The sequence below is a fragment of the Triturus cristatus genome, chromosome 10 (assembly GCF_964204655.1).
Source record: "Triturus cristatus chromosome 10, aTriCri1.1, whole genome shotgun sequence".
Taxonomy (NCBI): Eukaryota; Metazoa; Chordata; class Amphibia; order Caudata; family Salamandridae; genus Triturus; species Triturus cristatus.
The window spans coordinates 240,933,619-241,221,976 of NC_140593.1; the positions used below are offsets into that span (position 1 = coordinate 240,933,619).

Consider the following 288,358-nt stretch of genomic DNA (forward strand, 5'->3'; position numbering starts at 1 on the left):
TGTTGTAGCAGGAGGAGGCGACGGAGTTGACCTGCTTTGACATGGAGAGGGAGGAGTCGAGGATGATTCACTGGTTGCGTGCGTGGTCGGTGGGTGTCGGTGCTGTTCCTAGCGTGGTTGGCCACCAGGAGTCGTCCCAGGCTGAGGGGGTGGATCCGAGGATGAGGACATCCATCTTGTCCGAGTTCAGCTTCAGTCGGCTGCTCCTCATCCATTCGGCGTTGGCCTTTATTCCCTCGTGGAGGTTGGTTTTGGCAGTGTGCGGGTCCTTGGTGAGGGAGAGGATCAGCTGGGTGTCGTCAGCGTAGGAGATGATGTTGAGATCGTGTTGGCGGGCGACGTGGGCGAGGGGTGCCATGTAGACGTTGAACAGCGTCGGGCTGAGGGAAGAGCCCTGGGGTACGACGCAGATGATGTCGGTGGCTTTGGAGCGGAAGGGGGGGGAGGCGGACGCTCTGGGTTCTCCCGGAGAGTTAGGATGTGGTCCAGTGCAGGGCCTTATCTTGGATTCCGGCGTCTTGGAGGCGTGTCCTTAGTGTGCAGTGGCAGACCGTGTGGAAAGCGGCTGATAGGTCCAGGAGGATGAGGGCTGATTTCTCGCTGTTGTCTAGTTGAATCCTGAGGTCGTCTGTGGTGGCGATGAGGGCTGTCTCGGTGCTGTGGTTTCTTCGGAACCCGGACTGGGATGGGTCTAGGATGTTGTTGTCCTCGAGGTAGCGTGTCAGTTGCGTGTTGACAACTTTCTCGATGACCTTTGCCGGGAACGGTAGCAGGGAGATGGGCTGGAAGTTCTTGAGGTCCTTGGGGTCCGCCTTGGGCTTCCTGAGAAGGGCGTTGATCTCGGCGTGCTTCCAGTTCCAAAGTACACCAAGGGCTTGACATTTTTCACTGCTACGAACCACTGACCATCTTTCACCCAGTTCTCTAAAAGCACATCTGCATTTTCTAGGGCTCCATCAACCTTGAACCTCTTCCTCAAACCACTCACTGTTTAACAGAGGACTGGAATTTGCAGTATATACCCTTGACTCCTGTAGGAAGGTGGATATCTGACTATGGTTACCCCCAACTTTTTTTGCCTAGTGTCTAGCTGGTTTTTCGACTTATTTGGCCTGAGATCCTGCCATTCAGGATCTCAGCCTATCTGCTCTCTCTTTAAAATGGACTCCATGTACCCTAGGTGCATAACCCATTGGAACTAGAGCACCCTGTGAGCCCCTGTACCAGTGTACACTAGGTACCCAGGGCATTGGTGTATCTAAGGCCTACCAGGGGCTGAAGCATGTATTATGCCACCCCAGGCCTGGCCTAACAAATTTGACACAACTGGCTGATCACTCAGCTGGGGTAAGCTGGTGTAACCACCTCTTACTTGGGTGTAGTATGCCTATACCTAACCTTAAATAGGACACATGTTAACCTATAAGTCACTCCTATGGCAGGCCTTGACAATCCTGAAGGCAGAGTGCTTGGTTCCATGTGAGATGGTGCTCTGGCATGAGCTGAGCCTGTCTGCAGTAGTCGGAACAACTTCCTTCTACCGTTTCCAGATATCGTCATACCATATACTCTTAAGTGCATTATGAACCTCGCGGTTAAATGCTATCTTTGGTTTGACTTTATCAAAACATGTCGAGTAAGGTGTCATACGAATTGGAATACTAACCCCTCGCCAATTCTGGCGACGGGGTTAGCATTCCACCCTTCTAGAGGGACATGTACAGTACCTGAAACCCGGGTAAAATCAGACATAGCCTCAGCTCCACAAAATGGATGCTGCCACCACAGACACAAGTCTGCCCTCCTGCTGCTGGGAGTCCTTCCAGCTTGGGAGACGTGGACAAAGGGTTTCCTGCCAGGGGAGGTGCGAGCACCACCCCAGACAGGATTTTGTGTATTGGTCAGGTAGGGCTTGAATGGAATCAGACATGCCTGAGGCTCACAAGGAGCCTCGGTGCATATGCCAGTTCAAACCGGTCCTGGGGCACACCAGCCCCGGACCTGGGGCGAGCTGGACAAAGGATTGGGGGTGTAACCACCCCCCTTCCTGGTCTCACCCTTAGGGAGGGACCTAGCAGGTAGTCCGGCCCCTAGAATCCGCTTAAAGGTAGGAGCTGTGTCCTAAGACTTCAGACATCCTGGAATCAACTTAACCACAAGAAGAAGACGGGAACTTCGACGCTCTGCTGCACAGAGGACTGAAGGAAATCTCCCCTATGGTCAGGGAGTGACCATCTTGCTAACGCAAGCACCAACCAGCTATTCGACGTCTGCTTTGCCGCCGCCTCCCGCCGGAGCCCGAGCCCAGAGCCCGACAAGAACTGGACCTCCAGACCTCTCACAGCCCGATCCACAGTCCCTGAAAAGAAGGAACCCGTGGAGGCACCGAGACACGTGGAGCCAGCCATCTTGGAAGACCGACGACAAGCTGCAAGCGCGACAACAGAGGCTCCCTCCAAGTTGTGCTTTGGGTCCTGAGAAGCCCAACACCCGAGCAGCATCTGCACCAAAGGTGAGCCCTCCAGCATCTCCACGATCTGCGTGGGGCCCCTCTGCACTTTGCATCTCGACGTGCCTGCCCGGTCCCTGGCCCGTTGGCTAGTGGCCATTTTGGCGACGAACCTTGAAAACTACGACGCTGGTCTGGTTGCTCCAGACTGGCCCCTGCTTCCCTCCAAAGGAGCAGCCCCTCTGACCTTGCTGGTCCGAGTAATCAGCTTTCTTCATTCTTCACGACTTCTGCTTTTGCCAAGGCTTGTTTGCTTCCATCGAGTCGCCGACACCGCCGACAGCGAGAGCCTGCGTGGGACAGCTCGTGAATTGACTCCTGGACGTCGTCGACCTTCAGGGACCACGTGACTGCGGAGACAAGCTACCCCTCATCACTTGTTTGCACCTGACATCGCCTGGTACCTACCTGGTGCCACGCCGGTCACTGGCTAGTGACTGTGAACACTGTCCCCTCTGCTTTCAGGTCTTCTACAACTCCGATCCACCCTTGGATCCACCGCATCTCTTCTGGACTGACCGCCTGCAGCATCTTTGTCATCAGGCTCCATTGAATCCATAGACGAAACCCGATGCACTTCGAGACCTATGCACCCGCTTCCTGTGGGTGAGGTAAAGCTGGCACTCCGGTGCCCAAGTGTAGAGAAACATCTCTAGTGTCTGTGTTTTAAGTCTTAAGATCGTAGTCCACCCAGAAGATCCTTTCTGCAGTAACTTTTAAACTTTTACGCACCCATTGAAAACCTATGGGAGCCCGCGTGTAACTTTCTTCACTGCACACGCGACCCGTGGACCTCCTGGTCACTAACTGAAGTTAGCTCCTTGTAGGCCCAGCGATTCTAGAGGCCCTAGGCCTTTTCCCTTTCCTGTTCGTGGTACTTATATCACTATTTTAGTATATGGTTTGATCGGCCACCAGGGCCTATCCATATAAAGTGCAACTTCTGTATATCGTAATATTTTCTTGTTTGACGATTTGTGCTCCTGTGCTCATAAAGAGTCTAGGGGATACTTTTAGTAATAAATACATATATATTTTGAATATATATCTGTGTAGTGTCCTTTCATTGGTATAAAAGGGGGTTACATATGGTAAAACAGCTTGCTTAACACGCTTTAACGAGTTTAGCCTCAAAGACTGCTTAGCCTACGCTACCACTAGGGCAGCTAGTCCGAAAAGGTTGACTTACAACCACACCATAAGGGTTGCTTGGCATGGTACAAGGTGGTCACTTTAACTAGTGAACAGCATATACCAGGCCAACTTCTCACAACTCCCATATCTGAAACAAAGTCCCTCTCCAAACACCATATACAGAACAACTGGGTTCTCCCCCACCACAGAATGTGTTCTACTTCGGTTCTCCTGCCTTGAGCCCTCTTCATTTACCCTGGCCTGACCTACCCTCACTGGCTGATTAATGTCCATTGAATAAGACCATGCTATACCCAATACCATGTGCAGGACTTGAATCAAAGCCATACGTTGCTTTATAGCTCCACTACATTGCTTAGTGTGTTGTTTCTTCACCAGACATCCTTCCTCATCTCGCCCCTATTTATACTGGTTCTACTCCCTTTGTGATGTACACTTACAACCGTGTCCCCCATACCACATTGTTCTCGTGACTCTATTTGACCCCCCCACCCCTTTCCCCTATAATGTGGCTCAGTCTTTTTCTATACATTGCAAGCTTGGCGGACGTCCTGCTGTCTACTTCCGTCTCCACATGTCAAGTGAACTACCACCACAGTCTGTCCCTTGGCACAGCCTATAGCGCTCACCTGACATTGACACTATACGACCCGTTTCCCCTTTACTGATTTACCACCCTTCCAGTGTAATCTCCAATTCAATGACCACTCAAACAAAATCCCCTTTTCCTGCAGACCACTGCCATTCCTTCCCAGAATCTTTGCACTTGTGACCTTGCTCCTCCACATAATTCCTTCTACCTGGCTCAGCCGGGACAGCTCATAGCTTCCCCCTGACTTTCTCCACATACTTGACTCTTCACAACATACTGCATTCACACCAGCTTCTGCCGGTCTAATAACAGACTGCTTACTGTATTTTTTGGCTTATCATTACATGTGTCTTTCCTGTCACTTGGATGTGCCCCGATCACTACCCTGCCTCACACAAGGCTGCGGGAAGGATACACAATTTATTCTCCTCACTTGACTCCTGCAGATTCTCTTGTGCACAACAGAGTTACGGGTTTCTGTCTGGTCAGCAGCTCTGTGTGGCAGCCCGACATCAATAGGGATCATGAGTGGAGTGGGTTTATCCTGAGTTTATCCTGCCTACCCCGCTTCTCTCTATGAAGCTTGGTCATTCTGGACCGTCCGCAGCGTCAATTCCAGCTGTAACATTGTAGTGACAGACGCGATTCAATGTGGATAACAGCACGTCTTTATTACATCCAACTCCCACGGGCACGACGCTTGCCTGTGGCTTACAGTCAATAATCCCCAACTGTCATAACTGTCAGATACCGCGTCATCGCGAACAGCGCGAGACACAGAATGTACGCCTCGCGCTCTAACAGCGCGAGGCAGAGCCGGCCACTACATATCTCCTTTTCTAGAAATAAAAGAAGCAGAGAGAGAGAGAGAGAGAGAGAGAGAGAGAGAGAGAGAGAGAGAGAGAGAGAGAGAGAGAGAGAGAGAGAGAGAGAGAGAGGGGGAGGGAGAGAGAGAGAGAGAGAGAGAGCAGGAGAAACAAAACAGTGGAGAGGAAAAAAACAACAAACATCATTGACGGAATCTAACAGGAATATTGCATGTTCTGGTACTCCTCCTGACAGTGGCGTGGCTGGGAGAAGAATTCGGGACATCAAGTTCACCGTGAGAAAGCCTAAGAGAGACCTCACTTCTCGACATAGGACACTTGACATCATTGGACATATTTTTGACTTTCGCCACCTTGTTACTATTCCACCAGTCTTTACCATTGACTCGAACAGCATTACCACACACTTTATCTACAACCACAATCTCCCCATACTTGGCTTCTCCTTTCCTTACAAAACCTGGTTTCTTTATTCTGATCCTGTCTCCCACAGTAAATTCTCTGATCTTAACGCGCTTTCTTTCATCGAAGTACTCCTTTTGTTTGACCTGGACCTCCGCAGACTTGGACCTCACTTTAGCATCCATCTCCTGGGGAGATGAATATGATTTATTCCATTTAGACATCCAAGCTGGCCTAAACTCGGTACATGGTTTTCTACCTCTCAGTAGTTCAAAGGGGGACACCCCTGTAGACGAATGGGGAGTGGTTCTATAGAACCACAACATTGTCCTGACACTATGGGGCACATCTTTGTGGTGGGCGAGAGCCCATTTGACACAATCACCAATGACTCTATTAAGTCTCTCCACCAAACCGTTGGTTTGAGGATGATAGAGAGAACTACGGTGATGAATGATGGCAGATTCTCTAAGAAACTCTTGTACCTCAGACGATACAAATTGTACCCCGTTGTCAGAGATTAAAGTTTGGGGAAACCCTTCTCTCATGAATGTTCCCCTTAAGAAGTCAATGATTTCTTGGGAATCAACCTTGGAGACAAACTTGGCCTCGGGCCACTTAGTGTAGTAGTCCACCATGACAATGGCGAATTTGCACTGTTGGGGAAGGCTGTGAAAGGGTCCTAGAACATCTATGCCAAGTTTTTCCCACGGGCCACCAGGGAGAGGAATGGGAGTGAGGGGAGGACAACTAGTGTGAAGAGTTTTGTCACTTGACGAACACACGGTGCACTCTTGCACCATTTCCTCAATATCTCTATCCATTTTGGGCCACCAAAAGTACTCCCTTACTCTACGCTTGGTTAAAGTGGCACCAAGGTGCCCCTCATGTGCTTTTGTGAGAAGAGTGGGTCTGATGTCCACCGGTGGAACAAGTTTCTCTAACCTGAACACCAGACCATCTTCAATAGAGAGTTCATCACACACCTTGACATAGGGTTGTAGCACAACATCTACATTCTTTTCCCTGGGCCACCCTTGGGATATATATTTCATAAGGTTTTTAGAGACTTCATCTCCAGCCAACGCCTCCCTCCATTTTTCCTGATCAATAGTACAAACATTGCTAAGTTCAACACTAGCTATAATATAGTCCTCCTTTTCATCAAAACAGCATTCATCTATGCCCTGTATGTCCTGACTCGTATTAGCAGGCAAACGTGACAGAGCATCCGCTCTTACATTTTTTCCCCCAGCAATATGTACAATCTCAAAGTTGTATTGTAAGAGTTTGGAGGCTAGGCGTGCGATGCGGGGAGTGGCCCCCCGGCTATTGGTGCACCCTAAAATCACTACTAATGGCTTGTGGTCCGTTTGAAGAATGAATTTTTGTCCCCACAAATAATTTTTAAATTTTTCAATGCCCCACCAACATGCTAGGAGCTCCTTCTCAATGACCGAATAGTGAGTTTCAGCTTCTCTTAGTACTCTAGATGCAAACCCTACGGTATGTTCTTTTTTGTCTACCATCTGTGTCAACACAGCGCCCAGTCCGTAACTGCTAGCATCAACAGTCAGCGTGCACTGGACCCCTTGTACAAACGGCTTCAAGGCCTTGACCGTGCTGAGTTGTTCCTTGATCCAATCAAAGGCAGTCTTGCACTCATCATCCCACACAAATTCACTTCTGTCTTGAAGCAGCTTGGAAATGGGACGAATCTTTGTAGCATAGTCTTGGATAAAGCGGGCATAAAATTCTGTGAGACCTAACAGAGACTTGACCCCAGCTTTGTCCTTGGGAGCGGAGGCATCAACAATGGCTTGAACCAAACTCGGTTTGGGCATGACGCCTTCACTCGATATAGTGTGACCCAGATAATCCATCTTGTCTTTGGAGAATTCACACTTGTCCCTTTTTAGGACCACCCCATGTTCCTGGAATATGGACAGGATCTTGTTCAGTGCCATGTCGTGTTCTTGTTGGTCTTTTGCGAACAGCAGAATGTCATCCTGGAATATGGCCACATTCTTTATTCCCTTCAGTAAATTGACCATAACCCTCTGAAATACAGAGGCTGCTGAGGCCAAACCGAAAGGCATACGACAAAATTGGAACAAACCTGCAGGGGAGTTGAACGCTGTGAAATGGCGTGAATCCTTGTCCAGTTCAATTTGGTGATACGCCGAGGCCAGGTCGAGTTTGGTGAAGACCTTGGCACCCTCGACTACACCCAGCATTTCCGATATGTTCGGTAGAGGATGCGAATCCACCCAGATGACCTTGTTTAGATTGCGCAAGTCAATGCAGATTCTGAGATCATTATTTTTCTTCCTTGCCACGACTAATGCAGAGGACCAATCAGACGACTCTATGGGTTCAATAACCCCTCTTTTTTGCATGGACAAAAGTTCTTTCTCCAGGTCTTCTCTGATGCTGAAAGGGATACTCCTTATTTTATGTTTACAGGTACCACATCACTCTTTATCTTGATCTTGTGTTTGAATCCTTTGATCTTCCCCAATTCACCTGAAAACACTCTGGGATATTTATTGAGAAGTTCCTCGACCTGTGTACGATCCCGAACCACTAGAATCTGTTCCTTGGCTCCAGGGCACAGCATCATGCTAAACAAACCTTGGTGGAACCATCCTAATATGTCTAGTCCATTGACAGCGACATAAACTTTTCCGTAGATGTGTCTGTTCTTGAATATCAAGATGTCCTCAAAGTACCCCATAAGTTCTATACTTCTCCCTTCATAGGATACAGGTTCACGATCAGGCGGTTGCAGAGGTCTGTATCCCCATTTTCTCCTGAACAAAGATTCACTGATCATTGTGATCCTGGCACCAGAATCTACAAGCAGCCTCACACTCTCTTCCCCTATACCGATGATGGCATAGGGATCTACACAGTCATCAGGATTACCACTTTTTATGTTCCCTTCCCTAACAACCACTATCATGTCCTTAAGTTCGCAAAGGGTGTCGTCACTGTCACTCCCACTTGCATCCATGGCACATGCTACCTGTTCTTTCTTATGTTTTTGGCTTTGACAAACCTTATCATAATGTCCCAACTTTCCACATTTGCGACAGGTTGCATTTCTCGCAGGACACGATCTACCACTTTTCACATGGGAGGGATATCCACATCTGTAACATATATCAGTCCTTTTGAAGAAATTATTAGGCTGATAATCTTTTTTCCATTCATGTTTTTTAAAGCGAACAGGAGTAACGACTTCAATGCTTTTACTCTCCAGTTCCTTAATGGAAGATTGTGATGTTTCAATACTTTTCGCTATGCGAATAGATTCATCCAGGGAGGGATTTTCTAAGGATAAAAGTTTTTGTCTTATAGTCTTGTCCAGACATTTTCCAATAAACTGATCACGAATCAACTGTTCACTGAAATTTTCAAATTCGCATTCCGCTACCAACTTCCTCAAAGCAGTAATGTATGTGTCAACATCTTCCTCATTTTTCTGCATTCTTTTAAAAAATTTGTGTCTAGACACCACCACACTGGGCTGCTTATCAAATCTGGCTTTAAGTTTTTTCACTGTGTCTTTGTATTCATCAGTTTCTTCGTCTTCTTCCACACTTACATCCGGTAAATGTTTAAGGGTTTCTCTCCCTTCATACCCCAGGGAATGGAGTAGTAAAAACTTCTTCCTTTCTGCCCTGAACCTATGTGCTCCTATAGCACCCAAGTAATTTTCAAACGCGTCGAACCATTTCCTCCAAGGCACAGGAGGTTCGCCTGGTGTGTCCAGGAAAGGAGATGGTGGAAGAATGGACTGCATCATGTGAAATTTCCTTTGAAAATGCTGATAAGGAAATATGTATTTTAGTAATTACCATGAAGTATTTAATGGTGGCAATCAGAGCGGACAAAATAGTCTGTAAATAAATGTTCTAGATAAGCCACAGTTTAAGAAACTGCCTCTGTGACCTCCACACAGGAGATGGAAAGATAATTTGTGTTTAAATCCTTGTACATTTCAAGGTCGTGCCCTCATAATGTCGTTTTTTTTTTCCCAAATGTATTTTGCTACAAAGCGTATGTTCATCCCACTTGTAAAAGCTGCCCAGGTTAATCCAGTCGGAGATGACTTAAACTGCTGTATAAACCGAGTGCAGAAAAGAAGATGACCCAACTGAGTCTGTAGCTTTAAGAGCTGGGCGGAGTTACATCAACAGCAGAGACGCGCGAAACGCCTCTCGTTCACGTTCTCTCACCTCATGCTGTTTCAAACGATATCCGGAGACGTCAGGAGACAGGCGGTCACAGCGCTGTGGAAGGCTGAGGCAGAGGACCTTCGACGATCGTCACATGTGAAGAGCGCAGGACGTCCACAACATCAGGTACCTGAATGGGATATCCTGTGGGTTCTGTGGGAGTCGAACTCGTCGCCAGTTAAGATTGTAGTGACAGACGCGATTCAATGTGGATAACAGCACGTCTTTATTACATCCAACTCCCACGGGCACGACGCTTGCCTGTGGCTTACAGTCAATAATCCCCAACTGTCATAACTGTCAGCTACCGCGTCATCGCGAACAGCGCGAGACACAGAATGTACGCCTCGCGCTCTAACAGCGCGAGGCAGAGCCGGCCACTACAAACATTCTAAGCACTATATATGGAGGAAGAGACTTCAGCAGGTTTAGCATGGAATACAAGGGACACCATCAAGTGGTACATCTCTGATGACCTACACTCACAGAAGTATCAGTAGTGATTTCAGGCTGGCCCTTGGTATCTCATGTGTTTGTCCACAAACACTACTGTATGAATACTAGCATACTTGACTCTATAGGCTGCTTTCAGGTCCCCCACTCAGTTTACTGATTCTCTTTCTTCTTTTAGTAAGTGCGTAGTAAATGTTGTTATATTGATTTGTACAGCTCACTAATCATCCTTGTTTAGGTGTGTGGTCCAAAGGAAACTCTAAGAAGAGCCAGGTCTTCAGCTTCTTGCAGAACTCAATAAGTGATAAGGAAGCTCTGATGTGTTGAGGGAGGTCGCTCCATGTCTTAGGTTTGATGTAAGAGAATGAGTGACCTCCAGTTTTGCTTTTATGGTTGCGGGGAGTGTGTGTGTGACTGAGGCAGAATGTTGGTGTCTGGTGGGTTGGCGAAAGTGTATGCAGCTGGTCAGATATTCTGGTTCTGTGTTTCTTAGGGCTTTGTTTTTATTTATTTTGTATTTATTTATTGAATGTGATTTTATATAGCGCGAACATTACCCAAAGGTGTCAGAGCACTTTACAAAAGAACCAGTTGCGTTACATAAGGACTTTGGATTACATGAGTTACATAGGATATACAAACAGAAAAAATTGCAAATGTACAAGTTGTAAAGTCACTCAAGGAAGAGATACAAACAGAAGAGAAAAGAAAAAAAATTGCAAATGTACAAGTTGTAAAGTCACACAAGGAAGAGATACAAACGGATAAACTCTAAAATCACATAGGAATGGTAGTACAAAGGTCTACTACATCTACTAGCGATTAGAGTTCTAAATATACAAATAGTAAAATCACTCAGGATTACATTTAAACAGCAATTACGCTTGGACGATTATATATTACATATCTACATATATATATATTTATGAGTTACAGAAGCATAGCTCAGGCATAGGGAAAAAAGCAGGCAAGGGGAGAGAAATTCAGGGGAGAAAGGAAAGGACTAGGGGAGATAGAAAGAGAGTGAGGGAGGGAAGAGGTTGGGGAGGGGGTTATGAGTGATCGGATTAGGGGCTTTAGCATTATTCACAAAGGATGAGTAGTTGCCAATGTGTGAAACTGTGGGGCTTTATGCCCTGGTTTACCCGTAGTGCGACAGGGCTTTTGGACTGCCGAAAGCTTGGATGGAACGCCACCGGGGAATAGGGGACGCCACTCGCCGCTAATGTAGAGGGACTGACTGTTGAGATGGCACGGAGTTATCACGAGGCATTATGTCTTCCGCAGGTGCCATTTTGAAATCAGGCAGCGCAGATTCCAGTTTGACTCAGAGTTTGGGGGAGTTGGTATATAAACATTGCCCTGCATGTCTCGCCCGTTTTTGTGCCTCCCGCCGCCCTCAGATAGCCGTTTCAATGTCTTCCTGGGTGGTCTGCACTTCTCACCACACTGTGCGGCATCGAGGGAAAATGGCTGCCGCGTCTTCACCCGTTTCGCGCCTCGGTATCGCAGGTCGCCTTCACCGCCGGCACCACTCACCAGTCCACGGCGCCTGCATGCATCAACTCTGGCACATACGGGAGCGGCGATCCACTCACTCCCCCCCAGCACCGCTCAACTCGTCTGTGGCCTCACAATATAGGCTCACCACTCGAGGCAGACGAGTCTTGCTTATCTCCACCACAGCTCCAGGAGTTCTCGATGGCGTGTCCGCCCGCTCCGCTTCTCTCCACCTGCGGTCACAGACCTCCTCAGCACCGCCGGTCTTATTGCGGGGGTTGGTCGGACCCTGGTCCGTCTCTCCTGCCGGTCCCTCTCAGCAGGGTCCGGTCGTTCTCTCGCCCTCGCAATCGCAAAAGATGGGCAAACTCCCGGGAATTAAGTCCAAAGGAATTCCCCAGCCGGGGAGCTCCCGGACGGAGCTCCTACCCGGCGGCCATCTTGGCTTGTGAGTGTGGGCTCTGGAGTGTCATGTATATGTATAGGTTTGTATATGTGCATGAGAAGTTTGGATTGGCTGCGCTTGTGAATGGGGAGCCAATGAAGCTTCCTGAGTTGTGGTGTGATGTCGGTGCGGAGTGGGAGGTTGAGTAGGAGTCTGGTGGCAGTGTTCTAGATCAGGTGTCTCCAACCAGTCGATTGCGAGCTACCACTATCTCACAGTCTTGAGTTAATTTTTAAATAAGCACAGGGTCTTAATGCTTTTCTCCACTTTTAATTAAGCCAATTACATCTTAATGTTTTATGAAGCAGGTTTCTTCGATTTAAATTCCTCCCATTACACAAGTGGCTGTATTTTTCTGTTATAATATATAGCACCATGTCTACAGGTCACAGGGTGCCATATGCCTTCCGTTTGTAAATGTGACACTTGGAAGTGGGGGGAAATTTAAATGAAGAGTTTTATGGTATTCATATTTTCTCCCATTTCAAATATGCCTTTACACATAGCAGGCACTTTGCCCCAGTGGCTTGTAGACACTATGCCATATTTAGAACTGAAAAATACAACCTTTATTGTAAGTGGGAGAAATTTAAAGTGCAGAAAATTGTTCCATATTAGGAACATTTTTCTTCACTTTAACTATCTCCCATAAACAAAACCGATATATGTTTGTTATACATGTAATAGTGCCATATATGGTGAATAGTATGTCCTGTGCCACTAGTACATACATCACAGGTTCTCAGTTACACATACATATATGTCCAATTCTTATGCACACATGTTCATACATCCCCAAAGACCATTCTCTCACTGACACACATGGCAGCCCTGTCATAGTGCCCCAAGCCAAAGTATTTTATTCAAACCATAGTATCTGGCACTATGGACATTAGGCTTAAAGTCAATGAAGCGGGGGGAGGGGGGGGGTGTCTTGTAACAATGAAAAGTTGCTTAGCCTTCAGTAGCTCACAATGATTTTCACAGATCAGAAGTAGCTCTTATTATAGAAAAGGTTGGAGATCTCTTTTCTAGATGGTCTGGTATGTGTGTAGTTGTTTGGAGAGTTTGGAGCAGAGATTATTGCCGTAGTCCAACCTGCTAATGAGGAGTGTTTGCTCGACAATCAGTCTGGTATTCTGAAGCAACCATTTGAAGATCTTTCGCAGCATGCTTAGGATGGGGAATCAGGAAGTGCACACTGCATTGACTTGAGCCATCATGTTGAGCTTGTCATTTAGGATAATCCCTAGATTTCTTGTGTGGTTGTTGATCCTAACTCCTACGGCCAGAAGGTGGAATCCTATGGGGAAGTCTTGTTGCAAAAGAGCAGTGCTTCTGTTTTGTCAGAGTTGAGCTTCAAGCCATTGGTTTGCATCTAGTCTGCTACAATGGTCATGCAGTTGGTTCTGGCGGTGTTTGTCTTGCCCGTCAGGGAGAAGATGAGTTGGGTGTCATCGGTGTGCTAGATGTCATAATGTTGTGTGATCGGAAGATGTTGGCGAGCAGGGTCATGCATATGTTGAAAAGGGTGGGGCTGAGGGAAGATCCCTGTGGGGTACACCACGTCAGTTTCTTGGTCTGTGATGTGAAGGGATGCAGCCTGTCCCTTTTGGTTCTTCCCATGAGGAAGGAACAGATTCATTTGAGAGTGGATCCTTGTAAGCGAATCTCGTGGAGTCTTCCGATGAGGGAGCTGCCGGAAATAGTTTTGAAGGCAATGAAGAGGTCAAAAAGGGCTGCTGTTTCATCTTGGTCCAAGATGTTTTGAATGTCATCAGTACAATGAGTGGTTTCAGTGCTGTGGGTTTTACTGAATCCTGATTGAGTGTTGTCTAAAAGATGGGGAGGTTCGAGGTGGGTTGTGAGTTGTTGATGACCTACTCAATCGCTTTGGCTGGATAGGGAGCAGGGAAACAGGTCAAACGTTGCTCTGTTGATTCAGGTCAGCTATGGACTTCTACAGGGTGTAGATTTCTGCAAGTTTCCATTCATCTAGGAAAGTGGTGGACGCAATGGAGGTGTTGATTATGTGCTCAGGGTGGTGCCGATTAGTGATGTTCCCAGGTTGTAGATATGGTAGGGGCATGGATCCGTTGGGGGCCTCATAAGTGGATAGTCCTAATGACTGCAGCAGTGCCGTTTCTGGAGAGGGTTAATTTGTTCAGGTGGCTGTCTTGGTTGGTGGTGGGTAGGTTAGCAATGAGTTCTCTGGGTTAAGGTTGGTGTGCGAAGTTGCTTTTGATGTTTGCAATTTTGGTGTGTTGTCACCAAGTTATTGGGAGGCAGCAATGTCGTTGCCAGTGGCTGAGGCAAGTGACATCCTTGACGATCCAGAAGCTATCCTTGAGCTATTGGAGCTTCGTTCAATGCAAACCGCGAATGCTTTTTTCTTGGTCTCTCCAATTTACTGGTGATAGTGTTTGAGTGCAGCGTTGTAGGTAGGTCTGTCGGTGTTGTCATCGCTCTCCATTTTCTTTCTACCCATTTACGGTGTCATTTGGTGTCTCTGAGGTCTTCTGTGTAGCAGCTGGCCTGCTTGTTTGATCTACTATGCTTGTGTTTGAATGGTGCAAGGCAGTCCGTGCAGTTCTCGATCCAGATGGCTTGTCAAAGGTGTGTGTGGGGCTAGGTTGATCCATGCTGAGGGAGCTGAGCTAGTCTGCTTCTGTAATTTTGCCCCAGCTGCAGCTTGTAATGCTGAACCTGGTAGGGGTGTTCATTTGAGGTGTGTTGAATAGGAAGTGGATGATGGAGTGAGCGGTGTGGTGGAATTTTATTTGATGCTGTCACTTGTGGTGAAGATGGAGTCCGGTGTGTGTTGGTTCTGCAATGAGCTGGGTGAGTCAAATGTAGCTCAAGCATTTGAGGAGTGCTGTGGAGCATGGGTTGTTTCGGTCTTCCGGGTGAAAGTTGAGATCACCTAGGAGAATGTAGGCTCTGGAGTAGATGGTGAGCTGTGCGACAAAGTTGGCGATAAGGTTGAAAAAGGTGGCTCATAGGTCAGGTGGGTAGGCAAAGGTTTCATTTAGAGTGAAGTTTTCAGAGATTTGTAGCTTGAAGGACAGGTATTCCATGAATGGGGTGGCGTTCTTCGTGGATGTTGTGCATTTGCTAAATTCCTTGTAGATGATGATGTGTCCTCCCCTTTGCTTTTGATGACAGTCCTGTCAAACGATCTTGTAGCCTACTAGAATTGCAGTAGTGATGTCTGGAGCCAATGAGGGGATGCGCCAGGTCTCTGTGATGAAGAGGACATCAGGTGCATCTCTACTCACAAGATTCCATATTTCAGTTGTGTGTTGAGATTCATGCATGTGAGTAGGTGTTGATGTGCGGGTTTGCTGTGGTGTAGGCGTTGGTGCTTGTGTGGAGAGGGTGTTAGTATTTGTGGGGGGGTTGCTGCTGGAGTACCTGCAGTGGGTGCAGATGAAAGCTCCTACCGTGGTATGAGCTGCGGCAACAGTTGGGGCATCAGTATTTGGGGGTCTATAAACCTAAGGAGTGCTGCAGCCCGTGTTGCAGTTGTCATTAAATCCTAAGAGGGGGAGGAGTCCAGGGTGCTGTGATGTTATTTTCTGCGCTGATGGGAAACAAAGTCATTCTGCTTAGCTTCCTCTTTTAAAGACATTTATGACCAGGGAAATTAGTAAGGGCACTTCCAGTCCAGATGCAGGATGGGAAATTCAGTGGTTACTTCCTGTGCAGGTGGGTGATCCAGTGATGTCACTTCCTATGGTGATGGGAAATGAAGTCCTCGTACTTAGATTCTTCTTTGAAATGCTGTGGAAGTATTACTTGGTATATAGTGTTCTCGGGTCTTAGACCATTTGCCACGGACGTCAGGCAGGTTCTCTAGGATGTGTGCTGTAAAAAATGGCTAATTAATTTTTGTGTCAAGCGTTACTGCTGTCATACTACTAAACACTCACGGGATTGCCAAGACCATCTTCCTAGGCTTATACTTTGAGTTAGCGAGTTGGAATGGTCGCCTTACTCCTGGTATGCAGAATAACACTTAGCTTAGTGATCTCTAGTGCCTCTCACAATATATTGTCCAAGCAGTGTTATTCTTTTTGCTAAACACTTTATTTACAGTAAAGAAATATAGGTAACTTCATGAATCACTTGCGTAATCAGTGCATTTTATTAACTGTAAATAACTATGAGTCTCTACCTACACTAAGTGCAGCACAAGTATAAATCAGAAAGCTAAAACCAAAGCACTGCGAAATATCTTTGTCAACGCAGCAGAACACTCAGGTCTTCTAAAGGTCACGAACTTGGCTGCCCAGGAAGGCTGACTGACCTTCACATCAGCTGGTTTTCCTGAAGTCAGGGACAGGTGAACGTGTACAAGAATAAGATTCTGGGTGCAATGAAAAAGCCAGAGGCGGCCTGCAGGGAGTTGCAGTGAAAAGATGAACACAGGCAGGGATACAGTCCTCTCCCTGGGAGTTGCGGAAGAGGATAAGCAGAGGTTGCTCACCTTTAGTGGTGGCAGAAATTGGTCTTAAGCGCCCTATAGCAGTGCTCAAGATCACTGAATCTACCTGCTCTCTCTTCCTTCACGTTCAGCACAAGTCATTAGGGTACAATCCTTAACCCTTTAAGGAGGACAGCTAAAAACTCTTGCCCTAGCCTTCTATACAACATTGCAAAGTTTCTGGAGTCAAATGTGTCAGCTTAGAACTAACAGCGGCAGCCGTCATTCAAGTAGGGAGCAGCTGTTCTCCAACTACTCACCATTCACATCCAAAGAGGGCCCAACAACTTTCAGGGGAAGCCAATGACGAAGTCAGTTTTCCTTTCGGGTGTGGCAGATCAATAACAAATAGTCACAGGGTAGTTCACACTGTTTGTATATTGGAATTCAAGCAGTAGAGCCAATCAGGCTTGGTTGGTGAGGTTTTTAGTCTTCAGCAGACCAAGCCATGAGATGCGGGGTGAAGAGGTCATTTGTTTCTTTGCACAAGATGCAAAGCCTTGGCCATGAAGATAGTTCTGTTGTCCCTCTTCTCTGGTATGTGGCAGGACTGCTGGAACTGATTATCTCCAAGCTCAGACAGATTTACCAGTCTAGCACTGTGTTGGACCCGGCCTCGTAGAATGGCCCTCCGTGCCCCCGCACCACCGAAACCTGGTACCTACAGCCCAAGCACCCGGCCCAGCCGAACCTCCCCACCAGGACACACGCACCGACCCGGACATCCCCGTCCCTGGCCTCTCTCCTTTCGGCCACCCCGGGCCCGCGTGCCCACTTCATGCACCAAGATGGCCGCCCGGCCCCAGCGCGACCCGGGCCTAGAGGCGCCACTCCGGCTGGAGGACATCACGCTTCCAGGGGATGAGAGAGGGAGGAGCAGTTTCTATCGCACCTCTGAACTCCCCCGGGACGATGGGTTTCGATCGGCCCTCCGGCCTCCCTGAGGGCTGGCTCCACGCCTGCTGGGTGTCTGGGACTCCTCCCGACCCGGCCCTGAAAGGATCAAAAGACTATAGCAGGAAGTCCCGACAAGCGACCCCCAGGTGACAAGACCCCTGCCTGCACAGACTCCGGACATCAAAGAGGGATCGACCTATAACAAGGGGTGCTCTGGGTCTGTCCGGCAGATTCGACGCTGGAACAACGAGAGCCTGCGGTCGCGGCTCCTGGAACTTGGACCCACCTGAGCCCTGCTGAGTGACTCGCGGCTCCCTGAAGATCGTAAGACCTCCGAACTTGTACCTGAGCCCTGCTGAGTGACTCGCGGCTCCCTGAAGATCGTAAGACCTCCGAACTTGTACCTGAGCCCTGCTGAGTGACTCGCGGCTCCAACCGACTCTCACGGCCCCGCCGGACCCCGACTACAACATCGTATCCCCCAGCTCGAGGATTGTGAGCTGTGCGCCGGATACGTCCCTGCTTGAACCTTTACCAGAGACTGTCCCGCTACCCCCTACCCCTTCCGAGACTCTTGAGCCCGTGCTCACCTTGTACATATTTGCAGTGATAACCTACTTGATAAAGATTGTTTTCTCAGAATACCCGGTGTGGTCACTCTGTGTCGTGTGGTGCCAGAAGTACGATCCTAGATACGAGATTCCTCCCCCTGGGGAGTCTCCCGCCAGTGCCCGGCTACGATACTTGAGGGTGGGTCTCAGGGTAGTCAGGACCCCTTCCAGGCTCCTCTGAGGTTGCCGTCTAACATTGGTGGCAAGCGACGGGATTCGGGCCCATCACCTAGAGATCGTACCGTGAACAACGGAAGCACTACCGACAAAGATGGCAGAAGGAAGCGCCGTGAGCCCCGCAGAAACCAGCGCCAACAGGGTGTTCCAGGTGGAGCAGCTAGAAGAATACACACACAAGGAGCTAAAGCAATTTTGCAAAGAACTTAAAATCGCTACCACTGGTCTCAACACTAAAGAAGATTTGCAGAAAGCACTGAAAACTTGGGTGGAGACCGGGGCCTCCCGCCCGGAAGGCACGGGGGAGCGCCCCGACGAAGCCGAACCCCCCCCAAAGTGAAAGCAGTAGCAATCAGGTGCGAGGCATCGTACCAGACGGGGGCCTATCCCCGGAAGAGCTCGCGGACAGAGAGAGAAGCCGCAATCATGAACTCGAGTTGGCCAAACTCAAAATCGAGGGCGAATTGAAGTTAGCGGAAAAAAAGCTAGCAGTGGAGCAAATGCGTGTACAAGGCGAACTAGAAGAAAAGAAGCTCCAACGGGAGCACGAAGGAAGGAAGCTCCAACTAGAGCACGAGCGCAGCTTGAAAGAAATCGAGCTCAAGGCCAGAAGCGAGGAAGGAAGGCCCCCGGGAAACCGAGAGACGGCCTCCCCGGCGGAACAGAAGGTCCACATCCCCAAGGATGTGGTCAAGGAATATTATAAAAACGATGACATTCAGCAATGGTTCAGGGCCTACGAGGTCGCCATGACCTCCCATCGGATCCCGCAGAAGGACTGGGGGGCGGGGTTGTGGGGGCGGTTTCTGAGCGAAGGAAGGGACACCCTGCTCGACCTACCCCTCTCCCTGCAGACCTCCTACAGCCACATGAAAGAGGCTCTACTCACAAGGTACGGCCTCACCCCAGAAATGTACCGTCAGCGATTCCGGGACTGCAGGAAGATCCCGGGCACCACCTGGGTGGAGTATGTAAACTTTTTCAGTCGGGCCTTCGATGGGTGGATCAAGGGCAGCAAAGTCACCACCCTTGCCGAACTCACTGACCTCATGTTGTGGGAACATCTGGCTGCGAACTGCTTCATAGAACTACGTCAGCATCTGCTTGACAGCAAGCTCACAGATCCCCGGAAGCTGGCTGTGGAGGCCGACCGCTGGACCAACACCCGGGTCTCCCGGGGCATGGTAGGAGAGTACCCCCGAGCCGGTCAGGGACCACCCCGCCAGAGAGGGGGAGGGAACCAGGGAGGGCCGAGAGAGTCCCAGCCTAGCCCCCCGAAGACACAACCTCCACCTTTCCCGGCACCCCCCCCCACCGGTGACAGGGCCCCCTGGGAGACGGGGACACCGGGTGACCGTCACATGTTTCCGTTGCCAGAAACCCGGGCACTACGCCAATGACCCAGAGTGCCCCATGGCCACCCAAGTCTCCCCTACCACCCCTGCGAGACAGATAGCCAACGTAGCTCGGGGGGGGGGGGGGGGGTTGGTTGAGGAAGCCGAGGAGTGGGAACCCGCAGCAATGGCCCTAGTATCCCTGGGAGATAGAGAGATGATCCCTGGTAGCCTCCTACCCTCCAACACACAGAAGTACGGGCAGCTCGTCAAGATCAATGGCCACCAGGTAGAGGCCCTGCGGGACACCGGGGCCAGTATCACCGGTGTCCTCAGGCACCTAGTCCCCGAGGAGCAGATCCTCCCCAACGTCTTTTGCCCCGTAATATCCGCAGACAATAGAGAAAGTATGTGTCAGGTAGCCCTGGTGCCGTTTGAGTGGGGAGGGGTGATAGGTAAACTCAAGGTGGCCGTAAGAACCTCCCAGCCGGTCGACTGCCTCTTAGGGAACGACCTAGAGAGTTCTCCCTGGAAGCACGTCGAGCGCAAGGCCCACCTAGGAATGATGGGACTCCCCGAGTGGGTGTGCACCACCACCCGATCTATGTCAGCCCGGCTCACTCCCCGGAGAGAAGTCGAGAACACCCCGATCGAAGAGACCAGTACAGTCCCCGCCAAGGGTCCTCCCGTCCCCCCAGCAGAAGGGTCCGTCGCCCGCGACGAACCCGCCCCATCCGACCCCGCCCCGGTCCCCGAGTTGGGAGATCTACCCGAGTTGGCCCACTGGCGCCACGAGGGCGGGCCCACTCGGGAAGAGTTTTGCCGGGAGCAAGCCACTTGTCCTTCCCTGGTCGGACTGCGGCGCCAGGCCGAGGGCCAAGCCGCAGGTGACCAGACCGGGACACACCGAATCTATTGGGAAAATAGCATCTTGTACAGCGAGCAGAAGTCGGTGGAGTTGGGATCCGGACGGGTACTGGTGGTACCCCTCCGCTTCCGAGATTTCCTCCTGGGCTTAGCCCACGACGTCCCCCTCGCCGGCCACCTGGGTCAGGACAAGACCTACAGCCGACTCGTGGCCCATTTTTACTGGCCTAGAATGAGAGCAGCGGTAGAGGCCCACTGCAAGTCCTGCCCCACGTGCCAGGCTAGTGGGAAGAGTGGGGGGAAGTGCAAGGCTCCCCTCCAACCCTTCCCGGTCGTCAGTACCCCTTTCGAACGAGTCGGAATCGACATCGTGGGACCACTGGACCCCCCCACCTCCCAAGGCCACCGTTTCATCTTGGTCCTCGTGGACCACGCCACCCGCTACCCTGAGGCTATTCCCCTACGCACCATTACGGCCCCCGTGGTGGGCCGGGCCCTGATGGGAATCTTTTCCAGGGTGGGTTTTCCCCGCGAGGTCGTGAGCGATCGCGGCACTAATTTCATCTCGAAGTATATGACGTCCCTGTGGCAACAATGTGGGGTATCCTATAAGTTCACCACCCCGTACCATCCCCAAGGGAACGGCCTAGTAGAAAGGTTTAATAGGACTTTGAAAGGGATGATCGCTGGCCTAGAAGAGCCCCTCCGGCGTAAGTGGGACGTCCTGCTCCCCTGCCTCTTGTTCGCTTACCGGGAGGTCCCCCAGAAGTCCTTAGGGTTCAGCCCATTTGAATTACTCTATGGACACCCCGTCCGAGGTCCCCTCAGTTTGGTTAAGGAAGGGTGGGAGGCAGCACCCCAGACCACCCCCCGAGATGTGTTCCAATACGTCCTGGCCCTCCGAAACCAGACCAGGAAGTTCCGAGAGCTGGCCGAGGCCAACCTGGAGGCAAGTCAAGAGGAGATGAAGCGCTGGTACGACCAGAATGCCACTCTGGTCGAGTTCCAGCCGGGCCAGCAGGTGTGGGTCATGGCCCCCGTGAAGCCTGGCGCCCTCCAGGACCGATGGACTGGGCCCTACAAAGTGGTTGAGCGGAAGAGCGAAGTCACATACTTGGTGGACGTCCAGTCACCTCGGGATCCCCTCCGGGTCCTGCACGTGAACCGCCTCAAGCCTCACTTCCAGCGGACAGAACTGAGCCTCCTGCTGGCCACCGATGACGGGGCCGAAGATGAGTCGGATCCCCTCCCGGACCTCCTGTGTGTCAAGGAGCAGGATGGCTCCGTGGAAGGAGTGAACCTCTCCCCAGCCCTCACTGCCCAGCAACAAACGGACTGCCGCCAGCTCCTAAGACAATTTTCCGACCTCTTCTCCCTGACCCCCCGGGTCACCAACTGGTGTGTTCATGACGTGGACACCGGGGACAGCCCGCCGGTGAGACACCGAGCCTACCGGGTTCCTGACCGGGTCCGGTCCTGCATTCAAGCGGAAGTCTCGAAGATGTTGACCCTGGGGGTGATCGAGCCCTCTGACAGTCCCTGGGCCAGCCCCGTGGTCCTGGTCCCGAAGGCAGCGGCCCCCGGTGTCGCCCCCGAGCTCCGATTCTGCGTGGACTACCGGGGGCTCAATGACGTTACCCGAGCCGATGCCCACCCCATTCCACGAGCCGACGAACTCATTGACCGACTAGGGGCAGCTCGGTTCCTCAGCACATTCGACCTCACCTGCGGATACTGGCAGATTGCGCTCACCAAAGGGGCCAAGGAGCGGTCCGCTTTCTCCACCCCCGATGGGCACTACCGCTTCCGCGTAATGCCCTTCGGGATGAAAAATGCCCCGGCCACTTTCCAGCGACTGGTGAATAGGGTCCTGGCCGGGCTAGAACAGTTCAGCGCGGCATATCTGGACGACATCGCTGTCTTCAGTTCAGAGTGGAGTGAGCACCTCCAGCACCTCCGAAGGGTGCTAACCGCCCTGCGCCAGGCCGGCCTCACAGTAAAAGCCAGCAAGTGCCAGATCGGGCAAGGATCCGTGGTCTACTTGGGGCACCAGGTCGGGAGTGGCCAGGTCGCCCCTCTACAGCCAAAGATCGACGCCATCCTGGCCTGGGAACCACCCATCACCCAGACGGAGGTCCGAGCCTTTCTGGGACTCACGGGCTACTACCGAAGATTCATGGCAGCCTTGTCGGCCCTCTCACAGAACTCACGTCTAAAAGACAGCCAAAGAAAGTGCAGTGGACGGCTGCCTGCCAGGAAGCTTTCGATGCCCTAAAAAAGGCCATGTGTACTGCCCCCGTCCTCCAGGCTCCCGACTACGCCAAGGAGTTCATAGTCCAGACCGATGCCTCCGAGCATGGCATTGGGGCCGTCCTGTCCCAAGTAAATGACCAAGGCCTAGACCAGCCCGTCGCCTTCCTCAGTCGGCGGCTGTTGCCCCGAGAACAGAGATGGAGCACCATAGAGCGCGAAGCCTTTGCCGTGGTCTGGGCACTCAAAAAGCTACGACCCTACCTGTTCGGCACCCATTTCAGGGTCCAAACTGACCATCGGCCCTTGCAATGGCTCATGCAGATGCGAGGAGAAAACCCCAAGCTACTGCGGTGGTCAATCTCCCTCCAGGGGATGGATTTCACCGTGGAACACCGCCCTGGTACGGACCACGCCAATGCTGACGGCCTCTCCCGGTTCTTCCGCCTCAGCGAAGAGAAACCCCCCCCAAGCTGATGGGCAGTTCTCTCCGGCTTTCAGCTGGGGGGGGGGGGACGCGTGTTGGACCCGGCCTCGTAGAATGGCCCTCCGTGCCCCCGCACCACCGAAACCTGGTACCTACAGCCCAAGCACCCGGCCCAGCCGAACCTCCCCACCAGGACACACGCACCGACCCGGACATCCCCGTCCCTGGCCTCTCTCCTTTCGGCCACCCCAGGCCCGCGTGCCCACTTCATGCACCAAGATGGCCGCCCGGCCCCAGCACGACCCGGGCCTAGAGGCGCCACTCCGGCTGGAGGACATCACGCTTCCAGGGGATGAGAGAGGGAGGAGCAGTTTCTATCGCACCTCTGAACTCCCCCGGGACGATGGGTTTCGATCGGCCCTCCGGCCTCCCTGAGGGCTGGCTCCACGCCTGCTGGGTGTCTGGGACTCCTCCCGACCCGGCCCTGAAAGGATCAAAAGACTATAGCAGGAAGTCCCGACAAGCGACCCCCAGGTGACAAGACCCCTGCCTGCACAGACTCCGGACATCAAAGAGGGGTCGACCTATAACAAGGGGTGCTCTGGGTCTGTCCGGCAGATTCGACGCTGGAACAACGAGAGCCTGCCGACGCGGTCGCGGCTCCTGGAACTTGGACCCACCTGAGCCCTGCTGAGTGACTCGCGGCTCCCTGAAGATCGTAAGACCTCCGAACTTGTACCTGAGCCCTGCTGAGTGACTCGCGGCTCCCTGAAGATCGTAAGACCTCCGAACTTGTACCTGAGCCCTGCTGAGTGACTCGCGGCTCCCTGAAGATCATAAGACCTCCGAACTTGTACCTGAGCCCTGCTGAGTGACTCGCGGCTCCCTGAAGATCGTAAGACCTCCGAACTTGTACCTGAGCCCTGCTGAGTGACTCGCGGCTCCCTGAAGATCATAAGACCTCCGAACTTGTACCTGAGCCCTGCTGAGTGACTCGCGGCTCCCTGAAGATCGTAAGACCTCCGAACTTGTACCGGAGCCCTGCTGAGTGACTCGCGGCTCCAACCGACTCTCATGGCCCCGCCGGACCCCGACTACAACATCGTATCCCCCAGCTCGAGGATTGTGAGCTGTGCGCCGGATACGTCCCTGCTTGAACCTTTACCAGAGACTGTCCCGCTACCCCTTCCGAGACTCTTGAGCCCGTGCTCACCTTGTACATATTTGCAGTGATAACCTACTTGATAAAGATTGTTTTCTCAGAATACCCGGTGTGGTCACTCTGTGTCGTGTGGTGCCAGAAGTACGATCCTAGATACGAGATTCCTCCCCCTGGGGAGTCTCCCGCCAGTGCCCGGCTACGATACTTGAGGGTGGGTCTCAGGGTAGTCAGGACCCCTTCCAGGCTCCTCTGAGGTCGCCGTCTAACACACTGTCAGTGTACAACTGAGAAAAACATGTAGAGCAATTGTCAGGATAATCAAGACATATTCTGCACATGAAAATATACCATGTTATCCACAATGAGGAGCCGGTAGTCACATGGGCACAGCCCAATGGGCTTTTGATTATATAGCCTGCACATCCTAAATAAGGCTTTCAAAGACCAACTCTCCCAGGGAAATCAGTGTTCTAATGGAGTATACGTTTGAAAATGTCCACTAGCATGCTCAGCAGGAACGTCTAATCCTTGTGAGGATTTACAACAGGGAATCCACTTCTGCTTACTGCCTTCCTAGGCCATCAAACACCACCAGGGTTATGCTGAAGGTTGTTCCAAACAAATACGAATAGATCTTCAGTACCCAAACGATCATATAAGTCTCTTTTTCAATTATCATCCAGTTCTGCTTGAAGGGTAGAAGATGACTCATTAAAGCCACTTGAATGCTGTAGTACATGTTCCATTTGGCAAAATGACACAGATGCCCTAGTCAGAGGCATCGGACTGTACTATAAATTGCCTCCCTTTTCAGACGTCTGAAGCACAAGGGCGTTTACTCAGTCACGTAACCCAGTCAGAGGAATCTTGACATTCCAGAGCCCAACTGCTGCCTTGCGGAAGTCATGGCAGTCAATAGAGCAACTATGATCTCATAGTACTCAGTAAAATTCAGCGAGCCCCACAAACGTCCCATTTAAGTGTGGGGAACCTCCGAGTCACATAGAGCTTGTGCTATAACCTGAGATAGATCTTGCCTCCTCATACCTAGTGACCAAAGTAGACCAACTGGCTCTGCCCAATCTGGCACTTGCTTGTCTTGTCAGCTTAGCTCACGGGAACCACTGTTGAACCTTTCTCAGCTAGTGTGGAAGTTTGCCAGATTGTCTAAAAGGCACACAAATAATCCAGCCCAGCAAAGAGGGCACTTACCAACTTTGATAGGTGGTGGGGCATTCGTTAGCCCAACACAAGAACACTAGTGTCTGGCATCCTTGGACCGGAGCGTTCAGCTTGGGCAAAGCAGAACGGACAGGTGCCACTGGGAAGTGGCCTGCAAGCAACAAGTCAACATTGACAACATGTCTTTCCTTACCACGTTTCTCCGTTCCGTTACCCAGGGAGACAGTGAAGTGAATAGAAGCAGAAAGGCCATGCATGTGCACACATCACTTCAGAGGAGAGGCACAAATCAGCCTTACATGTGGCGAGCACATCGCCTTTGTTTACTGCACTGCATTTTCAGTTATATGAACAGAACAAATGCAATGGAGAATGGAATACTGGATGCCACCGCAAGTTTAAAGAGCATTACTTTTAATATTTATAACCAGCACAATTTACATAGTCATTTATTACAAAGATTGATGGCATCTCCTAAAACAAAAACCTCCAAAACGCCATCCATAAAGGATATGTTCAATCTGCAAAAAGTAGACAAGCCAGACACAAGATAACATTGAAACCTTCCAATTCAGTAGAGAAGCCGGCACCTCAGTCAACATAAGCCCCTGCTCCAACACTCTGCATGTTACTCATGTTTGTAACTCTTTATGCGTCATTCAAACTACAAGGGCATAGGGCTAGCGATCATCTGGTTCTGCAGGTATGTCATTCAGTTGCTACCTATTGTAAATGAAAAGTTGGGATCATCATGCAGTAAAAAATATACTGCAAAAATTGACACTTCACATAAGAAATCAAGATGGGGACACTGTATATTCATTCCATTGGCACAAGCGTCTCATCACAAGTGTATTCCTTTGCATGAAGGAGTGACTGGCAGTCCATTTAATCTTTAGCCAGTCCAATAGCTATTGAATACTACTAGCGGGTCAGTGCCACACCTCATCACGTCCCTCCTTAGATCTTGGTTCTCCTAAACATTCTCTGTCATGTAATAGTTTAAAAATGTGTTCCATACTGTAAAGTGATGCTATGACTTATGTGAAGCCGGCATGTACGTCATCCGGTTACAGTGCATACTGTGAGATTGTTGAATAAAGAATAAAAAAAAGTGTTCCAGGGACCAGCCAAATTTTACTATAGCTTAACTAGGCACATGGTTAAAATTACTAGTACATGTTACGACCTGTGGGTTACCCATGGCCAACATGTTTCATTGCCTCACATTCTCCTGGCAATTTCATTTAGGGCACTTCAAACGAGGGGTGATCTAAAACGATCCTTTAACATTCCTGGAAGTACATGGTAGCCCTGCAGCAGGACAGTGACTGATCTGGATCACTGCCTGTGAAAGAACACTATACTGGGATACGTTCAAAAACAACCTGGTGGAGCTGGTGAATTAACGTAATGAGCAATCAGCTATGGTAGAGATCCACAGAACTAGTCAGCATTGACAAACTAGATCTTGTAAATCATTCCAATAAGAACTAAATGCAGTTGCAAGGCATAAATGGCGACATCTCAAACTTAGTTCAAGTGCATGCTCTTTCGACACAGACTTCAACAAATAAGTGAAGAGAACTCAGCCTAGACTGCAACCACCACATGGTTTCATACTACTAATAACTGGAAAACCCAGTGCTTGGTGTAACAAGTGCACTTCTGTAAGGAGAAAGAAACCATCTGCATGGTGATCTGAAAACCTCTAACTTTTAGAACCAACACCATTACATTTTACCAAGGGGCATTGCCAAAACCAGTGAATAATCAAGATTTCAAAGAAGGCAAGAGCAATTGAGAAGACCTATATAGAAGGGGGTTATTCATTCAGATTGCTTTTATATTTTCTGGGCAAGTAGCTAGAGAAGCAAGCAAAGCCAAAGAAATCTTAGCCGGCCAGCAAAGGGTCAGCTACAAGAGGCAGATTTTTTTGCAATCTATGGAACTTCAAGGTGATCACACATAGAAATGTAAGAAAAAGAAAAACTGCTTTTTACTTTTCAGGGCATGGCAACAGACAGGAATGAGAATTTTCTAACAATGTTGGTTGATGGTTATAGGTAAAATATCTAGGTCTTGGATAAGGTTTAGGCACTTTTCAGCCCATGGTGGACAAGACATCTGGACGACTGCAGAAACATTTACCTCAAAACAAACACTGTCATCTATATAAACCAGCAATGCATATAAAAGAAAATGCATAAAAACTTAGCAAGCCTCCCACCCCAACAAAAAAAACTTTGATAAGCATGTATAATGCCTACCGATAGCTTGCTTCCTTGACAATGGGAGGGGTGGTGAGGGCTGGCTAGGTTTTCAGGACACTGCCCCTGACCAACTAACAGACTTTTCTTTTAATGTTGTTTTTCCCATGGTCAATCACTCATAGCATTTGTAAAGCGCACTACATACCCGTGAGGGTCTCAAGGCGCGGGGGGGGGGGGGGGGGGGGGGGGGGGCTGCTACTGTTCGAAGAGCCAGGTCTTGAGAAGTCTCCTGAAGGTTAGGAGGGCTTCAGTCTGCCGCAGGCAGATGGGAAGGGTGTTCCATGTCTTGGCGGCGAGGGGGGAGAATGATCTGCCACCGGCAGTCACTCTTCGGATGCAGGGGACGGTGGCGAGGGCATGGTCTGCAGAGCGGAGCTGGCAGGTGGGTGTGTAGAGGCTGAGTCGGCTGTTGAGGTACGCTGGTCCGGTGTTGTGGAGTGCCTTGTGGGCGAGGAGCTTGAAGGTTATCCTCTTGTTGATGGGGAGCCAGTGCAGGTCTCTCAAGTGGGGTGTGATGTGGCTGCGGCAAGGGATGTCGAGGATCAGGTGTGCGGAGGCATTCTGGATGCGTTGGAGCTGTATCAGGAGTTTGGCCGGGGCTCCTGCGTAGAGAGCGTTTCCGTAGTCCAGTCTACTGCTGACGAGGGCCTGGGTGACCGTCCTAGTTTTGGTGGAGATCCACTTGAAGATCATGCAGAAGGTCTTGAAGCAGGAGGAGGAGACGGCGTTGACCTGCTTCGTCAAGGAGAGGCTGGAGTCGAGGATGACCCCTAGGTTGCGTGCGTGGTCGGTGGGTGTAGGGGGTGCTCCTAGTGCAGTCGGCCACCAGGAGTCGTCCCAGGCCGAGGGGGTGGACCAGAGGAGGAGGACCTCAATCTTGTCAGAGTTCAGCTTCAGTCAGCTGTTTCTCATCCAGTCCGCGACGGCCTTCATTCCTTCGTGGAGGTTGGTTTTGGCGGTGTGGGGGGTCTTTGGTGAGGGATAGGATCAGCTGGGTATCACCAGCGTAGGAGATGTTTAGGTCGTGCGACGTGGGAGAGCAGTGCCATGTAGACATTGAACAACGTTGGGCTGAGCCTTGGGGTACGCCGCAGATGATCTCGGTGGCTTTGGAGCAGAAGGGAGGGGGGGGGGGGGGGGGGTGTGAGGCAGACACTGTTCTGCCAGAGAGGAAGGAGGTGGTCCAGTCCAGGGCCTTCTGTTGGATTCCGGCGTCGTGGAGGAGTGTTCGTAGTGTGCAGTGGCAGACTGTGTCAAAGGCGGCTGACAGGTCCAGGAGGATGAGGGCTGCGGTTTTTCCGTTGTCAAGCAGGGTCCTGATATCGTCTGTGGCGGCGATGAGGGCAGTTTCGGTGCGGTGGTTGGTGATAATGTTAAAATGATGAGATGCTTTTCATAACAAATTTTGTGGTAGTATGATAAGGTTTTCCTATACGTTTGTTTTAATTTAGTTTTACTAGCAATAAATACCAGAGTGTGTGCCTATTAACAGTCAAAGAGAAAGCGCCTAAAGAAAAATACACCAGACACTGAATCCTCTAACACTGATGAATCAACACTTCCATATACAATGACATTTCAGTCCTCTACCAATCTATAAATGATAATATCCCTTACAAAAACAAATACAAGACCAGCTGGGAATGAGATCTCGGAGGAAACATGCTCTAAGATTTGGGCTTCAATATCCAAGTGCTCCATATGTTAACAGCACAAACAAAATGCATATAAAAATTACAGTGAGAAACTTTGCCAGACAAGGTTCAGAGCGATGTGCGAAAAGGGTATAAAGGGAAACAGGCACCTTAGTCCAAAGGACATGCATAAACAATCTTACTCCCAAATGATTCTGTCCCACATTAAAGCCATCACAGGGATAGCGTTGCTATTCTTCCCTACAGTCCTGTTATTTGGAGACACAGGAGAAAGTCTATCTATCCACTCACGACCCCAAATGAAAAACGAATCACTCGCCTATTATTGGCCGATAGACTAGCAACAGCACGCTTGGGAACTTCACCTACTCCCTCCCCAGTACACCAGTGATGAATGTACAATCGTTATTTATCATTAATGCTAAACTGCACAGGTTCTAGAAAGTTTGACTGCCATTCAAAACAAATGCAAAGGGATGGGGTGCGGGGGGGGGGGGGGGTTATGGAAGAGGCTGCCACAATGGCTGAGACTTTGTGCCACTCAGCAACATGTGCATTTTCTTACCCATCTTAAAGCTTGAGGGGGGAATATCCTCCCTTGAACATGAAAAGAGACTCCAATGTGCCAACAGAAAACACGGTTAGCTCCTATCTAAGTGAAGATCATAATGCATAAACTGCTCAATTGGCTCCTTACTATACCTGAAAAGCAAAAACTTTGTTGCTATATAAAAAAATTTCTCCAATTCCTGGAGGGCTGGTGTCTGCATTGGAGCGGAGAGCAGATAGTATTCTAATTTGCAACAGGGGTTCGCACACCCACATATCCAGAACACCTGCTGCTGTATGGATGCTTCTCTGCAAGTCACTGCTTTGTGAGAAAAACTGTCAATATATATTTTTTTCCCCACTGAGGAAAAAAAAGGTTAAATTGATGTTATAGTTTTGAGAAAATGTCAGTTGAAAAGTAATCTTTTAAACTACAAAAAAAGAAACGCACAAAACAGTGCAACTCACCAATTAAATTAACAGAAGTAACTATAACCCACACCCCCACCATGTACAGGCCAAAGGGGTCGTGGTATTCTTACCTTGCTCTATGTTTTTAGAGCTCTTTTGTCAGGACAGGGGGACAGAGTCCCTAAATGGCTGCTTAAACACCTTTAATGTGGATGGCAGAAAATCTAATCCAGTCTAATCTTTTGATCCGTTGGGTTTGCAGATCCTCTGCACCATGAAATATACATACATTTTCTATCTTAATTTTATTTTAAACTATTGAACATATTTACATCAAAAAGCAATCTTTCTGGTGAATATTTCGCTTTTTGCCAAGCTTGGGTAATTCTATTCAACCGGTTTGCTGAAAATGTAGCTAAAGGTCCTATAGGAAATTGCATGGGGAAAACCTGTTTTGTGACACCCACCCCCTTTTTGGGGTCGCAGCCTACTAAATAGCGCAGCCATCTGGTTTGCTAAAGAAATCTTGGGGACTTCAGAAACTGGATATAGGAATGCATTCTGCCTGTTGATTACCATTGGCTTTGTAACTCACATTGCTTGCTTTCTATTTGCTGGCTTTATTTGCTTTAGGCCCTCTAGATTCGGTTTGTCCCTCATAAAGCATGTTTACTGTATTATTCCACGAACTCCCCTACTGTAAACAGGCCTTTAAACCGTGTTCTTATTTTGTCACATTTGCTGTGCATTCAAAGACCGAGGTCAAATGTCAGGGACTGTCTTCGGAGGTCGCTTGTTCACTTTCTTTCTCCGACTTCAAAGCAAGAGTATTTATGTAACAATCTTGCTTGATACTGGGGGTAGGAAACAGGTTTTTCTAAAACACAACATTTAAATGAATAGTGTAGGTATTTCAGAATATATCAGAATTGGGAACACAAATGAAACACTTGTTTGTTAAATCAGAAGTGTGTTGGAAAATACTTTAATATGATCAAATGAAATTACATTAGGTGATGCAATTTCCACACATTTGTTTGTGCCCTGTACAGTTCTATTAGTAAAACTGCATGTCTGTGCAAATGTAATCGTCATTTCAATCGAAAATGTGTTGTCTGTAATGGCAGTGCGCTAGCATATAATGCACACCACACCACTCTACCCTGTACCACTCTATGCCAATGCACTCTTCACCACTCTACACCACACCAATCCACTCTACGCCTCTGCACTCTACACCAATCCACTGTATGCCACTATAATCTACTCTACACCACTTTATGCTATGCCATTACAGTCCATGCCACTCTATGCAACTGCACTCTACCCTCCACCACTTCACTCTTCTCTTAAACAATCTACTCTACACAACTGCACTCTACTCCACGGAACTCTACACAACTGCACTCTACTCCACGGAACTCTACACCAATCTACTCTGCACTAATCCACTCTTTCCCTCTGCACTCTACACTACACCTCTGCATACTATGCCACTCTACGCCACTCCGCTGTGCCACTCTACTATGCACCACTCATACGCCACTGCATTCTACAATGTTGCATTATACGCCCCTGAATTCAATGCTACTGCACCCTGCAACACTGTACTCGGAAGCACTCTGAACCAGTCCTCTCTAATCTATGCCACTCCACACTGTCTCTCCAATACACGACTCCCTGCTACTCCACTGTACAACACTCTAATCTAAACCATTCCACTCTACGTAACTCCATGCAAGTCTTCCCTCCTATGTCACTAACTTTTAGCCATGCTGAACTGCAGCCATGCTGGTGTACCACATGGCTAAAACACGCTGGCAAAGCAAAAGCTCTTGCATAGGCAAGACCTATAGGCTTTGCCAATGGTCGTGAAATATAAGCGAGTGTGTATGGTCTGATCCCATCCCATTTACATGTATAGATATTCTAGAGACATTTACAGTACTATAGCATATTTTTGCAAGAAGCTGGTACAAAAAAAATGCATATATTACCAAAAGCACGACAATAGGGTAGGCCATTTAATTTTAACTTTAAAAAAACATCTATTTTTACCCTTTAACACCTCATAATTGGTATTAATAGTCATTTCTGAACCTTCTTCCCTATTGTCTACCCTCTTTCCCCAATTATTCTTCTCGTGTCTCCTACTCTTCCTCCATGAATCTGTCAAGCTCCGAGATAGTTCTTCATCCATCTTGTAGGTGCTCAGCACCTAGTAATGTTTATCAATGGCATGGAGCACTATATCAACATATACGTAACTCACCAAGCAAAACGCCATCCCTGTGAATTACAGGTAATGGGATATGCTAAAGCGCAGAACATGTACATCATGTAGTCTAATGAATGTGGTTTACAACAAAATTCTGGTGGCCTACAAAGCACTTTTTTTTCCTTAACCATTCATTTCCCTTTCCTCCGCCCTACTGCTGTTTGTGTTGCCTCTTCCCTCCCATCCCACTCCCGTTGTCCACACCCTCCCGCCATAGGGAAAAAATAGCACTATGACACTGCCAGCTCTGACTGCATCATAGCACTTTTTTTCTAAAACTTTGTTATTCGCATCAAATCTTTTACTTTTGGTGTAGACCAGGTTTTCTCCCAGTGTTTAACAAAACCAACAGATCTCACATTGGCAAGACCTATTGGTGTTGCTAATGCTTGTTTCCTTTGACCCCACTCAACAGATCGACCGGAAACTTTCCAGGAAGGAGTAGAGTTGGGTGAAACCTTTTTTTGGAAAGTTGTCAAGATTCTTTTAACAATGCCAAAGTTGCTAGCAAACCACTAAACCCATTTCCTATGGAAGCGTGGTCCTGACAACAACTACCTAGTGGCAACTGCCACTGGGTAATAAATGTTTAACTATATAACACACACACCCCCACCGCCTAGGTGGTCCAATGGAAAGCAGATCTGAAACAATACTGCTATTCTACAGTTCAATATTTTGTATTGTAAAGCTACACAATGATAAAACAAGTAAATAAATATATGATATAACAAAACAGTTACAGGTAAAGCAGACATTTTTGCTGCAACCACTTCCAAAAGGGAATTAAAATTGGAAATGTACAGCACAGATAGAAAGAGGTTCATCAACACATGACTACTTAACGAGGAAAACCTTTGCGAATGAACACTCAGGTAGGTTTCACGGAGGTTATGTGGAAGCTTAGTTGGTGCCTGAATAATGGCAGGTACTGAAACGCAAGCAACGGCTAAATGAAAATTATTAACAACCTTTCCTATAACTAAAATATTATGTCAGACAATAGGTTTGCGCTGAATAAAAAAAGGACTACTTTAATAAAAATATTGTTTTATTTATATAAAAAAAAAAAAAAAAAAAAAAAGGGGGGCACGGTGTGCTGATCCACATTTCTTTATATGAACAAAAGAAACAAAATCTACTTCTTAATAAGGTGTAGCTTAAACTCTAAAACACAAGGACTAAAGTATGGAGAAGGAACCCCCTATTAAGCTTGCACTTACAACAACCTAACTGGTAATGTCCTTGATGAAAACGAGTTCCTGAAGTGCATGAAATGAGTATAGATGTTAGATGGGGATATTTGCAAAACCACATTATGCCAGTGCCTCTCATGCAAGCATGCACAGAACATCGTAAAGTACTTTAACATAGAGGTCTACTTTTAAGCAAACATAGCTAGGTAGCAGCTAGAGCCAAAAACTGGGGTTATGTATAAATTCCTACAAAACAGTTCACAAATCTGTTGAGCGTTATTATGGAACTAGGCAATTGTACACAAGGCATGCATGAATGCAACCCACTAAATAAAACTAACTTTTTTGCCACTTTGAGATGACATTCAAAGGCTCTCTTTGTCAAAAAAGCAACTAGATCAGAATCTTCAGGACAAAAAGAAAGATTCAATCCCAATCATCAGCAGCCTCTACAGTTGAAGATATTGTTAGGAATACTGCTGCAATACAAAAATCATTCACTTCTCACAACCCCAAATGGAAAGTATTGAGGAAACTCGTGGATAATTTTTAGTGCTTCATCGTAAAGTGCAAGATCTGGGGAAAAAAATAAAGGATATGTAAGATTTACACCAAATCTTTAAATAATACATGGTTGTAGTCAAACAAAGCAGATCAATGAAAACTCATGAAAGCAAAAGGCATTTGCTAATGTATTTAAGTAGTTTATTTGCTAAGAGGTAGTCAGAAATCGCAACCAGAAAGAAACAAGAAGCTATTGTATCTCTAAACTGTGTGGTCTTTGAAGCAGAGAAACCATGTGATTACAAAGACTAACTGCAAGCAAGATGTTGTGCTTTCAGATGCTTAATTCGGATTGAAGATGCAGTTCTGGTCAGGAAGCATTATAAATCTGCCCCAGTGTCAACACTTCACACAGAGTGCATACCGTTCTTACCCAGTTCAAACATACATGATACTTTGAATTACCAGAAGCATGCAATGGAGAAGCAGGGAACTCCATCCTTGCCCCCCTCATGTCTCCTTTGGGAGGCTTCTGGTCCATCCATCTATGTGCTGACCAGGTTAATTCAGACCAGATGTGCGATGTCCCACTCGTCTGGAGCAGTTTCGCATTTCCAAATAATTAGCTCTTCCAAAATATTACCATTTAACAAGTGATCTCAAGGCTACACTTGGCACACCTCAAAACAGTTCTTGGTGAAGGAGGATCAAGATTTATATAAACACCCACTGATCAATCTGTCTATCGTCTTTTAATGTAACTCCCAAAATGTTCAGAGAGGGTGCTGCTCACATTATTTGCAGTTCTGGTGCAGCATGTAGTAGGTGATCAAACGTTGGCATAGGTCACATGGAGACATAGGTCTCAATCCCAGGAAGTTAAGACCAGAGACAAAAGTAGAACCAACAGACTAAAGGAGAAACTACATTTAATTCATCCACAATGCATTGGGACCCTGTTCCCATAAGCACAGGAAAGGGAAAAAATAAATGCATCACAGAACTCATTAGAAAAAGAAGATCTGGAGAAAGAAAAAAGTGTTCATGAACTGCACAAAGGTAAAGTATCTTTCAATTTAGTTTATAGAACAAATAAAAATAATTTGACATGTGCATCATTTATGTTCTGGAAAATACTGTGGTGAAAAATCACTAGTAAACAATTAAACTACAGAACTTGTCAACTAAACCCTACAAGAGTGTTAATTAAAAAAAATATTTTTAAAGAGGACTAGCTTAAACCAGATAAGAGGTCAATACATAGATGGTAATAACCAAGCTCAAATAACAATAGTGGCAGAAATAAAAGTGTCAAACTTCTGGCACTTGATAGCCGGGTCAATGCCCAAAGATGCTGAGCATTCTTAAAATAAGTTTGCGCTTACCAAAAGCCGCTGTTTCTTCCCGGAAAGGAATATAAGACATGCCCATGATGGTTGCTTTGGGGGTAACTCTTCCTACTACTTCAATGACACCAGAGAGCTCTTCATCTAGCTGTAAAACATTAAGAGATTGTATTACAGCCTCATGCGTACACAATACACAACTTATTTTCAGGGTACTTTGTAGGCGGACTCCACCTAGTCAGTGCAGTTTACCCACAATAGTCAAGTAATAAACTTAGCAGCCCACTCACCATAGTGAGTTACACACAAACTAAATCCACTGTAGAGTTTTGGATTAATAAATCATTAATTTTAGCGTTATCATATAGTGTGTGCTGTTACAAATAACCAGTACATTTATTAAGCCAGCTAGCCAGTAGATCTTACTGGAAATATACTATTACAGGGTATTTTGTACTACGCAAAGATTTGTTCAATTATCAGCCATTTGTAATATTGATAAAGATTTCCTTGGACGAAGTATGGACATAAATTATACCATGGGATCACACAGAGAATTTAAGTAAACGAATACTTCTAGTGATACTGCTGTGTTGAAATTTAACAGACTGTTGTCTAAGCAAAAGCAGCTAATGGAGAGTTTTTCTGTTATACAATAAAATGAATCCTTTCACGTCTTGTTAATCATAAAGCAACCTTGAAGAATATGCAAACTTACTGGTCCTATACACATCACAGGTTACCATGATCTGTGGAAGGTAAACGGTGAGATTTCTACGATCCTACTGCTTGGCGAATCTACGAACCAGTTCTTAAGAGATTCTAAATCTAGCTCCTCAGCGCTCATGCTTAATATTTTCTCAATCGCATTTCCAACTTTGATGGCTACAAATAAATATTCCACATCAGGAAGTATCAGAGGGTTTTTCAGCTACTCTATCTTCTCAGCTACCTTCACAGCTCTGTCCAATGTAGCCATCTTCAAAAATAAAAGTCTTGGTCAGCAGCAAAGCATTTGCCTCCATGTCTCTCAAAGAACCCCACAACCGTAGACCCACTCCCTCCTCCCCCGATTGTGTTTTTTTTACAGGGGCTCAAATTTCAATCACACTAGGGAATCTGAAATAAGACTTCCCTCAGGACCCTGGTCTTCCTCAATTGTTGCCACTTGTACTTCAGGCCATAGCCATTCTCTTACTACACTTATAACCAACCCCCATCTACAGGGGTGGATCCGAAGGCATTTCAACCGGTCACTAAACTCAACGTCAATAAAACTGCATCTGGATCCCAGGGTCCCATTGAATTACCACCCACTTCTCTTCTTCCACCAGCCACCAAAGTTAGTAAATCGTTCCTAGTAAGGTAGCTTTGCAACTCTCTGGAAGCAATGCAGGTCTAGGTAAAATATAAAGTCAGCTGGACTGGGCATTGAACAGGTGATTGCCATTCTGGATGATATCGGATAAGCCTCTAACGCAGAGGTGTTCAACTTTTTGAAGTCAAGACCCCCTTGTCAAACTTTTTTTAGGGATAGGAACCCCCTTCTGGCAATTTTCTAGAACCTGGTACTCCTCATCATCAACAACATAACTTACCCAAATTACCACAACAAATAATCTTTATGGTGGGTACAGAATGTTAAATTGTGTTTAGCAAACCAAAGGTCAGTGGGCGTGGGAGTTTAGTCAAAGGTGTAGGTAAGGGCCTTATTTATGAGTAAGTGGTGTAGGGCAGCGCCGCAAGTCTTCTTGCTGTCCTGCCCTATACCAATGTGAAAGGGCTAGAATGCACCGTTATTTATGAAATATGGTGCATTCCTGTCCTTTTCCCTTGCGTTGGTGCACAAATTGCTGCATACCAGCAACGTAGGCAGGGTTGTTTTAGGAAAGGAAGGAGCACCTTCCTTCACAAAAACAATCCAGAGAGGTGTTTTCCTCTTTCTATGTGAGCTGCAGAATGCAGCACACATGGAAAGAGGAAAAAACGAGGAGAATATTTCCGCTCATTACGCCTCCGCTGGGAAGATGTCCGCTTTTGGAGCTGCCCCAGGTTTACTTGATTTTGTAAATATGAGGCAGCATCAAAATCCATGGGTGTTGCTTGGGAACACAAAGCCCACGTAACACCTCCTTGATGCAGAGTAAGGCAACACAGTGACTGGCGCTGCTTTGTCTTATTCCATATGTATGAGGCCATGCAAAGCCATGCAGGATGACTTTGCACCACATCATAGGTATGGTTGAGACGCTTGCACCACCGGAGCATCAAAAAAAGTGATGCTCTGGCAATGCAAGCACTCATAAATAAGCCCCAAAATATTCTGTACATTTTTTAGGTCCTTCATCATCAGGTATCTACATATAAAATAATGGGCAGTGTAATGAAAAATACATTTAAAAAGTGGTTACTCAGTTGGTAATGCACTGTAGTAGGTCTATGTGTAACCACAGAATTAAATCTGGATTGGTGCAGTGGAGAATAGTGACATGTATTTACAGTGCTACAAGGCAGACAGAAAGCACTGTAAATATGTAAGCCATTCTTTTATACTTGCATTACAAACAGTGTAAGAGTGCTGCAAAAAGTGTAAATTTTATGGCAAGACCGAAAGCTCATAGTATGCTTTTCTAATCTTGCTTTTATAAATAGCAGCCAAGATAAACACTAACAAAACCACAGTTCCCAGGGGCCAAGCAAAGAATTGGCCAATGGGAAACAAAATCACGAACCATAACAACCAATGAGTGCTCGTCTTAGGGAATAACGCAAGGTCAGACTGCGAACAGCCCTCTTTTCTTGCTGCTCGCAGTCAAGATAAGTACCTCTTACGTTATCTCCTTCAGTTTATTTGGGTGTTATTTGCTTGGTTAACATATTGTTTCATGCGGTTTGCTGACAGCGCGCAGCGCTTGCTTTCGCGCGTGTTCATTGCGGATTTCCTTTTCCCTGCACATTCCTGCTGACCCGCTTGCCCCGCTGCGCTGATGCCATTTCACACGTCTAACGCTGCCTCTCGTTACCGTTTCTTCAAGTGACTTTCAAAGTTGTGCCCTTTACTGCTGCTTCCGCCGCGCTCTCCTTCGGTTCTCGTCCTCTGACTTGGGTCCGCCTCCGGGGAGGGGCTGGCTGTTCCCGGTGAGGTTTCTTTCACTTTGCCACACGCCCACGGGGCAGGGCTTCTTCACACAAATATTAACCCTTCAGAGTCTGGTTTCCACATTGGGTGACTATGGAGCTGGAAAGCTCTCAAAGTTCTGAATTCAATAATGAGGAAGGGGAGGCATTTAAAACAGATTTGAACACCTTTATTAATAAATCAGTTGAACATGCTGTTGAGGCTTCTATGAAGCGTTTCTCTAAGGATATGGAAAATTCACTCTTGTCTTGGATGTCCAAAACTTTGGCCCAGTCTGCGGGGGATAGCAGAAAGAGAAAGTTGGTACCTTCCAGCAACAAAAGTGTTCCTGCGTCACGTGGGTCAGAAGAGGTTTCCTCTCACAAGGGTGAGGTCTTGTTGCCTCCCAGGCCTCCTTCTAAGGACGGGTTATCGGTTTCTTTCACCAAACAAAGTTAAGTCAAAACACGCTGAGGTACCGGAGAAATTAGTAATTTCTCATATTTTGGACACAGATGATTATACTGGTGACACGGATGACGCATTTGGTGATTTTGATGCTGATGATCGTCCTCTGCCTAAGGCGTCCAAAACTGATCTTTTCCTCTGAACCCATCCTGGATACGGAAGGTATTCCCATGTTTGACCCATCTTCTATCCGCCACCCTAACTCTACTGAATGGTTTCTTATTTCGCATGTTGGCAAGTATATTTCTGCCAGACTACGCTTGCCGTTGGATAAATCTGTACGGTCCAAGCTTAAATCTGAATGTCCTAAGCGGTCTCTTCCTTCTAACGTCTCTTGCACTCCCACTATTGACCAGCCTCTGACTTTCTTTTCCAAATTTGGGAAAGATCCACGCAAGTGTGTGGACAAGGCTTGGTCCACCTGTCAGGACAAATTGCTGGACTTAAGTCGGTCTGCTTGCCCATATTTTTGATTTGGCGGAAACCGCCTGGCTGGACGGTTCAGACCTAGATCCTCAGGACATATCTCTTTGGATTCAACAGGCCTTTTGTCTCTTGGGCAATGCAAACTCAGCCATCACTCACGGACATCGTAAGGGCCTCCTTATAAAACTGGATCCTAAATTATCTAACTTGGCATCCTTGGATCCTGGTATCAAGGCTGATGGCCTTCTTTTCGGAGATTCTTTAGTTAAGGATCTCAGTAAATTTTTGTTTCAACTTTTGCTTCCATCGACAAGGCTCAGCAATCTATTAAGAAGGTATTTTCACCACGGGTTTTTGGAAGGGCCGGCAGGGGTCGCTTTGCCGGCCGTTCAGCCCACAATCAAGGCTCCAGAGATTCGTTCAACTCCAGCAACAATTACCAGGAGTTCAAGCCCCAGTTCTATCCACAAAGGGGCAGAGGTCTCCATGGCCAGAAAAACTTCAGAAACAATTTCCAGCAAGGTAAGTCTTCCGGTTCCTCCTCCTGTGGGGGGGTCGTCTAAGGTTCTTTCTACAAAAATGGCTGTCTCTAACTGCAGACCCTTGGGTCCTCAACTCCATCCAAGGTTACCTTATAGAGTTCTACGCTCCTCCTTTCCAGACAGTTTTTCCTCCTTCTCTTACCTTTTCAACCGAAATGTCAAACATCTCTTCAGAGGTTCAAGCTCTCATGCAAAAACACGCCATTCAGGTGTCTCCTCTAGATCCTTCAGGTTTCCTAAGTTCCATCTTTCTGGTTCAAAATAAAAACAAAAAGATGCGTCCGATCATAAACCTCAAATGGTTCAATCAGTTTGTGGTCTATCGCCAATTCAAGATGGAGATCATCATTCACCTCCGAGACTCTTAGTCTCCACGATTGGATGGTTCGTTTAAACTTACAGGACGCCTACCTCACAATTCCGATTCATCAGTCACACAGGAAGTTTCTTCAGTTTCAGTGGTTAGGGGTGTCCTACCATTTTTGTTCTCTCCCTTTCGGGCTCTCGTCAGCCCCATGGTGTTTCACCAAGATCATGAAACCGGTAGTGACTTATCTGAGGTCCCTCGGCATACGCTTAAATCATTTACCTAGACGACATTCTTCTGATGAATCTGGACAAAACAACTCTATCACATTTACACATTACTCAGTCTCTTCTTTACGACCTGGGTTTCCTGCCAAATCCCGAAATATCAATGCTCGTTCCTTCCCATCAGAGCGACTTTTTGGGTTTTCTAGTGGACTCCTCCACCGCTTCTCCATCTCCCTCAGTCCAAAGTCTCCAATATAAAGTCAGAAATCTCCCAGGTACTCAGAAGCGCCTTCATTTCTTTCAGATCTCTTGCAAGACTAGTAGGCCTCCTCTCCGCTTCTATTCAGGCTATCTTTCCGGGTCCTCTCCATTATCGCGCCCTCAAACGCTTAAAAATTCGACAGCTGCGGCGAGGCCTGGCATATTCCGATCTAATTTCTTTAGATCACGACTCGTTTGGAACTTCAATGGTGGATAGACCATTTAGATGCCTGGAACGGAAGAACTATCTTCGCCTCTGTCCCCGATCTTGTGTTAGAATCGGATGCAAGCTTGACCGGTTGGGGCGCCCGGTGTGGCACGATATCGACTGGAGGTTCTTGGTCTCTAGAGGAGTCGAAATTGCACATAAATGGTTTAGAGATGCTTGCAGGTTCCTTTGCGATCAAAAGCCTCGCCAAAAACAAAGTGTGTTGTTCTATCCTTCGCATGGACAATGTTTCTGCAGTGCGTTACATCAACCATCTCGGTGGCACAAAGTCCAAACCCCTGGCGGAGTTAGCAAAATGTCTGTGGGAGTTCTGCCTCCTCAACAGGATTTCCGTCAAAGCGGAATATCTTCCAGGGTCTCTCAATTCCATAGCCGATTTGCATGCTCGATTTCTTCGAGATTCAAACCATTGGAAGCTTCTTTCATCCGTTTTTTCACTCTCTCCATCAAAAGTGGGGCCCTTTGCACATAGACCTCTTTGCCTCTCGTCTCAATTCTCAGCTTCCTCAATTTTTCAGCTGGCGGCCGGATCCTTCGGCTCTTGCGACAGACGCCTTTTTACAGGACTGTTCTTTTCCTCTTCATTATGCCTTTCCTCATGATCAACAGGGTGTTGGCTCATGCATCTCGCCAACGAGCCTCGCTGATTCTGGTTGTTCCCTTTTGGCAATGCCAGGTCGGGTTCCCATCTCTTCTAGAGATGGCGATAGATTTCCCGGTACTACTCCCCTCCTTCTCCAATCTTCTTTTGGATCCCTTGGGACTTCCTCACCCTCTGATTCTCGACAACAATGACCCTGTTGGCATGTAAGATCTCAGGTCGAGTCAACCTGACAATGTCATTTCACAAGAAGCTTCTCCCTTTATCAGCAGAGCCTGGGCTCCAGGTACAACCAAGGCCTACAAATCGGCTTGGTCTTTATGGGCAAGTTGGTGTCTGGGAAAAAGGGTTGATCCCTGTTAGATCTGGGGGGTCCCTAGTTGGCAGAGGTATACACCTTAGACCAAATAGGGACCCTTGCTTCTAGTCAGGGTACAGGGACACACACGGTAGATAACCCCTGCTCACCCTCTAGGTAGCTTGGCTCGAGCAGACAGGCTTATCCCCAAGGCAATGTGTAAGGTATTTGCACGTAGACACCACAACGATCCCCCTTCCGTACACCACAAACTTAGACCACACAGGTGAGTTATATCAAAATCAATATATCTTTATCTAGTTTCCGCAGTTGAAATCAAGCATCACAGGTTTACACAATATTCGCTTTCTTGGTTGGTCGGGATCGTAAGACGATCGTCTCTAGTCTCGTGTGATTTGATACTCACTGAGAATGAATCAGTTTGTAGGCTCTTGATGTTTAGGCAGCTACGTTGCTCCGGCGGTGTCGCTGCACTCGTTGTAAAAGCGCTCCTCGGGCTGTTCGGTGCAAGGTTTATACAACTCCCTCGACGAGCCCCCAGTGACGATGTCGACGTCACCGGAGTCAGTCACTCACAGCGCGGCTTAGTAGAGCAGGGAAGTACGACTCTCGATCTGCGTCAGGCCTCCGGGTCGCGGCAAGGCACGTGCCGATGAGCACGTCGGTCTTCTGGATGCGGCAACCGGTGTCAGGCCTGGATCAGCGCGGCACTCTCCAGCAAGACAGAGCAGCCAGCCCACTTCACAGGCAGATGTTGAGAAGCGTGGTAGAACAGTCCACGGTCCCTGCGTCACACAGCAGCGCAGGGGGGACACAGCAGAGTCTCGGGTTCTGGGCAACCTTTCTATCCCTGGGTTGCGAAACAGGAGGCCAGCTCTTCTCAGGCCCTTGGAGATTCGGTTTAAGACACAGCAAAGTCTTGTTTGGTCAAGTGGGTAGGGTCAGCACACAGCAAGACCCCTTCTCCTCCTCAGCTTCAGTTGTACAGCAGAACAGGTCAGCCCATAGAGCACACAGCAAGGCAATCTTCCTTTAGTTCTTCAGCGGTCCGTCTTTCAGCAGAGGTTCCTCTTGATGGTAGAATCTAAAAATCTGTTGTCAGGCGTCTTGTACTTATACCCCTAAAAGTCTTTGAAGTCTTTGTGCAAGTGGGTCCTGAGCCCGGTCTGATCCAGTTCTGGGTGTTGCTGGAGCACTTTGTTTTCCTGGCCTCTACATTCTTTTCAGAGTGAGGGGCAGAGTCGTCAGCCGCCCAGCAGTGTGGCAGGCAGGCACAGCCCCATTCACTCCCAGGTGCTATCTCCTCCCTCCACTCTCCTTGCAAATGTCGCCATTCAGCAGAGGGCTGACTCAGCCAACCTCCTGGGGGATCCCCAGCCCCTGTCACTCTCAAGCCAGACAGTCAATCCACAAGCATGCCCAGGCACACAGAAGGGTCAGACAAGAGAACAGCTACTCTCTAAAAAGTACTATTCTCCAACTCAGGATTTAAAGACAACCTCTCCTAAAAGATGTGTTATTAAATGCTGAGCTCAGGGATATCAAACACTCATGTCTTATCTTGTTCCTATGAGAAGATAGGCGGATGGCCATTGGCACCAGCCTCCCCCATGTTAGCCTATGGAGCAAGATAACCTTGCAGCAGTGAACACACAAAATGGCCGTTGTTCACTACCAGAACACGTTACCTGCACTAGTACATGCTCTACCTTTTACATACACTGCACCCTGCCCAGGGGGGTACCTTGGGCCTTCCATAGGGATGACTGATGTGTATAAAAAGGGAAGGGTTAGGCCCGGTCAGTGTGGACACTGGCCGGGAGGACATGGCAGTCCGGGGACTGCAGGCAGGCCTGCGGTGGCAGGCCTGAGACACCGTTTTAGGGCTACACAGGTGGGTGGCGCAATCAGCGCTTCAGACCCACTAGTAGCATCTGTCATCACCAACCCTGGCACACACAGTGCACTTTACTAGGGACTTCATGGTGATACAGATATGCCAATCAGGTATATCCAATCAATATGATATTTTACACAGGGAGCACTTACACTCCGGCACTGATTAGCAGTGGCAGAGTGTCCAAAGCATCTAAACCAGCAAAAACGAAATCCAGCACAGCGTCAAAAATCCAGGTAGCAGAGGCAAAAGATAGGGGAAAAACCCACGCCAAGGATGTCAGGTCTAACAATCCCTTTTCAGCCCCTTTGACTTGCATAGTAAACTTTCTGGCTTCTGAGGCCAGCTCAGGTAAGTCTTATAGGACGGTCAATTTGTACAGGTCTGCTATTTCCCTCAATCATTCCCCTTTCGATGGTAAGCCAGTTGGTGAACACCCTCTTATCAAAGGTGTTAAGTTTTTCAAACCTCCGGTTCCTAAATATTCAAAATTATGGGATGTGAACTTGGTGCTTAAACTCTTTTTGGATTGGCCGGATAACGCCGATCTTTCCTTGAAAATGCTTTCAGCTAAACTTACTATGCTCTTAGGTTTGGTTTCTATTAAATGAGTGTCTGATGTCAAAGCTATGGAAGTGTCCTCTTGACAATTTACTCCTTCAGTCGTGCTGTTTCATATCAACAAACGTACCAAAACTAATTTGAATTCTGTTTTTTACCCTTATTTTCCTGATCAACCTAAATTGTGTGTGGGTCTATGCCTCAAAGTTTATGTGCAACGTACCTTTGATCTCAGAACGTCCTCCCATTCCCAACTCTTTTCCTTTCGTAAACCCCACAATCTGGTCTCCTCTGCCTCTCTTGCCCGTTGGGTTCGCTGGGTCATGTCCCTGGCTGGTATTGACGTTTCTGTCTCTGGAGCGCATTCCGCTAGGGGTGCCCTGGCTTCCAAAGCTTATTGGGCAGGCTCCAGGTTGGAGAACATTCTGAGATCAGCGGATTGGGCTAATGATAAAGTTTTTCGTAGTTTGTATTGTAAACCTGTGATTTCTGCTGTTTCTTCTGTTATTGATATGCTTTGAACAAGCATAATAATATGAGCCTCCGGTCTTGCCATAAAATGTAGATTTTCCTAATAAGTTATGACAGAAAGTCTTAATTTTATTAAAGACACGGAGGCAAGTATTATCCCTAGACACAACACTTCTAACTTGCGTTTTTTCCCTCCCTGCAGGGACTCCGGCTTTACCGCCAGCTTCATCATGATTCTCTCCAGTATCCTCGTTCGGATGATGTCTTGGCTGGTGATGTTCCCTCCGGTTCTGCGGATCTCGACGCTCCTTTCATTCCCAGGATTGCCTTGGTGGACTTGGCTCAAGATTTGTTTACTTGGACTTTCGCTTTATGCATTGTTTTTTTCTATTGTTCCTCTCTTTCTGAATTCTTCTTAACCTGCTCGCCAAAGAAAAGAAGGCTGTTTGCAGTCTGACCTTACGTTATCCCCTAGGACGAGCACTCATTGGTTGTTATGGTTCGTGATTTTGTTTCCCATTGGCCAATTCTTTGCTTGGCCCCCTGGAACTGTGGTTTTGTTAGTGTTTATCTTGGCTGCTATTTATAAAAGTAAGATTAGAAAAGCATAATACTCACCTCCGTGTCTTTAATAAAATTAAGACTTTCCGTCATAACTTATTAGGAAAATCGACATTGTTTTACAATAATGAATATGCTACTTACCAGTATGCATCTGTTCTTGGCATGTAGGGCTGCTGACATTCATATCTGTGCATAGATCGCCGCCTAGTGTTGGGTACGGATGTTTGCACGTTGTTGTCCTGGAAGAGTCTTCGAAGTATCCTGGGATAGGTGACTCCTCCCCTGGACTACAGTGCGCATGGGCATCCTCTCCATCCTCAGATTGTTTTTCGCCATTGTGGCAGTGATGGAGTAGATATAGAAAGTGATGACCATGCTTACAGTAATTCTGAGAGCTGCAGCTGCTACAGGCGCCGGGGAGGAGGGAGGGCGATATGAATGTCAGCAGCCTTACATGCCAAGAACAGATGCATACTGGTAAGTAGCATATTGAGTTCGAGGCATGTGGGCTGCTGAATTCATATCTGTGCATAGAATATATAGCAGTGCCCTCTTATTAGCGGCGGCTACCAGTGCCAGCTGCAGCGGTCTGAAAAAGAGTTTTGAGAACAGCCTGTCCTACAGCTGCCTGCTGTTTTGATTGCACATCTACACAATAGTGTTGGGTAAATGTATGTGTAGTGGACCAGGTGGCTGCTCTACATATGTCATGCAAAGGAATGTTTCCTAGGAAAGCCATTGAGGCCCCTAACTTACGTGTTGAGTGGGCTCGTGGGGGAATCGTTAAAGTGCGTTTAGCCTTTTGATAGCAAATTTGAATACATTTAACGATCCATCTGGCTATTCCTGCTTTGGAGATAGCGTTTTCTTTGTGGTGTGGGGCAAAGGCAACGAAAAGTTGTTGTGTTTTCCTAAAGGGTTTGGTCCTGTTGATATAATACATGAGGGCCCTTTTGACATCTAGTGTATGGAGTGCCCTTTCTGCGACAGTTTGTGGGTTTTGGAAGAAAACGGGCAGTTCAATGGTTTGATTCATGTGGAACTGCGATACCACCTTTGGCATGAATTTGGGGTTGGTACGTAGTACGACCCTGTTGGCGTGAACCTGTATAAATGGCTCTTGAACGGTTAGTGCCTGGAGTTCACTAACTATTCTCAAAGAAGTGATCGCTACTAGGAAAGCTACTTTCCAGGTAAGGAATTGAATCTCGCATGAGTGTAGAGGTTCAAAGGGTGGACCCATCAGGCGTGTGAGGACCAAGTTGAGGTTCCACATCGGAGCCGGTGGGTGGCTTGGTGGAATGACTCGTTTGAGTCCTTCCAAGAATGCTTTGATGGCAGGCACTCTGAATAGAGAGAGGTGCTGCCTGGTCTGTAGATAGGCTGATATTGCGGTCAAATGGACACGTATAGAGGTGTACGCCAGATTGCATCGGTATAGGTGTAATAGGTAACAAATAATGTTTTGGATGGATGCGTCTAGCGGGTTAATGTCATTATTATTGCAATAAATGACGAACCTCTTCCATTTTGCTGCATAGCAAGCTCTGGTAGTGGGTCTCCTGGCCTCCTTAATGATGTCCATACAGTCAGGTGGCAGGTTTAGGTAGCCAAACTCTAGGACTTCAGGAGCCAGATTGCCAGGTTCAGCTGTTGCGGATCTGGGTGCTGAATCTCTCCATGGTTCTGCGTCAAATGCTCGGGTTTGACCCGCAGCCTTTGATGCGGCACCACGGAAAGTTCGAGAAAGGTGGTGTACCACGGCTGGCGTGCCCACGTTGGAGCAACCAGGACGAGCGTCAGTGAGTGTTGACGCAGTTTGCGTGCCACCAGCGGTATCAGTGGTGCTGGGGGAAAAGCGTACGCAAATCTGCCGGACCAGTTCATCCATATCGCATTGCCCTGCGACTGCGTGTGTGGGAACCTGGCGGCAAAGCTTTGGCATTTTGCGTTTTCGCTTGTCGCGAATAGGTCTATCTCTGGATGACCCCACTGCTGGAAGTACGGTTGGAGTACTGATGGGTGTAACTCCCACTCGTGCATCTGGTGGCTGTGTCTGCTGAGCAGATCCGCCATCTGGTTGTCCTTGCCGGGGAGATGTTCTGCCATGAGGAATATGTTCCTCTGAATGGCCCACTTCCACATGCTCTGAGCCAGATGAGACAACTGTGGAGAGTGTGTTCCTCCCTGCTTCTGTATGTAGTACATGGCAGTCATGTTGTCCGTCCGGATCAACACGACTTTGTTGCACAAGTGTACTTTGAACTCTTTCATAGCGAGGAAGATTGCCATCAGCTCTAGAAGGTTGATGTGCATCTTCTTTTGTTGTTGTGTCCATAGTCCCTGCACTGTGTAATGGAGTACATGAGCTCCCCATCCCTGGAGAGACGCGTCCGCCGTCAGTATTATCTGTGGGACAGGCTCTTGGAACGGTCGGCCCTTGCAAAGGTTTTGTGGATTCCACCAATGCAGAGAGTTGTATGCCCGACCGCTCACCAACACTAGGTCTTTCAACTGTCCTTGAGCCTGATTCCACTGACGTGCTAAGCACTCCTGAAGCGGGTGCATATGTAGTCTCGCGTGGGGGACTATGAAGATGCAGGAGGCCATCATGCCTATCAACTGCATGAACACTCGCGCGGGAAGGGAGTGTTGTGGTTTGAAATCAGCATTTGCATGCTGTTGATTCTCACCAAATTTGGCTGAGCTGTGGCCGCCAGAGTGTCTATAGTCGCACCTAGGTACTGTTGTACGTGTGCGGGCTGTAGATGGGATTTTGGGTAATTTAGTGAGAACCCCAGACTGTGAAGGAGGTGAATGGTGCGGGACATGTGGCTGGCACATTGCTGGGCTGACTTCGCTTGAACGAGCCAGTCGTCCAGGTAAGGGTAGACGTGTATGTGCTGCCTCCGTAGATGTGCCGCCACAGTAGCTAGGCACTTTGTAAACACCCTTGGTGCCGTTGTCACGCCGAAGGGAAGGACTTTGAATTGGTAGTGCTGCCCTTGAACAGTGAACCTGAGGTATTTTTTGTGTGATGGGTGAATGGGTATGTGGAAATACGCATCCTTGAGGTCCAGTGTGGCTAGAAAGTCTCCCTGCTTGAGCAGCGGGAGGACTTGCTGTAGAGTGAGCATGTGAAAATGCTCGGAAAGAATGTATCTGTTTAGGGGTCTCAGGTCTAATATAGGTCTGAGTGACCCGTCCTTTTTCGGTATTAAAAAGTACAGGGAGTACACCCCCGTACCTTGCTCGTGGACGGGTACGACCTCTATTGCGCCTTTTAGAAGCATACTTTGCACCTCCTGCTGTAAGAGCGTTAAGTGCTCTGAGGACATAGGACGGTTTTTTGGAGGTATTGTGGGTGGAGTGGAGGTTAGTTCTAGACAGTAACCGTATTTGACAATATCTTTGACCCACCTGTCCGTGGTGATGGAGTTCCACGTGGACAGGAACCTTTGTAGCCTTCCCCCGACAGGTGTTATGTGGTCGGGAGGAAGGGAGAGGGAGTCACTGCTTGTTCTTGGGGGAGGACCTGGTGTTGCCGTAGCCGCGTCCTCTGCCCTTTGTACTGGAGCCACGATATCCACCCCGGGTGTTTTTATCGTAGGTGGTTTGTGTATTGCCCTTGTTGTATGTTTGCTGTGACCCCTGTCCTCTACCTGCTCCTCTATTTCCGGGGCGACGAAAGGAGCCGCTCCGAAAGGACTGAGTCTGGAGAGCCCCCATGGACTTTGCACTGTCCGTGTCCTTCTTTATTTTCTCTAGGGTGGTGTCAACCTCCGGGCCGAATAAATAGTCGGGGTTGACAGGCTGGTTGAGTATGTTGTTTTGCACCTCAGGTTTGAATCCGGAGATTCGTAACCAGGCATGTCGTCGCAGCATGACGCTAGTGTTTATGGCCCTGGCAGCTGTGTCTGCGGCATCCAGCGCGCACTTGATGGATGCGTTTGTGAGGAGCTGTCCCTCCCTGATGAGGATCTCTGCACCTTCTCTGTATTGGTCAGGGAGATGTTGGATTAGTTGCTCTAATGTGTCGTAGTGCGCTCTAGCGTAGCGAGCGAGGAGTGCTTGAGTATTGGCTATGCGCCATATGTTGGCTGCCTTGGCGGCAACCCGTTTGCCAGAGGTCTCTAACACCTTGGACTCTTTGTCCGGGGGAGGAGCGTCACCTGTTGTTTGTGAGTGTGCCCTCTTGCGAGCATTCGCAACGACAATGGAATCCAGAGGTAATTGGCCTCTGATGTAAGTAGGGTCCCCAGGCGCTGATCTGTATTTCTTGTCGATCCTGGGGTTTATCACTCTTGCCCTGGTGGGTTCCTTGAAGATGTCCTTTGCTGGTTTGAGGACACCCTTCAACATGGGTAGAGTTTTTATATTCCTTTCTGAGGATGCAAAAGTATCCATAAGAAAGTCGTCCTCGACGGTGTCCGAGTGAAGTTGCACCCCATGATTGGCCGCAGCACGTTCAATTAGAGCGTTGAACGCTGCCGTGTCCTCTGTAGGAGATGTTTTTGCTCCATAGAGTTGCGGGTCTTGTGCATCCATAGGTGCACCTGGGTCCACAGGGTCATCCCAAGTTTGATCAGGGTCCTGTTGGCCGTCAGGGTCCATGTCTCCGGGGTAGGGGACTTGGTCACCCATGTAGTCCACCAACGCATCCGTGTCGGAGTGTGTGGGAGAGAAGGATTGTGGATCCTGGTAGGGTGAGTGGAAAGGTTCGTAAAGAACTGGTTCTGAAGCCACAGGCAGCTTTCTTTTAAGTGGAATCCTGAAGGAGTCCAAAGCCGGCTCCGAAGTTATTTTCCGTTTGTGGATAATCATCCTGCCGGTGTCGGCGTCGATTAGATGCGATGGAGACGTCTCCGCAGAGCGTTCGGCAGGCGTGATCGCGGTATGGGTCACCCGTGTCCTGATTTGGAACAGTTTCGGGCCGTGGATGGTGGCAGGCCAAAAGTAATGTTGGCTGGTGTCGAAGAGGCTGCTGGAGCTTTAATTGGTTCGGAGCCCGACGTGTCCTGGAGGACCATTTTCTTTTTGGTGCTTTGCGCAGCAATGGGTCGCGTCTGGAGCGCCCTCGAGTCTTTTGCACCGACCGGTTCTGTTGAGGCGGTCGTGGATTTTTTCGGCGCCGGTGGGTCATCGAGTCGAGGGGTGGGAATGGCCGTCGACTTCTTCGATGAGTGTGGCTTTGGTGTCGCCGTGGAAGCGGTGCGAGACGCAGCAGGCTGTTTGACCTTTGGGGTCGGAGTCGATTGCGTCGGTGCCGGGAGCCGAGCAGGTTTGGTGGTACCGAAGGCCTTCTTCCTTATGTCGACTCCGACGTCGGCCGCTTCGAGTTCGGCACCGAAGTCTCGTTTGGTGCGCTCGGTGCCGATGTGTTTTGCTGGCGTCGAAGGTGTGGAGGGCCTCGATCCGACCAGCGCCACTTTCGGTTTCGGTTTCAATTGAACCAATACAGCTTTCGGTTTCGGTTTTGAAGAAGGGAAACCAGCCGTTTTGGGCATTAATGGCTGCCGCTGAATGTCCGAGGCCGGGGCCGAAGAACTGCGGGATAGGTCTTGGGTAAGGCCCGAAGGCGATCCCTCGACCGGAGCCATAGACTGTTGCACTGGGCTTTCTTCAGTCTGAACGGGTAGGCCTTGCTCGTCACCGGAGCTACTCTCTTCGGCCCCTAAGGCCTCATTGTAGTCTCCTACCTCGGTGTCGTCTTCATCTCTGCGAAAGAGTGTTTCGTCGACGTCTTCCGATCCGGAGTCATGTTCGGAAACGGGACTGGAGGGTAGGTTCTCCACTTCTTCGACATCTTCGGTGTCGGCGTTAAAGATGTCGGCCGGGGCCGGTGCCGCTTGCTGCGCCTCGAGTCTCGCCGCTCGTCGATTCCGTAGAGTCTTCTTGGATCGAAATCTGGCACAGGCCATGCATGTAGATTCGTCGTGATCCAGTGAAAGGCATTTGTTGCACACCGGATGGACGTCGACGTGGGGATATTTCGCATTGCATACCGGACACCTCTTGAATGGTGTCCTCTATTCCATCGTTGATGTCGAATTGACGGTCGGGTAAGATGCGAAAGTTTGTTCTGGAAGTTAGTAAACTAACAAAGATAATATCGATACCGATCGAGAACAGTACCGACGCGAACTAAAGGCCTTTTGGCCTGAAAAAAGATTTTCCTAACTTGAGTCAAGATAGCACATCCGAACCCAATGGCGGAAAAAAAAATCTGAGGATGGAGAGGATGCCCATGCGCACTGTAGTCCAGGGGAGGAGTCACCTATCCCAGGATACTTCGAAGACTCTTCCAGGACAACAACGTGCAAACATCCGGACCCAACACTAGGCGGCGATCTATGCACAGATATGAATTCAGCAGCCCACATCCCTCGAACATTATAGTGTTTCCAAAATGTAGATTTTAGTAATACTAGAGCGCATGTAATGCATTTTTTTTTTTACATATCTGTCCCTTCAACACCTCTTTAGGGGTACTAAAGACTGTAAATGCAGATAAAATTAAAAGCAAGTACTTCACAGCCCAGTTAACTCTTTGTACTACCACTCAAAAAAAACAAATCTGACAACATAAAGTTTGGAGTGATTTTAACAATTAAAGTCAGTACCTCCTCCCAAGAACACTTCACATTTGCATATTAACTGATAGGCACATTTGCATTTCATTCAGGCACATAGGCACTCTGCTTTTCACAGCACTAGAGACTGAATTGATAACACTTCAGCTTATAACTATTTAAATTACCCTTCCCAGGCCAGCTGTCTTTTTCCAAAATGAAAGCGAACATTTTGGATTGCTAGCACAAGTGAAGCTGGGGAATGGGCGACCCCCTTCCCAAGACCCCAGGGCCCCCCTGGGGGGTGCGCCCACAGATTGAAGACCTCTGCTCCAACGTCATCGGTGTAAACACATTCATGCTTCTAGTCTTCTTCACCATGTTTCACACTGTTTATCTCTGGGATCGCCTGTGACGATTGGAAGAAAGATGCTTGCCTCTTTCAAAAGAGATGGAAAACAGGGGACTGTGCAAGCTAATCTTTTTACCTCTTGTTTGAAGGTCCAGTTCCTACTTTCATACATCAGTAGAGCAGAGCCGGTGGCAGTCAAGCAGGCCTTTCTGCAGACTTTGCATGGGCCCCTGAACTTAATCCAACCCAGAAGCCTGCAGATTTTGAGGATAGGAACCTAGGCTGAAAATCAACTGGCAGAGTTAATCCTGGTAACACTATTTAGTAGATCTCCTGGGATTCTCCAATCCCTCTCCCCCTGTACCAGAAATACTGATTAATCATTCTGGACTCCATAATCCGTTTTCCAGGACTCACAAGAGACAAAATTCTTAGTGACCGAGTTGGATGCATTGGTGTGGCAAACAGATTCTGATTCTCCTGGGTACAAAATGTATCCATGTTAGATTTTTTGCTTTAGGTACCCAAAGGTGTCACAGGTGGCTCGCTCTGTGGGTCACCTTCCGTTAGCTACCAGTCACTCCCTACCTCTTTGTCCAAGTCTTGCAAGTTCTCTTTTATCCTTGCTTTCTACCTTTTTCTTCTTTCTCTTCCTTTTCCCCTTTTTGTGTTTCTCTCTTGCTTTGGATCAATGTCTGTCGAGGAAAAATAAGGGCTGACCCCGGAAACAAGTGCTCTTGTGCTCCACAAGGAACCACTGGCTTAAATTAAGCACTGTCAATACCCCCTCAAATTTAGCAAATACTGCATATAGCCCCTCATTTGAGAAGTATCACATGATGAGTACTACTTTGGAGGAATCTCTTTCTTGATCATAGAGAATTTGGGACTGGAAATTCAAGTGGGTCAGAAGCGCTCACTTTTATAAAGTTGAAGCAGAGAGTGGATGTGCATTCTCTGTTTGCACTCTCAGAAAGAGTTTGGTTTGGCCCTTTTGTTTAGAGTGATGCTCCATACTGCATGGTCACCTCCAGTTTGCAGCACCCACAAGAGAGGCAAAAAGAGGTAATGAGCATCATGTACCTGCATATCAACCTGGACAATCAATCAGGAAAGAGACAAAAGGCTGGACTCACGTAAAGGATACTTCACACTTAACTGGGGCTGCAGTCCCACACCCTCAAGCCCATCATCGTCCAAATGGCAGTTCTCAAGAAGACTCCAGTAGCCCCTTAGCAAACAGATTTCTAAAAAGAGCCCGGTCTCCTTTTGCCCTGCTTCGGTGACTAGGTCTCCTCCCTTCCGCTTAAGTATTGTCAGCAATACACTTCCATGGACTAGAAAAACAACCTCACCATCATCTTCTGTAGGGACAGGTCAGTGGCTTTCAAATGGAATTCCCAGACTTCATTACTCAAGCTCATTTGTACACACACAATGCACGGACCACAGAGGCTACAACGCATCTATGACATGCATTATGATGTTAGAACTAGGACCTGGGTTAGCACACAGAAGCAGAACTTTACGTGTGTGTCAGTAGACCTTCACTCCAGAGACTCGGAAAAAAAGAGTCTGGTCACAACTACGGATCCACAAAACATAGTAGACTGCCACCACCGTTGTAAGTGTTAAACCCATAACACTGTCAGTCAAAGGAGAGTACACTTTATTTACCCTTACAGGTCCAAGATCCCACTCATGTCAAAGCACAGGGTAGGCCTTCGTGCACACACTAGCTCAGGTCAAAATTAAAACCAGGATAATAGATACTTACAGTTGTGCAGTCAGGGCAGGGGAACATGACTTTATGCAATGGAGAGGCCTTTTTTTGTCCCACTCGCATCAATTGGATTGTGAGAATCATTACAAGAAAATGCGAGTTAATTTCTATAGCTGATGAACATCAAATGAATGGCAATTTGAAAGATTCTCACAGGAGCCAATAAGAGTTTCAGGAAAAGTAAAAGATATGTTCAACAAGACAAGTAACAAAACAATGTCAGAATTATTCCAATTATAATAATTTAACTTAAGGAGAATACTAAACACATCCCAGCACAGGACAGAAAATCTAATTGAATGAAAGGCAAGTTATGAAAATATGTGCAGAGTATCTTATAAAACAACAATATGGTTTACCTTTTGTAGGCAAGCTAAATGCAAGATAACGGTGTAATAACACCAACATAGAAAAGCAATTTGAATGAATGAAGTAAATTTATAAAGCGCGCAATACCCGAGGGTGTTTTAGCCCTAAAAGGATCAGGACCAGGGCGGCCATCATTAGAGGTGCATCTTAAGGCCCTTAACAAAACAGATTGTATCAGCTTTGTTTTATAGTGTTGAAACTGGTAGAAGAACCATGAAGAGGGGTTAATCAAAATAGAAAAAAATGAAAGGCAGCAACATATGTGATGACAAAATTAGCTATAACAGCACTGCAAGGGCTAATTAACAGTTTTATCTATGAATAAATTTTCTTAACGCGTGATGGGACTACGATGAGAAAGGAAGAAGACTACTGATGTGGTCAAGTTGGTGTTTCAGAAGGAGCCTTGATCATAATAGGTACTTCAAATGAATCACAACTGAATAAAAAAAAGTTAAGACCAAGGCTGAAGTTAGCTAGCTTGTGAGGGAGCACTTATAAAGCAAAAGAGCACTGTGAGAATATGGTTAGAAAGCTGATGAAGCCACAAACTTCAGGACAGCAGTTTCAGAAGATCTCAGGTTAGAAGACTGGTTGTTTGATTCATTGGAAATGAAACAATTTGATATGGTTAATTGATTCCTGTTAATATTTTTGCAATGACCAATTTTTTAAACCAATACTGAAACTCATTTTTCAAAATGCCAGAACAAGCAATCTTGATGAACAGCTTCATGGAGTAAGCACGTAGAGCATGGAGTATTTGACTAAATAATTTCGCTCTGAGGACAAATGGATTATAACTCAAATTACTTTAAAATTAAAGAATAAATAAGAATGTCCAGTGACATTTTGTTTGATTACATACTTAAAAAAAGGAGCTAAATAGCAATAGAGTGAGCCCCGTACTTCTGTGAAAATTTGCTAAGCTTTTATTGTGACATCTTTTGTTTAATTGTAAGACACCATAGATCAATCAAGTCCCCAGTGTTGTACAAACGTAAATGTCAGCATACTTCAGGGGAAAAAACCTGACTTTAAAATATATTTGGATCAAGGGTGACTTTTAAAGAAACGCCCACTACCAGATTATAGTTTCCCCTTATACTGTATGGTGGACGGTCATACATCTTCACTCATTCTAGAACACCACCTACCGGTTCAGCCAGCTCAACTGTTGTATTTTGTCCTTGTCCATCAGAAAGGACAAACGAAGATCCGCTTGGGTGAACCTGGCGGGAAGTAGGTTAAAATAAACAGAAAAGTCTTAATTAATGTCACATTACTTTTTTTTTTTAGACAAATACATATACTGCAAATGTAAATACGTGTTATATAATATCCATGCAAACCCAAGGAATGAAATTCACCAAGGTAAATAAGGTAAAATCAAAAAGAATAAAGGGGAGCAAGACGATGTTCAAAATCCCGCCTTGCCATAGCAAACACTGCTTTGCTACATGGAAGCGAGAGCAGGAAACCTGCTCTCGTTTCCCTGAAGCAAAGCAGAATTGCTTTTGGACAAGGGGAGCTGCATGTCAGCAGCTCCCTTTTCCCAAAAGCAATGCCGGCCCCATGAGATTGGGTCCCCGGGGCCAAAAGTGGCCCAGGGAAAGGGGGGCAACAAGGCCACCCCCCCTGAAAATATTTAAACAAAAAAAAAATAACAAATGAGGCAATGCCCCGGGGATGGGTTCCCCACCAGGGCCAATAATGGCCTCAGGAGGGGGCCACGAGGCCACACTCCTGTAAAATGTTTATTTTTTTTTATAACAAATTTTATTAGGTTATTTTGCAATGTGTAGGGGTCGCAGCCCCACCATGGCCAGAAACATGCACAGTGAGTTTGTTTCAATAACCAAATTGAAATATATAACACCCACCAAACACTTAGACAGGTTCCGGTCTACGTGTTTGTACAGGCGGTGCATTAGTCATAGTGTGCCACATTGACTACATACACATACATATTTTCTCCAAAACTCTCGGTGGGGAATACACCAACACAAAACAAAGCGACACATCTTGAGGGGTCTGCAGTGGGTTTTTTTAGATAAAAAACGTGGCCATTGTTCGTCTCAGGGGTTGGGGGTCTCTGGGGCCGAAATCAGCCTCGGGATGGGGGCAGTGCTACCCCCTTCCCATTTAAAAAAAATGTCACAGGCCCTGGGGGATGAGGTCCCCAGGGCCGTAAAATATTGAGAGAATGGGGGCCACACAGCCCCTCTTCTAACAACAAAAATGAAGAAACAAAAGCTGGCATCTCGCCGGAGGCCCCACCCCTCCCTTCACCACACTGCAAACACGCCTCCTGGGTCAGGAGATTTAGTTCCTTAGATCCTTAAGGGACATAAGGGTCCTACTAGCCCACCAGGTACCTCCAGTAATTCCCACACAGTGGGATTGCTGATAGGTGGCCCGAGGCAATGCCCCTTTTTACACCACTCTGCAAACGGGCCTCTTGGCGCACTGCAGGTGGAATGATGAGGTCCCCTTGAGTCCCGAGGACCTCAGGACTAAAGTGGACTTCATCCACTGAGCAGCAGTGTGCCAGGAAGCGCGTCTGCAGATTGGTGTAAAAAGGGGGCGTGCCCTCAGACCACTCTCAGCAAGCCAGCTGTGTGGGGCTTACTAGAAATAACAGGAGGGCTAGTTGGCCCCAAGGGACCCTCGGGGGGCAAGGAGACTATCCCCAAACAAGACCGCGCCAGGAGGCGTGTTTGCAGAGTGGTGCAGGGAGGGGGTGTGGCATGTGTCCACCTCTCAGAAATCCCACTATCTGGGGCTTACGGGAGGTGTCAGGTAGGCTAGTTGGCCTCTAAGGACCCCCAGCATCGAAGGGGACTTTAATCCCCATTCAAGAGCACACCAGGGAGTGCGTTTGCATAGTGGTGGGCAAAGGGGGCGTGGCCTGCTATGAGAACTTACCAATGCTGTTGTGTTGGACTTACTGGAGGTAATAGGAGGGGTAGTTGGCCCCCCAAGGAAGTCCTTGGGGTCCAACTACCCCTCCTGTTACCTCCAGTAAGTCCCACACAGTGGTATTGCTAAGAGGTCTTCTGAGGTCACGCCCCCTCCCCCCTTTCTCCACCACTCGGCAAACGCACCTCTTGGCAAACTACGGGTTGGGGGATGAAGTCCACATTACTCCTGAGGGACTTTTGGGGCCAAGAAGCCCTCCTGGTACCTCCTATAAGTCCTAAGCAGCGGAATTCCTGAGCGATGGTCGGAGGCCAGCCTCCTTTCTGCACCACTCTGCAAACGCAACTACTACTTTATAGTTATAAATTAGCATTTTAAAAAACCTTTGAAATTCACTGAAAAAAAACATAGGTTTCAGGGAAGTTTATAGTTCATAATTAGCATTTAAAAAACCTTTGAAATCCACTGGACATTTCACTCGTACAAAACCGAAGCAATTCGGCCGTTATAGTTAGTTGAGCTAACTAAAAATTGCAGCCCCGCAATGCACTGCTGATGACATCACATATTACATCACTCATGACATGGTCAGTGATATCACGGATGACATCTGCTTAATATCGGATGCACCTCCTCACACCCTAATATAACCTTTCATACACTCACTCTAAAATAGAGACTACCACTCTCGAAACCATACACACCAATACCAGTTAGTACATACCCACTCACTGATTCATAGGTCTACACACATCCACTCACTCACCCATACAATTTCTCCTACATGCAGTCACTCATCAATACAGCTACTACTATATGCACCCATACAGACACTTACATACTGTCACTTACCCATAGTTACTAACACACCTAGTCAGCCACCCAGACTCACACTGCCATTTACTCACCAATACAGTTATACACACACACCCTCACTTATTCATACAGATACTTACTATCTTCGACAATCCCCGACAAGCGCAAATTCATCCATACAGCCACTCACATATACTCAGTTATATACTCCAACACTCACATATACTGCCTTTCACATATGTAGTTACTCAGACATGCCATTGAGACATCCATTCACTCACTGACACAGCTATACGCACACTCACCCATACAGCCCCTCACAGACGCACTCATGAACCCATACACCCACTGAACCACCCAGTCACACATCCATTCAGAGAGTTACACCTCCCCCCACCCACACAGATACTCAGGCACCCATGCAGATACTTAGACAACCAATCATTAACCCATATAGACACACATGTAGCTACTCACCAACCCATGCAGCCACTTGCATACCAACTGACAGACTGATCGACATTCACACAGATTAGTTACTCACCCATGCATTTAATAAGACACGTTTAATCACTCACTTACACAGTCAGTCACGCACCCACTGCATAATCCATTCAGACACTCATACACCCACTCATTCAATACACCTTTGCGTATCTATATAGAACATTATTAAACTTTTAAAAATCACCCAGTCTCTGGATGATGTCATCCGTGATGTCACTGGCCATGTCATGAGTGAAGCAATATGTGACGTCATCAGCAGTGAATTGCGGGGGTGCAAGTTAGTTAGCTCAACTAACTATAACGGCCGAATTTCTCTGGTTTTGTACGCGTGAAATGTCCAAGTAACTACAACGCCCCTAAAACCTGTGTTTTTTTCCAGTGAATTTCTAAGGTTTTTTAAAATGCTAATTTCTAACTACAACGTTCCTGAAACCCATGTTTTTTTCTATACACACACAGCACAATTTAATGTAATAATTCAATGTTTTTTTGATAAACAAATTTTTATTGATTTGCAAAAAGAATGCATCAGCCATTCAGCACTGTACCATTGTGATTTAGGATAACATACATGAATTTGCACTACCCAGTGTACAGACACTAATAAATACAAAATGGAATTAAAGTGGATAATCCCTGTAAGACTAGGCTCCCCCCGCCCAATCATTCCCCGAATTGCTGGCCATGCTATCTAGCTCGCGGAACCTGGCCCTGGGAAAGCACATGGGGGTGTTCTGAAGCATGTACAGGAAGTGGGGAAGCACCATCATTTAAAAAAGGGCCACCCTCTCCATGGGGTTGAGGGGCAAAGACTGCCACTTCTGGAGGACCAGGGGAGTGATGTTGAGGGCCCAGCTAAGCTCAGGTTATAGGGTCACCCAGATCCCCAGGTATTTGAAGGATTGACAGCGAAGAGGTACATCAGCTTGTCAATCGAAGCATTCACGGGAGAGGTGGAGGAGAACCAGAACAGATTTGTCAGGATTCAACCGGAGGCCAGAGGCTCGTTCGAAGGATTGCAAAATACGGAGACAGTGTGGGCCGGATCGGGCGCGGTCAGCTAAGTGGATGAGGACATTGTCCGCGTATAGGGCGATTTTGTCTGGCTTGGTATTGGGCCATTCCCATCCCCACACTTGCTTGCATGACCGCATCAAGGATGCCAAGGGCTCCATCACCAAAGCGAAGAGCAGGGGGAAAAAAGGGGACAACCCTCTGCCTCGTCCCCCTGCAAAATCGAGAAGGGCTCCGACAGAACCCCGTTTACCAGAACACTGGAGGGGGTAAAGAACCTTGACCATGGCCTGGAAGCGGGGACTGAGTCCCATCTTACTAAGAAAATCCTGAAGAAACCCCCAGTCCACCGAATTAGAGGCCTTCTCGAAGTCTACCAGGAGAATCGCCAGGTACGGGGTGAGGAGATGACGGTGGGCCAAGGCGGAATGCAGTCTGCGAAGACAATGCCGGGTGCAGCGTAAGGGCATGAACCCGCATTAATCGGGATGAATCAGCGTAGACAGGTGGGGTTTGAGCCGCTGGGCGAGGATTGTGGCGAAACGTTTGACCTCAGTATTAATAAGGTAAATAGGGCGATAGTCTGCACACCGTGACGAGGGCGGCTGGGATTTAGGAAGAACCACAATGGTGGCTATGTCCGTCTCCTGGGGGAAGGAGCCTTTCTCCACAGCTTCACGAAACAATTCAGCAAGGTGAGGGGTGAGAAGGTCCTGATAGTGCGCATAGTATTCTTGATGGAGGGCTTCCGGGCCGGTGTCTTACCGGAGGAAACAAGAGCGATCGCTTCCCCGATTTCCTCACGGGTGATGGGGCGATCTAGATCAGCTTGAGTAGCAGGGTCTACACTCGGAAGGCAGCAACCCCCCACCTCCAGCAGGTCCGCGAGAGAACGGGCTGGAGCTCGAGCCGCATATAATTGGTGATAGTAGATGGCAAAGGCCTGGGCCATCTCAACTGGGGCACGGCACAGCGATACATTTGGTGCCACAATCTCGGGAATTATACCGTTCGCCCGTGGGTACGCGGTGAAGGAGTGAGCCATTCTTATTGCCCCAACCGTATACCCTGGCCACGGAGGATCGCCAAAGGAGTTTGGCAGCGTCCAGTGACAGCTGCTTGATCTCTGACAGGAGCCGGGTGAGAAGTCTCGTATCGGAAGCGTCTGGGGATCGGGCAGAGACACGTTCAAGGCACAGGGCCTGCTCCTCCCGTGAAGTAATTTGTTCCAATTGGGCCTGTCGCTGGAGCTGGCCCTTGGCAACCCCTTTAAATGTGTCCTTGCCCACTTCCCACAGGGTACCCGGGGAAGAAACAGACCCCTTGTTAGTGAGAAAATATTGTGTAAGTTCCCGCCCCACCACCCTCTGAAAGTCCCTGTCCCGAAGGAATCACGCATTTAGCCTCCATGTTTTCCGGATAGAGGAGGGGGAGGGGCCCGTGCGAATCATCACTGGGGAGTGGTCAGAGATAACTCTTGGAAGGAGTGAAACATCCTGAATCAATAGGCAATCCGTCGATGGGACGAAGATCACGTCAATGCGCGCCTGTGTGTGGTACTCTGCCGAGGTATGTGTAAATTGTTTAGAGTGTGGGTGCCATACGCGCCAGGTATCCCATGGACCCCATGATGCAGACCAAGACGTCAGCTGTTTTGCCTGTGGGATTCTACTAGGGGACGGGGACCAGTCGTATCAAGATTGGGTGATGAGACCGCATTAAAATCGCCCCCGAGGAATGTGGGACCAATTGGTAGGGAAGCCAAGAGGTCAACAGATTTAGCTAGGGTCACCGTCAGCATTGAGGGAGGAGAGTAAAGTGATAAGATTGAGCGGGTTACAGTTTAGTGTGCCACTAAGGGCTACGAAAGTGCTCTGGGCATCGAGAGCCATCTGCAGTCACAAGGGGGAGGGAAGGGGCAATGATTACCCATCATGTGTGTTTCTTGTAAGAGTAAAAAATGTCCGCCACTAGGCGCTGTGCATATCTTAAAACAACCATGCGTTCGAAGCGGTCCAAGGGGCCATGATTGACACATGACATGACATGACAGTGTGCCCACTGTCTGGCAAAGTGGTACTGCTACACTTTACAATGTGGTGTAGTGGTCTATGGTTGTTTAGTAATGTCGGTTGAGAAGCAACGCTAGGTGTAAAATAATCTGGATCTCGGGAGTAGTGTTTAACAAGTTGACGAGTGATTGTTGGGCTCTTTTATTGGTGCAAAGGCATGTTTTCACATGTTGACGCAATTGTTAAATAATCCTGAAAATGAAGTGTTTAGAGCAATAGAGAACCCTTAAAAGAGCACGCAGTGGAAACACACAAGTCACTCTGTATGATTTTACGAAGGCCCTGGAAGTTTGTAAAACGGTGAATACACAATAGAAGACTATAGCACAAGGCATGATTCAATTCCTGATTTAAGGTAAGTTCCACCACCATTGAACCTTTAGTCCTCGAGAAGACGAGATATGGAACTGCCCATAAATACCCTTGTGAAAGCACAGGCTCTCTAGAAGTAAATACATTTGGGGGCTGGAAGGGGGGGGGGGCACATTGTGTTACAGATAAAAATTGTGGGGAGATGGATATATATACACACACACTTGCTCAAAAATTGTAGCGGGACTTGGTATATGTGTATATATATATATATAGCCAGCAAATATATAGTCCGATTTAGACAAACGAAATCAGTAGAATGAAAATTAGTTTACCAAATTATTGTGCGAGATGTAAGTTTGTTGTTTCTGTATCGCTTCCTAAAACATTAAGCAGTTGGAAGCGGAAAGACAAATAGAGTTAGGGTACGGGGTTAATGTCCCCGTCCCCTCTACACAAGAAACGCCACTGTAAGGTAAGCTACATGCCTGGCTAAACAGACTCCAGTATAATCGTAACTCTCTATAGATCCCGCACATACGAAACAATTCCCTGTCGCTTGCTCACCTTCTGCACACGCCCCACGAAACAGACTGGCTTGCCGATGTACTGAGTCAACATGCTAGCGTTGATGCGCGTTCTCGCTACCTCGTGGATGTCACCCATTGTCGGTGACACTCCTCGAACATCCGGCTCAGAAGAACTCTAGACTCTCCGTGTTCAGTGGCGGGAACTGGCCGTATACGCCCTGCGCCTTCCCTATTGGAGGAGACTAGGAGAAAATCATAGACATAGTAGAAGGAAAACTTTTATGGTTTTGTTGAATAACACGTCAAGAGATTGTCCTACTTTCATCTCGAAACAAACTCAGACGGTGACAACTACATCTAAACTACGTCAACGCTAGACCGCGTACCTCGATAGAGGTCGTATGGCAGCCATGTTAGGCGTAGGCCAGCATGCCTTGTTTCTTGCGACTAAGGGCGGTACTCACTCACACCATTGGATGGTTTACCTAAAACTACGACGTCACGGGATACGTTACGCCTATGCAAGGTTTATGACGCTAGAAGCTGGGATGAGAAGTAATCGGTAAACATTGGAGCGCTCAGGGTGTTTTGACAGTGTGGAGTTCAGCTTACCATACAACATTGGAACAGTTTAACCATTGGCCTTGTGGGCAGACCGGTAAGTACGTCCAGCGAGCTAATCACATTTACTGACATTTAGTCTCTAGTAATGCAGATTTGCTTACTGGCGGTTTCTTGACAGGTCTTGTGATTGTGGTGTGTGTCTATGTGTGCGCGCGCGCCTCGTGGTTATGCTCACAGCCTTGGATAGTGCTGCCCGCAACCTCATCTTTCTGTCGAGGTAAAGTTCCAATATTCTGGATAATGTTAACATTTTATGCTCCCTTTAAGCACATTTTCGTTGTCAACGCCCCCCTCATAGGAGGTGACATACTTGTTTCAATCACATGACCCTCTTCATAATCAAACTCAGGGATTTAAGTGGGATAAAAAAAAGTTGGGGAGTGTTCAAAGCCATAACCATTAATGTTTTCCAAGAGGCGTGGTCCCGGTATTTTGGGGCGCGGCTTAAAATATTTCAGCTAAAACCTCGTCTGTAAGGACTGGGAGTAGAACTAAGAGTAATGAAGATTACCAGTAAGTAATCAGGACGTTTGGTCACTCACTTTGCAGCTACTTAAAAGTCTCACATAATTTGCTTTGTGTAATGTGATAAACGTGTCATGGGGGGCCCGAGGAAATGTTTCTGGGAAATGTTTATACTATGCTTGCGAGAGCCTTGATCCAGCGCAAAGGGATACATTTACATATTCTTCTTATGTCACAGATTCTTATTCTTATGGGCGGGGCCCATAACACCAACACACGTCGCATTCACACAAACTCACCCGAATCTGTACACAGGATAATGGGCTGCAGGACATGTGGGTAGCTTAATATCTATCAGGATACATTTTCTTACTACTTTATATATACATTCTATATACACCTTTCAGAATCCTGACTTAATCATCAAGGCACTCCACCGTTTGGTCGATGGACCAACTAGTTGGACTGGTTGATGGTGAATTAGAACCAGCTAAAACACAATTGAAGCCTAGGAAACATTTGATATTTTCAGTAATTAATTTAAGAACCACAAACTCGTTTCTTATAATTTCAATTTTGTTTAAACATGTATCGAACTCTTAAATCTTGCATTTACTGACTACAGCTCATTATCTCTCTTAGAATTCCTTGTTCAATCATTCTGTCTATTACAGGCGTTACTCCAGCAACTATTTCTGGTGTTAATTTATACTGGGAAATGTTCGGGTAATTTACTCCTTCTTTTTCAGTTATTTTCACAGGATCTACTCATTTCATTAATCCGACATCTTCCGCTGTGAAATCCCACACTTCTGTTTTCACTGTTTCTTTTAATTCTTTAGGTATTCCCTCTGGATCAAATACAACAAATGCATCGGTAATTTCTGGTTCTAGGTTAGCCATTGTCATTCTGTAAAGAACATCATCATCTGGAGTTTCAAAAGCTATACCATCAGGTGTACAAAAGATGGTGCAATTCATCTTACAAAGTAAGTCCCTTCCTAACAGATTTACAGGACTAGTGTCACATACTACAAGAGATGCATATCAGCAAATTTCCCTATTCTAACCTTGACAGGTTCGGTAAGATGGGCTTTTATCTGTTTATTTGAAAATTCCAACCACTTGGGTTGTCTCACCTGAGAGAGGAAGATTTTTCACTTCAGCTGATCTAACAGTTGAACGAGTAGCACCAGTGTCCACTAGGAAAGTAACATTTACTTCATTCACCTTTCCATCCACAAAGGGTCCCGTCTGGTCTACCTCTAGAGTTGCGCCAAGTACGCACTCCTCTTCCTCTCCTAGGCACCATCAATAACTCTCTTCTGACTCACTTTCATCACGTTGCAGCCAATACTGCGAAATGGCACCAGCGCGCAATAGCTTTGTTACCACTTCTTCGTTGTAGAATCCTATCTCATTACTGTATCTTTGAGGATTTAGGTTCTGTGGAAAAAGTGGCTTTGGCACCTGACACTGTTGGGTAACAACCTGCTGCTGTTGCGGCGGTTGGCAACTCACCTCATTCTGCACCCGTGGATTCAACGATGAATTATCACCATTAGCTTTCGGTGGCAATTTACACTCGGATTTCCAATGCCCTAATTTTCCGCAATTATGACATGGCCACTTCTTTTTAGCTTCATCTATGCTAATCTGCCCTTTTCCAATATTAGGTTTTGGTCTTGCTTGCCCTATTCCATTGGCTTGTTCGATTAACTGGGCTTCTTGTCGCTCCGCTACTTTAACCTGTGCCCACATTGCCTTTTCTTTCAACTTGCGTTGTTTGGCTTCAAGTTCATCACTAAAATATTTTGCATTACGCAACACTTCGTCAATCTTTTTATTTTGACAGTCTACTGTATGTTGTTTAATCATTTCGCTAACTTCCGGCCTTAAACCATAAACAAATCTGTAAACAAAATGACTCAAATCCTTTTCACTTAGCTTTTAAGCAATACAGTGGAGATGATAAACTAACTGTAACCTTTATTAATATGCATGCACTGATTCTTTAGCCTCCTTGTGAGTTCTGTCAATTTTTACCCAATCTGTTTCTTTCAAAGGTACTTTATTTTTCAAAAACGTAATTACCTGATCATATTTTTTCATTACTTCTGGATCTGGGGCTCCTGTCTTAGGATCCCTAGGATACTCTTGAGTTGGCCAGTACATTCTGTCTATAAATCTGCAGGTACAATTATGTCAAAAAGACCATTCAGATCTATCCATAATACTTTTGAAAGTTTTACAAACCTATATACCTGTCTATACCATTCAACTGGTTTTTCTCTCAACCTTGGAAAATCATTTGTAAATGACAAAATATCCTGTCTAGTCCATGGAACATCTACATATCCTCCTCCAGGAATTTCTCTCATGGGACATTCTTTTACCACTGGCTCTTTTTCTCTCACCGGGAAAGCTAGAGAGGCTTTGTCTGTAGTTTCCTCTCTCCTTCTAAACCATCTACTTTTCCATCGATCCACATCACCCCATTTTCTTAATAATGCAATTATTTAATTTGGGTTAACCTTCCTGTAGTATTCAATGTCTTTTTCAGTAAAATCTTCTCTGTATGGCTTCGCCAATGACCTTATTTTTTCAAAATGTATTCCCATTTCACACGCTGTCTCTTCTAGCTTTTCATGCAAAGTCCTTGCTCTCCAAGTTATGCTTTTACACAAAAACATTAATTCTTTATCTTGGTATGCTTTTAATTTTTTAGTTGGAATAGTTCCTACAATTAATTCTTCTAAAGTTACTTTTAATTTCACCATTTCTAAAGATTGTGGTTCTGTATCCTTTTTCTGTAAACTTCTTAACCATTTCTAAAGATTGTGGTTCTGTATCCTTTTTCTGTAAACTTCTTAACCAATCACCTAATTCTTCAGATGTTGGTCCTACAGGGGTTGTCGCTATTCTCATTTTATCTATCATTTTCTCCGGGGTTTCTGTTGCTGATTCTGTTGCCATAGGAGTCTTACTTGCTGGACTCTGGTTTACAGTCAAATTTTTAGGTGTACTTAATCCTGATATTCCTGCAGTAACCTTCCATTAATTTTCTCCTGAACTACTCCTTTCTTTCTCCTTTTGCATACCGCAATTATAAGGGACTGTCAAACAATGCTCATTATCTTTTTGTTTATCAAAAACTGGTATCACTGGTCCTATAGTTACAGGCACAGTCACTGCTTCCATATTCTTTGTTAATTCTCTAATCCAGGGGTCTCCAACCTTTTCTGCAGTGAGAGCTACTTCTGATCCGTGAAAATGATTGTGAGCTACTAAAGGCCAAGCAACTTGTGAATCGTTCCCAAAGTCTCTTCACGCGCAGCTTCATTGACGAGGGATAAACAGATACCCATTTAGTGTCTGTAATGCACAATATGAAACCAGAGAGCCCGGTATAAGTCCTGGCTTTCCTCCTCAACAAACTGCATACTCCTGACCTCTGCCATAACCAGCTAAGAAGACTACAACCATAAGAAATCATATGGACGTGCAGTGCTGTTCAAAGCTGCAATCATACTAAAAACCATAACCTGCACATCTGTCTCTCACATCTTTTCATCCACCAAACTAGTACGTTCCATAACTCGGTATTCGAACCTCGGTGGTCATCATGCACAACATGGAACACTTCCCACATAGGCTCACAAAATAAAGACAACACCTTTCCCTCCACAAACCCTACACATGGATTGGCTTGCAGGGTAGTAAGCAGTATAAAGTAACAAATGCTGCAATACAAATATTTTATTACATCATACCTACTTTTTCTACTTTATCACATGACTAGACCTTGAAATGCATGAGTTCATGGTTTGCACTGTACAAATTCTCTCCTAACAGACCATAAATGTATTCCATGTAATAATAACCTAGTCCACATGTATGGTTCACATGACTTGCCACTAAGTTCATTATCATAGAATTGTCATCAAGGATGGTGGGAGTCCATGATTATTTCATGATTAAAAGCTATTACTTCTAAAAATGCCTCTTAATCTTCAAATCATGGTCAGTGGATCACAGGACACTCACCAGAGTCCTGAACATACAGCTGTATGAAATGCTTCCTATTCGAAACGAGGTGCATTTGTCTTGAACTCTCATAGCTCCACTTTCCGCCCATCAAATAATAAATGGACAGAAACAGTGTACATTGCTGCAAATAAATATATTATATTGCTTAAGGATGTCTGGTCCTGGGCGCAGAATCAAATTTTACTTTAAATCATATTTAAATTTCATTTGGTAAAATGTTTTCAACCAACTCACCAGCTTGATTATAAAAGTTGGTTCTTGAGCAATAAAATGGTCACTAAAATATAACTTTGAACTTGGGATGCAGGAAATCCGCAATCCACTCCACATCATCTGATAATAAACTGCTCCATAACCATTCCGGAACAGAGTGTAATAATGTGCCAAAGACCAATTGTGATACTTATAAGTTAATAGAAAAAAAGAACATAGGGACTGGGTGGAGCAATAGTGCAGGACCGGGATATAAAGAGTTTGAATGATAAAAAAAAAAGTCTACGTTTATTTTTTCTCTTCTCTAAACGTTTGGAATACCTGTGTGAAATGAATTGGTATCTAGGGTTTCCAGTAACCAATAGGCAAGTGTTTGCCTCTGTAAATGAAAGCTACCTTAGCAGAAAGGCCAAAGACTGAATGGGCATGGCACCAAAATACTTTTATAACTACCTTAGAAGGTTTGATACAAGATTCAAAGAAATACACACTGCTTCAGGTGACCTTAAGTGCCAGATTCACATAAAATGTATATTCCAATCCAGGCATATGTTAAGACAGAAGCAATTTACACCTGGGAGCCTACGTAAACCATGCATGGGTGAGTGATGCAAAAACTAGATTTAAATGTACTTTATGTGAATTTGATAAGCTGGAGGCGAGGTGGAAGAATCGGTTTTGTGTTTTACAAACAGGATTTTTATAGTAGCAGGAGGCCCTCGAAATAACAGCGCAGGACACACAACAGAACAGAACGGCGGGGTCTGAGGGGCCCGGTCAGGACTGGATTACAGGAACCAGGATATGCTGGGGAAGGTTGGGTAGGAACATGCACACGAGAGATGATGATAGCAATTTGTAACGTGCATAGTTACTCTAAGAATGTACCAGCGCGACCCAGCATAGATCGGAAAGTGATCTGAATGCTACACAGCACACTGTACATATTTCATCTGTATCAATGGGCGCCATGCACACGGTACACAGTGTGGGTAGAAATGTTTCTGAATGACCCAACAAATCATCAGTTTCCATGCTCTGATTCTGAAAATGAATTATTTCTAGCACGCCATGCCAGCGGCAAGAACCTAAAGTTGCGGAGGGAATCTTTGAGCACTAGAACCCCGCAGCCATGTGTTAGTGCTGTAAAATTGACAAGCCCTGGTTCCCCTCATCTGCTTCTGCCGCTTTTCTATGCCTTGTTCACAGCAGCAGGTGGTGATGTGGTCTCTCACTGGTGGTGACATCTCCTGCCCCAGCCCCTCTCTCCCTGTGCTCACTGACAGGTTCGCTCTCCCATGTGGCCGAGGAAGGAGGTGGGAGGGAGGAGTGAGCCCAGCCAGACCCAGAGGCTGCTGCATCCCAGCAGAGAGTCGCTGCCTGCCCAATGAAAGCCAGGGGAGGCAGAACTGCCAACGACTGGGGCTCTCTTCTCCCCTCAGCTCACAGACCCCACAAATTGCATCCCAAGGTAGGAATGCCGTGAAGACAGCCGCGGACACGCTGTTTGCTCCTCAGCTGCTGTTCAGGAATCACAGCAAGCTGGCCTTTCCCTCGTGCTCGGATTGGTTACATAAGGAAAGTTTTCTTTATCTGGTAGCAAAGAGCCACGAAGCAGCAGATCTGAGCTTTCGGCTTGGGAAATGAATAAACAATAACAAAGGGTATAATAAATAAAATATAGCGAGGGGATCCCACGGCCGGCAAAATGAAAGATGCTGACAAGACAATTTCAGATAAGCCCCGTCTCGTGTCAGGACTCAGGAGTAGGACAGACTGCGAAAAGGCACCCCGCGATCTCGAGCCCGAGAGGAATCTGGATTTTCCGTTTCTCCTTGTGGAAAGTCGCATGGGGAGATAGTATGCTCAGTCTTATCACCCTAAGAATAAGGCGGCAAAGCAGAGCTAAAAATGAACAATTTACCTCAACAAGAGCTACATAATTTCAACAGCCAAAGCCATTGGAAGGAATTCTGTCCACATTTACTTGTTCGAAGTACTGCTCATATTTTATTTATTTTAGATGCCTTGAATAACGCTATGCACAGGCATCTATTGAAAAAAAAATAAAGCGCCTCTTGCCCACATACCTGCTGTCTGTCTGGTTCTGCTTAAGGTGGCTGACACTGCATCTCCTGTATTTCAGCATGGAGATCCAATTATGCCTTCAAGGCTGCCGCTCGGGCCGCAAAAGTGCACAGGATCATAGAAGGGAGACATGCAGCAAAAGGCGCGCATGATGGTTCTCCGAGGGCAGCAAACACTGCCCATGCGCTGGCTGACGTCACCACTTCACCCCGCCCCAGATTGGCTCAAATAGCAGGTGCTTCCTACGGCGGGAGAGAAGCGTCTACAAAAGACCTAAAAAACAAACAAAACGACAATGATAGGCTACTAAAGTGGAAGTCAGATCGCGAGCTACTGAGAGGGCACCTGCGAGCTACCGGTAGCTCGCGATCGACCGGTTGGCGACCCCTGCTCTAATCTTTTCAGTTAATTCCAGTGTAGTCCTAGTTAATTCAGCAGATTTTTCATTTTCAGTTCTTACCGTCTGTGACATTTCTGAATCATTAAATGGATTATTTTTCCCAAAATTATTCGGCATTTGTTCAAAACTTTTATTTGCTACAGTCTCCTTTGGTGGTGCACTTGGTGTCACCATCGCAGAATCCTGTTGCTATGGAGGTGTTTTTTTTATAGAAAATGTCCTCCAGCACTTCATCCTCAGATTCACTCACTCCATACCTGTAACCTTCTGACTCTGTATTATTTATTTTTTCTGTACATTTTCTACCACTCGTATCTCCAGTACTTCTCAGAGGAAACATGCCTTCCGTCATGCTTGCATTACACCATCTTCTCATTCTATCATTATGGCTTTCTTGACCATAATGTCTACCAAACACATACTTATACCTTCTTCCATTCCGTTGCCTTTCTCGTTCATACATCTCTTCTTCCCATTCAGTCAAAGCCTCAAATTGGGTAAGTCTGGGTTTTGGTTCCAATCTCATCATTCTATCTATCAAATTTCGTAGTACAGCTAGACTAAATGAACCATTCTCTGGAAACGCTAGCACTCCATCATCTTTGGTATATTTTACCCAATTTTCCAACCAAATGGTGCTATGATAACCATATTCCGCCACCATAAAGGATGCAGGCGTTTTCGGTGGAGGAAGTATCTGTCCTTCTCTAGTTACAATCGGCTTATCTTTCTTAAGTAGGTCTCTGATTTTCCTAAACCATGACTTTTTCTCCTTCTCGGGTGGATCGTAATACATCTTGTTTTATTTTCCCAAACTCTTAATCAATTAAGATCCGCAATTCACCTTTTTACGGCTTTTCAGTTTTATTACCAATCCTAGCGCGACTCACACTAACTCATCAATCCTGAGCCTCTGCGTCACTCTTGTAATTCTCCAATCCTAGCGCGTCTCACACTAACGCACCAATCAGTGAAAGTTTCGTATTTCCATGACTGACCAATCTCAGTGCGATTTTTCTGTCGTCAGCCTTTCCCACTACTCCTGCTCTTGCTGACCCCTCCTTTACAAAATTTATCGGCAATCCTTTCTTAAGTTTTTCTTTATTCAAATTTGTTAGTAACAACATAAACACATCTCCATTGCCTGTTTCACTAAACTAGAGAGATAGCTTTGTCCATTTACACAAGAATTCTGTCTTTCCAGTAGGCAGCACTTACCTCTACCCTACCACAGAATTTTTCGTTTCGCCGATAAAGTAGCACTTCCCTCTACCTTACCCTTCTAACAAGCAAAAGGCAAACCCGTTTCTCTGGGGATAAAACATGTGGAGACTACAATGCTCCTGAGAATTAAGGCCAGAGTTTCACAAGAAAACCTATTGCTATTCCACTCACACACATTCATACAGAGATTTCCCTAACATAACACAATTCTGTGTTATCACAATTCTTGAAACCAGACAATGTTCAATTCCATGTTACTTCTTTTGCCCCATAAATCCACTCCCTACTTCCCGGAAGCTTCAAATTTTTCCAACTACACTTGACATAAACAATACTCAACATTAAGTGTTAAACATAAATCAATAATCACCAAACCAATACAATAGAAACCATCAATCTGCTACCAAGAAATACTGACTCAGCGCAAAGGGATTCATTTACATATTCTCCTTATGTCACAGATTCTTATTCACAAAGGTTCATTCATACATTCATTGGTGGGGCCCATAACGCCAACACATGTCACATTCACACAAACTCACCCGAATCTGTACACAGGAGAAGGGCTGCTGGACATGTGGGTAGCTTAATATCTATCAGGATACATTTTCTTACTACTTTATATATACATTCTATATACACCTTTCAGAATCCTGACTTAATCATCAAGGCACTCCACCTTTTGGTCGATGGACCAACTAGTTGTACTGGTTGATGGGGAATTAGAACCAGCTAAAACAAAATTGAAGCCTAGGAAACATTTGATATTTTCAGTAATTAATTTAAGAACCACAAACTCGTTTCTTATTACTTTAATTTTGTTTATCTAAACATTTATCGAACTCTTAAATCTTGCATATTCTGACTACAGCTCATTATTTAAAATTTTAGATTTATTAAAGAGAAAATAAACATTTAGAAATTACTCTTAGACATAGATTTAAGAAAACTGCAGTAAATCATTTACCAATAGACAGATGACGATAGCTTCAGATCAAATAGGGAGTTATCTGCATTCTCAGGTGAAGACTCCCTCGAACGGGCAGTCTTGACCCTCATCAAAGGGTCAAACCGTTGTACAGGATGCAGCGTAATCAAGTTCAGAAACTCAGCAAAGTCCATACATCAATCCGGAACATGGATCAATCCCACACTCAGACTGACAGCATAGAATAAAATGTAGAATTTTGAAAGAGGAACAACCACCCAACAAGAACTCCTTCTCAAAGAAAATTAACCCAAAGACAAACGCAACCGCGAAGTTATATCCCAAATTCAAAGCCAACTGCGATACTAACTGCAACCGCAACTACAACTCCAATGCCCCACTCTCAGACTGATATGGGGTTCTTATACCCTTTTCCGCCCTACTTCATACAAGATATGGCAACTTTAGGGGCAGACCAAATGTTCTGATTGGACAGTTCGGGGTTATCAATAGTTCATTGCACTTTTCCCAGTGCAAACTGGTTCTCCATGGTGACTTGGCACAAGGGGTCACAAATTGAAAGTTATTCTTCTGTTTCTCAGGCGGGAATGGCAAATATATCTTTTCAAGGCAAAAGGGTCCTATTGACAGGTTCATCCTTTGTCTTCTCCCCAGTTTCTCATTCGTTCATCTTCTGGCTTGCGGTCAAGTCCCCAACACATTGTCCTTGGCAGGGAACACGATGTCAGGAGTTCAAGTCACCTCGTGATCTCAAGAGCCATCTGGGCATGCGCAGAAATCATCGCGCGCACATGGTGGCATCTGCTTCAGAGAACGCCATCTTGAGTACTACGGCCTAGTGGGCCCGAATGTTAACTTATGCAAAAATAAACATAACAGCAATTAAAATATAGAAATGAAAGTTCTAATGTTTTAAACCCACACTAATCCCAATAAATATTAGTATTTTCCTAGCTGCAGCAACATTTAAAGCGATAATACTTACCACACGATAACTTTAAGCCACAATACAATCACAAAGCAATATAAACCATGCAATTTCACTATTTTAACACAATCTAAGGTTAGTTCGCGTACCATTTAGTCCCATGTATATTTATGTTTATCAAGGTGTAAAGGTTGATTAGTAACACTTCCACTTTAAACAGGTTATGTAAATTAATTTTAGTATGATTATGTAATTAATTCCATGCAAATTAGAGGAGGTATACAACATTTTGTTTTACCTGCTCCATCAGCCACATGCTGTGTTCTGTTCACATTGGTATAGCGGCGAAAATCATTTTTATGGCACTGGATTGTATTCTTAGTACATCCTTTCACATGAGTCTGCGTAGGCTATCAATCACAAAAGAGGAACCATTCGTTGATAACAATTTGTCACGTTAATGTAGATTTTCCGAGTGATTTATGAAGGAAAGTCTTAATTATAATAAAGCTACAGATGTGAGTATTATGCTTTCTAATCTTGCTTTATATTTAACTCCTATACTGGGGTGAATGTTTGACATTGTTCAGCATTATGTCCATCAATTGTTGTTTTGAATTTGTCACCTCAAGTGGGACGGGTATACCCAGACGTGGGTCTTGTGCTCTCGATGCCACTGAAGTCAAGCTAGCTTGGCTGATGAGGGGTGATACCCTGAATCCGGTCCCAGATTGCTTGTTTCCAGTACAGGGAGGACCTGGCCTGGCAGTTCAGGCTGGACTATTCCCAGGGCTTTAAGTAGGATGAAAAAACTGGGAGGTCTCTCAAAGGGGCGTGGCCAATGTAATTAAGGCCGTGGCTTAAAACACGTAAGCTAAAAATCTGTGCTTAGCATAGTGTGCAGCCTGACTTGAATTTTGCTGTTCATGTCATTGCTTCCAGATATATTATACAACAAGTAACATCATACCTACAACAAGTCAGGACTATTGGCTTTGTCAATGGTTGTTATTTGCATAAGATAAATAAGCAGCAACTATGGCTTGTATATAATATTGAAAACACTTCCACTTAAAGCCCTGGTGACACCACGACAATGTTGCTGCGCCTGAGTTTCAAAAAGAGAAGGGAAATCCAGAGAGAAAAGGAGTCCCTAAAGGATTTCCCTTCCCCTACGACTTCACCTGGCATGACGTCATGCCGTAACTTCTCCACTAGTGAGAAGCGAACAGTGTGAGCACGCACTTATCAATCTGCCTGCTGTCACTGCAGTCCGGGAAAAAGCGGACCGCCTGTGCCAGGACACAAAACAGAGCCCACTGGAGACCTGTTTCGAGGACCCCTTCAAAAAACTGCCGGTGCTCAGCACCGGTGAGACCCAGCCCACTTAAAGCCCTGACTGTTCCCATGGGGAGCAGGGTCACAACTGATTTGCATGTGGCTGGGTTTAAACTGGAATGGCATGGGGAGCAACAAAAACAATATATTTAGGCCCAGATCTCTGTAATGGGGTGAACGTTTGACATTATTCAGCATTCTGTCCATCAATTGTTGTTTTTACATTTATATTTAATAGCAGCAGTCAAGATATAAAGAAAAAGACAACAAATCCCATACAGCTTAAGAACACAGCCAATGGGATAAAAAACATAGTACATCTATAATCAACCAATAGCGACCTAGCAACACCTATATACCTATAATACCTATCTTGACTGCCTATAATACCTAGCTTGACTCTTTACTTGTTCGAGAAGTTAAAAAGTATGAAACAAAGGAACAATAGCTAACTGAATAGCGAATGCCATAGTCAAGGAAAAACGTTTTTGGCAAAAGTTTGTAACTCCAGAACCCAGGCAAACAGAAGAAGTTGAAGGGGACGCCGAAGTGCCATGGATGTCCGAAGTTGAAGAAAGCTGACTGGATGACCTAGGATGAGATGAAAAGTCCTTAAGAGGTAGAAGGTGGAGGAGCCGAAGCCACTGTCCGGGAGGGAAAGAAACACAAAATTAAGCAACGTTGAGTCGGGATAATACTCACCTCATGTCTTTAATAAAACTAAGACTTTCAGTCATAAATTGCTAGGAAAATCTACATTTTATTGCAAGACCGGAGGCTCCTATTATGCCTGTTTAAAGCATGTTAACTACATCAGAAGAAGCCTAATGTACTTGCAATAGAACATTCTGAACACAGTACATAAGACCAATCAGCTGATCTCTTGGTGTTTGCCTGGAGGGTTGTGTTCAATACCCTCCAGGTGCGTGTGAGTACAGACTGCTTGTGCGAGTGGCTGGATGTGAAGCCTACGGTATTCCTATACTGTTAGAACGTCTATTTTGCTAATTTGCACATTGCTGGTTTGGGCTCTTTTATTCTTTTAAAAATCTGTTTTAATTGCAAATTGCACTGCGAACACCTTACCTTGAGGTCGCTGCTGAAGCCGGGTTCGCTGGTTCCTACCGCATTTAGACCCGGTGAGCGGCGGCCATTACTCAGTCAGCGCTCTAGACGCGCTCGAACCTCCCATGCTACATAAACACGCCCTGAAGTGACCGCGCAGCAGTGGTTGCCTTGAGGGTTGTGTTCAATACCCTCCAGGTGCGTGTGAGTACAGACTGCTTGTGCGAGTGGCTGGATGTGAAGCCTACGGTATTCCTATACTGTTAGAACGTCTATTTTGCTAATTTGCACATTGCTGGTTTGGGCTCTTTTATTCTTTTAAAAATCTGTTTTAATTGCAAATTGCACTGCACTGTGATCACCTTACCTTGAGGTCGCTGCTGAAGCCGGGTTCGCGGGTTCCTACCGCATTTAGACCCGGTGAGCAGCGGCCATTACTCAGTCAGCGCTCTAGACGCGCTCGAACCTCCCATGCTACATAAACACGCCCTAAAGCGACCGCGCAGCGGACGCGCGCAGCGGGCGCGCCATCGGCGCGCCCAAGGCAAGCCCGTTTGCGCCCGTCCGCGCTCGTGCCGGGCTCAGGGCGGTAAACCCTGCCTTTCCGCCTGAAACAAATATTTCCTACGGTAGGGAGACTCTTTTACTGCTCAACCCTGCCACTGGCATTCTACCCTGCTCTAGATTCTCCCCTATGATACCCGCTAATACGTTGCCTCATCTTTGTGGCAATTGTTCCTGTGCACTTCCTCTAATCATAGCTGCGCCTATTAAAACCCCTACACACGGCCGCTTAAACATCGAGCTACCCATGAAGGCGTCTCCTCTCAAATGCCTCCTGGTAAATGCTCGATCGCTAGTGAAGCACAGCCAAGAATGCTCCATGTTGATTGAAGATCAGGATATCAAGATGGCCTTTATTACCGAATCTTGGACAGATAACGCGTCAGGTCCAGATGTGGTTAAAGCAACCCCACCCGATTTTCTGAGCTATAGCCTGGATCGCCCTCTTAAGGGAGGGGGCGGCCTGGTAGTGATTTACCACAAAAGCCTCTGCCCCACTTTTGAGGACGCGTCTAATAGCTTCTGTGAAGCACTTTCCATTAATGTGCGGTCTGGCCCTCATGATTCACTCAAGGTGATGCTTATCTATCGCCCCCCAGGCTCCAAAGTGGACTTTCTCGACTCAATAGGCCTGTTGCTGGAGGATGGGCTCTCTGCCAAATCCTTCACCGCCTTGGGAGATTTTAATTTTCATTTAAATGACCCCTCGGACCCTGAGACTGCTCGACTGGTTGACACGTTGAGTGCCGTAGACCTTCACCAACTAGTATCCGGTCCCACTCACAAGGCCGGCCACACCCTGGATGGGATTTTTACCAACTCATCTGGTCTGTCTATCACCGGCATCCTACCCCTACCCTTGACCGACCACTCAGCTATCCTCTTCGAGATTGCCCAGTCAACCCCTCCTCAAGTACTCCATAAGCATAAAGACGGGATAGCCATTCGGACCTGGAAAAATATTAATCCATCCAACCTTAGCAAAGCTTTAATTAGTTCAGCCCCGAACCCAACACCCAGTGTAGAGGATGCCTCAGCTGCCTATGCTAACTGGATTAATTCAGCATATTGCCTGCTCGCACCGGTTAAATGGTGCATTCCCAAACGTAGAAAACCTTCCGCCCCTTGGTTCTCGCAGAACCTTCAAAAGCTGAAAACAGAATGCAAACGTTTGGAGCGATTATGGAGGAACGGATATAACTCTATTAATAAAGACAGGTATAGATCCCGCCTCCTATACTATAAAAATTCACTGATTACCGAGAAAAAGGCCTATTTTTCCAATAAAATCATCGAAGCTAAATCAACTGCAAAGGAACTTTTCAAAACTGTTACTGCCCTTCTTACCCCCCCCCCCCCCCCAAACCCAACCCGGCCAGTAGCTATGAGTTCTGCAATACCCTCGCACAATTCTTCCTGTCCAAAGTGGACAACATGTCCTCAGGACCCCCTGTTGTTAGTAGCACTAACGCGATACCGTCCAATAACCTCCCTACCCTTGATACTTTCACGCCTTTGTCTAATCAGATGGTGACCAATTTGTTGATGGGCTGCAATTCTGGTTCGCCGAAAGACCCATGCCCTGCCTCGATAATTAAATTAGCCCCAGATATTATTGCTAATACCCTCACTCCACTACTTAATCAAATTCTGGCATCAGGGCACTACCCCGCATCATGGAAAATTTCCTCGATCCTTCCTCTCTTAAAAAAACCCCAACAGCTACACACCCATTTGCCGTCTTCCCCTACCAGCCAAAATACTAGAGAAGGCGATGAACGCACAACTCAGTCTGTTTTTTAGACACCAACACTCTGTTGGATCATTCCCAATATGGGTTCCGGCCCGGGCACAGTACCGAATCGGCCCTGTTGAAAGCCACCGAAGAGATTAGGGAAGCCGTCGACCAGGGAGGATCAGCCATTTTGATCTTACTGGACCTGTCGGCGGCTTTCGATACGGTTCACCATGCTATCCTAACAGATAGACTTGCTCAGGTTGGGATTCAGGGCACTGCCCTTGCCCTCCTCAAATCCTTCCTGTCTAACAGAACACAAAACGTGGACATGGGTTCTTTTTCCTCCAAATCTTTCGTTCTTCCCTGTGGAGTGCCTCAGGGGTCCTCGTTGAGCCCAACGCTTTTTAATGTTTATGTCAAACCTCTTGGACCTCTCATACGATCCTTTGGTCTCAGGTTAACTTCCTATGCTGATGACACCCAGATTGTGATTTTCCTGAACAAAGGGACCAAAGCTTCCAAAGCCTCCACCTGTCAAGATTGCATATCCGCCATCACCAAATGGATGGCTGCCAACTGTTTAAAACTTAACGCCGGCAAAACAGAGGTCATCTTGTTTGGGAACGATCCCTGTCTCTGGTCCCCAGACTGGTGGCCCAGTGATATGGGTCCCCCCCCCCCTTGCTCTTAAAGTAAAAGATTTGGGGGTGATTGTGGACAACAAACTCTCTTTTGAGAAACAGGTTAATAAAGTGACTTCCACCTGCTTCTTAACCATTAGGATGCTGAGGAAAATAAAGCCTTATCTGACCACCGATAGCTTCAGGTCTGTTGTGTCTGCCCTAGCTCTATCTCACCTGGATTACTGCAATAGCATTTTTTTCACGGTCCACATTAAACATCTTAACAGACTCCAGATAGCACAGAACGCGGCAGCCAGGCTGCTAACGAACACTCCCAAATTCGTGTCCGTCAGCAAAGGCCTACGAGATCTGCATTGGCTACCTATTAGACACCGGGTTCTTTTCAAATCCCTCTGCATAGCTCACAAATCACTCCACGGAACTGGACCTCTGGACCTTAAAAAGCGTTTCCAGTGGTACACTCCGGGAAGAACTCTTCGCTCTAGAGATGCCAAATTGGCACTCATTACCAGGGCCAAAAAGGTAAACTGGGGCGGGAGGAGTTTTGTACGCAAAGCCGCCCACGCCTAGAACAAACTCCCTTTTTTTCTCAGGTCCACTACTGATCTCCTCTCTTTTAGAAAAGGTCTAAAGACCTGGCTATTCTCAATCTAGACTATCTTTCCGCCTCTGGCGACAGTTTGTTCACTGCCTCTCCAGACACACTGCAATAGCGCCAGGACACCCTCGGGTATTAGAGCGCTCTATAAGTTTTTATAACATAACATAACATCTCAGAATGTCTTGAAGACGGGAGCCGGCCCAAAAGGCCTTGGAAGCCATGGCCCCTCTGAAAGAATTGATATAAAAAATAAAGGTATTGTTACCCGCCAAGGACATGACCCACCTCACCCAGTGCACAAGGGTAGCAGAAGAGACAGGTTTATGGGGTTTTATGAAGGAGATAAGTTGGCTGTCTAAGGAAGTTCTGAGATCAATAGTTGTCTTCTCATATATTTTGAGGCATTGTCCAACACAGAGTTTCAGTTGATCTGGAAAGTAGGGCTAAAATGCAGAGGTTAGATTTGTCTTAGTTCATCTATAGACAGTAAAAAATGTCCACCTGTAGACGTAACTGACTAGAGGAAATATCTAAAGCTCTAAAAAACGTTTGATAGAAATCAGACATAATAACCTGGTAAATTTAGCTAATAACATTTTCAGGGAAAGGAGAGCATTATCAGGCCATGAACGGAACAATTTCAAAACCACATTTACATCCCACAATGTACTGTACTTAGGAATAGGAGGATTGCAAAATGTTACTCCCTTCAACAGTCGGCATACGAGAGGATACTCTCCAACTGGTTTTCCATTGATGTAGGGATGATTGGTAGAGAGAGCAAATCTGTATAGGTTTTTAGTATAGTAGGTTTTCCCTTCTCTAGCTTCAGCTGCCAAGAAATTAACAATGAAAGTTATAACCACTGAAAAGGGATCAATATGTTTTCCCACACACCAGATGCCCATAGAGACCAAGCTGATTTGTAAGCTTTTGTAGTTCCTTGAGCCCAGGATTTATCAATGTACTCTGAAGCTTCTGACGAAATGAGAGGGAAAGATTGGGAGAACCTGTGATCTTCCAAGCTGAAAGAATTCGAGAGTTGTCTAGTACCAGATTGTGAGGAAAACCCGAGGGATCCAGGAGGAGGTCGGGAAAAGTAGGGAGAAGAACTGGAAAGTCCATTGTCTGTTCCAGAAGGGGAGGAAACCACATCTGCGATTGTCAGAAGGGAGCTACCAGGACAAGGATTGCTTGTTTACACCTGACATGCGCTAAAACTCTGTTTATCATGAGGAAGGTTGGAAAAGCGTGATTGAAATAGAGAGACCAGTTCTGAAGAACACCATCTGAACCTATGGCCAAGGGATCTGAGCGCCAACTGAAGAATTGTGGAAGCTGGCAATTCAGTCTGGACACAAATCTACCTGAAAAGGAGCCCATTTGTGAAGTAAAGAATTGAATACTGAATGGTGACATTTCCAATCACTGGAATCACGAAGGTGTCGGGTATGCCAATCTACTACACAGTTGAGATTTCCTGACACGTATTCTGCCTGTACAGAAATGTTGTTTCAGAGGCTGTATTCCCAAAACCCCCTTGCCAGTTCCGCTAAAGGTTTGATCTGGTGCCGCATAGATAATTTATGTAACGCACAGCAGAAATGTTGCCCATCCGAAGAAGAATGGAGCAACATTCGCTGTTTTTTGATAGGCTTTTGATTGCAAAGGAGCAAGCAAGCGTCTCTAAACAGTTGAAATGCAACTTGGACTCCCCTAGTGAGCATATACCCCAAGTCGAGATGAAGCGTTGTTCAGATTTTTTTTAAAGAGGTATTAACAAAAAGGTCTCCTGTGGAAAGAACGGCCTTTGCTCAAATTTCGGAATCAAGCAAAGTGGGGGCAACCATTTTTTTCAACACTGTTTTTTCAATTTGTCTACTTCTTCGATCCCACTTTTTCTTACCTACAATTCTCTGCATATGTCAAAGTTTGAATGTCGTCACACAATTTCCATGTATTTCTGTTAAAAGAATTACAGGAATCTGTGGGGAACGAGATAAGTCTTATTACCTAGCTTTCCCACACTTCTGCCAGTAAAAACAATACCCTACTTGTGTATTTGGGCCTAATCCTCCAGAACAGGGAAGACCAAAAAAATATATAGTGGGTACTAGTATTAGGTCTTGGGGTTGGCCCATCCATTTGTTAACACTATGCAGACAATAGTTATCAAAACTGAAAAATGCACACAATAAGGATTAGCCTAGAGAAACCAAGATAATGAGCCCCCACCTTGTACTTTTACACTTAAAACTGCAATCTCATATCAAAGGGGATTTGCCTACATTAATGAGTTAGTGTTGGTCCACCATTAGTATATACTTTGTTAGTTATTTTAAACCATAAAATAGTACACGTATGCATTACATTTTTCTGTTTATCCTTGTGTGCGCCTTCTTTTGAGGTTCATATGGTGCATTTATGTTTTCCCTGGTAGAATTAGGTATATAAAGCACGTTTTTTCCCTTCACAAAGATTGGAAAGTTGTTCACTACATTTAATTGAACCTGGATGCATACTTTTTCTTTCGGCAGAGTAGTATTCCCAAACATGTTGTATTTTAAAATATATTTTTGGGTGAATAATTCTCCTGCAAAACGCTTTATTGTGTTTTTCAAATACAACAAGCACCTCTTTTGCAGATTGTTTTTAATGTTATTTTTATACTTTGAAAACCACGTGAACTTGTAAAATATTAAAAAATAAAATGTATAATTTGGGAGTAGGTGAAGTGGCCTACTCTCAATTAGTCCTAGAACATTACCATTCTACAAGTTTTGATTAATTATGTTCCCACTGGCATTAAAGTTCTTGCTGATTTACACGGCAGAGCATCAGAAATATTCTTCATCCACATTCCCATAGTCCCTGATACACTCTCACTCACTGCCTTCTCTATATTCTCAATGTCCTCACTAGACTCCTCCCTTCATGCTCTAATTCCATTTACTCTTCATTGTCCTCTCTACAGTCCTTACCCTCTGTTATCATTGTGGAGAATCTCCCCACTGGTTTCTCTTACTCTTCACCTCATGTTTTTTCTCTTATGAACACTTGCTCCGTCATTGTTCTCTGCCACCTGATCTCATGTTTTCCACTATCACCCCCTCTCTCTTTTTCTCTGCCCTTGACTCTCCACCAGTAATCCCAGATATCACCTCTCATTTTCACTGTCTTCTTTACACAAAGTCTCTCTAGTGTTTTGATTTCCTCAGACCCATCCCATTATCTTTTTAGACAGCCACCTATACATTCCCTGGTAAGACTTCCCATTTGCCCTCTATTTGGCTGCTGTGAAAGTACTTGGCCTTTTCCCTCAGTGGAGCTATTCACATGCCGGGGGCCTCCTCACCCCCCTCTAAACAAAGCCCCTGATACCTTGTTTGGTGGATTCCTTGTTTGGTGGATTCCTGCTCAAGGATCAGTCTTCTACTATGATCAATTCAGGAATTCACTTGGGAGAGGTTACTCTAGAATCTCCACTTTCCAACAGTACCAGTTCCACCTTGATCGATACTCATTGGACAGAGCTGTGCCCTAGCACTGATGATCCTGCCAGCCGCTGGAGCTGAATGGCTTTAGCAGCTCCTGGGATCTTCATTGGTGACTTTGGTGCACCTTGGGCATGTCGCATCATCAGTCCTGCTAGAGAGAGTTGGGGGCCTTATGCAGAAGCTCTTCAGTGTCAGCCCCTAGCATGAAAGGAAAAGACGAAGCCTTTGATGCCAGCATCAGAGGTTTCCCTGTATCATGGTGGGGGAACATGACCTCTACATCCTTCTCACTGTAAAGTTAGTGTGGAGGACACCGGTTGCACATCCTCCACACTAAAGGGATGACAATGTTTTCAAAGAAACAGCTATCTGAGCTACACCAAACTCTGCTGAATGTGCTCTTGTCAGATGGAGATTGGGACGTTGGGAATAAACAACATGCTAGTTCACACAACATGATATCCAAGCTGGAAGACCAAAGCTCCTGGAAAAAAAAAGTGAATGAATTAGTGTAGCCAGAGGCTCAAAACTTGGACAACATATCATAAATCCCTCGCAGATATAAGCAGAGGAGTGTGTTAGATTTGCTCTGGAAAGCAGCTACTGAGATTTATGACTGGCCATCCTATCAATGCTAATTTCCAGCTAAATGTATACTGAAACAACCTCAATTTTTTTTGTAGAGATGGCAGCTCTGTGACCCGACTTTAAACCCAAAGCAAACATTTGTGTTTTTGTAACATTTAATTGTAGGTCATTGTCTGCTTTATGTCTCAGTAGCTCTTCAGGGACCATTTGAGACCCCGCACTGTCCTGCCAAGGAGAATGGTTTCAGCAGCATATAGCAGCAGAAAAAGCTGTTTGGGGCTCATTTTCAGTGGAAATTATCTAGTTAGAGTGAGTTCCTAGCTCATGCCTGATGTATAGAGAGACAAAAGAGAAAAGGCTCCAGGACACAAACCTACTTCAGGCTCCGATGTTTGGTCATTCTTTTAGAAAGCTTTATCCCAGTGCCCAACTTGATGCAAACCCAAACTACGCAGGCCAACCTTCGATATTATGAAAGGGATTCCTCAACTATTGAGCTTCCTTTACATCCGTTCACAATTGACACCACCAAACAGTGCACAGGACTCAATAAAACTAGCATCCATCACAGAATGTTGTTTATAGATTAACTTGACCGCTCATAATAACCGACCGGGCATTGACAGTCTTTTGTTTTGTTTCTGTTTGATCAGTAGAGAATTTGTACAGTTTTAAGTTTAAAAACGGGCAATAAAGGTACTGCAAGCCCAATATTTATACTAGGTGGAAAGGAAGAGATCGTGCAATTTCTATTTTCTGTTGCACAACATGCTCTACTATTTCTAAAGTTTAAAACATTTTAAACCCACTTTATATGAGAGAGGCCGTAAAGGCGATATCATGTCCCGGTATACCACTTTAGAACACTGAAACCCCAAGACTAGTATGACACTAGTCCTTTTCTAATGCAAGCCATGAACGTTAGAGCGTGGTGCTCATGCAAAGTATTGAAAATAATGTGATAAGAGAGTCTCTATGATATTTTGAAGTCTGAGCCCCAGCCCAGTATCATGCAAATGACCATGCCACACACGGAGCTCTGAGGAGCATGTCTTCATGCTTCAGAGAGCAACCGTTAAATTGAACGCACTGCATCACAAACTTTATTAACCACACCCAGCCACACCAATCAGATTACGTAATACTTGTAAGGAGGCTGTCAAGGTCCTCTAGAGTCTTCAAAGCAAAAACACAATATACCACCTGACTTATTTATCTTCTATAATAGCTATAAGTGCAGAGTGGACTAACCATAAACAATTTCAAGACCGTTTACTTATTATTATTTTTTTTTTTACATTCATGTATTCTTTTTTTATTCATTTTAACCATAATGAATATATCTTGCCATACTTTCCAATTTACATATTCGAAATATTATTTACACTTATTTTGAACTTATACATTTTAATTTCTGATATGTCAAAGACACATTTATACAAGGGAAAAGAAAGAGTAATTTCATACATTTCACACAAAAGCTTTTAATAGTGTACATGTCAATTGTATTTGCAAATGTAACTAATTAAACCCCCATATCGCAATCCACTCTCTCATTCATACACAAAACAGGCACATCCACTCATTCCTATTCCACCACACCTCACATACACTACAAATTGCAACGGGGAAAGATCTCCAATTTCTGCCGTTGTGTTGCAGGCTAGGATCTCTCAGAAAGACACTCAACGTACATTTCAGCGGCTGTTAGACCTGGCATCCTTGGCGTGGTTTTCCCTGACTTTTTGCCTCTACCTCCTGTGTTTTTGATGCTGTGCTGGATTTCGTTTTTGCTGGCTTAGACGCTTTGGGCACTTTGCCACTGCTGATCGTTGTCAAAGTGCAAGTGCTCCCTGTGTAAATTGTAAATGAAATTGGTTCTCCCTGATTGGCATAGTTGATTTACTAGAAGGTCCCTAGTAAAGGGCACTAAGTGTGCCAGGGCTGGTAAATCAAATGCTACTAGTGGGCCTGCAGCACTGATTGTGCCACCCACATGAGTAGCACTGAAAAGGTGTCTCAGGCCTGCCACCGTGGTGCCTGCCTGCAGTTTAACTGCTATGTTGATTTGGCAAGTGCACCCACTTACCAGACCCTAACCATCCAGTTTCTTACATATCAGACACCCCTGTGGAAGGCCCAAGGTACCTCCTCGGCAGGGTGCAGTGTATATTTTTAATTGTGTATGTTAGATTTTTGTTGTTTTGGTCTTGTTATATTTAGATAAAGATACCTTATTTTTTTAAACTGGTGTGGTGTCCATTTGTGGTGTTTTCACTGTGTTACTGTGAGTGTTGGTACAACTACTTTACACATTGCCTTTGGGATAAGCCTGTCTGCTCATGCCAAGCGGGTGAGCGGTGTTAGCTAAAGTGTGTATCCCCTTACCCTGACTAGAAGCAAGGGTCCCTATTTGGACACAGGTACCTACCTCTCCCAACTAGAGACCCCCATTTCTAACAGTGGGTAAGGGGTAGTAACAATCCACCTTCTTCAGGACCACATAATAAAGACCATATAATATGGTGGGTCAATAGCGGGGGATCTGCAAAGCAGTACATAAAAACAACTGGTCAGACCACATGAAGTTGCAAATTAATCAGGAAAGCTTCTGTTTAATTTAAAAACTGAAAGCGTTTCCAATTTTCGGGACCCGTTTCATATTTCCTCCACCCTGGACCACTAGGTCCTCGAGTTGTGTTGCATGCTCTGTCTATGTTTAGGGAGACCCTAGCAAGATCACTTACAATACCTTATATCCCAATGCCTTTCAATTGTGAATGAGTAAATTCACCCAAAAATTGTGTAACAGTATGAAAATGTGCCACATAGGAGGGAAAATAAAAAAAGTAGGCAATACCTCCTCTTACAAGCGAGCATTCGCCAAAACATGTTCACCGAACCGACACCATCTCAAGATGTCTAACCTGACTCTCACATAATGACCATATCTCTCTCATTGTGTTTTGCAACAAAGTATATTGTGTAGGCTTCTTGTTTTCCAAATGAGATTCTACAGATACTAAGTAAGGGTGGCCTGGAGAGAAATGGAAAGGTAATCATCCGCATACACTGTGTCTAATATTGAAACCTTATGAGAGTAAGAGATGTAAGTGTCTGTCTAGTACCTCTAAGATAAACTGTTGTTTAAGTAGCTTCGTAGATGGAGCTTCTGTATTATTCGGCTTCTTCCAGAATACTTGGATGCAGAGTATGTGTGTCAAAAGGACAACCTGTAGTCAGTAGTCAAGAAAGACAATAATCACTAAATAGAAGGCATATCACAGCTGGTAGGACAGTGAATGGTTACACCCTTGGAGGCAAACGTCTACCACACACTTAATATTTGCCATGTTTTTCACATGTGGGGTATTACAATTCTCTAGGCATATCTCTGGCGATTAGTAGGTAGACTCCCTGCTGCTGTGTCTGACCACCAAACACTAATATTTGGGGCAATGGTTTATCATGTGCACATACTGCAGGATAATGTGTTTGATGCGTTTAATACAGCAGTGGTATCGACATGGGCTCTTGTCTGTTTACATTAAAATACGTGGTTGCCTTAAATTCTGCAAACCTGATATTGTAGCTGACTTATTGTAGCCGGTTTGAATGGGACCCAATGCATATTTTAAGGCTACTAGGGCATTGTCAAGTTAAACCTGACCTATGTACACAGAGCCACCAGTCCCAACGTTGCTCGGCTCGTGAATAGAAAACAGTTGTAAAATACATGCATAGCCCCTCTGTGCAGCAGTGATCTCTATGCCTGTGGGGCTCATGGCTCCCCCTCCTTCCGAAAATCGTTGCAGCGTATGGTGTCTACAGCACATAAGGTATACAAAAACTGGGCAAAAGACCCTATGGGAATAGGTGCCTGTACTTGCTAAACAACATCCCTTCCTTAGCTGATAACAGTCCTCAATACTGGAGACCTACAAGATGCGCAAGGCAAGTTCAAAAGAGGACCAGAATGCTTTCATCTAAAGTGAGTGCCTTACCTATTAGAAGACTTCTAAGGGGATGACAGACGCCTTTGCAGGCTCCAACCATATTCAAGAACCTAAGATATGAAAGACCCAGAGCACTCCATTTATATTTGGAGTATGCTGAGCTCACCTGATCAGCATTACTGGCAGCATGGTGTGTTAAGAGGAGGAGCGTGATCAAAAACTGTGAGCGCCATCTTGGAGTATGTATCCTGATCCTCTCAGTAAAGCAAAGAGAGTATCCATTTATGTAAGTACATCTCTATATGTGGCAGAATTGCCAGCAAATTATTGTAATTGGAAGGAGAGTATGTCAGGCAGAAGTGATGCCATTAACTGCTAATACATAACTATATAGTAGATATGTTCTACAGCAATTCAAGAAGATGAATGAGCTGCGCTAGTGGCAACAACCTGTTGTATCTACTCGCCAATGGCATGTCATTATATTTTTAAAACGAGTCCGGAAGGGTAGAGGGCTATACTGAAGCATTTACCATGATATCCCTCTTAATCCAGGAACCGCACCGTCAACCGAGGTAAACAATGTACCAAACAGTCATTTGGGATATCTTATCCCTGCACCTGTCACATCAAGAAAGGGAACATCTAGGCCACCTAAGTGTTCAATTTTATTTAGAAATCTGTTTATTGAGTTTTAGATGGTATACAGCACATCATGGAGCAGAATAACATACAGCTTTAGATAACGTTTAGCGAAACATTCATATCAGTGTACTATTAACTGCAGTAATGGGTACATCTCTTGCGTCCCTTCCACACTGAAGGCCCCCATGACCTGGACCTCAACTGCTGAACCGCGGTATATCTTGAAGTCTTACCCTATGTGGGGAACTATAAGGTAAAGGCATTACTGCTGTGTCCACTTCCTTCTGGTATTATACCATAAACAGATAACCCATTCCTTTATCAGTAACAAGATTACGCAGTTGGGAAACTATCACCTCTGCAAAACATCAACTATAAGAACAACAGCAGCGCCCGGTGTTTGCCCAAGTATCCTCTTCCCATCACCCCTCGGGTCACCTCAGCTCAAGCCCCGCATCCCCTTGTTCAAGATGCTGTATAGACGGTATTGTGTGTGTTCCTATGCCTCGCCACTCTGACTGAAACTACGGTACCTTGCGTCGCGGTCCTCTGCCAGGCAGAACAGCTCCTCGCCATCCAGCGCGGCTCCCTCAGTGTACCCCTCATTGTTCTCTGTGACAGCCGATCCCAATTGCCGCATGGATTGCAACAACTCCTCCCACTGGGTCGCTATGGGTGTCATCCTGAGCCCCAATGTTTCCTCCCTCCGGAGGGCCACGCCCTCCGCCTTTGCCCAGACCAGGAAGGAACCGCGCCACGCCTTTGTGTGGTGGGGCGTCCACCTTCCAGCGCTTGGTGAGAAGACGCTTAGCCACCATGATCCCTAGGTCTATGAATCTAGAGGTGACTTTTGTGGAGGGTGTTCTGTGGAAAAGATGCAGCAAGTAGGTTGACCACTTGAATGGAATATCGCGCCCTGTGCACTTGCAGATCGCGCCACCTAAGTGTTCAATTTGTACTAAAGTACTTAGGCCATTGTCTACTGATATATGATATGGTATGAGTGCTGTGTTACAGCGGCATGTCCAGTTCTCGAGGTGACAATAACTGGCTATCAGCATATGAGTCCTCATTTGAATATGATGGTTACTGGCTATCAGCTTAAGATTCCTCATTTGAGTATGGTGGTTGCAGTGCTGACACCTACTAAAAGGGCTTGATGGTTGAGATGCTGCCTATACCCTAGTTGGACCTCCCATCTAATCATTATGTGACTGGTCACACAATTTCTTCGTTAAAGTCCTCCTTTCATGTGTTAAGAGAGAATATCCAGAAGGTTTCTCTTTCTTTTCTCACTTCCATCATTAGACGCCCTTATCGTTGCTTTATCTTCTCCAGTATAAGCCAATTCAGGTCACTTTCTGTGTGTTTTTCTTCTAGACAGTGTTAAACCAAGGGTGCTTGTCCTCTTTGTCCTGATTACTGACTTATGCTCACTGTAGCAAGTCCTGAAATCTCTGCCAGTTTCACCGATGTAACCTAGGCCACACGGACATGCAAAGGTATACACCATTGCAGTTTCTACGGTTGGTCATATCTCTAAGGGGTCCCACAAGGCCTGTGTATTCCCATTGTTATGTCACCAGAGCTGTATCACAGGCATGGAATGCGCCACACCGGTGGCTGCCTTGTACCAGTGTGTTTCCATCAATAGTCCTTTGTTGATCTCCTACATTGTGTCTCAACCTGGTTTGTACCTGTTTGTCCCTAAGGTTGGCATTGCTCCTAAATGCAAAGATAGGTCTTTTCAACTTGATATCTTCCTTTTTGGTGTTCCGTATCTTCCAGTATTGTTCAAAGATCCTCTTAACTTCGTAGTTTATGTTTGAATGAGTCGTGGCATATACCAGTCTCATCTTTTTAGGTCTCACCTAGGCAGCGCTTGTGCTGTCTCTTCAAGACCTGCTGTATTCACACTATGGACATATAGCCCCGCCCACTTTCTACCCAATACCGCCTTGTCTCTTCTTGTAACCTTCCTTGAGGACATCCCCTGTTACATGTGTTATTACTTGCTAGGTTTTAATTACAGCCTCAGAGCACTATTTTCTTAAAGGGCTTCAGGCAGGACACACGCGTGGTCTTAAGCCAAGCTGGCAGTGGTTACTTTGCTTACTAGCACATCTCAGATTTATTTGAGACCTTAAATAAATTTCCCTTCATCTGCTCCACACAGAGTACAACCTAACCCAGAATTAAAACCGTAATTCTTTTGTCACATTTCAAAGCTACTAATTGTATATATATTGACATAGCTATTTGAATGTACTCGTGGTACTGTCTTGCATGCAATGCATTATGGGTAGGGTGGATTTACCATATCTTCTGCAGGGTGCAGTACCATATGTGACCACATACGGTACTCCACCCTGCAACATGGTTAGGTAAAAAAATTGCCATTTCTAATGCCAATAACTCCAACTTTGCAGGGTACAAGAAGCCCCCATGCTGGTCCCCTTGATCTACTGATCGATGTCTCCATTAAATTCGAAGTAGTTGTTGAGGAGCACCGTTTCCAAACATTCCAGAATAAACCTGTCACGTATCTCCCCAGGTGTTCTCTCCTTGAGGGCTGTAACTGCTTCTATTACTTCGTTCTGCGGAATATTTGTATACAGCGCCTCAATATCTAGTGTTACCAGGATTTCTCGATGGGGGTTGAAGGGTGAATTTTTGATTTTAGAAATCATGTCTCCTGTGTCTCGGATGTATGAGGCATAACGTTTAGTCATAGGACAAAGATATGTGTCCACATATTTGGACAGCGGTTCTGTTATGGAATTGATGGATGAGTTAATATTGCGGAGCAGAGAGGCTTCCATGTTCTTGTGACCTTCTTGCATATGAGTCTTCATGCACGTAAACACAAGACACAAAGTCTCCCCCTTTAATAAATAACAAATATGAACAAACACATTCACATATACACACTACAACTCCTTGATAAGTCGTTGAGGTGTGCTTGCACCAGCCTACCAGATATAGTTGTATGAGATAGAGGAGGGACGCCTTCATCTGGCATCTCTTGAGAAGAGTCAGATTCTTGACTTGGGTACTCAGGTGGACTTGCCTTACTCGCAAGGTCTGGAGCTGACGAACATTGTGGCAAGGGCTTAAAGTGTGATTAGTCCCTAGTTATGGATTTTCCAGGTCAATTGGTAGTTACCATTTGTCTTTTGCTCGCCACAACTCTCAGTAGTTCAGCATCTAACAGAGTGTCAGTCTTGGATGTCCACTTTTGCTTAGCAAGAACTCTGTCTCCTTTCTCAAAACCTGTGTCTCAAGCGCGTTGGCGCTTGTTGGCATTGGCCTTAATTGTGCATTTGCGAAAGGTGTCAGTGGCATGAATCTCGTCGGGGTCTGTTGACCGGCTGGTGGTCCATTGAGGTAACTGCGTTCCAGGAGCTCTCCCAAACAGCAAGGTGACAGGACTTTTTCCCGTTGTGCAATGAGAAGTGAATGATAAGCACAAAGGGCTGGGCCCAGAGCAGACTTGAGGTCCGTGCCTTCCAGTGCAGCACATTGAACCACCCTTTTCAAAGTACCTACAAATCGTTCAACAGCGCCATTTTCCTGTGGAAAGAGAGGTGTACTTTCCTGATGTTTGATGTTCAAACAATTAAGAATGTCTGTGAACTCTATTCTGTTGAAGGTTGGACCGTTGTCAGATTTGAGAATGGAGGGACTACCCCATGTTCTGAAAATGTAATCCAGCCTTTCGGTGACTGTCATGCGTGGTTGATGATGGGTCCTCCACTAGAGGAAAACGTGAGTATTCATAGATAACTACCATGAGATGATGTCTGTTGTAGAGCGGTCCGAAGAAATCCACAACAATCCTCTCTCAAGCTTGCTTAGGTAGATCAGACATGTTCCTTCGTTTCGGGGTCATCTTGAGAGACAGGCAGTTGCATAGATGACCAGCTTTAACCTCCCTTTCAACTCGTTCATCAAGACACCTGAACCATACCCGATCCCTGAGGGCTCTTTTAGTTGCAGCAATGCCACAATGTCCTTCATGTGCCAGTCAATCTCTTGCTGTCTCAGGCTTCCGGGGATAACTATTCTTGCCCCTCGTAGTGTGACACCATCCTGTGTAACAGAAAATTCTTCATAAACATATTTGAATTTCTGGTATTCAACATCATCTGTAAGAGGTCGAGTGTGCTTCCTCCATGATTGTGTTGTAATGATTTTCCTTAACTTACACATGTCTTTGTCAGTATTGGGAGCTGTCAGAATTTGTTCAATATAAAGAGCTGCAGGCACACTTGACTTTACTATGAAATTGATGTAGGCCTCAGCCGCTTTGGACATTGTGTTATGACGCTGTAGCGGCACTCATGAAAAGTAGTCTGCGAGGTTTCCCCTGTTTGTGCACAATATTGTAATCATACTCCTGCAGATGCAACCCCCACCTCTTGATGCGAGGGGGCATTCTGGCTTTCAGATTACAGAAAATGGGGAGCAATGCTTTATGATCTGTGACAAGGGTGAAATGCATACAGAAATACATGAAAGTGTTCACCCGCCCATACTACAGCTAAGCTTTCATTATCTGGTTGAGAATAAGCATGTTCAGTCTGAGATAGACTCCGGCTAGCATATGCCATAATGTGTCTCTGAACATCGGGTTGTCCGTTATGTTGGGCTAGGATCGCTCCCAACATAACTGGGCTTGAATCCCCCACAATTTCTGTATGCAGTTTCAAATCAAAGTAAGCCATTTCAGTTGCATTTTCATTTGTGTGTTTTATTTTCTTGAAACTTCGGTCACATTTCGAACATCATTCAAACAGAACATCTCTCTTTGTTCTATCAAAGGGGCATTCGCAGTGACAAAGTCACGATTATACCTTGAGCAGTAGCTGACCATGCTCAGGAAGGATCGCAGTATGGGCACATCTTCTGGAGTTCAAGTGGGTGACAATGGTTGTACCTTTTCGGGGTCAGGAATAATCCCCTTTTCACAGAAAATATCCCTAAAGAATGTAAGTTTGTTTTTTGAAACTCACACTTCTCAGCATTTAGCCTGAGACCTGCATCAGCAAGCAGACAGCATTGTTGGATAATTGCCATGTCCTATTCTTTTCGTGCAGCCCCAAACTCCAGAATATCATCACTGTTGTGAAAAGCATTTGTGACAGACTGGATTACTCGATGAACTACATCTTGAAAGATTTCTGCAGCTGATGACACACCAAAAGTCTTTTATACCTGAACAAACCTATGTGCGTTAAGAACGTAGCAATGTACCTACCGTTTTCTTCCAGTTCAAGTTGATGTCAACCTTTATTCTTGGACTTGACTCCAAACTCACCATGACCAAACAAGTCAACGCAGTCTCCTCCACCTGCTTCAACACCCTCCGCATGCTCCACAAGATCTACAGATGGATCCCGAACAACACAAGGAAAACAGTCACCCAGGCCCTGGTCAGCAGCAGATTCGACTACAGAAACGCCATCTACGCCGGAACCTCGTCCAAGCTCATCAACAGACTGCAGAGAATCCAAAATGCCTCTGCACGCCTGATCCTCGACGTCCCGCGCCGCGACCACATCACCCCCCACCTGAGGAACCTGCACTGGCTCCCCGTCGACAGGGGAATCTCCTTCAAGCTTCTGATCCACACACACAAGGCACTCCACAAGACCGGACCAGCCTATCTCAACAATCGACTCTCCTTCTGCGTACCCAACAGGAAACTCCGCTCTGCTGACCACGCCCTGGCCACGGTCGTGCGCATCCGTAGAACAACTTGCGGAGGCAGGTCCTTCTCCCACCGCACCGCCAGGACCTGGAACAACCTCCCCATCTACCTACGACAAACCGAAGACCTGCTGACCTTCAGGAGACCACTCAAGACCTGACTGTTCGACCAGTAGCTGCAGCACCCCCCCCCCCCCCCTCCCAAGCGCCTTGATTGATTCAGATCAAGGCGGGAGTAGACTTTGGCGCCATTCAGCTGTGTGATCATGTCCGCTGTGTGTGGACCTGGATGTCTTTCTCTTTCGATTGCTTTGTTGGCCTATTACATAAAACAAATGCGCACTGAACCTCCACTGTCCTTCTTTGACACCACCACTATGGGTAAAACCCCCAGTGTCAAACCAGTAGAGCGCTCAATGATGTCATGCTTTAACAGTGTTTCTAGTTCTTTCTCAAAGGCTTCCTGTAAATGAAATGCAATGCTACGGTGTTGTTGTGCAGCGGGCCAATAGTTTTATTCACGTGAAGCTGTACCTTAAATGTCTTAATTCTCCCAAGTCCATGAAACAACGTGTAACGGGGAAGAGAACTCACACAAGGCGGACGTCAGTCCTTGTGTATCCCGCTTACACGGCGAACGCATTCCACCTTCTCTCCCCCTACAGCAACCAACAGTGCCGCCTACAACAGATTGGTGGTACCCGTATCCCTCGCAAGACTGGACCACAACGACGGAACGAGGCTCCTTTAATTCGGCCTTCCAGTGGGACGAAGTCCCGCCCCCTGATGACGTCGCAGAGATAGGCGGGATAAAGAACGCGGAAACCCGGAAGAGGACGGACGGCGTTTCCCTGGAGGTAGACGGAGAGCTGGAGCGGAGGAGTGCGAGGAGTTCGGAGGACGAGAGGAGAGAACAAGAGAGCAGCACAGCAGGTCCTGAGCCAAGGAGAGACGACTGCTACACGCCAGGAGGCCAACGACTCCACGAGCCGCCCCGCCACGTTCCCACGGGAGGAGCGTGGCTCGAACAGGTACGGGGGAAGGTAGCGGGCTGGGTGGGAAGAAAGACACCGCCTACCCCCTGAGCACCCCGACTCACCGACTTTAGCGGTGCATCAAGCACTGAAACAAGTCCCGTACCCTCACCTTGCACCAAACCCCTGTGCACTGCCCAGAGAACTACGAGCACAAGAGCACTCGGTTTCCTTCACCCCCGGACCTTGACAACAGCTCGCCAGGACGTTTGTCCTAATCCTTGTTTTGTTTATTGTTTTCCTTTCTCTCCCCTTTCGCCTACCAACCCCTGAGATCCTTCCTGAGGACTGGACCCTTAAGGAGAGAAGTCAGCAGAGACACCGCCTTCCTTCACTCTGGAGTCACCCGGAAAGAGCAAGTCGGGGTCCCCTTCTTCCGCAGCGACAAGACGGGCCGAAAGACACAAGAGAACTTTGTCTAAAATAAAACCTTCTTTACGCCATTCCAGTCTGGTTGTCGACTCTGTCCCTGCTACCCCGCCACACAACGTCTGGAACTGACTCTCTATTTCAGAATGGGCATTCAAGTTGTAGCTAATAGAAATCGGTCCCATTTCAGCAGCAGTGTTAAAACTTAATAAGCATGCACTCGACGAAGTACCCGGAAGTACATGAATCGGTGCTTGCACTGACATATTCGTGTACTGCATGGTCACCACAAAGGATCCCTTACTCCGCACGGGTGTAAAAGCTGCCCAGGCATACACCTTGCTTCTTTATATAAAATTTATTTTTATTAAAGTTCTCAAAAACATCAGAACAGTTACATGGCTCAAACATAACCCAATATAATTGACCAGAGTAAAGAGACATTGTAGATCGTCCATTAGAATCCCAGGTGATATAACTGGGCCAAGAGTCCAAACTCGTTTGTGTCCCACTGTCTCTTGCTGCCACTATCATCCCGATATAAGTCGGCGGCTCTTCGCCTGCCATACTGAAAAAGGAATACAAAGCAAAATAAATCTGAAAAAAAGACAGACGGGGGAAGGGTGGGAGAGGTGACAGCGAGAGGAAAAAAGGCGGGGTGTCAATGGGGGGTGAAGAGTACCTCTGTAGCTCTTAATGAAGAGGAGTCTTGCCCACCTCAGTGGCCTTCTCAGCATGGGTGTGCATGTTCTCCAGTGCACAGTACCTATGCCTCCACTGATCTACTGTCATCACAATCAGGGGGTAATGATTCTAGATAACTCAGCAGTGGCTCCCATATGTTTCTGTGCTGAGATTGAGCAAGCATTAACTCACAGTAGTCAGCCAGCTGATTATGGCAAAATGCTGCGTTCTTAAGCCACTCTGTCAGACTGCGCCTGCTGCCCCAGCAAATAGCTACTCTTCTCTTTGCCAGAAGCAACAGCATGGCCACTAACTTTCTGTGCTCTATGGCTATTCTTCAGACATACCCCAACAAGGCCACCCAGGGGAGTATTCAATAATTGCTCCTGTGAGCAGGGCTAATATCCCACAAATGTGTTCCCAATACCTCGCCACCGCTGGACACTCCCAGGCCAGATGCAGAAAGGAGGCCTCCAGGGCCCGACAGCGCACACATCTCGCATCCTCACTCAAACCGGCTCTGTGCAGCCAGTCTGGGGTTCTATACAATCTGTGTATGAACTTGAAGTGGATGAGCCGCAATCTATAATTAGTTGACAGAGCTTTCATTTGCGTGCAGCAGTGTGCCCAAGTGCCCTCCTCCAAAGGACCTCCCAGGATCTTCTCCCATTCGTGCTGCGCAGGGGGGACGCATATCGGCGATGTGCGCTGCATTCCTGAATACAGTCGGGTTATGAGCTTCCGCGGTGAGGGATTCGCTAGGAATTCCTCCAGTACTAAAAATGTTGGTTGCGCTACAGGGAAGGATTCAAACAATGTACGCAGGGCTGCTCTGAGTAGGTAATAAGTTAATCTATCCAGCATTCCAGTGTGGTCCTCGCCTCATCTATGGTAGCGAACACCCAATTGCGGAACGCTTGTCCCATCGTGTGCAACTGGAGATTCCGCAGTCTTTGACCCACCCCAGCTTCTGTAGTGAAGGGCAGTTCTGGGTGTCTTCAGTGGGATTGAGGGAGCAAATGTTTTCTCCAAACACGCTCTACGTCTAAGCTCTCGCCACACCCACACTGCAGCCCACTGTGTCAACCTTGGCGCGGGCTCTCATTTGGGGTCCAAATAGGGGCATGTGTAGGGGTATCGGGTCCGCCCTGTCACTCTCTGAAGCAGTATGCACCATGAAAAGGGTCGGGAACACCCAGTGGTAAGCAAACTGGGCTTGAGCACAGTTATAGTACAGCTCCCTATCTGGAGCCGCCATCCCGCCCTGCTCAAATGGCAGTGTCAGGACCTCCCATGCCACCCGGGGCTGCCTGCCCGCCCACGCAAGTGCTATCAAGTTCGAGCTTAGTCGGCGTCTGAATACAGCTGTGAGGGGAAGCGGCAGGTTGGCGAAGACATATAGAAACTTGGGGAGGACCACCATCTTAGCGATGGCTAATCGGCCCGCCAGGGACAGGGGAAGTGTCTTCCACCTGTTCAATCTACTCTCAAGCCAGTCCAGTCCATAAGATTGCCATAGTTATGACTCCAGAGTTCATCTGCGTTCTGGCTAAGCCAAATTCCCAGGTATTTCACCGGTGAGTTCGCCCACTGAATGTGTCAGTGTCCGGGGTAAGCGGGAAGATTATTTATTTATTTACGCAACTTTTATAGCGCGACAAATACCCGAAGGTGTCTCGGCGCTGTGGAGCAACTAAAGTTCATCATCCTACCGTCTTCTCACTGGTTAAACAACCATGTTTTCAAAAGCCTACGGAAACTAATCAGATTCGGAGCGGCTTTAATGGCAATTGGCAAGAGGTTCCAAAGTTTTGGAGTGGCCACGAGAAAGCGCCTGTCACCCCAGGAGACTGATCTTGTACGTGGCACCGGCAAAAGGCTGGTATTGGCCGATCTTAATTGCCTTCTGGGGGTATAGAACTGAAAAGCTTCGATCAGGAATCTGGGTCCAGTGCCATGTATGGCCTTATAAGCAATACAGAGGGCCTTGAATTTAACGCGGCTCTCAACTCTCAGCCAATGAAGCTGACGAATACCAAGGGTGGTAGATTTGCGGCGAGGGATGTTGAGGAGAATCCTAGCAGCCGCGTTCTGAATAGATTGCAGCTTCGTTATGACACGCTTCTGAGTATGGAGGAAGAGAGCGTTCCCATAATCTATTTTTGAGAAGACTAAGGTAGAGACCAGAGTCTTCCCAGCTGACGGAGGGAGATATGGTAGCAGCTTCTTAATCTTTTTCAAGATGTAAAATGAAGATGACACAACCTTATTGATATGGAGGTCAAAGACCAGCTTGTTGTCAAAAATCACTCCCAGATTTCTGGCTTTTTCCACTGGGACAGGCGGATGGCCGAGCTTTTCTGGCCACCAACCGAGGGACCATTCAGGGGAAAGTTTTCCAAAGGTCATGATCTCGGTCTTGTCCGAGTTAAGCCTGAGGCAATTCAAGGCCATCCAAGTACTGACCTCGAGCATAGCTTTCTGGAAGTTGGCTGCTACAGTAAGGCCATCCTTATGGATACCCAGCACCAGCTGGGTATCGTCTGCGTACGATGTTAACTGTATCCCATAGGCCTTTATTATCCTCGCTAAGTCCGCTACATAGATGTTGAAAAGCATAGGACTTAGCGAGGAGCCTTGTGGGACTCCACAAGGGAGTGCAGAGATGGGAGAATAAAAGTCTCCGAGCCTTACTGTCTGGGTACGGTTTGCCAGGAAGGATGAAATAAGATCCTTGGCCCGACCATTTATCCCCAGAGCTATGACACGGTCGACAAGAGTGACATGGTCGACCGTGTCAAAGGCTGCTGACAGATCCAAAAGGATAAGAACAGCCGCCCCTCCCTGATCCATGATCGTCCTGATCTCATCAGAGGCCTTTATCAAGGCAGTCTCTGTTCCATGCCCTTTCCTGAACCCAAACTGCGTTTCGTCGAGAAGTTGGTGGGTCTCGACGAACTCTGAGAGCTGCTGATTCATCAGATATTCGCATACTTTGGCAGGAAAGGGCAGGCACGCAATCGGTCTGTAACTTGCGACAGCAGTAGGATCTAAGGAAGGTTTTTTTAAGAGGGGTTTAATAACAGCCTTCTTCCATATACTAGGAAATTGGCCTGTTAGGAATATGTTATTGCAGATTTCCATCCAAGGGAGGGAGATCACTTCTGTGAGTTTCTGCATCACGGACGGAGGACAGGGGTCCAAGGGGGAGCCTGATTTAATAGTGGAGATGATTTTAATCACGTCCTGATGTGAAACAGGTGAGAAACAAGGGAAGGAGTCAGGATTAGGGTGCGACAGTACTTCTTTCCTGCTGTCACCTCTATGTTCAGTTCTGATGTCATTTTCAAATGAAGCGTAAATATCTGCAACCTTAGTGGTAAAAAAGATGGCCAATTCATTGCAGAAAGTCTGTGAGGGCTCCACTCCAGGCCCAATGGAGGGGGTGGACAAGGTGGTGACGACGGAGAAAAGTTCTCTGGCAGAGTTGGCAGCAGTCTCGATTTGTGCTGAGTAAAAAACTGTTTTTCGGGCCAAGATCGCCTTTTTATAAATCATAAGAGCGTCTTTATAAGTTTGTCTAGCTGTGGGACAGTAAGCTTTCCTCCAGCGCCTTTCTAAATTCCTACAATGTTGGCGATGTAGACGGAGATCTTCATTATACCAGGGGGCCGAAGGAGATACTCTATTGGGTTGCGTGAATTTCTCTGGGGCCATTAGATCAGCGGCACTTCGGATCCAGTCCTGAAACTCTGAAGCTGACGGTGACAAGCTATTTCCTCCCTGAGGACAGGAGGAGGCCAAGGAATGCAACATCTGAGGGAGATCTGCAGTTTTCCAGGCCCGGGTACCTATCTTAGTGCGAGGCCTGGGGTGCGGCAAGGCAGAAAATCGTGTATCTAGTTGAAAAATAATAGCCCTATGATCTGACCATGTAATTGGAATAATGTCTGATACAGTAATGTCAGGATCATTAGTAAATAGCCCGTCAAGGGAGTGTCCAGCTTGGTGTGTGATACCCTTGACTAATTGGTGCAGTCCAAAATTGGAAAAATCAGTCGTGAGTTGGGCGGTGTCTGGGTTGTCCTGATCTTCCAAAAAGAAGTTGAAGTCTCCCAATATAGTAAATTTATCTGAACAGATGACATTGTCACTCAGGTCAGAGAGGGTAGAGAGAAAAGAGTTACGGGGGCCAGGGGGTCGATAGAGTATTATACCCTTTAGTGCCCGCTTGGGATTAATACTGATAGCAAAAACCGCTGATTCACAGTTAACCGAGTTTATAGGATCGAGTGTGGTGCGATATTTATCCTTGTAAATAATTGCAAGGCCCCCACCTCGTCCTATAGGCCTGTCATGTCTGGCGACACTATATCCAGCCGGAGTAGCGTTGCAGAAATCCGGGCCTGACCCGGCATCTGCCCAGGTCTCAGTGACAAATAATAAATCCACGTCATGGGTGACAATAAACTCACTAATGTAAAAACTGTGACATGGGAGCGAGCGCGCATTGATAAGCGCAGCTCGACAACCATGTGGAGTTGTATTCTCTCTGACATATGGTATGCCATGGTTTGGATCCGAGTAGGCTGGTAGACAAGTTAGGGAAAATTGATAGCTACAGCCTGGGCACATAAAAGGGCGAGTGTGTATCGCAGCGGTCAGGACGGCACTCGTACAGGCCTGACATGGCTTACCGGGATTTAGCTCTAGTAGATGCCGGGGAGTGTACAGCAGTCGGGAACCAGGGGTGGTGGCCCTGGGCCGGGTCCGGCCGCGGACGGACGCAGACGGGCTTGGCTTTGGCGCGGCTTCGGCGCGCGCCCGCTGCGCCAGCCCGCTGCGCCGTCTGGCCATGGTTCCAATATATGGGGCGTGAGGAGGGTGGGAGGCCGGCGCGACTGGAGCGCAGCCCCAGCCCACACCCAAGATGGCGCCCACCGCCGCCTTTCACGCAAACAAGCGGCTAGGCGAGGCAGAAAGAAAGTAGGTCAAGCGTGAAAGGTGTCAGTGTGCCTAACCTCAATTCCCGCTACAGAACAATCTAATTAGAGGCCCCCAAGGATATTTCACAACATAAAAATTCACACATTTAAAATCGATATTTCAGTTTCTAAAAACAAGCAGAAATGATGGCTGAACACAGTTTGCTCGCAGCCCTAGTACTCCCGACTAGGGAGAGCTCTAAAGGCAGCGAGAGACGAGTGCTTCCCAACTAAATAGTCAGGGAGGGCGGGAGGCCGGCGCGACTGGAGCGCAGCCCCAGCCCACACCCAAGATGGCGCCCGCCGCCGCCTTTCACGCAAACAAGCGGCTAGGCGAGGCAGAAAGAAAGTAGGTCAAGCGTGAAAGGTGTCAGTGTGCCTAACCTCAATTCCCGCTACAGAACAATCTAATTAGAGGCCCCCAAGGATATTTCACAACATAAAAATTCACACATTTAAAATCGATATTTCAGTTTCTAAAAACAAGCAGAAATGATGGCTGAACACAGTTTGCTCGCAGCCCTAGTACTCCCGACTAGGGAGAGCTCTAAAGGCAGCGAGCGACGAGTGCTTCCCAACTAAATAGTCAGGGAGGGCGGGAGGCCGGCGCGACTGGAGCGCAGCCCCAGCCCACACCCAAGATGGCGCCCGCCGCCGCCTTTCACGCAAACAAGCGGCTAGGCGAGGCAGAAAGAAAGTAGGTCAAGCGTGAAAGGTGTCAGTGTGCCTAACCTCAATTCCCGCTACAGAACAATCTAATTAGAGGCCCCCAAGGATATTTCACAACATAAAAATTCACACAAATGGACTCTCCCCAGTATATGGAGACACCCGATACTCCTCTGAATCGAACGACCTCCCGGATGAGTGGGTCTAGGTTTTCGGCTGGGTGTTGGACATACAAGGTCACATCATCTGCGCACATAGAAACTAGGATCACTCTAAGAGTGAAGTCCAGTCCGCGCCGTGCGTGATGCTGTCAGAGCCTGGCCGCTCCCGGCTCTGTCGCCACCGCGAACAGGAGGAGAGAGCGGGGACACCCTTGTCGCGGGCCACTAGGATAGCGGGGGATACCTGGCCGTTTACTCTCATCTCGCCGATGGAGCTGAATACAGCAATGCAGTTTTCTGGAGACAGAATGGACTGATACCAATGCAGGACAGGAGCGCAGGCAACAGGGGAAGCAGACACGACGCCAGCAGTTTGGCAAGTATCTGATTATCCAGATTCATCATTGAGAGTGGTATGTTGGAGTCCCACAGCTGTGGGTCCTTATCCGGTTTGAGGATGGTAACTATTAATGGGTCTCTCAGAGAAGGGGTAACATGCCCCGTTCCAGTGATTCCTCATACATGTTGAGGAGGTGCGGAACAAGGAGCAACGCGTATTCCTTGTAAAATGAGGCAGTTAGCCCGTCCAGCCCAGGAGCCCTGTCTCCGGGCATAGCCCGAATCGGCGCGATCACCTCCTCCTCCTCCTCCTCCTCCTCAAAGGGTTCATCAAGATAGTTTCATTGCCCTTCGCTCAACCAAGCCAGTCCAATCGATTCCAGGAGAGAGTGCAGGTCCGAGTTCACCTCTGTCTGTTGTGCCGAGTACAGAGAAGTGTAGACGCACAGGGAAGGCTAGACCCCTTTCTCCTTGCACTGTTTTAAATTGTATATACATTCTTTGTGCTTAGTTTAATATTTTGTCGAGTCCTCATACTTTTAACTGTTGCTTGAGAAATTGTGCTTTCACCTACTTTACTGTCCCCGATCCGCCGTGGGGTGTTCCGATTCAGCTACTCTTCCGGTATTACTGGGAGGTCAGCAGTCTAGTTGCTGCTGATCTCTCCTGCCCACTCCCACCAGCTCAAAAACAGGCGGCAGTCTGGACGCGGTGCACCAAAGGCAAGCCCGTCTCTGCCTGCCACCTGCCACGCTGCCCGTTACATCTTACAGCTTATTCTTTCCATCTGCTCACTTTCTCTCCCCCTGAATATAACACTAAGCTTCCTCACGATAACATTACTTTCATCTTAAGTCAAAAAAAGCTAGTCACAATTGACCCCAAGTTCAACTCTAAAAACAGGGTTATTTTGTAACGCCCGATCTCTCCCCAAACATGCCCTAGAAGTATGGTCTCTGCTTGACTTTGAGAAGCCAGACATCTTCTTTATAAAAGAGACCTGGTTCCAAGAGTCCTCAATGATAGATATTTCTTTAGCCTTTCCGCTGGATTATCAACTGATTAGAGTGGATAGAAAAGACAAGAGAGGCGGTGGACTAGCTATCGTTTTTAAAGCAAATATCAAACTTACCATTATTGATTCCCTCCATACAGACTGGGTGGAAATTTGCATTTTTAAAATTAATAACTTAACTAACGGATCTTGGAAAGGGGCCATACTTTATCGTCCGCCAGGCAGCAAAGTCCAATTTTCCAGTCGCCTTATGAAGATAATTGCTCCCCACGTGCTAACACGCGATAACTTTCTTTTGTTGGGTGATTTTAATCACCATATTGACCTCTCCACTGATTTGCATTCAAATGATCTTATTTCCAGTCTTTGTACCCTAGGGCTTTCACAAATAGTGAAAGGTCCTACACATATAGCTGGTCATACACTAGACCTTTTATTTACAAATTCTCACAACATTACGGCCAACTTACCCATGCCTGCCTTGTGGACTGACCACTATTTACTTAAATTTAATATTTTAACCACATCCTCCTGCCATACAAATTCTGTAGCAGAAAAAACATGGTGTATACCGTGGAAAAATATTGATCCAGCATCTTTTTCTGCATATTTTATCACTCCTCCGATGCCAAACACCAACCTTCCCAATGATGCAGCTACTATATTAGATGCCGCAATCTGCCAGGCCTTGGATAACATTGCCCCAAAGAAAAGTGTAAGCGGTCTTCATAAATCCTCACCTTGGTTTACTCCAGCCTTCAAAATCGATAAATTAGCAGCCAGAAAGGCTGAACTTAAATGGAGACATTCAAAAAGCCCTACTGACCGTAATGCCTACAAACTTTTACATAGACAGTACTTAGCCCATATTATATCGGAAAAAACAATATCATGGGGAAAGAATAAATAAAGCCTCTAATTCTCAGAAATAATTATTCAAGATTCTTAATGAATTCACACATCCTGCCTCTATGCAGCCTCCACTGGCTGCTTCTAAGGAAAACATTGACAGAATATATAGTCAATATCCTCAAGACTCTGTTCAATCGCATACTCCGAGAACAGAAGTAAAAGGCTCCTCAGTGACGTCTACCCTAAAAATAATTCTCAGAACTTTCTCTGGAAGAAGTTACCCTGTCACTTAAAAAGGTAAAATCAGGCTCCCCCTCTGATCTAGTATCTTCCGAGATTCTAATAAAAATCAGTCTAGTCATCACTCCCTGCCTAACGAGGCTCTTCAACCTTTCATTACTACATTCACAGGTACCCATAAGGTAGAAGGAGGCCATAGTTAGACCCATTTTAAAGAACCTAAATCTGACCCTGAACAACTAAACAACTATGGACCTATATCTCTTCTTCATCTGTTTGGCAAAATCCAAGAGTCTTTGATAAATGGTTAATTAATTAAACATCTAGAGAAAAATAAAGTGTTGGATCTAGCTCAGTCAGGGGTTCGAGCGTTTCATAGCACCGAAACAGCTTTACTTGAAGTGGTAGATAGCATCAGACTCTCTTTGGACAGCCGGAGGTCGGACATTTTAGTCCTGTTAGATCTGTCGGACGCTTTAGACGCCATTTCCCATTCCATTCTTCTGGATCGCCTGAGAGAGGCTGGTGTCGAGGGCCCTACATTGGCCTGGTTCAGGAGTTATCTGAGTGATCGCACCTCCCGAGTCCAAATTGGCGCCTTTACTTCTAAGAGCCAACTCATAAATAAAGGCTTCCCTCAGGGATCTATCCTGAGCCTGACGCTCTTTAAGTTATATGTATCTCCCTTGGCTAAAATCATCAAGGATCGCGGCTTTGAAACATTGTCGTATGTCGATGATGCACAGCTATTAATCACCCTTGGCTCGTATGTCGCTAGTACCAAACATAGATTTGGACAATGTATGCTTGACATAAACAACTGGATGTCTACTAACAACCTCCAGCTAAATGCTAATAAAACAGAAGTTGTTCTTTTTGGCAATGCACAGACATTATGGACTAATGACTGGTGGCCCCCTACCTTAGGTACCTGTCCCACTCCGAAAGAAACAGCCCGTAATCTCGGGGTAATGATAGACAACCAACTCTCTATGCGTGGTCATGTCAACCTCACAACACGTACTTGTTACGGGATAATGCATGCCCTTCGTAAATGGGTCCCTTTGTCTTCCCGTCTGCCACCGATCCATGGTCTGATTGTCAGTCACCTGGATTATGGGAACGCTCTGTTGGCTTCCATAAACTGAACAACTTCATAAGTTCCAGGTTCTGCAAAATACAGCAGCCAGACTGGTTCTAAATCTTCCAGCCCATTCTCCCTCCGCTCCTAGCTTGAGGTCTCTTCATTGGCTGCCTATCAAGAAGCAAATAGACTTCAAAATCTGTTGTCTTGTCCATAAAACCTTACATGGACAGGGCCCTCAGTATCTGGCAATTAAACTAAAGAGATATCAGCCTTATAGGACACTTCGTTCTACAAACAAATTCTTATTAATAGTTCTGAAGGTCCGAACAGCTAAGCATGGCAGTAAATCTTTTTTGAAATTGGCCCCCACCCTCTGGAACTCTCTGCCTATACATCTACGAACCGAGATCGAGCATATAAAGTTTCGTAAGTCCCTAAAGACCTGGCTATTCTAAATCTCTTTTATTCCTAGCCATCTTTCTGTCTGTTCTTGAGTCCTGGCAAAAGCGCTATGAGACCCTCGGGTGATATATGTGCTCTACAAGAAACCGTACATAGACATAGAATGAGAGCATCTCAGCCTGCACTGCATCCTGACCGGCAACAACCTCACCGCTTTCACTATGCAATTCGCATATATAGTTACTGGCCCTGGGCTTTTTTAATAGGCCCTGGGCTTTTTTAATAGGCCCGCCAGCGTTTTTCCAGCTCTGTTCCCCTCTCCATATTGGCTCGCTTGTGTCTCTTTGCCCAAATAATGTGTCTCTCTTTGCGCAGCCTCCCCAAATTCCGCAATCTTCACCTTAATGCTGCTGAGGGCGTCCGGGTGGTTTGATTCGAAATATTTAAATTCAAGTTCCCGAATTTCCCCCTCCATACGTCGAAGGTCTCCCCTGAGTGAGTGCAACACACCTGCCTGTTTGGCGATGCACTTGCCCCAGATTATCACTTTGAAGGCCTCCCACAAGACCAATGGCGAATCCACCGTCCTGCTGTTTAGCTCAAAGTACTCTATTATTTCGGCTCGAATCGACTCCCTGAATACCTGATCTCGGAGCGTGCCTGCAGGGAGTCGCCAGCTGAAAGGCCTATGCGCCGCGTCCGGCAACTTAAATGGTAACAACACAAGGCCGTGGTCAGAGAGGGATCGGGCCAAGTGAGTGACCAGGATTATCCATGTGTCCAAATCACGCAACGCAAGCTAATAATCAAGTCTGGACCACGTTGGGCCCACTGTGGATACCCAAGTTCCCTCCCGTCTAGATGGGTGTCGGCGTCTCCAAACATCTATCAGTTCATGGTCTTCCATAATTGTGCGTAGCTGCTCTGCGGCTCTCGGGTGGGGCCGGCGAGAGTCGCCAGACCTATCCATGCTTGCGTCCAAGATTACCTCATGTCTTGTAGGTCTCGGGCTCTGCGCAGTACGGTGTCGTGGTCCCTGTAGTTCAGTAAGCGTGCGATTATGGGCCTGGCAGGAGCTCCCGGTGGTGGCCGCGGACCCAGGGATCTATGCTCGTGTTCTACAATGCAGACCTGTGAGAGAGAGTCTCCAAATAGCGCCCTAAGTAGTTCCTCTACGTAGTCCTCAACTCTGGTCATGGCCGTGGTCTCCTGTATCCCCATTATACGCAGATTGTTACAGCACGTTCTTGATTCCAAATCCTCATTTTTATTTCGTATGACCTCTAACACTTTTGCCATACGGAGCAGCTTCTTGCGAGTAGCGGTTCCCTTGTCCTCCAGTGCAGACGTGCGCTGTTCTACCTCCATAAGGCGCTCATCATGGTTCGAGCTCTTATCCCTAAGCCGGTCCAGTCGATCCAACGTTGAGTCAATTTTAAGGTCTATATCAGAGAGTGATTGCTTCAGATTAATAAACATTTCCCGTATGTTAGGGTCCAGCTGTTGTGTGGAGGACATGGCTGCTGCAGATTGTTCCTCTTCAGCTGGAAGCCTCCCTCCCCCGGGGAGGCTTACGTTGCTCAAAAGAGAGCTTGGGCTGTTTGGCATCCGTCTTGCCAATGGTTTCAGCTCACCTCCTCCGCACCAGGAGAACGTTGTGGGGTACTGCCGAGCTTGCCTCAGCACCACCGTTTTGCGGTGCGTGGTTTCCGATGCGTGGTCACCTTTTCAGCTCTGGTCGCTGCAGACCCATCCCACACTGCCTGTCAGGCCTCTTCCGTGCCACTCGATGCGTGCTGACAAGACAAGCCCAGTTGTGTCCACTCTCCCAGCACGATTGGCTTGTTTAACTGCTCCTGCCGCTGATCTAGGGCCCCTTTCAACTTGGGTCCGCCAGGTCACAGCAATGTTGCCTGCATCTCAACGCCCCGACCATCAGCTCTGTCCTCCTCCCAGTGCCCAGCGCACACCGGGGAGCTCTAAAGTGGCGCTCGTCTGATTGTGCGCTTCAGTTCCTGCCACTGCATGACGTTATGAGACGGGGCCCCCCTTGCTGAATGATTACAAGGGGGTTCCAGCCCTCTTCAAGGTGCGGGGGGTGGGTTACACCTGCTAGTGGTTTCCTCTGTGTGGCCCTCTTCGCAGCCGCACTCACCGGGGTCCAGGGTAGTGTGGGGTACTGAGCTCCGCCGTACCTCAATTGCCGCCAGGCACCCTGGAACAAAGCTGCACACCTCTTCAGGTCCGACCCTCCTTTGCAGCTGCCAGCGGGGTTTCACCACCACATAGCCAAATGGCGGTGGGGGCGCCTTCCTCCGCAGCGCGTTCTTGCTAGCGCAACTCCCCGTCAGGTGCCCCCCGCTATCACTGGTTCCTCTGCCCTGTAATTCACGGGTTCACCGGGTGCCGGAGTGGAACCGTCGCAGCCCTCAGGTGGCTTGTCAGCTGTCCTTCACCTACGGGCCAGCGGCTCATGTCTATGCACCTCTGTCTTCGTGGCAGCAGTCCTCTCCTCCGCCCTGCAGGGAGACAGCAGGGCACCTGCTCTCGGAGCGGCAATCCGTGCGGGCTGCACTCCTCAGGCCGCAAGGAGCGGGGCCGCCATCTTTATTCTTGAGAGTGAGACCCGTAGCGGTGGGAGCAATGGCTGCCAGCACAGGGGTGGGGGTTCACTGTTCCCAGATCAGGGCTACCGGTCGCCGGGACGTTCCGATGTCCGTCCCCACCGTCCGGAGCCACCAGCGCTCGCCCGCTCTGCCTGATAAACGATGGATCTATAGTCCAGCCGGCAGAGCCTCACTAAGTGACCGCCATTTTGCAGCCGGCACTCTAGCGCCCCCCTACACCTTGGTTCTTGACGGTGTGAGACATGGTATCAGAGACAGTTCTTTGTACTTTTCTGCCGGCATGATGTTTATTGACGCACCACTGTCTATAATGAAAGTTGTAAGGCACCCATTCACCTTGAGTGTGGTTTTAAGACAATGTACAAAGCAACTTTGTTGCTTCATGTGGTAATTCTTTTCAGACTTGTGCTTTGTCTTACAAGTGACCAATCATATGCTCATGTCAATCTGTGACTGACATCACCATAGCATATCCATTTTCCTCATCATCACTCGATGATGTCGTCAGTGAACCATTGGAAGATTAATTTGATCATGATCAACTTTGTTTCCACTTGCCTTGGTTGATGTTGCCATTTGGCCTTCTGTGAGTGGCTGGAATGCCTCTGGAACTTTCTGGCCCCCATCTTTTTGTCTCTTCGTGACGCACTTAGTCTCTCTTTCGCTTTGCAAACTGTTATGAAATGGTTTTCCTTCCAGCAGTCTTTGTATGTTTGTCTAATGGCGGGACAAGCTAGCCTGGCTGATGAGGGGTGAAATCCCGAAACCTGTCCCAGGATGCTTGTTTCCAGTCTAGGGAGGGCCCAGCCTGGCAGTTCAGGTTGGACTGTTCGCATAGGGAGCAGGGTCAGGACTGATTTGCATGTGTCTGGGTTCAAACTGGAATGACATGGGGAGCAAAAAAACTATGGATTTAGGCCCAGATCTCTGTACTGGGGTAAATGTATGACATTGTTCTGCATTCTGTCAATTGTTCTTTTTGGTTGAAAATTTACCTTTCATAGTGGATGTTCAGCATTGGATTGAACTTGATTCCTAATGCTACCTTAATTTGACAGTAAGATGTTTTGTCAGCTTGTGATATTTTCATTATCAGTTCTTTCACTCCATAACCTGCAAGGTGCTTTAAGTATTTGATGATCTTTTTGTCATCTGTTTCTTCTAGCGCGTCAACAAAATTATCAAATGTTTCAATCCATGCTGTCCATCTGACACCAATACTGTTTTTTTTTCTCATAACAAATTTTATTGGGTTTAACAATATATCAAGGCCAAACCGGCCCACATACATATATCAGAGATTGTAATGAAAAAGCCTGCAAACAACTAGAAGACAAGAACTTGCATAATCAACCCATTGCCACCCCCAGCCCCCTTGTAAATATGACACCAGTAATGCCCTTATTCAGATGCAGCACTAGACCCCGTCTCAGTTCCTTGTGCTGCATGACCATAGTGTTATATTTCAGCATCCAGTTGAGATTCCATAGTATGGGCTGGCCCAATACCATACCCCTGTAATGTGCCCATCTGTCGTGCCCGCTGCGCGGCAGGTGGGTACAGAAGACTACAAAAGGGACCTGATCTCAAAACTGAAGTTTCGTGTTCTAGCGTTTCGGAATTTGGTTTGTCGTCTTGTTTCGGGTCACTTACCTGCTCACATCCGGTTTCTGCGAAGAGATTCCGGCGTCCCTCTCAGCTCCTGCGACGAGATTCCGGTGTTCCTCTCGGCTCCTGCGGTGATACTCCTGTGTCCTTCTCGGCTCCTGCGGCGAGTCTCTGGCACTCCTCTCGGCTTCATCTGGCCTCCACTCGCAGGTCCTGAGACAAGCGTCACGGCCCAGCAACTCTCTTCTGCCCCGAAAGAAAAAACAGAGAAAGAAGGCCAGAGCAACTAACCAGTCATTCTGCAGTATGGTAACAGCACTTAAGTGCTGCTAAATCTTTGTATTGAAGAGGCATTTAGTTACAAATACTTATCTAAAAGTGGATACTCCTGTCTATGGAGATCTGTTTCTTCCTTTTGTTGACTCAGCTCAATCTAGAATGGTCCTGTAAAATAGAAGAACACTAATTATTTCCTCCCCTGAGAGATAAGGGGCACAGTGTTACTGTCTCTTGAAGTAAGGAGTACTATTCATGATTTTCTGGTGCAATATTCCTACATTGAACTAGCAAGTTGCTAGGGGACATTTGTGTTCACTACAGATCTCCTAATGTCCTTAGATATTTCCAGTAACGCATAGGTGGGTGTTGCTGAGTTCTTTTATTTTTTCTTGTCACTTTATTTTGTTACATTTCCCCCCACTGACACTACCCATTTATCCTGTCCATAGATAATAGCCAGATTCCACTTGAGCAGTTCGAGGGTATAATGGAAGAAGGGAATTAATAAAGTAGTGTAAAGAGAGAGAAACCTTACCTATACCATCATGACAATATAGTTCCTTTCTGCACACTCATATACTCTATCTCTCTTTTTAGGACATCCTCCCTGCTGCCCAGTTCTATCCTTGAGTGGGAATCATCGTGGGACAACTTCACCTTTTCTTCTCGTCTTCCCTTCTTCCCCTAATTTACTACTATTTGCATATTGTCCCTGCAGAATCGTAAGTAAGAATTTGACACCATCACTGTCATATTTTCCATTGCTTTTGTTGGCATCCTCTAGCTTGGAACACTGCCACCTCTATCCCCATACAGTGGTCTGTCCCTCTCTTTCATACCCCCACTTATGGTGGTGTGTTTGCTTTCCTCAGTCTAGCTATATCTCTTTTCGCCAGCATAAGCCCCAGAAATAACAAGTGCCATTTATAGCGGTTCCTGCCTATTCCCTCTGTGCTATGAAGAAGTAGCAATTTAGGGTCCAGTGGAATGTTCCAGGTGAGAACCCCCCCAAGACAGGATGTCAACCCTCACTAGAAGTGCGTTAATGCCACTCAGTTCCTCACCGTATGAAGAAAGTGTAGGAAGCTGCCTCTGTATATACTATACCAAAGTAAGGTATAGTGTGCACAGAGTCCAGTGGATCCCCAAAGGTATAGCAGAGGTTAAAGTAGATAATACCTTACTCTCTTTTGTGGTAGAGTGGTTGAGCAGTCAGGCTTATCAGGAGGGTAGTGTTAAGCATTTGTTGTACACACTGCTGTAAAGTCCTGTCATGGTCTGCCTCTTTTTTGAAAGATTGAACCCAAATAATTCAAATGGGATCCTGCACCTCCACCTCAAAGAGCATTAAGTATGTAGTCCCGGGGCGTGGCTTGTAGCCGACAGCAATGGCCGCAGCCTAGGAGAGCTCCGCGCTCACTAGTCTCTTTCCCTCATAATCCTGACATTTATCCGCGTCCACGGCGACAAGGACCAGCTGCGCCGACTATCGGGAGGCTCCGGTGCCGATCGAGTGCCGTCTGGGAGCTGGAGGTGCCGCCGCAGAGTCAGCATCGGCGAGGCCGGGGGTGCGGCCTACTCCCCGGGACCGCGACCGGGGCCTGGAGTACACGGGCTCGGCCGAGGAAGTGGCGCGCAGCGTTGGCCCGCTCCGGGGACCGGGACGCCGCGGAGGACGAAGCAAAGCGGCTGCGGAGCACGAAAAGTGGGGGCGCCGACCGGCGTGGACCAGGGCCTCGTGACGTTCAGGTCCCTGCGGTGCGAGGCCGAAATGCGGGACAGGGCACACGCAGAGGAGCAGACACGAGTGACAGAGGTGTCCCGGCCCCCCCACCCCGGCACCGGCGGATAAGGGGCCCTGCTGCCGGGATCTGCGGCCCGGAGCCCGGACGTGCCCCGGGTTGATCGGGACCGAAAGCAGAAAGTGCTGGTGAGCCTGAACTCCCTCGGAGCGTGGCGGGGGCAACACTGGTGATCAGATCAAGCGCCTAAACCCCCCCCCCCTGCACGGTCATACCGGGGTGCGGCAGGGACATATAGTGGACTCAACGCACAGTGGGCTGCATATGGTGCTCCCCGACACGACCTGAGGAGAGTGGGCGCGTTCTGGACAACGGTCCCCTGCACGAGCGGAGGCGAGGAGGGAAGGGAAAACCGACAGGCCGAGCGCTGACCTGTAAGGCGCAGTCTGGCAGCGGCGACTACCGACCTGCCCGCTACACCGCGAGACGAAGTAAGCACCATGGGGGGGAAAGGCCAGCGGGGGCCGCAGACAGGCAAATTAGACAAATATGCCTACCGCAGAGAGAGCTCGCAGACCCCAGAGACTCCCAGGAAGAGTGAGGACACAGCGCAGGCCGGTCAACCCGGGGGGGTTACCCTGGAGGATATAATGCGCACACTGACACAAATGCAAACGGCGATGGGTACGATCTCCACGGACATTACACTGTTACGAGCAGACGTGTCAAAAATCAACGATAGGCTGAGGGAGGTGGAAGACACGACGGCCACCCTGTCCACGGAGACAACGCTGCTCACAACCAAAGTGAGGGCACTGGAACTGGCACAGAAACAACTGGAGGCGAAACTGGACGACCAAGAAGGGCGCGCCCGCCGCAATAACATCCGCTTAGTGGGAGTGCCGGAGACCGTGCGCGGCCCGGCGCTGGACTTGTATGTGGAAGACCTCGTCAAGCATAAACTCCAACCTAGAGGTTTGTCGGAGTTTTTTTCGGTGGAAAGGGCGCACAGGGTGCCAGGTGGGCCACCCAAACCGGGAGCCCCACCACGGCCTATACTGGCAAGAATATTCAACTTCCGCGACCGCGACTGCGACGCCATTCTGCAGACAGCGCGAGTCGCCCCCTCACTCCGAGTGGAGAATAGCAAAATTGAGATATACCCGGACTACACAGCGCTGGTAACGAAGCAACGCAGAGACTTCCTGGAAGTGAAGAAAGAGTTACGGAAGAGAGAACTGAAGTATGCAATGCTCTTCCCCGCGAAGCTCCGGGTGGAGGCGGAGGGCAAAACCTGGTTCTTCATGTCCCCGACGGAGGCCACGGAATGGCTGGAGGGCTGGCGGAAGCCAACGGGAAGCACGGGAGCGACGCAGAGACCTGGACGGTCTGCGGACAGGGCGGAGGTATCGGACCCATTGCAAGAGGAGGCGGACGGACGACTATGACACCGTGCCAAGTACGGTATGAACGTGGGGCTCGCCAGACAACGGAAGGGACACGACGACCTCTGTCGCTCCCGGAGGATGGCTGTGAGGGTTGGACCTGGCTAGCTCCCCGGGGCCTCTCGCCGGTGATGGAACAAAGGACCTACGAAGGCTGGAGGCGGCGCCATACTGTAGAAAGCTGAGGAGGAGGCTTGTACGGCCGGAGCCTGAGCTCTCTTCACAGCCGTGGACATAATGAAGCTCTGAGGGGGAGACTAAGACTGGGTGCAACGGGCATCTCCCCCCTGGCACGCAAGTACACAGTTATGGGGACAAAGCACTCTGCTCAGTTGGGGGTGGTGGGTAGTTTGGAATCCGCCGGGCAGGGCAGCAGGGAGGTGGGGGGGGGATAGGGTGTTTACAGGGGGTTTTGGTTCACAAGGTTTTATCTGCATACCGAAAGCTCAGTCAGCATCTGCATAGACTCTCCACACACCGTTCATTGTACATCGCATATATCACATACGATAGCACATGGGGCCGGACTCGGAACAGACCTTAGGGACGACCGACAATCCGCACACCGCTGATCACACCAGTACTAGCAAGCACCTAGTGGTCCTGTCCTGGAATGTCAACGGGTTGGGGGACAAGATTAAACGGGGACTGGTACTACAATACATTAAACGAAAGGGGCCGGCGATAGCACTGCTGCAAGAAACGCACTTGATGGGATCCGCATGTCAAGCCTTAGACAGATGGGGATATAAAATGGGAGTTCATTCGGAGTTCACCTCAGGATCCCGGGGGGTAGGTATATTAATCCATAAGCGCTGCCCCCTGATAGTACAACAGACATGGACCGATGCGCAGGGCAGATTCGCCGCATTGGCGGGCCAATGGGAAGGGAAAAGGTACAACTTCGTATCAGTATATATCCCACCAGCATTACATGGTACCGCGCTCCCGGACCTGGGAGCATTCCTAATGTCGCTTCCACAAGGCGCAACGATTATAGGGGGGGATTTCAACGCCGTAGTTAACACCGCCATGGATAGGCGACCCCCCAGAGGCCCCAGTAGCGCTAGTTCAAAACTTAAAGATTTTGTAGATAAGGTCGGCCTCACAGATATCTGGAGAGCGTAATTCCCACACGACAGGCAGTATACCTTTCACTCAGGGGTGCACAACAGTGAGTCGCGGATAGATCACATGTTTACCCAGATGCTGGGATTGGAACGGATAGCGGAGGTGACACACTTGCCCAGGGGAATCTCGGACCACTCCCCAATCATGCTCACATACTCATCAGACATCCCGGGCAGGCGCAGACTCTTCCCGATCTACCCACATTATCTAGCGATTAAAGAGATCAAGAAAAAGTTGGTCACCACCACGAAACAATACTTTAGGGAGAATGAACGCACGGTGAAGTCGCCAGCGGCGCTCTGGGAAGCCTATAAGGCGGTCCTGCGGGGTCAGGCCATTTCCTCAGTGTCGCACCACAAGAAGCACCAGCGCCAACAACTCCACGCGCTAGAGGAGCGCATGCAAAGGGCAGAGGCGGACCACGCCGCCGACGCTACGGAGGCGGCAACACATGGGCTACAGCTGGCGCAACAAGAATACAAGACATTTGTATGGGAGGAGGCAAAATCTAGACTACAGACCACAAGACACAGTATACGAGCAGGGGGACAAAGCGGGGAAGCTACTGGCCTGGCTAGATAAAAAAGACAAAGCTAATAGGTGGATAGCAGAGCTGGCCACACCACACGGCGCGCTAATCACAGACCCCCAGGCTGTTGTAGAGGAGCTTGCGGCACACTATGAGCGCGTATACACACCGACCGCAACGGCCACTATGGAAGAAAACAGAGCCTTCCTGCACGACATCCAAATGACGAAGTTGGCTCACACAGCAGTGCAGGCGCTTGAGGCGGACATTACGCTGGAAGAAACGACCCAGGCCATACTCGCACTCCACACGGGCAAGGCTCTGGGGCCTAATGGTATCCCGGTGGAGCTCTTCCGACACCTGATTACGATCTTAACACCCCACCTCTTGAACATGTATAATGACAGCTTAGAGAGGGGGGAGCTTCCTAGGGACCAGCGCTTGGCCACGATAGTAGCAATACACAAACCCGGGAAACCGCCAACCAGTTGCATGTCCTACCGGCCCATATCCCTTATCAACGCAGAGGCAAAGATACTAGCCAAAGTACTGGCGAGGCGGCTCCAGCCTTGTCTGGGGTCGGTGGTCCACCCGGACCAATCGGGGTTTCTGCCGCATCGGAACACGGCGCTGAACCTGCGGCGAGTGAATAGTGTCATGGCGCGCAAATCCCTCATACAAGAGGACGCCATAATTCTCTCCCTGGACGCGCAAATGGCGTTCGATATGGTGGAATGGCCGTTTTTGTTCGCGGTCCTTCACCACTTAGGTTTCGGCCCCAAATTCATAAAATGGGTGGAACTGCTGTACACGAAACCCATGGCGCAGGTGGTGGCCAATGGGAGGATCTCGGGCACCTTTCCTCTGGCTAAGGGGACTCGGCAGGGCTGTCCATTATCGCCTCTTTTATTTGCACTAGTGCTAGAACCCTTGGCGGCGTGGATACGGCAAGACCAGGTAATCCGTGGGCTTAAATGGGCGCCGGGGTGGGAAGACAGAATATCACTCTACGCGGACGACATACTCCTCTATCTGGCCTCACCGGCCCGATACCTCAATTGCCTCATGGATATTTGTGTGGCGTTCGGCCGGGTTTCAGGGTATACCATAAACTGGGAAAAATCACATATTTATATACTCTCAGGCGACAGGCCTCGACTCCCACGTAACTGTGCTGCCAAGATAGTGACTGATGGATTCATGTATTTGGGCATCCACATCACGGCGCAGGAATCCCGCTTCATAGCGGAAAACCTTAAAAAACCACTGGAGCGTCTCCGCAGGGATGTGCAGTGCTGGCGGTCTCTACCGCTCACCCTACTGGGCAGGGCAGCCCTCTTAAAAATGATGGCGCTCCCGAGGTTTCTGTACGCCCTACAAAATACCCCATTCCCGATAGCCCCAGCATACTTTCGGGAAGTGAATAATGAACTCAGTAAGCTGCTGTGGGATGGCAAGGCGACACGTATAGCGATGCACAAACTAGGGAGAGGCTGGTATGATGGAGGGATAGCACTCCCACACATTAAGCTGTATTACTGGGCCTCACACCTGGTGGTAATCAACCAATGGCTTCATGCTGATCAGGGAGATCCGGCCTACCGTATGGATAGGCATCTGCTGGGAGCGGATAACCTTATGGGAGTACTTTACAATAGGAATCAACACAAGCATCTTATAGGCCCTACAGTACATACCATTAAGATCTGGCACGCAGTGCAGAAGGAGATGCGATGGGAAGGAGTCATCACGCAGGCGACACCACTCTGGGATACCAAGACACTGGGAAGGCTCAGGAACACGAAGGGGTTCAAACAATGGGACTTGATCGGTATCTCAAAGGTAGGGGATGTGTGGAAAAAGGGGAACCCCGTCCCGTTCGAGCAGTTGCAGCGGAGCTATGGGATGGCGGACACGGAGGCGTTTCGCTACTTACAAATAAGGCATGCCCTCACGGCACTTATACCGCAAGGCACAAAACTTCCAGAGTCCACACCCCTTGAGGACAGGCTCCTTACTGATCATATGACGAAGAAAGCTATCTCACTCACATACAAAAAACTCGTAAACAACCAACCAGACCCGACACAAGCCCTCAAAAATAAATGGGAGGCCGACGTGGGGGAGCTGGATGAGACTGATTGGCAGGACGCGCTGGTATCGCCACGAGAAGTGGCGATATCATCCAGATTTAAATTAATACAACTTAAGATATTGCGCCGTACCTATTATACCAGGACACTACTGTATAAACTACACAGAGCCGACACACCACTTTGCGTCCGACAATGTGGAGAGCCGGGCACGTTCTGGCACATATTATGGCAATGTGTACACATCCAGAAATATTGGAAAGCAGTCATGCATACAATTGCGCAAGTCACAGGGGCAACATTGGTCCCTGAAACCAGGGGGTGCATCTTGAACATCTGGGAGGAAGCGGACATTACGCAGACAGTGCAAACATGGGTAGCGCTGGGGATGGCTTTGGCGAAAAGAGACATTGCGCAACAATGGGGAGCCAGGCAGGCCCCGACCCTCCAAAAATGGTGTAATGGTATGGATGACCTAATGGTGACGGAGAAATCGGTCTATGTACACAGAAGATGCCCCAAAAAATGGACTAAGATATGGGGGAAGTGGAATGACTATCGAGGGAACATTTGTGACCCCCCCCACAGGATGAATCCCTGTCAGATGATTCAGACTAACTGGGGGTGTATGGGGAAGCAAGACACGAGATGTTTGGCATAGTGGAAGAGGAGGGTGTGGGGGTCCGGAGGAGACAGAATGGGACCCTTGGCGCTCTGCAGTGGCTGACACGAGCAAACTGTGATATACTTGTTAAAGCACGATATGGTATTGCAGTACTGGTTGAAAATGGAAATGTTAATAAAAAGAGTTTAAAAAAAAAAAGTATGTAGTCCCGCAAGGAGTTACCTGAAGTCCCACCCTTTTCAATGCATATGTATCTTCTCTGGCGGATATTAGTAGGAAATGGGGTTTTGACATCTGCTCTTATGCCGATGATACTCAATTGGTGATCCCCTTGATAAACAGACTAACACCGAGACTAAGAACAACGTAATAAATTGTCTCACTGAACTTGCAGGCTGGATGTCCCAGCACTGTTTTAAACTAAACGCCGGGAAGTCTAAAATTCTGCTCTTCAGGGGTGCCCAGGCAATTTGGGACAATAGCTGGTGGCCCCAGGCACTGCCCCAGAAATCAAGCAAGTGGCAAAAAATATGGGCCTCATCTTCGATGACACCCTATCTATGCAGGACCAAGTACGCACTTTGTGCGGAAAAGCCTTTTCTACACTGAAACTGTTCAGACGACTCTTTCCCTCGATCTCATTAAATTTCACATGAACAGTAACACGGGCTCTGCTCCTAAGCAGACTGGACTACGGCAATGCCCTTTATGTTGACATGGCCGGCTATCTTTTCTCTAGACTCCAGGTGGTCCAGAACGCCGCTGCAAAATTAATTTGTAATAAAAAGAAATACAGTTCAGCACCCCACTGCTTGAAGGAATTACATTGGCTACCAGTTCACCAGAGAGCCAGTTTCAAGCTCCTTTGTTTTGCGCATTAAACCTTGCATAAAAAAGGACCACACATTTTGCAAGATAAGCTACAATTCCATGTCCCTTCTCGCAACTTGAGATCGTGTCGTCAAGATCTCGCCTCAGTCAAACGCACATCCAAGGTCAGGACGGGCGACCGGTCCTTTTCCAAATTAGCTGCTGTCCTTTGGAACAACCTACCCCTTGTTCTTCGCCTGACAGACGATTACTTGCTGTTCAGGAAAAAATTGAAAATCACCCTGTTCCCTAGATACTGATCCTATCCAAGACAAACCTGCACTGCACTAAAATCCGTCCTTGCGCCGTGATGTCCCTCGGGATGAATGATGCGTTTTATAAATACAAAAATACAAATACTCGGGCAAGAAATTATGTCACACACTCAAAGACTAAATCCAGACCAATTGGTTATATAAAAAGTTATTATTGTGTTATTTCATTTCTAAAACCAAGATGTACTTAGTAGCAGGTAAGTGTTATTTTTCATACAATGTTACTGTTCAAAATGCAGTACACTCAGGTCTGATAGGAACCTTTAGATTACTTTTGCAGTTTAGAAAACCATTTATAAACTGTTCAAAAACACTTTTGAAATTATTGTTGGATTACTTTTTAGATTACTTATTTAGTTTCGCATGAAACACACTCCTAACACAGTCTTAGCAACACAGGACACTAGCAAGCAGGTTAACTATTTTACAGACACTAAGTTACTTTTGTTGCAGTACAAGACAGTTCAACACTTAGAAGAATTTTCAGAGAAAACCCACCATTCAGTCCTATGGAAAAAACGAAGTATTAAGTTTACAGGTGAGTAAAACGGTTATAGGATTGGAGTTTTGTGGGGTAGAACCATGGTTCCCCAAGGTTCAGGTTGGCACTCAAGGGGCATCACCAGCGGCACTAGGGCGGCCGGGTGCAGAGTGCAGGGTACCAATGTTAGCCAATGGGGTTAGGGGGCACCTTGGTTGGGGGCTGCTCATGGGCAGGCCACTCGGTCTCGGGAGCCAATTTACTACGGTTAAGATCAGGGCAAAGGGGGTCCCATGTTAGCACCAAGTCCACACCACCAGCGGCGCAGGTGCGGCTGGGTGTAGAATGCTCAGTAGGTGTCAGGAGCCCAATCGTTTCAATGGAGGATGTCCGTCGCAAAAAAGGACTGCAGGCTGGAGCTAGAAGATAAGACGAAGGGAGCCAACGACTGGAGGATGAAGATGAAGAGTTGCTGGACACCAGGACACCGTAGATTGGGCACCTCAGGTCACAGGGTCTGCGGATGCAGGAGTGTCATTTTGTGTCAGGTTCTTCTCACCAGTTCCGGTTGTGGTTGGGGATACCCTTCAGAATGAGACTACAGGCGTCGAGGAGGAGGTTGTTGGAGGTTCTCCAATGCTGGATCATAGGTCAGGATCACCGGGGTGACCTCACTGGGGTGTTGGGCCACTCAGACTCGGGCCGTGGGTGCTGGGTGCAGAGTGGTGGGGACTCCCGGATCCGGCCCTGACTTGGGTTGGTGTTTGGACAAATCCGGTGTCCACTGGAAGTCGGAGTTCTTCGTAAGACAGGGCAAGTCTTCGGGGTTCTTGGAGGCTGCAGGCACTCCGGGTTCAGCTTGGATGGGTACAGAGCAGGAGACAGGCCGGTAGGGCTGAGGCCAAAGCAGTTGTTTTCCTTCTCTTCTGCAGCACAGATCTTCGGTCCCTCTTCTTGTCACAACGAATCTGAGGAGGCAAGGTTCTAGGGTGCCCCTAAATACTAAATTTAGGGGCGTTACAGGGGTGTGCAGGGTGGGACCAGTGGGTCCCCTCCTCTTGGGTGTCTACAACCCCTAGTATGCCACCCTCGAATGGGAGGGGGGCATAAGTCTCTTTCTGATTGGAGGGGTCCCCCTCATCGACAACATGGCGGGGACTGAGATGTGTGCATCACCTCCCTGCCCCACCTGAGGGGTGGGGTTGACAAAGGTGGGCACACCTCTCTTCCTACCTAGGATTTCCCGCTGGTTCTCGCACCCAAAATGGGGGTTAGCATTGGTGGGAGCCAGTTGCTGATAGCAGCAAAACGCTGTAGGCAGCACAAAGGCGACAGGCCTTTGAAGCTCCCTCCTTGGGTACCCTGCCAATCCTGGGGAAGAGGCATGACCCCCCATCCCAGGATTTGCTTTGTTTCCAGACCCAGAGAGCGGAGGGCTGTCTACCCAAGGGGTCCAGAAACCTGCCTGGTGGTGGCAGATGGCTGGGAGCCATTCAAGAATCACCATAGTTGGTAGCTTTTTCTCAAAGATGCCCTCTGTGTGCATTTTCCATTAAATCCAACACTGGCATCAGTGTGGGTTTAATGTGCTGGGAAGTTTGATACCAAACCTTCCAGACTTCAGTAAAGCCATCATGGAGCTGTGGAGTTTGTGTTGACAAACTTCCAGTCTATGTACTCAAAATGGCTTCACTGCACTTACAAAGTCTGTAAATGGCACAGGCACTGTAGGGGCATCTTGCTCATGCAGCTATGCCCTTACCTGTGGTATAGTGCACCCTGCCTTTAGGGCTGTAATGCCTGCTAGAGAGGTGACTTACCCATGCCCCAGGCAGTGTAGATGAGGATGGCACACAGGGATGTGTGCCATGTCGACTCTTCTGTTTGGTATGCACCAAAACACGCAGTCTGCAGTGGCAGTGTGTGGGTGTTAAGGAGAGGGTCTCTGGGTGTGGCACAATTCATGCTGCAACCCTAAGAGGCTCTCTCTAGTCACAAGGCTCTTGGTACCAGGGGTACCTTTTACAAGGGACTCACAGGTGCCCCAGAGATGTGCCAATTGTGAGTAAGAAAGGTACAGATTTGGGAAAGAACACAGGTTCTAGGGCCTGGTTAACAGAATCCCAGCACACACTATCAAGTTGGTATCAGAAACCTGGCAAAAAGTTAGGGTGTGACCATGAAAAAGTCATCTTCATCTGTGTTTACAATGTCCTCCCCCAATGCCGCCCTAAGGGCTGGCAGCGGAGTGAAGCTGTTTGTAACTGGAGACTGATACATTTAGTGATCTTGTGGGTATAAAGATCTCCCATTAACTATTTGCCTTCTAGCGGACTCAATTCTGGCAGTTCTTTGAGGTCTTGCAGCTAAGGAAATATGGCGTGTCGCAACTGTAAGTATTTGTAGAATTGGCTACGGAGCAGCTGGTAATCACTTTGCATCTCCTGAAAAGATTTTAGCACCGTGCTGTGTATGATATCTCTTGGTGTAGAAATGCCTATGGAATCCCAGTTTTAAAACCTTCTCAGTTGGGCCGCCCGTCGATGAAAATTGCCGTGCCACAATGGTGTCCCCGGTGTCAGTCTCCCCCACCTCCCTAGCCTTCGTAGGGACAATCTCCATATATGTATTACAACCCTAGATGCCGGGGAAAGAGATCCCATCCCCCTCCCACTATAGAGAAAGTCGAGCACGGAAGTGTTGCCCATCTCTCTGTGGCGTATGCTGGGTCGTCTTGAGCGTTATACCACTAGTCATTAATAATCAGTAAGTGGGAGGCAGCATAGTAGGATTGCACGTCAGCAGGAGCAATGCCCCCACAGTATGTGGACTGGAAAGTCCAGAGAGCTATACGGATCGTTCCACCCCTTCCCTTACAAAAATGGACTCAGAACTGCTTTGACCTGTCGGAACCATGATGGAGGGATAGTGTAGGGGTGGGGTTATTCTGGAGCTGGTACACTATACGGGGCAGGGAAACCAATGGCTAATCTGCCTAACAGGGACAATGTTAGCGTGGACCAGGCCTTCTCTTCTTCCTTAACACGCGATAGCGGTGGGGCTATATTATGGCTCCACGGTTCGGTCTGGAGAAACAAACACCCCTAAATGCTTGAACCCATGGACAGCTAGCTTTAATCCTGACGCCCACTCCTTCTCTCTAGTGGCACCACCTATCGGAAATATCACTGATTTTCCAGCATTCATGTATAGCTCAGAGGTCTCATCAAAAACTTGCATAGTCTGCAAGGTGCGAGGTCCGGAGGTTTCTGGCTCCTTAAAGAAAATTAAAACATCATCAGCGTACCAATACTGTGCTTTTTGGCAGTATCAAATGGAAATGGTGGTTTCAGGAAACCAACAGCGTCATCACCAGCTGTGGACCTCAGTGACGTTGAGAGTAGAACCCTCTCCACCTCTGTCTGCTGCCCACTTTAATCGGCTCCCTTCATACCATCTCTAAGCCCCAACCGGGTGCTTCCACCAGTGTCGTCACGGCTGATCTGATGTCCTAGGGTCTCTTTTTCATCTTTGTTGGTGTGTGACTGTTTTGTCTCCTGTGTATGGTTGTTACCGTTCTCGACTTTCTGCACCGTGCTTGGTTTTCACTGCCTTTAGCATTTCTTGGAGCCTGGATGCTGCTGCTGCTTCTTTTGGCAAGCTCATGCACCTGGCTATAGCAGCCTTCTGTGCTTCTCTGAACATGGTTGCCGATGCCTTTAGTGCTATCTTACCATATGTAGGCTGGCTCTGGGTTATGTTGCGCTCTCCCTCTTCTTTTGGCCTTAACAGAAAGTTCCAGGCCGACTGTGACTGAACTTTCAGTGGGACCTTCGTCTTCTTTGAAAGCCTTGCACTGGATGGAGTGGCGCTTTGACTCAACACACACTACACCAGCCGCTGACTGCTTTACTTTGACTGGGGTTCACGTGGCATGCACAAGCAGTTTACGGGACCTCGGCAAACTCTCAGGGAGAGCACTCTCATTTCTTCTGGTTGCAAATCCCCTCTCTCATCGCCAGTTGTAGCGTCCTCCCCATCCTGGTAGTATTCAAATTACCATGCCACACACAGTGCTCTGTAGTGCACATCTTTATTCTTCAGAGTGCAACCATTTACTGAACACACTGCATCACAAACTTTATTAACCACACCCAGCCACCCCATCATCATCAGATAGTGGCTGGTAGGCAGCATGTGTGTGATTTTACCTTGTTACTCTGACTTCGCTTGAGATGCGCATTTTTGTTTAAAAATTATTTTAACATATTCTGGGCAGCTTTCTATATTCCCCACCATACCTGCCTCTGTTGCACTCGCTTCCCCTGTCCACCGCGGCAGTTTCTGCCGATTTGTGTGGAGGGAAGCTTTTCCTCCCACTCGACCACCTGCAACACTTCCGGCTTGGTCAGCAGCCTAGTGTTTCAACTGACACTGGCCATAAAGCCAGTATGCAGGACCAGAGGAGAAGCAGGCGCCCCACTGGCAAGCCCATCTGCGCCCATCTGTGCCTAGTGCCGGAACCCCTGCTGGTTTCTGCTCCATGACCTTAGGGGATGCACCAAAGGGTGCCCCAGTTTTAATATGTCCTCTCTTTGGATGGGTAACATGACTAGCTGTGAAGTATGCAGCTTTTCTCCTGCAGCATCCTACCTACCATCAGATTCTCTCATTCCCCACCCTAAATGCTCTCTGTGTCTCTCCCTTTCTTTATACCGTTGTGCACTAGTGAATGGTCAAACATGCCACAGAAATGGCCATTTTTATCGAAACTCATCAGTTTGATATTAAATTTATCACTGAAACTTTGGCCAGATGTTCGTCCACCCCTGACCTTATAACCGCAGTCCCTCCAGGCTATACCATTTTTAGACTTGACCTCTGAAAAGAGGAAGGGGACTTGAAATGATTTACAGGGACCAGATCTAAGCTAGATTTGTTGCTTCATCAAATGAAGACTGGGAACCCCTATCTTATGGTTTGAAGTAACCAAAAATAAATCCTTAAGAGGGCTACTTATTTATCGCCCACCCAGCCCAAGAAATAGGTTTCTCAACTCCATCAGTACACTCCTTGAAGGTATGATCTGCAATACTGAAACTACCTTGGGAGACCCAAACTTCCACCTAGACCAAACAGAAGAGAAAGACTCTAGAGACATTTTGGAGACTATGAATAACTTTGGGCTCACCCAGTTGATACAGACCCCTACCGCTGGACACCTACTGGATGCCATTTTTAGAAACCATGACCTGGTCACAAGTCCTGAGGTTTTACCCCTCCCTTGCCATTGTTTGTGAGCTTGGAGACCCCAAGGATTCTCCAACTATCAGCTCGCTAAAAGGCCCGACCCTCCATCGAGCATGGAAGAATATAAACATCAGCCAACTTCAAGTTCAACTCTTTGAGAACTTACCCTTTCCTTAACCTGACCCCGAAGTGGCTGCTCAGAGTTATTCGACTTATCTAAATCATGCCTTTAATACAGGAGAACTAAACCCTCTGAGCCCTGGTACTCCGAGGCGCTCTGCCTAGAAAAACAAAAATGTAGACAACAAGAGAGGAGATGGAGGCTTAACTATGAAACTCAGGAGAAGGAAATGTACAAACTCACTTTGGCCAAATATTAAACCTTAATGGTCAAAGAAAAAAATGTGTACTTTACAGCTCAAATAGAATCCTCCAATAATTCACTCTTTAAAGATATCAACAAACGTACCAAAGTCTCGGTAGCTAAAGGGAAGTACCAGCAGTCAAACCTTCTGTGACATCGCCCACTCTTTCAGGAACAAGGTGGAGCATATCTGTAATAGTTTTAGCGCATCAGGAAATTATTACCCGTCGTCGCAGCAAAACTTAGTAAATGATGATAAGAAGTATAACCACGCCTCCCATCCTGACATATCCAGTTTTAGTTCAGTCTATACAACTCAAGTACAACATCTTATTCTGTCCACGAAATCAGGGTCCCCGAATTATCTGTGTCCTCCTTCGGTGCTCAAACAAATTAATGAGCCTGTAGCAAAGTGCCTAGCCAACATTTTTAATTCTCTATTTCTACCAGGCCTTTGTCCGTCAGCTTGAAAGAAGGCATCCATTCTGCATCTTCTAAAAAAAGTTTAACCTTGATCCTGACATTCCTTCTAGCTACTGACCTATTTTCAGACGTCCTTTCCTGGCCAAAGTCGTTGAAAAAATTATGAATTCCCAACTTAACCAATTCATTAAGGAACACAATTTGTTAGACCCAACTCAATTTGGCTTTGGATCAGATCATAGCACCGAAACAGCACTGATCAAAGCTACAGACGAACTTAAAACTATCCTTGATGAAGGATGAGACGCAGCTTTGATCCTGTTATTCCTATCCGCGGCCTTTGATTCTGTGAATCATCCAACACTTTGCCATCGCCTAGAGTCCATGGGTATAAAAGGTTCAGCTTTAGATCTACTTAGATCATTTTTAAATAATAGGGAAAACACTGTGATGCTAGACAATTTGAGCTCCAAAACTTTTTCACTACCATGTGGGGTTCCGCAGAGTTCCACGCTCAGTCCTTCTCTATTTAACTTGTACGTGGCTGAGCTTGCCCCGCTATTCAATATTTTGGTCTTTTACTTACTTCCTATGCAGATGACACACAAATTGTGGTCTCGGCGGCAAACAAGGCCAATAATACGAGCATACAGCTTAACAACTGTATGAAAGAAATCTGCACCTGGATGGATAGGCATTGTTTTAAGCTACATTCAGATAAGACTGAGGTAATTTTCTTTGGAAACAACACTCGCTTTTGAACTCCCGACTGCTGACCATCCGAGATGGGCTCACTTCCTATTACAACTCCGAAGGTTAATAGCATGGGAGTGATTCTTGACGACAAACTTAACTTCAGTAAACATGTTAACTCCATCATTTCCGCTTCTTATAATACATTAAGAACTATTAGAAAGATCATCCCTTACATACCGGTTAGCACCAGACAAAATAGTAATTTCCTCTCATTTTATCTAAAATAGATTACTGTAACGGCTTATATATCAATCTGCAGAAACAATACCTTAATAAATTGCAGGTACTCCAGAACTCAGCCACCAGAGCACTTCTTGATCTTCTGAAACATCCGTCTGTATCCTTGGCCTTCAAAGAACTACACTGGCTCACTGTCAGTAATCATATCAAATTTAAAACCCTTTGTCTTACCTTTAAGGCCCTACATGGCATGTGTCCAGAATTTTTAAGAAATGCCATCTCCTGGTACATTCCCAACAGGAATATAAGATCTGTGGGCACCTACTCAGTTACACCTTCTAAATTTAAGAAAACCAAATGGGGCGGCAGCAGCTTTCTTGCAGGAGCCACTAGACTTTGGAATACTCTGTCCCTCCATATCAGATCCTCATCATCTCTGCTGGCATTTAGAAAACCTCTTAAAACTTGGCTATTCAACAGGTTCTTTCCCCACTCTCCTTCATCAAGCTTAGCTATCGGCACCAAGGCACTCTCGGGTATACGTCGCACTATGTAAATTCATTTACCTTAACATCAGATTTTTAGGTGTCGCCTAGCAACGCAGCGCATGCATTGCTCGCCTTGGCGAGATCTATTGTTGTCGGTTTCTTGGCCGAAGGGAGACAGGACATCGGCACGCGTACAGAGGAAAGGAGATGTGCACACGTACAGCTTGCAGCGTCTCACCTCTTGCACGCGTATGGCGGCGTTAGCACAACTCTGAGGACATGAGATGCTCACAGCGTGATCACACCTTCTGCTCACTCGCTCGCTCCCTGCCGCCCCTTGTTATAGCTGTAAATGGGCGCTCACCACCCCGTCGTCATAACAATTTAGCCAATTAAATCCTCCATCAGCTTTGCCCGCCCCTAAATGTCACCAATGTACCGCACTGCCCCTCATCCAAACGGGAGCCACATCTACCACCCACTCCCAAAATCACACAACCCCCCACTATTTTGAGTTTCGAGGATTCTGGCAGAACCATGCCCTCACCAATGGCAGCCCCAAGCTTGGTGGGGATCCATGTCTTCTGCAAACAGTGCAAGGGCACACCGCGGCAAATCTCGCGAGAAAAGCGGCTGGGAGTCTGGTTCTTGGATTGAACTAAAGGATGAGTGAGGGTGAAGGTTAACGAAGAGGCCATCTTGAAAGGGAGCTAACCTATTTGTGTGCAACGTTAAAACCAACATGCGTCACCTGAGCACGGTTTGGCTTAAAGCTTACAGCTTGAACGCATGTACTTTTGTTACCATTATAAAATAGTATGTTTGATTTTAAATATTTCAATAATGAAATATTGTTATAAGTAATGTTTGCTTATTTTTGCAGATCATGTTCTAAAAAATATTTTTTTAATCTTGTACAAAATGATGACCTCGGGTTCTATTATGATATTGAAAATCATTCATGCTTTTTTTTGTTTTGATTTTTACGGTGCAGTGCGTTAAAGAATTTTAAGCGTTTTAAGATGGTTTCTGCTTTTTCAAGGTTTGAGAGCGGGCGGCCCCTCGCAGTCTAGCCTGGCTCTACCTGTGCAGCGGCGGAGCGCCCTGCCCATCGCCTTTGTTGGTCTGGTGTACTCGATGCCTTTGGAGTAACCGGAAATCGTCGGTCTTTAAAGAGATACTCCAAAGGTTCCGGCTCGGGTATCACTGTAATTTTTGCAATATAGGCATCGGAAGCCTTACCGATTGGATGCCTGCCTCGTCCTCAAGAAGTAAGTCCTGCTTCTGGCCGCCTGAGTGGACCCATAGACTTTAATGGAGGCTCACACCTGGCCAGGTCCTCTGGATCTATAAGCTTGCATGTAGGGCCACATCTAGCATTCACTAATGGCAATATGAAGCTCAGCTAGTGTCAGTGAAGCCATAGGCTTAAAGGGTGTTTCATTCCTAGCATGCCCCAGTGGATGTATATGTTTCTAAGGATGTTTCATAGCCATGTATTTACCCACCTGAGGTCTGAGAAATAATGTAAATTGGCAGTAAAAACATTGTGGGTAAATACATGGCTATACCTGAATGGAAGAATTGGGACTTCAACTCCCGGCATACCGCTTACTGGAAGGCGAGTGCCATGTGGGTATTAAAGGTGGAGGTCTGTTCCTTGTTCTACCTAATTGCCGTCCTATGATTAAGGTGCTTGGTGCACTGAAACGCGTCAGGGAGAGAGACTACTTGGATTCATGAAGCAGTTTTCCTGAATAAAAGGTTTTGCTAACTGTACTCTTGTGGAGTGCTACTTTGAAGCTCGGGGCTTTTCTTTGAAGATGTGTGTGTGTGTGTGTGTGTATATGTATATGTATATATATATATATATATATATATATATATATATATATATATAAAATATGTATTACCTACTGGCGGTCGCCAGTAGGTAGTTATAGTTAGGACCTATTTTCCATAGGAAATCCGCAACATTCTATTCCCAATAAGTCTGGCGCCGGTTGACGAATCCTCGCGAAATTTTCCAAACCACTGGCCAGCTCTGCTTTGCTCCTACCCTGAAAGTTTTGCGGTGATCCGTCAAGCGGGGGCGTAGAAAAAAGGGGGGTCCCAAAACGCGTTTTCCCCATGCAATTTCCCATAGGATCTGTTGTCGCAGCTACAGCCCGAACCGCTGAACGGAATGACACCAAATTTGGCAAAGAGGTAGTCCCCAGTTCGGACTCGTGCCTTTTGCATATATGGTGTGAATCCGTTCAGTAGTTCCTGAGAAAATTAGAGTTAAAAGTACATATACATCTATGGCCTCAGAGGATCCGCGCACCCTACCCGCACCGTAAGCGCACCCTCCCCAAACCAAGCGCGCACCCTCCCGATCGCGCGCTGAATGCTAATTGGCTGTCGAGTGTCTCTCTACATTCAAAATCAGGAACTGTTGGCGACCATTTTCTGCCTCGGTAGAAGCGAGGCTGAAGAAGCAAGGGGAAAAAGTGTGTAAAACATACAAAGGGGGCAGAGTGGAAATACTCTAACCCTCTAGAGGTGCTTAGGGGGTCCCAGAAGGACCCCCTGGGGCCCCTTTAAAAAAAAAAAAAAATACGGCGAAATGCGCGCACGGTGCGCGCATCCTATCGCGTTGGATGCACGGATCCTCTCGCGGATCCAAGGGAAAAAAAAAAATTGTTGGGAGATAAAGATTAACCTTAAGTGTTTTGTTCTTGAGTGGCTCTAACAAGAGCCGTTGTGTTCATTCAGAGTTTTTGGTACTTATAACTAAGTACCTATACAGAGTCTAAAGTTGTTGAGGAAGACTCTGTTTCCTTCATCAGTAAAGTGTACTCCATCTCTCATATACATCTCTTGCATATGAAAGCGCAGATTGTTATTGTAAATGCACCCCATTCTGTAGTCTCGGAGAAAAGCAGAAACAGAGGTGTATCTTTCTTGGCGTGGAGGTTCCACAACAAATTCCTCATCGGACGAAAGGTCTGATTCAGATGTTGGTTGTTGTGCAGAAGCCATTGTTTTGCGAAAAATTGCAGCTGTGGAAATCTTCCCCAAAAAGTTTCTTCTAGATGAGATGTTCCTCTAAAGAAGCTCTAAGAGGAATGATTGAAATGGGTGGGGTCTTTCAGTAGTTAGAAGAGGAAGTGTAATGAACCAATCAAATCTCTTTTTTTGGAGGTCACATGGGATCCGCGCACCGTGCGCTTACGCAGCACGCACCCAGCGCGCATCCGCGAAATTGAATTAAAAAAAATTATAGGATTAGATGTAAAAATATATTAGTTTTAAGACTAGTTTAGAGTTTGTCTTCAATTAATATTCACATGAAATACATATATATGTTTTTTTAAATGTTAAATACTTCGCGGGATCCGCGCACCTACCACGTCATAGACGCAGATGACGCATCGCGGAAGCGCGTAAACATCGCGTTACGTACATCGAACGTGTCGCGTATAGGCTGGGAGTCGCGTACCGGTCGCATAGCGATCGCGCACTAACCACATACCCGACGCATACCATGCGCGGACGCTATCGCGTAGGAATCGTGAACGGTGCACTTAGGGTGCGCGGATCCAAAAACATTTTAAAAAATATATATAAAATAAAGTTTTGCACATATAGTTCAAATAATATTTTGAAAAATATAAAAAAATATGTTTGAAAAAGCAATTAACTTCAAATAATATTTTTTAATTTTTAAAAGAATCAATTGAAAAAATAAGTTTAAAAAATGGTGATAGTCTATAAAAAAAACAAAATTAATGAATTTGACACACTGAATTTGAAAAATATACAAATCCAATCAAAATCATTAAACATGACATCTTCAGAGATAAGTTAAAGATAGGAATTAGCATTTAAAAAACTTTTGAAATGCACTGAAAAAACCATAGGTTTCATGCATGTTTTAGTTAGGAATTGGCATTTAAAAAACCTTTGAAATTCACTGAAAAAACCATAGGTTTCAGGGGCGTTATAGTTAGCTGGACATTTCCCTCGTACAAAACCCTAGAAATTCCCCTGTTATAGCTAGTTCAGCTAACTATAACTCGCGCCCCGCAATGCACTGCTGATGACGTCACATATTACATCACTCATGACATGGTCAGTGACATCACTGATGACATCACTGATGACATCTCAAATGACATCACTGATGACGTCATCCATGTGATAAATTAGTGCATCTTCTCACACCCTAATATAACCTTTGATACACCGACTCAAAATTTCAGACGGCCATTTTGACAACCATAGATACTCCAATACCAATAACTACTCACCCACTCATTGACTTTTAGGTCTACATACATGTCCACTCACTCACCTCTACAGTCACTCATACTTACAGTCACTCTGTGCATTTATACACCTATATAGACACTCACACACCGCCAATCATCCATTGAGGTACTGACACATCTAGTCAGTCATGCAAATAATTAATCACAGTAAAATTTACTCACCTATACAGTTAAAAATACTCAAGTTCACTTACTCATAAAAATACTAACAAATTCTATGTCTTCCTGCAGAAAAACCAAACTGCACATGACACAGATATCCTTGCACTATGGCGCATACAGCCACTCCCAAAATCACACACACTCACATATAGATAGTTATATACTCTTACACACATATAAACTGCATTTCACATATGTAGTTACTGACACATGTACAGCTGAGATAAACATTCAATCACTAACACACCCATACATACACTCACCCAACCATACAGTGCATCACAGATGCACTCTTAAAACCATGCACCCACTGAATCACCCACTCACACATCTAGTCACAGAGTCACACACACCCTACCCACACAAACACTCAGGCACCTATACAGATACTCAGACAACCAATCAGTAACCCATATAGACACTCGTATAGCTATTCACAAAACCATGCAGCCACTTCTACACCAACACACAGACACATACAGACATTCACACAGTTTAGTCACTAGTCTGCAGTAAGATACATTTAATGACTCCCTTATAGAGTCAGTTATGCACCTAGAAAATCATCCATTCACACACTTGTACACCCACTTATTTTTCAACAGGCCTTTCCCTATATATATTGAACATATTAAAACTGTTCAGAAACACATACTCAATGGATGATGTCATCAGTGATGTCATCAGTGATGTCATTTGAGATGTCATCAGTGATGTCACTGACCATGTCATGAGTGATGTAATATGTGATGTCATGAGCAGTGCATTGCGGGGGCGCGAGTTATAGTTAGCTGAACTAACTATAACAGGGGAATTTCTAGGGTTTTGTACGAGGGAAATGTTTTTTTCAGTGGGGGGAGACCCCCGAAACTTACCTCATATGCGTGATAAAGACATGTACTGTTAAAGCATATGCGTTCTAAAAGCAACCGTGGTTAACAAAATGCGTGGTGAAAGTTCTTTTCCCACCAGCTCGCTAAGGTCCAACGTGAAGATTTTTGACAGTGCTTCTTATTTGAGAGCCATACCACAAGCTACTTATTATCAAGGATATTGGTGCGTTTTTCATCCAGTCAATGGGTAAGTGAAATTTTACATTGACTAAAATCATTAAATGAAGCTCATAAAGTTAGATCCTCACTGTTAGCCAGCTGTGTCTCCAATTATACATTTTCTCAGATCTATTTATTGAGTGCTTCGGTGGAGGTGGGATATTAAGCAATGTCATGAAGGACTCTGCTGAACGCATGCTATTGTCTCTTCAGTTGAGAATGACACTGCCATTTCTAATTCAACACGTTTTAGGTAATTGGTGTGTAAAGGAAATATGTTCCGAATTTTTCGAAGTAACCAAGAATCTCGGAAGATTTCGCCCCCAGAAAAGGAAGCTGATGGGTTCGTTTTTCTGGGTAAACAACACTCTATACATTGCTATGAAATAATATTAACTTTTTTACTTTTTAGTAATATTGTCACTGTCTAGTTTGCAAATTCTGCTATTTAATTGGATCCGTTTTTATTGTCCTAATTTGAAGAGAGGATGATTTAGTAGCTTTGTGTAGCACCAAAGGTCCATTGAACTTTAGCGTTGAGTAGCTCTTCAGATTCTTTGGCACTAGTTTTTTTTTAACATTCTTTTTTTTTTTTTTAAAGTTCTATATCGAGTGAATGAGTTTCTCAGCGTATTTTATGGCTGTAACCATTGTAGTTGTCATTTATGGCAACATTTCCCATAGAGTGATGTCCATATCCTGCAGAAATGGAGGTTGAGCTCCAAATGTAGTTCAGAACCTACCTGATGTCAAAGTGATGAAGCCTTCTTTCTCTCATGACATGAGTAGGACATTTACAAACAGTAGCAAGTTTTACACATCAGCTGGTTGAGCAGGAAGTCATCTAATGCAGTGCATGCAAATTAGTACAACCTTTACCTCGCACTTCAACCCCCATATTTGCAGTCTGCTATGCTGAGTAAACATTGCCATTGAAAATCCTTTAAATATGAATTTGAAGGCCTAGTGTATCCTATTGGCAAATATACCACTTGTTTTAATGCAGAGGTATAGGTGACTTCCTACATATAACATCTAACCTAGTACTACTAAATTTGGATTCTCAGTTCGCAGAGAGTAAGTTAATGAATCTGGGCTAATTTAAGTCTAGGGGTGAGGTGCCAGCTCTGGCAACCGCATAGTATTTAAAATAAAAAAAATATAATCTGCAAATTTATCCACAAGTATTGAAAAGTTTCACTCGTGCCCTATCTGCTGCAATGTGTAATAATTGATTATATTGTAGAACAATGTTGTTAAATGTGTATGCCTTGGTTATGACAAATTATGACACTGCTGTTCAGAGTGTTCAGAGGTAGATAAACACATGATGCTTATAGAGAATTGTAGCTGATAGATTGACATTGGTTGAGAGCTTTAGAGTATACAATAAATGATAAACCTTACAGGCCCCCATTATTCTTTTCCTTAATGCAGCCGTGGAAGGGTTGGTGATCAGGTTTGTTCATTATGTTTGGAAATGTTTAAACAGTTAGCATTTCGGCAGCTAGGAGGCCACTCATTTTAACTTCATTGTCGTTAAAAAATGTTGTGCTTTTTATTTACTTTTGCTATCAGGAGGTCAACTAACCCATCAGGAAATACCGACATATAGCAGTATAAATTATTAAAGTAAAAATTGGTATGTGCTCTGCCTCGGTTTTTATACGTGCTGGAAAATACGCCGTATCAAGTGCCACCGGCCTACTTTCGTGCAATTGCGAAACAGGTCACTAGCCTCCTATGAAGTAACGGGCCGGCACGAATTGCGCAGTCTAAACTAGTCCGCGGTTGGTATGACGAGGGGATAGCGCTCCCCAATGTCCAACTTTATTACTGGGCAGCACAGCTAAAAAAGGTAGTCAATCAATGGCTCCACGCGCCACAGTCCGACCCAGCATTTAAGGCGGACAGGGACATATTTGGCACGAGGTGTATGCTGTCGCCCTTATACGACGGAAGACTGGCCCTGGAGTTAATTGGCCCCCTGAGACAGACCGTAGACATTTGACACGCAGCCCAGGCCAAACTGGGGTGGCGTGGGGTTCTGACCCAGCTCACGCCTCTATGGGACGCAAAGCGGTTGAGGCGGCTCAAGAACAGCAGGGGTTTTGATAGCTGGGACAGCATCGGGATCTCGGTGGTAGGCGACATGTGGCAGAAAGGTGCAGTGGTCCCATTCACACGCCTGCAACAACAATACGAACTAGCGCCCTCGGAATGGTTTCGGTATACGCAGATTAAACATGCCTTGGTATCAAAGTTTGCTCCCGGCGTGGAGGTTCCGGAGGCATCTCCCCTGGAGGACAGGTTGCTGACGGATTATATGCCAAAGAAGGCCACGTCACTCACATACCGTAAGCTAGTAAACAACCTGCCAGACCCAATGGGACCCCTGCGGGAGAAATGGGCCAGTGTTGTAGGCGAGTTTGATGATCCGGAATGGCGGGAGGTGCTAGCTTCGCCGCGTGGGGCAGGTATACCCTCGAGGCTACGGCTGGTACAGCTCCGGATTCTGCACCGCTCATACTACACCAGACACACGCTACATAAAATGGGTAGAGCGCCGCACCTATTCTGTCTGCGCGGCTGCGGGGAGGAGGGTACCTTCTTCCACACCATCTGGGATTGCCCTATAATTCAAGACTATTGGAGGCGGGTGATGCGGACGATGTCACAGTCGGGGGGAGTGTCGTTGGTGCCGGAGCCCAGGCGCTGTTTGTTAAACGTGTGGGAACCTAATGACCTCAACTGCGAGGCTCAGAGCTGGGCCACGTTGGGGATTGTGACAGCTAAGCGAAACATGGGGGGCGGTGGAGGCACCGTCGCTGTCCGCATGGGGAAGGGACATGGATGCAGCCATGCTGGCTGAGCGATCGACATTCATCAGGCGGGGATGCCCCCGTAAATGGGATAAGGTATGGGGGGCATGGAATAAATTTAGAGGAGGCATATGCGATCCACCGCCAGTGCAGGATGATGATACCTCTGACACAGACTGATGGGAGAGGCTTGGGGTGGGAGCGTGGGGCGTCCATATCGGAAATGTAAAACTGTGTAGAAATGGTTTCAACTGGCTGGATGTAAAATCGTGTGCTGTACTGCCAAGTGATACGGGAAAACTGTACAATCAAATGTCAATATGTTTTGTTCGAAGGAAAACAATAAAAAAAATCAACAAAAAAAAATAATAATAATTGCTATGTGCTCAATGGGGTCCCAAGGGGATCGCGGCACGAGCAGCTGTCCCCTTGGGGAATTTCGTGCTGTGGAACAGTCCACACAGCGCGTGAGGGCTCTAGGCAGGCAGGGGGCGGGGCTCAGCAGCACAAGCAGAGCAGGCAGCAGTTAGGGGAGACAGCGTTTTTTTTTCTGTGAGGAGATTGGGAGGCTGTCGTTTTTGTGTCCCACCAACCCTCCCTATAAGAATACAATACAAAAAAAAAAGTCACGTTTAGGTCAGGTAGCATTTTCCTGGTTCGCTGATTTTCCTTTGGGGGCGTTTTTTCTTGGGGGTTGGATGGTCTGGAGCGGGCTTATCCTTCCCTCTGGGGTGGGGGAGGGGCGTTGGAAAGGTTGATTGGGATTGTGCATTTCATGGGGTATTTTTGATGAGAAGTCTTGTGGGGAATATTTGGTTGGATAGCAAAAGTTTCAAGAGTAATGACAATGGGGTTTTTGTTCCAAGAATGTTTATTGTAGCAAGATTCTAATTTATGTTGCCTGGCCTAATAAAGTGACCTTTTATGCTAAGTGCAAATATTTGGTGTGGTGGTTCTTATTGCGCGATGAGTGACGCTCCATGGATATATATGACTTGATTCCACAAGCCTTGTGTTGTGCGATGGAGTGGAAGACAAAGATTGCTTGCCTGGGCTACGATGGATGTTTGGTATGAGTTTAGGAAATTCTACTTATGATTACATTTCACATCAACATGTAATGTGTCCTTAACAGCAAATCATTACCATACATCTTGGAAACTGCTTAGCACCTCTTTATCTCTACCATGGTAAAAAGATGCAGTAATACTGCAACAGGGACTGCAAACATGGGGAAATTTGCTTTTACTGGTTGAACTTCAACCATTTCATTCAGAGTTTGAACCTAGGGTTTGGTGATACGCAGTAATAGAAGTACGGCGAAAAATATAAACTATAGAGCTGAAGGAATAGTTTAGATGAAGGTGATGTAATTTTTTTAATGAGCGCTGACTTACCCAAACAATAACATGATGTGTCGCTGCATCAATATTGCAGCTTCTGTTTCATTTACAATCGCCTTTGGAATTTTATGGCAATGAGACTAAGACAGTCACTTATGTTTATATAATAGTTTATATTTAGAATTCCATGGGATACCACATGTTCATCATCACATCACTTTATTTGGGTGCCGAAGGCACTCATAAAATCAGAGTGTAATACAATACACCCATTATTTCATAACACACATAAAAAAACATTTACACATTTCAGAGCATAGAATTAAAGCCAATAGGTCTCATCAGTGCAAGAGCTATTGGCTTTATCAATGTATTTTAGACAGGTTGTACTGCAGTGTGGCTGAAAGTACAGAGAAATAGCGCTATGGTGAAGACCGCTCTAGCCATGTCATAGCAGTGGCGTACTGAAACTTGAGGGCGCTGTGCACAGTTCACGGAGGGGGCCCCCATGCTCTGGACTCAGGAGCTTTCAGGCTAGGGGCCCCACAGCACATGTACAGTGCCGGAGGGGCCCACTTTTTCTAAGACTGTCATAAGACCTTTTGTTAAAAAAAAAAAAAACTTTTAAAATACACATATAACGTACATAGAGGGGTTTTAGCCCAGTGGTCTTGACCTCTCTGTCTGTTTAATTTTAACATTCCTTTTCCTAATGGCCTGGCAGTTCTGTGAATGCTGCTTGCTACCAGGCTGTTCACGCACAAACGACTTTCCGCAAACACAATCAGAAAGAAGAGCTTACCTATGTCAACTTGCTTTCTTGTGACCTTTTAATGGTACGTAGTAATTTTATTTGTTTCAATTAATAAAAATTGTACCGAACCATACACAATTTATCCTATCGATGCGTTACATAATATTACTAAAAATTTCAACATTTCAATTAATTTGAATAATTTCATACTAATACAATTAAAAGGTTTCGAGAACCATTAAAACTATGGGCTTGTATACCCTCTTAAAATTACAGTTAAATTTAATCCGTGTATATCAGTATGGGCTTGTCTTTCCGTTAATGACCTTTGGAGTTGCCGTGCAAATTTGGCTAGCCTTGCCAGTTCCATTGGAACTTCTAGGTTAAAAACTAGTCTCATTGCTTCGGTGCAAGTGCGGTTGCCATACTGCAAAAAGAGTTGTTTTAATAAAGTGCGGCGTGCGTTCCTCAGATTTGGGCAAATACAGACAAAATGGGCCAGGGATTCGCCATATAGGTTGCATAGTCTGCAAGAGGTAACTGTTTCAAGGGTTTTCCAACGGGCATTTATATATTTTACTGGGAGCACCATGAGCCTAATTAATAGAATATGTTTTAACATTGGTTTATTCAGTGCGCTATTTAAATAGGTCTGGCATTATTTTTCCCTGTAGGAGTTAATTATCACCCGGATATTACTTTCAGAGGCATTCACTTATGTTTTTTGGATACCAAAACGTCACCAGCTTCTTTTTACATGCAGCATGCTTACTGCACACAGCCTATGCCATCTCAGTGGAACACTAATCCATAAATGTGATCCTTTCATCAGGCAGCCTACGCATTTACAGATTGACCAAGAAATTTCTGAGGCCTGGGCAACCATCCACAGGAAGGACCAATTTATTCTCTTGCTAATGGGGATATGTCCCTTAGTGAAAGATTTGTAGTATTGTGAAAGGGGACCAAATTTCCATAAATTAAACAGGATTGTGTCTAGAATAGATTGACTACTTACCTACCAGTGCTCTCCCATGATACTTGGGCATTAGCAATGACCTAATACTCCAAACCATTACTTGTAGTCGCACCTTCCAACTAGGCTAGTTTCCCCCAGTCTGAAACTTGACCTGCTGCCATGCAACAGCTGTAGGAGGGTGAGAGTAACTCCTGCCAATCCAGGCACATTGTGAGTTTTCTTAGACTTGCCTACCTGTTGAACTATATTCCATTGATCAGGTAATGAAGATACGTTCCAGTCCCAGTACTAGTGACTTACTATTTTACAACCCTGCCCACCCCTTCAGGATTACTGGAGATATACAAGTGACACAGATGATCTGCTGTCCTACATATGGTCTACGGCCTCCCTCAACACTGATGTACAGAGAGCTCTTCCAAGTGCCCGAGTATTTCTCAAGCCAAAGCATGTTTTAGCACAAATGTAAGACGCTGAAGAACTGCCTGAAAACTAGCAAAAGAGTACAGTAGGTCTAGACCAAGTGTTGATGTTATGATTGGCAGATGTTAAGTCTTGTAACATATAATTGGGAACAGGTGATTCAGTGAGTACAATCCTAAAGGCTGAAACGTGCATGAATCATCAGATTCCAGGTTTGAATCCAGCTGGACTGACAAATCCTTCCTTCCTTCCCATGAAAATAAATTGGGTACTATGAAATTGGGTAATAGTAACATCTGTTATTTACAGTGCTTATTAAGACTGAGCAGTGTGGAATGAAGTGCTATGTAAGTATCATTTCCACTACTATTTTTATGGGCTTTCCTTGGCCAAGGTGAGCAGGTAAGCTCTCTAAAATAAGGATTAGACTGAAAACTATTGAAAATGCCACCAGAGTAACCAGTGGCTTCCTATGTAAGGCAAAGATGTCAAGCTGATAAATTCTCCAGCCTAATGTGAATGAACTTAGCCATGAAAAAAACAGATTCAAAACGGCTGGCCAAACCAGGTACTTGCAGACCACAGTAAAGGGCCTCTACTTAAAACATTTCTTCCTTGTGGAACCCTCATTACAGTTATGGGAGAACCCTGAATCGAGATTGTGAGTTCAGTGGAAAAGCCAGCACATTGAATATTTCCCACCTTCACATTTTGCCAGGAAATAAAATCTTGCAAAATGTGAAGAAGAAAACGAAGCTAAAATGAGGGAGCAACCGGAGAAAGTGGTGTTCAAACATTCAGTTCCTCATCATTACCACACCCTACAGTACTAGTAATTACTTGGTGCAAGATATGTAACACAATGACTGCCTTACTCGGAATAAGGGGCTAAGTGTGAGAACCCCAGCACCTAGACCAATATTCTGATTTTCTCAAAATGTGAGGTTGCAAAAATAATTCTTCTTTTCAACTTTAGAATGTTGCCCCAGAGCATTGAGTCAGTTGTGATTTATAATGGATTTTACCGTTTGCACCATTGCTGGAGTGAGTTCAAGTGAACAATATTATTACTATTTCTTTGTTTTATTGAACAGGTTAAAAATACAAGCATTTGCAATGCAATAGGTCTCGCATTTTCAAGAGTTTCGTAAATGCGACACCTATTGCATTACAAATGCTGGTTTGTAAAAACGCCCATGCGACGCTTTAACTTTAATATCAACCTCGCCACTTTCTTTAGACGAGCCATGTCTAAAAAAACGGGTGTGGTCGCCATTAAAGTGAAAGCGCGGTATGGGGCGCTTTTACAAAAAAAAGCATTTGTTTGGCAAGTTGACCGACAAATGCTTTATTTTGTAAAAGTGCCCCTTGCCGTGCTTTCACTTTAATGGTGGCCGTGCCCCTTCCCTTAGACTCTGCTTGTCTAAGGAAAGGGGCACGGCCGACATTAAAGTGTAAGTACGGCATGGGGCAATTTAAAGTATAAAAATATTTTATTTTTTTAAACATGCAGGTGCGTTTGGCGCATCAAGTAAAGCAAAGGCACGTCTGCAGCTATCAGCGTGGCGTGCTGTGCTATGTACAAATAATAATAAAGCTGTTGTGGGAGAGCGTGTCCTGCCTGCAGCATGCGAAAACCATTAAACAAAATAGTGCCCAGAGGCTGTAATTAAAGCCTACACAGAGCAACAACACATGTAAAAGAGGGTGTCCTCATGGGAGGTTACAAATGAAGACAAGGCGGTACTAAGGAGGGACTAACAAGCTTATTTACGAATCGGAAGCCAGCATTTACGAAGGATAATAATGACACAAGCCAATGACAAATATGGACAGGGCTTCAAGTCCATACTCCAATACAGTATGCCTTCCAGAGCAGCGCATGCGCTGCCCAGGCTCGGCCTAAAAAAACGAATTGTCTGTCATGTAAAGTGTAACACTGTTTCCTTACCAGGTATGACTGTAATTTTTAGGTCTCGTCTGGCTATCGCGTAAGCGATCGCTCAGCGAGACTTATGTAGGGGCTTCAGAAAATGCTCCCAAAGGCTTCCCAGGCAGATCGGGTGGCGGTTACGCGCACAACCACGCGCATTCCAGTTGCCACCAGCTACTTCCTGCGCGTGCGCCGCCTCACGCATTCAGAGAGATTTAGTAAGACCTTAGGAATGCGGTTCATGGCCAGTGCATGTGAGGCATTCAAGCGCGAAGCTGGCATCTGGCATCGGACTTGAAAGCAGCAGACTGCTTTCGCCAGCCTGCGCTCGGCCTCTCTTCCTGCATCCCCTTTCACAACAATTAACTTTCGTTATAACTCACACCCCATATGCTCGTTCCCTCCCACCCTTCCTTTGATGTCCGCTTTTCTTGTTCTTTACAAACCACGCCACACACTGCTGCACGCCACACACTGCTGCACGCCACACTCTGCTGCACGCCGTACACTGCTGCACACCGCACACTACCGCACGACACACACTGCTGCCCACACTGCTGCATTACACACTGCTGCATTACACACTGCTGCACGCCGCACACTGCTACACGAAACAATGCTACACGAAACACTGCTGCACGCCACACACTGCTGCACACCACACACTGCTTCACGCCGCACACTGCTGCACGCCACACAATGCTACACGAAATACTGCTGCACACACTGCTGCACGCCGCACACTGCTGCACGCCACACACTGCTGCATTACTCACTGCTGCATGCTGCATGACACTGCTGCACGCGGCACACTGCTGCACGCCACACACTGCTGCACGCCGCACACTGCTGCACGCCGCTGCACGCCACACAGTGCTGCATGCCTCACACTGCTACACGAAATACTGCTGCACGCCTCACACTGCTGCACGCCTCACACTGCTGCACGCCACACACTGCTGCACGCCACACACTGCTGCACGCCGCACACTGCTACACGAAACACTGCTGCACGCCACACACTGCTGCATGCCTCACACTGCTACACGAAATACTGCTGCACGCCTCACACTGCTGCACGCCACACACTGCTGCATGCCACACACTGCTGCATTACTCACTGCTGCATTACTCACTGCTGCATGCTGCACGCCGCACACTGCTGCACGCCGCACACTGCTGCACGCCGTTGCACGCCACACAGTGCTGCATGCCTCACACTGCTGCACGCCTCACACTGCTGCACGCCTCACACTGCTGCACGCCACACACTGCTGCACGCCACACACTGCTGCACGCCTCACACTGCTGCACGCCGCACAATGCTACACGAAACACTGCTGCACGCCACACACTGCTACAAGAAACACTGCTGCACGCCTCACACTGCTGCACGCCTCACACTGCTGCACGCCACACACTGCTGCACGCCACACTGCTGCACGCCACACACTGCTGCACGCCGCACAATGCTACACGAAACACTGCTGCACGCCACACACTGCTGCACGCCACACACTGCTGCACGGCACACACTGCTGCATGCCGCACACTGCTGCATGCCACACACTGCTGCACACTGCTGCATTACTCACTGCTGCATGCTGCACGCCTCACACTGCTGCACGCCTCACACTGCTGCACGCCACACACTGCTACACGCCACACACTGCTGCACGTCACACACTGCTGCATTCCACAAACTGCTGCACGCCTCACACTGCTGCACGCCACACACTGCTGCACGCCGCACATTGCTACACGAAACACTGCTGCATGCCACACACTGCTGCACGCCACACACTGCTGCACGCCACACACTGCTGCATGCCGCACAATGCTACACGAAACACTGCTGCACGCCACACACTGCTGCACGGCACACACTGCTGCACACTGCTGCACGCCACACACTGCTGCACACTGCTGCATTACTCACTGCTGCATGCTTCACGACACTGCTGCACGCAGCACAATGCTGCACGCCGCACACTGCTGCATGCCTCACACTGCTACACGAAACACTGCTGCACGCCGCACACTGCTGCACGCCGCACACTGCTACACGCCGCACACTGCTACACGAAACACTGCTGCACGCCTCACACTGCTGCACGCCACACACTGCTGCACGCCACACACTGCTGCACGCCGCACACTGCTGCACGCCACACACTGCTGCACGCCACACACTGCTGCACGCCACACACTGCTGCATGCCACACACTGCTGCATGCCACACACTGCTGCATGCCGCTGCACGCCGCACACTGCTGCACGCCGCACACTGCTGCACGAAACACTGCTGCACGCCACACACTGCTGCACGCCACACACTGCTGCACGCCACACACTGCTGCACGCCACACACTGCTGCACGCCACACACTGCTGCACGCCGCACACTGCTGCACGCCGCACACTGCTGCACGCCGCACACTGCTGCACGCCGCACAATGCTACACGCCAAACACTGCTGCACACTGCTGCATTACTCACTGCTGCATGCTGCACAACAGTGCTGCACGCCACACAGTGCTGCATGCCTCACTCTGCTACACGAAACACTGCTGCACGCCGCACACTGCTGCACGCCGCACACTGCTTTTATGCGAGTTCATGCTACTGACATTGTAAATGACAATGCCTTTTATTTGTTTTAAAACAAAAACATAAATAAAAGGCATTGTAATTTTACAATGCCAATAGCTCAAACTCTTATAAATGCGAGACCTATTGCATTGCAAATGCTTGTTATATCATACAACTGCTTCCTTCATCCCTCTTCCACCATTGGGTAGCTATATTGTCAATCACATCTTCGAGAGTGGCCTTTACCTAAAGATGGCCTCCTCTCTGGCATGTCCTCCCCAAGCACATCCACAGCCGCCTCCTTATCCTGCTGCTGGGTCGCTGCTACTAATGATTGATTGATATATAGTGAGTGGGTCTTGCTCCTTAATCAAAATGTAAATGTAAATGTAAATGTAGTAGACTTGTAAAGCGCACAGCTGCCCCAGCAACGGGGCGTCCCGGCGCTGTAGACCGCTGGGGAACCCGTCCTGGCTATCCCTGTGAGATGGTCCCTTTCTGGGTATCTCCAAGGTGAAACCAGGCATCCCTGGCGTCTGTGGGGGGCCGTTGTAGAGATGAGGCAAGCTTAATGCCCAGAGTTGCCGAGTGTGTTCCTGGTTAGAGTAGGTACCGAGGCGAGAATTATCGAGTCCGTTTTGACCCTGGTCCACGACCCTGCCGCGTCGGGAATTGAACCCTGGTCCTATTGGTTTGAAAGTGATTTTTCTTTTCTGGATTACCAGTTCTGTAATTCTGTAATTATCACATCAATATCAAATCTCTTCTCGAAAAGCTTTATTTCTGGTAGACATGGCATGGACAATATATTTTATTACGCTTCTCGTGCCATCTTTGTTTTCTTGAAAGTTCTGTCTAGTGTTCTTGAAATGGCATGTGTTGGACTCTGACAAACAGACAGACAGACGCACGCCCATACCCATTCACCCGCATTCCACGGGGAGAGTGAAAGAGGTGGGCTCTTGCTTGCCGACAGTTCAGGCGGAGCCCTCCACAGCGTTGCGTGCCACGTGTTTTCTTTCCAGCCACGTCGGGGCCTGGTTGCTCGACACCCCACAACGTACAATAATGGTTAAGCCGTTTGAATAATTATCATAATACTTTCATAAGAAACTGTTTACGTGTATGTGTAATCGGTAACTTTATGATTTCAAAATCGCCCCGCCGTGTATCCACAAAATCCTGTTTGTTTATGACATTGTATAACGTGGGCTACTTTCCTCAGCAAACGGCAACATGTGGTTGTACGTGCTACATAAAATGCACGGCGAAGCAATGTGTGTGGGTGGGTCTTAGAATCCATTAGAGGCATCCTGTATAATTTATGTCCGTACATCTACCAACAAAGTGGATATAATCTGAATGTCATAGTGTGGGTGTACGTTTAATCTCTCTGTCGTTCAGCACAGTAAAGTAGTTCAGACTCACTCACGCAGAAGCCGTGTACTGCATAAGCTTTTTAAATAGGTCAGTGTGCAAGCTGTCTAAGTCAGCCTGTTTTTTTCCAACCTTCTGTTTTTTTGTTTTTTTTTAAAGATGCCCATGGAGATGTTTTTTCACGTATAGCACAGTACAGTAGCGTTTGGCGGTTTGGAAATATTAGTCATATTTTATTTATCTTACATACGAAGAATAACTTGTAAACCTTAGAATAACTGTTTTTGGATTCTGAAAAGAGTAATGGCAGCCTTTCCGATTTCGATAAGACAAGAGCCACAGGGGATACGGCTGGTAGAAAAACAAGCTGCAGTTCTGTTTTGGGCCACGGGGGGGCTGTTGGAGTTCTGGCCCGTGTTAAACAGCCCTCAGAAACGAACTGCTGTGGTTAACGTTGGATTGGTTTTAATATCTAGGAGGCATAATCACAGTTCAACTGAAAGCTGGATTTAAAGATCAGATGTTTAAATCACTAAGCCAGGTGACAATTCGTGATGTGGGAAATTAATGTCCAAAAAAGCAAGCTGTCCCTTATCTAGAGCTTTTGGTTTGGTTCTTATTTTTAATGCAGTTGTGTCTTGATTGTCTTGCATTGTCCCTGAAATGGAAAGTGGACATTATCTCCGTAAGGCAAGAGTAAAACCCCCCTCCCCAAATTGCCTTGCCAGGATAGCATCCTTGAAAGTGAGATGGATGTTTGGATGAATGAAAGATGTAAACAAAGTCTTGACTTATTGAGCCTGCGCTATCTGCTACTTCTATGCCTTAGACAAGCTTCTTGTCTGAGCTTTTTAAATTATTTTTTCTCATTATTATTTCGCCACAGGAATTGGCATGGCAATCGCCAGGTAGTTATAACACAAGTGGTAGATGACCAAGAAGGCCGGAAAATAGAACTCCAAAACAAGGTATCAGACAAGCAACCCGCAGAAAATCTCCATGGGTCTAAAACGCTACACTACAAGGGACCCCGCCCTCGCTAACCCCACACTCCCGCTGGCCCACAAGGAGCTCACTACCTCTTCACCCCTTTATCTACCCACCACTTGCCCCTTATCGGAAACACAAATATCTTCACACCTGCAACACGATGATCGAGGAAAGCCCTGGTTGAGTGTGAAAACCTATCTTTTCCGCTAATGACCCACTCTGATGAGGACTAGTAAGGCCAAAAGCTTGCTTCCTTCCCCACTTGCTCCTCCCCAGTGCACTGTGTGAGCCACTTCCCCGGCTGGCCGCTGGTGCCTTGTCTTATTCCGTATGTGATCCTCTCCATGTCCACCCAGAGATCATGTGCCACCAGCTGCCCGACACTCACTGCAGGGGGTGTACCACAATTGCATTGCCTCCACTGCTGCTGGTCCTTGACTGCCCTCAAGCACGGCCCTTCATTTTAGCCTGTGGCGGGAGCAGGTGCACCTCTGCATCTTTGCCGACTAAGTAGAAGTGTATATGCCACCCACGCAAGTGCATCACCCTCGCTACCTCAGTCGGCGAGTCTGTGACTTCAAACAACCCCCTCTGTTGCAAGAGAACGACAGAGAGCAAGTTCAGGACTGCTGTTCAAGCCCTCTTATTATTACATCAGGATGGTGGGAATACCTTGCTCTAAAGCCTCATAGACTCCACATTGGTTCCTTTTCAGGGCATCCTACATGCTTCTGCAGGCCTTACTGAGATCCTGAAGAAATATTACCACATTAACACCTCACTGCGTGAATTCCACAGGCTCCTCCTGTCCACCTGCACCATCTTCAAAAGCATCTATGTTGTTTACAAAGCCATCCCGGCCACCAACCTCCGCACATCTGGCTGACAAGCTCATCATCTCATGTGGGTCCTGGCACACCTCCCGCCCAGACACCATCACTCTAGGAATTGCTCTACTTTCATAGGCCTGGCAAAGACATAGATGTCTCTTGATGTACATCACGGGACTCAACTATATTGGTGACTTATTTTTTAACAATAGAATTGATACATTCGCTGAAACTGAACCTTCTCTTAACATATATAGGGACAGTTTTTACTAAACAACTTAGTTTTCAAGGCCACAGTAGAAACGTGGCTCTTCTTTATCAGGCCTTCCCCACAAACGATGTCAGGTTCTGTGTTATGCAGTTATACTCCACCTATCCTAAATGAACCAATTGAACACTAGATAAAATATATCCACCTGGAAGCAGACTGTGTCCCACGTGCAGGCCCATGGTGAAATGCCCCTGTAATGGCCCGAATTGTCTCATTTGTAGGAGTGTGATGGTTTGTAGTTGTGTTGGTACTCTTCTTGCCCACGCTGGCAGGGGGCAATGGGTGGTGTAATGTGCGCGGGCCCTTCAACTTATTATTAAATATCAATTTTTGCAAATTAACCACTACTTAGGGGGAGGAAGGATTGGCCATAAACGACCCATGTCTTGATTCCTAAGCTTCCTAAGGCGTTCAACCCAATGGACCTCAACATTCTCGTTCATTGGCTAGGGCTGCTGAGCAATTCAGACGCAAGATCTGAAGCTGTGATCCTCCTTCTCTGAGTCTACTAACTGCTCATGAAGCATACCACAAGTGCAAGTGTTGTCACTTAGGCTCCTCAGTGCATTTATAGTCATCCATGCAACTGTCATTAACTACCACAATATTGCCTTTAACATGCTTGGTTATGACCTACAGATCCACATCAGAATATCTGAGAATCCAGGAATTGTTGAACTGTACTGTAATGCCTCAGTGGATTGAGTTTTAACTGCTATGCCGAAGCGGATCAAAGACGGTGAACATGATGCTTTGATCTGGGGATTCCATGATGATGCTGTTTGTCGCCAGTTGAGTCTGCAGGCTAACGTTCATCATAACTCTAATCTGTATTTGTCCTCAGTGTGATCAGGAATGTGCATTTCCCTTCTCCTGCTCCTCTACGGGCTCCTCCGTCAAGGGGTAATTTACCTCAACTCGGTCCTTACATTGTTTGTGTCTTGGATTAACTGGTATCCGCAGACGACTCCACGCAAAAGGGCACATAGTTATGCGATTAGTTTCATCCAAGGATCGAAGACAACCAGCCATACCACACTAGCCTGACACTAGCCTGATGCCTCTATACTAGTTTCTAGTCAAGCAAAGGATTGAATTTAAAACCATCTGCCTGATGCAGAAGGCACTTGCAGGCCTAAGTCTATTCTTTCGAAGCTCATGCTCCCACACTGTCCACCCAGTCACCTAATTGGCCTCCTAAAATATACCCTAGCTCTGTCTTAGAGAATAGAAATGGCTTCAGGGTTGAATTGGGATAGAACTCAAAAGGCTCAGACTTCCTTTATGAATATTCATCAAACCAGGCATCATAAATATTGTCCACTTTCACTTTACGCTAAGTTCACACTCTAGTACCTGGCATATTTAGCTTTTATTTTACAGTCCACTATGACTGGACTCATTCCCATCTTGAACCTGTATTGGACGGCCGTAAGAGTGATATGAAGTGGTAGTGGGCTGAAAGGAAACATATCTTGCCATTGGTCATAGAAAAAGGCAGTTTAAGTTCAAGCTCCTCATTTGGAGACTTCTATTTTTCGTTTTCCATGAAAGCATAGTCTCCTGCGTCGAGAAAGACGTTGAGTAAATAACTTATGTAGATCAGCAGCTACCCACTGTAACCTGGGAACATGTGGCTCCACTTAGTATGGTGTTGGTGACGCCATGAATTAAGCCTCTGGTAAAAGAACTTGCTCACAAGAGGGAGCAATGAGCAGCAGATTCTATAGGTTATAATGTACCTTGGACTGCATGTGTACATACCATGAGAAGCATGCAAACATTGTTGGCCATATGCTTCCAATCCAGAAACCATTATGAATACCTCCAGCAGAGGATTTTATTTTACAGCAACTGAGGGTAGGAAACTGATGCATGCTGTTGGACCTTTGCCTGCTCCTTCTCAATCTGTGCCTGTCATGCTAGCTCAGCTTCAGTCCACCTTTACTCCAGCTTCCCTGTACTGTTGTGTACTTTTGCAAGTCTTTAGTTCAGCCTCCCAAATCTTCTTTTCTGTCTGCCTGTTCTCCATTTGGGCTTCTGAAAGTCACTTTTCTGCTTACGCTTGGCCTGTACCTTTGTTTTGCCCTTTTACCCTTCCAAGTCTTCTCTAGTTAATATTTGCTGGGTTGCTTGCCTCAAACTGGTACCTGCTATCCTCCAAAGTAACTGCTATGTAGTTCTGCTCCGTCCTACTACTACTTCAGCTAGAACAGCATGTCTATAGGCTTGCTGCATCTGTCTGAGTTTCTTTCAGCACAAATAGTGGTTATCTCAGTCTACAGCAGAGGTCTTCAAACATTTTGTTGCCAAGACCCCCCCTGTCAAGATTTTTTAGGCATAAGGACCCCCTCGTGACAAACAATTATAGAACTTGGTACTCCTCATCACTGACACCTATCGACAACCATAATGCCCCCAATTCCCATAGCAAATCATTTTTACAGTGGAGAAACTAAAGGTCAGTGAGAGTGGAAGCATGGTTAAAGGTGTAGCTAAAAACAAAGGGCCTCATTTATGAGGAATTGGCGGAGGGCAGCGCCGCAAGTCCTCTTGCTGCGCTGGCCTACACCAATGTGAAAGTCCAGGAATGCATCTTATTTATGAAATATGGTGCATTCCTGTCCTTTCCCCGTGTGTTGGCGCACCAATTTTTGCCTAGAGCCATTGTAGGCAGGATTGTTTTTGTGCAGGAAGGAGTGCCTTCCTGCACAAAAACAATCCAGAGAGGGGTTTTCCTCTTTCTATGTGAGCTGCAAAATGCAACACACATGGAAAGAGGAAAAAACGAGGAGAAAAGAAAACATTTCTCCTTGTTACACCTGCTGTGGGGAGACGTAAGGTTTTGCTGCTGCCCCAGGTTGACATGGTTTTGTAAATCAGGGGCAGCGTCAAAATCCATGGGTGTTGCATGGGAACACCCACCTCAATGCCCATGGAACGCCTACTTGACAGACTAAGGCAAGGCAGCGACTTGCACTGCTTTGTCTTACTCCATATGTATGAGGCCATGTAAAGGCACTCAGGGTGACTTTGCGTCTCCTCATAGATATGATTGAGGCGCTTATGCCACCGTAGCTTCAAAGAAAGTGACGCTCCAGCTGTGCAAGTCTCTCATAAATCAGCCTAAAAATATTTTGTTTGTTTTTTAGGTCTTTCACCATCAGGTACCTACCTACCTACCTACATATAAAATAATGGGCAGCTTCAATGAATAATACATTTTGAAAAGTTGTTACTCAGTGGGAAATGCACTGTAGTACATTATGAAACCTCTATTAGATGCGCTGCAGAGGTCTGTGTGTAACCAGAGAGCCACAGAATTAAATTTGGTTGGTACAGGGGAAAATAGTGACTTGTGTATTTTAGTGCTATGGGTTCACAGCCTGTGACAGAAAGAACTGTGAATGTGCAAGTCATTATTTTATTCTTACATTACACACATTATAAGATAGACTGATACAAACTGTGCAAATAGTTTTAGGATAAAATGGAGGTTCCAAAATGTAGATTTTGGTAATACCAGACAATAAGTAATGCATTTTTATTGTTGCATAACTGTCCCTTCAACACCTCCTCAGGGGTACTAAGTGCTGTGTAAATTACAATTAAAAAAGCACGCACTTCACAGCCCAGTTGTTAGCTCTTCCTACTACTACTCAAAACAAAACCAAATCTTTGCCATCGCAAAGCAATTGAAGCCAGAACCGCTCCCAAGCACCCTTTACATTTGCAGATTAACTCATAATGCACAATTGCCTTTCATTCAGGCACCCTGGCACGAAGGATTGTTTTACCTGCCTGCCTAGCCTCTCCGTTTAACAGCACAAGAGACTCAATTAACTTCAGCTGAAGCACTTTAACAACTAGAATAAAGCCTCACGGTTTCCAAAAGGAAGTGCACATGTTTTAGATTCCAGGCAGAAGTGAGGCCTGGAAATGTAACCCCCCCCCCCCCCCCCCTCCCCCCCTCGGGGTCGGGCTCCACAGATTGAAGACCTTTGGTCTACAGTGATGGTTATGTATGCGCTGCAAAGTAACTATTGTTAAAAAACTGAAAATCCCTCTCAAGTTTTCATACCTTCCTGGTGCTTGTATCCTCGGGGGTCTTAGAAGTGGACGTAGCCTTTAGTGAAAAGCAGTGAAAGGCAGCTGAGGTCTGCCAGATGTCCCAGGTAATGTAGTGCTGTGAACAACCGTCAGCAGGTCCGACCTCATTTGCTTTCTTAAAAATGTATTGTTAAGGTGCCCTGCTCTTAAGGGTGCACCGTTCTGCAGTGTATATGTGGATTTAGACAAAAATCACCCTTTTAAAAGGAAATGTTACTTCCTACCTTGAACCTCTGCTAGGATGTCACCCCATAACAACTTGTGCACTGTTGCGTAAATTCCGAATTTGGCGTAAGTCTACTAAGTGTGCTTCCCCACACACAGGTAAACTTAGTTTAATGCACCAGTGATGAATGTGAAAAGCAGGTTATTGTAGCCCTGCAAAACACTATTAAATAAATTATTGAAATAGAGATGTTGCTTTTGGGTTATTAACAATCCCCTAAAGGGATCAGGGCCACCATGCTAACGGTAACAAACCTTATTTCGTCATTCACAGTACCAAACACATACTGTACTAAGATGAATGAACACTTTTGCGTAAACGTATTTATTACTACAGGAGCAATCTCAGTACATCTAAAACAACTACATAGAATATAATAAAAACAGCAAGAAGGTACGTTATAAATAATGAGAATAAATTTAACATTTCTAGCATGATTTAAAATGTCATCTAAAACCTAACCCCCTAATGCCTATTTCTACACATATCACTAAGAGAGCATGGAAGGCAGAGCAACTGCACTCTACAGTTTTTAGGGAGAAAAGACACACTACATACCTTGTTGGCAGCTTAGGCTGTCTTTATCATTGGAGACGTGAAGACCGACCGAGTTCCCTGCAAAGGTTAAACACTCTGTGATAGCAGTCTATTGGTCTTCCTCTGGGACTCGGTTTTATCAGCTTTAGGTAAGATGGACCATCAGCGAAGTGTGCTGACTATAATCTGGGGGACGGATCTCTCCTGACAATTTGGCAGGTGGAAGTCCTTTATAAACTAAATTGTATCAGAAATTGGAATTTTTTTACATAAGCTTTAGGAATGTCTGACATAGATTATGTGCATCAAGGGTCACAGGAGGAGATGCTAGGAGGCGTGCAACCAATATGGCCGCACCTTAGTGAGGCTCCGCTGCCCCGGAGCAAATAATCACCTTCAATCCTGAACCTGGGGGCTAAGATTGCTTGAAATCACAACGCATCGACCCGGGAGATTGCAGGGAGACTCCCGCAGCGACGGCAGCGAACCTGGAGACGAAGAGACCCCGTTGAGCTCGGATTGCTACTGTGGCCTATGTAGCGTGCTCATGTGAATTGAGGCCCGGGCGGACTGCTGTGGTGAGACACTTGCTGAAGCCGGTGGCGACGATCTGGGTGGCTCCGCTGGACTCTCGCCGTTACCGCTGTTGGAGGGACACAGTTTGAGAGACACACGAGGATACGGTGTAGATCCGGGCCTACGCATCGCGCGCTGTCCGGTGACCTGCAGCGGAAGACTGACCCGCGGACCTGAGACAGAGGCCGAGCACAACGCCGAAAGAACCCGCGATGATCCATACCTCCAGTAAGTTCAGCTAGCGCAATGGCGGATGCGGAGTGAAGGGTTACAATGGGGGTGAAGGACAACTGCCACCAGATGGACACCTGCGTACCACCAGGAGGCCATCCGTAACTGAGGCGGGAGCGAAAGGCCTAGATTGAACACTTAGCTGCTAATAACGCGCGGTACGGGCACAACAGCCGCGACCTACTACAAAAGCGTTTTGAACATGGAACACTACCCCCGCCACCTGCGAGGTACTGCCTGGGGAGGTTCCCCCCTACACCAATTGCTTCGGGACACCACGTGCCACAATTCGCGGCAAACTGAGCACACCCCTCCCGCCTCAAACGAGCGAGTTCCCTACCTGCGGATTGCCCAGCACCCGGTAAATCCTGCTGGGCCCATAGCGTGGAGCTGAGGCGGACGGGCCTGACCACGCTACTTGTCCTGCTGTGTGCGAGCACCAGGGGGACAGCTGCTGGCATTCTAAACCCCTGCACAGCTCGGCATCTGCAACCCCTCCCAAGTTGAAGCGGCTGAGATTCGGACACTGCTGCGGGGCTCGAGCTGGCACACGCTGGAGCTGTGCGCCGCCACGTTAAGGAGAAGGCTGGGTCTGGTGCTGCAGTGTTGGGGGCCCCCGAAGGGAGTGTTGCTGTACAAACAGATTGGTATGTGCCAGTCCTCAGAAGAGAGGACCGGGGACAGCAATTAACAGCCCCCCCTCCCACGCAAGAGCTTGGCAGGCTAAAAGACAGTGGAGGTGTGGTGCCCCCCCCCCCCCCCCCACAACCAGAAGCCTGGTGGGCATAGCCATTGGCGCGCTGCTTGGCCACTGAGCGCCGTCGGTTACCCATAATCGCCCGAAGGAAAATACACTGTCCCCATTGCGCCGAAGAAGACAGCAGGCCAGGACAGAGCTGCTGAGACGAAGGCTGTGGGCAGACGACCTAGATCAGGAGCATGGGGAAGCCGGATGGCAAGCAGCCTAAACTGAACTTTGACACCCGCAGAACACCGAGGGGGCAGCCACCGGAGCTAGATCAAGAAGGCATAAGCCAGTCAAACCAGGGTAATGAAGAGGTGGATCTAAAGATGCTCCTCCACACAATGAAAACTAGCTTTGCATCGATTGAAGGGAAAATGGATTCCATGTGCGCCAGAATGGACCGGATCACCCAGAAGATCGAAAAGCAGGAAAGCAGGCTCATGGAGGCTGAGACCCGTATTTCAACATTGGAAGATGAGCACATGCAAACGGCGGAGCAACTTGCGGATGTAGACAAACTACTCAAGATAATTGCGGCAAAAACGAAGACCTTGAAGCCCGCTCACGGCGGAACAATATCCGCATTACTGGTATCCCTGAATCCACCAACACTGGCAGATTGGAGGACTATAGAGAACGTCTACTCAGCACTTGTTTCGGTCAGGAGGGCTTCTCCAGAATGCTCATTGTTGAATGAGCGCATTGTACACCGGCGCCAAATCCCCCGCCTGGAGCAGCACCTCGACCCATAGTCGCGAGGCTTCTCAACTAACGCGACAGACACTGCCCTGCTCAAAGCGAGGGAGCTGAGAAATGTCGTCTTTGAGAATAATGCCATCTCATTATATCCGGACTTTACCCTCAATGTCACAGAAGCTCATAAGAAGTTTGCTCCCATCAAAAAGAAGCTTCAACAGGAGGGAGTGGAGTATGCCATGTTATATCCTGCACGTCTGCGGATCACTCATAACGGCCTACAGCACATCTGCAACACTCCACAACAAGCGGAGGACTTCTTCAAGAAGACAGTCTTAGTTGCTAAAAGAGCAGAGCGTTCCTCACTGGGCAGAGGCGACAGCCCTGAGCAACATGAAGAGGACTAAAACAGGTGTAGGCAGACTTGCCGGACTCTGCTTGCGTGGCTGAGGGTAATCGTTGTCTATGTTGTAACATGTTCCAATTCACAGGTAACATCCACCGTACTCACAGCCATACTTCCCGGTCGAACGCCAATTTATGTATAGGAACAAAGGCACCCTACAGGTAAATTGCATTCCAGGGACCCCTGCTGCACTTTTGAACAGTGAAGAGGGAGCTGTCACGCCCTTTTAGGACACACGTCTCTAAGGGTATACCCCCTATCTCCATTAATGGAGTTTGTCTTGTTACATTGTTACTTTAGTTGTTTTGCTTTGTGGGAACTGCATTTGGGGGTCACTGATGAATCGCAGCTTGCAAAATACCAAGTCTATGTATTGATTGGAGTGATGTACTATGGCTCAAATGTCTTTTTATAGCAAAGACACCTCACAAAATCACTATATGGGCTAAGTATTGGCATAACAAAGATAATGTGACCCAAATGTTTAAACCGTTTTCTGAAGCATTGGGAGGGATTGAGAGGGGGGGAAACATGCCTGGCAAGTTGGGGTCGCTGTTGTGGGGGGCACGTTGGGGACGAAAAATGGGTATTTTCGTGGCATTGCTAACCGATTCCGTGGGCTTCGCTCACATGTAGCTATCAGTGCAGATTTGATGCGTGCACATACTTGCTGTGAATCGGCTAATGGCGGGTGAGGAGCAGAGGGCCACAGTTATAGCGGGTGTGAGCCTCCTCACGTGGAATGTTCGAGGACTGGGGGACCCCAGAAAGAAGCGGCACATCCTAGCCTATCTAGAGGCACCATGTCAGCATAGCTATGCTGCAGGAGACACATACCCTCCCCACAAATCCGCCCCAGTTTGCCTCAAGATGGGCCACGCAGAGATACTTTTCCTTGTATTCTGCCTTTTCTAGAGGGGCGGCAATTTTAATTGCCGTATATTGAGGAGGGCTCTGCACTAGACCCACTGGGGAGGTATTGCATTACATTGGGAAGGCTGGCATCCGCATCTGTTACGTTAGTGTGTAGCTATGGTCCTAATGTGGACGATGAGGATTATTATATTACTTTGTGGGCGCGCATAGTGAGCATTGGTTCGACCCACCTCATATGGGGAGGGAGACTTTAACTTAACGCTGTATCCCACACAAGACCGTTCACACCCACTGCCACATCATTATTCTGAAGCGCAGCGCCAACTCCAACAAATAGTCACTGACAATCTGTTAGTAGATGTATGGCGCCACCAGCACCCGGGACAACACGAGGGCACATTTCACTCGGCAGTACACAATAACTGATCCAGATTGGATATGTGGCTAGTATCCCAAGACATTGCGCTGCGTACACTCTCCTCTCGACATTTAGCACGTACTTATTCGGACCACTCCCCAGTTATAATGGTACTGACTCTCCAGGGTATGACACCTCAACCTAGACAATGGCGTCTACAACCCACAGCGCTCCTGGATGCGGTTTTCCAGTCTGAACTGGGGGAAACACTCAAAGAATTCCTGAAAACTAATATAGACTCTGTGCCGTCCCTGGTCACTGTGTGGGAAGCACAGAAGGTCACCGTAAGGGGTCATTGCATGGCCAAGACGGGGGGGAATCCTCAAGGACATCCGCACAACGATAGCACGCCTAGAACGTCAGATTAAGCAACTGGAGGCGAATGTGCAGGGGACGCGGGCAGGCCCCACGCAGGCCAAGATATGAGAGGCCTTAACAGAATTCCAGGCCAAAGCGGAAAGGGAATGTCTCTTTCTAAGCAAATACCACACGGCGCGCAGATATGGGGAAGGAGAGCGTCCTGGCAAAGCACTTGCTGAAATTATCCGGCCACCCAGAACGGCGAACCATGTACTGGTCATACGGGACTGGGACGGTGAAGCGCATAGAGACACGGCGGACATCGAAAAGGTTTCTATAGAACACTACCAAATGCTGCATACATCCTGTGCGGCGCCACAAGCCGAGACTCCGCAATACCTGCAGCACATAGAATTGGCATGGCTTAGTAACTGGCAGAGAGAATTCTTAGTGGGTGACTTAGAATTAGACGAAATCAGGGAAGCCATAATGCAAATCAATAACTGCAAGGCACCGGGGCCCTGACGGCCTTGGTATAGAATTTTATAAGAGCTACATAGGCACATTGGCCCCCTTTCTGAAGGCAGTCTATTATGAGGCTGCACAAACGGGAATACTCCCCCCTACCATGCAGGAAGCAATGCTGGTCTCGCTGCTGAAGCCTTTAAAAAAAAACTGAATCCACAGACTCGTATAGGCAACTGTCACTCATAAACTGCGATGTTAATATTTTGGCCAAGGTTCTGGCAAATAGGCTTACACTTTTAATGGATAGACTCATACGACCAGACCAAGCGGGTTTCCTACCTGGCCGATCAACCTCACATAATTTAAGGACTCTCTTCTCTATCCTGCACGGAATTGACCAAGAGGAACAGGCGGTAGCGGTCTTCCACGATGCCACCAAGGCGTTAGATTCTCTGGAATGGGGGTATCTACTTGCGGTATTGACGCACATGGGATTTCCTCCGGGATTTCTTCTGTGGATTAAATTGCTGTACACTCGGCCCTGCGCCTCATTACTGCTGAACGGTGAACGATCCCCAGCCTTCGACATCACCAGGGACATGCAACAGGGATGTGCCATTTCACCCTTGTTATTTGCGATAGTCATGGAACCGTTGGCCGCCATGCTGTGCCAACATCATAAACAATACGCGCTAGACTATCCCACACAGCCCATTCTCATCCTGCTATACGCAGATTACATTACATTATATGTGCGAAATCCAGCTGATGGATTAAACGCCATGATACACGAAATAATAAAATTTGGAGCCTTCTCGGGAATCCCTATCAACTGGGGAAAATCCCAAGTCATGCTGCTCACGACACGCACCACCCAGTTTAACATGGACTATCCGCTGCAGTGGAGCGAGGATGAGGTCCGATATCTGCGAATCACTATCACTAGAGATAAGGAAGAACTACTGCGAGCTAATTATGAGGTGACTCTCGCTAGGGTAGAGGACATGATCAATAGGTGGATAGCTCTCCCTCTCCCTTTAGCAGGCCGAATAGCCTTAATGAAGATGGTCATCATGCCCAAATTTCTATACTTGTTCACAAACATCCCTTTCTCCCCTGAGCGCCCCTTCTTCACTAGGCTGAAAAGTCAACTAATCCATCTTGCGTGGGGTGGGAAGCAACCCCGGATCAAATGGTGCACTCTCACACTGCCGTTCGCTCAGGGCGGATTTGAAGCGCCCGATCCAGAACTTTACTATCTCAGTGCACAGGCGCACTTTGCTGCATACTGACTTGCACCTCCGCCCTTTATGACCCACTTGGCGGTGGAGCAGGGACTCATGGAGCCACTATCCCTTGCGGGATTCCTGGGTGTAGACGACAAGACAGCAGGGGGAAAGAGATCCACTGTGGTTTGTCCAAATAATGCATGGCGTGCTATCTCAAAAAGGTCACAAGTTTCCATGCTATATTCCCCACTACTTCCCCTGTTTGATCAACATATCCTACCGGTTACGCAAGAAGGGATTTGTAAACGCATGTTACTTAAATTAGGCATAAAAACTTGGGGAGACATGTACCACCAGGGGCAGTTTAAAAGCGCTACTGCATTCTTGGGCGACACCGCTCCAACCACCATGGACCGATTCCTGAATATATACGCCTGAGACAAGCCGTTAAGGCTGCTACACCTGCATTCCCAGGAGAACCTCCTACACTGCTCCCATTGCACCAAATGTTGCGGACAGGGACACTACACGCCATTTCTCGCATATATAGAGCGGTCGAGTGAGTGGGGACACACAACACTCAAAAAACAAAACCGGGATGGGAAGTGGAACTGGGACTGGGACACCCTACTACGGAGGAAGCCTGGGAATATAGCTGCCAACTGACTGAGCGCATCACTGGTAGCAGCAGTTTCAGAATTATCCACTTCAAATTCCTCCACAGAATGTACTACACCCCGGTAAGGTTGCACAGACTTCAATTGAGAGACAACGACAGATGTGACTGCTGTAAGCAGGAGGGGATGGGTTTCCTGCACGTAGCATGGAAATGTAGGTCCATAGCACAATATTGGTCAGAAGTGGGGAAAGCCCTGGGTGACTTGATAGGGGGCAGATTGATCTCACGCCAGAAATGGGTCTCCTGGGATACCTCTCAGACCATAAAGGTTGCGTTAAAAGATTTTTAGCAATTAGCCCTCTTGTGGCCAACCGCAGAATTGCCTGCAGATGGGGGAGGGGCAGGGCACCCAAATTCAAGGACTAGTTGACTGACCTTACTTACTGTCAGGAACAAAACAATTTATATGCTGAGTTGTTACCCCTCCATTCATGAACTTGTGATGTCTGGGACCCACTCACTAGATATATGCTCAGAGAAGCTGCAGCCGACGCGGAGGACGAAGCCGCTCCATTGCAAACCAACCACCAAATCGAGAACGATGGGCCGTATGACCCAGAGATTGAACACTAGTGGGGCTATTATGCCATTCTGCACGCCACATAAGCCTGTATTGACTGTGATATGTTAGGCCCAATTTGTTTTAAATTCCAACTATGTACCGCACTACTGTATTATTGCACTGATAATGTAATGCCCACCACGCACTATAATTGTTGTGTTATACTGAAATTTGCCAATAAAAACAGTTAAAAAAAAAAAGATTATGTGCATCAAGGTCTGCGTCCCAGACGTTTCCGTATGAATAAATAAGGTAAGAGGACGTACATTCAGACTATATTATTTTGGTTATATGTCTGTATGTGTTCTTATTTAACCTTGACGTGGTGAAGAGTAGACATTTGGCCCAGATGAAGTGTGGTATCTATGTCATCAATCGAATTACTTGACGCTTTCACAGTTCTTAGGAATATGAGGTCAGACCACATCTGGGTCTGATGGCAAACATGACAATGATTCTGCATAAATCGGGGAAGATGGCAATTTTCATTGTTTAGGAGTTAGAAGATGGCAACCTCCATTAGCCAAGATGGAGTCGGACCTTAGGGTCTTTATGACAGCACCTTAAAAAGGAGTCCGGGTTCTCTGCTTCTCAAACGTTGGTGCGTTGACCTATCTTTATATTTTCCTAGATCAACTGAAACAAAAGCTCTCCTTTGACTCAGCTGTGAGTTTTGCCCAGGGAGTCAGGATTCTTCTGGTGCCTTCTGCAAACTATTGACCGAGCTGTCCTTCATGAGTCCAGCATGGGCACAGCAGCTGGTGCCATGCGTGTGGCTTTGTGACGCTAGAACATTTGACATGAAGTGAAATACATTTTGACACCGAGCTCTCTGCTTTGTTTGGTGCTTTGTCAGACCCCCACAAATAGTAGGACATTTCATTTGATCAGTCACGAAATCTTGGCTCCCTCTATCACCAACAGTTTTGACTTCTGAAAACATATAGCTGTTGCTTTGGGGGCATTATTACCAAATGGGGTACTAATGTGATGTAGGCATTTGGAAATAGAAAGCTATACCGAAGGACAGCAGAACGTTTGATACCCAAGTAACAACAGCCTCTCCAAAATCAGGACTATTAATATGATTTTGAGGATTTGGCATCCTCCGCTTTATGTAAGTTTTTAACAAAAACAGCTAGAATGTTTTTTTCATCTCCACTTGTTTATGTTTTTGCATCAACATTATTTCAGTTTTCCAATAGTCGCTTTACGCTTTCTAATTACCTATGGCTTATCCTCCATCCTGCCCTGTTCACTAGATGGAATAGGAAAGAGCATCTAGAGAACAAACATTTAAAGTACAATATCTCATTTTTTAGTTTCCATCCATCGGATTTATGGGAAAAGGAAGCCGTATTTTTTTCCCTGTATTTGCTCACGGTGATGATGGTGTGTGTGAACACTGGGCTTCTCGTGGCATACAGTGGTATTGTAATACATTGAAATAATGGTTTCCTTTTACAGTTTTTGCATGCTATCTCAGATAGCCTTCATACTATTCCTAAAAACCCTGCATGAAAAGCCAACTTTCACTTAAAACATCTGATTGTCGACTCCTTTTTTAGGTGTCGCCTGAGACAGCGCATGCTGTCTCTTCGAAACATTTAGTAAGTGGCTTTTAAAAGTGCCACCAGAGGCTTTTGCTGGCCTGCAGCTTGCGTTCACGAGAGCGTGCACGTACACAGCTGCCATCTGTCTTTTTATTGCTGTAATCAGGCTCCTCTGCTTGCGCTAACCCCTCCCTTTTCCCCCTCCCTCCTGGTCAGCCTCGCTATCCCAAGCGCCTCGCTTAGGCACATACATAGCTTTGGAATTTCGAGCGGAAGAGTGGAAACCTCGAAGTGCTCTCCCCGCTTGTTTTTTATTTGACTTGCATCTAGCACATTCCTGAATCTTCATTGTTATGGATGCACTAAAATAATACGAGCTACGGTGTCCACTAGAACTGCAATTATGAGTGACATTTCAACGACTATGAGTGTCCCTTTCTTGCGAGCAAAATCAGCACACTAAAATTCTGAGATTAACAGCCCTCGCTGCAAACCGCATCAGGCATTGATTGGGGTGCAAGACAGGCCGAGGGGCACACATAGAGCTGGGCGGCAGCGGAGTGAGCCGGGCGCTGTATTATTACAAGTCCATTGCGTGGCTCCTGAAAACAAGGTCACAGCAGAACGTCAACTACCAGGGCAGGCAGCTGACTGATCCCATGCTAAGCGCAATTATACTTTTGAGTCCGGTTAGTAACACTCTTCCGAGGCGCACTGCCTGAGACTGACACTAGTATCTTACTTAAATTCCACGCCGGCCGCTAGAGCCCAGAGCACACAGTGTGCGGCGCCCACTGCTGAGCCGGGATTGCAGCCCGGGCGGCGCGTTTGCTGAGGGGGCGCTCTTTGCAGCCAGGAGGACTCTCTCGGTGCTTCGATGGGCGCACAGCGGAGGTGAAGTAAAGTAGACATTTGGGTGCTGCTAGCGGGTAAGTAGTGCGCTTTGAAGATGCATGCTTTTAATAGGAGCGCCTCGGCTCGTGTTAGAGGAAAACATGCCTCAGACTTGCACCTTTCCGGCCGAGCTCCGCCTCGTCTGTCTCTGATCAGGGATTGGAGGCATCTCTCTATAGGTATGATGTGTATGTGCCCGCTCTCACTTCAGTGGGGACCAGTGCCCCGTCCTACGCCTGCGGAGGTGCAGAGGACAGGATCGTCAGTCACTGACTATGTGCCCCCTCCCGCGAGAGTGAACGAAGACTCACAGATGCACGACATGCGCGGGGGACCTTTAACCTTTAGCAGTAACAGTCCAACCTGAGGCGGATACCATAATTAACAGAATTTAACGTTATTCCTGCACCGGCGAGTATTGTATTGTCTTTCTAAATTCACAAATCTGTTTTTAAACTGATTAATGTTAAACAACGGGTTAGTAAGGTTCATTCCACTCTCTCTCCCTTGTGTGTTTTACATCTGTCGCATTAATATTAACACGCTTTAAAAACACGGACAAACGAGTCAGCGTGTGTAGATCTCTGCTGTGTCGGCTTCAGTTTCTGCCCTATTGACTCTCAACTACAAATTCCGTGACAGGAAAGCTCTTAGATTGCCTAATAATTCCCTTTCAGTTTTTACTCAAGTAAAGTTCTGCACCTGAGTGTAACTGGTCCTTTGGCGTATAACCCTATTTACCTTCAGGGCACACAGACCTTCATTTTAAAGAAAACAAGCATTGGCATAGCCAATAGGTCTCGCCTTTCGGACCTTATAAGTGTTTAGCCATGCAACGGCTGATGTTGTTTCACCAAGGATATTGTGCTGCATAACTAAATACTTATAAGGTCCCAAAAGCGAGACCTATTGGCTATGCCAATGCTTGTCCTTCTAATGACCCACACCTTCATTTTCATCCTCTGCATGCCTTCGCTCTCAGAGCACAGACTACATGCTTGTTTGCCTTAATCCGTATTATTCCATCTCTGCACGTTGAGCACAAACTCTCCTTTAAAAGTTATACCCCTGGGGGCGTGGCTAAGATGCGGCGAGATAGGACGCTGTCTCTTCGCTCCTGCCCGCCCGCCGCCAGCCCAGAACTGCGTCTCCCATAGCTCAGACTGGGCACGAGGGACCAAATCTGATTGAATCCCATCCCGGGAGATGTCGGGGCCAAACTGGGAACTTTTTGCTGCAGCAATACCACCCTAAAGAAACACCTGCTGGGGCTGGAAGCGGACGGGGCCTCCGCAGTGTCCGGAGCGGAGGCGGCTGCGAGCCGCTGAGAATGAAAGGCCTGCTGATCCTGCGAGACATCCGGGTCCTGCACAAAACGTGACTCCCCTGAGCCAGCGAACACAGAGGTGGTGAGCACCAAGGGGTGCATGTCAGCGGAGACTGCCGCCGTGGGGAGAAACGACCACGTGGGCTAGCTGGACCTGCGCCCGGCCCATCATCGGCGGCCCACCCGAGTATCGGGAACTGACACTGGACCTGGGGGGCGGATCGACGGGCCCCAAACGATTCAAGGGCACCCCACTTGCTGTTGCCAAGGAGCGGAGACCTCACCGGACAAGGTCTCGCCTGCCGGGCCCCTCTGAAGAAGGCGCGGCCGTAGGAAGCAGGAGAGGCCTGCATCTGGCCTACAACCTGCAGCCTACATATATCAGTGCCTGGCCTGATGACACGGCGCGGCTAGCATTAAGCGCCCCAGGAGCCCCTTGCTGAATGCCCATCAAGAAACAGAGGCCCGCCCGGGGGTGCCACCCTCTGCCTCCTGAGCATCGAAGAGGGAGGCCCGCGCACTTTTGGTTCCGGCCGCGACCTGGCCACTCAGCACAGACCACCCTAGCTCTGCCACTTACCACCCGCTCTCACAAGACGAGCGCCACGGCCCAAAGGCGCAGAGGATTGAGGCAAGGGGTAAGATGAGCGTGGCCACCATTAGCGGGTGGCTGCTAAGAGAGGGACGCGGAAGCGGCCTGGCTAGAACCAGGTGCGGCTTGAAGGCTCGCCGTGATTCCCCCGCTTTTTTACCCAACACCACCGGGCACGACATCGTACAACCCATTGAAGCCCACACAGCAACGTCCGCTCTGGCCCATCGAAACCCAGCGCTCCAAGCCAGGCCCTAATATCAAACCTGGAACCAAACAGGTACAGGGGGAGCAGAGTGAGTGGAGCTGAGAGATACGGGAGAGGGGCGCAAAGGAGGACGACAGGAGTGAGTGATGGTATGGGCCCAGAAAACGGACTGTCTCTTGATCTCTACATACCGGATCCCAAGCCGACGGAGTAGATCGGCTTGACCAGAGGCTAGACCTGGCATAACGCATATAGCAGTGGCCTAGTGGAACTGTCCATAATATACGGTTTGCGGCCGGGTGTGCGGTCCTGCCTTGGAACCACAGCACAGGTGCGGAGTTAGAGAGGAGCGAGGGACTATACACAGGGGACACTACCTTTGCGCAGCAGGGGGTGTAGTTGCATTGGAGGCTTCATTTAGCAGATGCCCACCAGCCCCGCTCGGACATCATTAAGCACCATTTACCGAGCCCTCGATCCGCCAGAGACCCCCGGTGCTCAGAGATAGTGGTAGCGCGACCCACGGAAAGCGCAATGGTGGAGAGGCACGAGATTATGACCTCTACTCAAGGGGAAAAAGGACAAAACCTTGAAAGACCTCTTTGCACGCGCTCAAGGAGGTGGCACGATGGAGCTCCCAAACTCGGGAGAACCAACCCAAACGAAGGTAGGTGACACTGAGGAGGAACCGGTGACACAAGCCTTCCTTGAGTCGCTGTTCACGACCCTTTGCGAAGACCTGTAAACAGTTAAACGTGATCTCACGTCAGAACTCAAGGATGTCAGGAGGGACGTGGACAACATCTGGGAACGGGTGACTGCGCTGGAAGATAAAGGGGATGGCAGAGACTCTGAACTAGCAGCCTTGCAGCAAGAGGTAACCCGTCTCCATGACCAACACATAGACATACAGGCCCACCACGAGGACCTTAAAAACCTCTCCGGCAGGCACAACATCCGGATCCGAGGAGTGAAAACCAATGCGGAAGCAGGTGACATTTTCACTTACGCAAGAGACTTGTTCGACCATATACTCGGCAACCCTCCCAAGACGGATCTTAAGCTGGATAGAGCTCACAGGGTGGGCCCACCCCGACCAGACATAGCACCGCCGGCGGACATATTAGTCTGCGTGCAAGACTTAAGGACAAAAGAAGAAATCCTCAGCAAAGCCAGATCCATGCACCCGATCACCTTCCAAGATCAGACCAAGACCTAGCTCAACTTACCCTCCAGAAACTAAGGTCTTTTCGGCCAATCACTGCGCATCTGCGTCAACAAGGCATCTCATATTCCTGGGGTCACCCGTTTCAACTCATCTTTCGCCTAGATGGTAATCTCCTCCAACTAAGATCACTTCTGGAAGCGAGTCGACTGCTGGGTGTTGAGCTTCCTGAGGAGTAGGAAAGAAGACAGAGCCCCACCCCTGGATCCAGGACTCACCCTTTGGTTGGAGACGCCAAGGCTGCAGACGACGACTGAAAAGACCTGACCCAGCGGAGATCACGAAGGGACAACAAGCGGTGCTGGAGTCCATGCCGAAAGCACTAGCAAAGACACACACTTAATGAGGCAGACATGGTATGATTCACTCCCTTCTCTTTTATTGCATTGGGCGGGCGGGAGGAGGGAGCAGTTTTTGGCCACACTATGGACGCCGTAGAGACTTCCGGCCGGTCATCCTTGGATGACGGACTCTTTCTTGATTTCTTATCACTCACCTATACACATGTTCTGTTTGTTCATAAGAGTCTTTCGTTCTATTTTGGGGTCCCTCATTCACTGCCTCCCACTAGAAAGGTGCTATGCTTGTTCCATCAGTTTGCCAACCGCACAGGGCTTTGCATAGCCCATGGTAATACGTGCACTCTATGGTGATGGTTTATTTGTTGACAAGTCTTAATAAAAAGATTTAAATCTAAAAGTCATACCCCTGCACCCTAACAATACATAATCTCCTGTAGCTCGTCTATTAATACCACTAACCTGTGCATAGCATTCTCTTACCCCCTCTCTCTCACTAAATATCACACCTTATTTCCTACTGGTGTAATCTACCACTTAAAAACTGTAGTAGAGGCATGGACTGGCTGTGGTAGAGCACAAGACTAATCCAAATAACCACAAAAACACTATTCCTGGAGCATGGAGGAGCATGCTTTCCAGCATAAAGCACACCAATGCCTCATCAGTTGTAGTAAGTGCTATATACTGCAATAAGAATACAATACATAACAAAGACATAACAAAGACTAAAGATAATATCATGTTGGGGCTTATTCTGGACAGCCTGCCCGTTTGATACATAAGAGCCGGTGGTTGTGGTTTGGCGCCCATTAGGGAAGGTGGGGGTGCCCAGCTCACGTAAGCGGTCAGACGAGGTTTAGCGCGGCTTGTGGGTGCGGCGACCTCCCAGCCCCTCCCCCCCCCCCGGCCGAGTCCTCCATTGGAACCCTTGGCACCAGATACCCAAAGATAACCTACCTGTATGTGACACAGCTGGGAAAATTACAGCCCCACATCTAGGCCGCCCCCATCCCATCATGATCCATAATCACAAAAGACAAGCTGCCTGGTGCTTCCTCTAAGCAGAACACGATTTACAAATACGCCGAAGCGGCGGCCCCAGAACCAATGCAGAGTGCCCTGGAGGCAGCTATGCCAGACAATGCGGCATTGCTGGCAGCGATTACGCAGTTTAGGGAAATGCTGGAGGCCAAGATAGACGTAATGTTGCTCCGGAAAGACCGTAGGAATGCAGTGCAGCGCATTACGGAAACAGAATCTCCGATCTCGACGGTGGAAGAGACGGTGGGCATGCTCCAGAAAAAAGCAACTACTCTAGAGACACTCACGAGGAGCCTGGCAGATCGAGTAGAGGATGCCGAAGGGCACGCCCGCAGAAATAATCTCCGCCTCGATGGCTTTCCGGAGGGATGCAAGAGAAATGGCGTGGAGGACTTTCTTATCAAGTGGCTCAGGGAATAGCTCCCAGCTGATGTACTTTCTCCGTGTTTCACAATTGAGCGCGCCCATCGGGCGCTACTACAGAGGCCACCACCGGGCGCTCGTCCTCGCCAAATAATAGCGCGGCTTCTCAACTACAAAGACAGAGACGTTATTTTGCAGCAGGCCAGAGTGAAGGATACCCTCATCTATGACTCCCAGCGCATCATGCTATTTCCGGACTATACTAGGCTGGTACAACAGCGCTGACAGTCATTTGTCGAGGCCAAGGCTCGTCTCCGTGGTCTTAGGCTCCAATATTCCTTGTTGTATCCAGCTCGTCTGCGAGTGGCTTACCAGTCATGTACACATTTCTTTCTTTTTCCACGCCAGCCAACGCAGATCCAGAGAGAGCGGTACCTCCAGTCACTTTTTGACTCTACTTTTTGAGCGACTTTTGTCAACGTCTTTTTTGAGTCTACGACTCGTGGTGCACGTAGGGATGCCAGGCTTCAAGGCATGTGGTTCCTGTAGCCGACTGATGTTGGTAACGGATCCGCACCGTGTGTACCTCTTTTGCCTGGATGGCGACCACGACCCCAAGTCCTTCGAGGTCACGGTCGCGAGGGAGGTCGAGGGAACGGTCGCGTAGCCATCATCACTCTTCGCACTCGGGGTAGGGTAAGTCAAAGCACAAGAAGAAGTCAAAAAAGCATAGTCGCTCTTCGACTTCTTCCCGTCAGTCGGGTGACGCGACGAGGGATGCGGGCGGTGCCCCTCCCGTGGCTCCGCGCTCGGAACCTGAAGAGTCGACTCCGGGCTTCCCGCCCTTCCCGGGACATGGAGCGACTCCTGCCCAGCTTCGTAAATTTTATGCACGCTAACTTTGGGCAGCCCGAACCCATCGGGACGCGGAGCCGGACCGGTGTTGCCCAACACGGGCTCCGGCGCCGAGCGGGGTTTTTGTGCCCCTGTTCACTCCTGGGGTCCCTTTTCGGCCGAATTGGCACCCAGAGGATGAGGAGGAGGACTGGGAGGGGTCAGGTGACCCTCTTGACTGATCAGCTAGACTCTGAGCAGGACTAGAGAGGGGAACTGGGGGATGCCAGTGGTCTAGACACCTCCCCTGACCTTGGCATGTTGTCTCCTCCAACCGTGGCTACGGAGGAGGGAGCGTCCTATGCAGTGGGGTTTCGTAGGGCGGCCGAGGCTCTCAACCTCAAGCTTCCTAGGGTGGTGGTCAGGACTAACCTCCTGACAGAGGTGCTTCAGCCGGCTGCGAGCTCTTCGGAGCCCCTGCTGCCGTTTAATGAGGCCCTTACCAACGTCCTTTTGGGCACCTGGTCCAGGCCCAACACAGGGGCTCCCCTGGATAGGATGATTGCCCAACGCCACCGCCCGACTCCGGGCGACCCCACTTTCCTCTCCCAACACCCCACCCCGGAGACCTTGGTGGTCCAAGCCTCCACTTTCAAGAGCGCATTCCCTACTGCTCCACCAAAAAGGAAATCCAAGAAACTGGATCATCTTGGAAAGAAGATTTTCTCTTCCGCCAGCTTGGGACTGCGGTCAGTAAACACTGCATGTTTAATCGGCCGTTATTCCCACTCTGTGTGGGACACGATTGCTTAGGTGCTGCCTCAGTGTCCGGAGGAGGCCCGTCAGTGCTCTCCCAGGCTGTTGCCGCCTGGAGGGATGCGGCGAAGTTTACCATCCGTTGTGGGCTGGATACCGCCAACTCTTTAGGCAGGACAATTTCCACGTCGTTAGCCCTTCGCCGCTACGCCTGGATGAGATCGACTGGGTTTTCGGGGGATGTCCAGAATATCCGCTTTGACATGCCTTTTGATGACAGTCGCCTTTTTGGCGACAAAGCAAACCACGTTCTAGAGCGTTTCAAGGACTCACGGGCTACTGCCAAGTGCTTGGCCTCTCCAGCCGCCCTGCGCAGTTAGCTTTTTGCCCCTTTCGTGGCTACCGAAGGGGTGCCCCACTACGTCCCGCCCAGACCCACAGGCCGCATTAACTTTCCAAATCTTCACGTGCCCAGGGACGTGGGAACCACCGCTGTGGTTAGGGGGCCAGCGGGCAGGCCAGTCAACCAACTTCCCCTCTGTAGCAGCCTCCAAGCCTTTCTAGTCCGACTTTACAGGCCCATCAAATGCCAGTGGGCGGCAGGATCCGCTATCACCTCCCTCACTGGTGCACCATCACGTCGGACAGGTGGATTTTGCAGATAGTACGAAGGGGCTATTCCCTCCCCTTCGAGGCTACCCCTCCAGCCATGCCACCTCAATACCACCGCATGGTGGAGGATCACCTGGGCCTTCTCCAATCAGGAAGTTACGGCTCTCTTGGCCAAGGGAGCCCTCGAGCACGTTCCTGTCCCAGAAGTAGGTCAAGGTTGTTTCTCCCACTACTTTCTGGTACCCAAGAAGGACAAGGGCCTGCGTCCTATCTTGGATCTCAGGAACGTCAACCGCTTTCTCCGGAAGGAGAAGTTCAAGATGTTGACACTCGCTCAGGTCTTGTCTGCCCTCGACCCTGGAGACTGGATGGTAGGGTTGGACTTGCCAGACGCTTATTTTCACATTCCCATCCTGCCGGCCCACCGGCGTTACCTGCGGTTCATGGTAGGCCACAAGCACTTTCAGTTTACCGTGCTCCCCTCTGGCCTTACCAGCGCCCCTCTGGTGTTCACGAAAGTGATGGCGGTGGTCGCAACTCATCTGCGCAGATTGGGGGTTTCAGTCTTCCCCTATCTCGAAGAATGGCTGTTGAAGGCAGACTCGCCCCAGGCAGTCGTCTCCCACCTGCAGACTACAGCTGACCTCCTGCATTCGCTGGGGTTCTCCATCAATGTGCCGAAGTCACACCTGATTCCCTCTCAGAAGCTCCTCTTCATCAGAGCGGTTCTGGACACGACGCGGTTTCGGGTTAATCCTCCCGAACAGCGAGTCTGGGATATTCAGGCTTTGATTCCGATCTTTCAGCCTCTAACTCGGGTTTTGGTCAGGATGACCCTGAGGCTGCTGGGCCTCATGTCCTCCTGCATCCTGCTGGTCGATCATGCCAGGTGGCATATTTGGGCTCTGCAGTGGAACCTGAAGTTCCAGTGGGCGCAGCATCAGGGGAATCTGTCCGATTGCGTCCAGATCTCGGAGGGCACTGCACGACAATTGCAGTGGTGGCTCACGAACCAGGATTGGGTCAACGGCAGATCCCTCTCCCTTCCCCAACCAGAGCACACCGCGGTGACGGACGCTTCTAGGATGGGGCTGCCACATGGGAGAGGCGGAGATCAGAGGCCTTTGGTCTATGGCGGAGTCCGGTCTCCATATCAACCTTCTGGAGCTTAGGGCGATCCATCTTGCACTCAAGGCATTCCTTCCCTCTTTTCGGGGAAGAGTAGTGCAGGTGTTCAAGGACAACACAACCGCCATGTGGTACTGCAACAAACAGGGCGGGGTGGGATCGTGGACCCTATGTCAGGAGGCCCTCCGCCTCTGGATATGGCTGGAACATCAGGGCATATCCCTGGTGGTTCAACACCTGGCATGTTCCCTGAACGCCAGGGTGGACGAAGTCAGCCGCAGGTGCATGATGGATCACAAATGGTGTCTTCACTCAGAGGTGGTGCAAGGTCTCTTTCGACAGTGGAGAGAGCCTTGGTTAGATCTGTTCGCCACCGAAGAGAACGCGCAATGTCAGCAATTCTGCGCGTTGGAATTTCCAAGGCATCACTCGCTAGGCAACGCTTTTCGTCATGAGTGGAGTTGCGCTCTGTTGTACGCCTTTCCGCCTATACCACTTCTGCCCAGTGGGCTAAAGAAGATCAGGCGCGACTGGGCCCACGTCATCCTTGTGGCTCCGGATTGGGCACGAGTCTGGTATCCCGAGCTGCTCAAAATGGCCATCGATCCTCCGACCCATCTGCCTCTTTGGGAGGATCTTCTGTTGCAGCAACAGGGGACAGTCCTCCTCCCAAACCTGTCCAGCCTTCACCTCCTTGCGTGTAGATTGAGCGGCGGCAGTTGATGTCTTTTGACCTGCCTCCCGAGGTTTGTGATGTAATCTTGGCAGCCAGGTATCCCTCCACTAAGACGGTGTACGCCTGCCCGTGGAACAAATTTGTGGCATGGTGTACAGCAAAGGCTGTGGATCCCCTTTCTGCCCCTCTTTCTCAGATTCTCCTGTTTCTCTTTTCTTTGGCCCAGCAGGGCTCTGCTCTGGGCACTATCAAGGGCTATCTTTCGGCCATCTCTGCCTTCCTTCGGCTTCCAGATCAGACTTCTCTTTTCAAGTCGCCAGTTGTTAATCGTTTCTTGAAAGGAATAACTCATCTCTTGCCTCCTATTCCCTTCGTTATGCCTCAGTGGGACTTGAATCTAGTCTTAACCTATTTAATGTGCGCTCCCTTTGAGGCGCTTCACAACTGTCCTTTGAGGCTTCTGACGCTTAAAACTGCATTCCTGGTAGCCATCACATCTGCCAGAAGAGTGAGTGAGCTCCAGGCTCTTTCATCCAAGCCTCCCTTCCGGTCTGTCCATCCGGACAAAGTGGCTCTTATGACTCGTCCATCCTTCCTTCCCAAGGTTGTAACTACCATTCACATTGGGCAGACCATCACCTTGCCCACCTTCTTTCCGCCTCCGCATCCTTTGAAAGAGGAAGAGAGGCTCCACCGTCTGGACCCAAAACGTGTGCTTTCCTTTTACCAGGATCGCACCAAACAGTTCTGGGTGGATGGCCAGCTCTTTGTTCGCTACGTGGGTGCCAAGGAAGGTCGGGCCGTACACAAGCAGACTATCTCCCAATGGGTCCTTTTGTGTATCAAAGCCTGCTATTCTCTGGCAAAGGAGCCTCCAGTGGGGCTGCGCACCCATTCCACCAGGGTGACGGCAGCAACTACTGCTTTGGCACGAGGAGTTCCTCTAAATGACATCTGTCAGGCAGCTTCGTGGGCTTCGAAACACTACTGCCTTGACAGTCCAGTCCGGAGAGATGGCTTCTTTATCCGTTCTGTTCTCCAGGACTTTCTGGTGTGATCTTGGTTCGCAGACCCACCTCCGGGGTTGGTATTGCTGGGGTATCTATTCTAAGGTAAGCAATCTATAACACTTTTCTTTCAGATGAATAAGTTACTTACCATCGGTAATGATATATCTGTAAGGAACATAGGTTAGTTATAGATTCCTTACCGCCCCACCCATCCTCCCCGTTCTGCAAACTAATTTCTACGGTTAAGGACATCCTTTCAGGGCCCTATTTTTGTGCACCAGTGGTCAGTGTCTTGTATGGCTCTGCGTTTCTGGCGGGGAAAATCGTGTACAGAACTGACGTCTGTGCGTGAGGGCGGCGTCTAAGTAGCTGCCGCAACGTCATCCCGGCGACCACAACGCCAACGGCGGATGCGGAGCCGACCGACGCCACCTTTTGACGCGCAGAGGTACTGCTGACAAAAAAACTTTGCGGATCCAGTCTGACGTCTGGGGGTAATTCTAAGGTAAGGAATCTATAACTAACCTATGTTTCTTACAGATATATCATTACCGAAGGTAAGTAACTTGTTCATTATGCCCGGCTAGGAAAAGATGGCGTGCCACAGAGCGGGGTACAGCAATCCGAGATTCTAGACTACTGCCCTTGGTTTAGGGGATGAGGTGGGGTAACTCCTGTAGGGCACTACACCCCACAGGCCAAGAATACACATACTTTTCAAGAGTTCATGAGTCTTTCTCTCGCATTGATTACATTTTCCTTTCCACAGACCATGCCCACAGATTAATGTCTGTGGAGATCCTAACCCGGGGCTTGTCGGATCATTCACCAGTTTCCTTGCAGTTGTCCTTAGATCCTAGACGCTCCCAGTTCTGGTGGCTACTTTCGACATGGCTACTGCAGGATGCGCAATTCAGGTCGCACATTCATACGTCCCTCACGGACTATTTTACACATAACACAGGCACAGTAGACTCCCATGTAACCTAATGGGAAGCAATGAAGCCCACACTTAGGGGGGCAGACATTGCTTTCTGTGCCTCGAAACACTGTTGGCGTCATGAGAAGTTACGGCAGATTGAAGCCCAACTGCTCAACTTCAAGCGTACCAGCAGGGAGGAGAATGGGCGCGTTGCGCGCAGGCAGCTGTTGAGTACTCCGCAATGTTATACTAGTGAACTCCTGGACGAAGCTCGACTTTACTGGCTCGCTACCCGCAGCCGGATCTACAAATGGGGAGATAAATCCAGTGCCCTGTTACATCGCCTGTGCCAACAGACGCTACGTCCGCAGACCCTCCAGAGCATACGTTGCCCCAAGGCGGAAATATCTACAGACCCGTCGCACATTGCTGACTGTTCTGACATATTTTTTGCGGACTTATATGCTCCCTACGAGACCTTGCCTGCAGAACTCACTCAGATGTTCATTCATGATCTCAACCCAGCCCCCCCCCCCCCCCCCCCCAGTGTTGGTGGAGGAACTGCATTCTGCGTTGCTAGATATGCGTGCAGGGAAGGCACCCGGTCCTAACGCCTTCCCATGTGAGTTTCTTCATAAATACCACTCTTGGTTGATGTATCTCTATCTGGCGCCTCTTGAGGCTGCCGTGGAGGACGGCAGACTTCCGCTGGACTGGAGACATGCGGAAATAGTTGTTTTCCAAAAGCTGGCTCGACCCCCGGAACACTACTCATCATATCGCCTGATATCTCTTCTCAATGTGGAGACTAAGCTACTGGTGAAAGTAATCGCCAATCGCTTGGTTCCCCGTATCACAGACTTGGTCCATCTGGACCATACCGGCTTCATGTCTGGCCGTGCTACACGGCATAATAACCAGTGTGCACACAAGCCCATAGCTGCCGTTGACTAACTTGAGGGACCGGCTGCACTCCTCCTTGCGGACATCGACAAGGCTTTTGACTCCCTCAGTTGGACCTACCTTTTTGCCATGCTCGGCCACTTAAATATCGTCCCTCGCTTATTGAATTTCATACGTCTTTTATATACAGACATAACGGCCTCGGTCCGGGTGGCTGACACCATTTCGAGGCGCTTTATTATTGGACGGGGAACACGTCAGGGATGTCCCCTCTCCCCATATCTCTTCGTGTTGGCCATGGAGCCTTAACAATACACCTACAATATTACACAAAACTAAAGATACATGACAGCAGGATGTGGGTCACTTGGATGAGGATGATTGGGTGGAAGCATTGGAGTCCCCGTACAGTGCGGCAATTGCGGTCCGCCTGCGACTCATCCAATTGAAATATTTACAGCAGGCCTACTACAGACTATGGCTATGTGGGACAGCAGACGGCACCTTTTTACATACGGTGTGGCAGTGTACAACACTTTTGAGGAGAGGGGTGACCACATGTTTGTCAAAGGTTTTAGGTGGGATATCCCGCTTTTTTCCATGACTGGTTATGTTGCGTATCACTGAGGGCCTGGGCGGCAACAGATACAAACGTCACCTGTTATTCCTTGGCCTCACCCTGGCAAAGAGAGCAATCGCCAGGGAGTGGAAGGATGAATCCCCGCCATCAGTGGCGGTGTGGAAAAAGAGCATAGACTTCACCATGGGTCTGGAAATCCCTGTCTTTAAGACAAGAGAATGGGCCCAGAAACATTTTAAAATCTCGAAAAGGTGGACGGATTACAGAGGGTTGTATTTGGAACCCCCTCCCCCTATTTCTACTATTAAAGAATAGTTGACATGACTGTACTGACCTGGGACCCAAACACTACAGATATTTGCTATAGTTTGAATGGCTTGGACCCATATATATAAGATTTGTTTGCTTCTTCTGCAGATATAATGTGGCACTACTGTTTGTGTTTATAAAACGTTATTTAGCCAGATGTTTAATCTATAAAAGATACTACAGTAACATTGGAAATGTTGATATAACTAGCTGGGAAAATGTGTACGTATCACCAGTGTCCCCCGAGGCACCAGACTTACCGGCTGTCAACATTAAAATTACGTTGTAACATCCTTCCAACCATACATCCTTCACAATGTAGTCTGCTACCTATGCAGACAAGTGCTTCAGAACCCCACATAGGGGTATTAAGCACTATATAATTGTTGCACTACAATACATAAGTGTTAGAAATGGGAGTCTCTAGTTGGCAGAGGTAGGTACATTTGTCCAAATAGGGACCCTTGCTTCTAGTCAGGGTAAGGGGGATACACACTTTAGATAACCCCTGCTCATCCCCTGGGTAGCTTGGCATGAGCAGACCGGCCTATCCCAAAGGCAATGTGTAAAGCATTTGTACTCAAAACACACAGTAATACAGTGATAACACCACAAATGGACACCACACCAGTTTAGAAAAATAAAGTATCTTTATCTAACTCTTCAAGACCAAAACAACAAAAATCCAACATACACAATGCAAAATATAACTTTAGAAAGGTGTTAAGCAACTGGGCCCATAGAAAACTAAAAATGTGTGATTTCTCTCAAAGTACCTGTAGTTGCGAACAAAATTCACAAGGCCAAAAAGCCGCAGAGATTGGAAGCGTCAAGAACACAGAAATGCGTCAGTTCCTGAGACCATGGGGAGGCGATGCAACTTTTCTGCTGCACGCAGGAGAAGTGATGCATCGTGTCCGGTCTGTAGAGGGAAATGATGCCTCGACTCCAAGACGATTGTGGTCCGCGGGTGATGCGTCGGGAAACTTGCCGCACAGGTACGATGCGTGGAAATCCAAGATGCGGTGGCGATCGATGTGGCGTTGATCGGCGCTGCGCCGCTTTCTTCAGCCGTGATCCCTCATTGCGTAGGTTCTTGCAGCGGCGACAGGTGCTGCGTCGCGTTCGGCACGGCGATGCGTGGAAAATCTTCTCTCTCTGCGGTGCTGCGTCGGGAACACTGCTGGAAGAAGAGCGATACGTCGATTTTCTTGTAGTTGCATTGCTATTCCAGCTGCCAACAGCAGGAACAACCTCCAGAGGCCCAACACCGTCACAGACACCTCTTGGCAGGTCAGAACTCCCAGCAAGAAAGTTCAGGGGAGCTGGGCGTGAAGTCTTTGTGTCCCTGAGAATCAAAACAGGAGGCAAGCTCTACTCAAGCCCTGGATGATCTTCCTCAAACAGGGGGATACATCACACAGCAAAGTCCTTCTCCTTTGCTTGGCAAAAACAGCTACTGCAGGCCAACCCCAAACAGCACACAGCAAAGGGGCAGTACTCCTCCTCCAGTTTCTCCAGCTCTTCTCCTTGGCAAACGTTCCTCTTGATTCCAGAAGTAGTCCAAAGTTCAGGGGTTTTAGGTCTAATACTTATACCCCAAAAGATCTTTGTTCTCTTGGTGCAAGGGTCTCTGAGCCCAATCCAAACCAGTTCTGTCCTCACTGGTGCAGCATGACCACAGGGGGTGGAGACCACATTGTGCAAGGGAGACCAGCCCTATTCAAGTGCAAGGAAATCTCCTCCCACTACTCTACATTCAGCCAGGGTCTATTCAACCCAGCTCTAAGTCATCCAGAAAAGGCCACGTACACCTCAACCACCACAGTGGCGGTATACACTGAAAGCACTTCACGAGACCCTGTCACGCCAAAACCAGACAGTCAATACACAAACAGGCAGAGGCACATAGAATGGTTAAACATGAAAATGACTACTTTCTAAAAGTTGAAAAACAACAATAGGGGGTTGGGCCCTTACCTGCAACCACCATAGACTTCTATATACAATCAAAAACCAAAACAGTTGGGGGTTGTGTTTCTTTCTGTATTTTTACTTTTCACCCAAGATCCATTCTATTTAATAAACATGACCTGTAAATCAATTATAACATTTTATCATACTAACATAACATTGCTCAATATTTAAGAACAGAGAGTAATAACAAAAAGTATCACAAACCTATACAAACTTTTTCCATATCCCAAAATAAATCACACATTAATAAACAAGATGAAACAAATCAATTGGCCCTATATGTGATAAGCGCTGAGCCTCTGGGTTTCATTTACTGGCTTCGCTCCAAAAGGTGAAAGAAAAAGTAAGTTATCGTATGGTCTTGCTTTATATTTAGCTCTGCGTCTTCTTGGTCACAAGTTGACTCAGTCATCCCATAGGCTAATCCATGAATGCTAATTTTTTTTTTCAATGTCCAGAGCGAGATTCTAGCTAATTTTCATTATTTTAAACGCATGCGATTTTTTTCCGAAAGCCCTCAGGTGTACATCATTTAGCCAATCCAGATAAAGATTTTATAGCTCACATGTCTCAAGTTTGATTACAGGATATCACTAATGCCCATTTAAAAGCATGGCCCTAACTGAAAAATAACCTGAGTAGATGTTCTCATAAAGCGTTCTAAACTCTTTAATACTAATACTTATGATACTGTTGCCACCACTGTATATAATACAGCCATTACATAAAGTACCTACTGTGCATATGTATTAGCAAAACCCTGCTGAACAATTTTTGGTTTAACATATGATTTCAGAACATTGCAAAAATGATCATGGTGCAGAGAATGCTTTATTACTTTGCAAACCTCCCTATAATCCCGCCGCGCTCCTTCTTCCGGGAGTTGGACACGCTGTTAGCAACCCTGATCTGGGGAGGTGGTCGACATAGAGTGGCGTTGCGCACACTCTATCTACCCCCAACAGGCGGAGGCCTGGGAGCACCGTCCTTTGAGTCCTACTTCCTCGCGGCGCAGCTCCAGTGGTTGTCCCATTGGACGGCGGAGAGGCATGTGGAGGAGACGACCACCGAGAGAGGCAGACTGCCTCTTCCCGCGATCCGACAAATGCTTTTGCCGGGTACTAAACCGGCACGCACACACCCGCTGCAGGTCGTCATAGCCCGCAGATGAATGATGCGGATACACCGCATGTCTAGGGGCCAACCACTATATTCCCCCCTACTTCCCCTGGTGGGATTCCCCCGGCGGAGTGGGTACTACACCGCGGGAGCCCTCCGAGTATGGACTGACCATGACATCACAGAGGTGGAGGCGTTGTTCCAGGAGGGACAATTGAGGACATACGCCCAGCTGGTGGAGTGGCATGACCTCCCCCAGGGACAGTTCCTACGACACAGGCAAATATTGGAAAGTGGTAGCCGCTTCTGGAAACTACGGGATGGGGAACCCCCGACGCATCCAGTGTTGCACACGGTGTTGCGAATGAGGGAAGGTATGCACCTAATCACATGGCATTATAAGGCGATCCGGGAGTTGACGGACGTCTCCCTGGACAGGCTCCGAGGAGCGTGGGAAGACGACGCAGGCCGAGTGTTCCATGACGCAGAGTGGCGCAAAGCTCTGGAATTCCCAAAAAAGGTACCCAGGAACGCGCGATTCAAAAATATTCAACTCAATATCCTGCATCGGGCATACCTCACCCCGGACAAGCTCCACCGGTTCTACCCCGATACGCAGTTCGAATGCCCCCACTGTCAATTAATAGAAGCCGACTTTAAACACATGTTCTGGACCTGTCCATCCATACAACGATACTGAGATAGGGTGCACCAAACCATTCGATCGACAACCAATCTCCCGGCTGCCTCCACGTGGGAGGGATGCGCGCTGGGGATATCCCCGAGAATGAAAACCGAAAAAGTACAATGGAAGTTCGCGTCATTGGCCATTCTCCTCGCGAAGAGGAACATTGCGATGCATTGGAGGGCTCCAGCGGGACCTTCGGGACCAGCCTGGACGGGTGCGTTGCTCAAATGGGGTGCGGCAGAGGAAGAGCTGCTGCGAGAGGAAGAGGTGAGGGGCGCCCGCAAACACCCGAAATCTATGGAATGGGCACAACTCCTCATACGCTTTAAACAGAAATGTGCAGAGGGAGACACACAGGACACCCAATCACTCGGGACCGATGGTAGGCACAGGCGGCTCGCTAGACAGATAGAGCACCCAGGCATGAGAGGTGAGTGTGGGCCCCGACTCACACAGCGCGCCCGTCTGTGGACCCGCCGCCCCCCCCCCCCCCCGCCCGCCCCCTAGCTCACCTCAGAACACGTCAGACGCACAGGCATCCCGTCCATGCACAGTTCACCACGGAAGCTTTCGCTCATTATCTCCCCTTCTTTCCCGTTTCAGTTATTCCCCCCTCCCTACGATCTTTCCCAAGCCGCCCCGAAGTTGGCAGTTGATCCCATCGGCAGTTCAAACACCGATGTACTAGTTACATGACACAGACGATCATATTGGGTGTGAGGGGAACGCTGCATAGACGGAACAGGGGAGACAGCGTTGACCCTGGACAACTTGGGACACATAGGCACTACTGCGACGATATACATGCGGGCCCATCAGAACACACCTGTGGGAGATATGTCTCATTAACCATATCAGGAGGATCTAATGGCCACATGATTAATGTACCCCCCACTGCAGGCCAAACTAATGAATCATGATGATGTGCTAAAATGATTACCCTGTATAACCGTTGAAGTTCAATGTGGAAAGATGCATGCAAAAACCAAAAAAAAAACATATGATTTCAGAAAAAATAAACCTATTCTTAATGTAAAATTCAAAAATCCATTCAGCAGCATTTAATCATATCCAGACTGTCTCCTGCCTTATGTCAGTCACACTATGTTTAACATTCTGGGCACTAGACTACTAAGTATTCTAAACAAATTTTCTGTGTGGACTAAAACCAGCAAAGTGTATATAATTTGGCAATTTTTTTGAAAACCTTTATTTCAAAATTCAGGACACAGCTATTCAGCCGACAGCCCGAAGGTTCGGCAGCATTGAGAGTTAGATACAGTGATGTGTCCCCAATACAGTTCAAAGAGTAATGCAAAGGTCCAATTTTAAATAAACACAGAAAAAACTCACAACAAACCCCAGCAAGGCAGAACATTGAAAGCCCATGGCGAAAGCCCCCAGGGGAGGCCGGACCCCACTCATCTACTAGTTACAAGACTGTGTACGGAGGAAGAAGGGGGACAGCAGAGGCCCAAAACGGTTCCTAAAACCAAACTGTGCTGGAAAGTAGGTCAGGGGGAAAGCCGTTCCTCAGGAGGTTCCAGATCCGGGGCAAGACATATTCCCCCCCTGTATTGGTTCCACCGCCCCCAGATGGCGTGCCACTTCCGGGGGCGACCTCTAGAGCAGTAGACCGTCTTCTCCCTAAACATGCTCCAGTCCATGTTCTCCTTCCACGCGGTCAGTGTAGGGGGTCCCGAGGAGCCCCACAATCGCGCGATATCCCTTTTAGCTACCATGTTACCCAGAGTCACCCATTGGGTCTGCGCCTCATCGAGGTCAGTGGGCCCCCAGACGTTCAGGAGGCAACACCGCGCCTCCGGCTGTACCGCAGTGCCCGTCACCTCCCCCATAACTGCATGGACTCTCCTCCAGAACTCCACAATGACACCACATTCCCAAATGATGTGCAGGAAAGTACCCACCATACCACATCCCCTTCTGCACAGGCCGTCCTCCGAGAATCCCATGTGGACCAGCCTTGGCCCCGTCACATACACCCGGTGCAGTATTTTAAGCTGCACCAGCCTCAGACGCGACGGGATCGCAACCTCCTTAGGAGAAGAAACCGCTGACTGCCAGTCCTCATTATCCAACTCAAGGCCATCCCTAGTCCACTGTTCTCTCAGCCCCAAAAGCATATCTGCCCGGACGTTAATCAACTTCTTATATATGAGCGAGATCGTGCTCTCGGGCATAGGACCATCAAGGACTCGGTCCTCAAGGGGAGAGGACTCCGGCACCTTCTCACCCTCCACGAGGACTGATCGGAGGGCGTGACGCAGCTGGATATACCTGAAATACTCTGAGGGCCCTAGCTCATACTCAGTCTGCAACTCCTCGAAGGACTTCACCCTCCCCTTATGCAGCACATCTCCCACCTTGGATATACCTATCAGGTCCCACTTATCAAAGCCCTTCGTATGCCAGAGTCTTCCCAATCTCTCCGATTCAAACAATGGGGTAGCGAGGGTGAGCCTATCCTTCCAGCCCAACGAATCAGTCGCCATCTTCCATACACGCACCGCCACACCTGTGGGCCCCGTGAGGGACGAGTCTAAGGACCGCGAATACAACGCCCTGTAGTAGTTGCCGCCACGAAGCAGCCACCTATCCAGGGCATACCCAGGGCTGAGGGCAGGGCCATAAAACCCATGGTTGATCGCGCTCAGCTGCGTGGCCCAATAGTACCGTCGGATGTCTGGGAGCGCAATGCCCTCATCGTACCACGGGAGCGTCAACTTTGAAATAGCTATTCGCGGCCGCCCATCCCACAGCAACGTCCGTTGTAGGCCTTCGACCTCCCGAAAGTATTTGGCCGGTACCCAGTCCAAGGTGTTCTGGAGGGCATAGAGGAAGCGGGGAAGAGACATCATTTTGAACAGGGCCGCACGCCCAACAAGGGAGAGCGGCAGCCTCCGCCAACCTTCAACATCTCGCCTCAAGCGCGCCATGGGGGGGAGCAGATTCCTCTCATAGCGCACAGCAGGATCCATGGATATAAAAATCCCCAAATACACGAAACCCTGCTGGGCAACCTGTATCGAACATGTTCTAGGGATCGGTGGGACCTCTCCACTAAGAACGTACAAGTACGATTTGCCCCAATTAATCACAAGCCCCGAGTTCCTACCGAACGATGCGAGTACGTCACAGACCACTATAAGTGACTTCTTAGGTGAGGCAAGATACAGTAGGATATCATCGGCATAAAGCGAAATACGGTCCTCGTGATCAGGCGACCACCGAAGGCCCAGTATATCCGGGTGCCAACGTATCCACGCAGCCAACGGTTCAAGGGCGAGGGCGAACAACAGAGACGACAGGGGGCAACCCTGCCGAGTACCCCTACCAAGCTGAAACGGAGTAGATGCCCGTCCATTCACCACAACATTCGCTAGTGGCCCCTCGTACAGCAACCGAACCCAACTCACAAAACCGCGACCGAAACCAAACTTGGCCAGCACGGCCCATAAGTATGCCCACTCCACCGTGTCAAAGGCCATCGTGGCATCAAGAGATGCCACAATAGCCGGTTCACGCAGCGTGCCCGCCCTGGCGATGACGCCATGAAGACGCCTAAGGTTTAATGCTGTGTTTCGGTGCGGGATGAGGCCAGATTGATCCGGGTGGACCAAATCGCCAAGCACCCTACTCAAACGGGTAGCCAGGAGTTTGGCCAGAATTTTCGGCTCAGCGTTGAGGAGTGAAATGGGCCGATAGGAGGCGCACCTATCTCGGGGTTTACCCTCTTTATGTATTACCACGATCGACGCCAGCCGCTGATCCAACGGAAGGATCCCATCCCCCCGCGCCTCCAAAAACATGGCGCGCAGGTGAGGGGCGACCCTATCCGGGAACAGTTTATACAGGTCGATCGGCAGTCCATTCGATCCAGAGGCCTTACCCGAGTTTAACGCGCGAATCGCCCCCGCCACCTCGTCAACCGTTATGTCACCATCCAAATCATCCCTATCTATGTCAGAGAGGCAGGGCAACTCGATATCACGGAGGAGCTCAGACGAGTCCTCGGGCGGCCTGTCCGACACAGAGGAATAAACCCTACGAAAATACTCGGCGAAACACTTCACAATCCCCTCAGGTTCCACAATCGCCTCTCCCCGCTCTCCCGTCAACTCTGGCACCACTCTATTGACCCGTTCTTTCCTGTCCAACCACGCCAGGAGTTTCCCTGCCTTATCACCAACGTCATACAGGCGGCCCTGTTGTTCCCTACTGAGGGTCTTAGCGGCGTTCGTAACCAGGTCCCTATACTCCGCCTGCTTCAAGCAAAGCTCATGCAGTGAGGACTCTGTAACCTCCTCCTCCATAGCCTCCTCAAGGGCCGCGATCTCCTCCTCCACTTGCCGCACCTCGCCATCCCTCCGATTCTTGGCAGCCACCACCAAGGAGAGGGCTTCCCCCCGAAGCACGGTCTTAAAGGCTTCCCACAGCGACACCGCCGAGTCCACGGTTCCCAGATTGTCCTTAAAGTAATTATCCACCTTCTTTACCAGGGCGCTGCGCATCTTGGGGTCTCGGAAATACCATGGGTTGATGGGGGCCACCCTCCCTCCCGACCTAGATCCAGCCGGATCCACACTGGCGAGTGGTCAGAGATACCGCGTGCCATGTGCCTCGCCTCGGATATCAACGAGGCATGTGCGGCCAGAGTGAGCAGGTAATCAATCCTGGAGAGGCTACCATGCGCCCCGGAGTGAAACGTGTATTGACTCTGTGTGGGGTGCCGGAGCCTCCAGCAGTCTATCAGACCAAACGTGTCCAGGAAGTCTGGAAGCCATTTCTGAGCCCCCCCTGTGTCCCTGGGCGGGTATCTATCCAACAGTCCGGAGCCCACAGCGTTGAAATCCCCTCCCACTACCAGCATTCCCCCCGGGAGAGTCAGCAAAGCCCTGCCCAGTTCAGCAAGTGTGGAGGCCTGCAGGGCCGGCGGGACATAAACCGAAACCAAAACCAAAGTCCTTCCTTCCCACCGCCCCGCCACCGCCACAAACCTCCCCCTATCGTCAACAATGGTGGAGTCCACCTCAAAAGGCAACGATGCTCTAACAAGGATGCCCGCACCCCTGGACCCAGAAGAGAATCCCGAGTGTGCAATGAATTTATACCCCTTCCTATTCAAGGCATAGCACATATTACCTATGAGATGCGTCTCCTGCAGCAGGACAACATCTGGCATTGAGCGTTTCAAAAATTGCAAAACAATCCCCCTCTTGATGCGATCCCCCAAACCATTAACATTCCAGCTTATAACACTTAAGCCCCTACCCCCCATCCTCAAACGGAAAGAGGCCCACCCCACACCCGAGGAGCCACCATGGAACAGCCCTGGGGATAATCATCATGCCTTGCAGAAATAAACCCCCCAACAACAAACTCAAAATCCCCAAAACTCCCCCCACCCTGCACCCCTGCTGCAGCTTACAAAGCCCCCCCAACTTGCAGTGTGCCTGTTGCCCTACAAAAACAAAAAATCTACAAAAAGTACCCTAAGGGAGGAAAAGAGCACCCCTCGTCCTCCCGCAACCCTCCACAGTTACTGCACTCTGTTCGAATCTTCAAGTATGGTCAAATCAAGTCAGGCCGGCTCTGAGATCTCAGCCCTGTCCATCCCGGCCACTGTCTCCATGCTCGGCTGTGTCATCCCCCGTCCGTCGCCGGGGCAAAGCGTCCAGCCATTCGTCGGCCATAACAGGAGAGTCAAAAAAGAATGTCCGATCTTCATGCACCACCCGTAGTCTGGCAGGGAAAAGCATGGCATACTTCAGATCCAGTTCCCGAAGTCTCCGCTTCACCCCCAGGAAGCTCTGTCTCTGTCTCTGCACCTGCTGGGTGAAGTCCGGATAAAAATTCACCGACGCATTCTGGAAGGGGACTGGGCCCGTCACCCTCGAAGCTTGCAGGATAGCGTCCCGATCTCGAAAATGAAAGAGCCGGGCGACAATCGGCCGCGGCGGGCCACCCGCCTTAGGCCGCCCGCCCGGCACCCTATGGGCCCTTTCCACCGCAAAAAACTTTCCAAGGCCCTTAGGCTTCAGATGATTGAGGACCAAATCCTCCACAAGCAGGTCCGCCGAAGCCTCATCCGAGGACTCCGGGACCCCGATGACGCGCACATTGTTGCGCCTGGCCCGGCTCTCGAAGTCCTCCAGCCGGCGGGCGGCGAGGTCACTCTCGGCCCTCAGCTTCCGAACCTCGGTCTGCAGATCCGCAACATCATCAGTGAGGCCCGTGGTCTTGTGGTCCAGGTTCTTAACGCGCTCGTTCGTCTTGCCCAGGTCCGAGCGGATCAGATTGACATCTACCAGGATGGCATCCACCTTATGCGCCAGGGCCTCGAACTGTCTCCCCATCGAGGTCTGCATCCCGTCGAGCGCGCCCATGACATCCTGTAGGGAGAGCTCCGGTGTCCCAGGCGAGTCCTCCTTCTGGGCATCCGGCGCCTGGCTCGATCCACTCGGCGATGCTTTCAGGAGGGCGTAGCGGTCCATACTATTGACTTGGGAATACGTTCCCCGCCTGGTGGACTTAGTCTTCAGCCGATCCCCTTCTGCTTTGCCCGACATAATGGACTCCGGGCAGTCCAGTGCAGTTAAGACTGTTCCCTCTCAGAGAGAGGGATAAGGAGTGAGCAGCCCGCCGAGCGTCCTTGGGGTAATAAAGCCACCCAGAGCTCTACAGTGTCCGGGCAGACAAAGGGAACGAAATCGAAAGTGAAAGTGCGAGGACCTCCGTCCGACAGTTCACACCTCGCTAGGCCGTTGTTGATCAACTAGGAGTCGGGCATCCTGCCAACGCTAGCCCCTGGCATCCCCGGGGGTTAGGCCGCAATCTTCCGCCAGTCGTAGGTCCGGTTCCCGATGGGCGATCCGACCGCGGGTAGCATCAATCGCCTCCCTGACAACTCAGCAACACGGTGCCATGCATACCATCAGGATTAGAGACAGGATAGTCGACGGAGGGCGCGAGGGTCTCGGGAGCTCTAAGCTCACGCGGCCATCTTGGTCAAGCACTAGGCTCCTCCTCCTCATCTTGAAATTTAGCTAATTCTTAAACATTTGAGACCCACCAGATAGGTCTCAGCATAGCATATGTTCACACCAAATTTAGTATCACAGCCTCTCTCTGTGAACCAAAATTCATACCTGAACTCTAGGTACTAAGTATGTGGAACTTCTCTGAGGTATAACTATTATTTATCTCTTGTGTTTTTATAGATCTGACTTATCGACTTTCAACTACATCAAATCACTTAATTAGCAAAGCAATATTGCCCACTGGTTAGGGCATTAATATTAGTTAGCTTGGTCTGAATTAATACTAAAGGTTTTGAGTCCATCCCTCACCGGGTTAAGGACAGGCTGGGAAGAAGCACTAGATAAGGCAATAGGTGACAAAGCATGGAATTACTCATTCGAACATGTAGCCAAAGTGTCCAGAAACATAATTTAAAATAATTCAGTGTAACATTTTACACAAAGTATATCTCACACCAGTGAGATTAAAAGGAATATTTGGATTGGGTTGAGGGTGCTGCCATAGATATTTTCCATCAAATGCAGGCAAATGTTAAAACGGGGCCTTAGAAACCTTGGTTACTATCACACTGGTAACTGGGGGCGTTCCCACACTGCGGCAAAAGTAAGTTGGCAGATTTAATGCTTATACTTGCGAAATGAAGGTCAGCGATGCATTAAAAGACCGCAGCACCCTTCATTAAACCATAGAAGGCAGATGTTGCAAGTTGGACGATAGCCTTATAGCCACAATAGCAATGTAGTACGCTATGCTCAAAGCCTATGAGAGTGGGATAAAGGCATTCCTTTAAAATTCTGATGAGACCACCATGAATAGTTGGTAGACATTTTATAAAAGACCCTGTTGCCTTAGAGGTGCTGATAGCCAAATCGAAGAACTGCTAAAGATCAGAAGCATCCAATGCCGTGGACTTCAAGCGAACTAGCAAAAGATGATGTAGAGATGTGATGCAGATGCCCAGAGATAGACGTTGTATGGAGCTTGGGCGAACCAAATGCTAAATAATAAGGGCCTGATGGAGGAAAGGAGCGTTATATTGCCCCTTGTTCAGTGGTACTAATGGAAAAGTTCATAACATGGGTTTTAAACTCAGTTTGCATTAATCGCTGTTAATTCCCCATCCAAAGTCATGGGCCTAAGCAGTAGGTGAGGGTGTATGATAAAGATAAGGGCCATTAACTTTTAATGTCCAAAAGCATGTGAAAATTAGCAACCATCCCCCAGTTTCACCTAACAGGCCAACTGTACTGTACCTATCAATCAATCAATCAATCAATCAGGGAATTGTGAAGCGCACTACTCACCCATGAGGGTCTCAAGGTGCTGGGGGGGGGGGGGGGGGGGGGGTGCAGCTCTGGGTCAGCCGAAGAGCCAGGTCTTGAAGCTCTTCCTGAAGGTGTGCAGTTTGTCTGATGTTGATAGGGAGCTCGTTCCTGGTCTTTGCCGCGATGTAGGAGGAGGCTATTCCACCCATCCTGACTCTGCGGATGCGTGGGATTTTGACGAGGGTGAGGTCGGCGCATCGGAGGTTTCTCTTGGGTACATGGAAGGAGATTCTTTCGTTGAGATATTGGGGTCCGGTGTTGTGGAGGCATTTGTAGGCGTTGGTGAGCATCTTTAAGGTTACTCTCTTCTCGACGGGAAGCCAGTGGAGGTCTTGCAGGTGTTGGGTTATGTGTGCATGTCGAGGGATTCAGAGGACGAGTCTGGCTGAGATGTTCTGTATGGTCTGGAGCTTGCGGAGCAGGAGTTTGTTGATTCCAGCATAGAGGGTGGTTCCATAGTCCAGTCTGCTGGGTATGAGTGCGTGGGTGACAGTCTTTCTAGATTCGGAGAGGGTCCATTTGAAGGTCTTGCAAAAGGATACAGAGGGTGTTGAAGCAGGTGGAGGCGACGGCATTGATCCGTCGGGTCATGGTGAGGGAGGACTCGAGTATGATGCCGAGGTTCCGGGCGGTGGTCCATGGGGATGAGGAGGCTGCCGAGGGCGGTGGGCCACCAAGTGTTGCCCCATGCAGAGGAGGAGGATCCGAGGACGAGGACTTCTGTCTTCTTCGAGTTGAGCTTCAGGCAGCTGCCCGCTCATCCAGGATGCAACATCCTTCATTCCTCCCTGGAAGCTGAGTCTGGTGGTGTGGGGATCCTTGGTGAGGGAGAGGATGAGCTAGGTGTCGTCGATGTAGGATACTATTCTGGGTCCATGCTGTCTGACGATGGCGGCAAGGGGGGGGGGGCATGTGGATGTTGAAGAGCTTGGTGCTGAGCGACAATCCGTGGAGCACTCCGCAGTTAGTCTCTGTGGGTTCGGAGAGGTAGGGCATGAATCTGATTCTTTGGGTTCTGCCGGTGAGGAAGGAGCGGAGCCAGTCGAGGGCAGCTCCCTGTATGCCATTGATGTGGAGTCTGGCGGTGAGAGTGCGGTGGGAGACGGTGTTGAAGGCTGCAGAGAGGTCAAGCAGGATCAGGGCCGCGGTGTGGCCTTGGTCAAGGAGGATGGGGATGGAGTCTGTGGTGGCGAGTAGAGCGGTCTCAGTGCTGTGGGTGCTGCGGAACCTGGATTGGGAGGGGTAGAGGATGGACTTCTCTTCGATGAAGTTTGTTAGTTCGGCAGTGACTATCATCTCGGTGACTTTGGTCGTGAAAGAGAGGCGATGGGTCGATAGTTCTTGAGGTCCGTTTGATCTGCTGAGGGCTTCTTGAGGAGAGGCTTGACTTCTGCTCTTTTCCAGTCATCGGGGAATGTGCCTGCTTCAAAGCTAGTGTTGGTGGTGCGTCGTAGTTCAGGTGCTGTGGCGACGGCAGCTCTGTGGAGGATGTACGGAGGGCAGGCGTCCGTGGGGGGCTCCTGAGTGAATGCCTTTCATGGTCAATGTGGTGTCTTTGGTGGTGACTGGGGTCCAGGAGAAGATGGTAGGCTGGCTGTCGTTGCTGGGTGGAGGAATGGGTTCGCTGTCCGGAGTTGAAGTTGTTGTAGAGGGATCTTATTTTCAGGTGGAAGTAGGAGCCAAGTTGGTTGCAAAGGTACTAGGAGGGTGTGACATTCATGACTTTGCTGGGGGGGGCTTGATGAATTCCTGAATGATGCTGAAGAGTTGCTGGCGTTGGCATGGATTTTGTTTGGGTGAAGGTCCTTTGATGGTGGATCTGATGAGTTGGTGGTGATGGCGTTCTTGTAGGTTGTAGGGCCTTCCAAAGTTTTGCTGTCTCTCCATAGCTTCTCGAGACGTCTGTAGGTGCGTCTGGATTTTTGGAGGTCAGCGGTGAACCAGGTGCCCTTCCTGGGGCGCGGTCTGTCGAGGTTACGGAGGGGGGGGCGAGCTTGTCTGCGCAGTTTGTGATCCATCTGTGAAATTCTTTGGCTGCGGAGGTGGTGTCGGTCAAGGTGGGGGGGGATCGTGGATGAGGATGGAGTTGAGATGCTCCTCGTGACCTTGCGCAAGTTCTTTCACGGAGGGCGTGGTGTAGGTGTGGGGGCAGTGGTTTTGTCGAAAGAGAAGTGTTCGCAGTGGTGGTCCGTCCAGGGGTGGTTGCGTGTTGTGGCTGAAGTGGATGTTGTTGCCTACTGCGAAGATGGGGTCAAGAGTGTGTCCTGCCGTGTGGGCGAGGGTGATGACAAGCTGTTTCAGTCTGAGGTTGGCGAGGTTGTCCAGGAGGGTGGCAAAGTTGGGGTCGCTGAGGTTATTGAGGTGGAAGTTGAGGTCTCCGATGAGTATGTAGTCCATGGAGGCGATGGCGTGGGGCGCAATTAGTTTTCTGTTCAAATTTCACAATTTCATTGAACATAAACTCCCCAGGTGGGGCTACAATTCTGCGCCTTCTGATCAGCATTTATCAAAGAGTGATAAGTATGTGTTCATGTGTGTTTCAGGGAGAATCTGGTAAAGCGTGTTAAAAAATGCACACATTCAGTATAAGTTGTATTGTTTGCTATTTCCCTTCAGTCTCCAGCTGGCACTTTCAATGACAAAGCACGTTACCTGCTGGAGTAACCACTATATTGCCAAGTGAAAGACACATTTCTTTAGATCTAGTCCATACTGTTTTCTAAAACATAGAGCTAAGTGTTTCCAGTGCGCCCCGACACAGAGATTACCCTGCATCGCCTTTGTAGTTAGTACTCATTGCAACTAAATAACATACACTCCTGCTTGCAACTAAATAACATACACTCCTGCTTGTTGTTAGTCTACTTTTGTCCTGATGATGACCCCGTAAACTGCTTGAGGGGCGAAGTGTCGACATACGTGGCCACAAAAACATATAATTTAATGCACAGTTCAGTGTATTGAATTATATGGACTTTATAGATGCAACCATTGTATTAAATTATCTTAGATATATAGTCTTTCACCACTCTTCAGTTTGATCACAATGGACAGCTAATTCTGATCATAAGCACCTTCTGACAGTAATAGATTTTTTGTTGACTGATTTAAAGTTCCTCTGTGTTTATAATATATAAAAAATAGTTTACTCACTGCATATCATGATATATTGACTATCTCACTATAATTATTATTCACTTTCTTTAAATGACACTTTGTTGGACAGTGCTCTCTATATTAGTACTCATGGCTAACTTTGGTCTACGGGCCCCACCTGTGGTTCACATTGTTATTTTCTTCTCCTTACCACCAGCTGAGCTGTAGGGACCTGCACCAAACCTCTTATCCACACGAGGTGGCCATTAACTGGGTTCTCTCTGGCAGCAGCCCCCTTACTCGCATGTCCTGCATGGCAGACCACTCTTGTTGCATGGAATTTCCACCAACCTAGGCTTTTTTGCCACTTGCAGGGTGATAGTGTGTCCAGCAAGAGTCTGTATTGCCTTCTTCGGGGTCCCCCACAACAGGACCAGTCTACAGATGACAAAAGGGGCTCCCCTGCTTCAGGGTCCTCTGCAAGCCTACCCTTTACTGGGCCTGAAATGGATTCAGGGACATAGTGCAACCACCTCTGGAGGGATCCTACAAACTCGAATACAAGCAAGAGTCTCAATGTCCCACACTCCTCCTACTTAGCCTAGCGACTTTACAGTAGAGGGACCCAAGAGGAAAACCCAATCCAAACAAGGGCTCTATTGTCCCTTTACATGCCGTATATGTGTCGCATGTTTTGTGTTGTCCTGACGGAACGTAGGTGTTTTTTGACACAACTAACTTTGTTCTGGGTCAAAACAACTTAGTCCTGACGAAAGCCCTGGATGCTAAGACCATCCCAATTTAGGGCTGAAACTTGTTGACTGATACATTGGGTGTAAGACCATTATCTCCATAGACACGTACCTGTAATTTAATTTTTATCATACCAGGAACACTACTGATAAAGGGATAGCTTTCTGTTTCGAGGCATTTTTTATCTTAAGACCACAAGTTCTCCCTGGAATATGGTCAAGCTTATCCTAGTTTGTAGGGCCCAGGATGAGACCTGTTGTTAAGGCATAGCACCAATAGGCTGTATCTAACAACACCAAGGTCTTGTTTAAGTGTCGTGGGTCAAACTTCAAGTTGGTTGTGTGTTTTATCCCAGAGTGACTACCAGGTTTACAAAAAATATATAGGATACATTTTTTGGGAGGGGATGTATCGACTGGCAACCCTGACTTATGCAAATTCAGTATTGTTCTTTACCTGTGGTTATTTGTTCTCAAATAAGCCAAATTAGGTTGATCGAAATAAAGGTGGGGGTTTCAAGAATACATGTGTGTATGTAATTTGTACATTCAGAAATAATTAGGAAAACCTTTTTCTGGAAACATGCAAGTAATTATTTAGTTATATTACTCAGCATTAAATATAAGTGTTTATTTTATTTAGGGGAAACCGTAAATGAAAAAAGAAAAGAAGCAGCAGAAATACCTTCATTTCCAGAGAAAGGAACTACACCCAACACTTCACAGGTAGAGCAATGTGTTCTTCAGTTTAGTGCCAAGGTAGAACTGAAGGACTTGTATTTTTTTTGTAGCTGGTAACACAGATGCAGATGTAATTTTTATTATATTTCTTGAAATCAAGACCACTTCATTTGCAGCATTTCATATTGTAATCAGCTGCCTGTTAGAAAATTCTCATACTAGAGACAATTGTAAAGTTTTCAAAGCCTTTAGTATGCGAAAGGAATGAACCCTGCACATGATATCTTAATTACAGTAGTACTGTAACTTTAATAATGCTATTCTGTATAGTTCGATTGCTATCAAGTGATGTCTTCCCTCCAAATCACCAAATACATCTTGAGCTTTTTCAGGTTCGCAAATGTTCATATTCTACCCAATATACCGTTGGTAAAGAAAGTCACCTTGACAAACTTTATATTTTTGACATAGTACCTATTTCTGTATTCATCTGACTTGTGGATACAAGGTCCACACGATTTACATAATTGTCTAAGAAACGTGTGCTACCTAAACTCTACAGTCAAGCCATGTATATAGATCAGTTCTTCATATCTGAAAGAAACACGTTAGTTATAGATTCCTTACATTAGAATTACCCACAGGTGTCAGACTGGATCCGGAAGGTTTTTGCGTCAGCAGTACCTCTGCGCGTCTGAAGGTGGCGTCGGTCGGCTCCACGTCCATCGTCGGTGTCATGGTCGTCGGTATGACGTCGCGGCAGCTACTTAGACACCGCCCTCGCGCGCTGACGTCCGTTCTTTCTTTTTCCGCGCCAGCCAGCGCAGATCCAGTAAGAGCGGAACCTCCGTTATTTTTTGACTAAATTTTTCTCAACTTTTGTCGACTTCTTTTTTGGAGTCATCGACTCTGAAGGTGCATGAGGGATGCCCGGTTTCAAGGCCTGTGGTTCCTGTCATCGTGTGATGTCGGTGGCGGATCCACACCGCATATGTCTTTTTTGCCTGGAGTGCGACCACGACCACTATTTGTGCTCCGACTGCCGGTCGATGGCGCCCAAGACTTTGCGGGAGCGATCCCGAAAGCTGCTTGAGCACTGGCAGTCAGCTCCGCGCCGTTCGAGGTCCCGGTCGAGAGGGAGGTCGAGGGACCAGTCGCGGAGCCACCACCATTCCGGTTCGAAATCGTCGCTTGGGGGGGCCTAGGTCTTTGCTGCTGGCGGATCCGGCCCTGGCGCCGCAGGCCCCACTTGGATCCAGGTTTGTATCCGGATCGGCGCCAGTTGACCTAGTTGCACCTCTTCCGACGGCACCACTACCGTGTTCGATGCTGGTCAGCTCCCCGGCCGGCATCGACCCCGACCTCCATCCCGATGTGGACACGGAGCCGGACCTGCGTTGGGTGGGGTTTTTATGCCCCTGTTCACTCCTGGGCTCCGTTTTCAACCGCAATGGAACCATGAGGATGAGGATGAGGAGGAGGAGGAGGACTGGGAGGGGTCAGGTGACCCATTAACTGACCAGTTGGACAGTGAACAGGACTGGATAGAGGAACTGGGGGCTGCAAGTGGTTGGGACACCACCCCTGACCTTGGCATGTTGTCTCCTCCTACCGTGGTTAGGGAAGAGAGAGAGAGGCATACGAAGTGGTGTTGCGTAGGGCGGCCGAGGCTCTCAACCTCGAGCTTCCTACAGTGGTGGTCAGGACTAACCTCCTGACTGAGGTGCTTCAACCGGCTGCAAGCTCTTCGGAGCCCTTGCTGCCATTTAATGAGGCCCTCACCGACGTCCTTTTGGGCATGTGATCTAGTGATCCAGGCCCAACATGGGGGTTGCTGTGGACAGATTGATTGCCCGACTCCTCCACCCGGCTCCGGGCGACCCCACTTTCCTCTCCAAACATCCCACCCAGGAGAGCTTGGTAGTCCAAGCCTCCACTTCCAAGAGCGCCTTCACTACCGCTCCACTGGAAAGGGAATCCAAGAAGCTGGACCACCTTGGTAAGACATTTTTCTCTTTCGCCAGCTTAGGACTGCGGTCCATAAACACCGCATGTCTTTTGGGCCGTTATTCCCACTCAGTGTGGGATATGGTGGCGCAAGTGCTGCCTCAGTGTCTGGAGGAGGCCCGGGCAGTGCTCTTCCGGGCTGTTGCTGCCGGGAGGGATGCAGCGAAGTTTACGATACGTTGTGGTCTGGACACCGCCGACTCTCTGGGCAGGACTATTTTAACGTCAGTAGAGCTTTCTTGTCGCACTGCGCCTGAATGAGGCCCACTGGCTTTCCAGGGGATGTCCAGAACACCGTGATGGACATACCCTTTGATGGCCGTCCACTTTTTGGCGACAAAGCAGACCACGCTCTAGAGCTTTTCAAGGACTCACGTCCTTGGGCCTCTCCACCCGGCCTGCGCAGTCTTCTTTTCGCCCCTTTCGTGGCTACCAAAGGGGTGCCCTGCTACGTCCCACCCAGAACCACAGGCCGCTGCAAGTTACCCACCTTTCGCGCGGCCGGGGACGTGGGAACAACCGTTGTGGTTCCGGGGGCCAGCGGGCAGGCCAATCCTCTGCAGCAGCCTCCAAATCTGATCATCGAGGTTTTGGCTGCTGCTGGCAATGGCAGCACTGTGCAGCTTGCCGCTGCTCGCTCCGCGGCAATGGTGATGAGACCACATAACCGACCGCCCCTTACCTGACCCCACTGGCAGCTGATTTGAACCTACAGTGGTGCTATGGCAGTGCAACTGCTGTGCTCGCACAGCGGTAAAATAATCCCGTGACCGGACCCAAGTAGATCCTCAGGCCTGTAATGGATTTCAACCCTTACTGTGCAGCGGAGACAGAATGCAGCTATATGTTGCCATGGGAGTCCATGAGTTGTTGCGGCCACGTCTCGCCATTTGCCATCGGCTTTGGCTCACCTTGCAAAAAGTAAATGGGACAGTGAGGCAAGCTCCAGGCCTAAGTTGCTAAATTATGCTCACCAAAAGTTGCTTTAGCGGTACGCACGGTGATGGTCAGGATCCTCTTCTGAGCTGCTGCCTGCCTGCCCTGTTACAGCTGAGAACTAGGCATCACACAGCAGTCTGTCAGCAGAGCCTTTAGTGTAGCTCTCTGTGACAGGCTGCGGCTGGTGTGATGATGCCGCCAATAGGGTTGGGTAGGTAGCGGCCGGTTCCCAGGACTAGGGCAGACCGCTCAATCAGCTAATGATTTTCATTGATGAGCTAATTTATTTTTTAAATAATACAGTCTGTGACCTACAATGTGACTCCTCTAAGAGTTTCTCGTTGCTCAAATGGGTGTAATTTCTGATATTTATATGTTTCCCTCGCATCTTCATTGCTTGAATTTGCTCACAAGAAAGTGTCACTCATAGTTGTTGAAATGTTACTCATAATTACACTGAAATTATGAAAATGTCACACAAAAGCAATCTGAAACCCTGCCAGCAATGCACAAGCAGCTTCTGTTCATGGTCCTCATAGGCTGCCTTCTTTTTTTGTTTTTTAACTCCACATGAGAAGAACACTTACGTGGAATGAATGGGTCCAGCAAGCTAAATACCAGTTGAGCAGCAAGCAGAGGAATGCTTACAGACAAACACAGGACTGGATGCTCAAAGAACGGATCATATCAATCGGAGGCCTGACTGGATGGAATTGGGGGGGAGTTGCTCCACTTGGGAAAAAATCAACCGGCAGGCTGATTGCATGGCCATAAGATAACTGGTTGCACAAAGAAACCTACCTGTAGACAAGCATGAGACTTGTTACTCAAAGAAAACTATCAACCAGTGGGCTGATTAAAGAGCAAGCCATAGACCAGTTGCACAAAAAAAACTTGTAGACGGCAAGTGCTGCTTGCGAGTAAAACGGGACACACGTGAAAAATTGTAACTGTTGCAGCTTGGTAGTGAATGCTTTACATTGTGGTCATTTATTTATTTACTAGTACATTCTATATAGAAAATAATTATGTATCAAAAACCACTAAAAATAGGAAACCAGAAAATAGGTTTGCCTTCAAAGAGGCAGAAACAAAAATGAATGCTTATCAAGGGACAAAGACAAGCCAAGCTGTAAGAAAAGGCAAAATGTATGTCTGTGCAGATCTGCTCTTTTCTGATACAAAGTATGTTTTAAAACTGGATTGCTGTTGTTCATAAGACTGTTCTTTATAGGCTCTGAAGATTGTGTGACCTAAACATACCTATCATTTTTGTAAGTTGCTATCTCGTCCTCCGCTCTGGACCTCTTCTTCCATCGACTGCAGTGCGTGCACCAGCAAACTTCCTTGACCAATTCTGGCGCTGCTCACATACTGTTAACCAGCATGAGAGCAGTGCCCTGATTGGAGGGAGCGGCCTTGCTGCACTCTCCAGCGTACTGGAGGCCTGCAGTTGCTCTCAGCAGCTGGGTTGTGAGGTTTAAAGTGTGCCTGTCTGGCTGGCTGTCGTAATATGCCCACCAAAGAGACCTGCGCATTTTAAACCGTGCACAGGCAGCCCACTGCCCACCACTTATCCCTGCTGCCACTCAGAAAGCCCCGCCCTGACACTTGTTTCAGGAAAGGACGATGAAAAATAAAATGGTAATAAATAAATATTCATTTCTGGGGCTTTGGGGCATTTAAGTGGGGCGAAGCTCTTCCGCTGTAACAGAGGAGCCGCCCTTGTGCTCAGCTGACTAATGCCTTATAGAAAAGCAACTATCACAGTAGAATAGGCATTGTATCAATTTACTTCACCCCTCCCGTGTTTCACTTCATCTCCAACCCTACTAAGTTGATCTGTCAAGTTCAGAGTGAAAGCAGGGGCATAACGCAGGCCCCTGGAGCACAGGAAGGTCCCCAATCCTATAGGGGCCCTCCACTCAGCCCAAGGCCAATGACTGTTTGTGATGTATGGAAGATATGAGGGCCCCTCGTCTCATTCTGCAGGGCGGCCCCATCATTTTGCATTACACCACTGAGTGAAAGCCAGAGAAGATAACATAAAGCTTGTTTCAAAACCTATAGCTCATATATGTATAATGGTTACTATACAACGCATGCTGTAGCTTGCAATGCCTTCATCACACATGTTAAGTTAATTTAAGGTAATTCAACCCTCTACCTACATATATCTAGCTAAATAATTGTAAATTATTTTTTTCGGGAGGAGACCACCACTAACTACTCTCCCCCATTTTTTAAATAATAATTTTCAATTTAATTATCCTTACCGCCTTATACCTCACCCACCACAAACCCGCTGGTTAATAATAAAGTGGAGGGGCTGTCATAAGAAAGTTTAGTTTGCTGGCATACACTTGCAGCATCTCTTCAATAGTTTTTTTAAAAAACGGCTGTCGAGACGCATACAAACACACACACTTTCACATACACACAAACTGGTACACACGTGCAGACAGGCTCATTAACAACACTAGCATTCTCTCACTCATACACACAACATGGAAAATTACCTGGGATAGTCCTCAGGGCAGTTTCCTCTGCACATCGATTCCTGACTTCCAGAATGACCAAACAAGGCCCCAGTGAGGCTCACACCATTATGCCCAATCAGAAGCACAGATAGGACTGAAGGCTGTCCTTTTTACTTTATCATGGCTTCTGATAGGGCATAAGGGTGCAACCCAATTCGCCATTATCTGACAAGCTGCACTGCCTGACGCTAGTGCAGTGTGTCAGATACGTATTGCTTCTGTGAAAGGATGGGCTGTAACAAGCCACGCTTGACACGTGTCATACAGCCCCAGGAGCCCTCTTCTGTTGCAAGGTGATATTGCAGCTTTTACATGTAAAGAAATTGACTTTGCGATCCCTTCGTAACATATAAAAGCTGTAATATTTTAAGAAATAAGCTGCAGGTGCGACGTGATTGTGGGAGAGTCACTGCCCTTTTGGCCCTTATGGAGAAACCGCCCCTGCTTAAAAATACTCTTTCCACCCTATGCCCCTACCCACCTCTAAACTCTAAAAATACCCTTACCACCCTATATCCTTACCCACCTCGAGACCCTAAAAATGCTCTTATCACCATATACCTTTGCCTACCCCTAAACACTAAAATACCCTTACCACCCTATACACTTACCAACCCCTACATCCCAAAAGTATCCTTACCACCCTATATGCCTATCCTAAACCATAAAAATACACTTACCACCCTATACACCTACCTATACCTAAATCCTAAAAATACCTTTACCAGCCTACACCCTTACCTATTCCTAAGCCTTAACAAGTACCTCATAGCCACTCCTAAACCCTAAAAAGGCCCTTACCACCTAAATACCCTTGTCCACCCCTAAACCCCAAAATATATATATGTGTGTGTATATATATATATATATATTGTGTTTTCTGGAGCGGAGGCTACGAGGAGGCAGCCTTACCTGGGGAGCTACATAGTTTGATATATATATATATATATATATATATATATATATATATATATATATATATATATATATATATATAATCAATGTTTAAAGCAAAGCGGTCAGAGAAGTGGCGTGCACTTGCTGATGGTGCAAGTATTGGGATGTGACCACCATCCCCACCAAATCACTACAAGCAACAAAGTACTACGCTGCACTCCCAGGGGGCTTCAAAATCACAGATTTTATTTGGCAGCCTTAACCAGCATGTCACCTACGCGTTTCAACCCTTGCGGTCCTGATCACGGTGGCTGGACCTGACGTGTGATTACATCCTGTGTTCACGTGCCTTATATTGCTCCCAGGCATTATGGTACTTGAAGTCCGGTGATTATTCACTTTTAATATGTTGTTGGGATCGCACACTCAATTGGTGGTTTATTGTCCAGGTGTCTCTGTGGGGAGTTGGCCTGATGTCTTATGGCTCAGTGCAAATACCACCTGCTTCAAACGCCCACTAAAGTTTTCATTTTCTTAAACTCCTCTGTGTGCTAGTTAGCTTTCTGCCAGCAATATAAACATAAACAGGATTTCTTTTCTAGTCGCCAGTATTTCAATTAAGCTCTGTATTTGATAGAGCTGCCAACATGACTTCTGACCCCCCCCTCACCCGGACCTTAAACCCTGATCGCATCGACAGGAAAGCTGTTCAGCTTCAGACACGCACTGACCATGTCCCACAAGGCTGTTTTGGCTGCGCGGTTATGGGGACTTGCAAGGCAGTTTGGAAGTTCATGCCGATCCAGAGAGAGAAAGGTGCATAAAGAGGCTGAGTAGACCTCAAGTGTAGGCTCAGCAGTTCTAAGGGACACTATTCACCACTGACTGTAAATAAATAACACGTGTGGACAGATTTTGCTGGTAAGAGAAACTACATAAACGAACCCTAGGGTGGCCGCAGGCTGGGACATTGGCCATGGTGCCCACAGGTAGATCAGCAGTTGCCTGAAGATCATGGGTGTGTTGGTGGGGTGGGGTGTATATTGGAACACAATGTCCATCTGCCACACATGCCATTGGATTAATCGTTCAAACTTGTTGGCATTGTGAAATCAAGCACTTTGTGATCTGGAAGAGAACGAGGTAACTGCACTGATACCCAGGCCCCGTGTCATTAGGTCATTATACATTTGGGGGGAATGGCACATGGCAGTGAAGCCGGCAGCCCAACTACTCCCATGTGTGGCTCTACATCCAGGTCTTCTACATTAAACACCTTCCCCGTTCGTCACCCAATAAATACTCTTTCACCATCCTCCGAGTTATAATTTTGGTTTCTGACGTATCCCCATTGGATGATTTTTGGAAAAAGGGTTTCCTCTCGCTTTGCCTTAGTTCCTTTATTTGCCTAAATTGAGAGCTCTGTAAAATTATGTAAATTATATAGAAATTCACTTTACCTATCGTGAAGTTCATGGGCATGGGCTCGGGCTCAGAATGTTGCTCTAGGTAAGTGCTGTATTTAAATTCAGGTCACCCTCCTAAGTGAACAGAGCACGAGTTCTTTTCAGATCGAATGTCCTCAGCATGTTAGCTACATGTATATCATCATACAAGATTCTGATTCAGATTGTCTTTACTCCTTAGGTAAACATGGAAACTTCGCCCTGGCTGAGTGCAGCTGACAGCTCTGCTGCAAGTGGGAGAAGTCAAAATGCAGACGGCAATCCTTTGATGTCCGACCTGCTCAATGATGTGCCCTTCACTTTAGCACCACATGTTCTAGAAGGGCTCAACACCTACAGCAGCTTTCCTGATAGAATCCTCACTGCTCGTCTTAATGACAATTTATCAAGATTTTTGTATGATTTCACTCTTGAAAATTCCGTGCTGTGTGAACCGTGATGTGGCATGTATTTCTGTTTAGTCCAGCATTCTTTAAGCACCTTCTTCATTAGAAAATGTGTGGGACATGAGCAATTGACCAGTCATTTTCGTGTTTATTGTATTGCGAAATGTGTATGTGCCCTTGTATTTGTAAGTTTGAACTGTTATATTGAGAGTACAGGTGCAATCTTAAAATGGAATTAAAGCCTTAATTGTGCCTTGTGGATAATTTCTAAAGCAGCTTTTGGACAAGTAAAAAATCCAAAATGTAGGCAGGAAAATAGGCACTGACCCGAAGAGTGCTTCAGAAGGGGCTGGCCTGTCGTGGGGCACAAATCGAAAAGAATGAGGAGAATCCAACTGAAATGGAGGCTTCTGCCTCACACACGCCAGAACTGTCCATTTGCAAAACCACTAAAGCCGGGGATCAGCTGACTGTGTGCATGTTCTAGGAAAATAAAGGCGGTATATTCCCCCCTGTGTATGATAGAGCAATACCACTAGTCATACAATACTCCAACTGTACTTCAGTAGCATACAACCGGTGACATGCTCACGGTACTGCCTCTCTGACCACACCAAGCATAGGACTGTCTCCTTCACGCTGAATTGCCATTTGCTTGCCCGGGAAGATCATTATTATGGTTCCCATGTCTTTTCTTAACCATTTCTGTGGCATGAATGTAAAATACTCGAAACGAGTGCATGGTTATGCCATATCCTTTTTTATTAACCTTAATGTTTTACATAAAGATTCAACTTGATGCTGCACCTGTATGTTAATTTTCCCACAGAACTATTTATTGTACAAAATGTTGTTCCTTTCTCAATTAAATTATCTCAAAGCCTCCAGTTTTCCTTTAGTGCTGTCTTGTGTTTTTTTTCTTCATTTCTCTTTTGTGGGCGTTGCCCCAGGCCCTACGCCTTTCAAGTGAATCTTTCACTGTGGTGGCTTGGCCCAGGCCGGCTCCAGCATAGCACTGTGCTCATTCCATAATTAGAGCCGATTCATGTTTTTCTTTAAAACACCATTTTGAATGAATGCATGTTTTAATGGTCAATTGTCTACCTTTACAAAATTATTTTTTCTAACGTGCTTTTGTGAACAAATGCTTCTTATGTTAGGCTCAATATCTCAAAAACTTCGCCAAGTCCGCAGCTGTGCAAAGCAGTTGGCTTGGCAATAGTGTGAAGCCAAATCATGGTGACACTGACATAGAATTACAAATGTCAACATAGCAGTATCCTGTGATTACAAAGAAAAGTAAAGTAGCACCCTCGTCTCCCATTCCTTGAGATTTGCAAGAAAATGCTCCAGCGCTTTGTAACTGGTCATGCAGCTTTAAAGAATCGAAAAGTTACCAACTGCACTTCTCAGTGGGTTACCATTTGCATTGGGAACGCTGTCCTTTGGGACAGCTATAGGCATCCGAGGGAGGATGCACCGACCCCTTGGCTCGCTGCATCGTCTGCCGTTCTGGGGCAACCTCTGTGGTTGTAATGGAAATAATAAAATTCCAAACAGGACACTGGGGCAGTTGTTGGCAGTTCCAGTCCTTCTTCACCCTTATTTATCTGAGTGTAAGGCAGAAGCGGGACAGCTGACAGCTTCCTTCTTTACAACTGTAATCAGTATACTTAGGTTTGACTCATGCCTCGATGGAATAAAGCGAAAAGCATTTTTCCCCCACCCCGCGTAGAAAAGCTGGAGGTTCAGAGTGAGAGTTGAGTCTGGGCAGTAAGTATGGGGTCACGAAGGATTGATGGGGCATAGGGGCACTCCAACCTTGTCTAGAAAGTAAATCTGACTCTAAAAAGGGTCTTTTGCGACCCTGTTTAAATGACCAATAGAAGGTGGCATGAGAAAGAGGAGTACCCCTTCTCTTTGCGAGTCACAAAGGAATGCATTAATGGTTTATGAGTGTTACGTTCTACAGATTTCTAGAGTGCATTATCACCCATCAGGGTATCGTGGCGCTGAGCAGGTGTGAGACTAGGCAAACCTAGGACCTAGTGGGACTACTTGAAAAGCCAGGTCTTCAGCTTCTTGCAGAATTTAAGAAGTGAGGAGAAGGCTCCTATGTGTAGTGGCAGGTTCTTCCATGCTTTAGGAGTGATTTAGGAGAAGGCTCGATCTCCAGATCTGGTTTTCCATATGCGCAGGATTTGTGCAAGTAAGAGTGTGGACGAGCGGAGGTGTCTGGAAGGTGTGAAAGCAGATGCGATTGTTAAGGAATGCCGGGCCATTGTTGTGTAGTGTCTTAAAAGTGTGGGTGAGTAGTTTGAATTGTGCTTGTTTGAGAATGTTGAGCCAACGTAGCTTCTTCATGTATGGTGTTATTTGAGTGCGGCATAGGAGGTTGAGCGTGTTTCTGGATGCTGAGTTCTGAATGGTCGGCAGCCTTCTGGTGAGTTTTTGTTGATTCTCGCATAGAGGGTGTTTCCGTAGGCCAGCTTGCTTGTGACCAGGGTGTATGTAACAATTTTCTGGGTCCTGATTGGGAGCCAGTTGAAAATCTCCCTCCGCATCTTCAGGGTAGGAAAGCATGAGGCGGTGACGACATTGACTTGGGCGGTTATGTCGACTTTGCTGTCAATGATGATCCCAAGGTTCGTGACATGGGTTGTGGGGGTGAGTGTGGCTCCTAGCTCTGCTGACCACTAGGTGTATTCCCACTATGAAGTGCTGCTTCCAAAGATTTCAATTTCTGTCTTGTCCATTGATATCATGAGAGCGGAGGATGGTTGCTAGTGCAATTGCAGTTACCAATCTTTGTTCAGATACTGGCCCCCGAGTTTGAATGGTAACCGATTGTCAAAGCAGAGGCTGTCCCCTTTGAGAATTGTGTTGTGAGCTCTCATGGGACGCAGACAGATCTCCTGGGGGCCCTCCTCCGGATGTCATTCATTCCAAGTGAACTTTTTGTTTATATATTTAAATGCAGCCTATGTTCTTTTAAGAGACGCTAGACGAATAAAATGTTTTTTGCTTAGGATGAATATGCACAGTGGGCTATTCCTCACAGGCCTTCACACATGCAAAGGGTTGGAGAAAGCCTACTGCCTAATAATATTCATTAGGAAGGAGGTTGTGTGAACTGCTTCAAATCCATATTTTGTGATGGGACTGAATAGTATATCATTTGAATTGCAATTTGCAGATGCTTACTTGTGACATTAGTATCATACAGTTATCTGGCCCGTAATGTCTGAAAGGCACTGTCGTCTTCAATCATGTATGGCTCTGTTCTTGGCCCGCCCCTCTCTTCCTTTCCACCACTACTAGAGAGTCTTTTAGTAAAGAATATGACTTCTCGTGGTTTCTTTGTGTAAAATACTCCCTCTACATGACTTCCGTATAGAACAAGATTTGCTGTAGTACTTATTTTTCCAATACCCAAAGATCACACTTACTATGGCATTAGTTTAATTGATTACAATAAATGACAAATAGAAATTGCCATTTCCATTAAATGTCACATATATTAGAAATCAAGAAAGCTACACATTTTATTTATAACAAAACCTCTTTTATTAAAATACAAGTAAGAGCTATAGTCACAAATAAATAAAAATGGGTTAGAATCATGCAATTTATACCCATTAGTGATGTCTATAAACGACACAAGGCCAAAAATATTTGTTGTACATGTGCTTATTTACAATATACAGGTGGTTAAAGAATACCAAATGATGCAACTCCCATGGTGTGGCGGTCATTAGTTTTTGCATTTTCAAAAACAAAATCCTGTTTGACAGACTGCACAGACATGTTGACATCAAACTTTTAATGCATTGACACAAACCACAGTGACGTGGGTTGGGGGGGTCTCACCAATGCTAAGGTAAGTTTGCTGGGCCATGGACATTTCTAAATTTGTAGGACTCTTGGTATGGAAGGAGTAAAGTACTCCGCCATACTGTTGAATTTACTTCCATCCTCCAAAGTCCCAAAAAGAGGTTACCTGAAAAAATGAAAAGTGTGACAATAACATAAAATAAATAATATGGTTCCTGGGCCCCGATGAGAGCAATATTTTATGTTACAGAGCAGAAGGGTAAAGCCAAGACCATTCTCATTGTATATTCTGTCTTGTATTCGGACAAAGGGGAAGTGGTGATGTCACCCTGCGTTATGAGCCAAAGAGTAGATCATGAGATTTCAGAAGCATTATGCAGAAAGCGGTCTGGTTTCTGAGAGAAGATTAAATGGGCTACAAAGCCAGATTAACATGTTAGCACAGGAAAGTACTGTATGTATGTAGCCAAATGACACTTCCAGTTGCAGGCCTGTTCCCCTGCTTCGAGTCTTCACAAAGATGTCTGAGAAAACAATGACTAAATGGTTAAAGAGGGTCACCTGGAATTATCAAGGTTCTTGACCCTTAACAAGCTGGATTCAGATCTGAATGGGAATTCAGGTAGATGTAGTGCTGTGTTGGATGTCCTCCAGCTGATCAAAATCACAAGCAGTGCTGATGCTCAGTCATTCGGAACCACAGCATCATTTAAAATGTTTGACCATGTGTCTTTTTACTTGGAAGAGAAACCTGGGAGTGCCCTTGATTGATTCCACTCTTCCTTAAAAGGCAAACACACATTTTTTTCTTCATCCCTACCTGTTTAACATCTATGTCAAATCCTGTACTCTTATTAGCTCTTCCAGCTTTCGAATTCATTCATATTCTGATGACGCGTGGATTCTTCCTTGTCTGGACCAGGGATCCATTACCCAGAGTCTCGTTTTAGGGGTTGTTTGCTGGCTGTCATTGAACTGTAGCTTACGTAAACTTAATACTAACAAAACGTAAATGGGTGATGGCAGAGACAAAAACCGAGAGACTGCAAAATGGCTAGCAGCAACACTAGGAGAATAAATGTCTCCTATTGCTTCTATTGAGCGTATTCGCTTTAAAATGAATAAAGATCTTTCTCTGAGCACTCAAATTAACACTGGTAACAAGATGCTTTTTCATTTGCCTATACCTCCAAAAATTTGCAATGTCAATGTGTCTTGTCTTTGCAAGATGGTGTAATGTTTTTTAAAAAACAATTGTTATTGGAAGAATATGCTACGAAAATAAAACGAAAAAAGAAATGATGCTGCGACCTAAGTGCCATGTCCATATCCTTGGAATAAAGATTTTTGATTAAATAACAATTTTAAAATGGCATATAATGGTAATGTAACAGGGTGTTTCCTTCAAACAGGTGTACTTGGAACAGGTGTAGAAACCCTTTTTAGTTTTAATGCACATAATAAGAAAATATGATTTATTTCGTGCAAAGAAAATGTACTATTATCTTTGAATTACTGTAACTTGAGACAGGTTAAGCACACATGGATGACTACAAAATGACAAAGAATAAAGAATGGAAAGAATAAGGCTTTAGCCCACCAGCCCTGGCACTGAAGAGCATTTCCTTTTAAGCAGATGATCACATTGATAAGGGAAAATGCCATCACTCATAGTTCAAGAAACAGAATGGCTGAACTGGGTTGTTCCATTGTCCCATGTTGTATGCTTTGCTGGGTAGAAGCAAAATGGGAAGCATTCTATGAAGAGGGCCGACCTAAAGCTCTTCTGTGTATGTATGTATATTTTTATTTATGAACTTTGTTTCATTTCACAAGGCTGCCTATAAAGCTAAAGGTTCCTCTAGGCGCGTCTAACGAGAATGATACCTTGTCCCCTCTGCTTAACATATAGTACTGGTAATGCCTTGATATCTTCGCTAAAGGAAGGTCTTAATTCGGGGCTTCCAGCAGCACATCTGGGCAGATGACTGAAAAAGCTTTTGTTTTTTACTAATGCTTTCTGAGGAAGGATAACCCCATCTCAGTTGCTGAATGGAGACACCATTTGCTGGCCGAATTCCAATTGTTGCTTTCGCCAGGTGGATCATTTTTTTCTTATTGATAAACTCAGTCAGACCCATATGTCCGCCTCGCTCCATTTGCTGGCTTAGCCTTCTCGATACTGTTGGTAGATTGTGCTCAAGCTGGAGATTTCTTTCATTGGACATATATTCATTGTACAATCATTCATTCTTTAGTAAATTCATTACAATGAATCTCGTCCATGCCACCTCCATACAATGGTCCAACCTGCTACACATATTTAACTATTCCTACTGCCATGTTGTTCCAGGTTGAAATATCAAACTCCTCACCACTGATCACAATACCCTCCCCTCCACTACACCCTGAACAGTAGAGTAGGCATGGAGGTTAGGTTAAATTATATTTGACAAACAATTCCCAGCGTATCAAAATCGGAAACAATGTCAGACCTTTTTGCTGGTCCCTATGTGGACCATGAAGGCTCCATCCTTTTCCTCTGTTCTTTATCCTCTATGTAAACACCCTTGACTTAACATTGAGAAAGTCCCATAATGCTTTTAAACAGTAGCCTGATAAATCCCAATTTTATTTGAAGACTGTGGCCCCCTGAATATTTCAACAGGCTAGATCTGTGTCTGAAAGCCATAGGTGCATAGATGTCCCAGATGAACCGTAAATGAAATCCTGAGAAAGCCAAGTTTCTCCTCCTCTGTTGAAACTTGACATACGCTGGACCACTAAACTCGAAGAGCTAACCACCCTTTCCAAAACCTCATCAACGTCTCATCTAACTGGATAAATAAGAATCTCACCTTTGGCAGTTTTGTTGATAAGTGCAAGATCCCAACTCAAACGTCTGCGTAACATCAATCACAACATCTCCAGTTCTGACTCTGAAAATGCTATTCAAGCCTCTGTAAATTGAAGAACTTATTGTAAAAAAAATCCTGTTCACGGGTCTCCTTAAGACCTGCCTTGCACCTATTAGAGCTACCCTCCACTTTACTGTTAGATTGATCACTAACATCAAGAAATTTGACTTGATCTCACCTCTTCTCAAATCTCTCCTATTATTTCCATTGGAATCGTGTTCTCTTTACAAGACTGGCTGCTTCACTAACAAAGCCATGTACTCTGCCTATCATGTCGCACAAAAACTAAGTTCTAATCACAACTACTTATATTAGTACTACTTATATTGCTCTTGCCCCCCAAGCATCTTATTCTATTTTGCAATACACCTCTTTACAATTTCAGGCACACAGCTGAATGTATTACTCCCGCATTTTATACTGGTTCCAAGGCGAGAGATTTACCCACTGAAATTACATAATTGTTTCTATATTAAATAAATGGAAACAATCTACATTAGCCTTTGAGCAGTGCCTTTTTTCGGTTTGCAAAATAAAGGCATGATATTTAAAAAGCCTCTCCGGTCCCTTGTGGTCCCTCCAGTTAAAGTGAAAACTGATAAAAGCTAGTGTTATGTATGTTCCACATCAGCTCCTCTACTTTAATTCGTTTTGAAATATTGCTTCATAAACTCCTGCAACCAGTACAAACAAGAGACAATAAGCAGGCAACCTGGTTCAGTGCAATCAACGGAGCAAGCATTGGCAAACCCAAAGGTTTGGGTTTAATATGTTGATGCATGCAAACACAGGCATCACAAATGTTATTTGCATACATTATCAAATAAAAATGAGCGTCAATACCTACTAAACATAGAGTAACATTACTGGGTTATTTGATCTCCACCATGAGCATCAAGTGCTTGTATCTAGAAAAGATATCTGATGATGGTCACCTTTACTGATGACAAATTTTATTGTACCAGAAGTCCTGTGTTAAATTGAGGTTTCATGTAATCCTATCCAAAATGCACAGTTTAGTCAAATTAATGTAAAGAAAATAGTTATAACTGTGGCAACAACACTCTTAAGCAATAGGGAAATATTTTCTATGAAAACAGTTAAATCATACCATCTGTCAGTACGTATAGTCTTGGCTGTGGTCTGTGTGTGGGTGTGTCAGGATAAGCTCAGGCAGACAACAAAGCATCAGGCTTACAGGGGTTGTAAAAGATGGACATTAGGTCAGTGAAAACGGAGGAGAAAGGGAACATTAGACTAGTAACTGTAGAATATTTAGTCATTCACTTCCTGGGTTAGTTGCTTGGTTATCGGTCGTAGAGCCATATTTATGACCACACATTGTTTTTAGACTTTGCCTGTCAACATTCCGTTAGTTGCATTGGCTTTCGGTTTCACTCTCTATTTGTTGATCATGTTTGTTGTTTTCCTCCCTCCCTCTGATCCAGTGTTTGTTTTCCTCCCTCTCAGTTTCAGTGTTAGTTCCTCCCTCAGCCTTATCTTCTGTCCAATGTGTTTTGTCATCAAGCCCTGGGGCTCTCAGCTGACTTCGAGGTGAGCTTATGTCTCACCAGAGCAACACCCACTGCCAAAACTGTTAAGCTCTGAATGGCGTATTGTTCAACCAGCTTGTCAAACATTTCTGTTGTGGTCTGTCCTCCGGCCACTATCTGTCTCCACAACATCAAGTTACGGTTGTGCTGTCCCTTTACTGAATCAATTCCATGGTGAAGACCAAGCTCTAGTCCAGAGTTTCTCTCTGTCACTCCCCCAATGCATGTTAAGAGGGTTACTCAATAAGCTGACCAGAGAGTGAAGAGAAGCATCTGGTTTATTCCATATGCCACAGCATCCCAGGCTCCTCACTCTGTGTTCTAGAACTTAGTGACAGCAAGGTTCCACTGTTCTAGTCTATTCTTCAATGTTCTGGTATTTTCTACAGTGCAGGTGACATGGGTGATGGACAGATACCACAGTTAAGTACAGCATACTATCCCATACATCAGAGAATGAGGATATGGCATAAAGTTAATGTTATCGCATCACCTATGAAGGTCTTATCCCACGCATCAGTCACTCAGCATCCATGGTAGTGATGGAGCAGGGGAAACAAAATATTTTTTATCCCTTTGAAATGAATGACCTCATTACTTTAATGATACTAATTGTTTGAATGCATGTACTAATCAACAAAATGCACCTTTATTAGACACTACATGTGGAAAAACTAACTGGCTTTGCAAAATCTAATTTATTTACAAGTGTGGATTAAATAACATCAGTCTTGTGATTTACGTAATAAATAGAGTAAAAATTACATGGATTTTGTTGTGTAGTAAAATTATACTGTGGCAAAGAATGCAGATGGTAAGTAAAATGGCTTTAAATGTCGCTTTTGCTAGGTAATATCTAACACGGGTTATTAGAATGGCGGGTGGTAAACAGGCTTATTTTCTATGTCTAATTTCTGTTGTGCTTGTTCTTATTTTAGTTTTGTTCGGGCCTGGTAGGCCATGCCTGAAAATGGCTGCCGGAGAGGGATGGGATTGCGTGTGCCAAAAAAGATGGCCCGTGCATGAGCAGAGTGAATGCTCCAGTCATGTGTATGCGGCCTATGCCCGTAGTGAGAGATGTCAAGGCCAGCCGGACCTGAAACGAGAGTGGTGCCAAGAGTTCAGCGTGTATGCATGGGAACGGATGGGAGAACCGAGCTACAGAGGATGACCATCGGAGTTTGTTACAAATTTCATTAAGAAGTTCAATTTCCCTTGGACATTGTGGATCACGAGAACTACTGTATGCATTTATTGTTTGCAAACCGGTTCGAACAAGGAGGGCGATGAGGTGACCATCACCACCCCTCCAATGGACCAATTTGAATGAATTCGGCCCCTAAAGATTTTAATTTTGAGTGTAGCGAGTTAGAGGAAAAGGTATAAATGAGTTTGTGCTTACATTATGAGAAGTCCTGAGGTTCGGTTTGGTTCGATCAGATTCGATTCGACATTCCTTCATTTTTCTATCTTGATGCTACAAGAGACTGTCATTTTGGACTTCAAACTTTGATGGGGAGTAGGAACGAGACCGTTGCGGGAGTTGCCCCGGGAGGGACATCCCATACCTTCTATTCTTGGAAAGACTATTCCACTAAAAGGCAGAACACACTTAAGTCAGTACAGAATGGTGGTGGTTGAGGGTCATCATAGGGTGTCAGACCACAAAAGTGTCTGATTCACTACAATAGCCACGCTGCATCAGATTTCTTGGTAGCAGAGTTATGGTTACTATAGGTCAGTTTGGGAATTATTAATTATTGATTTTCAATGTCTAACACTTTATGTTGAGTTTGTATTACGGGCTATGTAGTCAGAATTTTGAAGCTTCTGGGAAGTAGGAAGTGGACAAGTGTGACAAGAGATGTCACATGGAATTGTGCATTGTCTGATTTCAACTTGGTGATAACACAGGACTGTGTTATGTTAGGGAATTTCATGTATGAATTGCGTTGGGTGAAAAAGCAACAGGTTTTCTTGTGAAACTTTGGCCTTAATTCTCAGGAGCAGTGTAGTCTTCACGTGTGTTTTATCCCCAGAGAAACAGGTTTACCTCTTGCTTGAGAGAAGGGTAAGGTAGAGGTAAGTGCTACACTTATCGAACGAAACAGTATTCTTGAAAGTTTGAATAAACGATCTCTTTTGTCTAGAGAAACAGACAATGGAAATGTGTTTTACGTTGTAATTAGGGCTCCCGGTTTTCCGTTTAAATGGATTTTTACATATATATACAGACGTAAAACAAGTTTTCCTTTGTCTGTATTTATATGTAAAAACGGGACAATACTACTGCCATGCTCCCTGCAGAGTTGCCTCGCCAAGACCTCTTCCTGATTCCAGGGCTGTGCCTGCCTACAGTAACATGAAACGTTTTTGTAGATGGCCCATTTGCGGGGCTCCGCTCAGCCCCTGGAGTGAGCTCTGCACCAGCCTTTTACAGCTACAATCAAGCCACGAGACAACATCACCTTCCCTCGCCGTCCTCGTGTTTATTTACCTGGTGAAGTCAGAGAAATGAAACTATTTTGTTCGTCTGAGACAAGTACAGTGTCTGTGGACATGTGGGCGGGTTTGAACGACGCCGATCGTACAAATCCTGGCTTTTTTCTACGGGACTCTGTTTTGAGCGAGCTTGCATGCTGCGCAGGGCCAGGTAAACCTGTCTACGGCGTAGGATTCCAGGCCAGAGGTCAGCAAAGGACACAGTTACGTTTTTCGAATGGGACCCGTAACGGGAGTTACCATTGTGAAGCCTATAGTTTATGGAAATGTAGCCAGATATTTTTGAAAGAAAAGGGAAGAAGATGGTCACACTCATCAGTGGACAGTGTATGTTAAACCCTATAGGAATGAGGACATGTCAGCATATGTGAAAAAAATCCAATTTAAGTTGCATGAAAGTTACGGCAATCCTTTAAGGGTTGTGACTAAACCGCCATATGAAATTACTGAAACAGGCTGGGGTGAATTTGAAATATTTGTCAAAATATTTTTTATTGATCCTAATGAACGACCTGTTACTCTGTATCACTTGCTGAAACTGTTCCAGTCCGATACCAACGTCATGCTAGGAAAGAAAACCGTGGTTTCTGAATGGTTTTTTTTTTTTTTTTTGAAACCTTTATTACAGAAGTCAAAAGAGATACAAAAATGGGCCTACAACCTTCGGGCCGGCCGCTAGCAAACAGTAAGAGCATAAAATACAAGTGGGAAACACATGCTGCAGCGTGAGAGAGATCACAGGAGTTGGAAAGAAAAAACGTGGGCGGCCACACCGTCCGGATCCCCCAGATGGCGGTTCCATTTTTATGTAAGAAATAACAAACAAATCCACAAGGCAGCAAGAAGTCGAAGTAGCAGTATGAGCTCCCCTGGGGAGGACCCTACCGATACACAGGAAAAGCGGGGGGGGACAGGCCGGAGCGGAGACAAAGTGGACTCCGTACCCAGAACCAAGGAGACAAGGAAACTAGGGAGACGGGGCCAGTGCCAGATCAGGCGTCAGCGGCGGGGTACAAATTCTGCCACGGTAGGAGTTCCAGGGGCCCCACACTTTCACCCATTTCCCAGGCTTACCTCTCGCGACATACACCACTTTTTCCCGAAACATACACCAATCCATGTTGTCCTTCCATGCCGAGATCGTTGGCGACCTCTGGGAGCCCCACAATTGCGCTATATCACGCTTGGCCACCATATAGCCCAGAGTCACCCACCACGTCTGCGGCACTGAGTAATCAGTCGGCTCCCATACATTTAGCAAACACCTCCTCGCCTCAGGAAGCAGCGGCACATGTGTGACCGCCTGCAACACCGCATGCACACCACGCCAGAATCGCGCCACCTCCGGGCATTCCCACAAAATATGGACGAAGGTCCCTAATGAACCACACCCACGCTTACACAACCCATCCACGGAATATCCCATACGCATCAGACCCGGCCCCGTAACATAGACCCTATGGAGTATTTTGAGCTGGACGAAGCGAAGGCGGGCCGGCATGGCCACCTCTTTCGGGGAGGCCACCGCCGACACCCAGTCCTCGTCGTCCAGCTCCAATCCATCGGCGACCCACGCCTCACGAAGGCTAGTCAACAGTCCCGAGCCATCGTTGATGAGCGTTTTGTAAATCAAGGAAATCGTGCCATCCGGCACATGCCCATCTAGCACTCTATCTTCCAGAGGGGAGTACTCCGGGATGGAGGCAACATCCGGGAATACGGAGAACAGCGCGTGACGGACCTGTAGATATCGAAAGTACTACCTGTCCTGCAACTGGAATTCCGTCTGCAGCACATCGAACGTTTTGAATCCCCCCCTCGTCCAGAGATCGCCCACCCTGCTGATGCCTATCATGTCCCACTTCTCAAAGCCCTTCGAGGTCCACAAGGAGCCCAGCCGCTCAGAGGCATACAGTGGCGTCGCCCGGGTCAATCGATCCTTCCACCCCATCGCCAAGTTTGCCGCGTGCCACACCCGTACCATGACCCGCGTAGGGCCCGTCAGACGCGCGTCGAGCGATCTAGAATAAAGCGCCCGATTATAGTCGCCACCCGGCAGTAATAGTTTATCCATCTCAAAGGCCGGGTTTAGAGCGGGCCCGTAAAGGCCGTGGTTTATCGCGGCCAGCTGGGAGGCCCAGTAGTACCGTTTGATATCTGGGAGGACGACCCCCCCGTCATACCACGGGAGTGTCAGCTTCGCAAGGGCGATACGCGGCCTCCCATCCCAGAATAGGTGGCGCTGCAGACTCTCCACCTCGCGAAAGTAGCGCGCCGGGACAACGTCCATCGTGTTCTGTAAAGCATAGAGGAAACGTGGCAGCGACATCATCTTAAACAATGCCGCACGGCCAAGCGATGAGAGCGGCAAGCGCCTCCAACGCGCCACGTCCTCCTTCAGGCGCTGGAGGGGGGTAGCAAATTCTGTTTATATCGGGCCTCAGCGTCCAGGGTAATAAAGATACCCAGGTACTTAAATCCCTGCGGAGCGACCTGGATAGGACAGCCCCGCGGTAGGATAGGAGTCTCCCCGGAGAGGACATACACACAGGATTTAGCCCAGTTGATGACTAGGCCAGAATTGCGGCCAAAGGAATGCAAAACATCCACTAATACAATCAGCGATTTACGCGGGGAAGCAAGGTATAAAAGGATATCATCCGCGTAAAGGGATACGCGATCCTCATACTCAGGGGTCCAACGGAGCCCACGAATGGAAGGATGCCACCGCAGCCACTCCGCCAGGGGCTCCAAGGCAAGCGCGAAGAGGAGCGGTGACAGCGGGCAGCCCTGCCGCGTACCCCTGCCCAGCTCGAACGGAGCCGACACTCTACCGTTCACCACCACCTGCGCCAGAGGTCCGGAGTATAACAGTTTCACCCAACCAATGAATCCCGGGCCAAAACCAAACTTCGCCAGCATCACCCAAATATATGGCCACTCAAGCGTGTCAAACGCCATAGTGGCGTCCAAGGACGCCAAAATGGCCGGCTCTCGTATGAACGGGACCCGCGCGAGCACCCCATGCAAACGCCGCAGATTGAGCGCGGTGTTGCGATTAGGGATAAAGCCGGACTGGTCCTGGTGAATCAGATCGCACACCACGCTAACCAGCCGATTAGCCAGCACCTTGGCGAGAATTTTGGGCTCCGCATTCAACAGAGAAATGGGCCTGTAAGACGTGACCCGATCCCGCGGCCTCCCCTCCTTATGAATAACCACGATAGTGGCCAGACGCTGGTCCAGCGGGAGGGAACCCGCCGAACGGGCCGCGAGGAACATAGCACGGAGATGTGGCGCCAGCGTATCCGGTCGCAGCTTGTACAATTCGATGGGAAGGCCATTAGGACCCATGGCCTTGCCGGAAGCGACCAAACTTATGGCGAGGGCAATCTCCTCAGATGTTGGGGCGGCGTCCAACGACACTTTATCCTCCTCCGAAAGGGAAGGCAGTGCAATGTCCCTGAGCAGGGCATGGGAATCCTCTTCCGAGCGGGAAGACACCGGGGAATACACCCCACGGAAATATTCTGCGAAGCAGTCAACAATTTCACCCGGTTCAGTGACACACACACCATCCAATTTCTCAATTGACGGGACAACTCGACTCGCTCTCTCCTTTTTATCCAGCCACGCAATCAATTTGCCAGCCTTATCACCCACATCATACAGTCTCCCCTGCTGCTCTCTACTGAGGCCCCTGGCTGCCTCCGTGACGAGGGCCTTATAGTCCGCCTGCTTGAGTCGGAGAGCATGTAATTTGTCATCCGTCACCCCACATTCCAGATCACCCTCCAACCCAGCTATCTCAGCTTCAATACGGGTCACCTCCTCCCGCTCGCGCCTCCGGGAATGGGAAATAAGGGACCGGGCCTTCCCCCGGATTACCGTCTTAAACGCCTCCCACATAGAGACCGCAGACGATACAGACCCCACATTATCTTCAAAATGCCGCTCAAGAGATTTAACCAAAGCTGCGCGAATTGTGGGGTCACGCAGGTACCAGGGATTGACCGGGACCACCCTCCCCTCCCCCTCGGGACAATGTCAAAGTGCAGCAGGAGCGGGGAGTGGTCCGAAATACCCCGCGCCAAATGTCGTACCTCCCCAACCCTCCCCGCCTGTGCCGCCGGCATCAGAACATAATCAAGCCTTGAAAGACTGCCATGAGCCCCGGAATGAAAGGTGTACTGTATCTGCGTAGGGTGCTTCAGCCGCCAACAATCCACCAGCCCCAATGTATCCAAGAGGCCGGACAACCACGCTTGGGCACGGGGGAGATCCCTAGGAGGGTGACGATCCTCAGTACCGGAAACTACAGCGTTAAAATCTCCCCCAACCACTAGAATCCCCTCCGGAAGGCCAAGGAGGAGGCGTCCCAGATCAGCAAAAGTAGTTGTTTGCAACCCTGGCGGGACATAAACAGAAACTAAAACAATCACTCTACCCTCCAATCTACCCACCAGAGCCGTGTACCGTCCCCTGTCATCATGGAACACCTCATCCATTTCCAACGGGAGCGAAGTTTTAACCATAAGTCCCACGCCCCTCGAACCAGAGGTGAAGCCCGAGTGGGCTATAAGGCGATAGCCCCGTCTATTCATAGCACGAAAGGAGTTTCCAATGAGGTGTGTTTCCTGCAGAAATACTATATCGGGAGAAATACGTTTTAAAAACTGCAGGACCACACCCCGTTTTATCCTGTCCCCCAGTCCATTGACATTCCAGGACAAAAGACTCAGTCCCCTACCCCCCATCATAGCTGAAATCGAGCCATCTCCCCCCAGGGAGCACTGTAGAAGTGTCAAGTTCCTGAGTAGATTGTGCCTTTTCCACAGGAGCCGATGCTTGTTCTCCACTCCCCCACTCCGCTACCGCGAGTTCGAGGGCTCGCGAGCAGCAGTGAGGGGGAAAGGGGAATTGGACAGAAAAGAGAGACAGCACTGCGTCTTCTTCCTGGACTGGACTCGGGAGTTCTTCTTCCGAATTCCTGTAACGAGAATTACTCAGCAACAATTCTACTACTCTCTACGCTCATAAAAACCCTGCTTTACCCAACTATACCTGTCCTGACACAGTGGTTGCCGCTCTCTGCTCTTGCTTAGTAGAAACCTTCTAGTGGGTGTGATATGGAGTTGATGGTGGGTTCACTCCTGCAAATAGAAGCACATGTAATCCTAGTCTTCAAGGAATCCCTCTACCACCCCAAGAGACCCTTCGTTACCTGGATTCTACCCAGAGGATTATGTATTTTCATTAAAGTTCACAGTACTTTTGCTGACAATTCTTTCTTCAAGTTTCTGAGCAATGCTGAAGAACGAAGTTTGGAAAGTTCAAACATATATGTATATATATATATATTATATATGCACTGTTGCAACTTTAGCGAAGTCTCATGTAGTCCTTACTCTACTCCTTGTGTCTTCTCTCTCTCAAGTTCTGCTTCTGCAACGAATTGTACTCTGGGAACAGTCTTGCTATAGCGAGCCTCTCTTTCTCTCTCTTTCGCTATAACTTCACCACAGGAAATTTGACTCATTCCTCTCTCCTTTCATATTGATTGTCACTGAATGCTAACAGCGAGATTACAGGAAAAGAAAAGGCTGCACTTACTTCCCAGTTGAGTAAGTTCTAGAATTGTTACTACCTTCTTCTTTTCCGCTGAGGCGTTGAGGAACGAGAGGGGTTTGAACTTCCACACCTCCTGCTGTCACTGGAACTAAAACTGTGCTCCCGAGGTGAGGCGAGGAAATGAAGGTTTGGACCCAAAATTCGAGGGACTGATAAGGAGCCTAGTGGGGAATAAGGCTCTCTCCCGAAATGACTACAAAACTAGACAGGGATTCTTCCTAGGAATTACGGAGCACTAGAAAACTCCGTCTCGTCACATCAAATTTGACGGTTGAAGTGCGCCGCGCTGAGGACGCGCTCGCGCACTTCAAACCTGGGGAAAGACTACACCGCTGCACGCACCAGAAATAGTAAGAGGGCAGATGAGCCTACCAGCGGCCATCTTGGGGAAGGGAACTAAATACCTAAACACTAAAGGGTCGCATGAAGGCAGTGAGCGATCTAACTGAAACCTTTCTTCGCCTACCTGCCAAACGACCTGCCTGACTTCTCGGGTGTATGTTGAATGTCGGAAATCTAGCATCACCAGCCACAGTCCTGACAGTACCTCCCACCAAAACCCCCTCCCTAACCCCCTTGGGCTTAGAGGGGTGTGCACGGTGAAAATCTCTCAGCAAAAGCGGAGCATGGATATTGGAGTGGGGCTCCCAAGATCTCTCTTCAGGACCGCAACCCTTCCAGTCGACTAGATAGTAAATTTTCCCTCTTTGAAATTTAGAATCTAGTATTCTTTTCACCTCAAATTCCTCCTGCCCCTGCACCAAGACCGGGGAAGGTGAATTTCTGGACCTAAACCCTCTTGGACTACGCTGGAGCAGGGAAACATGAAAAACTGGATGTATCCTCAACCTAGGAGGAAGACATACCTTCACACTGACTGGATTCACCATTCTGTCTACCTGAAAGGGACCCATGTACCTCGGTTGAAACTTTCTATTCCCCTTCAGGCGTAAATTTCTAGTAGACAACCAGACTAGATCTCCCTTTTCATACACTGGATTTGGACGCCTCTTCTTGTCGGCCTGCTTCTTGTAGGAAATTTTAGCTTTAGACAGATTTCTAGAAGCTAATTGAAATGCCTTATGTAAATCCTGAACCACTGTCTCCACTGCAGGAACATCACTAGTCTCTTTATCTACCCAAGCGTTAGGATGACGACCAGAATTTAAATAGAACGGAGAGTAGCCTGTGGAAGCATGCTCGGCATTGTTATAAGCGAACTCTGCCGCCCAAATCAGGTCTGGCCAATCTCCTTCCTGATCCATCAAGAACAAGCGCAGGAACTGCTCCAGCTCCTGATTCACTCTCTCCGTCTGTCCATCCGTCTCAGGATGGAAACTGGAAGACAGACGGGAGTCTACTCCCAATTTTTTCACAAAGGATCTCCAAAAACGAGAGACAAACTGAGGGCCCCTGTCTGAGATAACGACCTTTGGAATTCCATGGGCCCTTACAATGTGCTGTGTGAATAGTTTGGACAGCTGTGTAGCATTTGGGAGGGCTTTTAAAGGGATAAAATGACTCATCTTGGAAAAATGGTCCACCACCACCCAAATGACAGAAAGACCTTCACTAGATGGAAGATCCACAATGAAATCCATTGAAATGGTATGCCACGGGTACGGGGCAGGGGGCAAAGGCTGCAAAAACCCTTGGGGAGCCCTTCTAAGTGTCTTCCCCTTGATACATGACTCGCAAGTAGCTACATACTGCCGCACCTGAGCTTCCATTGCAGGCCACCAAAACTCTCTTCGGATCAGTTCTGTAGTCTTCTTCACACCCTTGTGTCCGGCCAACATATTGTCATGAAAGTGTTCTATGATTTGTTCTTGCAGCTTCTGACTTGACACGAACAACTTGTCTTGGTAGACGGGTCTTCCATTCTTGACTTGATAATCCTTCCCTTTTGCCGTCCAACCTCTAACTTCTTCTAGAGACCGCAAGTTTGGCAACTTCTGTTCTATGTCGGAGTAGGAGAGTGTTCCGATTATCCGATCTACTGGAATTATGACTCCTTTCTCAGCAGTCTTGATGTCGGCGCTCACATTTAGGCGAGATAAGGCATCTGCCTTCCCATTTGCCGATCCAGGTTTGTAAGTTAAAACAAAATCGTAATCTGCAAAAAATAGGGACCATCTCAACTGGCGTGGGGTAAGTGTTCGAGCGGATTTCAAAAACTGGAGATTCCGATGGTCGGTAAATACCGTCACCACATGCCTTGCTCCCAGCAAATAATGTCTCCATTCAGAGAAGGCATCCTTAACTGCCAACAGTTCCTTATCCGCAATGGAATAATTGATTTCTGCCGCAGATAACTTTCTAGAACGAAAGGCTACGGGATGTAGCTGACCTGTCCGCTTATGGCGCTGGGACAAAACCCCTCCAGTGGCCAAGTCGGAGGCATCTGCCTCCACAAAAAATGGTTCTCCCGGATCCGGATGGAGCAAGACTGGTGAAGATACAAAGATTTTCTTGAGCTCGTTAAATGCTAATTCCGTTTCCGCATTCCACTCAAATTTGGTCTTCTTTCTCAATAATCTTGTGAGTGGACAAACTCGCTCAGAAAAGTTGATGATAAATCGCCTATAAAAATTGGCGAAGCCAAGGAAACTCTGTACTTCCTTTACTGAAGGCGGAGAGGGCCACTCCTTGATTGCTCGCACCTTAGATTCATCCATAGAAACTCCATCGGAGGACAACACGAATCCCAAAAACTCAACTTGAGTCGTATGAAAAACACACTTCTCCAGTTTGACAAAAAGTTGATTTTCAAGCAATTTCTTCAAAATGGATCTAACGTGCTGGATATGTTCTTCCTCGCTGGCTGAGAATATGAGGATGTCATCTATGTAAACCACTGCGAAACGATCTAAAAATTCTCGCAATACGTCATTTACAAAGTGCTGGAATGCTGCCGGAGCATTGCATAAGCCAAATGGCATGACTTGGTACTCGAACAAACCAAAACGGGTACGAAAAGCTGTCTTCCACTCTTCGCCTTCAGCCATGCGTACCAAATGGTAAGCCCCTCTCAAATCCAATTTTATATAAACCTTCGCTCCCTTTACCTGGTCTAGCAGCTCCGAAATCAAAGGGAGAGGATAACGATTCTTCTTGGTGACCAAGTTAAGGGCGCGGTAGTCGATGCAAGTTCTTAATTGACCATCTTTCTTGGGGATAAAAAAGAGTGGAGACGAGACCGGCGACTGAGAAGGGCGAATGAACCCGTTGGCCAAATATCGGTTCAGATATTCCTTGAGATGGACATTTTCCGCTTCAGACAGCGCGTAAATCCGACTACAGGGGAGGGAGGCTCCTGGCTCCAGCTCAATTCGACAGTCATACTCTCGATGAGGAGGTAAACGTTCTGCTTCTCTTTCATCGAACACCGAGGCAAGATCTTCGTATTCTGGAGGAATTTCTTGAGTGTCTAACGCACAAATAGTCTTAGGCAAGCTTGCTAAGAATTGGGATTGTGAAACTTCTGGTGGATCAGGATCCGCGTGAAAACAATGACGTAGACAATACTCAGAGTTCATGCAAATCGAACGTCTGGCCCAATCAATTAATGGATTATGCTCGGTGAGCCAAGGCAGACCCAGGATCAGCTGAAATTGCGGAGCGTCGATCAAACTAAATTGCAAGGAACTAAGATGTTGACCAGGTCCACACAACAAGATTTCCTCAGAATCGAATACTATTGGACCAGAGGACAAGCTCGTCCCGTCCACTGCGCGGACCGGCTCAGGCCTTTCCTTCCTCACAAAGATAATTCCGAGTGTCTTGGCAAAACCAATGTCGCAAAAATTTCCTGTAGCCCCAGAGTCAATCATGACAGAAATCCCATCCTTGATCCGACCTCCGAATCTTATTTGAACAGATAGAATCAAATGTGGCGCCGACGATTGCAGAGTATTAGCCACGAGTTTAGGTTCTGGAGTTGACTGTTCCTTCGCTTCCACCAGGGCAACCCCTTCTACTGGTGGAGCCGATCTTTTACCCCAAAGTTGCTCTTGGGCTTCTTAGTACATTCCCGCACAAAGTGACCAGAGTTCCCACAGTACATACACAACTTGCCCAGACGTCTCTTCTCCCGTTCTTCCTTCATCAGAGGCCCTCTTACAGAACCAATTTGCATAGGCTCATCCTCTGACGCCGCTTCCTTTTGCCTAGATCCCTCAGATTTAATTCTGTCAAACCGAGGCGGGACATTCCTAAATTCCTTGCGTCTCTCATTCTTTCTTTCACTTTGTCGCTGATCAATCTGAAGAACTAAGTCAAATAATTCAGAAACCTCTGTGGGACGCCTTGGGATCTGTGATAGGCCATCCTTTAGCTCATCCTTTAAACCACGATAGAAAATTGCAGCTCGTTTTGCCTCAGGCCAACTTGTTTCCACAATCAGTTTGTTGAATTGGGCTAAGTATGCCACTAATTCGCGATTCCCCTGCTTTAGATCTAACAACTCATTGTCCGTGGACTGGGAGATGGATCTTCTGTCAAAAATCCGCAAAAATTCTCTCTTGAATCCTTCAAAATCATACAAAATGGGATCGTTGTTGTTCACCAAAGGCATGGACCAGGCAGCTGCATCTCCACTCAGGTACGACAGCATGAAAGCCACCTTAGACTGATCTTCCTTAAAAATGATGGGCCGACAGAGATAGTGTAATGAACATTGTGTGAGGAAAATTTGGGCCTGATGTGGATCCCCACTAAATCTTTCAGGAGCTGCCAATGGAATAGTCGGGGAGATTGCATGAATTACCTGTGTAGTGAGTTCTGCAGCAGACGGGGCAGGAGCAAAAGAGGGACGCTTATCTTCCTTAACTGTGGAATGAGGACCCCCAGAAAACTCGTCAAACTGCTGACGCAAATAACGAGCTTCTTGGGCGGACTTCCTAACCTCTTCTCTAAGGGACTTGTTATCTTCCAAGGTATCACTGAGCTGTTTCTGGATGCTATCTAACACCGTAGCTAGAGCCTTTACATCAATTCCCTCAGCCATCGTGCTCGGGTGGAAATAAATTGCGGGCACTTCAATCTGTCAAGTTCCTGAGTAGATTGTGCCTTTTCCACAGGAGCCGATGCTTGTTCTCCACTCCCCCACTCCGCTACCGCGAGTTCGAGGGCTCGCGAGCAGCAGTGAGGGGGAAAGGGGAATTGGACAGAAAAGAGAGACAGCACTGCGTCTTCTTCCTGGACTGGACTTGGGAGTTCTTCTTCCGAATTCCTGTAACGAGAATTACTCAGCAACAATTCTACTACTCTCTACGCTCATAAAAACCCTGCTTTACCCAACTATACCTGTCCTGACACAGTGGTTGCCGCTCTCTGCTCTTGCTTAGTAGAAACCTTCTAGTGGGTGTGATATGGAGTTGATGGTGGGTTCACTCCTGCAAATAGAAGCACATGTAATCCTAGTCTTCAAGGAATCCCTCTACCACCCCAAGAGACCCTTCGTTACCTGGATTCTACCCAGAGGATTATGTATTTTCATTAAAGTTCACAGTACTTTTGCTGACAATTCTTTCTTCAAGTTTCTGAGCAATGCTGAAGAACGAAGTTTGGAAAGTTCAAACATATATGTATATATATATATATATATATATTATATATGCACTGTTGCAACTTTAGCGAAGTCTCATGTAGTCCTTACTCTACTCCTTGTGTCTTCCCTCTCTCAAGTTCTGCTTCTGCAACGAATTGTACTCTGGGAACAGTCTTGCTATAGCGAGCCTCTCTTTCTCTCTCTTTCGCTATAACTTCACCACAGGAAATTTGACTCATTCCTCTCTCCTTTCATATTGATTGTCACTGAATGCTAACAGCGAGATTACAGGAAAAGAAAAGGCTGCACTTACTTCCCAGTTGAGTAAGTTCTAGAATTGTTACTACCTTCTTCTTTTCCGCTGAGGCGTTGAGGAACGAGAGGGGTTTGAACTTCCACACCTCCTGCTGTCACTGGAACTAAAACTGTGCTCCTGAGGTGAGGCGAGGAAATGAAGGTTTGGACCCAAAATTCGAGGGACTGATAAGGAGCCTAGTGGGGAATAAGGCTCTCTCCCGAAATGACTACAAAACTAGACAGGGATTCTTCCTAGGAATTACGGAGCACTAGAAAACTCCGTCTCGTCACATCAAATTTGACGGTTGAAGTGCGCCGCGCTGAGGACGCGCTCGCGCACTTCAAACCTGGGGAAAGACTACACCGCTGCACGCACCAGAAATAGTAAGAGGGCAGATGAGCCTACCAGCGGCCATCTTGGGGAAGGGAACTAAATACCTAAACACTAAAGGGTCGCATGAAGGCAGTGAGCGATCTAACTGAAACCTTTCTTCGCCTACCTGCCAAACGACCTGCCTGACTTCTCGGGTGTATGTTGAATGTCGGAAATCTAGCATCACCAGCCACAGTCCTGACAAGAAGTAGCACAACAATACATCTGCCTTGTGGTACAAATAAACAATACCCAACCCCAACCCAACAGCCCCAACAAAACTCCCCCCTCCCTGCACCCCTGCATGAGCCCGAACAGCCCCCCCAACTTGCAGTGTGCCTGTCGCCCCTATGTAAATGAAACTACTAAGACCCCCTAGAGGAGGAGGGAGAACCCCCTCGAGACCCAGCACAACCTCCCATGGAGGGGAAACAAGGCACAATAGGCAAAAGACCCTAAGCATGGCCGAAAGTGGCATCATCCGGGGTGAGCCACGGTGTCAGTACCTCAGACCCGGTCCGGTGAGCGCTCACCTCCCGTCGCCCCCCCTCCATCCCGACCATGTCCCCCAGTCAAAGTGTCCAACCAGTCCCCGGCCATTTCAGGACGGTCAAAAAAGTGAGTGCGACCATCCGCCTCCACCCGCAGCCTGGCCGGGAAAAGCATGGCATATTTTAGGTTCATGTCCCGAAGCCGCCGCTTGACGCCCAGGAAACTCAGTCTCTGCTTCTGGACCGCCTGCGTGAAGTCAGGATAAAAGTTCACCTCCATGTTCTCCAGCGTAATCGGCCCTTGCAGTCTGGAAGCTTGCAAAATCGCATCCCTGTCCCGAAAGTTAAAAATACGGGCAATAAGAGGCCGCGGAGGGGCTCCGACCTTCGGCCTGCCTCCGGGAACTCTATGAGCCCTCTCCACCGCAAAAAATTTACTCAGCCCCTTAGGCTGGAGATGGGTAGAGATCAGGTCCTCCACAAAGAGATCCGCCGCCGATTCCTCCCGTCCCTCGGGCACTCCAATAATGCGGATATTATTCCTCCGGGCCCTACTCTCGGAGTCCTCCAGGCGCCGATCCAGGAGCGCACTTGCCTGACGGAGCCGATGCACCTCCGTCTGAAGGGCCGCTACCTCAGTCGTGAGGCCCGACGCGGTGTGGGCCAAAGAGTCGACCCGGTCATTTGTCTTAGAGAGAGCGGCTCTAACAAGGTTGACATCGATGAGGACCGCGTCGAGTTTATGTGCCAAGGTGTCGAATTGCTGGCCCACTGAGGTCTTCATCTCAGCAATGGCGCCCATAACATCCTGCAAAGTCAGATCCGCAGGCAAATCCGGGGCATCCGAGGGGCACTCGGAGGACTTGTGCGATCCGCCGGGAGACCCCTTCGGGAGGGTGTAGCGGTCCATAATGTTGGCCTGATGCGCGGTGCCACGCCGGGTAGAATTGGCCTTCAACCGATCCCCATCCTGCTTCGTGGCCATCGTCGTGTGGCTCGCGCCCTCACCAGCCACGCAGTGGAGAGCAAGCAATCAAGGCCGAGAGCCCCGGGGGTCACCCCAGGACGGCAGAGCGGGCCACCGCAGGCAGGCAGGCAGGGTCTCCCAGCGAGGCCACCCCAACACAAAGAAGCGCCGTAATCCCACTTGCGATGAGGGCAAGGGGAGTCAAAAGCGAAAGTGAAAGTGCGGTGTACGCGACTCGCCAGGCCCAGCCCGCCGTTGTTGTTCACTTCGCCACTGGGTTACCCCCAAACTCGAATCCGGGGTCAGGAGGGAAGTAGGCCGCAAACTTCGGTCAGTGCTCACCCCGGCACCCGGGGTCCGATTCAAAAACGGAAAACGGGTACCACCTCGGCTCAGGCTCACCGACACAGTCCCCTCAACCGATTCAGGATGAAGGCAGGATAAACGTAGGAGGTTGCGGAGGTCCTCGGGAGCCTCGCACCTACGCGGCCATCTTGGTTGCGCGCTAGGCTCCTCCCGGTTTCTGAATTTTATGACGAAATGATTTTCCAGAATCCCACAGCCATGATGCAACAGCTATTGACAACATCTCGCCAGTTAACACTCGGAGCATACAAGCATGAAACTGAATTTAGCGAATTGGAAACCAAAACTAAGGAGAAGATGGACGCTGCTAGAAAGAAAATCAATTTTGAAATCTCTGATCTCAAAGAAAGGTTGAAAGCTAGTCGTGAAACTATTAACAGTTTGAAAAATGAAATTAAGAAACTTGAAGAAGATGATCTCTCTAAAGACATTTAGAAACCAACTAACAGAATAACAGTAGCAGACTGGTCCAAATCGAAAACTTGTTGCAAGTTGGCACACTCATGTAGATGTTGATGCCTTCAAGCAGAACTGCAATTTTTATATGTGAACGATTTTATAAGTGCTAACTGGACATTGTTGCGCATCTCAAAGCCATTGGTAAAGTTTACTAATATAAACATATTGGACAATGTCTTGCCAAATGCCCTTATTTTAAATGGAGAGGAAACTGACATGTTCCTGTTTATTGTTTACACTGGAACCTAACATTGTGTTGGTTTTAACCTTTATGTTTGGCATTTAGCTCTGTTGACCTGCTCATCACACAAATGATCCAGTAGATAGGACATTATTGTAGTCCAGTGTTACAGTTGCTAAAAACTACATAAATTGTAAGTGCTACTGTGCTTAATCAGTGGGCAAGTTTGTATTTCTGCACGTGTTTCTGCAACTGCAACCTAGGTTATTGTTTCTTCTACATGTTCTCCTAATTTTCTTGGTGTTATCAGATCCTGCCATACTAAGCTAGTGAAATCTGAAATTAAATTTATTTTATTACTCAGACTAAACATTCACATCCCTTCCCTAAAAATAAAATGTTTCAGAAGTATTACTCCTCCATGTAAAGTTATTTTGAGAGGCACTGCCTCTCCTTCCACAATGAATTCTGGTAAATCCTTATTCTATAAATGTATAGTCTATTTTTCTGGAGCGCCTAGAGGTCCTTGCTGCATACAATGATATTAATAAAGCTGTTTTCTCTATCACAGGTGTTAGGGCCTAACTAGAATTCAGGACAACCAATCAACCCTGTGTAACTTAGTGGTCTTCCCGAAGTAACATCCCGGCAAGTAGTAAAAGAACACAAGTTGCTTCAGTCTCCCTGCCCTTAGCACCCCTAACTTGGAAAGGCCTGAACTCTGCACTTGCTCGCTCAGTGCCATAAAGACAGCGTGTCCCAGATGTGCCTGATAAAAACATGTGGTAACCTTAGCCAGCGGGGCACGTGCAACGCCCTAGGCCAAGACTCAACAAAGCAAGCTGTACTTCACCTCAGCACGTCTCCAAACTACTGCGCCAAGGCCCTCGAAAATCCTTAAAGTGGCGATGACCCGGCCGGAAGCATGCAACTTTCACATGTTCTTTACCCTACTTAGAACTCTTTCCGAAGTGACTGGTGTTAACGAAAAAACAGGTAAGATCGTTTAAAGGCGAGGGCGTGCAAGAGCTGCCCTCGTTATAATTATTGTTTTACTGTGGATGCCAGTTTGCTGGTTTTGCCAGCTCTTGTTTTGTTCTGTGGTAATTAGCTGCCGGGATCGTAAACAAAAGTAAGTGCCCTCGGGGAAGAGGGGAGGGGAGTGGGGCTGGAGTCAGTAGCGTATGCAGTTTTGGGGGCGGCAAAAACAGGAACCGAATGCCAGCAACCCCTGGTGTGCCAAAGCCTAGCTACATCAGTGGAGTGTTGCCGAGTTTGTGGCCGGACTGCAGAGCAGTACACTGTATATGTGTGGCTGTAAGAACAATCTGGCCACAAACTCAAAGCCTTTCTACGCCACAGACTGGAGTGTATGCAGAGTTTGTGGCTGGACTGCATAGCCCATAACCGCTGCGGTCTCTTCCTTTTTACTGGACAAGACCAGGACAGTGTCCACTTCTGCTGCTTCTCTTTCTTCCTCTTCTTCCCTCTCTTTCCCTCTCTTTCTATTGTGCTCCTCCTCACTTGTAGAAAACCGTGATTGTTCTTTCCTCTCCTTTCCGTCATTCGTTTCTCTGTGAAATGGATCCAAAAAAGGAAAAAACAAGTTTGCTTCAAATGTCTTTGTCGTACATTTTTCTACACCAAAATGCAGCCTCAGAAGGAGAGAAAAAAGCTTTTAAGATGCGAGCAATAAATACATAACTAAATAAAACAAGACACAGTAGTCGCAAAGTGGCCAGCTTGGTTTTATTTACACCCAAACACATTAGCGCCACCTTTCAGAGTTTGCCAGTGAAGCGCTACTTTTATTTTCATGTTGTTAGCTTTTCAAGCAAATACACTCATTGATTTCTGAATAATTAGTGTAAAAGCATTATGGTGTATTCCCTGTGAGTGTATGCTTTTTTCCAGTACACTATTACTTTTTTCTCAGGCAGCATATTACTCTAGTCTAGTGCATAATTTGAATTGAGTTGCTTCCAGGTGTTTATAGCAGGGCACAATTGGGTTGTAGCTGAAGGGAGTGTGTTTCTCTCAGTGGGGCAGTATGGTTTTCAGTGAGGGAGAGGATCTGGCACTCTGTGCCGATGACAGAAACTGCCAGGCTCTGACACAAATGGCTTGTGATAGCACTTTTAAGCGTATTTGGGACATTCGGCAAACTGAACATTTTTCAGATGAATGTAATGTGTTGGCCAATAACGACCGATTGCATGTGTGCATTGTCAATTTAAATAAATGTGGAAAAATACTAGCAGCGTCAACTTTTGCTTGTGGCAAAAAAAAATGTGGCTAAATACAGATAAAATGCCCAAAAAATAAATATGGATAAATACAGACGGAAATGGCAAAAAAATAAATACCATAAAACCGGGAGCCCTAGTTGTAATTAATAGATTTTGTCAAACCAACGAGTTAAGAATTAGTGCTGATAATTTTTGTAAAGGAGGGGTCAGCAGAAGCAGGAGTAGAGCGGACGTCAACAAGGACCGTGCTAGGATTGGCCAGTCGTGGTAGAACGAAGAACTTTCTGATTGGTGTACTGGCGTAAAGACACGCTGGAATAGGTCAATGTGTGTCGAGCTCCTCCACTACTCGGGATCGGATCGATGCTCAATTTGGTCCACCTCTCGATAGCTTCAAGTCTGTGAGCTATTATAGCGCAGATCAGTGAAGTGATCGAACGAGGGAAGGAAAGGGAGGGGACAGCGGGGAGGGAGACCTGAAAAGACACAAGAGAACAACAGTGTTATAATCCTCGCATCCCCATTACTCCCTTTCTAGCCTACTCCTGAATGTCTATATTTGTGTTTGAAGGTAATTACCTGTAAAGAAAAAGAAGTGTAAGTGTGGCCCCTGGGCGGGGCTCTCACTCTCTGCCCTAGAACCTGAGACCGATTAAACCAGGCCTCTAGAACTTCACTGCATACATATAACTCTATGGTGAAAAGAAACAGCGTTATTACCAGGTTTGTACTTGCTTAACTCTGGCCCCCTGTGTGACCCGCGCTTCTTTATCAAACCTACCCTGGCTTATGTTTGACCTTACATCACAGGGGTTGTATGAGAATATGTCATCCTATCCACAATCCTCTGTTAAATAAGCATAACGAAAATTAGGGTTATGTATCACTCATCTTTGTAGATGAACTGGGACTACGCCTCTTGGTTGTTGGACCATACAAGCAGAACACACAGTCTGGGTTCATACTCAGCAAGGTTCGTTTTTTCTCGTAATGTTTTTTAGACAGCAACAAACATATATAACTTCATAAGCATGGGCACTGGTCTCCTCACTCGCACGAGCCGACAAACGTGTGGCTCACCAACGATGAGGAACGCTCAGTCAACATAACAGAATAGCTGGTCATGAACGAGGCGCTTTTCCTAAAGCCCTCGATTTTCACACTCTCTCCATGTTGCTGGATAAGTAATTGTCTCACACAATGGTTCACACGGCAATCACCATATGTCGTTTCATAGGAATGGGCACTGGTATTCCGTCGACTCGCATGAGCCGACAAACGTGTTGCTCTCCAACGAGGAGGAACACCTAGTGCACTGCCCCCTTACCGTAAGGATTACAAAAGGCCACCGGAATCCGAAGTTCCCGACCCCACCTCACCAGAAGTCTGCAAGGGCCAATGTCCCCAAATATCCGTGGCGCGTTTCAAGGATATACAAAGCCGGAATGCACACGACTCTCTCTTCTCGTGTACCGATGCGTACACATAATAATCGGCTCTGCAGTGCGGGCGGAAGCGTTGTCTTGCCGCTCCTGCCTCTGGGAAATGTAGTTGTACTCGACGTATACGCCGGATAGCGGCGTATTCAATTGACGTATACGCCGGATAGCGGCGTATTCACTCACGAACTCAAAAACGGCTGCCATGATATCATGGAGCCTGACAGTGTGAGAGTGACGTAGAGCTTTCGGATTGGTGCATTAGAGTGAGTCGCGCTGGGATAGGACAGAATAGACAAGCAGATTGAAGGAGAATAGTTTGAAGTTGCGTCGACAAACAATAGTGAAAATATGGCTTTTGATGAATGGGTTAGAGAGAAACTATCATGGTTTACGAAGCTAAAGAATATTTTTAAAAAGTCAAAAAGGTTGTAACGAGAGAAGGAGAAGTGCTTCCTCCACCGAAAACACCAGCATCTTATAAGATGATGAAATATGGCTATCATACTTGTATTTGGTTGGAAAATTGGGCGAAATATACTCAAAATAATGGAGCATAGGCATTTCCAGAAACTGGTTTGTTTAGCACAGCTGTACTTCAAAATTTAAGAGGCAGAATGATAATACTTGAACCGAGACCTAGACCGACTCAGTTAGAAGCCCTAGGTGAATGGGAAGATGAGATGTATGAACGAGAGAGACACAGAGTATGGGGTTTGAGTCATGAAGACAGGATGAGACGATGGCGGTATGCTAATATGATGGATGGTATGTTTCCTGCTAGAACAGTTGTGGAGGTAACAGGGAAAAAGTGTACAGAGAAAAAGAAGTATGCAGTATCAGAGATGTGTGGGTATGGAATTAGCGATACTGATGAGTTTCTGGAGGACATTTTAAATAAAAGACCCCCTCCATATCAACAGGCTTCTGCGGTGGTGACACCAAATACACCGCCAATGGAAACTGTGAAAAATCCAAACCTTGAACAATTTATTGAAATAGATAGTTCATTTAATAGACAAAAAATACCATGGACTGTGGAACCTGATAATCAAAATGCGACCGAACTAGCCAGAACAACAAGAGAATTGACTGAAAAGATAAGAGAATTGACAAAAAGAATGTAGAAGCTGTAACTGTGCCGGTAACTATAGGTCCAGTAATACCAGTGTTAGAGAATCAAAAGATAGATGAACATACCTTAACCATTCCCTTGAATTCTAGCATGCAAAAAGTACGAGAAAAGATAATGCCGGAAGTCAGGGGGGCAAAAGATTTGGTTAGATCAACTCCACCTATGAATTTAACAATAAATCAGAGGCCAATAAATAAAATTCCTATTGGAACAGAGTCAGCAACTGAAACCCCAGAGAGAAGTGTAAATAGGTTAGAATTAAACACGACCCCTGTGGGTCCAACTGCGGAAGAATTAAATGAATGGGTAAGGAGTTTGCAGAAGAAAGACACAGAACAACAACCTTTGGATGTGGTTAGGTTAAAGATAAATATGGAAGAATTAATTCTAGGGACTATTGGTACAGATTGACTAAAATCCTATCAAGATGATGGATTAATGTTTATGTGTAAAAGTATTACTTTGAGAACTAGGAACTTGCATGAAAAATTGGAAGAAACAGCAAATAAATTGGGAGGAGATTTTGTAAAAATCAGAGGATTACAGAAACCGTAGAGAGTAGATTATATTGAAAAAGATATAGAAAACCTGAACACTTCAGGACAGTTAACACAGATAAAAGAACTGATTGTGTTACTGAGAAAATGGGGAGACGTGGATAAGGAGAAAAGAAGGAACGGCTGATAACGCAACATTAGCTTTCCCCGTAAAAGAAAAGGAACCAGCGGTAATAGAATGTCCGATGAGAGAAATTCCAGGAGGAGGTTATGTACACGTCCCATGGTCCAGACAAGATATATAGTCGTTCACAAATGATTTTCCAAGGTTGAGAGAAAAGCCTGTAGAATGGTATAGACAGGTGGAAAGGTTTGTAAAAGTTTCAAAAGTATTGTGGGAAAATTTGGATGGATTATTTGAAATTGTTGTTCCTGCTGATTTATGGACAGAATGTAAAATTACAATTGACTGACCGAAAGAAGAATATCCTAGAGATGCAAAAACAGGAGCCCCAGGTCCAGAAGTAAGGAGAAAATATGAGCAGGCAATCACATTCCTGAAAAATAAGATTCCACCGAAAGAAACGGACTGGGTAAAGATTGATAGAACAACTCAGGAGAATAAGGAGTCTGTGCATACTTATTATGAAAGGTTGCTTTTAGTCTTTAAACGGTATAGTGGATATGAAAATTTGAGTGAAAAGGACATGAGTCATATTGTATGCCGATATGTGTATGGGTTGAGGCCTGAGATAAGTGAAATGAAAGCAGCATACGTTGTGTTGGCAGTCTAGTACAGTAGATGAGGTACTACGATATGCAAAATATTGTAGTGACGATATTGAGGCCAGACAACGTAAGCTCAAAGAAAAAGCAATGTGGGCACAAGTAAAGGTTGCAGAACAGCAAGAAGCCCAGATAAGTAACCAGATTAGTGATGCAGGGCAGACCAAGTTCAGACCTAACATTGGTAAAGGAAAAGGTCAGATGAGCATAGAAGTAGCCAAAAAGAAATGGCCAGGTCACAATTGTGGAAAATTAGAACACTGGAAAAACAAGTGTAAATTACCTCCAAAATGTAATACCGAGAATCAGTCATTAAATCCACCGGTGCAGAATGAGGTGAGTTACCAACAGCCGCGACAACAGCAGGTAGGTACTCAACAGAGTCAGGTGCCGTAACCACCTCTCCCAAAGAGTGTAAATCCTCAAAGATACAGTGCAGAGGCAGGATTCTACGGTGGAGAGCAGGTAACAAAATTGCCGCGTGCAGCTGCTGTTTCACAATATTGGCTACAGCCAGATGGAAGTGAATCGGATGAAAGCTTATGACTGTGCATAGGAGAGGGAGAGGAGTGCGTGCTTGGCGCAACTGTAGAGGTAGATCAGTCAGGTCCATTTGTGGATGGAAAGGTGAATGGTGTAAATGTTACTTTCCTTGTGGACACTGGTGCTACCCGTTCTACTGTAATATCAGTGGAGATTTTAAACCTTCCTCTCTCAGGAGAATTCATCCAAGTTGTAGGTGTCTCTAACAAATTAAAACCCTTCTTACAAAACCAGTAGAGGGGGAAATTGGTCCCTTTAGAGATATGCATCGCTTTGTAGTGTGCGATTGCAGTCCTGTAAATTTACTAGGACGTGATATACTTTGTAAAATGTATTGCACCATTTACTGTACCCCAGATGGTATTGCTTTCCAGACACCAGATGATGATGTTCTGTATAAAGTGACTATGACAGAACTAGAACCAGAAATGTGTGATACGTTTCCTGTGTTTGATGCAGAGAAAATCCCTACTGAATTGAAAGGAATAGTGAGGACTGATGTGTGGGATTTCACCGGTGAAGATATAGGTCGAATGAAAGGAAAGATTACTGTAAAAGAAGGAACAAATTTACCGAATACCCCGCAGTATAAATTGACGCCAGAGATTATTGAAGAAATAACCCCTGTCATTGATAAAATGATTGAACAGGGAATTTTGAGAGAGATAATGAGCAGTTCCTGTAATTCACCTATAATGGGATTAAAGAAGCCTAATGGGACATATAGGATAGTGCAAGATTTAGGAAAAGTGACCAAAATTGTTGTTCCTTGCTGCCCAATTGTGCCAAATCCTGCTTTAATACCGTACCAAATCCCTCAAGATGCAGAATGGTACACAGTCATTGATTTGTGGCATGCATTTTTTTCTATTCCATAATACCCTGACAGCCAGCCATTATTTGCGTTTCGGTTTGGCGAGCGTATTTTGGCATGGTGCCGAATTCCTCAGGGGTATACTGAAAGTCCTTCCATTTTCAATCCAATTTTGAAAAAATCTTTAGAGAGCTTGAAGATGCCTGAAAAATCTGTGATGGTCCAGTACATTGATGACCTACTGGTGGCATCAAGGACAAGAGAAGCATGTGTTACCGATACAATTGCATTATTGAATCATTTAGCAGAAGGAGGACACAAGGTGTCCCCATCAAAATTGCAGTTTTGTCAACCGGAAGTACAGTATCTAGGTCATAAGATTGAAAAAGGAATGGGAAAAGTGACAACAGAAAGAATCAGGATTATTAAAGGAATGAGAGCCCCAATGACACAGAGAAAGGTGAGAATGTTCCTAGGAGTGGTTGGTTATTGCCGACAGTGGATACGTGGATTTTCATTGATTGCAAAACCTTTACAGCGATTAACAAAAAGTGATGTAAAAGATACGATTGTGCTGAATGAGGAAGAGATGGAAGATTTTGAGAAACTGAGAACCAGTTTGTGTGAAGCCCCGGCATTGGGAATGCTTGATTATGAGAAATAATTTGAATTGTACTGTAGTGAAAGAGACGAATGTGCACTTTCAGTACTAGTACAAAGACATGGAAGAATGAGACTACCAATTGCTTACTTTTCAGCTGTTTTGGACCCAGTAGCAAAAGCGTTGCCTGGATGTCTGAAAGCAGTAGCTGCTACATGTGTGAGTCTGGAACAGAATGAAGGCATTGTAATGGGATATCCTTTACGGGTATACGTCCCACATTCAGTTGAGATTCTCCTGACCAGAACAAAAACACAGTACGTAACACATAGTCGGCTGACTAGGTATGAAAAGGTGATTTTGGGTGCAGATAATGTGACGATTGTAAAATGCATACGTGTGAATCCTTCCACCTTACAGCCTGATGCAGTAAATGCAGAGGTCAGAGATGATGTTGATCATAATTGTTTGAATGTGCTTGAATTCTGCACAAAGCCCTGTCCTGACATTAGAGATGAACCTCTAGAAGAGTCAGATTATGTGATGTTTGAGGATGGATCATGCCTGAGAACAAAAGGAGGAGTTTTAAGCGCTGCGTATGCTGTATGCACGGTGGCAGCCAAAATGGAAGCGTCTTGTTTGAGAGGAATACGTTCAGCCGAAGTTGCTGAGCTGATCGCTTTAATCCGAGCTTGCAAACTGGGAAGAAATTTCCGAATCGCTGTGATCACAGATAGCCAGTATGGCTTCGGAGTGGTCCATGATTTTGGACAGATCTGGTCCCAGAGGGGATTCCTGACTTCCTCAGGGTCTCCAATTAGGAATGGTGAGTTTGTAAAGATGTTGCTTGAGGCGATACAGCTGCCTAAACAAATTGCAGTGGTGAAGTGTGATGCACACAACAATGGAAATGACTACATTACAAGGGAAACAAGTTTGCTGATGAGATAGCTCAATATTGTGCCAGAAATATGACCTCAATAAATCGGAGGAGGGAAAAAGAATATGTTTCATGTCCATTGCTGTTTACTAACATAGTTGAAACGTGGGATGAGGTGAGACAACTGCAAGAAGAAGCAAGTGATGAGGAAAAAGATACATGGATAAAAGCAGGCTGTAGACGAAGAGAGGAAGATGAAGTTTGGGTTTACAGAGATAAAAGACCAGTTATGCCTGATAGCATGATCTCTAACATGGCACGGATGTACCATGGACAGGCACACATAGGTAGAGATGCCATGATTAGACTTTTCAAACAGACTTGGTAAAACCCCAAATTTAGGGCTATAGCTCAAAGCCTTTGCCAAAGATGTCTTATATGCCAACTGTTAAACCCTGGAAGGAAGACAGGAGTGAGTTTGGGAACAATAGGACGTGAAGGAGGTCCTTTTACCAGAATGCAATTAGATTTTATTGAAATTCCCCCGAGTAACAGATTGAGGTATGTCTTGATGGTTGTCTGTTTGTTCTCTCGTTGGGTGGAAGCCTATCCGACAAGAAGGAATAATGGAGTTACTGTAGCTAAGCGCCTACTGAGAGAATTCATTCCTAGATGTGGTTTTCCAGTAACGATAGAAACAGATGGAGGAAGCCATTTCCAGAATGAAATGATCCAGCTGATATGTGAAGTGCTGGATATTCAACAAAAGCTGCACTGTGCCTACAGACCAGAGGCTTCTGGGGTGGTTGAGCAAGTAAATCGCACCATGAAGAATAGGCTGGGAAAAATGTGTCAGGCCACAGGACTCAGATGGCCAGATGCCTTGCCCTTCGTGCTCATGAGCATAAGGAGCGTACCAGACAGAAAAACAGGTCTGAGTCCTCATGAAATAATAATGGGACGAGTAATGAGACAAGCACACGTGAATGTCAACAAACTGCTGATTATAACTGATGATCTCATTCTGGACTATTGCAAAGGATTGGCTGATGTGGTGCATTCTGTGTTTCATCAGGTTGGGCCGCATGCGACCACTCTTGAGAGAAAAACAGCTCATGATCTGAGTCCAGGAGCTTGGGACCGTATAAAAGTCCACAGAAGAAGAAATTGCTTAGTTCCTCGTTGGGATAAGCCACGACAGGTGATTCTGGTGACTACCACAGCAGTAAAGTGTGCAGGTGTGAAAAATTGGATTCATGCCAGCCATACAAGATCCTGAAGATCGACCTGTAAGTCGACATCTGGAAATATCAGACACCAGTTCGGCATCTGAAGCAGAACTATTTGAATCTAGTGAAAGACAAGTAGAAGAATTTGAAAGACAAATAATAGATACCGAAACAGGAGAGACAGAAACAATTCACAGTGATAGTGAATAACCAAGTACAAGTTTAGGGGAAATCCCTTCATAAATAATTGAAACAACAGAAGAAAATCTAGATTCAGACCGAGGATCAGACATCATAAAATTCAAAGTTAAAGAAGGTGAGATCTGAAACCGAATCCGAGGAAAGTGAAGAAGAGATAAGGCAAAGACGAGGACTGAGAAAGAGAGTTTGGAAAGTGGAACGTGGGGAAAAGGAAAACGAACTAAAAAGGCCAAGGAAAGGAGATAATTGGCCATACGAAAATAAAAGACTGAGATATAAAATAATAAATTTGATCAAAAATAAAGAACAAGTGAATGAAATAAGTCAGAGAAAACTAATAAAATTGAACAAAGGACAATTGCAGAGACCCAAAAGAGTGAAAAGACCTAATTTGAAATACAAATCGCCTGAATGGACATACATAGCACTGCCTGATATTGAAGAGGTGAATAGCAGTCACGAAAACCCAAACGAGGACTGTAAACAAGTGGGTGAGAGTGAACTGTGCACTTAATGAGGAGACCAAAGAAACCAGAAAAGACACATGAACTGATAAAGTCAAAAGACATTTTTAAACGACTAAAAAGTACGCTAAAAGCATTTGACTCCGGTCAACAATAATGAAAGGGGAAAGTGGCAAAGGTCATTCTGGGAGCGTGGAAAGATACATTTTTCCTGTACATATTTTTAGATTATAGTTCACTATAATAGACACTGAGAGTAGAAGATCTAGATGTGAGTTCCTCCGTAGATGGTGTAAGATGTGTTTCTATTGTACAGGGTTGCTGATGCTTATTTGGTTTATTTTAGCAATAAGTATTCCACTTAGATTAGTTGAAGAAAATACATCCAAAATCAACAATGACACGAATAGTGATAAATGCAAAAACAAAAACAACAGTTGATGGACAGAATGCAGAACAATGTCATACATTCACCCCAGTACAGAGATCTGGTCCTAAATCCATCGTTTTTTTGCTCGCCATTCCAGTTTGAACCCGAAACCGGTCCCAGGATGCTTGTTTCCGGTCCTGGGAAGACCTGGCTCGGCAGTTCGGGCTGGACTGTTCCCATGAGGCACAGGGTCAGATTGACTTGCCTATGGCCATGTCTGAACTGGGGTGGTGGAGTGAGCTAAAAAATGATGATGGATTAAACCCAGATCAGTTGACTGGGGGTGAGTGTTTGATTTGCTCAAGCGCTCCTTCCATCATCCCCTTTGGTATCGCTTTGTTCGCGCTAAGTTGGCAGGGTATGCCCAGACGTGGGTCCCTTGCTCACTTTGCCACTGGATTCAATATAGCCTGGCTGATGAGGGTTATGAACCCGAAACCGGTCCCAGGATGCTTGTTTCCGGTCCAGGGAAGACATGGCTCGGCAGTTCCAGCTGGACTGTTCCCATGAGGCACAGGGTCAGACTGATTTGCATATGGCCATGTCTGAACTGGGGTGGTGGAGTGAGCTAAAGAATGATGACGGATTAAACCCAGATCAGTTGACTGGGGGTGAGTGTTTGATTTGCTCAAGCGCTCCGTCCATCATCCCCTTTGGTAACGAATAGTGAAAAGACATCCAACATAAAGGACACCACAACACTGATAGATAGCACTGAACTACATAGCAACAAGTCAATAACTGATTTTTCCAAGAATGTTTTCACCAAACTTTTGTATGACTATGTAGAGACAATGGACGTTAGGGATTGTTATGTCTGCATGCAGTTACCCGCGTCTGTGTCAGAAGGTGTAACATATCATCACCTTCCTTTGACGTATGGAATAACTTGTAGTGTTCTAGCAAGCTTATTTTAGAAGATAGGCAAGTTAGAATATTATTACACTGACATTGATGCTGTTTTTGCTAAAGTTTCCGTAGTCCCTGAACTAAATAAGGTGAAACTTGCTAAGATTTTTTGGAGAATTTTTCCTAGAAACAAAAGAATTAACATTAGATTACGCATTTAGACACAATCTTACTTGTAGATTGAGGAAAGAAGAAAAGGTCTTTTTAGACATGGTAGAAGACAGAAGGGTTAAGTTTCAAAGAAAAGCAACAGGAGAAAATATGAAAACTTGGGTTTTTGAGGAAGGAAGTTACAATAAAGGTGAAACCAATGCAGCAATGGTTTTAGATTGGCCACAACAAGGACAATTGTGTATTAGCAGAGATAACACCATGTATGATAACTATTTTGTGGGTTCTAGTGAGTGCCGAGATACATACAAAATTATAGGAGGATGGGGATTCAAAGGAGGAAAAGATCCAGTATTTCCAGGGATCTATTATATTTGCAGGAACAAAGCTTATTATAGGTTACTGGACCATTGGTATGGAACATGTTATCTAGGCCTGGTCTTTCCAAAGATATTTCATGTGGAAAGGGGAACTAAGGGAATTCATGAGATAGGTAAACAGTTAACACGTAGATGAAGGGAAAGCTTCTTAGAAATAATAGGTGACATTTTTGGAGCATTGATACCAGCAGTGGGTGTATCTTTGAATGCATACAAAATTCGGAAATTATCTACCATAGTAGATCGTTTGTCAACAAATACTGCTGTAGGGTTCTTGATGGTAAATACCGAGATGTTTGCTATGAGAGCTATGGTGATGCAAAATCGACTTGCCCTTGATATTCTTTTGGCAAAAGAGGGTGGAGTCTGTGGAATGCTGAAAGTACAACATTGTTGCACTTACATTCCAGATAAAAGTCAGAATATACAAAAATATATAAAGAACATTACCGAACTGCATAAAGAAATTGCCCCACTGGAGGTTGAAGGTGCTTGGGAGAAGCTTGGTAAGAGTCTTTCCTCAATAAAGAAATGGTTCACCGAAGTAGGTAGTTCCCTAATTGGGAAAATACTAATTCCAGTGACATTATTAATATTGATGACATTAATGTTGAGATTAGCATGCGTGTGTGTTAAAAGGAGAAAAAGACAAAACACAGTAAAATGAGAAAATGAGAAAAAAAAGGTAAGAGAGCGAGAAATGGGAGAGACTGAATTAGATGAATTTAAAGAGAACCTGTTGTATAACAAGTCTAAGAAACAAAATGAAAAGAACACAATTGTCTGAAATAACAAATGCAAAGAGACATGATTCCTGATAAATTTGATAAAGATAGGTTTTAGTGGTGATATTAAAAATCACCAAAGGGAGGAATTGATGGAGCAGGGGAAATAAAATATTTTTGTGCCCTTTGAAATTAATGACCTCATAACTTTAATGATAATAATTGTTTGAACGCATGTACTAATCAACAAAATGCACCTTTATTAGACACTACATGTGGGAAAACTAACTGGCTTTGCAAAATCTAATTTATTTACAAGTGTGGATTAAATAACATAGGTCTTGTGATTTACGTAATAAATAGAGTAAAAATTACATGGATTTTGTTGTGTAGTAAAATTATACTGCGGCAAAGAATGCAGATGGTAAGTAAAATGGCTTTAAATGTTGCTTTTACTTGGTAATATCTAACTCGGGTTATTAGAATGGCGGGTGGTAAACAAAAGGGCTTATTTTCTATGTCTAATTTCTGTTGTGTTTGTTCTTATATTAGTTTCATTCGGGCCTGGTAGGCCATGCCTGAAAATGGCTGCCGGAGAGGGATGGGATTGCGGGCGCTGAAAAAGATGGCCCCGCGCATGAGGAGAGTAAATGCTCCAGTCACATGTATGCGGCCTATGCCCGGAGTGAGAGATGTCAAGGTCAGCCTCACCTGAAACGAGAGTAGTGCCAAGGGGTCAGCATGTATGCATGGGAACGGATGGGAGAACTGAGCTACAGAGGATGACCAGCGGAGTTTGTTACAAATTTTATTAACAAGTTAAATTTCCCTTGGACATTGTGGATCACGAGAACTACTGTATGCATTTATTGTTTGCAAACCGGTTCGAACAAGGAGGGCGATGAGGTGACCATCACCACCCCTCCAATGGACCAATTAGAATGAATTCAGCCCCTAAAGATTTTAATTTTGAGTGTAGCGAGTTAGAGGAAAAGGTATAAATGAGTTTGCGCTCACATTATGAGAAGTCCTGAGGTTTGGTTCGGTTTGGTTCGATCAGATTCGATTCGACATTCCTTTGTTTTTCTATCCTGATGCTACAAGAGACTCTGTCATTTTGGACTTCAAACTTTGATGGGGAATAGGAACGAGACCGTCGCGGGAGTTGCCCCGGGAGGAGATTGCGTCTGCGGAGGTTAGAGGGACAGTAGTCAGTATTGGGAGATCTATCCTGTGATCTGCGGTTCATTCTTGTTTCTGGTGAACCATTCTCTTCTTCGCCCTACGGCCAAGGGTAATGAGTATTTTCTGTTTCTATTTTAATTTTACTTAAATGCTTACGGATAATGTTAAATGTATTTGTCTAATAAAACTTTACTTATTTACTTTCATTCAATGAATTCAGATAAAATCATATGCTAACTCTATGATTGAGTGTGTGTTTCTTAAATTAAACATGATCAATAAATGTTAAAGGTTTTAATCATGATTGAGCTGGACTTAATCGCCATCAACTGATTCTACTAGTTGGTCCATCGACCGAATAGCGAAGTACCTTGATGTTTAGAACCGACAGTTTATAAGATTAATGTATATAATGTGTATAATGTACATTCGGTCATTTTAATAAGGTACCCCGTTCGTTCTGCAGCTCGTCTACCTATCATTAATCCAGAAAACTGAGTAGACTCGTGTATTCGGTGTCATGGGCCCCACCGACGTAGGTTTATATGAATAAATAGGTGTAGGGGTTTTCTGGGTTGATGTCAAAAGGAAAAGGGTTTTTAATAGCCGCACTGCATCAGTAGACAGATGGCTTTTAGCGAGAGAAGAGGGAGGGTGTACTGGGTGAGGAATTCAGACAAATGCCAGGAGTCGAACAGAACACAAACAAATCATTAAGATGGAAAGGAGGAGAGGGAATGAATAATGGGTCAAGAGGGATGGACAATGGCACACTGATCCCGAATCACTTGTACGGGGAGAATGTGTTTCTTCTGATATAATGTTGCGTGTGGTGCATCTTTTTACTTCACTAGTGTGCTCATGCTTTCTAACAGCTAAACTGCTGATATAAAGTTCATAAAATATCAGAAAGGTTCAACAAAGTTTGAAACCCTGCATGGTGACTCACCCTTTCATTTTTCTGCAGTTGTTAAAATGAATACAGACGAGATTGATAATTGTAATATCCGCTATAAATTACTTATGTGCTGAGGGTTTTCTTGAGTTACGAGCCCTTTTATTGACATCTAAGGTTTTCATAGTTAAGCTTTCATAACTGTTTTCTACAAAAGATATCGAGGCTACATTTGCATTTTTTACACATATAGAGTAATGAAAGTACCTGTTTGTTTTTTCCTTCCCAAGGTTGCTGTCCTAACATACACATCATTCTAGCTTCTAGAAATAAGCAGATTGTAGAAAATATTTTCACCAAAGTTTTTACAATTTTCTAAGTGGTGGTTGAAAAATTCTCAGTTTCTACCTACTTTCAACTTGTGGGTGAAAGCGATTTGAGAACCACGTGTAAACCCAGATATGCATACATGTTGAAAACTGGACACAATTCTGAATTCGGTTGGGGGTATTTTGTGTAAATTGTTCAATGTTTTACCAAATTAACAATATAAGCTCTTGATGTAAAAGTGGAAATAGAAATGTTATAATGATTCATTTAAGGCACATTAGTCTCTGTTTTACCTTCGCAAAGAAAATTTATTGGGGATTTAACCTACAGGTTTTGATTAGTTGTATTTAATCACTCATTGTGTAATAACTGCCCTACTTCCCTTTTTAGGTTTTGCCTGCACAGCGCTTGCGAAATCTCTTATATAAAAAAACTTAAAAAGGGACTTCGAGCCCGAGCATTACTTACCTCATCTTACCACTGGCTGGCTCCCACGTCACTCTCATTTCCTTGTTTACTATTGGTCAACACCTCCTCCTCGCCTCCGTCTTCCTCCTGGGCTTCTAGTTGAATCTTCATCCTGCTGTGGAGACTTGACCAAGTACTGCTTCCGGTTACCAGCGTCCTTCCACTGCAGGCATTCTATTTTTTACTAGTCCTAATGTGATACTTTTAGTCAAGATATGCTGCACCCAAGTGATAGTTTACTGTTCAGAACTTTAATTGCACTGTACGCTGCTTCCTTCCAAAGGCCCTGGTGGTAAAATGTGCTGCTTTTTCCCTGGAGCAGAAATCACTGGTCTCACTCTGCTATGACATTGTTGTGCATTCAGTAACATACGGTGTGCTGCCCCCTTGTTACATGATAAACACCCACCGCTGTGCAGTCTTAGGACATTGTGTAGTGCTACCCTTCTTCAACTCTTAAAAATAACCATAATCTATTACACTGCAACGGCTTTCTCCTGGACATGGGCTGGAGTAGGGCCTCGCGGAGCCATGGGGAGGCGACGCTCAGCCACCCCTTTATTAGTTAAACTGTTTTTTGGGTGACAGGCTCTCTGCTAATTGGGCATGTGGGTAGTTTCAAGCCTACGTAGCAGGGTAGCAGGGAGGGGGGAAGTAGTTTATGGGGTTCTTTTCTTCACAGTTGTGTTACTTGCTTCAGATCATTGATGACGACTGCACTGACTTGGGTCTTAGGACACATGGCAATATACGGATACATGGGGTGGCCGTATGCAGGGAGGGCGGGGGGATGATTCGACAGTTGTTTCTCTCTGATGACCTCGCAGCATAGTAAACACCTGATGGTGCTATCATGGAATGTGAACAGCCTGGGTGATAAAATTAAACGGACCATGGTGCTCCAAAACCTTCGAAGACATTCTCCAGACGTGGTGCTCCTACAGGAGACGCACCTGAAGGAGAATAACTATTATGCCCTTAACAGGTTTGGGTACACGCTTGCAGTCCATGCAGGGTTTACCACGGGTTCCAGAGGAACTGCTCATGGATTGATCAAATGGGGCGCTAGGCTGCACTGTCAGGGACATGGGAGGGTCTCACCCTTAATTTTTGCTCAGTGTATATCCCCCTAGATTGCACAGGATAACATTCCCAGATCGTAACGACCTCCTCCTAGATATACCAGTGGGCACTCTCCTCTTGGGTGGGGAAATGAACAAGACTATGGAGGTGGCCCTTGACCATGACACTCGCTCCCACATGGCAGGGGAGCCACAACTGTTAAAGGGCTTTGCGACTGCAATGGGGTTGGTGGACCTCTGGCGACTACATAACTCCGCGACCAGGCAATACACTCACATCTTCGCGGGTCACTCCTGGACTATATCTTCACGCATGCTGCTTCGACTGACCTTTTCAGGCGTGCTGTCATAGGGCCCGTGGAATCTCTGACCATTCCCCGGTGGAGGTACTTGTACGGGGCCGTTGAGGGACTGGACTCTACCCCCACGCTTAGACCCCTATTTATTTAAAGATCATGAGTTTAGGGAGCAGTTTGAGGAACGTACAGAACTTTATTTCACTTAAAACAAGGGATTTGTGCTATTTCATTGCATATTATGGGAGGCATACAAGATGGTAGCCAGGGACCATGTACAGGCGGCGGCCTGGGCCAGGCAAAAGGAGTAAAGGGCGAATTGCGATAGTTTGGAACACGAGATAGCACTACTTGACTCAGCGTTGGGATTGACTCAGGGGGCCGAGGCTGAAAGCCTGCATACACTCAGACTCAAACAGAAAGGACTTAGGGATTTAGAGGAGAATACAGCCCGTACCTACGCCATAGCCACGCAATGACGTATTTATGACCTTGGCGATAAGGCGAATAAACTCATTGCGTGGTTGGAAAGGAGGGACAGAGGTCGTAACTGGGTCTCTGAGATTCAGACATCGGAGGGTGTGGCACGGGGAACGGGTACAGTTATAGCCGAGGCGTTTGCCAAATACTGCAAAGGGATCTACCGGTCCGAGTCGGACAGGGGTGAAGAGGGGTGAAGAGGAGTACGTGGAATTCTTGAAGAAATTGCATTACCGACTCTGACTGATGGGGACCGGGAGGCGGCGTACTCAGACCTTACAATAGTAGAAATTGAGGGCGCCGAGCGAGATCTCCAGTCAAGTAAAGCTGTGGGTCCTAATGGGTTCCCCGCAGAATTGTACAAATGTGTGGCAGGCCACCCGGCGCCGCATATGCTTAAAATGTTTTGCGAGGCAAGGACTGAGGGACAGTTGCCTCCGGACTTGAGAACAGCTTCTATTGTCATCATTCCTACGGAGGGTAAGTCGCAGGATCTCTATAGCTCGTATCGACCGATCTCGCTCCTGAACTTCAAGGCCAAAGCGATTGCAAACTGATTGAATACAATAATACAGTCTTTGATTCACCCGTATCAGTCCGGGTTCATGCCTTATAGGATTACTAGATTAAATCTCCGGCGATTGTATGGGGTTATGCACGTAGTACGGCAGAGGCCAGACGTTCCGGCAGCACTCCTTTCACTCGATGCCCACATGGCATTCGACATTATTGAATGGCCGTATTTACTTGCTGTCCTTGCTAAATTTGGATTTGGCCCGGGCTTCCGAAGCTGGATCGAGCTTCTCTATGCTGCCCCGCTGGCACTTGTTCGGGTAAATGGGCCGGTGTCTAGAATTTTTCAGCTTCATAGGGACACACGACAGGGCTGCCCGCTCTCGCTCGTGCTCTTTGCGCTGGCTCTTGAACCGTTGGCCTCATGGGTGCGAGCAGATCCGATAGTGAGGGACATTGATGTGGGGGGGGAGCGTATCTGTATGCGTACGATGTCCTATTGTATGCCCATAGACCTAGACAGACCCTCCATAGACGTATCCACATTTATACAATCGTTTGGGCAATATTCCGGTTACTGCATCAACTGGGATAAGTCCTTGGTGTTCACCTTGGCGTGGGAGCCACCGGTGCTGATGTCGGCATGCACGGAGCTGGTGCACAGAGACCTATTTAAATATGGATTACTAAAACGAAAGAGGAGTTTATTCGTCTGAATGTATATTCACAGCTAGAACGATTGAAAGGGGATGTCGTCCACTGGCGGCGCTTGCCGGTCTTCCTTATGGGGAGAGCGGTTTTATTCAAAATGATGGCTTTACCGCATCTTTTGTATGCCATTCAAAACACCCCAGTCCAGATTTCAGAAGTTTTCTTCCGAGCGGTTGAGTCCGTAAGGCGGACACTAATATGGGGGTGGCGGCTGCCCTAGGATCGCGCTGAAGAAACTGCACAGGGGGGTTTACGAAGGAGGGCTAGTGGTACCGGACATAAGGAAGTATTATTGGGCGTCACAGCTGGTCAACGTGAATGGATGGGTTTTCTCACCACTTGATGAGCCGGCATACCGGGTCGACCTTTATGCTATGGACAGGGTAGCTTTCTTTCAATCCTATATGGGGTAGAACGGTCATTTCGTCCCTCCCTCCCCACATGCAGACCATGGTTACGGCCTGGCGGAAGGCGACTAAAATGATTGGATGGGAGGCTCGGCTGACTAAGCAGACCCCCCTTTGGGAGGGAGATTTTTTGTGCGATGTTAGGCGCCTGAGGAAGTTCCATGGCTGGAGCAGCATTGGCATTGATCTCCTGGGAGATATCTGGAAGAAGGGGAAAATGATTTTGTTTGATAGTCTGAGAGTAGAATTTCAAATGAAACCGACTGAGCGTTTTTCGGTACTTACAGTTGTGGCACGCACTCCATTGCCACTTAAAAGAAGGAGTTTTGCTGCTGTTGTACACACCACTTGAAGACAGACTCCTCCTTGATCCAATGATTGACAAAGCAATATCCCTTATGTACAAAAAAACTCATAAATAATACCCCTGATTCTTTGGGACCCCTGCCGGCGGCGTGGGAATCGGACGTGGGTCTCCTGGGAGATGTGGATTGGGGGGAGGCCATGCAGAGCCCTAGAGAGATTGCTGTACGGGCCAGGTTCAGGCTGATCCAGCTCCGTATTCTACATAGATCCTACGCTTCACGATCAGTGCAGTACCGCATGGGCCATTGTATGTCAGCGCAGTGTGTACGGGGTTGTGGGGAGATAGGAATGTTTTTTCATATATTGTGGGATTGTCCCAAGTTTCAGACATTCTGGAGGCAGGTGGCTCAAGTAATAGCAGCGGTGGTGGGGGAGCAGGACCCGGTAGAGGTGAGATGGCACATTCTGGGGGTGACGGGAGATACAGTATGGCCTAAATGGGCACTACGTGGCTAGCCTTTGCAGGGGTGGTGGCAAAGCAAAATATTGCCCGAGCATGGGGCGCCAATGGAGCCCCAACGTTGCAAGCCTGGGAGAACGATTTAGACTGGTACCAGCGGGCTGAGCAGACAGTATACCAAAGCAGGGGATGCCCGCATAAATGGGAGAAGATATGGGGGGCCTGGATGACCTATAGAACTGATCAGTCTACAATATAATTAGAATATTTTCGACACTTTAAGATACACGCAGTGGGGCTATAATCTTTGTTTGCCTGGTGGGAGGGCGAGACACTGGGGGATTTGAATTGCTTTGCTCTCTCTGCCTTGTGTATGCCGGTCCCTACACTATGTAAGCTGTAGTGATTTCTGAAGCAAATGTTTTGTTTCCTTTTTTTCTGGTTAGTAAAAAGAACTTTAAAAGAAAAAATAATAACCATAATCTTTATTTACTTTTTCTGCAGATCGTATCCTTCTGTACAACGTTTTGCACATTATGGTTTTAAATATACAAACAGCAACAGGCATACAATATATACAAATTTCCATTTACAGTTTGAGTGGTAAACATAATTAATATTCTGGGTTTGCTCCAAGCATGCGATGAGTATGGGACAATTCAGTAGAATACTGTGACATGCAGTATCATGGTGCTGCTTCTCAGGCTGCGTCCCCTTTGATGCAATTTCCTGCCACTTCCTAGCAGTGTCTGGGACATGCCTACAGCAGCATTCAAGGGCACCAAGCCCTGACCCCGCGCTGCACCTGGTTTACGTAGGCTGTCCTATCCGCAGACAGACTTGGGTCAGATTGTAACTAACCCCAATGGGGAGAGTTCGGTGTGGCAGCGAGGGGAGTGGAGCGAGGGCGTGCGCATACGGGAGCTCCAGTACCTGCGGTCCCGATCCTCCAACCCGGATGATCAGAGGCTCCAGGATGCTTCTGAAGTGCGGCCTGGCGGTGGGCAATGTGCTGCAGGCTTCTTGCGTGGCATGGAGGCAGCCGGCATGAGGCCAGTGCGGCCCGCGCCCTCCTGCCGTCCGTGTAATTCTCAGCCTCCTTGGTTGTCGGTTACCCATAGTAGAGTTCACTGGTTCAATTGGATGCTTGCCTGCCCCCGCTCTAGACAGCAGCATACTTCCTGTTTCTTCTGCACCTCGCCTTTTTAGGTCTCGGGACCATCCGGTCTGCCGAAGGCAGAACCGGAAGTCGAGAGATTTAATGTTTTGGAGAAGAGTGGCTTGAACCCGCCCCTCTTCTCCCCTATTCTCCATTGGCTGGCCTCTTGAATGCTGGCCAGCCATTGGAGAAGAGGTTTGTCTCTCCGATCAGGCCCCGTCCTTTTCGGATTCGGGGGCGTGTTTTTTGGCTACTTTTCTCATTTTCTCCTCCAGCCAATGGCAAGAGGAGAGAAGAGAAAAACACGCCCCCGAATCCCAATCAGCCGCTGCCTTTCTCCGAGGCATTTCTGCTTCGCCTCGGAGAAAGGTGGCGGTTTGGCAAAGCTGCCTGCCCCTTCCAAATATTACTTTTTTATTTTCTTCCATCAGCCGTGAGTGCGGGCACGGTGGGGGCAGCTGAACGATGGCCGGGAGTTTGTGTTCATTCTCCTGTGAGAATTCACATACAGCGCGAATTTACAACCAAAAAACCTGCCGACAGTCTTCGTTTCCCGGGCCCTTTCAACGCTCGCGCTAGGGGTTAGGTGTCAGAGAGCGGGAAGGTGTTTGCCACGCTGTTGATGTTGGCGGGGTTCACAGGCAGGAAATAGATAGGGGCGCCGCAGTTTTGCGGGGAGGAAGTTCACGCAGAGATAGTAGTAGTGAGGCGTTATCCAGTCCTTCCATTGTTGGTGCCTGGGTGCCCCTCCCTTTTCTCACTATTCACCGGTGCTCCGGGGAAGGCCTCCTCTTCCCTTGTGTTTGATTTTCACAATTTGGTCAGGGCCGCACTGGTCTGGGGCTGCTTTCAGAACAGGATAGACCCTGCTTGACCCGTCCATGCCTTCACGACTCCATTCAAGCCACGGCCTCCTGCAGGGGGGGGGGGGGGTTTGAGCACCTCTGCCAGGGCTGATGTTGGTTTCTCCTCAGAGGGTCAGTGCTATGCCGATTTGAGACAAACTATTTGGTTTAGTAAACCAAAGGAAGACACAGGTGAAGAAATCCTCAAAGCAAATACTGAAGAAAATAGTTTTGGTAATAAAACCGCAGTTCAGTGATGTATACATTGTTGTTCAAATAACCTGTTCTTTGTCCCACCCAAACCGCAGATGACACATAGTGAGGTAGGTGCGCGTAAAGCGCGTGCTGAGCATCGTCGTCGATGCAATTCTACCTTTCTTCCGGGCGCCGTCCGTTCCCTGCCCCACTCCTTACAACCCCCCCCCCTTCTCCCAACCCCCATGTGTTTCCGAGGGATCTCGCACTCTATCTAAAGAGCTGTCCTGTGTGTTTGTTTAGAACACACAAAGCCTTTGTTTCCCCTCAGAGTCACAGGAGGGCAAGGGGGCGGGACAAGTGGGTGCTAAAATGGATCCAATTTCCAGGTCCTGAGCTGTGATCGCACCTTCTCCGGGACTATCCCCTGTTGTTTTTCCGAGTCCACATCTCCCCTGAACCTCAGACAAAATACCCAGCACAAAAGGTCTGCTTCTCTTATTTTCAGAACTTCATGAAGCCACTTTAGGCATTGAAGCTAGGGTTACCAGGCGACTCAGTGTTACCGGATGCTCTGCTTCCAGTCGTTCGGGAGATTGCCCCCATTAGGGGATTCTGAAATTCTTTAATTTCCTTCCTTCTCTGCATCCTTTTTTCAGTCTTTTGGTCCTTCTTTCTTTCCGTCCTTCGTCTGTCTTATTCCATCATGCTTTCTTCCATCCTTTCTGGTCATTTTGCCATTCATCCACCTTTCTGTCTTTTCCATCTACCCTTCCTTCTCTCCATCTTTCTTTCCATCCACCCTTCCCCCTGTTCATCCTTCTCCTCCCTTCCCTTCCTCTTCCATCCTTCCATCCACCATTCTTTCCATCCACACATCAGTCTATCTTTTCTCTCCATCCACCCATTCATCCTTCTCTCCATTCACCCTTCTCACCTTCAGCCATCCTTCTGCCCAGCCACCCTTTTCTCCATCCGTCACGTCATCCTTCTCTCCATCCTTCCTTTTCCCCATCCTTCCTTCTCTCCATCCTTCCTTCTGTCCATCCTTCCTTCCTTCTCTCCATCCTTCCTTCTCTCCATCCTTCCTTCCATCCTTCTGTCTCTTCATCCTTCTTCCCCCCTTGCACCGCAAGAGATTGTATTTACGAACTTCCTGGAGGCCGGAGTCTCTGAACAATCAAAGAAGCCATTAAAAAGTACATTTTTCCTGTTACACAAAATGACCCTGTGATGCCCACCCCCAGATCAAGCTGATAAAGTGGAGGGGGGGGTAATGACACCCCATCGCATGGCAGCCATAATTTGAGCCACTCATGTTCCTTTCCATCTTCGACCCAAAGCACTTTTGTAAAAGCGCTATACAAATAACAGATTGTTACTTTAATAAAAACAAAAGGTGCGGAGTGCAACACCTGCTTGTTTTCTGCTCATGGAAAGCAGGTGAGATTGAGCAAATAAGTGAGTTATTTAAAAAATGTGATGCCATCCTATAAAACAAGCACTGATAAAGCCAATAAAACTGTCTTTGGCTGCAAAACTTTTGACTTTGTCAATGCGTGTTTTGTTGTATCATGAATTTTTCTAAAAGGTTATTGCAGGGGGAGCTGCTGGGCCATAGACACACAGCCCAACCAACACTTTTCTGCCAGCTCTAAGACGCACCAATGAGCCATTCTCTTTGTCAGAGGTGTACCTACCATTGCCATACATGCCAGCCAGTGCTTAAGTAGTGGCCACCCATCACGTACAGCAGGGCAGTCGGTTTCTTAGTTTGTTGGCCACCGTTTTATTTGCTTGGCTCCTGTTATTCTGCTTTGGATCTAATGTGTACCTGCTTCTCTTTTCTGTTTTTTTTGGCTCCAATGGACCTCTCCCCCCATCTTAAAGGGATCTTCCGGAAATTTCTAAGAAATCACAAGCCAGCCCCCCTACATTAAACGCAGGCCAGTGAATGCACTATTTTATTTGGACAACCCTACATAACTTGATAGAACTTCAGATGTACAAGTAAGCCAGCTAATTTCCCCTGAAATGTCTTGCAAGGCAAATAAACGTATTAATATTAAAAACCCGAGGTCAAGCACATTAATAGAATAGTTCGTTTAGCCGGACACTAAATAATGCACAGAAAGCTCAACACTGTGGACCCTTATAAGTATGTGGGAGTTCTATTTAACAATAAGTTACATTTTGACAAACATATGCAGTATGCTTTGAATCAAGAAAAAATATCTCGTTATGGTCTTTTCCGATTTAACCAACACTATGCAGGCAAATGGTTGTTTCATTTTTAAGACTATTCTTCTAAAATATATCCCATTCTGAATTACGGTAATGCAGGAATAATACTGGGTAAAGCCTCCGATTTTAAAATATATGGTATGGATGAAGGGTACTTTGCCAAGTCTTAGGCCTGCCCAGTGCGTCAGTCTCAAAACAACATTCAGAGGCCCCAGCACTTGAAATGGAAGATGGCTTAAACTTTTTTTAATTTTTGCTAACTAAAGAGGGGAATGTACGTATATCTAGGCAGTGTCTGTTAGATTTGGGTAAAAGTCAGAGCAACTACGTTTGCAAAATGAGAAAAGCAGTAAAAAGGCTGCTCAAAAATGATGATATGCTTAACATGTTACAAGAGTTTCTGCATGGTAACCCAGGCTTATTGATAACAAGCATTTACAATGCAACGGTCTCGGCATTTTTAAAGTTAGAGCTATTGGCATTGCTCATGACAATGCCGTTTCTTTAAATGTTTTAAAAACATAAACAAAAATAATGTCATACGCAATGCCAATAGCTCTAACTTTACCAATGCCGAGACCATTGCATTGTAAATGCTTGTTTGCCCAGCCGCCAGCCGCCAACTGCTTGCTTGTTTGTTTCGCCAATAGAGCACTCATGCTGGGCTACTTTACTGCACGTTTCCTCTGCCTGGAGGTGGTTGTGACGAACCTTCGCCCATGATACACCTAGCTTTGTGCATCTCTACAGCGTGTGCCCCGAACGTTGTTTAGGGGAAGGTAAGGTGCCCTTGGGGGATGGCGGGCAGCAAGGGAGGGCAAAATTAACCTAGTCATCAGGGAGGAGATGGGGGGGGGGGGGGGGGGGGGGTTACTCTCTGCCAGAACTTGTCACAAAACCAAATCAAGCCCTCTTGGAAAAAAATCGAATCACATAGGGGAATTGAAGAGGGTTTCCTTTATTCCTGCTTATTTCCTTATACCTCCTGGGTTTAGTACTTGGGAAGAGTCTGAAAGAAAAGGTGCATCTGGTGATATTGGGCTACCGATCCTAAACCTCTTTCATTTGCAAACATTAAAGAAAGATAATCCGGCAAGGAAGTGACTGGACTTTTCTAATTTATCTGCACCCCCACCCCCTAGTTCTGAAGTATACTCTACCGGTTATGATGCCTCCAGCTTTGCCCCTTTGGGCAATTATTTGCCCACAGCTTCTACAACTCCGACTACGGTGGTTTCCCCAGTTAATAAAATACCAATGTCTTTATTTTGCAGCACTTTAAGTAAATCTTCGTCATCAGTCCCTAATTTATCTAGATCTGAATATCTTAATTTGAATACTTCTATTCATCGTCTTTGGGACTACATTCAATAATCTGAAGAACTACGTTGCCTGGAACAAATTCTATCCCCCAGTTTGAATTTGCTGGGAAAAAACAACAGATAACTTGGACCATATACTCAACAGTTTAACTGTAATCTTAAAGATCTGGTCTGGTGGGAAAGGTTCTGAAGCTCGCTTAAGGCACTTCAAAGAAATTAGTATTCAAGTTCCGACTACCTAGTGGGGTAACACTATATGGGCGGCCGAGTTTGTGCTTACCTACGACCCGTCTTCCACTGATGATTTCCTTGTAAGCGCATTAAGTGCTGAGAGGTGCCTGGCTCCCATCTCGGTGATGGCTATCTTAGGTCGGCCTACCAGAGTTTTTAAATTCTCTTTGCTGTCTTCCTTGTAAGCACATTAAGTGCTGGTAGGTGCCTGGCTCCCTCCTCGGTGGAGGCTTTCTTAGGTCACCCTACCGATGGTCCAAACGTGTCTTTGGTTCACTTTAGCATATTAATTTGTTTCTGGCATTAGCTGTGTTTTTACTGTGTTTCTGACATTAGCTGTGTTTTTATTCTTTTCCCTCATGGAAGCGGAGCGCTGGGACTCCAGTTTCTGCTATCCATTCATCACGAGTCCGAGTCCGGACGGAACGCAGCCATGCCCTCTTGGAGGTGGGCTATATAGTGATGCCAGCTGTGCAGAGGCGTGCCACTGTGCGCCGAAGGCACGCCAAAGGCAAGCCCATCTGCGCCCGTCCGCACCTGGATGGTGCCAGGACCCCTGCCCCTCACTCAGTAAAGTCCCACTTCATTAAGCCTTATGCTGTAGAGGCGATCTCCTATACACAAAGGGACTTATCGGAACTAAACCGCCCTGTGAGGGAAGCCTGCTCCCACTTCTTTAATGCATTATGCCGCCCTAAAGAATGCTAGCTGCAACTTCTTCTCGGGTGAACAGACACCAATGAGTCATCTCGGTAAGGCAACATAGGTGAGTCACTGTGATAACCAATGTTTATTACTGAATTGCTGTTTTCTGCCCAACACAAGGCTGAGATAGTGGACCTTATTGCAGATTATCAAACTGCTGCGCTCCTCCTAACTGAAACATGGCTTTCAGGAACCTCAGGCCCCGATGTAGTAGACGCAGTTCCTTCTAACTATGCCATATTAAGGCTTGACCGCCCCCCTGCTTAGAGTGTGAGGCTTGGCGATAATATTTTAACACTGCTTGCAATGCAAGCTGCGGGAGATAAATATCGCTAACTCCGAGGCAACCTTTTTTAGTTTAGCCTTGACCAGTCAGTTCACACTAACAGGTTTTTTAATCTACCGCCCCCTGGCCTGGCTGCTACATTTGTTAAAAAATCTAATGGATGACATTCTCGACTACGCAGTGCGCTATGCAAATTTTATAGTAATAGGAGATCTAAATATTCACATTGGTAATGAGAACTGCCCTCTAGCTAAGAGCTTGGTAGAAGATCTCGGCTGCTCCAACTCACTCAATTGGTGGATGCACCCACACATGTGCATGGCCCCATTCCGGACCCTATAATCACTAACTCGCATTCCATAATGATGGCCGCGCCCACCCCGGTGGTCTGGTCAGACCACCCTTTGATCCCTTTTAGGATCTCAGAACTTCCTCAGCCAGCTGTACCTTCCCAGAGAGACAGCACGTGCAAATGTTCATTTATTACTTATGGTTCTCTCCCTACGGTTCTAAATCAAAATACACCAATAATGGCAGCATGTCCGTCCACCGCCAATTGACAACTCTTGAGGTGGATTAATAAGGCCTTCGACGCCTTAGTTCCTTTGAAAGTGGTCACTAGTAGGTGGGCTAAACCCTCCGCTGCATGGTTTTTGGAGGCACTACAGGTAAAGAAGAAAACTTGCAAGTGGTTAGAATGCATGTGGTGCAAAGAATAAGATGAGCTCCACAAAATTGCCAATCTTGCGGCCCTGAAAATGTATCACAAAGATCTTAGGCATGCCCGTGCAAACTTTAACACCCAATAACTCAAACAATCATAAAACTCGTCTAAGGAACTTTTCCAGATAATTAAATCACTCACCTCTCTGGAACGAACAGCAGCATCAATTCCACCCTCAACTGGTCTTTGTGCTCAGATTGCACAATCTTTCCCTAGAAAAGATTAATAATATTTACATCTCCTTCCCTGAGAGTACCAGGCTCTTTCAGCCTGCCACCTCGGCCTGGACTCCCTTAGATGCTCCAGGCAGGCTCCTAAAGTTAAAACCCATCTCAGAGGTTGAAACTAACAGTCTGATGTTGAAAGTAAAGTCTGGATCTCCTTTAGATGCCACATACCTGACAATATTAGAATGGGGCAGAGAAGCCACCGCACCAGCACTCACTGAGCTGTTAAATCTATTGTTTGGCTCAGGCCTTATCCCAAGAGTGTTAACATGCAATGGTGATCCCGCTTCTGAAGAAACCGACTAGAGATCCCTTGCTGGCCCAAAATTTTATACCTATATCCTTAATACCTTTCTTCTCAAAAATTGCTGGGAAATTTGTCAACCATCAACTTATGCAGTTTGTGGAAGAAGAGGCTCTTCTCAATGAGACTTGATCCGGGTTTAGACCCTCTTTCAGTACAGAATGTGCACTGTTGCTTGCGTCTGAATCCCTCCACAAACTAGCAGGCGATGGTAAAACGGCTGCACTAGTCATGCTTGACTTGAGTGCCGCCTTTGACACTGTCTCCCGTGGTCTGCTATTAGACAGGCTACATCATGCAGGGTTGGGTGGCACAGCACTGTGTTGGCTGGCTAACTTTTTAAAGGGTCGCACCTTCCAAGTCACCCTCATTTGTCTCGACCATCTGGCAGTTGAAACAGGGTGTGCCCCAGGGCGCAGCTCTGAGCCCGACCCTCTTTAACTTGTATATGCGCCTGTTGGCGGACCTTATGGAAAGCCACGGCATGCAGACAGTGTCGTACATAGATGACACGCAACTGATTCCCACTATAGCCCAGGAAAACGGCTAAGCGGCAGAGAATTTTAAACTTTGTCTAGCTGACTTGGCTAATTGGATGTAAAACAGTTGTCTGAGATTAAATGCTAGTAAAACCGACGTTCTAGTGGTAGGGAAGCAACCATCTATTTGGTCCTCGATCTGGTGGCCCAGTGAGCTCGGTCCCCCACCTTCTCTGAACCACAAAGTAAAAAATCTCGGAGTTTGGTTTGACTCTACCTTGTCTTTCTCGGGCCAAATCTCCACTCTCACAGGCACCTGTTTTGGGATCCTGAAAATGATCAGGCAGTTCCTTGGGCTTATTCTGTTTTTCATGAAAAAAACGGCAGTCCAGGCCCTAGTGGTATAAAAATTAGATTATTGCAACATCCTCTATTTCGGGGCCTCCAAGAGCAGCACTCATATGCTTCAGAGAGTGCAAAATGCAGCAGCACGTATGCTGTTGAACATTCCCAAAATTGCTCCCACAAGGCGAGCTCTGGAAATTCTTCATTGGCTCCCCCATAGAGGAAAGGATATCTTTTGAAGCCTTGTGTTATGTTCGCAAAATACTGCAGGGCAAAGGCCCGAAATATCTTCTTCCTCTGATCGTACCATACCATCCAAAGTGCTGTTAAAGATCAGCTGGAACAGGATTGGTCGGCGTTCCCATATTCAACAGAAGTCACCTTGCACCCTCTGAAGCGGCCTTCCGAAAACATGTTATAAACTGCCTGTTTAGGAGAAGTTTAAATTAACAGTATAGTCAGCCCAGCATGGGGCACTTAAAACCACAATAAAGCTATCTCTCCGTAACACTGGTACAACAGTGGTTCTATTCCTACTATAATGGGCAAGAAGAAAAGTGTTAAGAGTAAAAATTGCAGGATCTGTAAAAAGCAATCCAGGAAAGTAAGATTTTATCTTTGAAGTTTCCATGGAGGGAGATCACCTAGATTGTTCTGCCAACCCTGCTAGTAAAATTCAATCTCCTCCACCAACTGTGACTGCTCCTCAAGCCTTTCCATCAGCCAGTAGCTTTCGAGCGCAGGTACAAAACAAACAGTTTATGAAAGCCTCATGTGTCCTCATGTAACGCAACTGACGCTATGTAAAGCGCTCTGATACATGATACCTTCGGGTCAAGTTCGCGCTATGTAAAACTTCGTAAAAATAAATAAATAAATAAAGCCCCGAATCGATCACAATACCACATCGGATAGTGGAATCAGACAACAAACAGGTCCGGTTATCATTACAGCAATAAATGATCTATAAACCTATCTCATACTGTTTTGAAACAGATGATCCACCTTTGATTTTGTTGTACTGATCGATGTGAAGGTTCCCATTTGAATCACTGTTGGGTACTACAATGTCTGTGAAAAATAGGATTAAGTTATCCGAGATTCAGTCTTGCTGTGAAACATTAATGTCAGCCTGCTAAATCCAGTGCCTAATTTATAAATGTTAGAATTCCCAAGATCCCTGTTTGGCTGAGGTAGGTACCGCAGGCCAAGCAGGGACTAGTGAGCCCCAACATTACGGAAAAGACAGGTCGCCTCCAGAGATAGCCCCCGTTCCACCCCCTTGGTAGCTTGGCACGAGCAGTTAGGCTTATCTTCAAGGCTTAATGTGTAAAGTATTTGCAATTAACCTCAAAGCAATCCAATGATGACACCACAAATAGATTCCACATGAGTTTCATGGAAAACAAGTATATGTTTATAAAACGATATACAATGTGACCACACAATACTAACCCAACATATGCGTCGGGGTAATGTTCCCCTGGCCTCTTTTTATTGAGCTAAACTAAACAATCCTACATAATCCTAATGTCATAATATGCAGTTAGATATGCAACAGTCAGGTACTTCACAACATAAGCATAAGGCAGATCATAATACGGTTATCTGGCGATTTGTACTTTCACTGTAATGCAAAGCGTAAACAACGTGGTAAACTGTTATGCCCCCGTAATGCAATGCATACGGTCCCCCTTCAGGTACTCTGTTAGGAAAAAGCAATGCAACGTGTAATACAGTTATCAGGCAATTCGTTATGCGAAACTAATGCAGTGTGAAACACATATATCCGGCAGTTCGGTATGCAACACTTATGCAATGTGTAATACAGCAATCCGGCAGATCGTGGTGCAGGATTCAGACAAGGCGTAATACATCTATCAGGCACTTCGTTATGCAAATCTAGTGCAATGCCTAACACACCTATAAGGCAGTTCATTAGGCAAACTAATACAATGGGCAATACGACAAAACAGGCAGTCCGTTGTGCAGAAATAAAGCAATGCATTATTCAATCATCAGATACTCCACTACGCAGAAGTAATGTAATACATAAGTTACTCCAGCACCGTTCACGGCGCCTCTGGTGGTCTCTCCGCCACTAGTGCTGACTTGCGGCTAGTCTCCGGCCACAGTTGCCACCCCACACGGGTAAGATAAAACACAGTAACTGCCGCTTCGCACTCAGGTACCAGTGCTGCCACTCCCTTGGCACACGGCCTCAATCTGAGCCGAAGCAGAGGCTCACACTCCAGAACAGAGAGAGAGGCCGAGAGGGTCTCCCTCCGAGCCTGTGCCCCGCCCCAGGAGTCGACACACGTTACTTGAGGGACGCGAACCCACTCTCCTCTCCTCGTCCAGCGACTTGGGCCTCCGATGCAATCTCTGACTTTCCGGGCAATGGGAAGATCCCAGGCTGCACACTACACCCACACTCAGAGTCACCAAGACTCACAGGAACTCTGTGTGCCCGTTAACTAGACAACTCCTCACGAGGGTCTCAGGCTACGCACGGCACACGCATGCAGCGTCGCTGAGACACACTTGATCTTCTTTTTCTTTTTTTTATTTTTTTTTTATTGAGAGTTCATAGACAGAGATAAACATTACATAACATATCGTATATGTTTTACCCCCTAGCAATAAAGTTAGGAAAGTGCAAAATACAATTCACATCATAATCAGCTAAAGCTAACTACAGTTAAATATATATATTCAAAATCAAACAATTTTAAAAGAAATATTCAAATCGCTCATTTTGCAGTGTTGGAAATCAGAGAAAGTACCAACCTTACAAGCATGGAAGGCAAAATTATCCAAAATCCAGAGAAGGGAAAGAAAATATGCGTTGAGATCAGGGGCGCTGAGGAAATATGATAAATATTGGAGTATGTTTGAGTGTTAGATTTCCTCTGCTGGATAATGATTTTAACGTTTTTTTCTCTTCGATTGTTAATTGACTGCATCATGCACATTACACTTGATCTTCTTGTGCCCACATCACAAGGCACAACTTGCGCAGGTCTCAGGTAGTAGAGAGCACCGCACTCCGCGTCGCTGAGACACACTTTATCCTCTGGGCGCCCCCGATCACAGGGCACCCCTTGCGCAGGTCTCAGGCAGTAGAAGGTACACGCACTCTGCGTCAATTGAGACACACTTTATCTTCTGGTGCCCCTGATCACAGGGCACCTTCAGTGAGGGTCTCAGGCTGCGAACAGCACACGCACACAGCGTCGCTGAGGCACACTCGCTCTTCATTTGTGCACGATCACGGGCTAGTCCACACGAAAGTCACAGGCTGCCCCCAAGCACACGCACACAGCGTCGCTGAGACTTACTTGCCTCCTCGATACACACGTTCACACGACGATCCTCTCGAAAGACTCGGGCTAGACAGAGCACATGCACACCGCGTCTCTTAATCTCGTTTGGAACTCCAGGTGTCCAAGATCACAACTTGCGAAGCTTTCAAGCTAGACAGAGCACACACACCCACGGCATTTCTGAGAGTCTTCTCTGGAAACTTTTGTGTTTCTGTGTTTTCAAACAGGGAGCCAGCTCACGTCAGGCCCTTGGGGATAGTTACTTCAGGACACAGCACACAGCAAAGTCCTTCAAGCAGGGGGACACAGCACACAGCAAAGTCCCTACAGCCTTTCCTTGGTTAAAGCAGCAAACTGCATGCCAGCCCCAGATCACACAGCAGGAGCAGTCCTATCCAGCAGTCTATTCAGTTGTGTCTTCCTTGGCAAAGGTTCCTCTTGATCCACGAAGTAGCTCCAGTCTTGTTCACTCTTGATCAAGCCATTCTCCAAGGTTCAGGGGCTTCAGCTCGCATAGTTATACCCCCCAAAGGATTGTGTTACAAGGGGCACTGACCCCTGCTCAAACCAGTTCTGGGTGCCTCCCTACCAGTGACACCTTCTCCCTTTGATTAGTGGGGATCTGGATTCTCAATCACTCAGCAGGAGATGGGACAATTGTTTTATAGCACCAGCCCAGGCCTCTTCACCTCTAGGCCTACCCCTCCTCCTACACACCAAATGCAGTTCAGCCTGTGCTGTCTCACCTCCTCCCGTGGGTCAAGACATTCTCCAGATCTTATCACTTTCAAATCCAGCCAGTCAATCCACAACCAGGCAGAGACGCACAGAAATGTTTAAAGCACAAAAACCCAGCCAATTCTAAAAGAGTGGCTTACAAACACACAATGCAAAAACTATCTTCATAAAAAGATGCGTTATTGCAGGGTGAGTTCAGGCATACTAAACTTCACCTTCGCATCTTAAGCCCTCGGGGAAATAGGCTGGAAAACATATTACACAGCTTCCCCATTCTGTCCTATGGGCAAGATGGCCTTTCAGCAGTGAAAACGAAATGGAGATTATTTCACTGGCAGGATATGGCACACCGTGGTACATGTTCCACCTTTCACATGCACTGCACCCTGTCCAGGGGGTACTCTAGACCTACCATAGGGGGTGCCTGATGTGTATGGAAAGGGATGGGCAGGGTCTGCTAAGTGCGTGCACTTACCAGAACAACATGTCAGTTCAGGAAACTGCGCGCAGGCCCTGCAATGGCAGGCCTGGGTTCCCTTTTCAAGGCTACTTGAGTGGGTGGCACAATAAGTGCTGCAGGCCCACCAGTAGCATTTGCATTACTAGCCCTGGCACACATAGTGCACTTCACTAGGGACTTTACTAGTAAAGAAAACATACCAATAATGGACAACCAATCGCCATTACACTTTACACAGGGAACACTTGCACTTTGATAATGCTTAGCAGTGGCAAAGTGTCCAGAGCATCTAAGTTGGCAACACATGTCAGAAAAAAGGTCTAGGGGGAAAAGCAAAAAAGTTTAGGGAACTTTAGCCAAAAAGGGCCAAGTCCCACAATAAATGATTGAGTGTCAGTGCCCAAAGCTCTGCTCAGACCCCCACGGGCAGAACAATTAAATGTCGGCGCATAGAATATCAATGTTTTGTGTTCTTGCATCCATCTCATGCCTCTTTAATCCAGTACCAGACTCTTTAATTTCTCTTACGGGTTCCTGCTTTCACCCTGTATGATGGTTTTCCTGTCTTTCTCTTCCTCCGTCTTTTGGTGTTGTTTTTCCCCTCTCTTGATCTTGGTAAATGTCTGTTGTAGAAAAATAAACGCGGATTCCCAGCACTGATTGCCGGTGGCCCCCACTGGCAGGCACCCGCTCAAATTAAGCACTGGCTAAATTGTTACTTGCATATTGTAGGGCTAGCGCAACTTATGAATAAGACACCCAGGGCAAATGTATTAAAGACTTGCGTCGCCGTTGCACCACACAATCGGGTGCAAGAGTGACGCAACTCTTAAGGTAGATTTATCAAGTCACAATTCTAGATTAACGCAAGGAAGCTCAAATCGCTGGCTTGCATTACTCAGCCCTAGGGAGACATTCCATGGATGAAGCGTGGGTGTTCCCATGTATCCACCCATGCAATTTGGAACATTCCCAGATTTACCATTACTGGTAGACCTGGGAATGTATCAAAATGCTACGTATGCCCAGGGGAGGCATAACGAGGAGAAATATCTTTATTACTTCTTGCAACCTCCTCTTTCTGTGTGTGCTGCATTCTGTAGCACACAAATGCCTCAGGTGATTGTTTTTCTACAGTAAGGTGCCTCTTCCTGTACAAAAACAATCCTGTTTACAACGCAGGCACCACTTCACCATGGAACAAGGGTGCACGAGTAAGCATTAGGCAGCCAAAAGGGCGCCAACGCAAGGAAAGGACAGGAATGCATTGTATTTTGTTAAATACAGCGCTTTTCTGTGCTTTCCCTTTCATGCAGTAAAGTGGCTCGCTGTGTGAAAGCTACATAAAAATGCACCCAAAGCTCATTGAAACAACACACTTTTCCAAATTATACTCCCATTTATTCATAAGACAATCAAGATAAATGCAGAACACACTGTTACATCACACTGCGGAAGCCCAATAATCACAATCACACTGCGGAAGGCCAATAATCACAATGTAGTGGGATAAACTGAACTACACCTCTGTAGGCTATTTTTCTCTATGTGTCAAATACATTTAAAGTACTAGTAAGTTTAAGGCCTTCAAAAAACTCCATCAAAACTTGCATGTTTTAGAACTGCAGAGTTGAACCGAAACACGAAATAGGTCTCAGAAAAAGAGCGACTTTCTTTTATTTACGATGTCTCTTATGTTAAGCCAGTTGAAATACTTTGCTGCAAAAAAAAAAAAAAATGTCGCTAGGACCATGCTTAAATAAGATTCATAACTTCTTCCATTTACTAGTCAGTGTATAGAAATGACGTCTATCAGAGATTCTTTTCAATAGACTCATTCTTAAAATTGAAACCACATGTTCGCATTGTTACCCTTTCACAGCGTGAACACCCCCAGTTTGTTTTGAGTTCACTCTAATGAATATTGTTGCATGCATGGACGTTTTTGTATCTAAATTAATTCTAAAATATAGAGTGATGCCACAGAAACAACTGCACGCAGTGCACCCCCGTGAAAAGTTCTTAACAGGGACGTTTCCTGAAGCTTCTACCATGCTTCTGAGATAGGTTTATGCGCTTTCTCTGCGTGGAGTTTTTCATGTGTGTATTTTAACACTAGAACTTAGTGGCCATTATGGACTTCCATTCTCTGAATAGTTTTGTTGTTAGGACTTTCTTAAACCACAGCAATACGATCAGAAACACATTAACAGGATGTTTTGTTGTTTCCCCACTTTGGTTTGGGTTTTAGAGGGATGTTCTCTCTCTCTTCAGCTACTCAGGGCAGTCCAGACGGTGTCAGCCCAGAAGCCTAGGTCTGTGGAAAGGCCTACGAAACCACATCTTTCTGGGGAATTCTGGAACTCTTGGTCTCCTCTCCCATCAGCTCACATCTTTCTGGCTCTCCTTGCACCCCAACTGCTCACCTTCACAAACTGCTCCACACTCCCCTGCCTCCTCAACTGACCTTGCCTTCTGGCTGTTGGCACCTATACCTCTTCCCTTCTCTGTGGTTTTTCTCTGCCAGGTGTGCCAGTTTTGGTTCAGAATCCAAGCTACACAATAGCCCTGCATTCATTTAAAAACTAAGGGGCATATCAGCAAGGGCCGGCGATAATTATCGCTCAGCGCTCTTAGCGTGAGGATAATTATCGCTGGCCAACTCTGAATTTTATCGCGGAGATAGCGTGCTATTAGCAACGCTTATCTCCAAAGCGATAAAATTCAGAGCGCAAGCTGCCAAATGTGTGATTATCGCTGGAAATCCAGCGATAATCACACAACTTTTGGCGATAGCTTGCTGATAGGGCCTCACATACTTAGCCATGATATCCACCTTCCATAGGATATCATGGCTAAGTCAGTTTCAAAGCAGGCCTAAGGAAAGTAGCGATAACAGAGGTTATCGCTACTTTTCTTTTCGCTATGCTGCTTTGCGTGAGGCTTGATAATAGGAGAAATGTTGTTTAGCGACATTTCTCCCGTTATCCTGGGGAGGAACGCCCACTTTGCATCTCATTAGAGATGTAAAGATGGGCGTTCAGGGAAATGGCGATAAGGCAAGGTTTCACGCGATAGCATGACCTTGCTGATCAGGCGATAAAATTATTGCCGCTTTTCGTTCGAAAACGGACGCAAAAGCGGCGATAATGTTTTATCGCCTTCTTGCTGATATGCCCCTAACTTGCTTCTGGCCATCATCTTCGCGTCCTTCGTTCCCAGAGGAATGTGGGCTAGCACTTCTCCAAAACCCCCATGCTTGCCACTCCAGTGTCTCTGCTATAAGCACAAAGTTTAAAGCCACCCTCTCCCTAAACAGCATCTAATTTTATGGATTTAATTTTCTACAATGAGGACTTGTGCTTTACAATTCTGCAGTTGGGAAAGGAACATTGTATTCTGCTTTCCCTATCTTTCTTGTATTCATTGTTTCACCAGCTCGATTACACCTTTTGCATGTGGGGAGTTTTCACAATTTGCACAGCCTGGTACCCCTTTCTCCCGCCAATTCACTTTATCTTACCACAGTGCATCCTGAAATGCACTTTAAAATGGTAATACATTCACTCTAATTATTAAGGTTATGATGCACAAATTATTTTTATTATTTTGACTACAACACTCATGCTGAAAACATGTGTTTATAAGAAAACAAATGATCATTGAACCTATACCACACTAGCCACGTTGCGCTTATACATTCAATAGACATCTTCTGGACTATTCCCAGTTTAAATCCGTGCTCACTTCTCGCATGAGTCAAACGTCCTTCACCTAAACAATTTTTGAAATTAAAAAAGAGTGATAGTAAATATGATACAACGGGTGTCAGGGTTTCCTTCTGTATATGTTCTCACTAAAGGCCCACCTATGAAGGTAATATACACTTGCACACTTCAGACACCTCTGGTCAGAGAGATATACAGGGACCTATTCGCACACGGCATTTTGTAGTTTGTGAAATAGTACTACAGTAGCACTAGTTACGTAATATAAAATGCCATTCACAAAGCTACATGCAGGCACCAATGCCCCTGTCTCTACTATCTTTTCTATGTGAAGTTCTTGCAAAGGGATGGAGATCTCCACGCACAAAAGCCTATGATTTGAGTGTAAATGTGAGAGGAACGAGGGGGAGTGGCTCACAAATGGGAAATACTTACTATTAAAAGGTAGCGGTTTAGGAAGGCGTAAGAAAGTTATTTAGGTAGGAGCTAGGAGAGGTTTAAGGACCGGCATGTTAATACAAACACCCATCCACAAAATAGTAAGGCCATTCACAAAGTATAATTCAACCCTAAAGGAATGTATGACGTTACAACGCATAAATTTACAACGCATGCCTTTACAAAGCAGTTTTAACATCGCAACATCCTTTACAACACATTCTTTTACATCGCATGCCATTACATTGCATTTTCAGAAACTACCTTTACAACGCATTCCATTACACCTTTACAACGCATACCATTACATCGCATTTAAGGTAAGTGTTGGATAGTATTGGGGTAATACTTACTATTCTAACTCCAGTGAGTGCAACAGTAGGGTAAGTGTTAGATAGTGTAGGGATAAAAATTACTATTCTAACTCCAGTGAGTGCAACAGTAGGGTAAGTGTTGGATAGTGTAAGGGTACTATGCATTGTAATGGTATGCATTGTAATGACTTGCGATGTAATGCCTGCGTTGTGGTGACATGCGTTGTAGTGACATGTAAAGGTAGTGCGATGTAATGACTGCGTTGTAAAGGTTTTTTCCCAAATATAATGGCAGCAGGGACTTAATATAACACCCCATTGGAAATAATAATAAATACATTATTTTATTTTTTTCTAATCTCAGTATCTCTTCCTAGTTTATCTACTACTGACTCTCGTCTACTTGATGAACCGTTCACGGTGGAAGAGATCAGGGATGCATTGTCAGATCTTGCATCTGGGAAAACCCTGGGCCCGGACGGCTTCCCTACGGAATACTATATCACATTTCGGGAACTTCTTCTCCCCTATCTCCTGTCCTTTAATAAGGAGGTCTGTTGTGTGGGCTCCTCTCCTTTAGAGCTGGATTCCGCCACCTTAGTTGTAATACCCAAAACGCAGCCTCCCTCAGCTTCCTGTGCCAACTATTTTCCAATATCACTACTCAACCGTAAGGTTAAACTTTTCGCTGCAACATTCGCAAACAGACTCAGACTGATCCTGACCACTGTAGTGCAGCCAGACCAATGTGGCTTTATTGCATTCCGGAGCACGTGACATTGTATTCCTTGGCTTCACGTAGCTCTGGCTCACTGTCCTCGATTGCTGCAGGATCTAGCACTGCTCCTTATCGACTTTGAGAAGGCCTTCGATACAGTGGGCTGGAAATATTTTCAGTTGGTGATGGTTCGCACCAGCTTAGGATCACGCTTTCAGAACATGGTACAAGTCCTTTACTCCAACCCCACGGCTCGTACATTTCAATGGGGTTTTATTGGATACCTTTTCTATAGAGAGAGAGAGATAAGGCAGGGCTGTCCCATGTCCCCCCTTCTCTTCGCCTGGGCAAAAGAGCCTTTGGCCCTGTCGTAGGAGTAGGGAGAGGCTGCAATAATCCCTGTGGTCGTAGGGGATCGGATTTCATATTAGCACAGATTTCGCATGATTTAACCCAATCCTTGATATCCTTTCGGAGAGAGGGCCACCAGAATTCTCTGTTTATGCGATCCACCGTTTTTTCCACCCCATTATGTCCTGCACTAGGTAGTTTGTGACACAAGTGGAACACTTGTTTCCTCAATTTCACTGTAGGTATCAGAAGGCAATTTTGATTCATTGGGTAACCATTCCTTACTTGCCACTCGGTGTGGCTCCTTAACCATGTTCTCCACGAAAAGGTGTTAAGTCCCTTGAGGAGTTCTTTAAGGAAGGTATTGGGTTGTATTGCACAAAGTACCTTAGTGGGGTCTATAATGGAATGTTCTGTTATGTGTTCCGGTTCCTTGGTTGTCGTTTGTCTGGTGAGTGCGTCTGCATTTCTGTTCTCTGATCCAGGTCTGTATGTGATTATGAACTGATATTCGGAAAAGAACAACATCCATCTAAGCTGACGAGGGGTAAGATGCCTAGCGGCTGTCATGAATTGCAGGTTTCTGTGGTCGGTATACACCGTGACCACATGCTCGGCTCCCATTAAAAAGTGTCTCCACTCCATGAAGGCATTCTTGATGGCCGAGAGCTCTTTTTCAGCTATGTTGTACTTCCTCTCAGCCTCGTTTAGTTTTCTCGACATATATGCCACCGGATGGATTTGTCCCGTAGAAGAGTGTCTCTGTGATAATACGGGTCCCAAAGCCACATCTGAGGTGTCTGCCTCCACAATGTATGGTTTGTCTGGATCTAGATGAGTTAAGATAGGAGGTGTTACAAAGGCTGTTTTCAGGGCGAGAAAAGCCTCCTGAGCTACTTTATTCCACTCGAACATCTGTGCCTTTCTTATCAACTTGGTTATGGGTGCAACCAGATTTGAGAACTGGTGTATGAACCGCCGTTAGAAATTCACAAATCCGATGAACACTGCACATCTCGCACATTCTGGGGAGGAGGCCAATCTTTTACTGCAGTGATCTTTCTTTCAGCCATTTCCTGTCCCGATGGCGTGAGCATTACTCCAAGGAATTCCTTCTTCTTTCTTTGAGTCTGCTAGTTTTCCGATACCAAATCCACCATAGCGTTGGCCTTTCGGTTGCTGCGAAAGCGGTTGGTCTTGGGTTTCACCGGGCATTCTTGGACAAAATGGCCTTTTTTGCCGCAGTATAAACAAAGGCCTTGTTTACGCCGGACTTCTTTTTCCGCTGGAGTTAATGCGGCTCTTATGGTACTTATATCCATGGGTTCTACCCCAGAAGCGCTGTTTGACTCTGTGGTTCTTTGCCTTTCGACTGGCGGTATGCCTCTTTCCTTCCTTTTGTGATCCTCTTTTCGCTCACTTAATCTGTGCTCAAATAGTCGTAGTACCAGATTTATCAAGTCCTCACAGGTAGTGGGTTGTGGGTCTATTTGGGCAATCACATCTTTAAGCTCTTCCCTTAACCCCTGGTGGAAGAGCGAGGCTTGTTTGGCCTCTGGCCACTTAGTTTCTGCAACTAATCTCCTAAATGCATTCAGATTTACTAACAGGTCGTTGTTACCTTGTCTCAGTTCCAATAATTCCCTATCTGCGGTAAAGGATTCAGCTCGTCTATCAAACACCTTCATGAACTCTACTCTAAATGCCTCCCAATCATGGAAAAGGGGATCATCTCTGTGTACTAAGGGCACTGCCCATTGTGCTGCATCACCAGCCAAATACGAAATAAGGAAGGCTACTCTCGCCTGATTGGTGGGGAATGATTTCTGCTTACTCGAAAAATGGAGCATAACTTGAGTTAAGGATACTTGGACCTTACTTGATTCTCCGTAAAACTGCTCTGGTGTAGATAGCGGTATTGAAACAGGCATTTCTACTACTATGGCATTGGTAGGTGCTGCCCCTGTACCTCCACGTTAAAAGGGTTTCCTTGCATCCCTTCTACCCTGGCTTTTTGGTCCGCTGCTTCCTGACGGGATGCAGCCAACTCAGCCTGTACTGTTGCAAGAACAGCCAGTATATCTTCAAGAGTGGCCATTCCAGCACAACCCGACCGGGAAGACAATAATTCTTGGGTCGGAAATTCTGTCAGATTTGTCTGTCCTCAGGATTGGTTTGATGCTCAGAAGGGTCCACCCCTTGATATACCGTAACCTTGATAGCCGTAATGGCCAAGGTCAAAGGGAGGATCAAGTGAGGGAAGGAAAGGATGGGAACAGCAGGGAGGGAGATCTGAAACGACAACAACAATAGTAAATACCGTCTCGTGTTCTCTATCTAACATAACCAGTATAGAGCAGATGAAACCAATGCATATTCCAAATACCTGTAACAAATAAAAAGGACACGTTTGATTTGAGAACCTTCTATCTAGTACGTGAGCGGTATTAGTACCAGTTGCTCCATTAAGGCTGTAGTGAGGGAAACATAGAGAAAACCAATCATTGTACACATGACACAAGTACACAAAACCACCTCTTTACTATGTACAAAGAAGTATGTATCCTGAACCTACCCTTTCTTAGACTCCACTATACTTCACAGGGGCAGAGCGTAGTCCCATACCACTCAGTGCACCCCTGTTAAATAGAGCCAGAAAAGACAAGTACAAAATAAAGTCTTACTTCAGCAACACGTACTGATATTCATATAAATGTGTCAGGTTTATCAAACAGTTCTTTGATTCAGCCAAGGGAAGGTTATGCCGCCAACATTTCCAAGTTCAGATAAACATAAAGATAATACTTAGTCCGTAGCGCTTGGAGCAAAAGGAAGAATAATTGAGCCAAGCGTGTAGAGTTCTGTGCCAGAGCCTTGAATCCCTGCGTGACTGTAAGGAAGCCACCGCTAAGGTGCAGAATGCAGGTATCTTGCCTGCGGGGAAAGCAGGTTTGAATTAGTCAAACCACCGAGAGTCCACACTCTGCATGACCCAGGAGAGGCTCCCCAACAGAGTAAGGCACAACAAAGTCCAGTATGAGGGTACCAGCACTGAACGAAGAGCAGTTGGTGCACAGCACCCTTAACCTACCGCTACGATTCCTGGAAACGTCGAAACAGCAAGGACGAAGAATTTCCGACGCTCTCGTGGGTGCCACCACTTCCTATATGGGCGGTTCCGCGTGGCGTCATGCGTCAGGTCGCAGAGCTCCCTGGGAACTGTAGTTCGCGGCTGCGCTTCCGCATTCTTAGCGCCGTGGACAGAGATGGAATCCGGCATCATAGCGTCTGATTGAATAAGCGCGCTTGAGACCAGCGCACATGACAGGCCCAACTCATATGTACAGATGGCCCGTATTCTGGATGGACCAGGAGTGTTGGCCACAAGAACCGCATTGCGTTATACGCAGATGACGTGCTTTTGCATCTTGGGAACTCGGCTGTTAGTGGTCCTAGGTTTCTTCAGCTGCTTAAACAATTTGAAATGGCCTTGGGCCTTCGAATGAACCTTTCTAAATCTGTGTTGGTTCCCCTGGCACCGGCTAGGAACTGTTTAGATTGGCAGACCACAATCCCTTTCAGCCGATGTAGTTTTAAATACTTGGGCATATGGGTCGCCTTGCACCCAGAACTCACTTGGGCCCTTAATCTTCAACCTTTGTTCCAGAAAGTTAAGGCAGACCTTGCTAAATGGCAGGCCCTTCCTCTTAATGTTATGAGATGCATCGTGCTGTATAAGATGATGATTCTTCTAAGATTTCTTTATATTTTCAGAACTTCCCCTTCACTAGTCCCAGGCATGGTTTCGGGCATTAGATGGAACAGCAAGGACATTTCTGTGGCAGGGATCTAGGTCGCGCTTGCCCTTCACACACACTGTCAACAGAGGCCCTTTGATGGTGGCCTGGGAATGTCTAATCTTTATTATCTATCCTCACATCTTCTTGTCGTCCACGACTGGTTCAATGCTGGTTGGTCAGACCCCGTCTACCGCTCAGAACTCTCATTGCTGGGTTTCCCTATCTTGCAAGCCATGCTTTATGGATCCCCGATTTCTACTTCTATACCTTTGATGACTAGAGTGGTGTTTCTTGCGTGAAGAGCTACAATCAGACACGTGCAATGGGAGGCGAAACTTACAAAACAAACCCCTCTCTGGCACAGCACCTGGTTGGGAGAGGTATAGTGCTCCGTGGTTTCCGATCCTAGGACATTATTGGTATCACACGACTGGGTGATGTGTGGTTAGGACAGCATATACGCTCCTTCCAAGACCTGCAACAGACATATACCCTGGTACATACCCAGTTCTATAAGTACCTTCAACTCCGACATGCTCTCCATGTTCATACCCAGTCACTTGAGGCCCTTCCGGAATTTAACCCTCTGTAAGCAAAGCTTCTTATGGGATAGCTAGGCTTAGGGACAATCTCCCAAATTTATCACACTCTTGTAATCATTTCCCCTGAGTCCATTTCTGTAAGACTGATATTGCTATGGCTTATTTGGCATCACCTATGCTTTGTGTGATATGCTATTTAAGTATTCTCGCCTTGAGTAATCAGTAGGCCTGGGCTAAATTTCCGTTCCGCTCGCGAAAATTGCGATAATTTGACATTTTTGCGTTCCGCGGAGAGCGCGAAAATGTCAAAATTTCCGCATTCCGCAGCTTAGCGATAATTTGGTTCTTGCTCGCGCTGTAAAATAATACATTCTCGCGCGCGCGCGATCGCCTTACCTGAATCCCAGCGTTCGCCGACAAGTTTTCCCGATCCGGTCACGTTCTCCACGAGATGTTGGATTGTTGGTAGCCATTTGCGCTGTCTCGCGACAGTTCGCGCCCGCAGTAACGTCATGCGTCGCGCGATCACGTCTTTCTTCTCGCGATCATGCACCGCGAGAAGAGTGAAAACAAGATGGCTGCGCCCGCAAGCAACCGCATGGGTAAGTTGGCGAGCCGCTAACACGCAGAAAATACCGCGAACGGGCGGGAAAAAAACTTCTGCATCTTCGCGATATTTCTGCGTGTTTGCGGAGATTTTAAACATTTTCGCGATAATTTGCGAAAGTCGCTTTCGCAAATTCCGCCCACCCCTAGTAATCAGTATGCTTCATTGTATATATACTGTGCTATATATGTGCCACAGGTTCTTCTTTGCCACTTTAGGTGGCTTAACTTTAATAAAGTCTGGTAATCAAAAAAAACAGATATATATATATATATTTTGGCTTTTAAAATAAGCATGTCGTTGTTTATGTTAATAAGTTATCTGAAATATTTTTTTTAACTATTTTATAATTTCAAAAATTACTAATTAACCTATTTTATTTAAAACAATTAAATAATTTTGAATTAAACAAAAAACAATTTTTTAAAGGTATCCTAGTATTTGATTTTAGGAATAAGCGATATTTGCAGTACTCTGAACTCTGCATTACCCATAATGCCCTATGGTTCTGAGGGTTTATCTTATTATGTGTGTTTGTGCACACTAACTTTCAATCAGAGGTCGCTATCTGGGGTTACAGTTTGCTCATGACACGTGGCAGCAATATGCAGTGTCGGATTGGTAACGTGGGCACTCGGGCAATGCCCAAGGGGCTGGTATCAGAATTCCTGCTGTGGGCTGCTTTTTTGTTTTTTTGAGCAGCCTGGGGGGCCGATTTGGGTGGTTGCTGCATTGTTTGATACTGCCAGCGGCCCAGTGGGTGCCTGAGTGCGTGTCCTTTCTGGAGGTAGATGGGGGTCCATTACCTCCCTTTTTTTATCAACGGCAGAGGTGTCACTCCCTTTCTCTCACTTGGCCGACCCATTAATGTATGCATACTGAGCAGGGCAGGGGGCCTGAGCAGAAGTGGCCTCACTTGTTTTCAGGTGTGTTTCACCATTGTAAATTAATCCGTGCATTTTTTAAACCCCCCCTTTTTTTTAATAACATTTTGCAGAAGCATTGGTGTGTAGAAAGGCAAAATGCAAATGTGGGCCATTTTTTTTTTAGCGTGCCCGGCCGATTTTTAATCCCAATCCAACCCTGGCAATATAAGTTCGATATGGGCCGGGTAGTCGATGGTTTGACCACTCTGCCACGGTCTGTCATGGGGAGGGTGGCCTTAAGTAAGATGATGTTGCTGCCCATGTGTCTCTACACCAAGCAGATCTTGTTCAAAATTCTGCTGAGTTCCCTGTTCCGGCAGCTTAACAGATTGTTGGTATTATGGGCAGGTAAGCAGAGCAGAGTTCGTTTGGACATCTTAAAACTAGACATGGTGGATTGGGGCCCCCGGACCTGCAGTTGTATTATCTAGCAGGGCTCCTGCAGTACGCAGCGCTGTGGTGCAATGAAAGCCCCAACTGGAAGACAAAACTCTTAGAGGGTCCGGTGACGGAGGGAGACCTTCCCAAGATACTCCTTGGAGGCCATAGGATGCTGGAGAATGGACCCTTCATAGTGCAACAGGTAGCATAGGCATGGGAGCAAGCTGTGTACCGCGTCTTAGGACATGCACCTTATGCCAGGCTTCTCCCTATATGGTAGCTGCAACCTTTCCTAAAAATAGGCTCCTTGATGGATGCTTCTCAGTGGACAGGGGTAGTTATCAGAGGGTGGGTGACCTGTTCCTTAATGTACCTTTTGTGATGCTGGCTGAGGCAGGGACACTCATTGGAGTGGGGCAGCTTTTGAAGTTTGCAGGCATATCTCGCACGGCTCAGGAGATATGGACAACGTTCCCCGAGGAGCCCAACGATTCAGATGTCCTGACAGTTAAATTAGATCCGGGCTTGAGCAGAGGCCTTGTTTCCCGTCTGTGTGCTCCCTTGAAAGATGACCAGCACACGGACGTGGCGACGACCGACGATAATTGGAATAAGGACGTTGAAGACCCCCTCACGGATGGGGAATGGAAGCGGGCTACAACCCAATTGCACGAAACTGCCAGTAAAGTCTGATTTAAACTAATGCAATTCTACTACCTTCACAGGGTCTATCTAACACTGCAGCGGTTACACAGGATCTTCCTGGCCAGCAAGTTGTACTTAATGCGATGAGACCCCAGCCAATTTCGTTCTTGTCACGTGGGAGTGTCACAGGCTGCAGTCCTACTGGACTGGAGTGGTGAGGCAGGTAACCGGGGTAGGACTAGAGGAGACAGCGCACCATATTATCCTGGGCATTTTGCCACTTCCCAGATAAGGTAGGAAGATAGGCTACAGATTTGCCCTGCCGGGCCTGGTGCTGGCCAGGCGACGGGTTGCTATTCATTGGGCCAGTTCAGATGGGTAGTGTCTGAAGAATGCAGGCTTAAAAAAGTACAACAGATGAAAATGCGGAAAGAGATCTGGAGTTGTGGGGATTGATGGTGGCCCGCTTGGGTGATGGGGAGGGAGACTCCTGTCTAGGTTTTGCCAGCAGCTGGCGCTGCGTCCCACCTAGAGGGGGCGACCTAGGGGGAAGTTGGCTGCCCCTACCACCTTCCCTCTGTTTCTTCTTTGTTGTGTGGCAAGCGATGTGGATGGTGGGACAGTTGGGCTGGTAGGAAGAATGCCCCGATTCCCCTCACTCCCCCACCCCGGGAAGACAGACCAACAATGTGCTGCATGGTGGATTTACCTCCCAAAACTCCCCACCCCCCACTCCCCACCCCCACAAGCCGCCTGAGATGGGGCTCACTTAACCGTTGCAGGGTTCCTTGAGGGTTGGGGAGAGACAATACTGCAGAATTGTTATTGGTATTCTGTTGTAATGTTTATCATATCATATAAATGCAATAAAGAAAATAAAAAATAATTCAATCAGAAGCCAACAATATATAGACTGAAAAGATAACAGCAAATGTCCAAACATCCTGTATCACCACAACCTGTATCCCCACACTTCTCCCTTTAAAAATTGTACCTCACATGTGTGGGTGGACCTATCACACAAGACAGGTAAGACCCACAAACAAAACCATGTGAAAATGTATTTACACAAGACAGAGAATTGTTTAGTGATGTTTTCCTGCTACATTTGGCTCTGGCTAACGTATAGGTAATAGATGGAACTCTTGAATCAATCTCAGGCACTGGTCACTACTTGGGCTGCATCCAGCACACCTTGCCACCTCAGTTTGGACCCAGCCATATGCAGATCAGTTTTGACCCTGCTCCAATGGGAGCAGTCCAGGCCGAACTGCCAGTCCAGGTCCTCCCTACACTGAAACACAAGCAACCTAGGACCGGTTCACCCTAGTTAGGGGCTCATCAGCCAGGTATAGCTGGTTTATGTGACACAGTGTGCACGGGACCTACGTCTGGGCATACCCATCTCACTTAGGGCGTCACACTGAAGTATAAAAAAAGTAATGGCTGGAATGCATGAACCAATCTCAGCAACTGGTAATTACTGGAGGCTGTATTCCAATCCATTGTTATCCTGAATACCATGCCACCTGAGTTTGGACCCAGCCATATGCAAATCAGCCTTGACCCTGCTCAAGTGAGAACAGCCCAGACTGAACTGCCAGGCCAGGTCGTCCTTGAACCGAAACAGAATCAACTGAGGACCAGTTTTGCCTAGTTAGAGATCATCAGCCAGGTTTTGGTTGGTTGTGGCTCTGGGGCAGCTGACACCCTAGGATTCCAACCAACCTCATACATTTTTGAAAACTAGAGAACCAGGGAAGTCCAAGGTGGTGTGTCTTGCATGGCTCCCACTACTTTTTTCGCACCCAGACAGCTTTGCAAACATCAATTTATTCTACACAGCATTTTGGATTCTCCTGGGTCTGTAGTTTTCAGAAACCTCATGTCTCTGTATGGTACCCAGTATGCTGGCTGACCCAGAGTCCAAATGCTGCAGCGATCCCCATAGAAATGGAGAGAAAGTTGGCTTGTTTTAGGCATATATTTATGTTTACAGGGTATTCTGGGTATGACAGCAGATAGGGATCCACACAAGCCCCAATACTCTGGATTCCCCATGGTCTGTGGTTTCAGAAGTACCTGAGGTTGGTGGGATTCCCTGGATATCAGTTGATCCCACCCCAAACACTACAGCTGTCCCCCATTGTCCCCGATGGAATTTAGCAGAACACTGGGTTTTATTCAGCATACTTTTGACATTTGTAAAGTATTCTGGATAAGAAAAAGAGTTGGGATCCATAAAAACCATGTGCTCGTATTTCCCCTAGATCTTTCGTTTTCAGAAATGCCTACGTTTGGTAGTATTTTCTCGATGCCAGAAGACCTTTGCTGAAATAATGCAGCCACCCCACCCTTCCCCAATGTGCATTCCACGAAGCCACAATTAAGACACTTTTCTGTACAGTTTGATGGGCCTACCCAGTTTCTGTCATTATTATTGTGAGTACATTCAGCTATATTGGCTATATACAGTGCATTATAGGTGGGGAGAACTTGTATGTACAGTGTTTGCATGTAACACCTCCTTATATTGACTCAGCTCTTCAAACAATATGTGGAGATGCTAGATAGGTGCTGTGGAGACCAGAGAATGAGAACTATAGCTATGCCAGTTGTCAAATCTCAATGACAAACAGTGAATCCAACACTTGGATTCAGTTGTGGACTGCAACTGCAGGAGAACACACATTTTGCTGGCTCTTGAGAAGGTCAAGGGCCCGCGCATTCAGTGGATTATCTCATCTGCAACTGTCAATGTCGACATTTGGAGCCCCCTCAGGAGCTTACTACTGTCTGCTGGTTCATAGAATACCAGGAAAATGGGGGTCCCAATGGGGATAACCCAACCTCATTAGAATATTCAGATGCACTGTTATGATCAAAGCAGGTGCACTCCAGTTAATGCTCTGTTTCTGGTATGTTGTAGTATAATATCACAATGACATCAAAATACCCAATGTAGTCTTGTATTTCTGTGCACATTTGGCGGATGCAATCATACTTATCAATGTAAAATAAAAACGAGTGTTGTGTTCTCAAAGTTTCTTTTGCAGATAAACAACAGAACGATGATGGCTCCTCACACAACATGTCAAAGTATTACTATACATGTATTCTATGTCTTTGTTTATGAATTTGTTATGTCTTCTTTTGTTATAATAAAAGTTACATTAAAAAGAAAAAAAGCCACTTCGCCATCTTGGTTGTACAAGACTTTTTAGTTTCAGTCCACTCCTAAGATCCTTCACCTGTGGGGGGAGTGACGGGGGGTTACTGCCTTGGTTTCTATTCCAAGGAGAGGAATCTGGGGTTTCCAGTATCAATTTGAAGAACAAGCTACTTACCTTCGTAACACTCTTTCTGGTGAATACTCTATCATACTGCAGACTCCTCACTGCCCCTCTAACTTCCTGTTCTGTGGAGTGGCCTTTCTTGAACATCTAGAATGGTCCCAAATTAGTGATTAGCACACTGTCACCAACAATTGTTTTAAGCTCCATATCTGATGGCGTAGAAAGGGAAAAGACAAGAAACTGATATCAGCGAGCAGGAGTGGTGTTTATATGCGGCTCTATTCCATTATTCTAGAGCTGTGTGGAGTCAATGCTGACCCGCATGACAACACCTACTGGCACACACGAGTATTGCTGGAAAAGTCTACCAAAGTTAAGTAATGTGTTCGTCTGTGGCAAGGGTCTGTAAAAAACATTCCTTGCTAATAACTTCCATAAGGAACTCTTATACTTCTGATGGATTGCTGGCACGGTGCAGGGTGCATAGGAGAAGTGGTGTTTTTAAAATTCTTATTACACCCTGCACACACCACACATTCCCTAATGTAGCCATCAACCTCAGAACCCATCCTAGGCCACCAAAATTGAGCCCATGGGCATTCTCCAAAGCAGACATGCCCATGTGCCTCTGTTGACAAGCATTCAATATGAAATCTCAGATAGCCTTTGTTGGGAAAAGTCCCTCACATGGTGACAGGCATACACCTCTGCCCTGAATGCCCCAACTGTAATGATGTCTGGATCCCTAATGCTGATTTTTGTTGTCATGGGTGAACACGGATCATGTGTGTGTGCCGTGGCATAGGCCTGGCTAACAGATTGCGGTCTTTTTGGACTGAGCGGGAGTGCTCAAATCGCTACCCTCATAGTGGTGAAAGACTACTCCCTTTACCAGGATTTAAGCAGCACGAGTGCAGTGGTGACAGCACACCATGTAGTGATCAGTGGGAGTGAACAGGTCCTTTTACCCGTGTCACTGAAGTGAGGCCTACGGGCTCTCTCATTCAAAGTTGAGCTGCTGTGTGCTTAACTCACCTTTGGCCTACATTGGTTTGGTGTGAAGTGCTGCACAGTGATTGGGTGGTACACATGTGCTGGATGTATGTCCCTGTGAGTTGTATAATACATGAAGGATGTAGTGCTGTCCCATGCGTGTATGCATTTGCTAGGTGTATGTGTGCCTTTGAATGATAAGACATAAGACTCTGGCTGCCATTCTTGGAGACCTAGGGCAGACTGGAGGAGCATGAGGAGAGGAGGGGGAGGTAGAGGAATCCCTCCCTCCCCCAACTCCCAGACAGATTTGTGGATTGCTGCATTCCTGTAAACTGGGTGGGACACACTGCAGGAAGGGAGAGCCAGGCTCTCCAGTACACTTCAAAGGATGTTCTCTGTTTCAGTGAGTGGTCACTGGGAAGGGGGTTGGACACATCTCAGGAAGGCGATGAGGGTTGATAAGAGAATCATAAAGCGTAGGCCTAATGTTACCTTTTGATACACATATCATTGTGGCTGACATCCAGTTGTGAAACTCTGGTCACTCCCATGGCCTGTATTGTGGGACTGTTTCTGGAGGAAGGGCAGGGCAGAGAAGAGGGTACTTCAAAAGGAAGCTGACCCCCACAGTATAGCCTAAGCTCAGAGGAAGAACAGCGACCCTGTATGCCAACTGGTGCCACCACGACAAGGCAAGGAGTATGCTCAGTCAAGAATGTCATTGGATGAAGGAGACTGCAGTGGCGACCCGAGTGTGCCCAAGCAGTGACTGAAGTTCAGCCCAAGGAACGTCGCCCCCACCCCACCTGTGGGGAGGATAGCAAGAAACTTACCAGGACTGGAGTGGCTTCGAGGACCTCCTGGCCACAGCAGGACAGTGTGTGAGGAACTTGAGGACACCCGATCGCAGCTTCACCTGAGCCGCATGTGAAATACTTACCGGAGGCAGCCGCTGCAGCTTCATCGCCTGCGAATGGGGCATGCTCAGAGACTACGGTCACTCATATGCTGCTGGTGCGTGTGGGTAAGAATGACTGACAGGCCAGACATCCCCAGAGGAACTTGCCTGCCAGATAGCGCTTCAGCGCTGAAACACTTTTGACTTTAAAATGGAGTCAGAGTAGGACTTCTGAGTCTCGGACTACTAGTGGGGCTTAACCTGAATGTTGCCTATGGTGAATGGGGGCTAACCACAACTGCTAGGAGCAGGGAGTGGGACTCATGGAACCCACATTAGTATTGACTGAACAATCATTTATTGCTGCTGCTGAATATATTTTGAGTTGGGAGCCAGTGTTTAGTCCCCAATATCTACCTCCCACCTTCAAGAAGCCTTGTACTGCTTGACCTGCACTACTACTGAGAGTCAAGTTCTGCCCCGGGACACAAGGAATAAAAGGCCTCAACACACCCACTGGTGGGCCCAGTAGCTCATGCTTGCCCCCTGGCCCTCCGAGCGGGTTCTAACACCCTCAATGGAAACACACTTTTCCTTGTAGAAAACAAAGTTACCAACCACACTCGATTTCAGATGATACTCTGGCAAAGGAATGCCAAGGGCACATCATTATTTTGCTAGAGGGCCACGCTGGTCCAGCTCATTTTTAACATTGCCTGGGCAGTTTGCTTTACTCCCCTGGGACAGATGACTCATCAAAACAATATTCTTGGTGCTTAGAACACAGCGTGGCTATGAGGGCCATGAAGGTTAATCCCCTCACTCCCGCCTGAGGATAATATGTGTACCAAGGGCTTATGATCAGTTTGCAAAGCAAATGTGGTACTGCAAAATATAAGGGGTTATTGGCCCATACACAGACTAGAAGTTCACGCTCATTGACAGCAAATCCTCGTTCTGCTTCATTCAGGGTCCTAGAGACATATGTCATCATCCATTCCTTCCCTCCAGATCTTTGGGACAGTACAGATCCAAACGCTAGCACTCACATCAACTGCAATAGTATTTTCCCCAGCAAGAATGGTTTTAAGAAACAAGCCATGAAACTTTTATCGCCTTAAGGCATTGAATGCTCTTAGTTGTTCCTTCATCCGAACAAACTCCATCCATTTACACAAGAGTTTTCTCAAAAGTTCCATGGAGGTTGCAAAGTCCTTTATAAAATTGGCACAGTACTCAAACAGTACTGTGATGCATCCTTTTTTTAAATTAAACATGTTTTTATTGGCATTTAGATATTGTAACGCAAACATTTATAAAAGAGCTTCCACATAATATACATAATAGTTCATATTCAAGTAAATTTACCTTCTATCCTTGAACTTACTACTGGTTCCTGATCTAGAAGTCGCCAATAATGGCTTCCAGACAATCAAGGGACATTACATATGAACAAGAAACATATATAATGGTTTCGGTTATGATGAGCTTTAAATTACGTGTGACAATAAACGCAGCTTCTTTCAATCAAGGGTAGTACAATTATATAAATTACAACTTTGTTATGATCTAAGCAATCATTGACAACTGGGAGTTGTGGTTGTAAGCACGCAAATGTCTTAAATATCAATCATGTCATTTAAAACTACAAACTGTTACAATAAAACGAAAATCAAAAAGAAAACATAAAGTCATCTAGGGGTGTAGTAGGACTAGCTGTAGAAGAAATAATTTCCGGTGGTCCGAAAAATATGTATATTGCCTTGCAGGGGGTTGGGCGTGGTGAGAAGGTGCTACAGCGTCAGTTCACTTCAATCAAGCTGCCTCCTGTCAAACATATCATCTAGGGGGTTCTGCATTACCCTCATCTGGCTGTGTGTTATCCATCATGTCACTGGTTGCTGCATCATTTATATTGTCCCAGGCACCAAGCACCTCTGTCCAAAGAGCTGCTAATGGGCAGTGCCTTATTCCTTGCGCATCTTCCCTAAGTAACGCCCTCTCTTCTGCTCTGGCCCATGAATCAACGGCTCTTTCCCAGGACCCCTCTGTGGGACCCGCCCGAGTCCTCCATTTCATTGCTATACATCTTTTTGCTAAGATCAAGGCAAGGTCCACAAACCTAGTGCCTACCTTACGGGTTTTGGGTCTAGGAAATAATCCCAGTACACAAACTTCTGCTGTGCAAAGGAGCGAGCGGGCTAGCACCCCATTAAGCATGGCTATTACAGCCATTTAAAAATTCCGCAACCCCGGGCAGCCCCATGTAATATGTGCAAACCTGGCTTCTGGCTCATCGTATCTAGGACAGGTCCGCAACTCTCCTCCACACATAACCTGTAGTGTATCGGGGATCAGGTAGGTCATACGTAAGTAGTTAAATTGGACATATTTAAAGTTAGTGTTTCTATAACTGAATTTAGGGCTCCCCATGTTCTTACTCCATTCTGCGTCTGTTAGGCTCCTGCCAGTATTTTTGTCCACCTCTCCCATGTTCTGGTCATTGCTTTCATGATCATTTCAAGTGTTCTGTAGAGCCACTTCACAAGATGTTGCGCAGAGCCCAGGGTCACCAGCACCTGGAAGACAACATGGGTGTCCGGCTCCTGTCCACTCCTAGGCCATAAATCCCTAAACGTCCTTACTATGGCATGATAATTCAGAAACTGTCCGGGCTGCAAGCCACTTTGATCTATGAGATCGTTCAGTGAGAGAAGTTCCCCCAGTAGGAAGCAGACACTCACCATAATGAGACCGGTTGTCGTCCAGTCAATTAGTTGTTGGCTTGTAAATGGGGGAGGAGTATACCCATATGGTAGCCCAAACAGTGGCAAATCTGGAGCATAGAGAGGCGCTCTAAATGTGCTTAATATACATCTCCTCCAGCATTGTAGTGCCACTTTCAGTAAGATCCTCGGGGTGGGAGTGACTATTTTTGAATTAAGGAGCTTAGCCTGTAGGAGTACTTGGTTATCAGCTAGCCCAATAAGGCCTAAGATCTCGCGGTCCTTACTGTCCAACCAATGGGCTAACCACTGAAGTTGGGCGGCCAAATACTATAATTTAAAGTCTGGGGCGCCCAATCACCCAACCCTTGGGGCTCTCAGTAATAGTGACGTGGAAACTCTCAATTGTGCCCCCCATCCCATATCAGTTCTCGGAGTAAAGATTCCAGGCTATTAACCCAAAAACATGTTAACATGACGGTAAGATATATAAAGAAGCATAAAAGTCTGGGGAGCATAATAATTTTGGATAATGAGATGCGAGATATCACTGGTATCTTCAGAGAGTGCCAAATTTGTATATAGGTCTTACATGAATTAATCACCAGTCCCACATTGCCATCTTTAAGATCCTCCAAAGTATGGAAAACCTGGATACCCAAATAGCAAAAGGACTGAGGTGACCAGGCAAGTCCCATCAGCACATCAGATGGTCGTGCCATTCCCGCTGTCATGAGGAAAAGATGGGTCTTGGATCTATTAACCCGAAGGCCTGAAAATACTGAAAACTCATCCAATAACATAATAGCACTGCAAACACCCACATGGTTATCTGCTAGATATAGCAGGAGGTCATCTGCATTCACAATATAATTTGTTACTTGCCCTCCAAAACCACTCCATGATTGCCCCCCCCCCACCCCCCCCCCCCCGTTGTCAGAAGAGCACCGCCATGGGCTCAATGGCCAGGGCAGATAATGGGCATCCCTGTCTGGTACCCCGACAGGCACCAAATGAGGCCGAGACCACACCACCCATCTTAACTCTCGCTGTAGGGTTGGTATATACCAGGGGTACCCAGTGGGCGCAACCCTCCGCCAATTCCATCTGCCTCATAACTGAATGCAGGAAATCCTACCTTAGCAAATCGAAGGCCTTCTCCAGATCAACTGACATAATCGAGGTGTCTGGGTAAAGAGAAATATCTTGATGGAATAGTATATGATACAACCAACGAAAGTTTCCCAAGGTTGACCTGACCTGGTTGGAATGAATCTATTCTGGTCTTCATGTATGAGATCTGGCATAAGGGGTAGCAATCTCATTGCTAGTATTTTACTAAGAATCTTAAAATCTGTGTTCAACCTAGATAGAGGGCGCTATCCATGTGGGTTTGTGGCAGATGACTTCGACCTAGGGAGGGGGACCACCAGCGCATCTCTGGACAATGTTGGTGATGATCCCAATCGTAACAATTCTGCATATAAAGCTTCCAATTTAGTTATAGGTCATTCCTCAGACGTTCCAAGACAACAGTTGTATATTACAATGAGGGTCTCCTATGGCAAACAGCTACAGTGTTCTCCCTTCTCACCATCACTTGGATTCTCCTTGTTCCCCCCAGTAGTCTCAGAGCTATACTGAACAAAACTTCAACCACAAACTCCCACTCCCAAGGGCAGTCCAGCAATGGCTGGCCGTCCAAATCTCTGCAGGAATAACATTGTTATGGGAGATCCACCGCCCAATTCCTAGTGGGGCGGGGTAGGCAACGTAGCGCAAAAGGCCCAAACATGCATTACCCATCACTAGTAGGAATACAAAATGAGTTGCTGACCGAAGGATATCCCAGTTCCAGGGCACCCCCCATGCACCCATCCCTCAGACCATTTCCAACCCAGACCAGGTCAGCAACAAGTAGATCATACAGTACTACTCTACTGACCAAATACAAAACAGAAGTCATTATCCTATGTTAAGGGGAAAGAACCAATTAAAGTAAGCATTAAATTATATTGTCAACAGACTGTGGTGTACTGACCGGGAGGCCCTTTTCCCCACTAGAGTTGATCTCCCAAAGTTAGAAGCTGCTGAACTATGATCAGAGGAGGTGTCAATGTCCACCACAGTCTTTTGCGAGGATACCATTTCAGCTACGGCCTATAGTGCAGCTTTACATTCCTTTTATGTCTGCGAGGAGGAAGGCCCCCGCAAGGAGGAACCCCCCCCCCCCTTCCCTTTTAAGCCACCTCTTGGATCCATGTCGAGTGGACCCAGATTACCCCTGGGAACTCTCGGTGGTGCACCTGCTTTGTAGAACTCTAGCCAAGCCCACACTGCATCAGGGGTGTCACAAAAGTGGGTTTTGACATCCAATATTTTACGGAGTTTGACAGGAAACATCAATGAGTACTGTATGCTCTCAGCACAGAGAGCTTTCTTGACTTCTCCTAAGGATGCACGTTGTTGTTGCTCCTTAGCAATAAAATCTGGGAACACCAGCACCCTGCTATTTTCGATTTCAAATGGGCCATTTGTGCGAGCCCTCTGTAACATAATGTCCCGATCCCTATAATGTAGCAGTTTGGCTATTACTGCTCTGGGTGGTCTCCCCAGTGCCAGGGGGCATGTCGATACTCGGTGGGCTCTTTCCAGGGCAAAGCATTTCATAAGGTGGTCTGGTCCAACTGCTGAAGACACTATTCTTCTAGAAAGGCGACCATATCCATCCCTTCAAACCCTTCAGGGAGGCCAATCACAGAGATATAGTTGCGGAGATTCTGGCCCTCCCCATCCTCTGCTCTGCGTTTTAGAGTGCGCACTCTAGCCATTAGATCGTCTACTTTGAGGTTTGTTGATCGCTGTACGGGGAGAAGTTCCCCTATGGATTGCTACCCATTTTTGACTCTGCCTACCAGTTTATGGTGCTCCGCCTGTAGCAGCGCCAATCCCACAGAAACTGCCCCACTGTCAATCTGGAGCTTATCCTTGGTGTCTGCAATAGCGGCTAAGACCTTGTCTAGATGAGAGTGGATTGAGGTATCGTCCACCTCCTCCTCATCTCTCTGCCCAAATGGAGGAAGCAAAGTATCCCCCCGTCCCCGGCTGCGAGGCTCCTTGTTTAGGTCTAGGCATGCCCATATCTGCAGACGAAAGAACCCAGAGCACAAATGAGGACAGAAACCAGATGATGCAGCACTTCTGGGCGGTAGGTAGACACAATTGGGCAGCAATCCGATGATATGTGAGGGCGATTTTACTACCTAGGATCCTTGTAGGGATAATTGTGTTCAGGGCCATGGTCCGGGCCTGTAGCACAGTGGCCCCTATTCAGATATCTCTGGGAGACCATGAGGCAACCCCTACAATGAGGGGGCTCACTACGCTACCACCGGGTACAGGCCACCTCCACTGCACACTACTAGTTAGTCAGTAGAGTTGGATTTGAATGACATTTGTTATCCATGCCATAAATTCTCTGCAGGTGGAAACAAGCGTGGCCGAAAGTATCCTGTGCCACAAGCCTTCCCTAGCAGGCCCAAGTGGCAGGCACAGGTCCAGGGGTCACGCCCAGGCCCCACAGCTGCAGTCTATCACCACTGTGAGTAGTGTATTGCAAGTGTTCTGAACGGCTGCCCTGGGCCTCATCTCACACTGCAGTCACTGAGGGAGCAGGTCGGTGAACCACAGCCACTGCTGGGGAATGTCGGCCCTCCTACACCAAAGCTCACTGCTCCCCTTTGTCTCAGGGAACAGAGTCAGGGGGTGAAACACCACAGCGTGTCGCCATCCGCCACCATTCCCCCCAATCTGCACTGCGAATCAGTTCCAATAGTAGAAGGGGAGGGAAGGCCAATCTGTCCTCCATAGCTCATATCTAGGGCACCGTGCCCTCTTCTTGCGTGTAGCTCACCTTACAGGAAGTGACCGTGTCGGGCCATTGCCGTCTCCCCTGGGGCAAGAGCCAGAGTCACATATCAGGAAAGGAAGTAAGCGCCATCTCAAGTCGCCACCGGGCCACTTATATATTGCCTCACAGACTGGCACCCCCACGAGCACCAGGGGGGCCAGTGGCACTGCTGGGCAGACCATTTGGGCTTCCACCACTCCCCGCTGGACCCAGACACAAAATGGGAGCCATGGCCCGCACCACTCCACATACCTCCGGTACGGCGCCACACCACTATCGCTGTGGTTCTCCTGGGTGTCAAGGCCACCACTCTCCTGAGTCGTACCCTCCGGGGCCTCCCTCGGCCCAGTGTCAAAGTTCACTGGGTCTGCTGCGTTTCACATCCGGGGGGCCATGTCTGCCATTTTGTGCACCAGCAGTGGCCGCTCACCATCAGAAGCGGACAGCCATCCGTTTCCCATGATAGGGGCCTCCCCTGTACCTAGATGTGGCCTTGGGGAGGGGGGTCTGCACATAACAATGTAGCATCAGTGGGAGCCACAGCTGGCCCAGGCCGCGGATGGTGCAGGATTTTGGATGGGTCGGCGCAGAGCTGCAGGCTCAAGCATCCAACTATCTTTGGCTCGCTAGCTATTCCCCCCTCCTGTGATGCATTCTTGATCGCTTGGACCAAAGACTCCTCTGGGACAATCCCTGATACTGATATGGACTACCTGAGGTATTGAACCTGCTTTTGGAACTTTTCAAGAGAATGTATAAGGCCCTTGTCTGTAGCCTGGAGCAGACTTTTCATACATTTTCACCATACGGTCCTCATCCTATGTGAGCACCAAACTGTGGTCCTGGAAGCACTTCATTTTGTCCTCCAGGTTTCTGATTAACTGAAACATGGCTCGTAGGAAGAAAGATGCCACTGAGGCAAGGCTGAACAGTAGCCTTTTGTACTGGAATAGACCAAAATCTTGAACGCTGTGAGGGGTCTAGATTACTCTGCAAATTCAATTTGAATTGCATTTTTTATTTGATATTGAGCATGTCTTAGATCTAGTGTGGATAATATAGTAGCTGCTTCTAAAATGGAGATAATTTCCCTTGTCTATAACAATGGAGGAATTCAGAAGCATATTTACAAGGGCTTTATCTTAAAGCCAAAAAAGCGGAGATAAAACTATCGCCCTATTAACAAGAGAGTGCTAACATGCATTAGCACATGTTAGCACCCTTTTACCCAACGCCTCCCTTTGCATCTCTAATGAGATGCAAAGTAGGCGTCACTGGGCAGGACAACCTTGTAAATTTCGCTGATGTTCACATCGCAATATTTACAAGGCTGCCCCAGCATTTTAGCCCACGTTAGTTTTGGGAGAAAACCGCTGTTTTCTCCAAAAACTAACGTCTGCTAAAAAGCAGACTTACCTCTCCCTAAAATTGAGGTGGATTATGCTGATATGACCCTGTGGGTTGTATCAGCAAGGTTATCGCAGTTTTGCAGGGAACATCGCTGGAAAACCAGCGATGTTCCCTGCAAAACGTTGATTTCCCCGCTATCTCTGGAATTTTTATCGCCCTGGAGTAATGCGTTGTTAATAACGCATTACCAGGGTGAAAAATTACAGAGATAGACAGGAATAAATAACAAAGCGCTGAACGCGCTTTGCGTTTATTTATCGCCGTCATTGTAGATATGCCCCTATGTGTCCTTAGATTGACACATAGTCACAAATTACTGTTGCTCATCCTAACCAGAACAACTGGAGAAATACATTCAGAGGATTCAATCTCATCAATGATACCCTCCTTTTAAAAATCTGACAACAAGACTTGTAGATCCTGGCGAACAGAAATTGACCCTCCTCTTACCTCTTTTTTTTTTTTTACAGGTATTGCAGCATCCTTGAGTTTTATGTACAAATCATTGTAGCCTTTCCAATTTATTGTTGAACTTGTTGAACACTTTGGAGAAACAATAAAAGATTTGAATGCCCAGGTTAGGTTCTAGAACATAACACTGGATTGGGTGCACAAGGGTTATGTGTTATTTTCAAAAGCCTTTGGTCAAGAGTCCACTGCAACTCTTAGAAAGATAATCAAAAGTGTCTTGGCGGTGCAGCGCCCTTAGCAGAGAGTCCCCTGGGGCCTGATGGGCCCGTAACCAGTCTTACCTGTTCCAGCAGAAAGGAAGCTTGCAGTATCATGGCGGGTGACCGATCCTCGGAGCTTATGGGGCCAGCTCCAATAGCAAATGAAGGTGCTCCAGTGCTCATCTGCTCTCCCCAATGGGGATGGGGCCTAGGGCGGGTGCGAACAATGGATTCTGATATTCTCGATTAGGGCCCCAGTAATGTGTTGATGCACCCACGGTATCCTCAACAGTTGACAGGGCAATTCGGGTACATGCACAATGCTTCCTTGTGACCTATGGGTCATACAACTTTTCAGTTCTCAGGTAACAATCCGATCCTCACAACAATCTGGGCACCTGCAGTCCACAGGTTAGACTCAACATGACCTACGGCCCTCATCACATGGTAGTCTGTATCATGGCAGGCCCTCCTGGCATACGGGGGTCACCATAACCAGCGCTGCAGAGGCTTTACTTGCCCTGCATGGCACTTCGCTCACGGCTATCTTCATGACACCCCTCTCCTGGTATAAGGGGGTCGCTGACTTGAACCTGCACACGGGCAATGACCTGATTGGTGCAGCAGGTGTCTCCTCACACCTCGCAATGGGAGTCCATTCGGCTGTCCTCTCAGCTGGATCTCGCTCCCTCCAAAGCCATCCTCTTCCTCCTAGGGCACATTGGACTTGGCAAGCAGACAGGCATTGGTGCTGCATGCTTCAGAGCAGGTGGTCCTGGTTTCCCAGGATGATGTCCTCTCACCCGGCAGGGAGACTAGCAGGCCTTGGCCTCAGTCCTGATCGCTGGCAGAAGTCTTGCAGAGCCTCCACCCCTTACAGAGCCTGTCTGGCAACTTGGGAGATGTCACTTTTAGGGTCTCAATCTCCCCTTCTTATAGTGTATTTCCAAACACCAAATGTGTTTTGGGGTCTGGATCTTTGAAGTTTTATGTTGGGGCTATGCTTCTTTTGAGGCACACCCTTTTCCTCTTTCTCCCTCTTTCTCTTGAAAGGATGTCTGTCATAGCAGGAGTGACTCCAAAGCTGATAGTGACACAATACAGACCATGTGACTGACTGGAGTTCACATATTGATGTCAGCCGCAGTGCTATGCGCATCAAAGGGTTAATTTCGGGCTCTCAGCCCAGCTCCTTATGATTCCCTTATCAGCCTCATCTCTTGAGATGCGTCCAGGTTCTTTCCTTGTGATCGCCTCATGAATCAAAGAGCATACTTTGAAGTGTACAGGGGGAGTCTCTCTCTCCCTTCTCCAGTGTGCCTCACCCAGCTCATAGGAATGCAGCAATACACAAATCTATCAGGGGGGAATTTCTCTACCTCCTTATGTCCTGAACAGGCAGGCCTGGGCGTCCCAAAAAGGAATCTGATGTCCTCCATGTTTTGCATCATTACAGGCACACTTGCACACAGTGTATGCACACAGCACACACACTAACCAGTACTGTTATTTCCATGTATTGTGCCACCGCAGGCACACATATATTCAGCACACACATTCAATCTATGTGTACCACTCAGTACTGTAGCCTTTCTGTATTGTGCCATGGTGTGTCACTTGCAAGCACCCACACAGTCAGCACACACATTCACGATGCGCGCGCTGCTCTACACTACACCCCCTTCATGTATTGCACTTCTTGTAGGTCCACATCCAGCACGAGGCTTTGAAGGCTGGGTACATGACAATACTGATGAAGAGAGTACAGAGGGAAATGTGCCTGCCCAGGAATGGTCCTAACTCACATAGGCAGAAAGCAACAGGAAGCGCTGACCAGGCAAAGTAGAAAAGCTCAAGCAAGTGGGTCCAACCAGGAGTTGTCCCTTCTCACACACAGGAGTAAGTGCTAGTCAACTGAACCAATACACAGTCCTGGTGTGGCATGCTCTGAACAGTCTATGACACTGCACTCACCGATGAAATGGTGGGAGTCAATGTGGAAGCAATTTCTTAGCCGCTATGTATGCCTTCTGATGGAAATAGAGTGGCAAAGGAGAAAACTAGTATGTGTGTTTCCAGGCTTGCATGCAGGGTTGGCTAATAGAAGTATAAGATAAAAACAGGAATTCAGGATTCCACTCATCATTGCCACAATTGATGTTGCAGTTCAAGTAAAGACCACAACATAAGATGCATGAAGTAAATGTATTTCTCAAGAAGAGACGCATTGCAGCATGAGAGTCACATCCAAAGACTCCAACTGACATTGTGTTCCGCCTGGAACTCTAACCCCTGAACATTACAAGGTGGAATTTACCATGGGAAAAAGGAGGTTGGGGAGGGAGACGATAATTTCCTGATTACATACTATTCATATTGATTACTTCTAGTCCACCTTGTCTTTGTCCCATTCCAAACCATGTAAGTTAATTCCTGCTGATGGAGACAGGAAAAAACAGGAATGCTATAAGAAACCCCAACACATCCCGGGCAGAGAGAAATGGAAATTACTAGTAAGTGACTGGGCCATTAGTTCCTTGTCCCTCGTACTCGTCTTAGTCATAACAATGAAAGGGTATATCAAAGCTTCACATGGTAACACACAAAGACAATTTGAACAATAAGTGCAAACCCCTATAAATAGCCCAAAAATAATCAGCGAAACAATAAATGATAACAAATTAACTACTGAATGTAAAATAGCTACACCGAAATTTCCTTTTCCATTAAGCACATTCTATCAACGATAATGCCCTATAAATGTATGGTCCGAAGACAAAATCCCAGCTGTGCAGATTTCGTGCAAACGTCTACCAAGGAAGAAGCTACACTTCTGGTAAATCTTCCCTGGACACATTCTGGTAGAGTCTTTTCAGACTATGTAAATGAAAACAGAATTGTTTTCTTTATCCATCTGCTTACAGTCCTCTTTGATGCTTTCCTACAAGACAAGCCAAAGGTAACAAATAATGTCTCAGAGTGCCTGTATTCACTGGATTTGCTGAGATAAATGGATAATGAAGTCTTAACACTCAGTGTAGAAAAGTTCCTTCCCTCAGACTTAAGAGAAGGAATGAAAGAAGAAGAACAATTTCATAGTAGAGCTGATAATTCACCACATCTACGACCTGAAGTAATAGCAACCAAAAACACTACCTTAAAAGAGAGGAATTTTAGGTCAGACGAAAATAAAGGTTTGAGAGGAGAATGGAGAGCTTTAAGAACCATTGGAAGATCCCAGGGAAAAGAGTTTGATCTGAAGGTCTCGGAATAGAAAAGAACTTATGAAAAGTCGAGAAACTAAGATATCTACTTCTTGAAAGGAACCATCAAAGTCACAAAAAGCCTTAATTGCAAACGAACAAGACTTTAGGTAGAAAAAGACAAGTTTTTGTGAAAACCATCAGGCAGAAATTGAAGAATATC

At 47.0% G+C, this 288,358-nt stretch overlaps 2 protein-coding genes and 1 pseudogene across 6 annotated transcripts; 2 read left to right on the top strand and 1 right to left on the bottom strand.

The window, feature by feature from the left end:
* Positions 1 to 33,783: 33,783 nt before the first annotated feature.
* On the bottom strand, positions 33,784 to 63,190 carry RPA3 (replication protein A3). The gene is made up of 4 exons (XM_085630887.1): positions 63,010 to 63,190; positions 55,957 to 56,031; positions 35,772 to 35,880; positions 33,784 to 34,458 (listed from the first exon to the last, which is right to left on the bottom strand). Exons 1-4 carry the CDS (start codon positions 63,106 to 63,108, stop codon positions 34,376 to 34,378), a joined length of 366 nt encoding a protein of 121 aa, XP_085487013.1. The 5' UTR covers positions 63,109 to 63,190; the 3' UTR covers positions 33,784 to 34,375.
* Positions 63,191 to 63,258: 68 nt separating this feature from the next.
* Positions 63,259 to 200,234, top strand: UMAD1 (UBAP1-MVB12-associated (UMA) domain containing 1). 5 transcript variants are annotated; one of them, XM_085630885.1, is made up of 5 exons: positions 63,322 to 63,630; positions 63,715 to 63,813; positions 133,048 to 133,151; positions 191,064 to 191,146; positions 199,132 to 200,234. In XM_085630885.1, the coding sequence occupies exons 3-5, from the start codon at positions 133,070 to 133,072 to the stop codon at positions 199,387 to 199,389; spliced, it is 423 nt and encodes a 140-aa protein (XP_085487011.1). In that variant the 5' UTR covers positions 63,322 to 63,630; positions 63,715 to 63,813; positions 133,048 to 133,069; the 3' UTR covers positions 199,390 to 200,234. The 5 variants fall into 5 exon arrangements, with proteins under 5 accessions (XP_085487008.1, XP_085487011.1, XP_085487010.1 ...); XM_085630884.1 differs by lacking the exon at positions 63,715 to 63,813 and adding an exon at positions 92,202 to 92,317; XM_085630883.1 differs by lacking the exon at positions 63,715 to 63,813 and adding an exon at positions 111,210 to 111,334.
* A 9,979-nt stretch (positions 200,235 to 210,213) lies between these two features.
* Positions 210,214 to 224,696, top strand: LOC146789266 (YEATS domain-containing protein 4-like; annotated as a pseudogene).
* Positions 224,697 to 288,358: the final 63,662 nt, after the last annotated feature.

Coding starts and splice junctions, on each gene's coding strand:
- RPA3 (XM_085630887.1), bottom strand. CDS start 63,108: ATGGGTGACATCCACGAGGTAGCGAGAACGCGCATCAACGCTAGCATG. Junction 35,881..55,956: donor CAGTTGAGCTGGCTGAACCG/GTAGGTGGTGTT, acceptor AATGTTTTACAG/CTAGATGAAGAGCTCTCTGG. Junction 34,459..35,771: donor GGAAGAAACAGCGGCTTTTG/GTAAGCGCAAAC, acceptor TTTTTTCCCCAG/ATCTTGCACTTTACGATGAA.
- UMAD1 (XM_085630882.1), top strand. CDS start 133,070: ATGTTCCGAATTTTTCGAAGTAACCAAGAATCTCGGAAGATTTCGCCC. Junction 133,152..191,063: donor TGATGGGTTCGTTTTTCTGG/GTAAACAACACT, acceptor TATTTTATTTAG/GGGAAACCGTAAATGAAAAA. Junction 191,147..199,131: donor CTACACCCAACACTTCACAG/GTAGAGCAATGT, acceptor TTTACTCCTTAG/GTAAACATGGAAACTTCGCC.